Below are 244,954 nucleotides of genomic sequence, written 5' to 3'. Positions count from 1 at the left end.
GTGGTGTCGGGACAGGCGTGAATGGAGGGACGAATGGAGACGTGTCGTCTTCAGCGATGAGAGTCGCTTCTGCCTTGGTTCCAATGATGGTCGTATGCGTGTTTGGCGCCGTGCAGGTGAGCGCCACAATCAGGACTGCATACGACCGAGGCACACAGGGCCAACACCCGGCATCATGGTGTGGGGAGCGATCTCCTACACTGGCCGTACACCACTGGTGATCGTCGAGGGGACACTGAATAGTGCACGGTACATCCAAACCGTCATAGAACCCATCGTTCTACCATTCCTAGACCGGCAAGGGAACTTGCTGTTCCAACAGGACAATGCACGTCCGCATGTATCCCGTGCCACCCAACGTGCTCTAGAAGGTGTAAGTCAACTACCCTGGCCAGCAAGATCTCCGGATCTGTCCCCCATTGAGCATGTTTGGGACTGGATGAAGCGTCGTGTCATGCGGTCTGCACGTCCAGCACGAACGCTGGTCCAACTGAGGCGCCAGGTGGAAATGGCATGGCAAGCCGTTCCACAGGACTACATCCAGCATCTCTACGATCGTCTCCATGGGAGAATAGCAGCCTGCATTGCTGCGAAAGGTGGATATACACTGTACTAGTGCCGACATTGTGCATGCTCTGTTGCCTGTGTCTATGTGCCTGTGGTTCTGTCAGTGTGATCATGTGATGTATCTGACCCCAGGAATGTGTCAATAAAGTTTCCCCTTCCTGGGACAATGAATTCACGGTGTTCTTATTTCAATTTCCAGGAGTGTAGATACATGGAATGATAATTAATGCTTTAACATTCCATTGATGACAAGGTCATTTAGGATGTAGGACAATCTTGGATTGGGGAAAAAATATCCACTGTGTCCTTTTCCAAGGAGTGATCATGCCATTTACCTAAAACTAGTTAAGGACGCCATGAAAAATCTAAATTTGGACTGCCAGATGGGAATCTGTATACTTGGTTCTCTGGCTGCTAGTTCAGTGTGTGAACCACTGTGCCACTTACTACTCAGTTAAAATCATCTCTGTTTCCAGTACTATCTGTTCTATTATAAGAAACTAAAGAGGTTGCACATTAACATTACCAGTACTTGTTACGCAGTTACAGGAATCTTTAAACCATGAATGTGCATAATTAGGTAATTTGTAGAAGATGCATCCCGCTAGAAACATTGTTCATGATTATTTAATCTGTAAGCATTCCCAAATTCACAGTTTATGTATGCTTGTTGAATATTATACTACAGATTACTGAACCTCTCTTCAAATTCTTGGTTAGGAAACACTGTGTACAGAAAAAAAAATACTTGTCATTTCTGCTGTGGTTAAAAAAAAAAAAAAAAAAAGAGAGAAGAAGAAGAACTGACACTTTGTAAAGAAACTTCAAGATACAAGACTGAAAAGCATTAGCCATGGACAGCTTTGGTTGCCAGCTTTCACTCTAGGTTATAAATTAGTGACCACATCCATGCAGCACTTGCTGGTAACCATAGTGGATTTCAAAAATAATTTTGCAAGGATTATTATAGCATTACAGTCAATTCACATGGTTTGTAACAGCAACTGTGAGAGAGAAATCGAAAACGGATCTCTTGTCAGAGAAGTAAAATTTCCAGTACAAGCAAAAACATTGAATAATATCTAAAATATTCATTTTCGGTTTTTTGTGTATTATAATAATTTACTTCACTCTGTACATGCCCATGTCAATTTGAAAGTTGTTTCAATCGAACAGAAATCAATAATATCATTAAAAGCCATGTCTTCTGAAAATGGACCTCTTCTTGTTATCGAGAAATAACTGTGGTTTGACAAGAGGCAATTTTTCAAAATCTCATGGCTGTGTATGCAATACTTCACAAAATGGCATCTCCTAAATTTTAAAGGCTTTGCAGAAGCTTGAAGTAGTTTTGTGTAAAAGAACATTCTTTTGTGATTATAATAATGTCAGACAAGACAAGTGCCCCTTTTTATGTTTGAGCTATAAATGCCCACAGATATTTCCCATTTGCAGTTGGCCATAACACAGAATAAAAATACCAATTCTCTATCAAAAGAAACAGCATTGGGTTCACAAATTTCTCTCAGTTTGGGACCAGTTTACTTGATTTTAAATTTATGTACGCTGCAACGTGCTATATTCCTGAAGGGGTTAACTACATAGTATGTAATGTTAACTTAAAAAGACTCTGTACCATTTGGTGAAGGGCTTTTTAAGGATAATATATATGTCGAATTTGTTTCTTAACATGTCCAACTAAACAACAGTAATAAAGCAAACCTTTAAAGCGGTTCAGAATTTAATTCCATCTCTCAAAAAATGTTGGTTTGTGCACATTTCATGGAACATGGTTATCATGTCACACCTTTCACTGAATGAGGAAAGTGAGGTTATGAAGGGTCATTCCCATTACAAAAAGTCTGAATATTAAGAAACGAGCAATGGTGGTAAAAATTATTACTATCCTAAGCTAATTTCATAATGGTAAATTATACACACTAATGAGAACTGTAACAGCAAGTCTTGTATCTTGCAAACATTTCAAAGAAATCTACATTTGCTTGCTCCATCATGAGACCTAGTAGATAGTAGATAGTGTCGGAAGTTCCATGCGGCTTTTCGCAGATGATGCTGTAGTATACAGAGAAGTTGCAGCATTAGAAAATTGCAGTGAAATGCAGGAAGATCTGCAGCGGATAGGCACTTGGTGCAGGGAGTGGCAACTGACACTTAACATAGACAAATGTAATGTATTGCGAATACATAGAAAGAAGGATCCTTTAATGTATGATTATATGATAGCGGAGCAAACACTGGTAGCAGTTACTTCTGTAAAAGATCTGGGACGATTTGAAGTGGAATGATCATATAAAATTAATTGTTGGAAAGGCGGGTACCAGGTTGAAATTCATTGGGAGGGTCCTTAGAAAACGTAGTCCATCAACAAAGGAGGTGGCTCACAAAACACTCGTGCGACCTATACTTGAGTATTGCTCATCAGTGTGGGATCCGTACCAGGTCGGGTTGACGGAGGAGATAGAGATGATCCAAAAAAGAGCGGCGTGTTTCGTCACAGGGTTATTTGGTAAGCGTGATAGTGTTACGGAGATGTTTAGCAAACTCAAGTGGCAGACTCTGCAAGAGAGGCGCTCTGCATCGCGGTGTAGCTTGCTGTCCAGGTTTCGAGAGGGTGCGTTTCTGGATGAGGTATCGAATATATTGCTTCCTCCTACTTATACCTCCCGAGGAGATCACGAATGTAAAATTAGAGAGATTTGAGCGCGCACAGAGGCTTTCCGGCAGTCATTCTTCCCGTGAACCATACGCGACTGGAACAGGAAACAGTGGTAATGACAGTGGCACGTAAAATGCCCGCCATCACACACCATTGGATGGCTTGCGGAGTATAAATGTAGATGTAAATGAGAGGAAATTTGAAGGAGAGATATAAAATTCTTGAGCATTCTTTTCTAAGTGCCACACCAAAAATAAGCTGTGCAATACAGATTAAGAAGACATGACAGTGCAAAAGCTACTGCTACAACATGATTAAGTTCAATCTGAACTGATTAACTTTAGATGTTTTAAGACAGCAGTACTGTGCCAGCATGCCTACATTCATCCACGGATCTGTCGACATAGTCATTATGTTCCATTCTGTCGACATTAGGTGTGAAGGCTGTAGTTCCAAACACTCAGTGCAAAGTTTCGATGTGACTTGATGCTTAGTATGAACTGACTTTCTGGAATGAGTCAAGTTACATATTAACATCAGGCAAAGACATCACAGAAACTTAAACTGTGTGCTGTATTAATAGTGATTGTCACTACACCACTTAAAGTTATTTGTCCTTTTGCCATCCAAATTAAATCCAGTAAACCTGATTATAAAATATGTTTGCATATATATAAATACTGGTCCTATTTATAATAAATTAGGTATTATTTATTTAAAATCCCCCCGTCTAGGAATCTGGATAGTTTGTAGAAATAATAACTAATGACAGATGTTTTTAATTTTCTTTTGAACTGGCAGGAATTCCCAATTCCTTGCCTTACATTAGATGGGAGGTTGTTGAATACCTTACCAGCAGAATACATAACTCCATTCTGAACTCTGTGCATGGAGGCAAAGTGCACATGAAAATTATTTCTGTGCCTTGTATTGTAAATGTGTTTATGACAGTTCCACTGAAACTGATTTTTATTGCCAGCAATAAAAGCCATTCAGGAGTAAATGTAGTGAGAGATGAGTAAGAATTCTAAGATCCTTCGGAAGGCTTCTACAAGATATACCATTATCTAATTTCCACAGTATTTTTACTGCTGATCAAACTCTTTATTTGCTTTAGGTGCACTGCCCCAGAACATAATTCCGTAAGATTGGGGAGTGAAAATATGCGAAATAAGCCAAGACTTGCCTTCAGGTCAACACAATAGGAGATGTTTCTATGTGAATTACATGCTGAACTGAGCATCGTGATTAGTTTTTCAATGTGTTGATTTTATCTCAATTTGTAATACAGCTGGACCACAAGGCACTGTGCTTGTTTCAGTCTTTTACCATTAACATTTACTATTGGTGTTAAAAGGTATTTATTGTTTTTTGTGTGATAAGAGTCTTTGTCAGATTAAGACTTTCCTGTTAGCTGTGAACCACTTATAGGCTTGTTCAGCTTTAAATGAGCTGTATCTGCTATGGCTGAGTCTGAATCCTTAACTAGTATGCTTGTGTCTTCAGCAAACAATACAGCTTTTTACTGCCCTGTCACTGTAAGATCATCTATGTAAGTTAGAAACAAGAGAGATCATCTATGTATGTTAGAAACAAGAGTTATTTTTATGCCAGAGATACAGTCTGTTAATGGGAACATCCAATTTCTGTTTTCTATCCATGATAGAGGGATGTCATTAATACAATACCTTTTGGTCTGTGAAGTAGAATTTCATAATCTGCACAATTTTAGGCTTTAACAAAGTCATAGCCCACACCAACACAATATTTTTTCATGTTTAATTCTGCCAGTACCTCTTTGTGAGATCTGATATTGTTTTCTGTGTGGAGAATCCTTTATGAAAGCCAAACTGAGAACTGGTTAACAAATTCTCCTCAAAAGCACTTAAATTAGTCAGTGTTCTGTCATCAAATATTTTTGAAAAGACTGGAAGGGGTGACATAGGTCTGTCATTAAAGGTGGTTTATCTGTCTCCAGTTTTGTAAACACCATAAAAGCCAGCAGAATTAGTCCTTCTTAGTGATGCCACGAATTCTGTAACCTGAGGTTGTGTTTTTGAAACTAATGTCTGCTGGTGGTGCATCCAGTGACTGCACAATTACATTTAAAACACATGTATCCCATTGTTTATGTCTCTGAGTGCAGTGATAGCAGGCAGTAAGAGGAAGTAACCACTGAATTTCGTAGCCAGTGACTTGAAAGCACCACTATTTCTATCAGAACTATTTTCTGAGAGCTCAGTTTCATTTTGATTACTAGCACGGTATTTTTTGTTTTGTGTTTATCCTTACTTGTTTTCGATCTTGCCCTTATGAGACACTAAAAGCAACTGATGAGTTTTGCATCTTGAGCATCAAAATAATTAATTACAGCCGACGTAGAAAGGACATAAAATGTAGGCTGGCAATGAATGACAAGAAAAGCACTTCAAAGAACAAAATTTTTTGTTGGCGTTGGATGCAAATTTAAGAGTTAGGAAATCGTTCCTCAGCATATTTGGCTGGAGTGTAGCCTTGCATGTACTAAGTGAAACATGGACGATAAGTAGTTTAGATTGGAAGAGCATACAAGCTTTTGCAATGTGGTGCAGAAGAATGCTGAGGACCAGATAAGGGGAGTTGGTGTAACTAATGAGGTGGCACTGGATCAATTTGGGAGGAAAGAAATTTGTGGCACAACTTATTTAAAAAAAGGGATCGACTGATAAGACACATGCTGAGACATCGATTGGAAGGGTGGGAGGGAGGGAGAGAATGAGCGAGTGAGAGAGAGAGAGAGAGAGAGAGAGAGAGAGAGAGAGAGAGAGAGAGAGAGAGAGAGGAGGGAGAGAGAGAGAGAGATGCTCTTCAAGCAGGGCTTTGCTTCAGTGCTTTACAGACAGGACAAAATCATTTAGACAACCCGAAGAAGTTCTGAAGCAGTGTGATGTAGGGGTCTCCAGGGCACAAGGTGAAGTAGAGAAGTTTGGCGAGGGCAAGATCGTATTGCTGGGTGGTAGTACGGCAGGGGAGTGTCACAACTGGTTCAGAACTCTTTGGGAAGTGATAACCAGATTAGCCATAACCTTAATTAACAACTGCATATTACATCAGGCACATTTGCTGAATATGCTCCTCACCCTAGTGTGAAGATCGTGCCACTCTCTGAGTGATGTGATAAGCTCTGCATGAAGCATTCTGTGGAACAAGTTAATTCAGAACTTGGAATCTCAAGCAGGGGAGAGGGACTTTCACATATGTGATTGATATGTCACCCCTCACTAAGCCACATCATACATGGCATTGTTTGTACCTTCTGCTAAGAAGCTATTTCCACGGGTGATTGCTAGAAGCACCCAGTCTGACCAAAGCAATATCCCAGTGATTTCCACAGTATTCACTACTTTTACTGTGGGAAATAATCCAAAGCTGGAGATCGACTACTCTAGGTCAGTACTATCTAGACTAAAAATCAACAGTAAAGTCTCCACAATCAATGGTAATCTTATTAAAGGTATTTCTAGCAGCTACATGAAGTTTAGGCTTCTGATTGTTTGATAAAAGGTTCTCTATATGCATTTTCTTTAATATCCTTGGCTTTGTCCAAGTTTCAGTACTTGATTTTACCAGTACTTGTATCACCTGTAACTATATTTATTCTGTGGTTCTGTCTTTTGGGTGGAATTACCCTTAATAAAGCCTAGTGAATACTGTGGAAATCACTGGGATACTGCTTTGGTCAGACTGGGTGCTTCTAGCAATCACCCGTGGAAACAGCTTGTTAGCAGAAGCATTCAGGTGCAAACCATGCCATGTATGATGTGACTTAATGAGGGGCGACGCATCGATCACACATGTGTGAAAGTCCCTCTCCCCTGTTTGAGATTCCAAGTTTTGAATTAACTTGTTCCACAGAATGCTTCATGCAGAGTTTATCATATCACTCAAAGAGTGGCACGATTTTCACACCAGGGTGAGGAGCATGCTCAGCAAATGTGTCTGGTGTAATACACAGTTGTTAATTAAGGTTATGGTCTAATCTGGTAATCACTTCCCAAAGAGTTCTGAACCAGTTGTGACACTCCCCTGCCGTACTACCAGCCAACAATACGATCTTGCTCTCGCCAAACTTCTCTAGTTACACTTCGTTTGCACCTTGTGCCCTGGAGACCCCTACTTCACACTGCTCCAGAACTTCTTCGGGTTGTCTAAATGATTTTGTCCTGTCTGCAAAGCACTGAAGCAATTGACACAGTTCGACTGAAGCATTCAGTTTTGCAACAGCTCCTGGATGTTTTCGTTGATTGCAATCCAGTCTTCTTATCTGGAGCCAATATTACTGCTGCACACTGCTAAACTTTCTTGTGCGACTGCCACATCAGCTTGGTGTTTCAAGATGAGCTCTCTTTTTCAATTACTGGTACGATAGACCTACTGTATAGCGGTCGTGATAATCACTTCATCTCCATAAGTGTCCAGCATCACTAATCGTGTAGATTTTGTTACCGGTACTACAACATACCACAAGAAAATAATGCTGATATTCCACACGTTGATTGCTATTTCTGACGATTCTGCGCAGTTTTCCACTCTTGCCCACTTCGAGTCAGGCATTCGATTAAAATCTTTGTTCAAAGAATGATTAGGGATTTCTAAAGTGGATTCTCAGATAAAAATGTATACTATAAGAAATATTTAGCGACAACTGCGTCACGTAATCCAAATGTATGGTACCGTATCTCCTATGCTTAAATACTTTACTTAATGTAGTTTTCTTACGAAAGAAAAAGAAAATTATTGGCAAGAGATAACTTTACTAACGAAAATGAATTAAAATTATTGACGATATATTACCACTACTTTCATATGACTAACACGAGCAAATTATTTGACGTTAAAAGTGTCGACTGCTGAAGATCTTGCGTTATTACAGTTGTAAATGATTGCTTGTCACAGAAATGGACAAGCCGCCGAGATAAATCATAATCAATGTCAATAACACTATATTCAACTAATAGTTATGTTTGTAGGATGAAGTACTGAAATTTTATAAAACTCGCAATTGCTCAAATTTATTCATATTTTGGTAAAACTAAATTAATGACTTACCGTTAGCTTTGGTGAACAATGATGTTGCAACGTATTTTCTGGCTAGACCTAATAATACTATAAGCCTACGTATTATCTTCTAGGTACAGATATTCTAACATTGCTGAAGCCGTAAACTGCAGTAAAATCAAATTTCTGTAACTACTCGAAATTGTCAACCAACCATTATTTCATCTAATCTGACCAGTAATTCAGTAACGAGACGTTCGTCAACCGCAGCAATCACCAGAGAATACTACCAGCTACTGATTATTTCGTGTGAATAGAATATCCATAACTGTCATGTCTACCAGTGATATAATTTTTCATGTTATGCTCGCTAAGGATGTCCTAGAAATAATCCAAAACCAACAGATTTCAAACATATCAATGAGTCCGAACTTGAGTTCAATGACTAGGGTTGCCATATCTAGCTGGGACCTCGCCGGGGCACTCTGAGATTGGGGTGTTGAAATGAAACGAAAAATTTATTTAATATAATTACCTTTTATTTAGAATACAATTACATGGAACTTATTGTGGCAGAAGTAGTTGGTACACCATATCTTATGGAAGATTTTCACCTATTTCAGCAAGTCTATTTCTCATTTTACATATTTATAAAACTCCATGCAAGTCAGCTTGTAGTCCAACTGCCACAGTTAAGACTGATTCCACAGCACCTGGCAATAGTCGATTTCTATCATCAGTCCACTGGTATGACATCAGCGGAAATACTCTTTCCATGGGGTTGTGTGTTGGAATAGAAGATAAATACTCACATAATTTTAGCAGTTGGTGTTTGCGTTCATGATTTTCGGTTTCCTTAAGAAAGTAAACTCACCTTTCTTCCTAAGAGTGTTTAGACTTACATTTTTACGAGTCATGCTTGGTTTCTAAAAAGCTCTTCAGATTCCTGAAAACAATTGTCGCCTGAAATCTTCACACCATTTTTAGTTAGGTATAGATCAGTGCTTTCAGATAGTATCATCCAACCATGATTTCGATACTTATTAAGAGAAACAGCCCATTTATCCAAGCAATCAAATGCTTCGGTATAGAAACTCATTGTCTGTTCCTCAAATTTCGAAATCATAATTATTTCTTGTTTAGCGTTCTCGTCCTTTAATTTCTTCAAGTACATCTTGATTTGCATGCCAATAAAACTGGCAGTCTTCCTTTCATTCAGATATCTTTGAATGTCGATTAATATATTTCTTATTTCAATAATCGAGACTTTATCTTCTCCCCGCTTTTTATATTTGTTTCAAACAAAGCCAAGTTTGACTGCAGAAACATGCAAGTAAATTTCACTGGTCGGACTATGGAAAAAAATCTGAAATTATTTTAGGTGATCAGTCTTCGGTGCCAAAAACTGCTTTCATGGAATCCAAAACTTAAGAATTCTCTCAACTGCGGGCATTAACGACAGCCATCTTGTTTCTGAGTGAGATAGAAGAGTCTGATGATTGCACCAACGTATAAGCGGAACTTTTTCAGCTTCTCTGTCCTTACCGTGTATGCTGAAAAAAAAAAATGAAATATTATTTCAATGTCGACAGTTAAAGATTCTAGCACAGAGGTTCCCAATCTTTTCTTTCTTGTAGACTACTTTAAAAGTTTTACTGTTTTCGGTAGACCTCTGCTGCTACATTTCTACTATATTCCAAAAACTCCTAAAAATGTCACGGTCGAGTCCCAACCCTAAACTGGGAGTGGTAGAAAACTGGCACATTTTCTTGTATCCTTTTTATTCAAATAGTACTTATGATTATATACTTAATATGATTAAAAATAAACATTGATAACGTAGGAAAGACCAGGGACAAAAGTATCATTTTGCATATTGCATTTTTTATTACCTCCCTATAAAATTTTGAAACAAAAGTAACTAATGTATGTGTTCTCTGAAGCTTTCATAACACAAATGAATTTAGTTTTCACAAAATACATATATTTAGTATTTGTAAAACTAATTTTAAGGCATGAGCGTACCTGTTACTTTTGTCTCCTTTACCGGGGACGATAGTAAAACAGGCAGGTTACGAAAGTAACATAATAAGTTAAGCCACATTTTATTACCTAAAGGACTCATACAGTAACTTAAAGTACATTACCATTACAAAACATTAATTAAACATCAATAAACTTCAATTCTCATTCGTTTATAATTGTTATATAACCAGAATGTGATTTTCACTCTGCAGTAGAGTGTGCGCTGATATGAAACTTCCTGGCAGATTAAAACTGTGTACCCGACCGTGATTCGAACTCAGGACCTTTACCTTTCGCAGGCAAGTGCTCTACCATTTTTTTTTATCTCATTTTGTTCGCTTTGGATCGTTGTATCTGCTCGGGGCGGACGTCGCAAGACACCCGTTTCAGTTCGTCGTTGATCCATTAACTCTGTTATTTTATTACAGAGGGCAGTTAACCCTCTGACCGAACACGCTGAGCTACCGTGCCGGCGACCTGAGCTACCCAAGCACGACTCACGCCCTGTCCTCGCAGCTTTACTTCTGCCAGTACCTTGTCTCCTACCTTCCAAACTTTACAAAATGGTTCAAATGGCTCTGAGCACTATGGGACTTAACATCTGTGGTCATCAGTCCTTAGAACTTAAAACTACTTAAACCTGACTAACCTAAGGACATTACACACATCCATGCCCGAGGCAGGATTCGAACCTGCGACCGTAGCGGTCACGCGGTTCCAGACTGAAGCGCCTAGAACCACACGGCCACACAGGCCGGCCCCAAACTTTACAGACGCTAGTTCTGCAAGGTTCGCAGGGGAGCTTCTGTAAAGTTTGGAAGGTACGAGACGAGGTACTGGCAGAAGTAAAGCTGTGAGGACGGGGCGTGAGTCGTGCTTGGGTAGCTCAGTTGGTGCCGGCTTGGTAGCTCAGCGTGTTCGGTCAGAGAGCTGTGTGGTCTCTGTAACAAAACACGGAGTGACAGGATCAATAACGAACTTCACCGGATGTCATGTGACGTCCGCTACAACCAAGTACAACGAACATTAAGGAACAAAAAAAAAAAATAAATAAATAAATAAATTGTTGGTAGAGCAAAGGTCCCGAGTTCGAGTCTCGGTGTGGCACACAGTTTTAATCTGCCAGGAAGTTTCAATTATTGTATTAATTGAAATAACAATGAATAGCAATGAACGAATTCAGGCTTTATGAGTAACTGTGAAGTGAGTCAATAGAAGAGAAAAGTAATGCTTTTCTTAATCCTATTCAGATTCACAATAGTGACACACGTAAATACCTCCCCCCCCCCCCCCATTTGGTACAAGCAACATAAGACCAATCCTTATATTCCCAACACTGAATCCACTTCTCTTTGGAACGACTGTGGCGGAAAGGCTCGACACATACAAGGCAGTAGCTTGTTATGTGTCGACAGAAGTGCCGACACAGTGTTATTTAGAAGGGCCGCATAGGCACGCTATAAGCTCACCCAGAATATCGTAAAGTCTGAAACAGGATGCTCAATGAATGCTAATAAGAAAAGTACGTTGCTTTGGGAATACTTAACTTTAATCCATCCTTTTTGGTATACATCGTTTATGGTGAATACAAGTAAGACTCTCTCCAGATATGGTTAACTGCGCCTTGCTAGGTCGTAGCTATGGACTTAGCTGAAGGCTATTCTAACTGTCTCTCGGCAAATGAGAGGAAGGCTTCGTACGTCTAGTCGCTAGCAATGTCGTCCGCACAACTGGGGCGAGTGCTAGTCCGTCTTTCTAGCCCTGCCATGTGGTGGCGCTAGGTCTGCAAGTACTGACAGTGGCGACACGCGGGTCCGACATGTACTAATGGACCGCGGCCGATTTAAGCTACCACCTAGCAAGTGTGGTGTCTGGCGGTGACACCACATAGCTATCATTGTCTTCCGATGATGATTCTTCAGGTTTTTTCTGCTTCGCACTCTTGGCCTGCTGTTTTTTAAATTTAGTGTCTTTTCTGCTTTTTTCGCCTGGGGACGGGCCTGTAGCTCTTCTTCTACAGCCATTTTCTCTGGAGTGTCGGTCAAAATTGCAGACATTCTCCTTTTTCTTCCTTTTCGTGTTTCTTGCCTTGGACCTGCTTTTGGTAACGGACTAACACCTTCGGGTGAAAAGGCTGCGCGAACTGAAGATGATTGTAAACCACTATGTCCTGCACCACATGCTGTGGCATTTGAAGGTGTTTTCTCGCATATTGCTACTGGATCAGGATTAGATGTCGTCCCAGCTTCAGATGGGTCACTAGAAATCGCTAATGATTGTGCTAAGGACATGGCTTGCTTTCCGTAATTGGAAGCTTGTGCTGGGCGATCAGTGACAGAAGACGGTGCAAAATCGATTTTACTGAACGCATTCCAGTCCTATTAAATGGTACTATGCCTGTGCAGTGAAACCCTGCTGCAATGTTTTTGGGAGTTATAACAAGTGGAAATGCTTCCTTTACAATTGAAGGGATGTCATAAATTGACATGGTCTTTCCCGGATGATTCTTGATCCAGTTGTCAGCAAAAGCATTCACCATCTTTTTAAATGGACCATAAACTGAACGGTCTAGAGGCTGCATCCTGTGTGTACAGTGCGTTGGGAATGACAGCATAACAATCCCCTGGCTTTTGCAAAAATTCAAGCTTCTGATAGGTATATGAGATTTGTGATTGTCGAGAAGCAGTAAACATTTGTGCTCCGGAGTTGGTTTAGCAACTTTTAGGAAATGGTTCAAGAATAACAAAAATTCGTTCTCTTACATCCAGACACTCGCATTTTCTGCTCCAATGGAACCAATGGGACCGTCTGGAATAAAATGGTCATGATACCTCAAGCGAAGGAATACAAAGAGAGGTGGTGTACTGTTTTCCTGTGCGTTGATGGCAATAGCAACAGCAACAAGAGTGCCTCTTTCAGCCGACGTTATAGCTCCTACCTGCTTTATTCCCCGTTTAGCAACAATCCTGTTTGGTTTCTGAACAGTGATGACATCTGTCTCGTTCATATTCCAGATGTCCATGGGCTCTAACTTATATCTCTCCATAACGCTAGCCAGGTTGTTGAAAAAGGCATTCACATTTGTTGGATTCTAGCTCGTTGCTCGAGCAAGACTTGTGGGTTGAGGCGACCGAGTAGACAACTGGGAATTCCTCTTTATGAACGCTGAAAACCAGTCTGGACCAGCAGTTTGATTGTCCACCCAAGTTGATGGAATTGGTATATTGTTTGTCGTTGCCAGTTCGTGAGCTAATTTACGGATATCCTTAGCGCAAAGTCCGTAAAATATCTGCGACGCCTTAATCACATATCCAGTTATAATTTTTTCTTGTTCATCAGAGAACACTAGTTTTACGCTTCTATATCCAACACGAGGCATTAGTGTGCTGTTATCACTCATAAGTTTCTCTTTCTTTTTAATGTACCGATGCAATGTCACATGGCATACACTGTGTTTCTTTGATACTGCTCTAATGTTTATATTATAATTTTCAACATCATCTGCCGCAGTTTGATATACAGTACTAGGAGTTAGTCCTGTTGTCATCGTCCTGGCGACCTAGCCCGTGTTCATGGTGTAATTCCCTGTAACGAAATAACTAAGTAAATAACGAGTCTGTTCAGTAATAACGAGTTTGTTCAGCAAGAACCTACTATTCCTAAAAGTATCATACCTAATTTGATTGATCGATTGATTGATTTTTATTGTTGTAGAGACCTCAGAGATCATCTGAGGCATTACAAAAGTCAATTTACTGTTCGCTAACGAAAAAAAAAAAAACCATCGGACCTGCAGCTAATAATTACTTTTTCAGTAACGGAGACGAAAGAAACACTGTTCCTTTCGTCCCCAGCAGTAATGTTTCTTTTGTCCCCGACCACGCTTTTCTGTTAAATTGATATTTTAGACACAATCTATACAAGTAATGAAAAAGTTGATAATGGTGGTATAAAACTGAAAGTTTCACATAGTTAAATTATTACAGTAGACTTACGTTTACAGCGTAATGCTACCGTTATCACAAAATTAAGGAAATTGAGAAAACTTATATGAGACACTGAAAAAATGTTTTACTGCGCCACACTCAGCAGACTCTCCACTACTGGCCAACAACTGGTAGGCAGTTGGGGAACATGGAGGGTTACGTTGTTTGAATCAAGTGAGTTTCGGAGCTACATGCGAAGGTAGGGGAGGGATGTTACTTTCATACCCTGTTAGTTTGTCCCCGGTCTCCACTACTAATCAACAACCGACAAAATACCAACAATCAAGCCTAAAATGCAAATAAACAATTTAAAAAATAGTCATAATTATAATGAGACAGATGTACTTGATGAATTGACAGCAAATTATCAATATTTGGCTTCAGTTTTGTAAGGAATAACTTCAAATCTCCCCGTTCTGTGATGTTCAGTCTCCCCTTTTTTTTGTTAATAGGTTGCTAATGACACTAAAACTTTTTTCGATAAGATATGACGAGGGGAACGCTACCAAAAATTTTCCCTCAATTTCCCACAGCCAAGGATATTTTTCGGGTATTTCTGCCTGCAGCCAAAATGTTTGATAGCCTGTTTTATATTTCAGCTTCAGCTCCTCATTGGTGCTAAGCTCAAGTAGCTCTTCTTGTAATACCATAGTCGCCACTTCCGTTTCATCAAATACATTTATGATCCATGGTGGTATTTCTATCGTCAGAATATCTTCAAATCTATTTTTAAGGCATCACGCAGGGTAATTAAATGTTTATGTCTGAATATCCTCATCAAGACATTCTGCCTGTGACAAGTCTGGAAACGGAGAATTCGCGCCAACTAATATTTTGCCTCATAAATTTCAATTTATCAAGAAAAGTCGAAATTACACTCTTTCTTTTTATTAAATATAGGCTGTCCCCTTGTAACTACAAGTTAACGTCATTAAATTTGTTGAACAAATCTGTCAAGTACGCAATGTCTGCTTTAAATTTGATCAGATTTTCTTTTAAAACTGGATCTTTAGTTTCCAGAAATTCTATAACTGATTCGAAAAGCGAGTAAAATCTTGATAAACATGCACCTTTCGACGACCAGCGTACTTCAGTATGTAAAAGCAATCGTTCGAAATCTTCATCATTTTCATCGCACAATAGCGCAAATAAACGGGTATTCAACGCATTGATTCTTATTTTGTTAACTGAGTTAATCGCAAATTGAAGCGATTGCTGCTATTTAGCACTCAAATTTTTCGCTAAAATATGTTGTCGGTGGATGACACAGTGAATTGCAGTTAGTCCTGGTATCATTCTTTTAAGATGGCTTATAAACCCACGATATCGCCCGAATATGGCAGGAGCTTCACCATATGCTGCCACCGAAATAATGTTTGTAAATGGAATCTATTTTTTCTTACAAAAACCACTCAGGATATTAAATATTGATTCGCCTTTAGTGTCCGTTTTCAAAGTTTTCGCGAATAGCAGCTCTTCATGGATTTCTTCGTCCATAACAAATCGAACATATGACAATAATAATGCTTCATTATCAGCTAAAGTCGACTCGTTCAGTTAAATAAAAAAATGAGTGGTTTCCAGATAATTACGCAAGAAGCTTTCAGTACCAGAGCTCATATCATCAATACATCTTTGTACAGTGTTGTTACTTAAAGGAATTCTTTTGAGTACGTCAAATGGAGGTTTGTACAGAACAGTTTTTAAAACCTCTTCAATAGCGGATAAAATTAACTGTTCTGAGATGAGATATTGTTAAGATACCCGCAGGCAATCATCGTTACTTTGAGATTTTGAAGCGAACGGTAGGTCTCTTTTCATATTTTTCCTTCAATGTTTGAAAGCATTTCAAATCTTTACCAATTTCAAAAATGGTTCAAATGGCTCTGAGCACTATGGAACTTAAATGCTGTGGTCATCAGTCCCCTAGAACGTAGAACCACTTAAACCTCACTAACCTAAGGACATCACACACATCCATGCCCGAGACAGGATTCGAACCTGCGACTGTAGCGGTCGCGCAGTTCCAGACTGTAGCGCCTAGAACCGCTCGGCCACTCCGGCCGGCTTTTACCTATTTCGTCAGGATGACACCTTCTTAGATGATCTTCGAGCTTCGATGTTTTCATAGAGTCATTGCTCAAAACTTTGTTGCATAAAAGACATATGGGCAATCGTTTGTCTGCCTTTGATGGAATAAAACCAAACTTCAAATAATCAACACTGTATTTTCGACTTTTCTTGATAGATTCATCCATTTTTCGTATCAGGTGTAACCCCATAAAGAAAAAAAATATTTCTTTTAGTAATAATGAGGCGATTTTAACAGGATATGGCCATTTTAACAGAATAGAATAGAATTAATTATTGCTATGAAAAAACCAAAATGCCAGCGGAAAAACTGTTTTTAATTATTAAAAGCAATAAACTGTTAAGACCCACTGTTTAATCGTCGATGCTTTAGTAGCCACGAGATTAAATAGCCGGCTTTTAATTAAAGATTAAAGAAAATATATACCTAATTCACGACACCAGTGCCTCATTTCATACGCATGAATTCTCTTTGCTGGTGGACTGTATTATTATTTAGTTATACTGCACTCGATAAGAGCAACGCCTTATTGATTGGTACTGATTCTTATTGTTGCGTTGCACTTGTGCTTCAACAGCCATTTGTCTTTTAATGAATCGCCACTGTCATGTAAATAAATATTTTTATAATAAAAGGTACTAAAAGTTCAATCTTTCTTGGCTTTTTGTTCTTTTATAGAAGAATCGAATAATCGCTCCTCTCAGTATTTAATTTTTGTTATGTAACTACTACACACAAATATAACAGATATGATAGGATTACAGTATAAAATAAAAATATGAATAACAAAGCGGCAGGTACTTACTTTTTTCGGCACTGGAAAACACTGACGTCGATTCACTCACACTTTTATTCTCAAAATTCCCTGAAACAAATGAATAACGTTTTGTCCTTGGCATTCGTATTTATATTAGTGAAGCTTGCAAGGTGCACGTCTAAGCAAGCATTCCGGGCGCGGGCGGCATTTTGCAAGTCTCTACATGTGTTGTACTGAACATTGAATATGCTTGTTTTTGCAAGTAGCAGTAGCTGACCTTCTTACAATACACTAGGAACTCAAAAAAATTAAGGTGTTAAAAATTTTCGTGGACCACACTTACAACTTGTGAACTGTCACTTTTTTATTTTTATTTTTTATTTTGTTCACGCCAACGTGGAGCCATGGGGGTGCACCTTTGACCACTTTGGGAACCACGGTTCTAGCAGCACTCGATATAATATTGTTGGGAATATGAGCAGGGCATTCAATTCCTTCTACATTTTTCCCTAGTTCTTCTTTAATTTGGTGAAACGCACTCCGCTGGCTGCATCGATGAAGCCCTTCGAAGTGAGTATTAGTACTAGTATTGTCTCCACAAAAGCGGTTAATTTATTTAATGGAATTTGCAACTGTCTTAAAGTATCTAGACCAAACCTTGCATTCCATGTTTCGTTATTCAGGGAGTCAAACTTTAACAGCTTCTGTTGGATTCCGCCAGTTTCAGTAAAGTATTGAAAACTCAAGGAAACATCTTTTCAGCCTTATGATTCGATGTGTCGGTGGCTATCCCGTAAAATGAAACTCGTTGGAATTGCCTTATGCATTCTGACACGCAGTGTGGTCGAGAATATTTTAAACTGCTGTAGCTTTGGTCCTGGCTGTAGAATGCTTTGCAGCGACTTTGAAGTCATGATACATTGGGGCGAATTTGAAGTCAGATACACTGCGGCATTCAGTTTTACGGTACAATCAGTTAACAGCTGCTGTCTAAGAGCGCAAGAGCATGTGACCACCATAACTTTCGACACCTTGCAGATTTTTTTTTTTTTTTATGATGTTAAATGTGACTTAGATGCTGCAATCTGCTACGATACGGCACTTAAATCTGCAGCGTTACTGCTCCTCTAGATTCCGTGAAACTTGATAACAGGGTCGTGAGCACACCTCCAGTTGTGCACGTTTTAAGGAGCGTTTGCGCATGCGCAGGTCGCGTAATGTGATTGCCTTGTGGGCCAAAGACATACGGATTTTATACAAAAAAAAAGAAAGAAAAAATGTGCACGGTTCACGATGCACAGAGTCAGCCTTTGAAGTTTACGTCAGTGCCACCAGGTGGTAGCACACTGCGGCAGAGTTTTATCCCCGTTCGCTCGATATAAATCGTGCTAGGTGATAGTACACTCCTCAGATACGCTAATTCACTATATACTACAGTAAAATTATATCGGACGTAAGTATATGTTTATAGTTGTACTTACAGTAAATCTGTTTTGTGGGTTTCTGAATGGGTTATCGTGTATTAAGTTATGAATTTTTTCGTACAGTAACCCATTTGATGCGCCAAGAATCGTAAGAGTCTAAAGCACATCCCTGTCGATTGTGAGATTATAGCATTTATTCGTACTTCCGAAATCTCTTGATCTTATTTTATCTGTGCTGAAGGCCCACACTGCATATATGAAAATTCATAGACATTACTACTTGAATTTAATCATTTCCACAAACGGTACATCGTATTTGGAGTTGGTTATCTACTGTGTGGGAATTGGCAGTGTCAACATGAACTATGTTGAATCTGTTTTAAGTACTAGCAGAAAAGAAAAGCTGTGGGGACGGGTCGTGAGTCGTGCTCGGGTAATTCAGCCGGTAGAGCACTTGTCATAAAGCAAAGGTCCCCAGTTTAAGTCTCGGTCCGCCACACAGCTTTAATCTGCCAGGAAGTTTCATATCAGTGCACACTCCGCTGCAGAGTGAAAATCTCATTCTGGGAACAGAAAAATAAAATGACAGGAAAAGTTAGCCGCAAAGGAACTAGGGCCTCCGTGATCAGATCAGAACAGATCCTTTATTGGGAGGGTGACGAAATCAAATAAGTGTAACTACAAGCAAACATTGAAGAAGAAAGTGTAATGTTAGCACAAGTCGTTGTGTGGGTACAGCGTAAGAATATCTGATTTTCATACAAACAGACGCAGACAATTTCACAGAGTTTCGCATTCATGTTGCCACGTAAGCGTGACTTATTTAGTTTCATAATCGGAGAAAAACGCCTTTCAGACAATTATGTCGATCGAAATAGTAGCACTTTTACAACTCCATTATGGAGACTTGGAAACTATGCCTGAGGAAAGTAATGTAGACGACCTGGACAGTTTTAACGCAGAAACATTTACCATCAAAACTGGAATTACCTAGCAGGTCAGTCAGTTACACTTGCGTGTACAGAGACGCTTTCAACTGAAACGGCAAATGGTATCGAAAACAGCTAGGAAACAGATATAAGATTGAAAGTGAGCCGGCCCTCGTGGCCGAGCGGTTCTAGGCGCTTCAGTCTGGAACCGCGCGACCGCTGCGGTCGCAGGTTCGAATCCTGCCTCGGGCATGGATGTGTGTGATGTCTATAGGTTAGTTAGGTTTAAGTAGTTTTAAGTTATGGAGGACTGATTACCTGAGATGCTAAGTCCCATAGTACTCAGAGCCATTTGAACCATTGAAAGTGACCTCAAAATATTTATAAAACTATCCTTGTAATTCTTCAAGGTCACAATGAATTCTTCAAAGCCAACGTTTTCTTTATACTAGTGAGCTTAGGGGACTGGACTGTCTTCATCAGAGTGTGACCCTTCTATAACGTGATTTTCTTTTTAAATGAATCCCTATCAATCCAGAAAGAAGCTGCCTTGCAATTTCTTATTTTGGGCAGTGTGCAGTCAAGTTCACTTAAAATGCGAAGTCTGCATTCCATTCCGGATGTTCTAATTTTTGTTCCTGCACTCCTTTTTCGTTCATAAATTCAACATAATACAGTTTTAAATCGAAAAATTGTTGCAGACATGCTCCTTGACTGCACCAACGTAGTTTTCACTAATACAGGGTGATTATAATTAAAGTTAAATTTTAAAACCGCTGTACTAATTACATCACTGGTCAGAATGACGTCAAATTGCAACGGAATATTATCGGAGAAGGGGGAAAACATATGGCAGAAGAAAAATAAATATTTACAAAATGTAGCATTAGATGGTGTTGTAAGCATCATAATTTAATAGTGGTCGACTACAAATGACAAATGATTCATACAACAACGCCTAAGGTGTACGTTTGACGTTAAACAAACTGCACTACGCAGTGTGCATGGATGTACAGGTGTGATACTGTTCGTTATATAACCCCATCCGCCGGCCGAAGTGGCCGTGCGGTTAAAGGCGCTGCAGTCTGGAACCGCAAGACCGCTACGGTCGCAGGTTCGAATTCTGCTTCGGGCATGGATGTTTGTGATGTCCTTGGGTTAGTTAGGTTTAACTAGTTCTAAGTTCTAGGGGACTAATGACCTCAGCAGTTGAGTCCCATAGTGCGCAGAGCCATTTTTTTTTTTGTAACCCCATCCACCAGGGCAAGGTCATATCACATCGGATGGGAAAAATAGGTTTTTAATTGTTCTGAGGCCAAAAACGGCATAAAAAACATAACTCACATCGGTTTTTAACTGTCCTGAGACCAAAACCCGCATAAAAAGCATCAATCAAAATCAAATCGGATTTTTAAGTTCCGTGTGAGTGGCGCAAAACATGTTCAATATGCTGTCCACCGTTTTCTGCAACAAGCTGAAATGGAGAAACAGCATGTTCTACAACTGATCGAAGTGTTTCGGGGGTCACATTCAGAACGTGTTGCGCAATGCGTGGCGTCAATGCAGTAAGTTTGCAATCGTAACACTGACACATCTTTCAGATAGCACCACAGCCAAAAGTCACACGGATCGGGATGGCCAGGCTGTACAGAAATGGCGGCTGATAATTCTAACATTTCCGAAATGGCGCTTCAGTTGCTGCTTGACTGGATTTGCCATGTGCGGAGGTGCGCCATCTTGCGTAAAAATGATCCCACCCAGGGTTCCCGGGTTCGATTCCCGGCGGGGTCAGGGATTTTCTCTGTCTCGTGATGGCTGGGTGTTGTGTGCTGTCCTTAGGTTAGTTAGGTTTAAGTAGTTCTAAGTTCTAGGGGACAGATGACCATAGATGTTAAGTCCCATAGTGCTCAGAGCCATTTTTGATCCCACCCACACCCCCACGCTATTGGAGAGCTGGGACGACGTGGTTGCGTAAAAGACACACATAGCGCTTACCAGTGACGGTACAGGTAACGGAACCGGAAGCACCTGTCTCTTCGAACAAATATGGCCCTATGATAAATGATGCCGTAAAACCGCACCACACTGTGACTTTTTCAAGATGAAGTGGTGCTGGTTGATTTGCGTGTGAATTTTCCGTTGCCCATATTCGACAATTCTGTTTATTGACAAATCCTGTCAGATGGAAGTGGGCTTCGTCTGTCCACAAAATATTCCACGCCCAATCATTGTCCACTTCCATGCGAGCAAGAAATTCTAAAGCAAATGTCTGTCTTGCTGGCAGCTCAACAGGAAGCAACTCGTGCACATCGGTAATTCTGAATGGATTGCAAAAATGGATATTTCGTAGGACTTTACGCACCGTGCCCACAGGTATGTCCAATGTTCGGGCAATTCTCCATGCGCTACACGTTTGCACGCCACCATTCGTCTCCTCCTGCATTACTGTGGCCACTACTTGCACTGACATCGAATCAATTCGTTTCCTCCCTCCACCAGGTTGCACATCAAAAGAACCCGTCTTTTCGAATTTCCGTATCATTTCCTCCAGACTCACGGCAGTCATCGGACGCCTTTTTTCAAACCCTTCAGTGTCCGGAACTTCTGCAGAGCGACGTGTGCACAGTCATCATTCTTGTAATACAGCTTTACAAGCTGAGCGCGATCCTGCATTGAGATATGGTGAACGTCGCAGAAGCGAAAGGAGGAAAAGCCGTGTACCCGGCGTATTTACACTAACTTCCATGGGTCGTGTGCATGACAGGAGTTTTCATTTATGTATTCTGACACATACAGCGCCATCTATTGATCAATTTTCGCACTATTCTTTTTCTTCTGCCATACGTTTTCCCCCTTCTCCGATAATATTCCGTTGCAATTTGACGCCATTCCGACCAGTGGTGTTATTTCTACAGCGTTTTGAACGTTTAATTATAATCACCCTGTATAAGGAGTCTACATCTTCTTCGTTCAGTTCCACTGAAAACTGTTGCAATTGACGATGGGAATAATGTGTGTGACTTCAGAAAATTTTACTGCTCGTACCACCAGTGTCTTTTTGATGTACAGTCGCATGAATCCTCTGTCGATCGTTAAAATTTTTCGCCCTTTAATTTTCAATTAAATCTTTAAATTCTTTCCGCATGGCACTGTAATGCCATTTCATAGCAAATATGCAGTTCCTGTCGCTTATTCGAACTGAGAATTCTCATCCATCTCTTCTTATGACATTCACATTCATTTCAAAGGATTGCGACGATAGATCGCTACTGCCTCTTTTTGTGCAAACACCCACTGGACCTGTGAAAGTCCTTCATACCACGAACAAATAGCGAATGTTAAACGGAACTGACAGCACGATTCTGCCGAACTCTGAGATTTGTGCCTACCGAAAAATCCCGCACCGCAATTCTAAATGAAATGTCGCGCTGTTCGTGTACTTCCGAGAAGGATCGAGTAAAGCCGAGTGGTATACGGGGCCTTGATCCGCCCGTGGTCTGCACAAACGCGCCAAGTTTGGTACGCCGTGGCCGGTCATGCCATAGCTGGTCACTTCACTCAATTTTCCTGAATTCGATGGCTAAGCCGCCTATGTACCGTTACGGGCAATGGATTGTGTAGTGACCTTGTCGAGGGTGCGGTGATAGACTTCGTCCTAAACACTGACTATAATCGTCTGCATTTGACTGACGTGAATGGAACTGCTGTGACGGTTGACGTTTGGCGGGATAGTAGTTGTCGAACACTCGTCTTCTTTCTATGGAGCAGCGTAGATCGTATCCAGGGCGCCCATGGTGGAAACATACATCGTGTTGTCCTCTGTCGTCCAACTATGTGCTCTCCTGTGGGGCGTTAATTTGGCGGAGCAGTTGATTGCATCTGTGTTGATCAGGTGCTGGGTTGTCGTTCGACGGCCCGAATTGGTCGAGTCTATATTTCCTGGTGCATTGTTGCTAAAGATCGATACATCTCTTCTTCAACAGTCTCTGTTACCTATGTTTTTGAATGGGGTCCGCTTTTAGCAAAATACAATTTTGATTTATATCCCAAACATGTTTCACTGCAGTTGCAGCATCATCAGTGGGATTTTATTTTCTGGCTGTTAAACATAAAGAATGTTCTTTACTGTTTGTACACATGTAAATATTAATTTTTCAAATCGTAATTACAAATTTTTGAAGAACATATAAAGTTATGTGTTCATACCTTATTACCACGTGGTGTGGTTTCCTGAGGTATTATGTTTTTATAGTGCCCCAGCAAAACCATACCATGTGGTAAAAAGGTATAAATACATAAATTTGTATGTTCTTCAAAAAATTTATAATTACGATTTTAAAAACTAATATTTGCATGTGTACAAACAGTTCAGAACATTATTTATGTTTAACAGCCATAAAATAAAAGCCCACCGATGATGCTGCAACTGCAGTGAAACGTATTTGGGATATAAAACAAAACTGTGTTTTGCTATAGGCGGACCCCATCCAAAAACATATGTTTTGTTAAAGCAAACACGGAAAAAAAGCTTCAACCTCAACATGATTTTTCTCTATTACTTGCTGTCATGGATGCTATGTGTTGCTTACTCTATCGCACAGTTCTGGCTGCAGTAAGCAGCCATATTTCTTCTCTTACTACCAGGCATTTGAGAGAGGCGAGACTGTGGTGGTCTTCCACTTTTGCTGTAGGGACCACATTCGAAAGTCGATTATACTTCTTATGTCCGACTCTTTCCTGATGCATTTACCGAGCGAGGTGGCGCAGTGGTTAGACACTGGACTCGCATTCGGGAGGACGACGGTTCAATCCCGCGTCCGGCCATCCTGATTTAGGTTTTCCGTGATTTTCCTAAATCGCTCCAGGCAAATGCCGGGATGGTTCCTTTCAAAGGGCACGGCCGACTTCCTTCCCCGTCCTTCCCTAATCCGATGAGACCGATGACCTCGCTGTCTGGACTCCTTCCCCGAACCAACCAACCAACCTGTTGCATTTCTTTCGATACGCTGACACCACCTCGTGAATTCCTCAGTTGTTGTGACATCCTTTACCAGAAGAGCTTGGAACATGTCTCCTGTTACCTCTGCAGTCAAATGTGAGATTTTATCCGTTTCTGTCATGTTCGGATTTACAATATGGCGTAGGGCCAAAACATTATGTATGTAAGACTGTGTCGTTTACCCATGACGATGGTTCCCTGTTCTTCCTCTAAGCGGACTTGCTGCTGATTGTCACCAAACGCTTTCTTCAATTCGGCCTGAAATTTGTCTCACTTAATGAGACCAGTTGCACAAAATATGTAGTTTTATGGCGGACAGCACACAGACAATGCACCAGATGAGCCAGAAGTTACAGAGGGGCAGTTTGAAGACCGGAAAAAGTATGTTTTTGTTAAATCAAAATCACTGTTTCATTTCCCTTGATGATTTCACTATGGTGCCTACAGAATTAGGAATTTGGATGTATCTTTTAAACGAAATTTGTTCTCTAAAAATAGACAAACCATATGTTTTGTGATAAGAAAGTGATTGCACCAACGATGAGATTGAAGACGTGGAAAACACATTTTGGAATGAAAACATTGTTCTAATATGTAAGAAACATTAAAGAATTTCATCAGAATAAAAATTTTCACACAACTTGGAATTCTGATTTTTCACAAGGTTATCTTCAGAGTGCTGGAAACTTGAAACCCCCCCTCCCTTTTTGCATCAAACTCTGCTATTACCTGTGCTCAAGGAGCTTCAGTCATCAAAGGTCTGACACCCAATAATGGCTGCTTCATGAAACACTTGCAACAAACTGGTCGTACACCATACGCTGTGTATGTGTAGAAAATACTTCAGAGTTATTTCAGAAGCCGTCTGTAGTGAGTTCTGATAAAACTTCCATAACACAGTTTTAACAGCGCAAAATCGCAGTGTGTGTAGGTTCTGGTACATGCTTCATCTACTTATATTTGCGCCTTAATATGAATCTACTCTGAAGCGTATGCAGCGCCTCTTGAAATTTGTGAACAATTTATCGTTTATTTGATGCATTAAGTGTGATCAGTTATCGCTATAATAATGCTGGCTGTAATAGACTTTCTCTGGTAAAAAGAAGATAATCTACTCCCTTTGTTACCTACATGAATACATTTTTGTATTTTTAACCGAAGTGAGAGCAAGGAGTGATTTATGGTATTTGCATCACTTATGTATAAAACGTACAGTGGGAGATTAAATGAAGTCGTATGGCATTTATTGGCCGGGATATCCCCTTCGGGGTTCGGACGCCGTATTGCAAGTCTCTTTAGTTGACGCCACTTCAGCGACTTGCGTGTCAATGATGATAAAGGACACGCCACAGCCGACCGATTTGGCCGAGCGGTTCTAGGCGCTTCAGTCTGGAACCGCGCGACCGCTACGGTCGCAGGTTCGAATCCTGCCTCGGGCATGTATGTTTGTGATGTCCTTAGGTTAGTTAGGTTTAAGTAGTTCTAAGTTATAGGGGACTGATGACCTCAGAAGTTAAGTCTCATAGTGCTCAGAGCCATTTGAACCATTTTGAAACGCCACACCCAGTTCCCTGCCGGGAATCGAACCCGAGCCCCCTTCCATGGGCGACGGTAACGCTACCGCTGCACTACGGTGGCGTACACAGTGGGATATAATCAAATCACATTCAAATTGCAATTTTAATGGGCAGCAGTGTTATCTTCCAAAAACACCGGAGAACAATTTGTGACATAATTTCTGTTGACTTCGATTTTGAGCTATTTTAGAGTTAAATATGCATGCTCATTTCAAAACTGTAGTTAGTTGTTTTCTACCACGCCAAATTTTTTCTCTACGCATTATGTGAATGTGACCATACTCTGCAGGATAGGGCGTGGAGCACAGCATGCACTGTTGCTCTGCTATTGATTGACAAACTTTCTCCGACCGGTGAACAAACGGGAGTATGATTCCGTCGCAGACCAGGTTCATATTGTCTAGACCAGTTTAAATACTGTAGCGAGACGGTGTGAGTCTCTTTGATGTAATGAGGCGCACTCCTGTGTGCAGTCTTGAGTTCCAGTTTGTATACAACGTTAGAAGTATTTAGTGTTTAACTGAAACTTGTTCTAATGTCTGCCTCTGATAGATCGCTTTAACAGAACTGAAGCGTTTTGTTACGTATGTCGCAGTTTTACCATTCCCAGTCAAAGGACAAACATCAATACATTTGACAGGCAAACCTATTTTGCCTAATTTTAAAGTGTAGTTTGGTGATCAAGATAAATCATGGGCTCCTCAGAAAATGTGAAAGCAGCATGTCGAGCGTTTACGGATGTGGAAGAAGGAAAAACGTAATAACCTTCCGTTTGATATACCTATGATTTGGCGAGAGTCCAGAGATCACTCAGGTGATTATTACTTTCGTGTATTGCTAACGTTAGCATACGACAAGGAATGTAAAATAGAGTATCTTAGTTACCGTTAGCTATACGCTCGGCGACTCATTGAGCTGAAATCCCAGTTTCAGTTTTCAAAGAATTACCCTTTTTGTAAATATAGGAATGCAAGTCTGGTGAAGATCCAAGTGACGACGAAGATTATACTACTAAGATGATTCAGTTCGTAGAGGACTTGAGTACCACGAATTGAATGATTTGGCACGAGATTTGGAAGCATCCAGGAAAGCTCAGAATTTTTAACGTTAAGACTGCCTACGAAAAACTTGACTGAAAAAGGAGCTAACCTATCTTACATTTGGTCAAGAGGAAGCGCGTTCCTGCAGTACTTTCGAAGTGATGGTGGATTACTATATTGCCATAACGTACGTGCTTTAATGGAGAGTTGGAAATTTCAGCCTATAACGCAACTGAATGGCGGTTGTACATCGACAGAAGTGTATCCTCCTCCACGATGTAAATTTATTTGGTGTAATTCCAATAGGCTATTCAGTTTCCTTTACATGAAGAATATGGAGATTTGAGGAGTCACGTATTTTTTGCAATATCACGTGTATCCGTGTTGATCTTGAAATAATTCCTCCTTGATTGAAAAATGAGCATACAATTGCATTTTTTACGTAGCTATCTTGCTGACTTCCCAGCAAATCTTGGTGCAGTCAGTGATGAGCATGGTGAGGGACTCCACCGAGACCTGAAGGTTATGGAGGCACGGTATCAAGGTAGATGGGATGTAAATATGATGGCTGCCTATTGATGGAGTATCAAGCGAGAATGTACACAGATTAAACACTCCTGAAGAAGCTGTAAGCGAAAATTTTTGGTAATATGCATGTTCACCGTCTGGCAAAGAAACTAGTGTTTGTGTGAACACAATCTAACTCGAAGTAATTATTGTAGTCTTCGTATGAATAAAACTATTCTTCGTAAACAGTATATTTGGTATGTTTTATTTTTATTTTCCTTTATATCCACACTTTATGTGATTTTTGAGACAAAGAGAGAATATTCTGTGACTTGAAAAGCTGACGTGACAGCCAAAACTGCGGTTATTTTTGGATTCAGAGGCTACCAGTTAGCCAAAAACAAGTCGCAGATCTGAGACAACCAAAATACTTTTCTCCAGCGTAATCGGTCACTTTCTGGTCTCCATATCTTACTAGAGGACACGTTTCTGGAATACGTCACATGTTTTAAAGCTGTTAACACCACGTTATGCACTTAGTACTGAGGTCACGGTGCTTGTGTGATGAGGCCTTTCATCCGAACGACGATACACCAAGTCACGCTGACGCGGACTGTTGGCGCGTAGTCGGCGGAAAAAAAAAAGACAGTTACACTCAACTGTGCGGGCGTGTAATTTTTTTAGAGGTTCAGATCAAGGTTACCTCGGGACGACAGTATGTTTACAAGCTAATGATGGGCAGCAAGTAAAATGGCTACAAATTCAGAGACTTTGTTAGTTAGTTAGTTGGTTGAAACTTCCTGGCAGATTAAAACTGTGTGCCCGACCGAGACTCGAACTCGGGACCTTGCCCGCGAAAGGCAAAGGTCCCGAGTTCGAGTCTCGGTCGGGCACACAGTTTTAATCTGCCAGGAAGTTTCATATCAGCGCACACTCCGCTGCAGGGTGAAAATCTCATTCTGGAGTTAGTTGGTTGCTTGTTCCATTGATCAATCGTACCGTACGGTAGCTGTTATGATGTGGAACGTGTCAAGTGCACAAGAAATGCACGTATGAATCTAAATTTTCTAATACATGTATATTACAATACAGAGTTAAAGATTAATATTTCTATTATTTACCCCATTCCCTTAAATGGCACAAAATGCATATACTATATTTATAGATCTATTTACTCCTGTTCAAGAATTCATCTATGATATAGAAGGAGTTGTCATGGAGATATGATTTCAATTTATTTTTGAAGCTATTACTCCTGTCTGTCAGACATTTTATTTCATCTGGTAATTTGTCGAAAATTTTTATAGAAGCATATTTTACCCCTTTCTGTGCCAAAGATTGGTTGAGTAAAGGTTAGTGTAAGTCCTTCTTTTTTCTGGTATTATAATCATGAATGTCACTGCTGTTTTAAAACCGGTCCATGTTGTTGAGAACAAATTTCATTAGTGAGTAAATGTACTGTGAGGCTGTTGAAAGAATTCCCTATCCTTTAAAAAGATGCCCACAAGATGTGCGACTATGAACCCTACACATTATTCTAACCACTTTCTTTTTAGCAGTGAATACTTTTTGTCTAAATGTCGAGTTACCCCAAAATATTACTCCATATGACATCAGAGAGTGAAAGTATGCAAAGTATGTTAGCTTACTAATTTCTATATCCTCAGAACTGGCAATTATTCTGATTGCGAAAGTTGCTGAACCTAGTCGCTTTAGAAGATCCAAAACATGAATTTTCCAATTAAGATTCTCATCTATGTGTACACCCAAAAACTTAGTATGCTCTATACTGTCTACTGACTTCTGTTGATGTGTTATATTTATTGAAGGAACTGTACTTTTTGCAGCAGAAAATTGGATGTACTGTGTTTTTTCAAAGTTTAGAGCAATCCCATTTACAGAAAACCAATTAATTACTTTTCCAAATACCTTATTTGTATAATTTTCAGTTGGAGTTTATTTTATGGGATTAATAATGATGCTTGTACCATCAGCAAACAGTGTCAGTTCAGCTTCCTGTTTCAGGTAGGAAGGTAGGTCGTTACATATATCAAGAACAGAAGGGGACCCATGATTGAACCCTGTGGAACACCTAATGTAATTTCACCCCAGTTAGATAAAGTGGCAAACTTATTTAAATCAATTGACCCATATAAGGAAGCTTTTTCCTTCCTGTTCTGTAGATATGACATAAACCAATCACATGCTATTACATTTATACCATAGAACTGTAATTTCTGTAACATAATGCCATGGTTCACACAATCAAATGCTTTGGACAAGTCACAGAAAATTCCTATAGGTGACACTTTACTATCTAAAGACTATTATTTGGTATGTGGACAGTGAAATTGCATATTGCAGTCTCAGTGGAACAGAATTTTTGAAATCTGAAGTGTGATTTACTAAGTATCCCATTACTGTTGAGATGGATAACCACTCTTGAGTACATTACTTTCTCAAAGATTTTTGAAAATGCTGTAAGCAGAGATACTGGGCGGCAATTATTGACATCTGTGGTGTCCCCCATTTTGTAGAGTGGCCTGACAATGGCATGTTTTAATCCGTCTGGGAAAATACCTTGAGTTAGTGATTCATTACATATGTGACTCAAAACATCAGCTGTAATTGCTCCACATTGTTTTAATATCTTATTAGAGATGCCATCTACTCAAATAGGACATTTATTTTTCAAAGATTTAATAATTTTACTTATTTCACAAGAGTTTGTTAGGTGAAACTTAATCTGACTATTTTTTTTCAAAAAAGACTCTTCCATGTAATGCCTGGCTTTTTCTTTTGAACTGTTCTCACCAATTTTTTATCCTACACTTAAGAAATGGTTGTTAAATACATTAGCTACTTGTGTACTGTTGGTTAGGATGGTTTTGTTCTCGTTAATAGTAATACTACCTACCCCAGTGACTACTTTTCCTGTCTCCCTTTTAATAATATTCCATATTGATTTGATTTTATTGCCAGAGTTGTTAATTTTTTCTCTAAAATACATATTTCTTGATTTCCTTACAACTTTTGTCAGTATGTTACAATAATTTTTATAGTGTAAAACTACTTCTGGATCTTTACTAGTTATTGTCTCATAAAGTTTTCTTTTACTTTCTGAAGACACTTTAATACCTGTAGTAATGCAAGGTTTCTTTGAAATGTGTGTGGTGTTACATTTAGTAATTTTCTTTGGGAAACAATGTTCAAAAAGGGATATAAATTTATCAAGAAATATGTTACATTTATCATTAGCATTTACTCATTATATACATCTCCCCAATTAACATTTCTTAAACTTTCTTTGAAGTGCTCTATACATTCCGGATTGAGCGACCTCACACTTTTACTTGATGGTTTCCGAACTGTATTGTATAGAAAGCACCCAACGAATGGTAACAAAACTTTAATACTCTGGAACTTCACAGCGGCGTCGTTGACAATAATGTGAAATTAGTCCCCAGTGTATTTCAGTTCGTTGCTACATAACATGCAAAAGGCGAATACACGACCTTAGATTTTAATACGGCTCATATTATCAAAAAGGGCTCGATTATCCGCTTTCTCTTAACTTAAGTTTTTATGGAAGCATGGATTATTCATAAAGCACCTGAATTAACACTGCAAGTAGCGAAATAAATAAATGAATGTGTGGTCAGCGATCATTAAAAGGAAAATATTAAGAAAAGTTTCCGTAGGATAATAATGTGAGCTAGTAGAATAGGCCAGCTTCGACCGTATGTTTATTCAAATAATCACATACAGGTTTGAATTCGGATGTTGGTCTCACACCGATTGCTAACTTACCATAATACAGAATCAAAATACCACTGAATGATTAATCTGTAACGCAAGGAGACCGTTCCACAGTCAGTGGCAAGTATGGACTGTAAATGCTTGAGCCGAGCAACAAAATCACTAAAACCTGCAGCGATGATCACGAAGTTTAACAATGCACACTTCTTTAAATATTAACAAATTTTTACTGCGGTTGTAATTACTGAATCACTGATAACCGGCTTGTGATTAAGTTCACCAGCATTTAGAGTTCCAAAATTATTCCAGTTGCCGAACTGATGGACGTCGAAAGTCTGAAACACCGTACCTAAACGCAAGTGGCTCTGTGGCCGCAAAATACCCTCTAAATACCTCACCAGTCCAACTGCACACCGACAAAAGAATACTAGCTCTGATTTGCCTGCCTATCTAAAACACTGACCGTATGACCAGTACTTTAGTCAGAATAGTGTCCTCAACTTGACCATCATTCATGAAATCAGACGTATTACAGTATTTACACAACTTTAAATAGTTACCTTAAGAATTCTTAAACAGACTCCGTTGTTTAATATGAAGATGAACAAACTACCAGCTCCATTTCTTGTAACAATGCAAACGCTGTAGTTTCGTGTATGTTTGGGTATGCTGTCAATGTAAAGTATCTAGTCCAAACCTTCTTGCAATGAACGATTACAACATGAACATGGTCCAGTTTTCTTCAAAATCCCAGCTGGTCTACAGTAATACTACAAAATTTTCTCTGCCAAAACAAATATTGGAAATCAAATCTCACTGTTCCTGTAATTTTCTAATGATATTCTAAGAAATGTAAAAAAATACAGAATGGGCCAGACTCAATTAGGCAATAATATAACCATTCACAGAGAAAAGGAGAACGTACCTGGAGTTATCGGTAGATAGCAGCACTTTGAGTTATCAATAAATAGCACCACCGAAGGCACTGCTCTCTTCAGTTGGTGTGCATAATGGCGACAACAAGGTTGTTTATTGAGCAGCGTGGAAATATGTTCGCCTTTACTCGGTTAAGTTCAATTTATCCGAGTGCAGCGCCAATTATTGGAAGAATCTGGACAGTTTGGATTCCACAAGGACACCACTGCTCGAATAAACAAGCAGTTTGATGCAGATGCCAGTGCTATAAATCCTAAACATTTCGGCCAGCCGGAAGTATCCCAATTCTAGACATACAAGCACCTTTTGTTGTGGTACTAGCATCGTCTCCTGAGAAATCTAAGTCTCTCCGTTGTTTTTCGGCCTTGTTGAACATATTCAGGACAAGTCTACGAAGAGTTTTGCGTGTCTTGAAGCGGATGCCATACCTTAGCTGAGGTGACGCTCGCTTAGTTTCTGGAGGACCCTGGGCTGATGCGGAATATTGTCTGGACTGATGAGGCTAAATTCCACACATCAGGATCAGTCAACAGAGAGAACTGCGTGTTTTGGAGGAGAGATAACTCCGCTGTCACCATTGAGTATGATTACCAGTCGATGGGAGTGATGGCGGAGGGTGGCGTGACGTACGAACGATTGATTGGCCCATTCTTCCTGGAATTTCCGGTCATGGGGGGCACCTACCTTGAGTTACTGAGAGGTACTGTCGACCCAGAACTTCAAAATATGATGAACTTTAGTGACAGGTAGATGGTGCTCCATCACACTTCACCCATGTTGTTTGGACGTTCTTGAATGAAGTGTTTCCAGGGCGCTGGATTGGCTGTCAAGGACCTGTGGACCTTAGGAGTGACCAGCCCGATCTCCTGACTTCATTTCTTTGGGGTTACCTTCGCGATCAGGTGCAATCCCATTACCAGTTGACAGTATCTGCGTGAGATGATTGCTCAGGAGTCAACAGTGTTCTAGTGGACATGTGCCAGAAGGTGTGTGAAAATGTTACTGGGGGTCTGCAAGCCTATATTGATGTAGAGGGTGGCCCAGTCGACCACTGACTTTGAAATAAATGACTGTTACATAAAAATTACTGGCATGGTTACGTTATCTCGTTTCTGTAACCGTTAGTAGCATTTAACAATGAAAATAATTTTAACGCTAATATGTAAGCTCTTCATTAAGGTTCCATACACTTAAACAAGTAAAATGTTACATATTCCTGACATACTGTTAGTAGACCAGCAACCAGTTCAATACTGAAAAACTTTGTTTTCGTCTATAGTCGCAATTTAATTATTTTTCTTACTGGCCACTGATATCAGTACACAGTAGCATCCTCTGGCCAGCCCCTGGCACTCCATTGTCACTTACGGTATTTGACACACCTACTTGGGAAGCGAAAGTGATGACTACATGCCTGGGGATGGCCTGAGGATGATACTGTGTAGCGAAACCAGTAGCCAATAAGCAAAATAAATAAACTGCGATTATAGGCTAAAACAAAGTTTTTCAACAAAAATAACATATAATCAAAAACTTCCGGGTTGAGTTCGGTTCATCCTGTACAACAAACAAGGAAGAGTACATGTGTTTCCTCATAAGGCAGAATATTAATATGGTCCAGTGTTGTACTCAAGCTTCCTTATGGAAGCTTACCGACAATTCTTCCTCCTGAACACCACACGCCAGTCGAACACGAAAAGGGAAAGTAACAGTAGTGCAGGAAGTACCCTCCGTCAGATATCGCAAGGAGGCTTGCGGATTATAACTGGATTCACAAACTGGCAGTAAGATATGACTTGTGAACATACTATCTCGAAAGTAATGTTTATATTTTGCTTCATTGCACAACCATAAGCCGAGCGCATTTACCGGCCTAAAATTACAGGAGGCGCAGCTACCTAATTGCAGGACATTCACATGTTTACGTATCTATGTATGTAAACAGGAAAGCATTCGCTTTTAAGTAAAGCGGTCATCAACTCAAAGATTTCCAGAAAGAATCTTCCACTCTGGAACTGTGTGCGTGTCGTTATGAAACTTGCTGACAGAATACAACTTCGAGCTGGACAACGTCTCAAACATGAACTCCTTTGTGAAATGTGTCGTGAGTTATTCCTGGACAGCTCAGATGTTAACACAACTGCTTGTGAATGAAAACGGTTCTAATCGGGGTCAAATGTATAAATTTAAGTCTCCAGAAATTTTCTCCATCTGGCCTTTGGTTTGAGGGCTACAGAACTTTACTTCAGTCGGTCCTGATTCAAATGTTGTGATCTTAAAACTAGCTAACCTATCAAATATATGAACACCTACAGTTTAACATGTAATTTGGACCATCGAGTACCCAGGTAGTTCTTGGATGAGGAATCATTGTCAAAGGTGACCGTAATGCACGACATATATACAGGGTTATTACAAATGATTGAAGCGATTTCACAGCTCTACAATAACTATATTATTTGAGATATTTCCACAATGCTTTGCACACACATACAAAAACTCAAAAAGTTTTTTTAGGCATTCACAAATGTTCGATATGTGCCCCTTTAGTGATTCGGCAGACATCAAGCCGATAATCAAGTTTCTCCCACACTCGGTGCAGCATGTCCCCATCAATGAGTTCGAAAGCATCGTTGATGCGAGCTCGCAGTTCTGGCACGTTTCTTGGTAGAGGAGGTTTAAACACTGAATCTTTCACATAACCCCACAGAAAGAAATCGCATGGGGTTAAGTCGGGAGAGCGTGGAGGCCATGACATGAATTGCTGATAATGTCTCCACCACGACCGATCCATCGGTTTTCCAATCTCCTGTTTAAGAAATGCCGAACATCATGATGGAAGTGCGGTGGAGCACCATCCTGTTGAAAGATGAAGTCGGCGCTGTCGGTCTCCAGTTGTGGCATGAGCCAATTTTCCGCGGGCTACGCGTGAAACTTGCCCGCACGCGTTCAACCGTTTCTTCGCTCAACCCGTTGAGTTCCCCTTACAGAGGCATCCAGAAGCTTTGAACTGCGCATACCATCACCGAATGGAGTTAGCAGTTGGTGGATCTGTGTTGAACTTCGTCCTGAAGTGTCGTTGCACTGTTATGACTGACTGATGTGAGTGCATTTCAAGCACGACATACGCTTTCTCGGCTCCTGTCGCCATTTTGTCTCACTCCGCTCTCGAGCGCTCTGACGGCAGAAACCTGAAGTGCGGCTGTGCGGCTTCAGCCGAACAAAACTTTATGAGTTTTTCTACGTATCTGTAGTGTGTGTCGTGACCATATGTCAATGAATGGAGCTACAGTGAATTTATGAAATCGCTTCAATCATTTGTAATAGCCCTGTATATACGCATAAAACGACGAAAAACGAATCTTGGAGTCTTGAATTTCTAATCTGACACTAACCCATTCATATTTTCGTAATCACATAGTAAACTGTGGTAACACTGTCATTAAACTTGTCTGGTTACCAACAAAATATTTCAGTATAATAAGAAGATTTTATAGATATGAGCTAAAGAATAATGCGGATAGTACACAATATGACAGTAACCAAGAGGGAACATTGAGTATGGAACCAACAGAGGAGTGCTAACATTAAAAAGGATTTAGAGCAGGAATGTAATCTTTCTACTTTATTGTTTGACCTCTACATCGAAAAATCAACAACGGCACTGCAAAAGTTCAGAAGTGGAATTAAAATTCAGCGTGAAAGGATGTCAATGATAAGACTCGTTGATGATACTGATGTTCTCTGTGGAAGTAAGGAAGAAATGGAACTGAGCACAACGAGAAAACCGAAGGGAGGCGAAAATACTGAGGAGAAGAAAAAATGAGATTAGCGACAAGCCTAACATCAAAACTGAAAATCGGGTAATAGACGAAGTGAAATAAATTCCGTTACTTTGGAGGCAAAATAACGCTTTACAAAGCAAGGAAGATGAGAGAAGCATACTAGCATAGACAAAAATATTATTAAACGTAGGCCTTGACTTGAGAAAGTAACGTCTTAAGAATGAACATCTGGGGCACAAAATTCTATGGAAGTAAAGCGTGGACTGTGGGAAAACTGGACAAGAAGGCAGCTAAAGCATATGAGATGAGATGTTACAGTACCATTCCCAAAATTTAGTGGTGTGTTAAGAAGTGAGGAGATTCTCCGCAGAATTGTTGAGTAAATGTGTATGTGGAAGAAACTAACAAGTGGAACCGTGGGTTCTAAAACAAAAAGCTGTGCCCAGACGTTGGAAGCGAACACGGATCGCATCCATCTAGAAGAAGAGTAGCAAACGTGATTCACAAAACTACCGTCCATTATCTTTGAGAGCCATTTGTTGTAGAATCATAGACTCCGTGTTCAAATATTATGCAATACTGTAGTTGAAATAAAACCAGCAAGCATTACGGAAACATGCGAACCCAGCTAGCATTCTTCTCACATGACATCCTCAAAGTCACGTGTCAAGGTAACTAGATGGAAGTAGTGTTTTTGACTTCTAAGAAACATTTGATTCCTTAATAAACCAGTAGTTATTCCAAAAAGTACGATTGAAGGGGTACCAAACGAAATTTGTGATTTGGTTGAGGATTTCCTGGCAGAAAGGACTTGGCCTATAACCGCGCATGGAAAGTCATGGAAATATGTAGAAGCAAGTTCAGGGTGCTTCAGGGAAGTGTATCGAGGCCCTTTCTGTTGTATATTAATGACATGCAGACAATATGAATGGTAACCCCAGACTATTGGCAAATGATGCAGTTATCTACACTGAAGAGCCAAAGAAACTGGTACACATGCCTAATAGAGTGTAGGGCGACCGCGAGCACTCTGAAGTGTGGCAACCCGACGTGCCATGGACTCGACTAATGTCTGAAGTAGTACTGGAGGGAACTGACACCATGAATCTGGCAGGGCTGTCCACAAAATCCGGAAGAGTACGAGGGGGTAGAGATCTCCTCTGAACAGCACGTTGCAAGGCATCCCAGATATGCTCAGTAATGTTCGTGTCTGAGGAGTTTGGTGGCCAGCGGAAGCGTTTTAACTCAGAATAGTGTTCCTGGAGCCACTCTGTAGCAATTCTGGACGTGTGGGGTGTCGCATTGTCCTGCTGGAATTTTCCAAGCCCATCGTAATGCACAATATACATGAATGGATGCAGGTGATCAGACAGGTTGCTTATGTACGTGTCACCCGTCAGAGTCGTATCTAGACGTATCAGGGGTTCCTTGTCACTCCAACTGCACACACCCCACACCATTGCAGAGCCTCCACCAGCTTGAATATCCTCTGGTGACATACAGAGTCCATGGATTCATGAAGTTGTCTCCATACCCGCACACGTTTATCCGCTCGATACAATTTGTAACGAGACTCGCCCCACCAGGCAACATGTTTCCAGTCAGCAACAGTCCAATGTCGGTGTTGATGGACCCAGGCGAGGCATAAAACCTTGTGTCGTGCAGTCATCAAAGATAAATGAGTTCAATGGTTAACACGCTGACACTTGTTGATGGTCCAGCATTGAAATCTGCGGCAGTTTGCGGAAGGGTTGCCGTTCTATAATGTTGATATTCTCTTTAAGTCACCATTGGTCCCGTTCTTGCAGGATCTTTTTCCGACCGCAGCTATGTCGGAGATCTGATGTTTTACCGGATTCCTGATATTCACGGTACACTTGTGAAATGATCGTACGGGAAAATCCCCACTTCATCTCTACCTCAGTGATGCTGTGCCCCATCGCTCGCGCGCCTACTGTAACAGCACGTTCAGACTTACTTAAATCTTGATAACCTGCCATTGTATTAGCAGTAACCGATAACAACTGTGCCAGATACTTGTCTAATGTAGGACGATGCCGACCGCAGTGCGGTAATCCGCGTGTTTACATCTATGTGTTTGAATACGCATGCCTATATCAGTTTTTTTGGCGCTTCAGTGTATAATGAATTACTATTTCAAAGGAAAGCTGCACAAGTATCCAATGAGACCTTGATAAAATTTGAGTGGGGCAAAATCTGGCAACCTTCTATCAATGAACAGAAATGTAAAACTGTGCATTTTGTAAAGTGCAGAAAAGTGGCATGTGACTAAAATATCAATGATGTGACTAAAATATCAATGAAATCAGTCAAGTTACACAAATATCTGGATGTAAGAGTAAGAAATGAAATTATCATATCGGGAGACTACCATACATTGAGAGGATACTGGGAAAATGCGGTCAGTCTAACAATGAGATTGGTTGTGCGTTCCGTTTTAGAATACTGTTCAAATGTGAGAGACCCATACGAAACAAAACGGATCAGACTAGAAGAGACTAGAAACTTCTGAAATGTGGTGCCGCAGAAGAGTGTTGAAGATTGGGCGGGTAAATCGGTTAACTGATGAAGAGGTTCTGTATTTAATTAGGGAGAAACAATATTTGTGGAACATCTTGACTGTGAGGTGGGACCTGTTGGACATCAAGGGATCACCAGTTCCATACTGGAGGGAAGTGTAGGGTGTAAAAATTATAGATGGAGACAAAGAATGAATAATTAGGTTCAAAAGGATATAGGTTGCAGTAGTTATTCGGAGATAAAGAGACTTTCACAGGGTAGAGTAGCGGGAAGAGCTGCATCAGTCTTCGGACTGAATACTACAACAGTACTGCAAAGAACAAAGAACGGCAGGACGACTGGTAACATATTCATCCACTCGAGGGAGAGAGCTACGGAAATGCTGAAAATCTGAACTGGCAGACGCTTGAAGACAGATGCAAACTTTTCCACAAGAATACATTTACAAAGTTTCATGAACCGACCTAAATTGAAGAATTTGGATTACACCTCAGCCTCCGATGTAGGGACGGCGATGGAGGGCTTGACAAATCACAGCGAACACAGGCACTTACGCAGTCGTTCTATCAGCGCACCTCAGGCGATTAGAATGAGAAGAGACCTTAAATATGATACAATGCTAAATACCCTCTGCCACGCACTTCACAGTGATTTGGAGAGTCTGTATGTAAGTGTAGAGATAGAGACAGGTTGATAGGACCCGTTATGAGACATCAAGGAAAAACTTTCATGTTACTAAAGGGTGGTGTAGAAGGCAAAATTGTAAGTGAAGAAAGAGATTAGAAAAATATTCAACAAAAAATTGAAGAGGTTGTGTGTAAGCAATAGAGTAAGTAGGGTAACAGGCGACCATAGCAAACTTCGACTCCCCCCACCCACTGTTGACATCACACCATTTTTTGTTTCATATTCATCGCTAATTAGCCTTTTTATTAGTTCCTTGACATCAACACAACTAATAATTCTGTTTTCCTACGGCACAAAAATCGAAACCCAGAATAACACACGGTCCAAAGTGGCATTGCTTGCAGCAGTACCGCATTTCTTATTTACTGACGATCAACGCACAGCCGTAACAAACAAAACAACAAGTAGAAATACACCATTTACAGTTCGCTATCTCGGATCACTATGCATAACTTCAGCGTAAAATGCTTCCATTTAATAGCCGAAAATAAGGCACAAGCGTCTATGTGCCGAGCAATGGTGTCAACACACTCCTTTTCGAATCTCATGATTCCTATTCCCATTTCAATGCCCCCCCCCCCCCCCCAAGCCATCAGCTTCCTCTTCACCCACTTATTTCTCCCTGTGTTATCTTCTCCTTTTCTTTCGCCCTTTCTCATTTGCGCCCCCACGGAAAAAGACCGCAGGGTGGGCACCCCGGCTGCGGTACACTAGTTACACCACTGGGTGCAAGTGCTATTATGAGGTGACACAGGAAAGACAATGGTGATGGGCAACTTAAAATCGGCCAGGAGACCGAAAAGCTCGCTCTCCCGCCCCTACCAAAATGTATTAGTTTGAGTTTTATACTATACTAATGAAATTAATTAACAATCAATTAATTAATTCATTAATAAATAGAAATGTGAGTCTCTATAGCTTTAATTTTATTGTTGGTTACCAGTTTCAGATACGTATTAACCAATCAGATGAGGAGCCATTATACAGGCCACTGTGCTGCTGCCAAATAGTATCCGTCACCGACGGCTGTTGGCCCCTCATTAAAGTTGGTCTGATGTATTTAATACAACCGAAACTTAACTATCAATAAAATGAAAGCGATTTGGAATGGTACTCTTATTTACGTGAAGTATGTACCATCCAGAATAGTGGTTCGCAGCATGAGGGTAATTACCCTCTGAGGGGAAATATGTAATTTTCTAGGCGGCCGGTGTGGCCGTGCGGCTCTAGGCGCTTCAGTCTGGAACCGCGTGACCGCTACGGTCGCAGGTTCGAATCCTGCCTCGGGCATGGATGTGTGTGATGTCCTTAGGTTAGTTAGTTTTAATTAGTTCTAAGTTCTAGGTGACTGATGACCTCACAAGTTAAAGTCGCGTAGTGCTCAGAGCCATTTGAACCATGTAATTTTCTAAGAGGTAAACACAAAGAAGTTCAATAGTTTCGGTCACAAAACTAAATAATTTTTAAGAGATCGTTGTGATTATCACTGTTTGTAAGACATTAATAGTAATTACATAATCAGTAATAACATTTTTTTTCAAATACTAGCATTAACGAGTGACACAGTATAGCAAAGATTAGAATTTGTGAAACGAGTATGCGAACATCCTTACATTGTCCTCCCAATGTGCACACACTCTCTAAGACGAAACCACGAAGGAATTAACCGAATGAGATGGAAACCGGAAGACGTGATGTATATGTACAGACAAACAAATGATTACAGTTTCAGAAAAAATGGGCGATTCATTCCAGAGAAACAGCTTCACAAATTCAGCAAGTCAATAACGCGTTGGTCCACCTCTAGCCATTATGCAAGCAGTTATTCGGCTCGGCATTAATTGACAGAGTTGTTGGATGTTCTCCTATGGGATATGGTGCCAAATTCTGTGTAACTGGCGCATCAATTCGTGAAAATCCCTAGCTGGTTAGAGGGCCCTAACCTTAATGCGCTAAGCGTCCTCATTTGGAGAGAGATCCGGCGACCTTGCTGGCCAAGGTAGGATATGATAAGCCCGAAGACGAGGAGTAGAAACTTTTGCAGTGTACGGGCGGGCATTATCTTGCTGAAATGTGAGACAAGGATGGCTTCCCATGAAGAGCAACAAAGTGGGGCGTAGAATGTCGTCGACTACCGCTGTGCTGTAAGGGTGCCGCGGATGACAACCAAAGGGGTCCTACTATGAAATGACGCCCCAGACCACGACTCCTGGGTGTCAGGCCGTACGAAGAGCGAGAGTCAGGCTGGTACCTCACCGCTATACATGGCGTCTCCAGACTCGTTTCGCTGGTCGCCGCAGCTCAATTCGAAGCGGAACTCATCACTGAAGACAAATCTACACCAGTCAACCAGATTCCAAGCCGGAGACATATCCGGGAAGCCCCTGACAGTGGCGAGATACCAACCTGTCTGCTGCCCACCATACGGCCTAACAACCAGAAGTGTTTAACAGCGGTACCGTATTTCATATTAGGACCCCTTTGATTGTCATCTGCCACGCACTTACAGCACAGCGGTACGTCCTGTTTTGTGGCCCTTCGTGGCGATCCATGGAGGGTTTTACGTTCCAACAAGGTAATGTCCGCCGCCCACAGCGAGAGTTTCTCCTCTTTGTCTTCGAGCTTACGTTGCCCTACCTTGGCCAGCAAGGTCGCCGGATCTCTTCCCCATTGAGAAAGTTGTACCATTATGGGCAGGGCTCTCCGCCCCATTTGACGGTCTCAGGGCCAATTGGACATTAATAGGCACGATATCCGTCAGGAGGCCATCCAACAACTTTGTCAGTCGATGCTAAGCCGAGTAACTGCTTGCCTAAGCGTCAGAGGTAGACCAAGGCGTCACTGAATTGTTCAGTTTGTGAAAATCTTTCTGATGAAATAAATCATACAATTACCCAATCATTGTTTGTGTATAGAGATACATCACACCTACCGATTAATTTTATCGTGGTGCGTCGTTCTTTTTCTTTCTGTCTTAGAGTGTACCATGTACCTATGACAGTAAAATATCGACGTATACGTCACATATGCTTAAATATCTCATGAAAATGCGTTCTCCGAGTTGAAGGTAATTCTCACAGTACACCATAAATTGCTTCAGTATTATTTCTTTAATGGTTACTAAAGTGCTGTATGGCTTACACTGTGTTACTATCATTATTATTAGTAGTGGCAGTGGTCCGACACAAAACATTGGTAATCTGCACTCTTCGAATTCCTGCCATTTCAGAAATAGATCAGCAATCTAGTCATTTACAAAAAGAGAAGCATTAAGTATACTCGATACATCTTAATTAGTTTGTTTTTAAATGGGTGTGGGTGACGCAAGTGTCGCTGGGCAGAGGAATCATGTTTTGTAACAAATGTCTATCGTCAATGTGGATAGTTAGCTTTGTTTAAGTAGGAGTTGTAAGTGGCACTGGCGATGCATTCAGAATTGATTTTTATCAGTCTATAAAAGAAGTTTGTTTGTAATAAGCAGTACCAAAATTTATTTTTCGTCATTTTAAAATCAGTGTTCAAAAATCTTTTTCAGTCTCAAGTTCAGTTACTGGCTAATGTTAATGACGGAGGGAGGGGGAGGGGGGGTGCAACTAGCTAATATCTGGTTACACTCAAGGGTCTGTCTTGAAGCGTCTTCTGGCCCTGTTTCCGGTCGATGTCTTGAGAGAAAAAAATGGCTCTGAGCACTATGGGACTTAACATCTGTGGTCATCAGTCCCCTAGAACTTAGAACTACTTAAACCTAACTAACCTAAGGACATCACACACATCCATGCCCGAGGCAGGATTCGACCTGCGACCGTAGCAGTCGCGCGGTTCCGGACTGCGCGCCTAGAACCGCTAGACCACCGCGGCCGGCTGTCTTGAGAGAAATACGAGGAAAAGGTACTACTACTACTACTACTACTACTACTACTACTAATAATAATAATAATAAACGGCAGGACTCGTCCCAGGACTTCACTTCCCCGCATGCACGTTATTATCTTGCCACCAGAGGAGACTAATGACGGAATTTACAGCCTGCAATTTGTACTTGATACTAGGGCGTGGGCCGAAGACTATATATCAAAAGCGGGCCGCCCCCAAATGTAAACTGTGCCAGCTCTTTACCGCAGTCTCGGGAATGCACCCTGCCGAGGACGGAGAAGGCGAAATGTCGTAATTGTAAACAGAATCACCCTGCTTCATATAGAGCGACGGCCTACGAAGACGTACTTCATGCCTACCAACGACGTGTCGTTGCCGGGCCACTGCCTTCTCGGGGCACAACTGTCATCAGGCCATCGTCCCAGGACGTCTACTAATTCTCCTATGTCCGCTCACAGTCACTCCATTCAACACAGTAGCTTCCGCAACAACCACAACCTCAACAACACCAGCAGCTCCCACGGGTTACCTCTCAAATCAAAAATGGCTCTGAGCACTATGGGACTTAACGTCTGAGGTCATGAGTCCCCTAGAACTTAGAACTAATTAAACCTAACTAACCTAAGGACATCACACACACCGATGCCCGAGGCAGGATGGTTACCTTTCAGTGTCGACGGCCAATGAACACACAAGCAGCGAGTCCTGAACATCATCAACAGCCTCGATCTACTGATTTACTTACCTCTTTGATGGGACATATCAGACCTGCCCTTGCTGATATTAGAAACCTGTTTTACATGCTCCACCAGAAACCTACTAGTGTACTGACCCTGGAAGAAGGCCTTCTCCACGCCATAACTGGACTATCTGGTCAGGGTACATCTCGCCTTTCTTTTCTTTAATTATGTATCCCTTGTCATGCCAGTGTTCTGTTAATTTGTCGGCCGTTGTGGCCGAGCGGTTCTAGGCGCTTCTATCTGGAACCGCGCGACCGCTACGGTCGCAGGTTCGAATCCTGCCTTGGGTATGGATGTGTGTGATGTCCGTAGTTAGGTTTAAGTACATTACTGGCCATTAAATTTGCTACACCACGAAGATTACGTGCTACAGACGCGAAATTTAACCGACAGGAAGAAAATGCTGCGATATTCTAATGATTAGCTTTTCAGAGCATTCACACTAGGTTGGCGCCAGTGGCGACACCTACAACGTGCTGACATGAGGAAAGTTTTCAACCGATTTCTCATACACAAACAGCAGTTGACCAGTGTTGCCTGGCGAAATTTTTTGTGATGCCTCGTGTAAGGAGGAGAAATGCGTACCATCACGTTTCCAACTTTGATAAAGGTCGGTTTGTAGCCTATCGCGATTGCGGTTTATCGTATCGCGACATTGCTGCTCACGTTGGCCGAGATCCAATGACTGTTAGCGGAATATGGAATCGATGGGATTCGGGAGGATAATACGAAACGCCGTGCTGGATCCCAATGGTCTCGTATTACTAGCAGTCGAGATGACAGTCATCTTATCCGCATGGCTGTAACGGATCGTGTAGCCACGTCTCGATCCCTGAGTCAACAGATACGAACGGGACGTTTGCAAGACAACAACCATCTGCACGAATAGTTCGACGCCGTTTGCAGCAGCATGGACTATCAGCTCGGAGACCATGGCTGCGGTTATCCTTGACGCTGCATCACAGACAGGAGCGCCTGCGATGGTGTACTCAACGACGAACCTGGGTGCACGAATGGCAAGACGTCATTTTTTTCAGATGAATCCAGGTTCTGTTTACAGCATCATGATGGTCGCATCCGTGTTTGGCGACATCACAGTGAACGAACGTTGGGAGCGTGTATTCGTCATCGCCATACTGGCGTATCACCTGGCGTGATGGTATGGGGTGCCATTGGTTACACGTCTCGGTCACCTCATGTTCGCATTGACGGCACTTTGAACAGTGGACGTTACATTTAAGATGTGTTACGACCCGTGGCTCTGCCCTTCATTCGATCCCTGCGAAACCCTACAATTCAGCAGGATAATGCACGACCGCATGTTGCAGGTCCTGTACGGGCCTTGTTGGATACAGAAAATGTTCGACTGCTGCTCTGGCCAGCACATTCACCAGATCTCTCACCAATTGGAAACGACTAGTCAATGGTGGCCGAGCAACTGGCTCGTCACAATACGCCTGTCACTACTCTTGATGAACTGTGCCTGTACACGCCATCCAAGCTCTGTTTGACTCAATGCCCAGGCGTATCTAGGCCGTTATTACGGCCAGAGGTGGTTGTTCTGGGTACTGATTTCTCAGGATCTATGCACCCAAATGGCGTGAAATTGTAGTCACATGTCAGTTATAGTATAATATATTTGTCCAAGGAATACCCGTTTATCGTCTGTATCTCTTCTTCTTATAGCAATTTTAATGGCCAGTAGTGTAGTTCTAAGTTCTAGAGGACTGTGACTCAGATGTTAAGTCCCATAGTGCTCAGAGCCATTTGAACCATCTATTAATTTACATTTACAAATCCAGAGGTGGAACGGACCCATAGGCTGCTCAGACTCCTCTGAAAGTGCTGTAATAAAGAGAAAATTTCATTTTGTTTTATACCGTATAAGGAGAGACCACACACACACACACACACACACACACAAGGGTAATTCTCTCAGAAAGGTTGGGAGTTACCCTTTGTAGCATGTTACCAAGTATTCCTATGATTCGTATCATTCAGATGTATCCACGTTGGTGGTGCAATTCCCAAGAGCCGTTAGTGGCGTTTCCGGGCGCGCGTCCCTGAAGATTTCCGCTGGTGACGATATCTGGCAGGTGCATTAGTTAAGGGCCGGCCTACCGCAGGCCACGTGCGATACGCCGCGCGGAGCTTCCGGCAGGCTGCAGGCCGGCCGCCAGGTGTCGCTGCATTCGCCGCCGTCGTCTGCCAGAGTCGCTCGCGGGCTCAGACGCCTCAGCTCTCTCAGCCGGGATGGAGCCGTCGCAGTCGCAGCCGCTGCCGCTGCTGTTGCTGTACCTCGCCGTGACCTGCGCGTCTGCCGCCGCTGCCGGTGAGTTTCCCGCTGTACGAGCGTACCGCCGTGGCCTTGGAGCTCTCTGCTAGCACCGCGTCACGGGGGAATTACCTCGACCGCGTGCGGCCCATTACACTGACCCGCTAATGGCCACCGCTGACTCGCAGCCTCCTTGAGATACGTAAACAGCCGGCGGCGGTGTATATGGCTTCGTTAGCCATCGGGCTCTGGAGCGCATTTCTCTCTTAACAGCTCGGTGTAAGTAATGATAGAACTTACAAGGGGACCGCACCTACTCGTCGTCACCGAATTCGTCCAGATTTATGGCGTATGCAGCGCTTGGCCGGAAACGAAAGTGACAGAATTTGGAGCTGCAGATGACTAGTCATTTAGCGTTTATGGCCTGAGTCGGGCGAGGAATGAGCCATTTCTTTCCCATAGGAAAGAGTGCAGAATGATAGAGGGCCGTAGTGTCAACCCGCTATTCCGAAACTTTGTTTTCAAGTTTTACTTCACTGCAAGTAAACCGAAATAATGTCCAATACATTGTATTTATTAATATTTTCATAAAAGGCTTGAAAAGAACAGGAAAGGAAAATTTGGGGTTGTAAAGCAATTCGTAGGAAGGGATTGTAACACACCCGAAAACTTCGTATGTAAAATTACTTTTATGATTTTACAGTTGATGATTTACACGTGCTGGTGAGATTTTCTTCGTAATAACAGGGAAGCAGTAATTTTCTCGGCATCTTGCTCGCGTTATGAACACACTATTACATGGCTGTTGTAACGATTCATGTGAATGTTACTTAGGTTTCTTCTGCCTGGTCCATTGATGAATGAATGCGAAGTTTTCATGCTTCACAAAATTTATTCACATTAATTGACATCCGAACTGCACACTCATGTAAATAAAACACAGTCAGACTTCACTGATCTCTTTGACTTCCAAAAGTAACTTCAAAACTGACTCGTCGCTGCATCGCATTATATAGAATTGTAAAAATAACTTCCAAAATAAAGCATTATTAATTTTGTACAATTTTGATGTTACAATTAAAATTTACAAAACGTAAAGAAACCGATGTTACAGCCGAATAAAATATAAAATACAATATTCAATGACAATCTGTTACAGTAATATTTTAAGTTTTCCATCAGAAAATAATCAGAACTTTAATTACAATAATGTCTCTCGTATTATTTTAGTTACGTAATTACAGTATCGATTTGGTTACTTTCAGTGGTAGTACAGAGCTCTTGGCTTATCCGATTACATACATAAAATGCACAAATAAGGCCTCAAATTCTGGAAACTGGAAAACTGAGAGATATAAACAATTGGAGAATTAATTAGAAATGTAATTACAAACAATATTAATTACAGAAGAAGACATAAAAATAACAAATCAAAATACATCGCTTGGTAATAACTTTTAAGCTGTGAGGTCTTCTGTTATTGGATTTTTAGATTACAATTTTGTTAATTAGAAGCATTGATTTTTCATGCTAACATCTCTGCAGTCTCTAATTATTTATTGCTAAGGACGTATTACTTAAATTTCTTGATTAGTTACTTAATTTAGTATATGTGCATAATTTTATCCCACGGATAATTACGACGACGCCTATCCTTCCAGAACATTCCACATGCCTTCGCAATGAATATAAAGTTTTTTATCAATTAGGAGAGCATGTTACACGCATACAAGGCCTTGGGAGGCACTAAATTGTCCGGTAACTATCCAGATGCATATAAAAAGAAAGCGGAATCGGACATTTCATATGAGTCCTGAGGGAGGCTGTATCGTTATACTGTCATAGTTTCTACAAAAAAAAAAAATAAAAAAAACTTGATTTACATTAATAAAAGGTTCTGTCTCATCGTACAATTTGGAAGAAGACAAACACAATAACACGCGATTTCACACCTATATTGGCGACGAAAGCTGCTGATGTACGATGGAATTTATTTTGATACAGTCTTCTCGGGATGTGATTTCTTTTTGTCTACTCTTAAATATTGCCCTTTTTCTTTTATTTCTGTTTAATAATTTATGCACTACTATTAATTTATGAGGAGCAAACAATCTGCTTTTTTGCTTTTTTAATTATACATCATACTAAAACAGTTGTGCAGTATCTATCGTAAAAAAATAAGAGAAACATTTTGTTTTACTTCCGTTCTTTAGGTAGTTTACACAATTTCCATTGAAATTACTCTCATGATACATTTAATTTGTTGTGCGCAACAGTTTTCATCAATATAGATCATTTAATCAATAAACTTACGTACAAAATTGTGAAATTTATTAAATCCACATAGGAAAAAAATTTCTAAACGTCTAACGCTGGTGGTGGTGGTGGTGGTGGTGGTGGTGGCGTGGGGGAGGCATGCCTTTGGCAATTCCGCCAGAAGCACAGGTTCGCAAACAAGCTGTTTGCGATAATTGTAATGTCGAGCTGCAATTGATTTCAGTATGAACTATCGTCCTAATTAATGCAGATGTATTTGAAATGCAACTTTTCGGTTATCTAATAATTGTCATATATCACCGTTGGAAGAAATACAATACTACTTCAGCATGTTAAATGTGACAATTTGGAGCACAGTTGCACCTGCTAAAGGTGCTGTTCCATGCGTCGGTTTTCGCGTTTGGATGCAACACTGCAGTTTCTAGCTGCAGAGAGTTATGAATTCTTTCAAACATTTTCATATAATCTCGTATATCTTATCAAGACTGCACAATTCAGTGCTCTATATCCTGAAACGTATCAATGAGAGTGCCCAATAGTTCACTTTCGTGATCACTCCAGCCATCAAAATCCAGGGGCTTGATGTGGGGTGTTTTTAGTACAGTCCCCTCCACTTTAAACCAAATTACATCAGCAGCAGAATAAACCTGTGTCCCATTATCCATATATCATATATCTCGAACGTGGATAATTGGTGTGATTAGAGCCAATTAGATGGGGACTTAAACGAAAAATTTATAGTGTATATATATATTATTATTATTATTATTATTATTCACGTTTGGGCCCTACTGGACCACGCGAAGTACAATCACGGGGCATTCAGTTATTTTCTTTTAGACTTTCTCTCTGCCCAAATTGTTTTCATTCTCTCGGAATGAGCTCTTTTCCTTTCATCAGACCATGTGGTTCCAGTTTTCTTTGGTTTTTCAGCTTGACCAACTACCCAGTCATGAATATTTTGCCTAAATAATTTTCTGTCTTGAATTTCATCTTGTTTTATATCTGCCTCTTTCATGTCCTCTTTTATAGCAGCAATCCATTTTATTGTCTCAAATTTAGCTTTACTTCGATTTTCGTAGAATTCCACTACTTGTTTAGTTAGTCTGGTAGCATCCATTCTTTTAATATGCCCATAAAATTTTAATCTGCGTTTTTTCATATCCGAATATGTGCTGGTGTATTGTTGAATTTCACTATTTGCTCTTAGCCTGTATGTTCCTTCTTCAGTATATTTTGGACCTAGAATTTTTCTGATTACTTTTCTTTCTCTTTTTTGGATTTCTTGAATGTCCTTTTTTCTGTTTAAAATTAGCGTTTCAGCCCCATAAAGGCACTCTGGTTTTATGACCGTGTTGTAATGTCTCAATTTAGAGTACCTCGAGAGACATTTTTTGTTGTAGATGTCTTTTGTAAGTCTAAAAGCTGTCTCCATCTTTTGACAACGAATTTCATTTCCAATTTTTTCTAGACCAGTCTCGGAGATTGTTTCACCTAAATATTTGAATTGGGAAACTCTTTTGATTTTTCCATACTTAGTTTCCAAAAGTTTGGGTGCCAGTTTGTTGCTAGTCATATACTGTGTTTTTTCAAATGAGATTTGGAGACCTACTCTTTCTGCTGTTTCTTTAAGAATTTCTATTTGTTTCTGAGCAATTTGGATGTCCTGCGTTAGAATAACCAAGTCGTCTGCAAAGGCCAAACAGTCTATTCGAATATTTGTTCGTCCTAATTTCACTGGTTGGTCAATTTTGAACTCCAATTTTCGTTCGCGCCACTCTTGGTGTATATATATATATATATATATATATATATATATATATATATATATAATATTTCATACCGAAGTCAGCAGCAGCTCGTAACCACACATAGCAGTAGCAATTATCTCGGTAATGACTCGTTTGCATATCCGTGTTCCCGGAAAGTTTTTGCTTCTGTTATCGTATACTTCCACTCTAGTCATTTTCGCTATTAACTACAATACACTTTGTACATGGGCATTTACATGTAAGGAGTAGTCAAATGATAACGAGACAGATGGATAAAAATAAGTAAACTCTTAATTATTTCGAAAGTAATTGTCAAGACAAAACATTTATCCCACTGCGAGACAAGACGATCAGTGCGTTCCTGGAAAAATGTTTCCGGTTGCTTGTGGAACCATGATTGTACCCAGATCTGCACCTCTTCGTCCGAAGCAAATCGGCAGCCAAGAATGTCTTTCTTTAGTGCAAAATGTGAGAGGACATTATCCTGGAACAGAATGATGACGTCCGTATACATCTCTGGGCTTTGGACTATGTGCTCCTCAGGTAATTTTGTAAATGCAAGATATGTTAAGATCTGTTAATATGCATCCTACGTACTTTTTTCGAGGTGCTTATTCTGATTTTTTCAACTGTATCTTCTAATAACGTAGCTAGTTCATCAGACATTATACCAAGACTTGAATAAGTTTAACTGCTACAGAACTGTCGGTTGCAAATGTGGTTTGCTTATATTTGTTCAGTTTGTTTATTGTTTGTTGAGAGCGTGAAAGGTCATATTCATTGTCAATGCGGTACGTTTTATGGTTTCTGTTTCTGGTGTGTGAAGAGATGTGTGGAAGAGATTGGTAAAGTAGTGTCTGTAGCGATGGGTTTCCTGTGTACACTGAAAGACATCTGCTGGTTGTTTCCCGATTTCTTGATATCAAGAGTGAATTGAATATTTTTATGCAGACTGTTGAATTTATTGAATTTGGAGGACGTCTGTTAAACATAAAAGAAATGGAAGTGAGACAGGTAGCAGTTTAACTCAATTATTTTACACAGTCGCAGTCTCTACACTTGGCCATAGCTAATCAGTTGTTCCCCATTTCAAATTGACACATCTGTCCTCTGCTTCGTCCATAAAACATTGTTTCGTCACTAAGGGAACGTCTAGTACAGCGGCTTTTACTCGCCTGCTGACGTGTGTCTCACAAGGGAATCTCCCCATCGCAACCCCTTGAGATTTAGTTATAAGTTGGCACAGTGGATAGGCCTTGAAAAACTGAACACAGATCAATCGAGTAAACAGGAAGAAGTTGTGTGGAACTATGAAAAAACAAGCAAAATATACAAACTGAGTAGTCCATGCGCAAGATAGGCAACATCAAGAATAATGTAAGCATAGGTGCGCCGTGGTCTCGTGGTTAGCGTGAGCAGCTGCGGAACGAGAGGTCTTTGGTTCAAGTCTTCCCTCGAGTGATAAGTTTACTTTCATTATTTTCGCAAAGTTATGATCTGACCGTTCGTTCATTGACGTTTCTGTTCACTGTAATAAGTTTACTGTCTGTGTTTTGCGACCGCACCGCAAAACCGTGCGATTAGTCGACGAAAGGACGTGCCTCTTCAATGGGGACCGAAAACATTTGATCGCAAGGTCATAGGTCAACCGATTCCTCCACAGGAAAACACGTCTGTTATATTCTATACGACACTGGTCACGGCATGTGCGTCACATGACAGGAATATGTTGTGGACCCACCTAACTTGTACACTTGGCGAATGGGTAAAAAGATTCTTCTACCTTTCCCGATTTAGGTTTTCTTGTGGATGTGATAATCACTCCCAAAAAGTGATGAAAACGTAAGAGTTTGTGGCATAAACTGAAAACAAAAAATTAAAATTTCCACTCGAGGGAACACTTGAACGAAGGACCTCTCGTACCGTATCTGCTCACGCTAACCACAGGACCACGGCGCTCCTGAGCTCACCCTACCATTGATTTTGCTTATGTTGCCCATGGACTACTAAGTTTGTATATTTTGCTTATTTTTTCATAGTTCCACACAACTTCTTCCTGTTTTCTCGATTGATCTGTGTTCAGTTTTTCAAGGTCTGTCCACTGTGCCAACTTAGAATTAAACCTGAGGGGGATGCGATGGGGAGGTTCCCTTGTCAGACCATAGATAGCGTGATTGCGGGCAGTGACTTCAGAGTCACGCCCGTGGCGAGGAATTCCTAGAGATATGCCAGCGTGCGTCTTTGAAATTGACCGCACCGTAGCATCCACCAACAGCCACAATAGAAGAGTGACAAGAGTACCGGGTCCGGGTACAGTGGCCTTTCCACTGCTGACGCTTCCGCAGTTCTCTGAAGAGCCGTCCAGGTAATTCGTTTGCTACGTCAATACAGCTGACGCGGCACTGTTAACAGATAGCGACCCGAATGACAGCAAGGGAACCCCGTGCAGTCCGCTTCAGTACAACTCTTCCACCGGTCAGGATAAAGTGCTAATGAGGTATGGAACATCATTTCATGCTCGGGATGTGACCAGGAAAAGACTCATCACTACTATAGAGGGTATGTCACAATTATTAGTAAAAACTGACACGATTAATATGTAAGACACTAAAAGCAAAAACGTTCCGGCAAATACGGCCCCACAAACTAGCCGTTTCCGATGTAACTGTAAGTGTGTGGCTACGAGCGGCCACTGACTTCAGCATGAAATATTGCACTAGTTAGCAAAAATATATTTGAAATCTAACTTTCCTATTAACTCCCGAGCTAAGTGGGTTGTAATTCCACTCAGAGCCTATCGTAACAAGAAATACAACGCTACTCCAGATCGCTATGTGATACAATTTACCGTACACTGGTACCTGTTAGAGGACGTGTTCCACTTGGCCTCACATTCGGAGAGACCGATGACCAAGTGGTTTGGTCCCTTTCCCATTTTAACCAACCAACCTTACATTCGGGTGCTATACTGCATTCGTCTTTGCAGTGAGCTATGAATTCTTTGAAGCGCCCGTATCATCTCGCAAATCTCATCAGGACTGAACAGATCCTGCTCCAGATCCTCAGGCGTATCAACGGGGATGCTGTACACTTCACTTTTGAGATGACAGAGAGAAAAATTAGAGATCGTTTGACGTTGAAGGCCAAGGTACAGTGCCTGATCATCCTACCCATATTGAATCATATTTGCGCCTTATGTGTCGTCTTACATAGCTACATCTATACTCCGCAAGACACCTTGCTGCGAGTGGCGGAGTGTGCTTTGTGTACCAGTGTCAATTCTCCCATTCCTGTTCCCAGTTGCGAAAAGTTCGCGGGATTGCCGGTAAGCCTCCATGTCGGCTCGAACTTCTCTAATTTTATCTTCGTGGTCTTTCCTCAACATATACATAGGAGGGAGCAAAATATTTGCTGAATCCTATAGGAACGTAAGCTCTCGGAACTTAAAAGTAAGCTAAATCGTGCTGCAGAACGTCTTTCCTCCCGTGTCCCAAACTAGAGTTAGTTGATCACCTCTGATGCTTTTGTGCTTTCTAAATGTATCTGTAACGAAATGCGCTGCTCTTCTTTAGACCTTCTCTACTTTCTATATCAATTCAGTCTGGAACGGATCCCATACTGATGAGTATTGGTCGAACGATAGTTTTGAAAGCTATCTCCTTCGTTGACGAACTAAATTTCATGAGGATTGTTCCAATGAATCTGTCTGGCATTTGCCTTTCATGTAATTAGTTTTATGAGCTTGTTCCACTTTAAATAGCCCCGTACGTACGGTGGAAGGAGCTGCTTCTAGCCACTGTTCTTTAAATCGTTTAATCGTGCAATAATGCGTCTTTCTCTCTATGCTTACGCATCACGTTCAGAGTCAAGTCACTTTTGCACCAAGCGTCGGTCCCGTGTAGGTCTTCCTGTATTTTACGTATTTGGGCTCGCAATAACACTTTTGCTGCTCCTAGCATTCCTTACTCATGAACATCTCATCTTGTTGTGATCATCAGCTGTACAAAGCATTTCGGCGAGGAGCGATTGACTTTCGACTAATTAACACACATTCACGAACACATTTTATGTATAGTGAACTAATTTCTTCTCAAATTTAGCAGAGCGCCCAGCATGAGTTGCCGTCCGTATGGAATAACATCTATGTACTAAACGGCTAGTATGGTGCATGGTGCATGGCCTCAGTTGGAGGGTGGCTATTTAGCAGCTTCCGAGGGCAACGAAAATTTGATTCTCAGTATTTGATATAATTATCGATCCAATTAAAAAAAATTAAATACATTCTGTCCAGACACTAAACAGAAAAAGACGAAGCCTCGTTGTCAGGTGTTAAAATTTACGTGAATCCTACTCTGGTAGCAAGACACCATATAAACTATTGCATGTTCAGTTCATTGCTACGTGTAACACAAGTAAAAGGTTAATTCTGTCGTAATATCACTCCATCCACGGGGATTTATGACGTATAGTTAGACTGTAGTTTCTGTCTATGTCTAACAGCCGATGTCCCCCGATCTGAACACCTAAAATCGAAGAAAAATCATTTTAAGATACGGAGATATCTTTTATACCACACGGGGGTCATTTACAAGTAATACCGTGCATTTGTGTACACTATATGTTTCAAGATTAACGATTCTGAAAACTGAAGAAGCACAAGTAGCTGAGGAAACATATCATGTAACAGACAGCTGTGACCAGAAGATCCACAACAGTCATAAATGACGTATTACTTGGCCAAAAGCTAAACGTGTGCCGTAAATAACACTCATTGCATACAGAATCACATTTCCCACATTGGGGGTTCCTGTGTTATGCATTTTCCCCTTATTCTTCATCGAAGTGCAAATGTAGAATATTAATGAAATAATTACAACACAACGGATTGGAACAGTATGGTTACTCGACAACGGCAACATGCGGACATATTACATAAATTGGGTGTTAGCTCCACTACTATACCGATAGTCCAGTAAAAAAGCTAGAGGAATCAAATTGTCCAGATCTTTGCCTCTGACTGAAACATCATGCTGAGTTTCACTCTCTCGCTACTGATTTCACATATATACTTCGATGAGTAATGAAGGAAAGAACGTACGACAACAGTAGAAATTCTGTTTAGGGGAAAAATCTTATTTTTAAGTACTGCATGTGTTACAGGGTGTTAAGGGTATAAGTGCAGATATTGTGATCGCTTGTACCTTAATATGTGCCCACTTCAGTGTGTTAGTTGTTTTTTCTCTGCGTCTAATAGTCTTCCCGCAAACATATCACATAATTTATTTTCCTGCACGGTCCTAACAAGGGGACCGTACGGACTTAACCTCACCGATTTGATTCGTATTGACAGAGTACACGGCACGACTTGGACTTCAACATATGGAATAGGAAGATGCAACTCTCAACAGTTTTCGAGAAAATAGAGTATGAAAATTTTAGGCGTGCTTATATATTTTGCACGGTCTCTAATACCCAACATGTCCACAACTGATTTAGTAAGCACCTAGCTTCATTTGCGCGAGGTCTCTGGATCGAATCTTGCTGCCGGTTCTTTTCTGTGAGTTTTTTGCACCAATATTCTGTACTAAGCTTCGATATGCGTGGTACGCCGTGAAACAGTGTGACGACCAAGAACCGCTTATGAATGGAAACAGTTTGTTTTGCGATAGACACACTGGAAAAAAATCATGAACATAGAAAAATTCGGCGTTCCTTACATTTGCTGTATATCGCAATAATTACTATTTTCCATACTGCCGCGTGGGATTAGCCGAGCGGTCTGAGGCGCTTCAGTCATGGACTGTGCGGCTGGTCCCGGCGGAGGTTAGAGTCCTCCCTCGGGCATGGGTGTGTGTGTTTGTCCTTAGGATAATTCAGGTTAAGTAGTGTGTAAGCTTAGGGACTGATGACCTTAGCAGTTAAGCCCCATAAGATTCACACACATTTGAACATTTTCCATATTTCTACGATCGGCATCATCCTGATTCGTGCAGTGCTGCGTGGTTTACACATTATTCTTGTCAAAAATATACAGTAATATAAATAAAATGACTATCCTGATTTGATTGAAGCTTTTCGTTTATCCTTTTTTTCATTTCCAATCTCCTTAAGAAAAATTTTTTCTTCTTTTTTCAATTTTACGCGTTAGGAAAATAGTAAATAAATGATTAGATATTGATATTTTTCACGGTCACAATAAATCTGTTCTTAAAATTTCATGAGAATGAAAAATAAACTAGCGGCAACGAGATTTGATCTAGAGACACCTGGCGTACGTGAAGCTACGCGCTTACTCTCTGTTGTGGATAGCGTGAACACTAATGCCCCTACAAAGATTACAGCACAAGCACTCCTATAATTTTCAAACTCAATTTTCTCAAACTGTTGAAGCTTGGGTTTTCCTGTTTACATATGAAGTGCTTATTTCAACAGTGATAAAAGTCCATTATCTCTACGTTTCTGTCTATAACGCTTCTGACATTAATGGTCCAAACAAACAGAAAGAAGTCATATGCTTGGATATGTCTGGTATCTCAGCTGCAGATTTTCAGCACTCATTTAACTATAGGACTCTGTATCTCAATATGAACAAAAATGGACTTGTGCCACTATTGAAATAAGCCCTTCATATGTTAGGCTTAGGCGTCTCCTACACAGTCTGTCAATGTGAATCAAATAGGCGAGAGGAAGTTCGTATGGTCCCCTTGCAAGTGAACTAGCCTATCAGTATAGACTACCCGTTTTGCGTCCATGTGCGAACACTTCAACACCTGACTCGCTGCCCAGGCGAAAATAAGTATTAATGGCTTGCTCTTGCCACTTGTACTTGGAGGTACTAACCAATGTAAAAACATACTACTCCTAATAACAATAATTATTAGTCTGCCAGTGAAGTAAAGACTGATGTAATGTTGTAAAGTACATTGTCTTCAGTCACCAGTAAAAATATCTGCATCTATACGCCTAACATTCTGTATATTCTTTCAAACAAATGTTTTCACCGAATAATACCTCATTTATTACTCTGTATGTCCATCTTTTCAGAGATATTTTATGACTCTTTTGAATCTGCTGGTCATAATTGTCTGTCATACGGTATACTTCCCTCAGCAACTTGTGCTGCTATTGTTCTCAGATTCGTTAACCTACAAACGTAGTTTGTTTACAAATGCAGAGTTTCACAGGTGGTGGGTGATAGACCAGACATAACTACGTATTTAAGATCATGTTTATTCGATTTTAGCCTTTCTAGGTGGGGTACCTCCTTTCTAAATAGGTAACTATCAGAATACACGTCCAAAAGTTAGAGGTTCAATCCTCAATCGTTCATAGATTTTTCCTCACTTATCGCTTCTTTTGTCTCTTGTAATGATTCGAGTATATGACAAAGGCTAAGCTACATCGTGGTTCAAAAGCCAGTGGGTGTATAAAGCCGGGTAAAACATCTCGATACTAATGTTGGCTTTAAAATCGACTTTTGGACGAGAGCAGCTCCGGCTGCTGGATTCTCAGCGTACTGTCAGCTGGAGCGGCAGTCACTTTCAAAGAACGCTGGTGGTCGGCTAGAGGTATGGGACAACCCAGACGTTGTCGCTGGGATTTTCCCAAGCTATTTGTCGTGTGGTTCCCCGCACACATCTTGCAACCGATGGTATTTCAGGCCCTGTTCATTAATGGGCCTTGCCTACGAACCTGCTGTAGGTGGTAGTCCTGAATTTCTGCCTGTCACGGGGTCAGTCTTGTCCCTAACTTATGAGACGTAAGGCAAGAAGGGCACGCTGGATTTCTACCCAGTTTGTCATTCTGCAAAACTCAATTCGTCTAACTTACCCTGTCCCTATCGCGAAATCTCCATCATACCTAACGCCTATTTCCACGTATTCACTTCGTAGCATACTTGATTCTCGTACAGATTACATTTCACATTCCGTGTCTTACAAGGCTATTAGTTTGTTGGTTAGCTGTGCCTTAGATCATACTGACGTTAACATTAGGATGTGGAATAAACATACAAATATTTGAAAATAATTATTTGTTTGGGCACATGCTCGCCATTTACATTTTTTACTAAGTATTCAAAAATTCTTCTATGGGTACGAGTAGATCGACTTGCTAAGGAGAAACATTTTTTATCTACATTACAAAACACTTCTTTTGTTTGTGAAACATTTTCTTTCGAGGGGATAAATTGTCAGTTTGATGGGTGCATAATTAACTCCTTTCTGTAGCAATGTTAGACTCATTAAACAATAACGCAGGTCGTCGTTCTTTCTGGTGTTGTACGAGGGGGCTTCGAAGTTACATATTATTTTGGCAGGTAAAGTAACTTTTATTAAAGCTGTACTACACTTCAATGTGACAGTTGCATGGCACTTTTTAACATAGTCGTCAGGGCTCTGCAGTCAACGGCCGGAACGTTCTACCAATAGTTCTATCCCTCAGCGATAGAAATCTACTCGGTCGCGGAGTTATTGGAGTGTCGCTGTGTGAACGCCCTTATCGTCGGAAAGCCTGTGACTGTCGTGAAACAGTTCCTCGGCTATCTATACATTGTCGTCTGTGGTCGACGGTCTTCCTCCTCGACCAGCATCTCCAATGTCTGGGCCGCCCACACAGTCCGTAAATAATTTTGTAAGTTGCATCTAAATCACGTTTCCTCCCACTTCGAGGGTTTCTGTCGAAGCATTACCCCCACGTGCTTATCCATTCTTCATGCTGCGAATGACTGGCAGTACGAGCGTTAGTGCTAAATTTTTAATTACCACTTTGAAAATAGCAAGTTGCGATAGTGAAACTTGGTGGTGCTCCCACTCCACATATTCACCCTCGAATGAGACATTTTTCCCAGTGAGGAGTGACTTGGCAGAGAACTCGGTTGTACAAGTCTGCGTTTTTGGCTATTTAGGAAATGTTGCACATCAAAAACCACCTCGTCGTTCTTCTGGAAAAGCCTGTCACGCAGTGGTTTCGCTGTACGAGGAAAGAGGAGCGACTCATGGGGTGTCGTGTTACGACAATACGAAGTATGAGGCAAGATTTTATAGCCATCTGACCACTGTGTCCAATGATGATGCCTTGTGGCTGTACACTTCCGCCAATTCAGCATAGACTGCTGCAGTGTTGTTCCCCTACAAATGCAGAAATCGAATAAGTGTACGGTTCCCGACTTTACTAAACGACTCCTCTTGCGGCGTGTTACGGTTTTAAGGCGCGCTGATTTCCATGTGTACTAACAAGGGAACCTCCCCATCGCACTCCCCTCAGATTTAGTTATAAGTTGGCACAATGGATAGGCCTTGAAAAACTGAACACAGATCAATCAAGAAAACAGGAAGAAGTTGTGTGCAACTGAAGAAAATAATCAAAATATACAAACTGAGTACTCCATGCGCAACATAGGCAACATCAAGGACAACATGAGCTCAGGAGCACCGTGGTCCCGTGGATAGCGTGAGCAGTTACGGAACGAGAGGTCCTTGGTTCAAGTCTTCACTCGTGTGAAAAGTTTAATTTTTTATTTTCAGACAATTATCTGTCCGTCCGATGCGATGTAACTGCGCCGTAGTATGGGGCGCTACAACTAAACAAACATCGAAACACACGACGTCACTCGACTACAGCGCACGGAAGGGAGAGTATTCCTGCTAACGAGGCTCCCTGGCTGGCAGTTGACTGTTCGCTACTGTGGACGAGAGTGCATTAAATACGTGAGGTGTATTCCGTGGGCAATATGAATCCAGCAAATATAGCTCGCGACATGAATAATAATCGCATGGTTTTGCGGCGCGTTCGCAAAACACAGACACTAAACTTATTACAGTGAACAGAGACGTCAGTGAACGAACGAACAGATCATAACTTTGTGAAAATAAAGAAAATAAACTTTTCGCCCGAGGGAAGACTTGAACCAAGGACCTCTCCTCTCGCAGCTGCTCACGCTAACCACGGCGCTCCTGAGCTCCACAATCCTTCATGTTGCATATCTTGTGCATGGAATACTCAGTTTGTATATTTTGCTTATTTTTTTCATAGTTCCACACAACTTCTTCCTGTTTTCTCGATTGATCGGTGTTCAGTTTTTCAAGGCCTATCCACTGTGCCAACTTATAACTAAATCTGAGGGGGGTGCGATGGGGAGGTTCCCTTGTAAGACGGCAGGCGTGCACCTGTAAATAGAGAAAAAAATAATTATTTCTTTCGAGGTGATGATTAAAACTTCGACTTCACCTCGTGTTTCCACACTGTAAACACGTTCTTTATTTTCATATTCGTCTGAAACAACACAAAGGGGTCCTGGAACGCTTAAATAGTTTTCTCTGCTGTTAGATATTGTACCTTTTGCCATGGCGACTGATAATTGATGTCTACCCAGCGTACATTTTTTTTTTTTTTTTTTTTTTTTTTTTTTTTTTTTTTTTTTTTTTGGGGACCCATAATTTAAATTGTTTCTCTTATCAACTGTTCATTGTACCTTTTCATAGCCTTTAGAAGACATTACTGATTTCTCTCTCAGAAATAGAGGATGACAGACTAAAGGCCGAAATACTAAATGTCTTTTTCCAAAGTTGTTTCACAGAGGAAGATTGCACTGTAGTTCCTTCTCTAGATTATCGCACAGGTGACAAAATGGTAGATATCGAAATAGACGACAGAGGGATAGAGAAACAATTAAAATCGCTCAAAAGAGGAAAGGCCTCTGGACCTGATGGGATACCAGTTCAGTTTTACACAGAGTACGCGAAGGAACTTGCCCCCCCTTCTTGCAGCGGTGTACCGTAGGTCTCTAGAAGAGCGTAGCGTTCCAAAGGATTGGAAAACGGCACAGGTCATCCCCGTTTTCAAGAAGGGACGTCGAACAGATGTGCAGAACTATAGACCTATATCTCTAACGTCGATCAGTTGTAGAATTTTGGAACACGTATTGTGTTCGAGTATAATGACTTTTCTGGAAACTAGAAATCTCTGTAGGAATGAGCATGGGTTTCGAAAAAGACGGTCATGTGAAACCCAGCTCGCGCTTTTCGCCCACGAGACTCAGAGGGCCATAGACACGGGTTCACAGGTAGATGCCATGTTTCGTGACTTCCGCAAGGCGTTCGATACGGTTCCCCACAGTCGTTTAATGAACAAAGTAAGAGCATATGGACTATCAGACCAATTGTGTGATTGGATAACAGGACGCAGCATGTCATTCTCAATGGAGAGAAGTCTTCCGAAGTAAGAGTGATTTCAGGTGTGCCGCAGGGGAGTGTCATAGGACCGTTGCTATTCACAATATACATAAATGACCTGGTGGATGACATCGGAAGTTCACTGAGGCTTTTTGCAGATGATGCTGTGGTGTATCGAGAGGTTGTAACAATGGAAAATTGTACTGAAATGCAGGAGGATCTGCAGCGAATTGACGCATGGTGCACGGAATGGCAATTGAATCTCAATGTAAACAAGTGTAATGTGCTGCGAATACACAGAAAGATAGATCCTTTATAATTTAGCTACAAAATAGCAGGTCAGCAACTGGAAGCAGTTAATTCCATAAATTATCTGGGAGTACGCATTAGGAATGATTTAAAATGGAATGATCATATAATGTTGATCGTCGGTAAAGCAGATGCCAGACTGAGATTCATTGGAAGAATCCTAAGGAAATGCAATCCGAAAACAAAGGAAGTAGGTTACAGTACGCTTGTTCGCCCACTGCTTGAATACTGCTCAGCAGTGTGGGATCCGTACCAGATACGGTTGATAGAAGAGATAGAGAAGATCCAACGGAGAGCAGCGCGCTTCGTTACAGGATCATTTAGTAATCGCGAAAGCGTTACGGAGATGATAGATAAACTCCAGTGGAAGACTCTGCAGGAGAGACGCTCACTAGCTCGGTACGGGCTTTGTTGAAGTTTCGAGAACATACCTTCACCGAGGAGTCAAGCAGTATATTGCTCCCTCCTACGTATATCTCGCGAAGAGACCATGAGCATAAAATCAGAGAGATTAGAGCCCACACAGAGGCATACCGACAATCGTCCTTTCCACGAACAATACGAGACTGGAATAGAAGCGAGAACCGATAGAGGTACTCATAGTACCCTCCACCACACACCGTCAGGTGGCTTGCGGAGTATGGATGTAGATGTGTAGATGTAGATATTATATTCCTTTAATCGTTGACTTCAAACTCTTGCCTTTTTCTGTGTAATATTTTTCTGAATCCAGTTTTCTCCATACTTGCTGTTTCTTTTGGTGTTTAAAACACAATATTTTTAAGAAAATAACTCTTTGGTATGTTTCTAAGTAACCTTAATTTTCTAAAATTCTAACCTAGTCGTTTAATTTACTCCGGCATACCTCTTAATTTTTATATAAATTCTAGAATCAACTTTTCCGATCTCCTACGTGACGAGTTCATTACATTCTAGTTTCCTTTCCATTGTTGCTCAACTTGTTACTAATCCATTGTCAGTTGAATTCTAAAGTGGTTTGGGGCCTTCACATCCAGTGCAATTTCATTACCTTTTCGCAAAAGTAGTGTGTGTGAGACCAGTTTAGGGGTAACATTTTTAAGTCGATTTCAGCACAATCCAATTATATATAGTTAGTTCCATGTTCCACAGACCATTTGAATGATTCGTTTATCGAAACGCTATGGACCGAGTCATTGCACAGAATATGTATACATGATTGGTGCTAACATTAATGAAACTGGCCGCGGTGGCCGAGCTGTTCTAGGCGCTTCAGTCCGGACCGCGCGACTGCTACGGTCGCAGGTTCGAATCCTGCCTCGGGCATGGATGTGTGTGATGTCCTTAGATTAGTTAGGTTTAAGTGGTTCTAAGTCCTAGGGGACTGATTACTTCCGATGTTATGTGTGTGATGTCCTTAGATTAGTTAGGTTTAAGTGGTTCTAAGTCCTAGGGGACTGATTACTTCCGATGTTAAGTATCTTAGTGCTCAGACATTTGAACCATTTTGAAGCAACGTTAATGGAAACACTTTTTAGTCTTACTCATACAACTACACTCACAAAGTTTTTTATTTATTTTTATTTTATTTAATTTTTGTTGGCTACCAGTTTTGAAGCAGAAATTCGTTAATGGAATAGAAGTCGTCCAGGAGAAATGATTCTAAGTTAGATTTAAAACATGCTTTGCTTCCTGTCATATTTTATTACTGGACAAGGGCTTAGAAATTTTTGCCGCATATTGAACTTCTTTCTGTGGTATCGGTGTTGTATCGTTGTCGTCCCAGTGTGAACCAGTCAAGTCATCTCAACGACGTTGCTACACATTCCACCAGTGCTGGTTGTTTATGCGTCATATCGCGATTCGCGTCGCATATCGTAAGGCCTCAGTGAGAACTACGCCTAATACCTATAATTTTATTTTCATGTTCACTACCCGTTGTTGGTAGCGTAATGGGTGCACTGTTTTCTTCTATTACAGCTTCTTAAAATTTAAGATACTCGGTTTCGCGGGAAGAATGTCGTCTTCTCTCCAAGGGGTCCCATTTAAGTACCACAAAAACACGTGAGTATAACGGAGATGCTTCGGGAACTCATCACTGGAGGGAAGGCACGTTCATTTCCAAGAGCAGTACCTACAAAATGTAGAGAAGACATTTGAGGCTGATTGCAGAAAGATTCTATTGCCGCCAACGAACATTTCGCCTAAGGACGATGAAAATAAGATTAGAGACGTTAGGGGTCGTACAGAGGCATATAGATAGATCCCCCCAGGGGGTCCACAACTCTTTTGTGGATACGTGCGTAGCGAGCACGGGACCCCGAGCTAATGTGGCCTTCCTTCCTTTCCGGGCTGCATACCTTCCCCTTCCGCATCCTTCCCCATCCCTATCTTTGCCTCACCTCTGGCTCTTTCCTTCCCTTTCTCCCCATCTGGGAGTATGGTTTGTGCCTACGTCCGGAGACGGACGCTCGTAAATGTACTGCATTCTTCGCCTTCCTTGCTTTTATGTCTTCTTCCTTCCTTTGTCCTTCTCTTTTCCTTACCTCTTCTCTTTCCCTTTTCTCCGCTGCGGCGTTTGAGACCTCTCTTCTTTCCTTTCCCTTGATCTTTCTTCCTCCCTGTGCGTGTCTGAAGGCCGACCCACGCCTTTTGTGCGTAGCCGGTGACGGGGTAACGCGTAATTCCCCACCCCGGGTAGACAGGTAGGACACGCACGTACCCCCTGGTAACGGCCAGGCCCAGGGAGGGGTGATTACCCGAGCTGATACCTTCCGAAAGTGCCGATTGGTCCCTCCGTCCGTTTGTCGGGAGGTGTGACCTGAGGTGTGAACAATCACCTAAGGCGGGAGTGCCCTCAGAGAGGGCCCCCACAAGGGAGGAGCGCGCCATCGGAGACGCCGGTAATCATGGGGGATTCTTCCGCAATGGTTTCCTCACCTTCCACTATGTCTGCTCACAAACGTAAGTATACTGAGTCTCAGCCACAGACGATTCTTCCATCGTTGCCACAGTTCCTTGTTGTTTCTCGTTCTGATGAAGGTCACGACTTCTCCATGGTCAACCCTTTCATTATTCAGAAAGGTGACGACGCAATTGCAGGTCCTGTAAAGTCTTGTTCCAGATTACGGAATGGCACCCTGTTGTTAGAAACACACAGTGCCCTTCAGGCACAAAAATTGCTGCGTACTTCTCTGCTCCACACCTTTCCTGTCCGGGTGGAACCGCACCGTACCTTAAATTCGTCGCGTGGAGTCGTTTATACACGCTCCCTCGATGGATTGTCTGACAAAGAAATTCAGCACTATCTGTCTGACCAGGGCGTCACGGCAGTTCATAGAGTTATGAAACGGGTTGACACAAACATCATTCCAACCCGCTCTGTCTTCTTGACATTTGATAAAGTTCAACTCCCATCGAAAATCAAAGCAGGCTATGAGATAATTTCCGTTCGCCCTTACGTCCCAAACCCTACGCATTGCTATCGATGTCAGCGGTTCAATCACACCAGCCAGTCCTGTTCCAATCCGGCCAAATGTGTTACGTGTGGCAAGGAGGCCCATGAGGGTACTTGTCCACCTCCATCCCCTCGCTGCATCAACTGTATGGGTGACCACCCTGCTTCCTCTCGAGATTGCCCCGTTTTTAAGGACGAAAAGCTCATCCAGGAAATAAGAGTGAAGGAAAAGGTGTCGACCTTTGCTGCTCGAAAATTATTCGCCAGTCGCAAGCCCACCGTGCCTCAGACAGGAAAATACAGCACTGTCCTTGCTTCTCCTCGGCCAACAAAGGAGGCGGCCACGCAGACTTGCGACCTCACCTTTAGTGCCACGGTCGTCAGATCGGCCAGCGCAAAGATCGCTCGTTCAACCTCACCACTTTCGCCTGCCCACTCTATGGCTCACCCTTCGTCGGGTTCTGCTAAATCTCGTGCCCAAAAGTCGGACGCCAAGTCTTCGAAAAAAGAGCATACTCGTAAAGAGTTTTTACGTACCGCAACTTCCCAACCATCGGTTCCTCCTTCATCTAAACACCATTCTTCCAAGAAGGCTACAAAGAAACCCAGTTCCTCTCCTTCTCCGCCAAGGCGTGCCCCCTCTACAGCACCACCTGGCGGAAATCGCCCTCGGCCGTCTTCTGTGTCGCCGAGGCGCACTGCTGGTGGCCGGTCAACCGGCCGATCGCTGGTGGCAGGAGCTGCTCCTGACCAACCTATGGATCAGGATCTTCTGCCTTCGGCTGACTGCCATTCCATGCTGTCGGTCGCTAGCTCCGAGCAGTCTTTGACTTGACAGCAACTTTGGTCACATTCCTCCATTTTCTGTTCACCCCATGTCCATTATCCACTGGAATATCCGCGGCATTCGAGCCAATAGGGATGAATTGTCGATCCTCTTACGATCCTACTCGCCGGTCATCTTCTGTCTTCAGGAAACAAAGCTGCGTCCCCATGACCGCTTTGTTCTCCCTCATTTTCAGTCCGTTCGATACGACCTCCCCTCTGTTGAAGGCACTCCAGCCCATGGAGGACTCATGATTCTTCTCCATGATACTCTCCATTATCACCCAATCCCCTTAAACACTTCCTTCCAAGCTGTCGCCGTCCGTCTTTCACTTTCCGGATACACGTTCTCTCTTTGTACTGTATACATTCCATTGTCCACACCAATGGCACGAGCTGATCTCCTTCATCTTCTTGGTCAGCTTCCACCCCCCTATTTGCTGGTTGGGGACTTCAATGCCCACCACCCGCTTTGGGGATCTCCACATCCTTGTCCACGTGGCTCCATATTGCTAGACGTCTTTCACCAAGCGGATCTAGTTTGTCTCAACACTGGGGTCCCCACATTTTTGTCTGCCTCCACGACAACTTTATCTCATTTGGACCTTGCGGTCGGTACTGTTCCGCTAGCTCGGCGCTTCGCCGTTGATGATACACACTCGAGTGACCACTTTCCATGTGTCCTTAGACTGCAGCCTCAACTGCCATATATGCGCCCGCGACGCTGGAAGTTTGCCCAAGCCGATTGGACACTTTTTTCGTCTCTCGCGACATTCGATGACCGTCGCTTTCCCAGCGTCGACGATGAGGTCACACACATTACCGACGTTATCCTTACAGCTGCGGAACGTTCAATACCACGCACCTCTGAATTGCCCCGGCGCCCCCCAGTTCCTTGGTGGAACGAGCCATGCCGTGACGCAATACGTGAGCGGCGACGTGCTCTTCGCATTTTCCGTCACCATCCTACTTTGGCCAACTGTGTCCGCTATAAGCAGCTCCGTGCGCGATGCCGTCGCGTCATCCGCGATAGCAAGAAGGCAAGCTGGAAATTCTTTATTAGCTCATTTAACACCTTCACTCCCTCCTCGGAAGTTTGGAGTCGGCTTCGACGGTTCTCAGGCGCGCCTAGTTTCTCCCCGGTCTCTGGGCTCACTGTCGCGCATGATACCTTAGTGGACCCCGTCGCAATTTCTAACTCGTTGGGTCAGCACTTTGCTGAGATTTCGAGCTCTTCAAATTACCCGCCAGCGTTTCTCCCGAAGAAACGTGCAGCGGAAGTGCGACCTCTTGCTTTCTCCTCTCAAAATCACGAAAGCTACAATACTGTTTTCTCCATGCGGGAACTCCAACATGCCCTCTCATCTTCTCGCTCCTCCGCCCCAGGACCGGATGGTATCCATGTCCAAATGTTGCTGCATTTATCAACCCCTAGTCTGCGTTACCTCCTTCGCCTTTATAATCGAATTTGGACCGACAGTACCTTTCCCAAACGGTGGCGGGAAGCTATTGTCGTTCCCGTTCCGAAACCTGGAAAGGACAAACATCTCCCCTCTAGCTATCGCCCCATTTCTCTCACGAGTAGTGTCTGTAAGGTTTTGGAGCGTATGGTGAATTACCGTTTAGCTTGGTGGCTGGAATCCCGCAGTCTTTTAACACCAGCCCAATGCGGATTCCGAAAGCATCGTTCTGCAGTTGACCATCTTGTTGCTCTCTCCACTTATATCATGAACAATTTTCTCCGGAAACGCCAAACGGTAGCAATATTTTTTGATCTGGAGAGAGCATACGATACCTGTTGGAGGACAGGCATCCTTCGCACACTATTCTCTTGGGGCTTTCGAGGCCGGCTGCCCCTTTTTCTTCGCGAATTTATGGCAGAGCGCACTTTTAGGGTGCGGGTGAACACTACTCTCTCCCGTACTTTCTCCCAAGAAAACGGGGTACCCCAGGGATCCGTGCTGAGTGTTGTACTGTTTGCCATCGCCATAAATCCAATTATGGATTGTCTCCTTCCTGATGTCTCGGGCTCCCTCTTTGTGGACGATTTTGCGATCTACTACAGCTCTCAACGGACCAGCCTTCTTGAACGACGTCTTCAAGGATGTCTTGATCGCCTCCACTCGTGGAGCATCGAAACCGGCTTCCGTTTCTCACCCAGTAAGACCGTTTGTGTCAATTTTTGGCGACGAAAGGAGTTTCTTCCGCCCTCCTTACATCTAGGTCCTGTCAACCTTCCGTTTTCAGACGTCGCTAAATTCTTGGGTCTTATGTTTGACAGAAAACTGTGCTGGTCCTCCCACGTTTCCTATCTTTCGGCTCGCTGTCTGCGATCGCTTAACACCCTCCGTGTCCTGAATGGTACCTCCTGGGGAGCGGACCGAGTGGTCCTTCTCCGCCTCTATCGCGCCTTAGTGCGCTCAAAATTGGATTACGGAAGCATAGTCTACTCCTCTGCTCGGCCGTCTATTCTTCGGCGTCTCGACTCTATCCACCACCGTGGATTACGTTTAGTGTCTGGAGCTTTTTACACTAGCCCTGTGGAAAGCCTTTATGCTGAGACTGCTGAACCTCCGCTGTCCAATCGGCGAGCAGTCCTCCTGAGTCGTTATGCTAGCCATCTGTCGTCCATGCCTGCTAATCCAGCCCATGACCTTTTTTTCGACGCCTCCTTTGATGTAGGGTATGCAGGCCGCTCCTCCTCCCTACTACCCCCGGGAGTCCGCTTCCGTCAATTGCTCCATTCTCTTTCCTGCCGCTTTCCGAAAACCTTCTTGACAACTTGGGGTACAGCACCGCCTTGGCTCCGTCCCCGGATCTGCCTGCTCCGTGACCTTTGTCAATTTCCCAAGGATGGTACCCCTACACTTGTTTATCGTCGGGCATTTGCTGCTCTATGTGCACAAATGACGGACGCCACATTTATTTACACCGACGGCTCGAAAACATCATTAGGTGTAGGGAGTGCCTATATTGTTGGCGACACCCCAAATCGCTTTCGACTTCCCGACCAGTGTTCGGTTTATACTGCGGAGCTTTACGCTGTTCTCCAGGCTGTCCACTACATCCGCCGCCATCAGCGGATACAGTACGTTATCTGCTCCGATTCTCTCAGCTCTCTCCTCAGTCTCCAAGCTCTTTACCCTGTGCACCCTCTGGTCCACCGGATTCAGAACTGTCTGCGCTTGCTCCACCTGGGGGGCGTCTCGGTGGCGTTCCTCTGGCTACCGGGACACGCTGGTATCTGTGGGAATGAGGCGGCCGATATGGCGGCCAAGGTTGCAGTCTCTCTTCCTCGGCCAGCTATTCAGTCGCTTCCCTTCACCGATCTACGGAGCGGTTTATGTCGCCAAGTTGCTCATTTATGGCATGCGCATTGGTCAACACTTCCCCGTAATAAATTGCGGGAAGTGAAAGCCCTTCCTTGCGCTTGGACCTCTTCCTCCCGAACGCGTCGTCGGGAGGAGGTAATTTTAGCTAGACTCCGGATAGGGCACTGTCTTTTTAGCCATAGACATCTTTTAAGCGGTGATCCTCCTCCACTCTGTCCCCACTGCTCTCAGCCGTGGACGGTCAGACACCTTTTAATTGAATGCCCCTATTTTAATCCGTTACGCTCCCGTCTACAGCTATCGCCTGATCTATCGTCGATTTTAGCAGATGACACGCGCTCAGCCGACCGCGTTCTCCAGTTTATTAGTGACAGTGAAATGACGTCAGTCATTTGAAGTTTTTTTTTGGGGACAACCACCCCCTGTCTGTAGTGGATTTTTAAGCATTCTTTCTACTTTTAGTTTCTCCAATTTTATGAGTTTGTTCCCATTGCTGCTGGTTTTCAATTTCGGTTTTTTACTGTCTTAAGTCACGGGCTGGGCGCTAATGACCATAGAAGTTTTGCGCCCTAAAACCACAAACAAAAAAAAAAAGAGGCATATAGATAGTCGGTTTTCCCTCGCACCATTTGCGAGTGGAACGGGAAAGGAAGTAACCAGTGCTGGTACAGGATACCCTCCGCCACTCACCATGCGGTGGTTTGCGGTGTATTGATTTAGGTGTAGATATCTGTATGGGCTGCGTCGTCATGTTACAATCGTGCCAGTAAGTCTCTGAAATCGTTCTATGTCTGCTGCTATGCCTACATGATAACGATTCAAACTCTAAAATTAGTCGAATCAGCAATTTCCTTCACACATGCATTCCATTTTCCCCGTACCTTTGCAACAAATCCAATGCCTTCCTAATACCGATTTTACGTGATCGGTCCATGTCATACCTTTCTTGGTATTACCTATAAATACTTATTTGACGTGCTCAAGACGTTCTCTATCAATCTTGTAATCCGAAAATATCGGATTATTTCTCTTTGTTTTATATATATAATCTCCGATTTGAAGAGAGCCGCCGTTCATTACACCAGGCATAAATTTTGACCACGTTTTTCCGCAGTTCCTAACAACGGTACTACGAAAATATTTTCCTGCAGATAGCAGCATCGTCAGCGTACAATAAATAATATGCTTCTCCTTTATTCTGGTTTCGACGTCAAAATTACAGTTCATGAAGCGCTGAAACCATCCTATTCACGTTCTTTCCCTAATAGGTGCCTCACAATATGCCTTACTCAGCATTTTTGAGTCTCACAAGGGGAGACCACGACGTTGGGATTACCAATTTACTTCCAACTTTGTACACCTTAAGTCCGCTATTAACCCAACATAAAGTGCGAGCAGTAAGGTGCACTCTTGTGACTATTCAGAGATAATGGCAAGAGAAGTTTCACGCGTCTATTATGTAACGATGTATTGTCCATAGCCTCTGGCTGCTAGAGCACGGTGGTCACGCTTTCAAGCTTTGTAGCACTAACGTGTCAAAGGTAACGGTTCGACTCAAGTTCAAACTTAATTTTTAATCTATTTTTTCATCACTAGTCATATTATTTAATTTGACATTTGAGAGGTAGTATATTTTAAAAAAATCACGCGTATTTGCGTGAAGTTTTAATGAATTTAATGTTGTTTGAATACTTACTATTTTTAATTCAATTTAATTATTAGAACAAACATTTATAACTATCGACAAGCAAATGAAGGAAGGGATACAGATTTTCTGAAAATGTATGCCTGCCGTGATTTGCGAAATCCCTTATACATGCAATCTGGTAAGATACGCGGAACTACTTTGACCTCCACAGTTCAAGCTGCAGACGTGGAGGCAGGCCTCAGCTGGCAGTTAACCTGCGTAGCGGTGAGACGTGCAGCAAGAACGCATAGTGTAGGTGCAATTGTTTTGAATATCACAGAATTTACACTTGGTACCACAAAAATGAAGCTCTGAGCGGGAGTCGAACCGTCGCTTCATACAGGTCTTGCGAAAGCTTCAACGCTAACCACTTGACCACAATGAACTCTGGTGTCCGGCCCCTACGCACAGATAAATCAAAATAAAATGTGTGTGAAATCTTATGGGACTTAACTGCTAAGGTCACAGGCCCTAAGCTTACACACTACTTAACCTAAATTATCCTAAGGACAAACACACACACCCATGCCCGAGCTAGGACTCGAACCTCCGCCGGGACTAGCCGCACAGTCCAGGACTGCAGCGCCTGAGACCGCTCGGCTAATCCCGCGCGGCCTACGCACAGATACATCAGGGCAACAGACGCGTAGAACTTCTCGGAACTGCCAGAGTAGTGCACCTTACTACTTGCACAGTATCTTGTTTTAATGGCCTACTAGAGGTGTACAAAGTCTGAAGTAAATCCGTGAGCCCAACGTCGTGGCCTCCCCTTGTCAGTTGTAGATTTTCTAATGTTCAAGCAAAAAATTAACTTCTCGAAAATGACGAGAACTGAGCTCGTAAGTCGACATATTTACCTCCGACGGGGGGAGCCTCGCGAACCGTGGCAAGGCGCCCCACACCGCGTGGCTGCTCCGCGCGGCTGCCCCGCGCGGTTTGACATGTTTAATCGAGAATTATTTTATGATGCAATCAAGTCACCTAATGTTTTGATGACGTCATGTATACAGTCGCCTGAGCTAATCAGACGACTGTTATGAATGACCTACCACCTGTACCACCGCTTGCCGCTACTGCCATCTATTGCAACACACAGGAAGCAAAGTTACAGACCTAATACTTCACCACGAATGGCACCTTTGCAATGTCCTCAATACTTTACAAGTGTCAGTCGTGGTCAGAACAGTGTTCTTTGTAGATATGAATGCATTATGTCAGAGCTAAATGAATCCAGCGTGGGCAAATTGTTAGTGCTCATATAGTGGGTGCTTCCGTAACAGTTGGAGCCGAAGTGTTTTTTTAAATTCTTTATTTCAACAATACTATCAATACATCATAAACCCATCACCTAATACGTTAGCGGGTCGTAATATTTAATAGTTGTTAGCAGCGCATTACTGTTAGATTTTCTACTTTCTGCAGGGGATGAGCTGCTCTATCGGCAACTACATTTTTACTACTGGTTTGCTATGCTAACTGCCCTACCAATCTACACTGCTGCAGCGTTACAGGTGTGCCAGTGGATGTACACGACTGGCCATTAAAATTGCTACACCACGAAGATGACGTGCTACAGACCCGAAATTTAACCGACGGGAAGAAGATACTGTGATATGCAAATGATTAGCTTTTCAGAGCATTCACACAAGGTTGGCGCCGGTGGCGATACCTACAACGTGCTGACATGAGAAACGTTTCCAACCGATTTCTCATACACAAACAGCAGTTGACAGGCGCTGCCTAGTGAAACGTTGTTGTGATGCCTCGTGTAAGGAGGAAAAATGCGTACCATCACGTCTCCGACTTTGGCAAAGGTCGGATTTAGCCTATCGCGATTGCGGTTGTTCGTATCGCGACATTGCTGCTCGCGTTGGTCGACACTCAATGACTATGCAGAATATGGAATCGGTGGGTTCAGGAGGGTAATACGGAACGCCGTGCTGGATCCCAACGGCCTCGTATCACTAGCAGTCAAGATGACAGGCATCTTATCCGCATGGCTGTAATGGATCGTGCAGCCACGTGTCGATCCCTGAGTCAGCAGATGGGGACGTTTGCAAGACAACAAACATCTGCACGAACTGTTCGACGGCGTTTGCAGCAGCATGGATTATCAGCTCGGAGAGCATGGCTGTGATTACCCTTGACGCTGCATCACAGACAGGAGCACCTGCGACGCAACGACGAACCTGGCTGCACAAATGGCAAAACGTCATTTTTTCGGATGAGTCCAGGTTCTGTTTACAGCATCATGATGGTCACATCCGTGTTTGGTGATATCGCGGTGAACGCACATTGGAAGCGTGTATTCGTCATCGCCATACTAGCATATCACCCAGCGTGATGGTATGGGGTGCCATTGGTTACACGTCTCGGTCAACTCTTGTTCGCATTGACGGCACTTTGAACAGTGGACGTTACATTTCAGATGTGTTACGACCCGTGACTCTACCCTTCATTCGATCCCTGCAAAACCCTAGATTTCAGCAGGATAATGCACTACCCAATGTTGGAGGTCCTGTACAGGCCTTTCGGGATACAGAGAATGTTCGACAGCTGCCCTGGTAGCACATTTTCCAGATCTCTCACCAATTGAAAAAGCCTGGTCAATGGTGGCCAAGCAACTGGCTCTTTCCAATACGCCAGTCACTACTCTTGATGAACTGTGGTATCGTGTTGAAGCTGTATGGGCTGCTGTACCTGTACACGCCATCCAAGCTCTGTTTGACTCAATGCTCAGGCGTATCAAGGCCGTTATTACGGCCAGAGGTGGTTGTTCTGGGTACTGATTTCTTAGGATCTATGCACCCAAACTGCGTGAAAATGTCATCACATGTCAGTTCCAGTATAAAATATTTGTCCAATGAATGCCCGTTTATCGTCTGCATTTCTTCTTGGTGTAGTAATTTTAATGACCAGTAGTGTATAAAAAATGGAAATGAGCGTATGGCGTCGTTCGGCGGGAGGCCCCATCCGGGGGAGTTCGGCCGCCACGTGGAAGTCTTATTTCATTCGATGCCACACTGGGCGACTTGCGCGGCTGTGATGAGGATGAAACGATGACGACAACGCAATACCCCGTCCACGAGCGAGAAAACCTCCAACCCGGCCGGGAATCGAACCCGGGCCAGCTTGCATGGGAGGCAAGTACGTTCCCACCCAGCTAAGCTGGCGGACGATGGATGTATAAACCTACTTTATCTGTCCATGCCCAACGAGGTAATCCCAGTGGTCGTGCCCCTGGCACCGTGCTGGCCGTTAACTTGGAATCGCTGCAGGTACTACTAGAGATATTGCAAAAAATCTGCATCCTACTTCAACAGCTAACTACTACTGGTCATAATTGGTGTGCATAGTCAAGTCCGGTGGGTGCCGCACCTTCCCCCCGTTCCAGGACGCGGCTGTTTCCGACCGTCACGGCGATCGGCCAATCGGCGCCCCACCAGAATGGGATAGGTGCGAGGAATATCATGCTATCTCCTACCAATTACTAGTTCTCTCTCCTGTATTCTCGCAGGACTTTTGATGAGACCTCGCTGGCGAGACTATCGATAATTCTAAAGGTGTTTTGGTCTCTGATCATGTGGTAAGTGTCTTTGTTCGGTAATTCAAAGTGTTTGTCGTTTCAAGAGGCAACATGTCGAAGATTTACGTATAATGCGTACAGACAAAGCGGGGAAAGTATCATCCGCTATGTCACGACGCGGACGAAAGTGAGAGTTGACGGTCATTGTAGAGGATTGTGACAAAAAAATGACAGCTGCGGAAGTCACTGCAGAACTGAATATCGCACTCGCGCTTCCTGTCAGCGCTAAAACTGCATAAACAGACCTCCATAACCAGGCAACTGCAGGAATAGCTGGAATTGTAAAACCACTTATCTGTGATGCAAATACTGTAATGGGAAAACTTGGTGCCGAAGCAATGAAACCTGCACCGCGGAGAAAAGGAGGAAAGGCATCTGGTCTCGTGAGTCTTCTTTCACAATGTTTCCAGCTTCTGGCTGAGTTTGCGTCCCAAGAGTGAAACATGACGGGTGTTCGGTGGCTGTTTGGGAAGCCATACCGTGGTATTCCAAGGGCCCCACGGCTACTCTGCAGGGTCGAATTACTGCCAAGGACAATGTGCAGATTTTAGCTGATCGGCTTCATCCCATGGAACAATATTTGTTCCCCAATAGCGATATTATGTTCAAAGATGACAGGGCCTCCTATTCACCAGCTCGCATCGCCCAGGACCGGTTTTGTAAGCACGAGGGATAACTGTCACATCTCCACTGCCATCACGGTTCTCCGTATCATTGAAGCTCAATGTTGCTATGCCTACTTTGGAGAAGAGTGGCCGTGATCACTACCACCTTCGTCGTCGTTGCCTGAACTTGCCACTGTATATATAGGATCAGAAGCTATTTTCGAATGCCAAAGGCTTTCCTATACCGTATTAGGCACTGTAACGTAATGTGTGTTTGGTATTTCCGTATTTTTGTTCACTCCCTGCAGGTATACCTAAATTCTGAAAAATACGACTTATAGGAAACTGCGAATGAAGACACATCATATTAAACTGTAAATTGCCCCTCATAACGCTCCTGAAGCACAGTCTTCATTCTGCTGCATTTCTTCATCTTCAAGCTTCCTCTTGGCATCCGTTATAGAATTTCTTTCTTCTTTGATGATTTCAAGACCTAAGTTTTCAGCTTCCTGCATCCGTTGTCTATTGTTGGTAAGCAATTGGTCTTTCGTATCAGAGCCACATCTTATGCTCAGATTTCTCAACACTTCGAATCTAGCTATCACTTCATCATTGAAACACATTACTAAACACTTAATATCTGCGCTCACAACTATCTGTAGCACACAAGCAACAAACATTCAGTAAGACATAAATGTCAACAAGGAAAAACTAACCTTGGGGAAAACTAAAAAGGGTCAAAGATCATCGTTTACAGATGTCATAAATCAACAGTGTTTCCAACATATACAATACATCCCAAACAAAAATTTAACTGTTGGTTTACTAAATACTAATGGTTTTCTTAATTGAAATTAAGGGAGTGTGGGAGCGTGCACTCCGAAATTTAATATATAGCCGTCATTTTTCATGCTAATCCCACTGTAATCAGGAAAGACTATAGAATTTGATAACGTTATAAGACTTTTTTTTTAATCAGACGTTCTCTGTGTCCTTAAGGAGCCCTAATTGTTTTTCAATACCCGCTGTGTTATAATCGATACCTCTCGTTTGAGAGTTCGTGTAGAGGATAAAATTTGTTTCGTCTATATCCTCATTAGTGAATACGTTTTTAAATGAGGTGTTTAATATTCCTGGTATTTAATAGTCCTGATTTCTGACTGCTGCCTTCAGCACGCCTACCTTGGTGTAGACTGAATGGTGTGAAATCGCACGTGGTACAGTGGGCGCCGGAGAGGGCGTAAATTAACCCTGACTAGCTCAGCAGGGAACAGAAGGCAGTAGTATGCAAATGCCGCCATAGCGGGATTAGTCGCGTTCCAGGAAATGCCGCTTCTTTTCCGCTCCCACGTCAGCTACCTCTCTGCTGACGCCAAACAGCTGATCGCTACCGTTATCTTCCGGAACGCTTTTCCTGGTCGCCTCTCGCAATCGGGCCGTCAACAGAGTCCACCGCCGTCTCTGCGAGTGGGACTAATTACCTTTCGAAGTTTTACCCGCCGTAATTACATGCGGAAATATCCCTTCGTTGTTTCTTCGGCTTTCTAATTATGATATCTTTCATCACATCCACATCTATACCCCGCAAGTTACATTACGGTAACTGACGAATGGTACTCTGGTTCCACACTCATTTCCTGTCTTTCGCCTCATTTACGAATGGTGCTTGATAAGAACGACTATCGATATACCTAGTAAGAGCTGTAATTTCTGATTTTTTTTTTTTTCATGGCTACTTCACGAGACATACAGGGGATAGGCAAAGTAATGTGGACAGTAATAGTAATCGGATGGTTGTGTTCGACGGTCAACAACGCAGGTAAGGGTATGTCGCGCTGGACAGTACGTGTTCAGTACGGACTAGGCTTCACTGCAGATTGTTTTCGAGTAGTGCACACTTCGCATTTGCATTCAGAGGCCGAGGTCGATGTGCGATGAAAGATATAACCGAATTCCAAAGAGGGCAGATTGTGGGGGCCCGATTAGTTGGGGCGCCAGTAACAAAGACAGCCAATTTCTTGAATGTTTAAAGAGCAACTGTTTCAACAGACATGACAGCCTACAATAAACATGGAAAGAAATCATCGTGTAAACGTAATAGTGGACGCAAATCAAAACTAAATGACAGAGATCGTCGTACGTTAACACGAATTGTGTCAAAACAACACAAAACTATGGCGGCTAAAGTGACTACAGAGCTCAATAGCCACCTTAGATACCCCGCATCTATCGATAATGTCCGCAGAGAACTGCATAAAGCGAATATTCATGGACGAGCTGCTATACCGAAACCATTAGTGACGACAACGAAGTATAAAATATGGTGTCAGGAGCATAAATTCTGGACGGCTGATCAGTGGAAACACGTCATATGGTCCGACAACTCAACGTTTTCGTTATTTCCAACATCGGGCCGTGATTACGTCTGGAGATCGCCAAAAAAAGCCTACTATCCTGATTGCTTGATTCCAACGGTTAAGCGTGAAAGTGGAAGTGTGACGGTGTGGGCAGCCATATCATGGTATTCTGCTGGTTCCATCATTACTCTCAAAGGCCGTGTCACAGCCAATGATTATGTGAACATTTTAGATGATGAGGTACACCCCAAGATTTAAATGTTGTTCCCCAACGATGATGCTATAATTCAGGACGATAATGCACCCTGTCACACAGCCAGGACACTACAATCATGGTGTGAGGAGCATGCAACTGAACTGCAGCGTCTTCCCTGGCCAGCACAATCCCCGGATTTTAACATTATCGATCCCTTTGGGCGGTATCGGAATGCAGACTCCGGAGCAGATTTCTGCCTTCCTTGTCACTACAGAAGTTAGAAGAGGTTCTGGTCGAAGAGTGACATAACGTTCCACTGGAAACTATACAATCGTTGTATGCCAGTATTCCAAGAAGAATCGCAGCTATATTATGGACAAATGGGGTTAAAACCCCTTACCAATAAACAATTCGCATTCACATTATTTTACCTATCCCCTGTGTATGAGGAAGCGATATGTTGCTCAATTATTCTTCGAACGTACGCGTTTGGAATTTTAGAGGTAACTTTCTCCGTGATGCACAGCGCCTCTCTGATACTAGAGTTTTTTGAGCATCTCCGTAAAGCCGGGGTCACACACGAAGCAAAAGTGTCACCACAGCTAGTGGCATACTGAGTTGCATGTATGAACTTTGTTTTCAGTGGCGCAACTTAAGAGACGCAACTTCTCTCACCCCACACAAAGTTCAGCTTGATTGTAGTTTGTTCCGCCACTTTCCTTCCTGGTGGCTGTACTTTGAAACACGAGTATTCTCCCACAGTTATTAGTTGCTCAAAATGCCTTCCTCAACGAATATAAAATTCTAAAATCTTGGAGGAGTGGTATGTCTGTAGATGATACTTGCAAACCAGATGTTGGTTAGTTTGCCATAGCAGACAGCATTTTCATCTTAGTGTTACCGCGAAATCTATTTTCGGATCTAATATTTGGGTTTCTTCTTCCTTGTATGTAATCCCTGTCACAGCTCCAATGCCATAACCTGCTCTATAACATTAACACCCGCCCATATGATTTCAGTTGATGTCATGTTGAAAGCTGTGCCACTACGTAGTACTTACGCTGTCCTGTGTGAACGGGAACTCACAGTGCAACTACAGAAAGCCATAAGAACTTGAGTCACATCAGTTGTACGTGTAAACCCCGCTTAACTCTCTCGTACTTACTAAACATTTGAGAGATGAAACGTGCCCGTCTTTGCTGTATGTTCCCTTTCTCTTCCGTTAATACTTCTCGGTAAGGATTATTGACCGATTAGCAGTACACAAGAATCGATCGAACAAATATTTTGCAATCTACTTCTCCCATGCATGAATTGCATTTCCTTTAGATTCCTTCATTGTATGGCAGCCAAGCATCAGCTTTTCAGACCATTAGTTTTAGGTGATGCTTCCACTTTAGGTCGCAACTGGAGGTTAGTCCTAGGTATTTTACGGCTGTTGCTGTTTCCACTGACTTTTCACCCCAAGTATATCCCAACAGGATCGGAACTCTTGTCTGCAAGTACTAGGTTACATTTATTTAGGTTCAGTGTCACCTGCTAGTCCCTGTAACAATCATCGATCTTCCGCGTGTCTTCCTCTATTTTTTACAGTCTTCTGGAGTTGCTACCTTCCTATAAACAAGTTTCGTTTGCAAAAAGCTTCACAGAGCTTGTAACGGTATCCTCTAAACACAAATGGCCCAACAACATTCCCTTGAGGTACTCTAGAAATTTCCCTCCATCTATCGACTTCATCCCTTTACGAATGACGTGTGGAGTTCTGTCTCTCATAATATCCTCACTCCAGTCAAACTTCTGGTCCGATATCCGGTAAGCAGGTATTTTGTTCACTAAACGACAGTGGGAAACCGTATCGAATAACTTCCAGGAATCGGGAAGCGCCATATCAACCTGAGCGCCTTTTTTCTACAGCACTGTGGATGTCATGGACGAAGTGAGCGTTATGTGTTTCGCAAGATATTTGTTTACGAAATCAGTCTTCGTTTTCATAGTGGAATTTTCCATTCTCCAGAAGCCCACGAGGAACATTGCCGTAACGACAGGAAAGCATCGGCAGTACCACCACTTGGTTGTGAACACTACGTAGAAAATCTAAAAAAAGGCAACTGCCACAAGATGCTGGCAGATTACAGTTGTGTACGGGACTTCGTTAAAAAGAAGTAATGATAAACTTTTATTATAACTAACATTATACAGTTATATTTACTTTAATTCCTTATTTGCTTTTATTTTGCCACAAAACAGTATAAATAGGTGATAGTAAAGTATAGATACAGTAAAGAGTACAGAACGTAGTCAACTGCAACATGCACAATGGTAGACAAAAATGTTCTTTTTTTTTCGAACTTAACGGATTTGCACACACACACACATTCTGACAACTGGTTATTGTGCTGCGTATGGAGTGTAACCACCTCCGGCACCAATAAAGGCCTGACAACAGCGGGACGTGCTGTGAATGATGTCATCAGTCTCATGTTAGGCAATAACGTCCGCCCAGTCTTCCTGCAGAGCTGCTCACAAGTCCTGGAGAGTGATTGGTGGATGCCGACGTGATGCAGCCAGTCCCAGACATGCTCTATGGGATTAAAGTCGGGAGAGAGAAGGGAAGACGCCATGCGTGCAGTATCTTCTGTTTCCAAGAAAACATCAACCACCCACGCTCTATAAGGTCGAGTATTATCGTCCATCAATACGAAGTCTGGGCCCAAAGCACCTCGCAAAAACCGCGCATGAGATCCCAAGATCTCCTCACGGTACCTGACAGCAGTTAAATCTTGCCGATTTACCTGAACAATTTCATGAAGATATGTTACACTTGTCAACATAATCTCTGCCAACACCATTAGCGATCCTTCTCGGTATAGATCCTCTTCCACAATGTTTGGGTCCCGAAATCTTGTTTCACGTGCCCTCGAGATGCGAATCCGTCGTGAATCACTCTTCAGACCAAATCGGGACCCATCTGTAAAAAGAACATTGGCTCACCGTTCGACCGTCCAGGTGGTAGGTTGGCAGCTCCACTGTAGACCTTCCCTTCTGCGAAGACACGCCAGAGATAGACAGTAGGTCTCCAACAGTAAAGGCTACTCTGCTGAAGCCTTCTGTATGCCGTTTGTCTCGATAAAACACGGTCAGGCGATGATGCGAGGCCAGATGCAAGTTTCAGTTCAGTAGTAAGGCAAAACCGTCGAGCCCTTACAGCAAAATAACTGTCCCCTTTCTGATGTCACAATGTGGTCGGTCCTGTCCTGGTCTCAGAGATACAGTTTCGGTCTCTCCTGGTCTCAGAGATACAGTTTCGGTCTCTCCTGGTCTCAGAGATACAGTTTCGGTCTCTCCTGGTCTCAGAGATACAGTTTCGGTCTCTCCTGGTCTCAGAGATACAGTTTCGGTCTCTCCTGGTCTCAGAGATACAGTTTCGGTCTCTCCTGGTCTCAGAGATACGGTTTCGGTCTCTCCTGGTCTCAGAGATACGGTTTCGGTCTCTCCTGGTCTCAGAGATACGGTTTCGGTCTCCCCTGGTCTCAGAGATACGGTTTCGGTCTCCCCTGGTCTCAGAGATACGGTTTCGGTCTCCCCTGGTCTCAGAGATACGGTTTCGGTCTCCCCTGGTCTCAGAGATACGGTTTCGGTCTCCCCTGGTCTCAGAGATACGGTTTCGGTCTCCCCTGGTCTCAGAGATACGGTTTCGGTCTCCCCTGGTCTCAGAGATACGGTTTCGGTCTCCCCTGGTCTCAGAGATACGGTTTCGGTCTCCCCTGGTCTCAGAGATACGGTTTCGGTCTCCCCTGGTCTCAGAGATACGGTTTCGGTCTCCCCTGGTCTCAGAGATACGGTTTCGGTCTCCCCTGGTCTCAGAGATACGGTTTCGGTCTCCCCTGGTCTCAGAGATACGGTTTCGGTCTCCCCTGGTCTCAGAGATACGGTTTCGGTCTCCCCTGGTCTCAGAGATACGGTTTCGGTCTCCCCTGGTCTCAGAGATACGGTTTCGGTCTCCCCTGGTCTCAGAGATACGGTTTCGGTCTCCCCTGGTCTCAGAGATACGGTTTCGGTCTCCCCTGGTCTCAGAGATACGGTTTCGGTCTCCCCTGGTCTCAGAGATACGGTTTCGGTCTCCCCTGGTCTCAGAGATACGGTTTCGGTCTCCCCTGGTCTCAGAGATACGGTTTCGGTCTCCCCTGGTCTCAGAGATACGGTTTCGGTCTCCCCTGGTCTCAGAGATACGGTTTCGGTCTCCCCTGGTCTCAGAGATACGGTTTCGGTCTCCCCTGGTCTCAGAGATACGGTTTCGGTCTCCCCTGGTCTCAGAGATACGGTTTCGGTCTCCCCTGGTCTCAGAGATACGGTTTCGGTCTCCCCTGGTCTCAGAGATACGGTTTCGGTCTCCCCTGGTCTCAGAGATACGGTTTCGGTCTCCCCTGGTCTCAGAGATACGGTTTCGGTCTCCCCTGGTCTCAGAGATACGGTTTCGGTCTCCCCTGGTCTCAGAGATACGGTTTCGGTCTCCCCTGGTCTCAGAGATACGGTTTCGGTCTCCCCTGGTCTCAGAGATACGGTTTCGGTCTCCCCTGGTCTCAGAGATACGGTTTCGGTCTCCCCTGGTCTCAGAGATACGGTTTCGGTCTCCCCTGGTCTCAGAGATACGGTTTCGGTCTCCCCTGGTCTCAGAGATACGGTTTCGGTCTCCCCTGGTCTCAGAGATACGGTTTCGGTCTCCCCTGGTCTCAGAGATACGGTTTCGGTCTCCCCTGGTCTCAGAGATACGGTTTCGGTCTCCCCTGGTCTCAGAGATACGGTTTCGGTCTCCCCTGGTCTCAGAGATACGGTTTCGGTCTCCCCTGGTCTCAGAGATACGGTTTCGGTCTCCCCTGGTCTCAGAGATACGGTTTCGGTCTCCCCTGGTCTCAGAGATACGGTTTCGGTCTCCCCTGGTCTCAGAGATACGGTTTCGGTCTCCCCTGGTCTCAGAGATACGGTTTCGGTCTCCCCTGGTCTCAGAGATACGGTTTCGGTCTCCCCTGGTCTCAGAGATACGGTTTCGGTCTCCCCTGGTCTCAGAGATACGGTTTCGGTCTCCCCTGGTCTCAGAGATACGGTTTCGGTCTCCCCTGGTCTCAGAGATACGGTTTCGGTCTCCCCTGGTCTCAGAGATACGGTTTCGGTCTCCCCTGGTCTCAGAGATACGGTTTCGGTCTCTCCTGGTCTCAGAGATACGGTTTCGGTCTCTCCTGGTCTCAGAGATACGGTTTCGGTCTCTCCTGGTCTCAGAGATACGGTTTCGGTCTCTCCTGGTCTCAGAGATACGGTTTCGGTCTCTGTAAACTGTCGCCTCATCCGTGAAACGACAGGACGATTCACAGTAAGCCATCGGGCCACACCGGTTTGCGACTCTCCTGCTTCCATTGTTCCTATGGTCCTCACCAGCAGAGAGTCTGTAGGCGTCATCTCTGTGCCGTACTGCACCTTCTGTGACGGCGTACCCAGCAATTGTGGATGTGGGACGACCCCGCGGATACTACCCCGCTTGATAAGCGCCCTGACGTCATTGCTGATGTGGTTGGCCGTTGATCGGAATGCCATCTTCCGTGCAGAACACGATCGTAACATCATCTGTTGACAGTTTCTATGATTATATCGTGAATTAGACATACGACTCGGAAATAGCAGTTTGGTGGTTTAATTTTGGACACCTGTGTGAAAGGCGGCGCGTGGGTCTGCTCCTGTGATCCGCAGAATAGGCCGAATGAAGGAAGCGAGTAGAAGCAGGAGAGGTAAAGCACTTCGGTACTGCATGTAAAGTAAAAGCACATTTAATAGAGAATATTAGTCAAAGACATACACTTGGGCTTGATGAGCATGGAGGTGCGAAGCTGTTCATGTATCAAAGCTAATAGTTACTAGAAGTTGGACAAACTATCATTGAAGTAATAAAGGCAAAGTCTGTAATGGCTAGACCCCTATGAAGTAGAAGCTAAGTTGCCTGGTCGTCTGCTCTTGATCAACTGGGCAGAAAGCAGAGCGGCGTTCGTTGAGCTCCACAGCGTCGGTCAGCGGGTGCTGTGGTTAGCGTAGTTCGTCCGCTCTCGTAGTGACAACCTACGAGCGTGCCCCTACGCTGTGGCATCGGAACTATCGATACCTCAGAATGTATTTGATAAAATTATGCAGAATAAAAAAATCTAAGTATACTAAACGTCTTTAGATCAGAACTAAGCATTAATATTTAGTAAAAGTCAAGACATTTGGGAGAACGTTATAAAAAGGAAGACTGTCTCGCTTTGAAAGGGGGAGGCTGAGTTCTGCAGCTGCTAATGACCTATTTGTGGAAACATGCTAACACATCTACCCTACTTAATATAGTTAGTTGCGTCGTCTTATGCTCGTATTACATTTCACAAGAGCATGTGTGTTGCTACAGCAGGGGAAAGCAATACTATAGAATACGAATGGGTAGCATTGAGAGACGAAATAGTGAAGGCGGCAGAGGATCAAATACGTAAACAGACAAAGCACTTAGATATCACTACAGATATTGAATTTAATTAATAAAAGGAGAAACTGTAAAAATTCAGAAAATGAAGTAAGCGAAAGGGAATAGTCTAAAAATGAGACTGAAAGGCAGTGCAAAATGGCTGAGCAGGAATGACCTGAGGTCAAATGTAAGGTTATAGAAGCAAATATCACTAGGGGAAAGGCAGATGCTAAAGAGAACTTTGGAGGAAAGAGGAGCAGTTCAGATCGAAAACCAGTAAATAGCAAAGAAAGGGAAGCTTGAAGACGGAAGGAATAAATAGGGGGTGTATACAAAAGAAATGAAATTGAAAACAATATTATAAAAGAGAAGCGGACATAGATGAAGATAGGATGGGAAATAAGACACTGCAAGAAGAAATTGACAGAGCACTTGAAGACCTAAGTCGAAACAACGCCATGGAGTAGAACACATCGCCAAAACTACTGATATCTCTGGGAGAGCCAGCATGAGAAAACTATCCCACCTAGTGTGCAAGATGGATGAGACAGGCGAAATACCCACAGACTTGAAGAATGTAATAATTCCAATTTCAAAGAAAGCAAGTGCTGGCAGGTGTATATATTACCGAACTATCATTTTAATAAGTCATGGTTGCAAAATACTAACAAGAATTCTTTACAGAAGAATGGAACAACTGGTAGAAGCCGACCACGGGGAAGATCCGTTTGGATTCCAGGGAAATGTAGAAGCAAGCGAGGCAACACTGACGCTACGACTTCTCTTAGCAGGTATGATAAGGAAAGACAAACCTACGTTTGTAGCATTTGTGGACTTAGAGAAAGCTTATTGGAACACACTCCTTAAAATTCTGAAGATAGTAGGGGTAAAATACAGGGAGCTAAAAGCTATTTACAACTCGTATAGAAGCCAGCCGGAAGTTATAGACAGGACTGTAGCCTATCCCGATGTTATCCAGTTTGCACAATGAGTAAGCAATGAAGGAAACCAAAGAAAAGTTTAGAGTAGGAATTAAGTTCAGGGGGAAGAGGTAAAAATTTTGACTTGACCGATCACATTGTAATTCTGTCAGAGACAACAAAGGACTTGGAATATCAGTTAAATGGATTGGACAGTGTCTTGAAAGGAGGATATAAGATGAGCATAATCGAAAGCAAAACATGGGTAATAAAATGTAAGGGAATTAAATCAGGTGGTGCTGAGGAATTAGATTAGGTAACGAGATACTAAAATAGCAGTTGGCGGTAAAATAACTGATGTAATTCTTCATGCTTTCCCGGCGATCTGTTGACATCTTGGATATTCGGGAATCTAGCCGGATGTTCGCGTCGTTCTCGCACGATACTTAAACAGCGTGCCTCGCTGTTTTCTTCAGGTGCTACCTGAGACTGGCCCTTGGGTCGATCGAGTCCAGTATTTTTCTGGAAGGAGCTGGGCGTTCCCTAATCGGTCCACGCCGAGTAGTGTGTTCCGTCTGTGGTCCGCGCCCGCCACACTCGGCTTCAATGGACCTCTCCAGTCGCGGATGTTCAGCCTGCCGTCCGCGCCCGTTTTGGCCGCCCTCAACGGTCGTGATCGTCATCTAAGGTGTGTCAGACACGATCTGAGATGTTGGGTACTCTGTCTCATGACTGTTACTACGATTTCCACTTCTGTTTCGTGCTGAGCGCTCACACACTTTCATACGAAGAATCTTACGGAAATGTAACTCATCCACGAAGGAAGTGGCTTATAAGGCTCTTGTTCGACCGATTCTTGAGTACTGGTCATCTATCTGGGATCCCTACCAGATAGTTCTGATAGGGGGGGGGAGAGAGAGAGAGAGAGAGAGAGAGAGAGAGAGAGATCAAACGGCACGTTTAGTCGGCACGAGAGAGTTACGGAGATGCTCAAACTCCACTGGTAGACAAGAGAGCACTTTACGGGAAGAGTCAGGCAACAAGTGTAATGACCATGAAGGGAAAATGCGAGAAACTAGAGCCAATACAGAGGCTTACCGACAATCATTCTTCCCACGCGCTATTCGGGAGAGGAATTAGTGGTACAAAATGTACCCTCCCCCGCACCCCATTAGGTGGCATGCGGAGTCTGATGAAGATGTAGAAGTGTGGAGATGTAGATCTCATGTCACGGAGAGGCGAATAAAAAATATGTTTCTCAAAATGACATACTCTTTTAGAATTTGTGTATTTATCTACTTAAATAGAAATTTTTCGTACTTCATGCATTAAAATGGTTTTTTTGGTTGGGTTTAAAAGGCTGGTAACCGGTGCTACGATACAAATTATGTTTGAGTAGATAAACAATTACTTTATTTAAATTTATTGAAGGTCTGTTTCTCTCTTTAAGCGATAACATACAACTTTTTAGTTGTTTGGTGACATCACTTCTTTTTAACCATATAATGTCACTTGTTAGAAGCATTTTTTTGCGAGAAATATTGGTCATTATTTGTTGATTGTCCTTGTTTTTTTAACTGATGTAGTTTCCAAGCACGAATTATCCTTGCAAATACTGCATATCACACATAATTTATAGTTTTGCTCACTTCTTATCCAGTCATACGATTTTTTCCAGTCCCACGCCACTGGGTGTTTTTGCATTCTGATCCCGACAGAAAGTTCACTATTAAGAAAACGCATATTCATGAACATCGACGACGAACTATAGTAGAAGCTACTTATTGGTACTTCATGAATATTAAATACCGGACGCCAATAACAGTGACGACAGTTCCTAAGAGTGCAGTCAACAATATTGATGTAACAATATCTAGACGATAGATCGTCTCCGCTCAGAACTGAATGCGCTGGACTGTATTGACTGTTTTCCATTCGGTTAGTTCTGCAGGCTGGTTTCTTTCGAAAGAAATGAATCACTAATAAGCCTGCGGATACGTAAAGCTACAACCGACTGAATCGACTGTTTTCATTGGCTTGCTCCCGCAGACTCATTTCACTCCAAAGGATGAACGAATAGTCCAACCGACTGATTCGATTATTTTCGTACTGTTTGTCCCCACAGACTGGTTTCACTCAGAAGAATGATTCGATAAATCAACCGATATGTAAAACTACACCCGAATGACTTCATTGTTTTTTAACAACCGACTCAACCGTTACCTTTCGTTCGGATATACCTATCACTAACCTTTAGATCGGCGCTTAATCTATGGACAGGCAATTGACTCTCAATGTAAGTTGTAATAAATTTCTTTATTTCCGTCTATGATCACAAAAGTCAGCTCCTGAAACTACCTTTATCGGTCGGCAGTAACCATCTTCAGATCTGCAGCAAAACATGGCAAAAAGCGCAACTAGGTGACTGTCTACAGCTTAAAACAATAAAATAGGCCATAATGAAAAGTGTTACTGACATACAAGAGAAAGTTATGCGCTTTAAATATGACGAGGCGTACGTGTTTTAAAAACATGTCCTAATTTAATAGAGCCTTAGTGACATCGTCGAAAGATTAACACAAAATCAGCTCAGCATCCTCACACATACATGAAACATCATATATGTTAGTCATTTTGTTAACAGCGCTACTGTTCAAAATAAACTGCCGTACAGTAGGCACAAATTGTCGCAAGCTCACCAGATGTCGCTACTGTAGGCGTGCACACATTCTTCAATCATGTAACTGCGCGATATGGAATTAAAAAGAATAGTAATATCGGTAGTGCCTGTTGTAGGTTTACCAGATATGCGTCATAACAGTAAGAAAATGCAATAAATTAAAACACACAGTAGTTAGACTGTAGACAAGCCACTAGTTGTATTTGTGATTTTTTTTTCCATGTTTTACTGCAGATCTGAGGATTGTAACTGCTGCATGAAGCCGCTAGTCTGAGGACCTAAATTTCGTTATCATAGATGAAAAAAAATTCATTCTACAGTTTTTGGATCACTGTTCGATTCGCAACCATGCTGCAGCTTGTGTAAATGTAAGATATTGCGGAAAGGCCTTTTGAGTTCGATTTCAAAATTGGTGATAAATGACCGTAAACAAAACCAAATTCGGTTACAAAATCGTCAATCCATTCTTAAAAATTGCACTCAGGATGGGTACCTTAACACAAAGGATTGATAACAGTAGTATTAATTGTGTGTGGCTCCAAGACCGTGCCCAAGTCTTTCAACTGGACTCCACTTCGCCAACTTAGGGTGCCCCTAATTTCGCAAGTTTTCCAACCGGGTAAAGGAAATCTATAGTTTAACGTGGAATCCGAACGACGTGTCTTTTCCTGGCGGCTCCTCAAATCTTTCACAGGTCAATGTTAAATTAAGAATAGACTGAAAATTTCCCCGAACCGCCGGGATTGTATCAGGCGAATCCTCTGTTTCTAGGTGTGTGCTTTACCACTTTCTCGCATTTTGTTCGTAACTGTACGTTGTATTTCATCGTAGCGGACGTTAGATGACACACACACACACACACACACACACAGGACTCGAACGTGCGATGGGTCCACTGTACCACCGGGTCCCATGTGGGTCTGATAGATGAGATAGGGAATATCATAAGAGAAGCGGTGCGTTTCATCTCAGGTTCTGTAAAGGTGAGACTATTTTGGAGGCGCTAATTAAAATTAGGTAGTTCAACGAAAAATTATTAAAAATTGTTCAGGTGACTTAATAGCTGTACTATTTCTTAATGAGGCTTTTTGACAAGGAACTAACACGTTTTAGTGAACAAAAGTGTCGTTACATCTTCAGGATATAGAAAGCTGTGTTGATGCAAAAGACTAGAAAACTTCTTGCATGGAAACTGTCTGCTGAAAAACAGACAACCTGAAAATAACAGAAGACATACTGGAAAATAACGTTTACTATGCTATAGATTTGATAATACACTCTGCCACGGATCCTACTACGTCGAAATATAAAATTAGTGGTAGCAATATGTGTACTAAAAGTAGTTTCATTCGTCCGTCGATCACTTTTACAAGGCTGCTGGACATGGTCAAGGAGAAACAAGAACTTCAACACACATGTGTAGACATTCACATACTCAACAGTAGTTTGACGAGACTGTGACCTTATAGCAAGGACAATCTTGATGAAATTATTGAGGGAAACCACGGAGAACTTAAATAAGGATGACCGAACTGCAATTAGAGCCTGCATCCATCCGAATACAAGGTTGTTAAAGAAAACGAAATTCTCGTTCGATTCATCCATAGTTTTCAAGACAGTTCAGCTTACGTATTCTTTAAAATAGGTTATTTCATAATGTGAAAGGCTAATGCTACACTGTCCACTCATTTGTTAGCTTCGTTCATTGAATGCACAATACACATTATACACTCATGCTCATAAATTAAAGATAATGGTGATACATGGTGAAACAACGCTATGGTGGGCGGTTTGCTGGTTTAAATCACCTCGGAGTATGACCATTTGATGCATTTGACCTGCGGTCGTCGCACGGTGGCGCTGGCAGCAGTTCGCATACGCAGAGGTGTGTCGGTGCATGTCCGAATACGGTGCAGCGAGTAAGTGTGCAGACGTTTTCAGACGTGCTAATGGTGACCGTGTGTTGAAAATGACTCAAAGAACACACATTAATGACGTTATGACGGGTCGAATACTAGGTTGACTGGAGGCTGGTCCAACACTGCAGGACGTAGCACGGGCCCTCCGTGTGCCACGAAGTGTGATCTGAAGATTATGGCAACGATTCCAGCAGACTGGAAACGTGTCCAGGTGCTACAGTACGGGACGTCCACAATGTGAAACACTATAGGAAGACCGATATATCACCATCAGTGCCCGCACATGGCTACGGTGTACTGCAGGTAGCCTTGCTCGGGACCTTACTGCAGCCACTGGAGCAGTTATCTCCAGACACAGTCTACAGACGACTGAACGGACATGGTTTATTCCTAGAGACCTGCAAGATACATTCCACTGACCCCAGGTCACAGGAGAGCCCGTAAAGCCTGGTGTCAAGAACGCAGTACATGGTCATTGGCATTGGTCCCAGATTATGTTCATGGACGAGTCCAGGTATAGTCTGAACAGTGATTCTCACCGGCTTTCATTTGGCATGAACCAGATACCAACCCCTTAATGTCCTTCAAAGGGCCCTGTACGGAGGTCGTGGTTTGATGGTGTGGGGTGGGATTATGATTGGTGACCGTACACCCCTGCATATCTTTGACAAAGGAACTGTAACAGGTCAGGTGTATCGGGACGTCATTTTGCACCAGTATGTCTACCTTTTCAGGGGTGCAGTTGGTCCCACCACCTTCCTCCTGATGGATGGATGATAACGCACGCCCCCCCCCCCCCCCAGCTGCCATCGTGGAGGAGTACCTTGAAACAGAATATATCAGGCGAATGGAGTGGCCTGCCTGTTCTCCAGACCTAAAACCCGCTGCATGTCTTCAAACCCCTAGGACACTTCAGGAGCTCCGACAGGCACTGGTGCAAGAATGGGAGGCTATACCCCAGCAGCTGCTCGACCGCCTGATCCAGAGTATGCCAACCCATTGTGGAGCCTGCGTACGTATGCATGATCATATCCCATATTGATGTCGGGGTACATGCGCAGGAAATAGTTGCGTTTTGTAGCACATGTATTTTGGGACGGTTTTGTCGCCTTATCACCAATACCGTTGACTTACAGATGTCGTGTGTGTTCCCTATGTGCCTATGGTATTAGCGCCAGTTTTGTGTAGTACCACGTTGCGTGGCACCACATTCTGCAATTATCCTTAATTTATGAGCATGAGTGTACATACCTGTGAACTCACCAGGACCACAGCGACAATGTTTGGTTTCCATTTCGCGTATCACAAATTTCCATCTGCTTGTGTAATGAACTGAGTCAGCATTCCGTTTGTTTTGTGTATATATATATATATATATATATATATATATATATATATATATAATATTCATGTGGAAAACATTGTAACAGTATAAAATACTGAGTTGTGAACTGACATAGGTGCTTTATTTACTTTTGTTACATGTTTTGTAGCCTTGCTCCCGGTATATTTTTATGATTATTAACCTACAGTTTCCTTTACGAGAATCAGTCAAGGGGAAGGGTTGTTTAACAGACAGCACGCTTCGTGCGAAACCTGGCAGTTGCCGGAAACAAAAAACGTCCGTTTTTCTAAACGAATTTTGAAGTTTAATTTTAAGTGAAAAAGATTGCTTTGAAAGGATAAGTTCATAGCATTTACTTCATTTACTGTTTTCATAAAACATTACCTAACATATTAGTCGCTAAATTTAGTTTGTTTTCCGTTGCTTTGATGATTTTCCAGATTAAACTATAAAGCTATAACAGTTCACAGTATCCTTAATAATTTTTCAAATAATAACACAGCGCACAAACGGATGCTACTAAGAATCGACGACACTGACGTGACAACTTCGTAAGTCTTCACGCACGCCCTTCGCGAATAACTGATTAATAGCTCCCTGTTACCGAGTGAGGTGCCACAGTGTTTAGCACACTGCACTCGCATTCGGGAGGACGACTGTTCAAACCCGCGTCCGACCGTCCTGGTTGAGGTTTTCTGTGATTTTCCTAAATGGCTTTAGGCAAATGCCGGGACGGTTCCTTTGAAAGGGCACGGCCGACTTCCTTCTCTATCCTTCACTAATCCAATGGGACCGATGACCTCGCTGTTTGGTCTCCTCTCCCTGCATCAACCAAGCAACTAACCACTCACTGTTGCTTTACCATTAGATAGAAAACTTACAAATTCATTACTACATCTGCAACTGCACAGTTCTCTCGTGCGACTAGACTGTATACGACCGATGCAGGTGAATCCTGAACGTCTGTCTTAGCCTCACATAAAGGGGCGTGGCCAGTAGCGCTCGGGCTTTGCTGGACGAATCGACAAGACAATGCCTCCTGCCGGAAAAGGGGCGCTCACTCCGAATGTTCCAGAGAACCCGAGATGCGATGGGATATGACTGTTTCATGCCGCTATCGATAGTTGTGCCACTCATAGTTTTTTGCAAACTCCTCTTCTATACTGAAGTGCCAAAGAAACTGGTACATCTGCCTAATATCGTATAGGGCCTCCGTAAGCACGCAGAAGTGCCGCAACACAACGTCGCATGGACGCGACTAATGCCTGAAGTAGTGCTGGAAGAAATTGACACCATGATTCCTGCAGAGCTGTCCATAAATCCGTAAGAGTACGAGGTGTGGAGATCTCTTCTGAGCAGCATGTTGCAAGGTATCACAGATATGCTCTATAATGTTAATGCCTGAGGAGTGTTTGGTAGCCAGCGGAACTGTTTAGACTCAGAAGAGAGTTCCTGGAGCCAGTCTGTAGCAATTCTGGACGTGTGGGGTGTCGCATTGTCCTGCTGTCCGTCGGACTGCACAATGGACATGATTGATGCAGGTAATCAGACGGGATGCTTACCTACGTGTCGCTTGTCAGAGTCGTATCTAGACGTAACGTGGGTCCCATATCAATGCAACTGCACGCGCCTCACACAATTACAAAGCCTCCACCAGCTTGAACAGTCCCCTGCTGACATGCAGCGTCCATGGAGTCATGAGGTTGTCTCCATAACCGTACACGTCCATCCCCTCGATACAATTTAAAACGAGACTCGTCCGACCAAGCAACATGTTTCGTCATCAACAGTCCAATGTCGGTGTTGACGGGCCCAGGCGAGGCGTAAAGCTTTGGGTCGTGCAGTCATCAATGTTACATGACCGGGCCTTCGGCTCCGAAAGCCCATATCGATGATGTTTCGTTGAATGGTTCGCACGCTGACACTTTTTAATGGCCCAGCAATTTGCAGAATGTTTGCACTTCTTTAACGTTGAACGATTCCTTTCCGTCGTCGTTGGTCCCGTTCTTGCAGGATCTTTTTCCGGTCTTGGCGATGTCAGAGATTTGAGGTTTTACCCGATTCCTGATATTCACGGTTCACTCGTCAAATGGTCGTACTGGAAAATCCCCACTTCATCGCTACCTCGGAGATGCTGTGTCCCATCGCTCGTGCACCGATTATAACACTACGTTCAAACGCACTCAAATCTCGATAACCTGCGATTGTGGCAGCAGTAACTGATGTACCAACTGCTCCAGACACTTGTCTTATATAGGCGTTGCCGACCGCAGCGCCGTATTCTGCCTGTTTTCTCTGTATTTGAATTTCCATGCCTATATCAGTTTCTTTGGGGGCTTCAGTATATATTACCCAAGTAACCATTCCCTGTACTGAAGAGGTATTTCAAAACTGCCTAGACAGTTTATCGTCGAATTTAGTTTCTTGCCCGAAAATCCTGCTTTGAGTGTTACGTTCAGTCTTTCTTGCCGAAAGTTAAAAGCTCGTTTTCGCTGCATCATTGGGAATCACAATAAAACACTTCCTTGCTGTGTGAGAAACCTGTTTCCCAAACGCTGACGTAAGCCTTCGAAGGCGAACGTGTTTCATAGACAATGCGGCACCACGCGTGCCGGTACCATCCGTGCGCCGTTTTGGCGAGCATCGGCACCTGTACACTGGCCACCCTGATTCGGTTTTTCGGACGGTTTACCACAGTCATCTAAGCAAATGTTGGGCTGGTTCCTCATCTTCGTATAAAGTAAAAAAGAAAACTGAAACGCTGAAATATTATGAAAAATTTTTCCTCGGTTACCACACAGATACTGTCCAATCTTTAGTTTCAGTCTTGATGTTTATGACCATGTGATGATATCTGCATCTACATCTACATCCATACACCGCAAGCCACCTGACGGTGTGTGGCGGAGGGTACTATGAGTACCTCTATCGGTTCTCCCTTCTATTACAGTCTCATATTGTTCGTGGAAAGGAGGATTGTCGGTATGCCTCTGTGTGGGCTCTAATCTCTCTGATCTTATGCTCATGGTCTCTTCGAGAGAGATACGTAGGAGGGAGCAATATACTGCTTGACTCCTCGGTGAAGGTATGTTCTCGAAACTTCAACAAAAGCCCGTACCGAGCTAGTGAGCGTCTCTTCTGCAGAGTCTTCCACTGGAGTTTATCTATCATCTCCGTAACGCTTTCGCGATTACTAAATGTTGGTACGGATCCCACACTGTTGAGCAGTATTCAAGCAGTGGGCGAACAAGCGTACTGTAACCTACTTCCTTTATTTTCGGATTGCATTTCCTTAGGATTCTTCCAATGAATCTGTCTGCCATCTGCTTTACCGACGATCAACTTTATACGATCATTCCATTTTAAATTACTCCTAATGCGTACTCCCAGATAATTTATGGAATTAACTGCTTCCAGTTGCTGACCTGCTATATTGTAGCTAAATGATAAGGGATCTTTCTTTCTATGCATTCGCAGCACATTACACTTGTCTACATTGAGAGTCAATTGCCATTCCCTGCACCATGCGTCAATTCGCTGCAGATACTCCTGCATTTCAGTAGAATTTTCCATTGTTACAACCTCTCGATATACCACAGCATCATCCGCAAAAAGCCTCTGTGAACTTCCGATGTCATTCAACAGGAACCACTGAAGGAAACTTTGTCGTATCCAGTACTGTATATCATAGACTAATAACCAAGAAACGTTCGTATAGGATACCTTCGCAGACACGTGACTCATTTGATCAATTTAATTTTATCCATATTTTGCAGCTTCAAACGTGGCTGTACTCAATACACTCGAGGTACGAATTAAAAAATCCTTAAGTCACAATTTTTCGTGTTTTATTCAGTACACGACGCATTTCGGACTCTGTGGGTCCATCTTCGGGTGTAATTTGTCTTAATACATGATTTATTTGTTCTCTTGAGAGAGATGAAATGCATATTCCTGTCACGAAAAGGTCTGATGTTAGGGTTGTGAACTTAATAAGTCAGACACGGAAAATATATGTGAAATAGTGGAAAAGATGAATAGTGTAAACTTATCAAATAATCCAAGAAAAGCGTTTTTAGCGTTTTAGTAACAGTAAGTTTTTTCCTCCATCGTTTTCAAACATATCACTTCATTCAAGAGGTGTGCTATGAAAAATTCATCTTAGACCACACAATGTACAAAAATATCTGTGAAGTGTTTACAAACATGTGCTTGCGAATGTGCCTCTTGAATGAAGTGATATGCTTGAAAACGATGGAGGAAAATTGAGAAAGGACTGTTTAAATACTTACTTCTAATACATTTAAATAACAACCTGACTTTAATATACAAGTTTATTTTAAGGGGATGTGTAGCTCTTTTAAGTAAATCTTTCCATAATACTAGATATTTTAACCTATGTTTTTAATGTTATAAACATTTATTTTAACCATCAGAACTCAGTAAAACGTAAGTCATATTATTCTTAATAGTTCCTACGATTAGGGAACCCTCAGAAAGGTACAAAAATAAAATAACAAATTAAACTGATAAACTAAAACTACACAAAAAATATCACTGTTTATTTATTTATTTATTTATTTATTTATGCATTTATTTTACCTGGCAAGATTAGGGCCTTCAGGCCCTCTCTTACACCTAACCAGGCATACTCAGATTCAACAAATTTCAGTTTCTACAGAACATTAAGGACATATAACATGTTATACAGTATTAATGTTACAGAAAAAATTAGAGATTATAAAAGTACTACAATGATAATTATAACAATCAAAAAGTAATTATAATAATCAAGAATAATAATAGTAATGACTATGTATAGGAAAGTGAACACATTTTTTCTTTTATGAATGTCAGTCCTATTGCTAGTTGGGAATTTTCTCGTTATATTCTTGCAGCTTGTGAGTTATTCTCATCAAGCAGAGACATAAGACGATAGAATGGGGTGAAAGAGATATAGAAAAGGTAGATAAGTTAGAGGAGGAGAAATAGAATGGTAAAATTCGAAGCTATGATGGAGAGGAGAAAGAAAAAGATGAGAGGGGCACGACAATGGTGGCTATACCGTCCCTAATATGTAAGTCTTGAGTTCCCTCTTGAATGTTAAGTGGTTCTGGATAAGACGCAGATCACAGGGGAGCGCGTTCCATAGTCGTATGGCTGAGATGGAGAATGACACAGAGAAAGATTTTGTGTTATGTAAAGGTACAGCCAAGATGCTAGATGTATCCGATCTGGTATTGCGGTTGTGGAATGATGATAGGTGTTTAATGTGAGAAGATAAGTATTGGGGGCACCAGTGGCTAAGAAATCGTTGAAGTAAGCACATCGTGTGGAGATCGCGTGCCTTATGTGGGCGTATCCAACCTAGCTGGGAGTATGAAGGACTGATATGATCATACAACCGTATATTGCATACGTATCTAACGCAAGCATTCATCACTAGCTCGAGGCATCTCGAATTTTCACTATTTGTGCCGTGTTGAACTACATCACAGTAGTAAAGATTAGGCAAGACTAGTGTTTGGACTAATTTTTGTTTAACATGGGTTGGAAATATTTTTCTAAATTTTTGAATTGCATGTAGGGAGGAGAGCGATTTCCGGCAAGCTGTGACTGTTTGTTCTTCCCAGTTTAGGTGTTCATCCAAGATTATTCCAAGGTCTTTTACTGTTTTTTGGTATGGTAGTTGGGTACCATTGAGGAGTATTTGGGGGACTGTTTCGCGAAAGTACCGACTGATTAACTTTGGATGAGATATAAGTATGACCTGGGATTTCTTGGGGTTTAGTTTCAGACCTAGGTTCTGTGCCCATCGAGAAACAGAGCAAAGATCTGCGTTCATACTCGCTACTGCGTCAGCAATGTTCTTGGGGCTTGCACTTATGTACAGTTGGATGTCGTCGGCATATAGATGGTAGTTGCAGGAGTGAATCACTGAAGAAATATCATTAATGTACAGTGAGAAGAGTAATGGACCAAGGACGGAGCCTTGGGGAACTCCAGAGCGCACGTTTTTCCATGATGACTTTTCCGACCCACAAATGACTTGTTGACTTCTGTTTTTGAGGTAGCTGTCGAACCAGTGTATAGCGCTGTTTGAGAAATTCAGCTGTTTCATTTTAATTAGTAATATATCAAAGTCAACTGTATCAAAAGCCTTGCTAAAGTCAAGCAGTGTTAGGATGGTAGCTTCACGTCTGTCCATAGCATGTTTAATGTCATCAGTTACTTTGATTAATGCAGTTGCTGTACTATGGTGCTTTCGAAAGCCTGACTGATATTTGTTGTGGATGTTATGAGTTTTGAGGTAATCCGTCAGCTGTTCATGGACGATGTATTCTAGGGCTTTAGATATTGCAGGTAGTATGCTGATCGGCCTGTAATCACCTGGCGACTTAGGGTTGTCAGTCTTGGGTATAGGTTGAATTAAACTTTGCTTCCACTCAGTAGGATATGTACTACTGACAAGAGACAGGTTGAAGATGTCTGTGATAACTGGAGAAATAGTGTCTACGACGTTCTTAATCATGCCAATGCTCACTCCATCATTTCCTACTGCCTCGGAAGAGATTCTCATAATTGCCTTGTGTACTGTGCCAGTAGTTACATGTTTTAGGTAAAACTTGTCTCTCGAGAGATTGATATCTTGGGGCTGGTAATTTGTCGCTGCGTGGCAGTTTATAGCTGTTGAGAAGAAATCATTGAATTCTTCTGCAGACGCTTGATAAACAGCGTCAGATCTTCGCTTCCCTATACCGAAACTGCGCAGCTTTTTCCACAGTGCAGCAGGTTTTGTAATACCGCATACGACAGAGCGGGCATGTCTGATTTTGGCATTCCTCACGCTTTGCTTGGTTCTATTTCGGAGTTTCCTATAAGCTTCGTACGCCTCGGGAGTTGGGTTACGCTTGAAGGCCCTATGTGCAGCATCACGTTTATTCATTAACTGGCGTAATGCAGTGGTGAGCCACGGAGCGGGAGCTCTCATTACCTTGACAGTGCGTTGAGGAGCATGTTTATCATACAGTGTAATAATTTTGCGACATAATTCCCGAATTTTTCCGTCTAAAGTCGGTTCATTGCTTATATCATGCCAAGGGATGTCTGAGCAATCCTTTTGAAGAGCGTCATGGTTAACATTTTTTAGGTTTCTGTAGGTTACCAGGTGAGATTTTTCTTTGGTAGTATGCACTGAGTTTATCATTGTTTTGTTCTGTGGTCCATACATTATGAGGGACAATTTCTCTGGTATAGTTTCTAGTTAGTGAAGATCCTTCTCCTCCTTCCTGCCCTGCATGAATGTCTATTTTCTAAATAACGCCTCTTTGCTGGTGACTGTCTTAAAGCATATTCTGTAACCACGGACTACTTTCATCATTCATGTACTTTTCTTTTTCTGGCTTCACTAGATTAAACGTCTCTGTTGATAGCCTGTTTTCAATACTCCGTTATTATATTTTTGCTTCCAAAATAGGAATGATGTATACGGACATTTTTACGTTAGTGAACCTAGTACCGATCTATCTGCTTTGTATTTAAGAACAATACAGGGCTATTACAAATGATTGAAGCGATTTCGTAAATTCACTGTAGCTCCATTCATTGACATGTGGTCATGACACACTACAGATACGTAGAAAAACTCATAAAGTTTTGTTCGGCTGAAGCCGCACTTCAGGTTTCTGCCGCCAGAGCGCTCGAGAGCACAGTGAGACAAAATGGCGACAGGAGCCGAGAAAGCGTATGTCGTGCTTGAAATGCACTCACATCAGTCAGTCATAACAGTGCAACGACACTTCAGGACGAAGTTCAACAAAGATCCACCAACTGCTAACTCCATTCGGCGATGGTAAGCGCAGTTTAAAGCTTCTGAATGCATCTGTAAGGGGAAATCAACGGGTCGGCCTGCAGTGAGCGAAGAAACGGTTGAACGCGTGCGGGCAAGTTTCACGCGTAGCCCGCGGAAGTCGACGAATAAAGCAAGCAGGGAGCTAAACGTACCACAGCCGACGGTCAACAGGATGGTGCTCCACCGCACTTCCATCATGATGTTCGGTATTTCTTAAACAGGAGATTGGAAAACCGATGGATGGGTCGTGGTGGAGATCATGATCAGCAATTCATGTCATGGCCTCCACGCTCTCCCGACTTAACCCCATGCGATTTCCTTCTGTGGGGTTATGTGAAAGATTCAGTGTTTAAACCTCCTCTACCAAGAAACGTGCCAGAACTGCGAGCTCGCATCAACGATGCTTTCGAACTCATTGATAGGGACATGCTGCGCCGAGTGTGGGAGGAACTTGATTATCAGCTTGATGTCTGCCGAATCACTAAAGGGGCACATATCGAACATTTGTGAATGCCTAAAAAAACTTTTTGAGTTTTTGTATGTGTGTGCAAAGCATTGTGAAAATATCTCAAATAATAAAGTTATTGTAAAGCTGTGAAATCGCTTCAATCATTTGTAATAACCCTGTATAGTTCAGAATTTAACACGGTTCCCTTGGCGATAGATTTCTTAAAGATATGTCGGTCAAAAACTTCTTATCACAGCTCCATTAAACTTCTGTCTATAAGAACAATAAAGAGCGCTGGATTACTTCAGCACATCACCATTGCTAATGGACAGGAATCTGCTGTAAGATTGATTCATTTCTTCACTTTTTCTTTAATCAGACCAGAGGTCTTATCACATTACCCAAAGGAATGTCCTCAAGTAAGGGAAAAGATGAGTAACTTCCACTCGAAACACTCGGCCTATCAATGAAGAAAATGACACTACTTAAGAGTGCGTATTCTAACCACCACAAGCATGGCGCGGCAGATCAATATGCTTGACGTATGGAAAGTCTTTAAATTCGATTTCTAGAACATTGTGTGTGAACAGTAAAACAGTCTTGGGATTCTTTTTAGCCTGCATTTCCATGAAACAGTACATAAATGAGGAAACATGATTATGTATATGGACATTGAAAGCATATAACCGTAACGGGCTCCGAAAAATTGACTGGGCACATTCAGTTCATATACAGATAGGTTTCACGAGAACTCAGACTTAATCAAAAGATGTGTTGAGTCACATTAGTGTAAGGTTTGTTTCAGCATTCGTTTTGTGCCATGAGAACTCTGCGAAGCAAGGGTCGTTTTTTATTGGCTACAAATTTATTTTCAGAAGCAGTGTGAAAGTCAGACATCTCTTCTAGGTTGTTTGAAGTTGTAGTCACAGCTGAGCTTGAAATACTTAAAATAGATTACATAACTCGTTTCAAAGTTTTCACCTGCAATTTAAAGAATCTCTTTGATGCAAGACCATACAATAATTTAAAATTCAGAGTTGGGTTCTCACAATATCTCAGACGAGTTGTGTTCGTAGTAATCACTTTGTTGATTCGGACTTGTGCATGAGTACTCTCTTACCGTTTCCCAAACGGAATCTGTTGTTTCGCGAGAGCGATTATCATGTGTGACCCTTCTCTCCTGAAACGAATTGTTAACTAGTTTTTTTTTTCATTGTACGATTCGTAGTCTTTGACATTTACAGGCTTAATACATAAGTACGACATAGTGCTAGAAATACACAGAAAATATTCGCAGGTAGTTTTTTTGAACCGCCTATGATTGACCGTCAGCTTCTTGTAAGACGTACCGGTACTATATTTCTTCACTATTCGTTCACTTAAAACAGAATTTCGTAGTGCTTTGCGTTGATCTCCATAGAAACTGTCAAAGAACTCTTCTTGCTGAACACCACTTACTTGCCAGTCACACTTTTTTTTTTGTCAACACGATGACACAGCTGAAAATGTCTTTCGTTTAATGCCAACGCTACTAGCGGAAATGTAGGTGTCACCTCCACGCCCTATTATTTTCTTATCATCTTTCTTCGTATTCGAATTTTCATAAGACTGTCGTCGATTCCCACCCGTTACTACTGTTTACTGTTGCAAACCGCGAAAGAGGTTTTATCGTAATAAAGTAAAACTTGCTCAAAACGGGATTGCATGGGATTACACAAAAATCATTAGGCTGCATAAAACTTGTCAGGTATCGTGCACAAAAGTAATTATGTTCGTATTTACGTACCTGCACTCCTGCGCAGCACATGTTTATTTACTGAATACTGTAAAACAGAACAGTAGACTATTACCCTAACTGATAAATACGAAATTTCTCTATTTTTACTTCAATTTTAAATTCGTTTATCGTTGTATTTACTTGTACATTATTTCCTTATTTATTTGCTCTACATTTCACTTTTTTCGCAACATTCCTGCTCAAAACTGTTTTTAGACAGTAGTAGAATAGTTTCAACAGCTTGGGAGAATTGCATACAATAGCTTCATCAGGCGTATTAATTTTTCTAGGGTCATCCTCATGCTCCTCTTCTTCCTTTGTTTCTTCATGATCTTCTACGTTGCGGATTTCTATTAAAATTGTTGCTGAAGTAAAACTGGAATGAGTTGACAGAAAGCAATCACTTCAAATATAGCCACCTGCACTACATGAAATGTTCCACATTTTAAATGATTCAGCAATTGCTGCTGCATTTTGTTGAACTTCGTTGGCCAAAGAAGTGTTTTGTTCTTGACCTCCAAACCCCGCTTTGTTGAAGCACTTGGTAACAGTTTTAGGCATTTTTCCCTTAATGCCAAGTTAATATACGTACTTCACTGCATCCAGGACAGAAATTGACATGAAAGAGCAAATTTACTTTGTTTCTTCAACACTAAAAATAAGAGACACTGCCAATAACTCACTATAATGGGACTTGAATGTGTATATAGCCACTAACTGCCTACAATCGGACTTCAATGTATAAGTAACCCCCTGGTCCATGGATTTTGAGAACCTGACGGAAACCAGGGGAATTTCACGTTTGATAACTTGACTTCCGGGTGGCAAGTTGCACTGTCTAGGTAACAGAGAACTTGGTTTCCGTTTTTCATTTGGGAGTTGAAAGAGCCCCGTCATTCTTCCGTAGGATCACTCACCAGTCACTTCTTTTTATTGCTTTGCCATGTGACCGGAAGCTTAGTGACGTATATGAAACTTCCTGGCAGATTAAAACTGTGTGCTGGACCGAGACTCGAACCCGGGACCTTTGCCTTTCGCGGGCAAGTGCTCTACCAACAGAGCTATCCAAGCACGACTCAAGATCCGTCCTCACAGCTTTAATCCCGCCAGTACCTCGTCTCCTACCTTTCAAACTTCACAGAAATTCTCCTGCAGACCTTGCGGACTAGCACTTCCGGAAGAGAGGATATTGCGGAGAAAAAAGTGTTTCAAATGGCTCTGAGCACTATGGAACTTAACTTCTGTGGTCATCAGTCCCCTAGAACTTAGAACTATTTAAACCTAACTAACCTAAGGACATCACATACACCCATGCCCGAGGCTGGATTCGAACCTGCGACCGTAGCGGTCGCACGGTTCCAGACTGTAGCGCCTAGAACCGCTCGGCCACTTCGGCCGGCTATTGCGGGGACATGGCTTAGCCGCAGCCTGGGGGATGTTTCCAGAATGAAATTTTCACACTGCAGTGGAGTGGGTGCTGATATGAAACTTCCTGGCAGATTATTGGCGTATTATGTTCGTGAAACAACCTTTTGCAGCCTTAAAAAATCGTTAGTTGCTTCTCCATTTCACCTAACATGTTTCCACACAACAATACAGTGAGTCATTCCGTGGACATTCTTCTGTCGGTGTCGTTTTCACCTCTAATTGCTGGAGATTCTGAAGGCAGAGCGCGATAAAACAGTTCCATTTCAACGGTACTGAACACGTCTTTCTGGTCATAATTCGCAATTACGTTGAGCGGTATTACCTCCCATTCTGTTGCTACACTTTCATGCACATTCTTAACTTCCTCACACGCTTCATTCCACAAGATGATGTGCCTAGCTTTCAAATTCTTGAACCGTCTTGTGGATGCCTTAAACTCCTTATTTCCAAGCTCTTTAGCGACTTTGAGCCTCACTCTACAACGTAGGCCCAGACAAAGTTATGTTTTTTGCCCGAGCACTCAAAAACCATCCCAACGCTGTCTCGTCAATTTCTCCATTTCCTGTCTACCTCGTTTTTCTTTTCATTTGCCGGTTCCCCGTCATCCATTCGTCCCGTATCATACCCTTGTTTTTGAAAGTTTCACAAACTTGTGTTTTACCGCATTTGAAGCGCAACATTATTTCGCGCACACTGAATTCGTCTTACTTGCCTCGACTACCTTAATCTTTTAGGCAACTGTTAGCGACACAGTTTCTTTTTTCGACATCACGTTATCACTTAAAGTGCTACTAGTCAACTGAAACTGGCAGAAAATAATGCAGGTAGAGCATTTCTTTGGAATGCTTGACCTTGATGGGAAAACCATTGTTTAACGGAACAACTCATATCTTTCACTGCACAGATTGCAGCTGAGTGTTCGTAGGTGCACAACGATGTTCCAGTGTGAGCCTGCGCGCGCAGTAATAATGGAAAACTAGAAACGTCGACAAACAGAACTCACGAGTGAACTATTTCCCTCTGAAGTACCGACTCTGCGCGTAGCTAGTTAGTTATTGGAGAGAGCGGAGCGTTTTGATGTCAACACCCGCAGTGGCGTGGTTTTGCGCAGCTTAACAGCATTGTCAGGGCTTTACGGTCTTTGTGTTAAAAGATCGTCGTCATGGAGTTGTAAATAACACTGATGTATATTTTAATACGGTAGTATTGTACAAGCCCCCTTTCCGCATTAGACAATGAATTATAAGTATTGATATTCGCGTTCAGTTCTGCGTCAGGCATGTTCCGCTTTATACAAAAATATTAGCAAATGAAAGTGTAGTGAATGGAGCTGGACTGAAATCCTTGTACAGTTTGAGCAGATTTCCGTATTACACAAGTTTCGCTTTGGTCAAGTTCTACTATATGAACACAACACATGAGAGAGGACGAATCACTCTCTCACTATTCTCCACCCAGGACGTAGTGTTTGTGAGACGACAGGGAGGTATCAGCATGAGGAGACAATGATGGAAGCGCGTACATTGTTAATGCAGGCAAGATCTTTATGGTTGGTCTATTTGGAATAGTATTTCTTCTGGAGTTGAGAACAAACTGGCAGTTTGGCCATTTAACAGTAAATCTTGCATTGGATGTTTGGGACTTAAAAGCCACGTGCAGCTATTAGGCGAAAAATCGTCTCGAGCATTTACTGGCAACAGAATGCTGGGCACAAAAAATTTCTCCCACCGGTGTGCAGACAACGCATTTGGCCGAAGAGGCGGAAAAACGGCCTACCTGACCCTGCCCGCTAGGTGCCTCTTGCTACAGCAGGGGCTGGGGCGTGAGAGAAATCTAGGTCGCCCAGCCAATTCATTATGGCCGTCTTTGTGAACAGAGACGGCGGCCATAAAAATTCGCGAGTTTCTATGTTCACCATGGAGCAGCCACTATCGAGGAAGCCGTCAAGTGTTGTTGTCTCTCAGCCTGCAGAGTTTTTCGAGAAGCCTTAGACCTTCAAAACAACTTTAGAAGGAACGCAACATTTATAGTGGCTCTGAAATGATATACGTTGGGACCCAAAAACGCCTCTCGTAGTTTAGCTGCGGCCCAAAAACACGTCTTTTAACTTAGCTGGGCCCCCTGGTTGGGCACGTAATAACGTTCAGGAAATCCAGATAGTGATCTCCATGATATATGTGTTGTTCACTTTAGAGCTATACGAAAACTCAAAATAACAAGCTGCCTAAAGCGATCGTTTGAAAAAGAAATCAGGAGCACAATGTCTTCTCTCTGCATGGGAATCTGCAAGTCAGGGATTGGCCACGTCTCCTGAAAAAAGAATAATATTGTTACCTTTGATTAGGACTGGGCGATGAGTAGAGCAGAAGAGTTAGAGGGGAGACAAGGAGGTCATGGAGTCTTGTGATGGCATGAAACCCTAGTGAGGGTGGTTGCAGAAGTGGTTTTAAGAGTTCAATGAGGTTTGATGGGAAGTGAGGGGAGGAGAAACCTGGTATTTCGATTCAGGCTATGGTCTGGAGTGGTTGTGGGTCTTCCGATTCGGACCCCGATCTGGAGTGGGTCTGGATCTGCTGATTCAGACCTCGGTCAGTAGTGGGTCTGGTCTTGACTGTTGTGGGGTGCACTTTGGACAGATGTCCTAAGTGTGCACACTAACACTGGTCTTTACTGCAGAGTCTGTGGTGAGGACTTAGTTGTAATTACAGTTTAGATGTCTGTCATTTTTGACAGCTCACTGTGCCAAGGGCAGTCTTACTCTTGGCAGGTCTGGTGCCTTGACATTCGATCTCCTTGTGCGCACTGCTGTACGGGTGAGTCAGATTGGTCCATGGAATGACTGGCGAACGAGAGTGTCCCGCTGGGATCTGCCGAGATTTTAGGGCTCCATTAGAGAGTAATTGCGATCTGTCTAACAACCGCCAGCCAGCCGTGACTTTGCAAATTTCGTGGCTGTGATAGGGAATTACAGGCACAGAGCATCTCTGCTCTGCAGACACTTGAACCACAACTGTCACCTGAGAAAGCGCCACACGTAGAGAAAAGGAGTGTTGTATTGCTGCGCCGGCTTCTTAGGGCAAAAAGGATCACAATCTCGCCACTTGGTCTCATCATCATCGTAGTATAACTTCCGTGCAGAATAAATACATCAAAGTCTGTTCAGTATTAGATAATTTCAGATTGCTTTATACATGTTTTCAGCCCGAGTAAACAGTTCAGTGATCAGCCGTCACCTAGGGAAGTGTTAACTGTCTGTTGCATATTTGTGCTGCCATCAGTTGTTGTTCTATTTTTTAATCACGCTTAACATGGACTTTTGTTAAACTTTTAATCAATTAACTTATGCCACAAATTTTATAAAAGGTCAGTCCTGTGTTGATATATCAATCATCTGTCCACAAGTAACTAAAATAGTGACAGGGCCACCATTCCATTAATACTATTTAGCATTAAAGTTCATTTAGATTCTGATTATAATAACCTCTTATGCAGGCGATCAATAAAAAACACAGTTCAACGGAAAAATCAGTTCAGTAGATGCATGGGGCAGGGAGTCAAGTGGAAGATTTACTAGTTAAAGTGATTGCTATTGGGGCGCTAACTCATAGTCTCCTGTCGCTCTCCAAAACATACCGCAAGTCCAGCGTAGTCTTGCACCAAGTAAGCTGACTTGCACATAACTACTCGCTACACTAAACTGAATGGGAAGTGCTGCACGCACACGCATTGAGACAATGCTGCCCTGACCTTTGGAATTGAGATAATGAAACAAAACTTTGGTAGAATATTCTAAATAACCCGCTGATAAATTTTAAACAATTTTCCGAGGCAGGGCATGTATATCTATGGATCTTCCTTCCAGAAACTACATCGGTTGTGAATAAATTAGTTTTCAAAATAGATCGCTTGCCCCAATTTCTTCTATTCCTTCTTCAATTTTTTTCCTTTTGTCGCCAATTCTGCGGAGAGCCCATTCATTATAGATCCACTTAATTTTTCAAGACTGTTCTATAGCGCAGCAGTACATCTCTCAAGCTTCAGTTCTGTTCGTTTCTGGTTTTCCTACATTCACGATTAACTTCCATAGATTACCTTGATCCAGAAATACCGTACAGTCTCAGAAATTTCTACGTTACTAGTAGACTTATTTTGGTGATGACTGCTCTTTTTGCCTGTGCTCGTCTACTTCCTATTGCTATCCTTGCATAGTCCGTTATTTTGCTTCTAATGTGGCAGCATTCCACCACTTAGTCCTGCATTTAGAAACAAAGTTCTCCTGTGTCTGATTTCATAACTCGCTGCTCCTCCACACTTCGGTGTTTCGTTTGTTTATTCTCGTTGTTGTAACCAGTCTTATTACATATAACCATGTACCCAGTAATCACAACAGTGACATAACTCCATTCCTAATAACCATGAGGAAACTTCACTAAGCCTTCTGTTGTGACTGGTGTACGATGCATAACTGGCTCCCAAATACATAAAGAACAAGTAACTTTTCATTAGGAGTAGTACAACATTTTAAATATACAAGATCTGAAGGAAACATAATCAGGCTATTGTCCAATAGCTGGAGAATTGGCACTTCAGTTTGTCGTCAGTTGCAGGAAGATACAACACTTGGCAAGTACGAGGGTTGAATGAAAAGTAATGCCTCCGCCTTCGTTAATTCGGTTTGGATGGGAATATACTAATAAATAAAACGCAGAAATAATCCTTAGACCGTGATCTTTAATACCAATATTCACTTTTCCACCAAATCACCAGCCAATTGGATACATTTCTGCCAACGATGAGAAAGTTTTCTGAAGCCGTCACGGAAGAAGTCGACACTCTGTTTCCGCAACCACAGTATCACAGTTCTCTCAATGTCTTCATCAGAAGCATAAATATGTCCCCGCAGATCGTGGAATGCCGATTGTGCTTGCAATATCTCACTGAGTGATACGACGATCGTCTTGAATCAATCTGTCAACATTTTGCTTGTGAAACTCGGTGGTTGCTGTCACAGGACGTCAACTCTTTGTTTGTCCCGCAGGTCAGATGTTCCCGCCTCAACATCTTTAAACTTACTCGGCCAACGACGCACAGTACTAACATCAACACAATAACCATAAACTGCTTTCTTCCTCTGATGAATCTCCTTTGGGGTGACACCTTGTGCTGTCAAGAATTCAATGACTGCACATTGCTTAGATCGTATTGGTCGAACGTCTGCGCAGGGTTCCATACTTCACACTGTAACAACACAACCGTTCAATGCTAAGGCTTCCCACCAATTGGAGATGTAGAAAAGAGGCTATGGAACAAGCCAATACCTGCCGCATACCAATGCTGCCAATGTGGAGGCATTACTTTTCAGTCAACCCTTGTAACTCCATTGAAATCCACAAGCCCTGACTGGTGACTGGTTCAGCACAGGAAATGCTGTTGGATGGATACTACAGTGAGCTGTGCTCGTGCGCCAACTGATAAGCCAATGGGTGTATATGGCGTGAGAGTCCGGAGTGTGAGCGTGGCTGAAAGGGTGAGCTGAGCCACTGTGGGCACAGAGCGTATGCTGAGCGAATGCTTGTGCTATGATGGATAGCCTACATCTGCATCCATACTCCGCAAGCCACCTGACGGTGTGTGGTGGAGGGTACCTTGAGTACCTCTATCAGTTCTCCCTTCTATTCCAGTCTCGTATTGTTCGTGGAAAGAAGGATTGTCGGTATGCCTCTGTGTGGTCTCTAATCTCTCTGATTTTATTCTCATGGTCTCTTCGCGAGATATACGTAGGAGGGAGCAATATACTGCTTGACTCTTCGGTGAAGGTATGTTCTCGAAACTTCGACAAAAGCCCGTACCGAGCTACTGAGCGTCTCTCCTGCAGAGTCTTCCACTGGAGTTTATCTATCATTTCCGTAACGCTTTCGCGATTACTAAAAGATCCTGTAACGAAGCGCGCTGCTCTCCGTTGGATCCTCTCTATCTCTTCTATCAACCCTATCTGGTACAGATCCCACACTGATGAGCAGTATTCAAGCAGTGGGCGAACAAGCGTACTGTAACCTACTTCCTTTGTTTTCGGATTGCATTTCCTTAGGATTCTTCCAATGAATCTGTCTGGCATCTGCTTTACCGACGATCAACATTATATGATCATTCCATTTTAAATCACTCCTAATGCGTACTCCCAGACAATTTATGGTATTAACTGCTTACAGCTGCTGACCTACTATTTTTTAGCTAAATGATAAAGGATCTATCTTTCTATGTATTCGCAGCACATTAAACTTGTCTACATTGAGATTCAATTGCCATTCCCTGCACCATGCGTCAATTCGCTGCAGATCCTCCTGCATTTCAGTACAATTTTCCATTGTTACAACCTCTCGATACACCATAGCATCATCTGCAAAAAGCCTCAGTGAACTTCCGATGTCATCCACTAGGTCATTTATGTATATTGTGAATAGCAACGGTCCTATGACACTCCCCTGCGGCACACCTGAAATCACTCTTACTTCGGAAGACTTCTCTCCATTGAGAATGACATGCTGCGTCCTGTTATCTAGGAACTCCTCAATCCAATCACACAATTGTTCTGATAGTCCATATGCTCTTACTTTGTTCATTAAACGACTGTGGAGAACTGTATCGAACGCTTTGCGGAAGTCAAGAAACACGGCATCTACCTGTGAACCCGTGTCTATGGCCCTCTGAGTCTCGTGGACGAATAGCGCGAGCTGGGTTTCACATGACCGTCTTTTTCGAAACCCATGCTGATTCCTACAGAGTAGATTTCTAGTCTCCAGAAAAGTCATTATACTCGAACACAATACGTGTTCCAAAATTCTACAACTGATCGACGTTAGAGGTATAGGTCTATAGTTCTGCACATCTGTTCGACGTCCCTTCTTGAAAACGGGGATGACCTGTGCCCTTTTCCAATCCTTTGGAACGCTACGCTCTTCTAGAGACCTACGGTACACCGCTGCAAGAAGGGGGGGCAAGTTCCTTCGCGTATTCTGTGTAAAATCGAACTGGTATCCCATCAGGTCCAGAGGCCTTTCCTCTTTTGAACGATTTTAATTGTTTCTCTATCCCTCTGTCGTCTATTTCGATGTCTACCATTTTGTCATCTGTGCGACAATTTAGAGAAGGAACTGCAGTACAGTCTTCCTCTGTGAAACAACTTTGGAAAAAGACATTTAGTATTTCGGCCTTTAGTCTGTCATCCTGTCTGGACATTTTGTTTTGATCCATCTACCGCTTTGACATAAGACCAAAATTTCTTAGGATTTTCTGCCATGTCAGTACATAGAACTTTACTTTCGAATTCATTGAACGCCTCTCGCATAGCCCTCCTCACACTACATTTCGCTTCGCCTACTAGCGATGGCCAGCATAAGCCCATAGTGTTAGCAAATGATGCGTTCTAGGGTCGTTGCCAGGCAGGCAGGTGGATATTCACATGGAGCATGTGACTTAATTACAGCGCCAGTCATTGAGGCTCACTCTGCTGGTAGTGAGGCCGGTGCCTATTGTGATGGCTGCAGCAGATACTGTGGATAACAACCCAGCATATGTTGTTTGTTGTCTAGAAAGTTTGCGTACATACAGTGCACGTGCTGCCGGTTGCTAGACCACTGGCACATGGGACGATTCTGGCTGATGACTGCAGCGCGGCAACCTGCTGGTCGCGAGTGTATGGCTGGTAGCAGAATTGGTTGGCGGATGGCCATAGACAAGACATCCATTCTTCCTTAGGAAAGATAGTGGAGCCTTCTTGATAATAGCTGAAATTACTGTATTCCCTTCCTCCTGAGGGGGAGAGATGGTGGAGCTCTCACGATGTTGGCTGCTTATCCTACACTCATCAGTTCATGTTCTGTGGTCATTAGAGTGATCATTCCAGTCAACAGGTGCTGTAAGTCACTTTTGCAAACGATATCAACATCAACGGCAAATCTTCTCACTGATAGTTGTTCACCTTGAAATTTAATGTCACTATCCTCATACGCTTATAAACTTGGAGAGTGTTACACCATGATGCAACATTCTTATGTTTATGAATATATGTGGAGATATTCATCACGTAGTATCTATTAAACGATTAATCTTTCATTTTTTTCCATCAACATACGAGCTGTAATTCACAGGAGGACGACTAAACATAGGTATTCGTTGAAGCATGAAAGCATGAAAGCAAACAGCTCCCGAATGTAGTGATGAGAAATTTTTAGCGATGCCTAAAGCACATGCAGTACTAGTTGATAAAGTCTGCTGAATAACGCTGGTTTGAAAGTACACATCTTCCCATTACATCACAGAGATGATCTACGTGTGACAAACCTATGGGCTGGGAAGGCTAATCGAGGATCTTATATTCCTAATAGTGTTTTTAATCTGAACTACATTGTTGGGTCTTGCATTGTCCTGTTAGAATATGCCATTTTGTACACTGGTCTTATCATTGTTGTCCCCATATAATAACCAAATCAGTCCTGTAGTATTAAATAGCTTTCCACGCCATGCTTTTAGGTGTTGTAGAGGTGTGGATATAGAGTATCGCTGCATATTGTGATATTTCGGCAGGTCGGCTACGGATACCTCGGCATCGACGTGACGGCCAAAAGTAAGAGAGATCCATAGCTGAACACCACAGAATACCCCTTAATTTCCCATTTTACTTTGCTTAAAAAGATTGGAAGTCTCTGTAGTCTGTGGTGTGGTGTCATAGGTAAAGAATTCATGGCAACTCTAGATTTTCACCCAGTTTCCAATAATGTCGTGCGCAGCTCGTGGTCTCGCGGTCGCGTTCTCGCTTCCCGAGCATGGGGTCCCTGGTTCTATTCCCAGTGGGGTCAGGGATTTTCACCTGCCTCGAGATGACTGGGTCTTTGTGTTGTCCTTATCATTTCGTCATCATTCATGAAAGTGGCGGGATTGGACTGAGCAAACGTTGGGAATTTGTACGGGCGCTGATAACCACGCAGTTGAGCGCCCCACAAACCAATAATAATAATAATAATAATAATAATAATAATATATTATCATTATTATTATTATTATTATTATTATTATTATTATTATTATTATTATTATTATTATTATTATTATTATGTTCTGCCAGTCGTAAAAGGCGACGAAAAGAACAAACCACTAATAGGGCTAACCCCTCTTTTAGTGTGATTAGTTGGTTCAGGACAGAACTAAAGAAGCCTCGGACAAGCGCCGTCATGGTCGGGGACGACGCTTGAACCCTATGCCCGCCCACAATGGTGACGACACTGCTAGCCAACTGGAAAATGATTTAAATCCGAATAGAGGTGTTTTGCAGGATATGCTTCCTGCAACCACCCTAGAAGGAAAACAAAGACAGAGGATGAGATGGTCAGATGAAGTTAATCGACACCTCATGTTCTGTTATTACCAAGCAACAAACCTAGGAACCAACACAACTGGATACAGATCACAAGTATACACAACATTTATTACCAGATACCCGGAATTAAAATTTTTAACAGAACAACGACTAGCTGATCAGATCCGTGTAATAATCAAAAATAACAGGATACCCCAGTCAGAATTAGAAAACATCAAACAACAAGTACAACAAATACTGGAACAAAATAATGTGCAATCAGAAGAAGAAGAAAACACAGTAATGGACTCAAACATCCCAGAGCAAACAAACAAAGACCAACACGCATCAATTAAACAATCAGAGGAAAACGAAATCTTAAGACAGCCACCAGAACAAGCACAAATAGGACACGAAGAGAGACACATGTTAGATATAGAAGAGAAATTTCAGCTGACATATATAGAATACAAAGACACAAATACAGACATTAGACCATTCTTGCATAGACCACCAAATAACCCACAAGTCGAAACAACAATAAAAACTATCAACACAATCATACACAAGAAAATAAATGAAAACACAACTATGGAAGAGTTACAACTACTGGTTTATATAGGAGCACTCACTACACTAAATATACACACTAGGCAGAGATCAGAACAAACCAACACACAGAAGAAACCCACAAAACCAGCATGGCAACACAGGTTACAGATCAGAATAGAAAAACTGAGAAAAGACATCGGACAGCTAACACAATTTATAAGAAATGAAATATCAGACAAAAAACGAAAAAGGTTAGGTAAAATCTCACAACAAGAAGCAATAGAGCAATTAGATGAAAAAAAGCAGAAATTGCAAGCATTGGCCAAACGACTTAGAAGATACAAAAAAAAGTGAAAATAGAAGGAAACAAAACCAAACATTCAACACAAACCAAAAGAGATTTTACCAAACAATGGATAACACACACATTAAAATAGACAATCCACCAAACATAACAGACATGAAACACTTCTGGAGCAGCATATGGTCAAACCCGGTACAACATAACAGGCATGCATGGTGGATACAAGCAGAAACAGACACATACAAGATGATACCACAAATGCCTGAAGTGATAATTTTGCAACATGAAGTCACCCGAGCAATTAATTCTACACACAATTGGAAAGCCCCTGGAAATGATAAAATAGCAAATTACTGGCTAAAGAAGTTCACCTCAACACATTCACATCTAACTAAGTTATTTAACAGTTACATTGCAGACCCATACACATTCCCTGATACACTTGCACATGGAATAACCTATCTGAAACCTAAAGATCAAGCAGACACAGCAAACCCAGCTAAATATCGCCCCATAACATGCCTACCAACAATATACAAAATATTAACTTCAGTCATCACACAGAAATTAATGACACATACAACACAGAACAAAATTATAAATGAAGAACAAAAAGGCTGCTGCAAAGGAGCACGAGGATGTAAAGAGCAACTGATAATAGATACAGAGGTGACATATCAAGCTAAAACTAAACAAAGGTCCCTACACTACGCATACATTGATTACCAAAAAGCCTTTGATAGTGTACCCCACTCATGGTTACTGCAGATTTTGGAAATATACAAAGTAGATCCTAAATTGATACAGTTTCTAAACACAGCAATGAAAAACTGGAAAACCACACTTAATATCCAAACAAATTCAGATAACATCACATCACAGCCAATACAGATTAAGCGTGGAATATACCAAGGAGACTCATTAAGTCCTTTCTGGTTCTGTCTTGCTCTGAACCCACTATCCAACATGCTAAATAATACAAATTATGGATACAATATTACTGGAACATACCCACACAAAATCACACATTTGCTATACATGGATGATCTAAAACTACTGGCAGCAACAAATCAACAACTCAACCAATTACTAAAGATAACAGAAGTATTCAGCAATGATATAAATATGGCTTTTGGAACAGACAAATTAAGAAAAATAGCATAGTTAAGGGCAAACACACTAAACAAGAAGATTACATATTGGATAACCACAGCGACTACATAGAAGCGATGGAAAAAACAGATGCCTATAAATACCTAGGATACAGACAAAAAATAGGAATAGATAATACAAATATTAAAGAAGAACTAAAAGAAAAATATAGACAAAGACTAACAAAAATACTGAAAACAGAATTGACAGCAAGAAACAAGACAAAAGCTATAAATACTTATGCTATACCAGTATTGACCTACTCATTTGGAGTAGTGAAATGGAGTGACACAGACCTAGAAGCACTCAATACACTTACACGATCACAATGCCACAAATATAGAATACATCACATACATTCAGCAACAGAAAGATTCACATTAAGCAGAAAGGAAGGTGGAAGGGGATTTATAGATATAAAAAACCTACGTTATGGACAGGTAGACAATTTAAGAAAATTCTTTCTAGAACGAGCAGAAACTAGCAAAATACACAAAGCAATCACTCATATAAATACATCAGCTACACCATTGCAATTTCATAACCACTTCTACAACCCTTTAGATCACATAACATCAACAGATACAAAGAAAGTAAATTGGAAAAAGAAAACACTACACGGCAAGCACCCGTATCATCTAACACAGCCACACATCGATCAAGACGCATCCAACACATGGCTAAGAAAAGGCAATATATACAGTGAGACGGAAGGATTCATGATCGCAATACAGGATCAAACAATAAACACCAGATATTACAGCAAGCATATTATTAAAGATCCCAATACCACAACAGATAAATGCAGACTTTGCAAACAACAAATAGAAACAGTAGATCACATCACAAGCGGATGTACAATACTAGCAAATACAGAATACCCCAGAAGACATGACAATGTAGCAAAAATAATACATCAACAACTTGCCATAAAACATAAACTAATAAAACAACACGTTCCCACATACAAGTATGCACCACAAAATGTACTGGAGAATGATGAATACAAATTATACTGGAACAGAACCATTTTAACAGATAAAACAACACCACATAACAAACCTGACATCATACTCACCAATAAAAAGAAGAAATTAACACAACTAATTGAAATATCCATACCCAACACAACAAATATACAGAAGAAAACAGGAGAAAAAATTGAAAAATACATCCAACTGGCTGAGGAAGTCAAGGACATGTGGCATCAGGATAAAGTCGACATTATCCCAATTATACTATCAACTACAGGAGTCGTACCTCACAATATTCACCAGTACATCAATGCAATACAGCTACATCCAAACATATATATACAACTACAAAAATCTGTAATTATTGATACATGTTCAATTACCCGAAAGTTCCTAAATGCAATATAACATATACCATACAGCTACAAGGAAGTCACGCTTGACCGAGGTCCGCGTCACGTTCCATTTTTAACCAGACTTAAGTCTGAGAAAAAAAGTCAATAATAATAATAATAATAATAATAATAATAATAGTCATCATCATCATCCAGTAATGTCCTCCCCGACAGTTCGTGGTGCCACTCTGCCTTTCTCAAGTTTGGAAACCTAGTGATAAGCTATATAAACACGCCATCTTTCAGTAGTAGTTGCAATCTGCACATGGAAGGTCCCAGTGACGTTAGACACGTCCAGTAGCAATAACGTACGTGTACCGTTCTTCAGCTGAAGGAATGGCTTTCTTCTGCACTGTAGCCCGACAGTGGAAATCTTGCTGCTCTTCTACCAGCAGGTCAGAAAGTGGAGTAGACTGTAATGTGTTAAGACTAAAGTTTGAGAGAGATGTAAGAGAGGAGTATGTGTTGCTGTTGTAAAAGATGGGAAAATTTGATTAACTGTTAAAGTAGAAGGGTGGAGGAGGAGAAATGGATACGAAATGCGAGACAATCTGTGATTTTGGGGGAGTAGTAAAATTTTATAGGGGCAGTAGTCTATGGGCAGCATTGACTTTGGTAAGGTGGCACCTCCCATGACGAAAGCAGCACATTAGCTCTTTAACACTTAGTGCAACTAGTTTTTTTCTCTTGCATTGTTTGAACTGAATGAACCACGAAAGGCAAGCAAACAATGCGTTGTTACAATAGGGAATGTTCCTGCCTTGGTTCGTCCACAAATGTCGCTCCCTCATCCCTGCCACGGTCAAGTTTGATACGCAGTAAATGCTACACTGGTGTCGTTGTGTGACTTGTTCGGAAAAAGGGTACACTGAAAAGGCGAAAATATTGACGCTGGTTTTTTTGCCGATATCGAAAGTCGATGTTTTGTCTTTAGTATCGATGTTATGATTTTTAAACACTTGAACATCGATACTGAAACACATATGTTAATATTCCAACGTGAACATTTTATAAATATCGATGATGATGAAAGCTCGTTAGCGTAGTGTTGTGTGGTGTTGCCGGCAGAGGGCGGGGAGTCGCGGCTGCGGTACGACTCGTGCTACGGCTGCATCTGCGAGGCGGCGTCGCGGTGCAACCGCTCGCTGGGCTGCGACGACGGCGCCTGCGGACTGTTCCGCATCACTCGCCACTACTGGCTGGACGCCGGCGCGCCCACGCTGCCGGCCGACGCGCGGCTCCTCAACGATGGTCAGTGCTCTCCTGCTCTCCTGCTCCTGGCACGGTCGCCATTTCCAGTATTGCTAACTCTTGCTGTGGGACAATCTCTAATGAACTCTATATCGACGGGACATTAGACGCTTATATTCCTTGCTAGCTTCCTTCTATAGTAAACTATTGCCTGAAAACGTTGTGAATTGGATTCATAACATTCTTTCTTTGAAAAAGCGAGAGACTAAACTAATCGCAACATTTAAGGGAGAGCTGGGTAATTGTGCACAGTGGGTAATCATATGCATTGAGTATTCGAAGCTTGCAATAAACACGACTACTTCGGACTGATGCTGCCCTCTTTTGATTCCTGTAATTAACCAACAGTCAAGACGCAAAAGTGAATTAGTCATTAGCTGCCAGTGGACACTGATGTATACCAATGGGGCAAGTTGAAAATTTGTGTCAGACCAGGATTCGAACACAGGCTCCTGCTTACTAGGCAGATGTGCTGACTCCTCTGAAACAACAGACACCACATATATAACTAAGGCAATGACGGCCAGTGATGCCTGCTGATGCACACCAAGCTCGAAGTACTACGGGAATCGGCGAGATGCCCTACTTACGACGCTAAAGAGCTGCGGCGTATCAGTAGTGTGTGGTTTAAGTTGAACATTTGTGTCTGACAGGAGGCACGCCAGCGTAGTCAATGTTTACCACAACCTGACTGTGACCGGGTGGCATAATGGTCAGAGCATCTGCCTAGTAAGCATGAGACCCCGGTTTGACTTCTGGTACATCACAAATTTTCGACTTGCCCCATTGATACAAATCAGTGCACACTGGTAGCTCATGTCTTTAATTCCTTTGTTTCTAGATTCATAGTGGCTGCAAGATCAAAAACGGCGTCTGTTCTTTTGGGAACACCTATATATATATATATATATATATACAGGGTGTCTCACCTAACTTACCCACCTCAAACATTTCTCGAACAATAGATTTTCAAAAACGGTTTTCACCAGCATGAACGTACGGCAGGGGCGTAGGAAACCAAATACTGTGGAAAATTTTAAAACGTAAACAAATGCTATTTTCAAGACAAACTTGTGTATTTTTAAATGGGCAACCCCCATTATTTCGTATGCAATCAATAGCATGAAAAATCACAAAAATAATAGCGTTGGTTGCATCGCAATACATCAATAACATCCCGAGAAATTGCGAAGCGAAGTTGATGCGTGAAATTAATAAAGCGCACAGCTAGGGCACGTCCTGAGACTCGAGCGTGCACCTCACGCTGTCTGTGTCAGGGGCTCACACAATGTGAAGATGCACAATCCACAAAAATGAACAAGTAACACGTCCAACACAGAGTTACGTTTTTCAAATTGTAAATGTATGTTTATTCTAGCGAAATGACAACTATAGCTACAATTAGAGATAACACACTTGAATTCACTTTGTTAAACACATTTATTAGTGCCCTGCTGTCCACATAAACTGTAGTTTTGTGCATTACATCCAGCATAGAAAATACACCCACATCTTTACCAATGAAACTGTGTCACGTCAACATATGTTCGAAGTGCCGTCCGTTTGCATCAATACACGTTTGCAGACGGGTAACGAGAGAATGTTGCACAGATTGCAGAGTTTCTACAGATATTGCCGCACATGTTACAGTAATACGATGTTGCGTATCCTCTACTGTCGTTGGGGGTTCTTAATACACCCTCTCTCACTGCGCCCCAGAGAAAGAAGTCTAATGGCGTCAAGTCTGGGGACCATGCCGGCCATCGCACAGTATTTCCCCGCCCCATCCACCTGTTTGGAAATGTCGCTTCTAGAACGTCTCTGGCAACTTTTGCATTGTGTGCGGTACATCCATCCTGTTGGAACCACGTTGATAGACGAGTTTCCAATCCTAGATCCTCCATGAGGAGCGGTAGTGTGTGTTGAAGAAATATCGCTGTCCAGTCAATGTTCCACGGTAAAAATAGGGACCTACAATACAGTTAGCAATGATATCGCACCAAACATTGACACTCAACTGTCGTTGATGAGCAACTTGGCGAATCCAGTGGGGATTTTGCACGGACCAGTAGTGCATGTTGCGCAGATTCACGTTACCATGATTTGCAAATGAAGCCTCGTCCGTAAACAACGTATTGCTTAGGAATATTGGATTACCTTGCAACTGCTGAAGTGCAAAACGACAGAATGCAACGCGGGATTCAAAGTCATTAACGTACAGTTCTTGGTGCAGTGAGATATGAATCGGATGAAACCGATGCCGATGCAAGATTCTGCGCACACACACACACACACACACACACACACACACACACACACTGCTGTGGCTTATTCCTACACCTCGTGGAACTTCTCGTACACCCACCTGCGGATTGCGGGATACAGCAGCCAGAACAGCAATTTTGTATCAGTTGCCAGTCGCCGGCGTTGTACATCGACTTTATGTGGGGGCCCAGATTCCTCTTTCCGTTGGCCGCAGCTCGTGGTCGTGCGGTAGCGTTCTCGCTTCCCACGCCCGGGTTCCCGGGTTCGATTCCCGGCGGAGTCAGGGATTTTCTCTGCCTCGTGATGCCTAGGTGTTGTGTGATGTCCTTACGTTAGTTAGGTTTAAGTAGTTCTAGGGGACTGATGACCATAGCTGTTAAGTCCCATAGTGCTCAGAGCCATTTGAACCATTTGAACCATCCTCTTTCCGTGACTATCTTGCAGGTGTTGTCAATGGTTCGACGTGACGAACACCGGCGATCTGGATAGCGTTCAGCATACAGTGTCACAGCTGCGGTTGCATTTCTGTGACATTCATTATAAATTAAAATATCTATTTTTTTGCTTCATTACTGAAGGCCGGCATATCGACTAGATCACGGCAAATGTAACAAGCCACAAGAAAATAGGTTTTAACGTGGCAACGTTTGTGAATTACGTTACAGTATGAAAGCAGTTCAGCAGACCAGATTAGAAGACACTTTTACACAAAAGGTAGAGCGTGCCGTGGTGATATTGGTATGGTTATGGCAGGATACAGGCGCCAGTGCAGGCAACCCCTGCTTTGAGCACAATATTACGAGTACATGCGATGTGTTACGTCCGAAACTGTGACGCCGTTGCTATCCTTTGCAAGCCACATATTTCAGAACTTATGAGGTTCAGAAACGTGAAACCAAGTGTGTTACCACTAATTGTACCTCTAGTTGTAATTTCGCAACAATAAACATTATGCGCAGGACATCCATCATTCTGATACCGCATTATTTGACATATTAAGAGGTGGACCGGTTCAAGTAAGATACAGCTCAAGAAGGGGCAAAATTATCCATCTTTCTTATTGCAGTCAATGAAATATGGGCCAATGATGTTGTCATACAATACCACACCATACATTAACACTCCGCTGACGTAGCACCTCAATCACATCACGATTACAGGCAGCGTGAGGTGCACCCTTGAGTTTCGGGATGTGCGCTAGCTGTGCACTTCATTATTTGAAGAGTCAACTTCGCTTCGCAATTTCTCGGGATGTAATTGACGTATTGCGATGCAACCAACGCCATTATTTTTGTGATTTTTGATTGCATACGAAATAATAGGGACTGTGCTTTTAAAAATACAAAAGTCTGTGTTGAAAATAGTATTTTTTTACGTTTTAAAATTTCTTACAGTATTTGGTTTCCTAAGCCGTAAGTTCATGCTGGTGAAAACCGTTTTTGAATATCTATTGTTGTTCCAGAGATATTTGAGGTGGCAGAGTTAGGTGAGACACTCTGTATATATAAAGTACTGTTTCACTATTATATGAACATGTTATTAACACCTGTGATTCTTTGTATCATTGAATGGATTTGATTCGTAAATATAACAGTTTGACATACAGAATACGGTCGCGTTAGTGCGCAGGGGCGGACTGTGTGCTGAAGAACAGATGCACACTCCATCCAAAAACAAGGCGAAATGGGGGGAAAAAGTAAGGAATGAAAAGAAACAATAGATGTGGTAGAAAAACAAGGAGAAAATTGTACGTGGGTGTTTTCTTGAATAGCCAAAAGAAAAGAAAAAGGGTACCAGAAGTAAGGAGGAAACACCAGAGCCATTGGAGGTATCAGATGTTACCAGCATTTAAGATGATAGTCATATCAATAAGCTATTAATTGGCACCCTGAGATTACTACCTACATGTAGCAAACAACTTAAGGAGTTATGTTACATCCGTGGAGAAATAGGTAAAGTATAAGAATTGTGGTGCGGGTGCGTTTGGTATTCTGCTTGGGATCATGCTGCATGTGCCGTAGAAGACATCTCCAAACACTGTGATAACGAACATTCTAAAAAGTATTGAAATGTAAAAGTGAAGGAAATTACACATCCCAATCTACTGTTCAAATACATTTCAATACTATAACCTCCTAACAGAAGCTGGCAGACAATTTGGGGAGTACTTTCATTCACGTGTGCTTGATATAATCCTCCCTTCTCAAGTGCACAATGCCCCCAAAGACTGGGGATAGTTACCCTAGGTGGTGAGGAATAGTGTGGAATCGCATGTTAGTGATATTTGAAGTTAAATTTCAGTGCACTTTTTATACATTTAAACTGATTCAGTGTAGTAAAAGTAGAGTAACTACACAAATCTTACATATTTTTGTTTTTAGATTATTTATTATGAATCATAACTTTTGCTTATTTCCCAATTTCCTTATAGAAATGAAACTTATTGAAAATCTATTAATGATGATTATAGTTTCTTTAGAAAGCGATAGCATATTAGAATGTTTTCTCTTTGTGCATCAGCTTTTTTCTGGCTCATTGGAACCAATAAAAAATTGTACACTGTAACACAAATTTCCCGTAGTAGTAAACGTCAAGAGTATCAAACTATAAAACCATAGCTTTTGGCAATGCTCACCAGAATATAATCTACTTTATTATCTTTAATCAATGTACACAAAATGGCGGCACTCTCGTGCGTAACAGATATTCGCGTCTTGATATGCGGATGTTTCAAGATACAATGATACTTTCTGTTTTGCTCTATGCGATCGATGTTAGTGAGAAAAATAATATTAGATGAGAGGTTTAAATTAAGCGCGCTGCGGGATGAAAACGACTGGACAGACAGGAGAAGAAACACGATCATTAACATAGCCTCGAATACTTTTGTTATGCTAAGCATATTTTGAAACAAGGTTTCCCGTGTGTCTGATGTTAATGATTTACAATGTGTTACTAATTTTGTGAATGAGACATAGTAATTGAGAGACGGCTGATGCGAAGTGTTAGAAGAGATAGAGAAATAAATGAACGCATCATGGAAAAATGTGGACCGTAGGAAGTAATAATGACTCTGATAAAAATGAACTGGAAGCAGGCAGGCGATTGGGTCATGAAAGCGCTTCGTCTGTTCTAACAAAGGAAACTCCCCATCGCATCCCCCTCAGATTTAGTGGTAAGATGACCCAGTGGATAACCCATCAAAAACTAAACACAGATTAAGCATGAAAATACGAAAAAGGTGTACTGAACTGTGAACAAAAAGCAAAGTAGAAACAAGGGGTGCAATAAAGAGCAGCACAAAACAGTAACGGGGCCGTGGGTAGGCGGTCCTGGTGTTCGAATGCCAAGCAGGCGAGCTGTGCTCAAAAGTCCCACGTGCCATTCATTTTTTTATTTTTATTTTCACAACGTTATGAAATGTCCGTCCATTAATTGAAATGTTTGCTCGCTTTCTGTAGTCTTGGCAGTTGTCATACTACACATTGGTTATACAATATGAGTCATGTGGTAAGAATACATTACCGTCGCAAGTAAATGTGATGAATAGTGAGAGCAGGCGAGTTACCGCACAGACGTTTCACAGAAATGGAAACAACAAATAAACGGGTGTGAACTATGTTACAACAAGAGAATTCAATTCAACAATTCTAAAACCGAACGCAACTTCAAAAACGTGAAAAACATGTTTTGACAGAGCACAGAGAAAATGAAACTTCCTGGCAGATTAAAACTGTGTGCCGGACTGAGACTCTAAGTCGGGACCTTGCCTTTCGCGGGCAAGTGCTCTACCAACTGAGCTACCCAAGCAGGACTCATGCCCCGTCCTCACAGCTTCACTTCTGCCAGTATCTCGTCTCCCACCTTCCAGACTTTACAGAAGCTTTCCATCCCCCAGGCTGTGGCTAAGCCATGTCTCCGCAATATCCTTTCTTTCAGGAGTGCTAGTTCTGCAAGGTTCGCAGGAGAGCTTCTGTAAAGTTAGGAAGGTAGGAGACGAGATACTGACAGAAGTGAAGCTGTGAGGACGGGGCGTGAGTCGTGCTTGGGTAGCTCAGTTGGTAGAGCACTTGCCCGCTAAAGGCAAAGGTCCCGAGTTCGAGTCTCGGTCCGGCACACAGTTGTAATCTGCCAGGAAGTTTATCAGCGCACACTCTGCTGCAGAGTGAAAATCTCGTTTTGGGACAGAGAAACTGTGTGATTGTGAAATGTTGCGCTCATTTGTTGCAGCTTACATGACAAACTATTATGTTTTCATCATTCGCATTCATACGAACACCTAATTCTGGCAAGGAGGACTACCTCACTCACCAATAGTACAAAGTAGGTGGGTCGATAAGGGGTTCCTATCGTATGACAGACGTACTGTCACTAACGCCGTGTATGACATACCAGGCGTTTTTTCCTGTGGAGGCTTCGGTTGACTTGTCGCCTTGTCACCAAACATTTGCGGTTCTCATTCGAAAGCCACTTCCTTTCCGTTGCTAATAGAGTAGTTGTACATAATCAACTGTCATTACACCTTACATCTCGTTGTTGCAAACGGACGTTACACTAAAACAGACACAAATTTGAGTAATAAAAAAAAGTAGTAAGGGAGAAGTTTGAATACGGCTCGCCCGTTTGGCAGTCCAACTCTGTAACCGCTTAACCGCGACGCAATTTCTCTTCCCGGCTGCTCTGTATTGCACTTCTTATTGGGCTGTTCAGTTTCTATTTTGCTTTTTTCTCCCACTGTCCAGTACACACCTTCTTCCTGTTTTCATGCTTGATCTGCGTTCAGTTTCTGACGGGCTGTCCACTGGGCTATCTTACCACTAAATCTGAGAGGGCTGCGATGCTGAGTTTCCCTTGTAAGGAATAACAGAGAGCGAGACAACAGCGTAACAGAAGTTTGGTGGATGACTTGAGAAACCATGCAGATGCAACATGCATACGTGTATTTCCTTGGGTATTCGCTTTCAGAGTAACATCGTAAGGGTACAGCTTCACGGAGCCTATATAAATATTTAGTTGTTTTATTTCATTCGTTATGGTCAGTAATAAGTCATTACATTCAGTTGTTATACATACATCTGTTTTTATGTAATCTCTTTTCGCCACCACTTCTTGACACAGAGGTGCAAGAGGTGTCTTAATGTCACAGTAAATTTTTCTAGATAACGAGTGGTAGGTGCGCCATGTCTGGCAGAAATTGCTTCAGGCATAACAGAAATATTCTGAAATGTCTTTACACCTCGCTCACCATTCCCATAGTGGTGAAACGTCATAGGGATTGTTTTCAGTCTGCCTAGCCACCTATAAAACAATGTGTTCAGTACTAAAAAGAAAGGAAGGAATATTAAAGTTTAGCGTCCCATCGACTTAAAGGTCATCAAAGGCAGAACATCTTCTCGGAATGTTTCAAGGACAGGAAGGGAAATCAGCCATTTCAAAGGAAGCCTACCGGCACCTGAATGGAGCGATTTAGGAAAAAACACAGGAAACCCATATCCGGATGGCCGAATGCGGATGTGAACCCTCGTTCTCCCGAATGCAAGTCCAGTGTGCTGATATCTGCGCCATCTCAAGCGGTTACATATTTTTACATGATTTCTCACCCGCACCGGAGGGTGGTAGGAATATTACCCGACGGAAATACTTATGCGAAGAACAAAAAATATACAAATAATGAGTCCTGTATGTTTGAAATTTGGTTGAAATCGCTTCTGACCTATTCCACCCCTACCCCTATGGGAGATAGTTGGTACTTACTCCTTCACCTCCACCCCCCTCCACCTCCCATCGTTCTTTTCAGTAAGACCCCTATTGCACTATCAAATTTCGTTGCCAAAATTGGTTTGTCCAATATCTTTGACGTAGCGTAATACAGAACTTCTGTTAAACGTTGCCTTTTGTCAAATTTCTTTGATCAAAACCAACGCCTCGCCTTATATCTGATCAAAGAAAACTATAGTCTTCTGTTTACTGCAAGGAGAAACCTGATCTCCTTGGTTAAATGTTCTTATTTATTTGTCCTCCGGCAGCTAACGTCCATTTAGCTAGCTAAAAGTTAATTAATACATCTGCAGTACTAACCATAAATTGATGAACGTAAACAAAGAGCTTTAGAAATCTAATGTTGATTGCCGTACACGTAAGCTACCGCGTGATTCAAAAAGAAAGAGCAGATTCCAGATAAAAACACATTACGCATTTCACTGTATAGAGGAACGTTCGAAGTTTTGACACAGCTGAGCTATTGTGTGTTTGTAGCAACATTACGGCTACACAGTCTGTTGGAATCTGCTCGAAGTCAATCAACTGTTAAAGTGTAACACGCATATCACCGTCGATTCAGCGAGAAACAGCTCATGTGGCTGGTAGACAAAATTCTTGGAAGCTGGTTGCATATTCAAAGGGAAAAAGCACTGGTCGGCCACGTACGTCTGATAGGAACGTCGAGCGTATCAGAGATGCGTTTACAAAGAACCCCAGGAAGTCCACAAGATGGCCAGGCCAGGAACTTCAAATTCTTCAAATGACGGTGCGTAGTGTTCTAAAACACCTTCTTATGAAGCCCTTCAAGTTGCAGTTACTGCAGCAATTGCATTCCGGAGAAAACAACAGAAGGTACGAAATTTTTCATTTCAGTTCTCCAGGATGTGGCGAGGATACGTTTTCCAAACGACTCATCTTTTCAGGCGAATCGACATTGTATCTTCCCGGTAAAGTAAACCGCCATAATGTAAGAATTTGATGATCACAAAGTGCTGACGGCGTCGTCGAACATGACTCACCGGAACTGAATGTGTTTGGTGCCGTTTCTGTACACAAAGTTTATGGACCTTCCTTTTCTGCGAAGGCGACTATGACAGGAATGTCATACCTGGACATGCTACAAAAGTGGTTGTTTCCTCAGTTTCACGAAGATTCCATTGATTTCATTTTTACGCATGACTGCTCACATTGACCATGAGGTACGGCGTTCTCAACATCCACACAACGTTGGACTGGAAGAGGTAAACAGCAAGATATTGTTCACAGCTTTTGGCCTCCAAGGTCACCGGACGTCACAGCTATTTTCCTGTGTGGTACATAAAAGACAGTCTTTATCCCACCTATGGCAGCTCCTCTTAAAGAGCTGAAAGTCGACTTGTTGAAATTGTCGATTCAGTAAACAAGGACCCGTTGATCCGTCTGCGGAATGAGATGGACTACAGATTCGATGTTCGTCTAGCAACGCATGGTGTTGGTGTTGAGTGTACGGTATAGTGTGTGTGCCAACATAAAACTTTGGGCCTTCTTCAGTGCAGTGACACGCGCAGTGTGTTTCTATCTTTCGTAGTTTCTCTGCAATAAGAAACTGATGTATGTTCTTTCACTTTGAGTCACTCCGTATTTTACAATATGTTCAATGTACTATTTATGAACATGGATATAACATTTCCGAGGTGAGTGTTTTCCAACGTATTATGTGCCACTTTCCTGAGCATTTATTGAAATCAACCCTCGTCCATTCGCAAATAATTTTCATACGACTTCATTTTCTCGACTTGCAGCTCCGTCAAAAAGTTTTTTTGAACGCTTGTATTAGGTCTCAGTGAAACTTAGGACTTCACCCAAGTACGTATACTTTTTTTACGCTCCTGTTTCTAAGGCAAGCAAAACGCAGTTGTAGTACACGCAACTGCAGAACATAAAAAAAGTCTTCTTCGGCCATTTTGAAGGAAAGATGACGAAATATTTGAAGACAGTGTAATATCCCTTTTTGCACCCTTTCAAAGAAAAGAAATATGATGAGTATTTGATCACTTTTGTTTGTGAAAGATGTTTGGCAGTGTAATACCGGACTAAGTGATGTGTGAACTAAGTACGGCTGAAATCGATCCCTTGGAGTCGGAGACGCATAACGTACATATATACAATGATTTTTGTAAATATGTATTGATATATGGACAGATGGATCCAGATTCGTACGCAGTTCAAGTATGGAAGAGTTCTTTATCTAAGAGTTGATATAAAAGTGCCGCTACACATAATTACGTTCATTTATGATAACTGTTAGGTAGTTTAAACAGCTTTGGGAGATTTTCGTAACATTCTGCTGGATTTGTCTGTTTTCTAGTGTAGGCTGAATTACACGCATAACAAATTGATGGTGGTGTGTTGCTATTGTTTCAGCTTTCGAGCGATGTGCAACGGATCCGTTCTGCGCCTTACGAACGGCGCACCACTACATGGAGCGGTATCGCAAGGTAAGGCTGCAGCAGAATCCGAAGCTGCGTTGACTGTTTCATTTGACCGACATCGGCTGGGCCGCGCCAGGTACCAATTTCGTGCTACATATAAGGCATCGGGCCAGTGTGGTGAAAAAAAAATGGTTCAAATGGCTCTGAGCACTATGGGACTTAACATCTTAGGTCATCAGTCCCCTAGAACTTAGAACTACTTGAACCTAACTAACCTAAGGACATCACACACATCCATGCCCGAGGCAGGATTCGAACTTGCGACCGTAGCAGTCCCGCGGTTCCGGACTGCAGCGCCTAGAACCGCACGGCCACCGCGGCCGGCAGTGTGGTGAAGCTGGCTCCCGACTTCTGAGGAGCAAACGTTTTTTCACAGTTCTTGATAGATATGCTACAGTTTTCGAGTTTCCTGTAAAAAGATTAGAATTGTTTGGCAGAATTTCGCGAAAAAAATCATCACAGTTCTGAATAGCTATATAGTTGGCGCATGACTTTCGAGAAATATTTGCAGAAGGTTACACAGATCTGAAGGCACAAAAGGCTAAACCAAACGGTAATGCAGTTTTACAAAACAGCAACAGTTTCTGCGGCGCTATTTGGAATCGAATTAAGGACTACAAACAACGGCAAAAGGACGTTGTGATTAGGCATGGGACACCTTAGAACAGTAGAAATATGTATAACAAAAGAATATCTCAAGATTGGTTATTATAGAAAAGATCTCAGCATCTATTGCCTAATGAATAAAATCGCAGTACAACAGAAGAAATAGGGATGAACACTCTCAAAAAAACATTTTTAAATTTGAATTTATGTCGGTACTGGGGAGAGCGAGAAAGTAATAGTTTGTACTGCACATATGTGTAATCGGGATTGAAGTATGCTTGAAATTTCTTTCTAAAATAGGTTCCTATTTTGATACACTAGGACATAAACGTAGTTTGCTCAACAGATTCAGAGCGAGGAAACTCTCATTGATGTTGAATGTGTCGAAAATAATGTGGCGTGAATAACACACACATTTTTAGCACCCAGGTAAGTGCTGCGTCATGAACAGAACACATGCTACATACCTTTCAGCGTAAAGCTATGGAAATGCTAGCCATGTAAACTGAGTTCCTACTGATCTGTTTTAGCATCTGCCACAATTTTCTTGGTATCGTGCTTTCTGTTTACGATATTTTTCTAATTTCACAGTATAAATTGTTTATTATTATTATCATTATTATCGTCATCTTGAGTCATCAGTCTTCTGACTGGTCGATGCGGACGCCTCGAATTCCTCTCCTGTGCCAATCTTGTCATATCAGAGTAGCACTTGCAACTTACGTCCTCCATTACTTGCTGGATGCATGGCCAGTCTCTGCCTTCCTCTACAGTTTTTACTCCCAACGGCTTCCTCTAGTACAATGAAAGTTATTTCGTGATGTCTTAGCATTTGTGCTATCCCCCTGACCCTTCTTCTTGTCAGTGGTTTCCATATATTCCTTTCCTCGACCATTCTGCGGGGAACCTCTTCATTTCTTACCTTATCAGTTCACGTAATTTTTGACTGTCTCCTCTAGCACCATACCTCAAATGGTTCGATTGTGTTCCTGTTTCCCCACAGCTAGCGTTTCACTATCATACAATGATTTGTTCCAAAAGTACAAATGGCCTATGTTTGATACTAGTAGACTTCTCTTGGCTAGGATGATCCTCCTTGCCACTGCTGGTGTGCGTTCTAGGTCCCGTTATGGGTTATTTTGCTGGGTAAATAGTAGCATTACTTAACTTAATCTACTTCGTTATCAGCAATTCTGATAAGTTGCTCGGTATGCTCATTTCTGCTGCTTCTCTTTACTTTAATCTTCTTCGATTTACTATCAATCCACATTGTGTACTGATTACTATTCTTTCCATACAACACATCCTATAATTCTTTAACCCTTCTTCACTTTCTCTCAGGAATGTCATCAGCGAATCGTAACATTGATATCCTTTCACCTTGAATTTTAATTCCACTTCTGAGCCTTTCTTTTAATTCAATTATTGGTTCTTCGATGTGCAGATCGAACAGTAGGGGAGAAAGACTACATCCCTGTCTTACACCATTATTAATCTGATCACTTCGTTCTTAGTCTTCCACTCCTGTTGTTACCTGTTGCTTCTAGTAAATTTTATGTATTACCCGTCTTTCCCTGAAGCTTACCCCTATACTTCTGATAACTGCGAACATCTTGCACCATTTGACTTTGTCGAACGCTTTCTCTAGAACGACAAATCCTATGAACGTGTCTTAAAATTTTTCTACTCTTGCTGCCATTATCGACAGCTGCGTCAGGACTGCCTCTCTGATGCGTTTACTCTAGCTAAAGCCAAACTGATCATATGTAATAGATTTTCACAAAAAGTAAGTATAGATTAGTAACTTTCGTAATTTGATGTGTACTTTGAGAAAAATTATGCCTTATTACTAAGAGTATTCCTTAAACGGTCGCAGGTTCGAATGCTGCCTCGGGCATGGATGTGTGTGATGTCCTTAGGTTAGTTAGGTTTAAGTAGTTCTAAGTCTGGGGGACTGATGACCTCAGCTGTTAAGTCCCATAGTACTCAAAGCCATTTGAGCCATTCTATAAACGCGATCCTTCTACGAGGTGCATCAATCTGTTACCGAGATTTAGAGATTAAAAATAACTTTGACGTTAGCAATTTTGAGGTAATTTTTACTGAAGCAAAGAAAGTTAGGGCAATCAGCTACGAGGTTGTCATTCTCTTCCTACAAGCAGAAAGTGTCAGTGCAGTCGATATTCATTATCTCGATTGTATCGTGTGTATGGGGATGGCGTTATGAGTGATGTTCTGAGGGAGTGGCACAGAAAATTAAAGGCCTGTCGCACAGATGTGCATGATGAAAGTGGTTAAGAAAGCCATTCGTACATGACTGCTGAATTATGAAACATGCTGAGGAAATTGTGCATGCAAGTTGTCGGTTAACGATTTGCAAACTTTCTAAAGACGTTTCTCAGATTTCAAAGGCAACCTTCTTTAACATTATCACAAAGAGGTTACGTTACAAGAAGTTATGTGCATGGTGGGTATCAAAATGTCTAACCGATGTTCAAAGAGCGAGCTCGGCCTTGCCATTCTTCCAGTCGTACCACGAAGACGGGAGGAATTTCCAAACATAATTGTGACTGGGGATGAGACGTGGGTACATTATGTGAACCCTGGAACTGAGGAACGTCCAAACAGTAAATACACCCTCATTCTTCCAGTAATCCGAAGAACTTCAACCATACTTAGCCAAGTCGCAAAAAAATGGTTATATATCTTTAGGATCGCAGAAGAATTTTGAAAATTCATTGATGAGGGTAAGGCATGAGACTACTCTGACATCACAGGTTTATTGTGAGACTCTTGTGAAACTCAGAAGGTCCGTCCAAAACTAACGGGATGATAACCGAGTTAAACATTCTTCTCCACGACAAGGCGCGATCCCATGATGAGAACTGACCGAAGAAAAACTCAGACTGTTTGCCTGGCAGATTTTTCAACATCGTTCCAACAGTCTGTACTTGGCAACTGAGCGGCTTCCGTCTCTTTTCCAAGATAGCCTCGCTGGCCACTCAGAACTCCACGACCGACGATGACTTTTTGGATGCTGTCGGCGACTGACTGAAGCGCCAGGCGGCACCATTCTTTGGCGAATGGATCGAGAGACCTGTGTCACGGTACGACAAATGTTTGAATTTGGTTAGCGACTACGTGGACAAGTAACTGAACATGAAAGTGCAGATTATATATAGAATATTTTACTTATATTATTTGCATTTTTAGTTAATAATCGGAGGTTAGCTTATGAATAGTTTTCGCATTTCTCACTCACTGTTTGGTGTTCTGTCAAACAGAAAAGAGAATAGTTAGGCTTTAGAGGAGGGAAAGGATCGCTGTATCTAATCAAGCCAATAAAAGTAGACCGCAGGGTGGGAAATTCTGGTCAAGGGCGCTTATTAAACGAGGACGTCCGGCCGGATGTTGCGGTAGCGTTTCAACGGTCATCTGCACACACTCTAACTACCTGTGAGCAGATACTGAAACAAGAACGATGTATCTCGAACAGAATGACTTCGTCCTAGCCAACCTGTATCGATACCGAAAAGATCGATCATGTGAAACCCAACCCGCACTTTTCTCACACGACATCCTGAAAATCAGTATTCGTGGCAGTCAGATTGATGGAATGTTCCTCGATTTCCGTAAAGCATTTGACTCAGTACCCCTCCCAGTCTTATTATCGAAAGTAGTTATCGAAGTAGGTTCATGTGTGCCCCGGGGAAGGATGATGGGATTCGTGCTGTTCTTGCTTTATATTAATGATTTTGAAGACAACATTAGTAGTAATCAGACTTCTGTCAGAGGATACGGGTGTTTATAATGAGGTAGTGTCTGAGAAAAGCTGCATAATTATTCAGTTGGGACTTGATAGAATTTCTAAGTGGTGCAAAGATTGCAACTTCGCCAACTTCCTTTAAATGCTCCAGAATGTAAAATTGTGCATTTAACTAGGTTAGGACTATATTATCAGGAAGTCACTGCTGGAATCGGTCAGCTCATACAGATAACTGGGCGTAGCAGTTTGTAGGGATAGGAAACGGAATGATCATAGGCTTAGTTGCGGGTGAAGTGGTGGCAGAATTCGGTTCCCTGGCAGGTTATTAAGGAAATGCGAACATTTTACAAAGGAGATAGTAAACAGAACACTTGAGTGACCAAGCCTAGTATACTGCTGAAGTTTGTGGGACCCGTACTTGCCAAACAGATTGGGGGGTACTTGATAGGATACAAAGAAGGGCGGCACAGGTTTGTATGACTCAACAGAGAATGTTACGGAGATGCTGGAAAAACCAAACTGATGGACGCTTGAAGACAGACGCAAATTAACCCGAGAAAGCCTACTAACGTTTCATGAACCAGCTTTAAGGGGAGTTGGAACTCCCTATCCCGACAATGTTAAATTTAGTGACTTGGCTTCCCTGTGTTTCAGGAACCACTGTAGCCATTGACATGAAACTTTCACAGGACTTTAAACTGTATGTTCTGAGTCTACTGAACTATAATAATTGAATTTCAGCCACTGCTTTCGGAAATAAAATTTTTTAATTACACGGTTAAAATTTTGTGTACTTTTTGTACGTTATCCTAAATAAGTTTAATTATGCATAACATTGTTGTTATTTTAGTTCAGTAGACTCAGGATGTGTATGTTATTACTCCCTGAAAATTTGAATACTCTACTCTAAGTGGTTTCTGAGATTGAGGGAAAAATGCAACAGAAAATGTAAATTTTCACGAATGGCTTCTAAAGTTTCAAAAGACTGTAACTCAATTAATATATGCTTTATTTTTAGTCATTCAGAAGCACCCTTTGCTATACTTTATATCATTTTCTTGATCTTTTTCCAAGTTTTTTCTTCTTCTTTTCTTCTTTCTGGACTCCTTAGTGGCCAACTGTTCTGCATAGTCTGCTTCATCAATGCGAACCTTGTCCATCCGTTAAAGTTATCTGATGCAGTTTGCTCCAGGATTGATTCCCATATGTTGTAGCACTTCCACCCTACCAATGTTGCCATCATTATAAGTAATAACAGCATCAAGGACCCCCCCCCCCACTTTAGTGTTTTAATTCCAACAAAAACATTTTTTGGTAAGCGAGTCCATATAAGATTATTGATGGATTCATTGGGATTTTGAGTCTGACCATGCAGACACTTCTCCAGTAATGCGGGATTTTCCAGGTCTCTGTAAATAGTTTTTATGATATCCATGACTGCTGCTGGGATGGAATGTTTATGGCTGTATGAACTGTTTGAGTACTGTGCATTGCGATAATTGCACCATTAATCAAGTCCAGGAGGGCATAGGTGGTGTACTGGTTTTTCATCAGTTGACCTTCTGTGGAAGAAGGTAGCCCATACAGCCTGCTTCATTTTGAACAAATCCTCAGTATTATTTCTAATCGCCATCCCATGATACTGCTGTAGTTTATCAATCATTTTGTCTGTCAGCCTGCCTCTTATAGTTTTACCATAAGAAAGTTTCTTGGTTCTCAAACTTCTTTCCAACTTCCTCAACATGATGCCTATCCTCTTCTGGACATGACCAACACATCCCAGTTTTATGATAATCTTCTCACCATAAGGCTGAGCAGCTACTACACTGTTACATGCTTTTGAGTCTCCATCACCTAAGAACTTAGTGTAACACTCGCCTTTCGTTCACAGGTCGACTAAACATTTCAATAGCTGCAGAGGCCTCCATACCACCACTTGTCCCTTCATAATTTGTGTCACAGATATGCCTTTCTTTATTCCCTGATTTACACTTATAACAATGTTTCTTTAAAATGTGGAAATTTATTACCTTTCCAGTATCCTCACTAGTCACCGTAGCAAAAGAACTCTTAGAACTGTAGTCACACTTCTGCCAAGTGCCATCAAAAGCTACTGGTATGTCAGTCATACCATGATTTATTTCAACAGCTTCGTTTGCAGCACCTTTCATTGAATCACGTGCAAGTTTCCACAGCAGCTCCAATAGACTCTGCATACTTGGCGATTTTAAAAGATGGGCGTGGCATATTCATCTGGGCACATATTGTTTCTGCTGCAGTGTATCCTTTGCTAATAGCTCTCAATCCATAAAACCACCTAACATTTATCCTTACACTTAACAGAATTCCAAAATGAATGAGTATGTTCCATTAAGTTTCGGGTGTGCAGCCGCAAGAAATCTCCTTTTCTTCTAATATTTCGGCTGTATAACGTTCAGCCATCTTCAGAGTGAGCCGCAAGACTGCCGCTCCAGTTTTTTTTTTTTTTTCCCTTTATTGAATTTCAATTCCCCCCGAAGGGGGCGGGCTGGCAGCAGCTTAGGACGCCGCTCTGCAGCCTACAGAGTTTCTGACAAAGAGCAGGAGAATAAATAATAATAAAAAACAGGCGATAAAATCGGGGACTTAGTGAGTAACAAGGTGAAAAGAAAATGGGGAAATTAAAACAAACAACAGAGTGATGATGAAGCGAATAAAAATACATACGGAGCAGACAGGGGAAACAATAGACAATTAAAAAAAACACGGCGACAGTCTGGATTCTGTTCGCAAAGTATATAAAATGCACACCCAGCGACAGCATGGTTTCTGTTCGCAACACAACACTGAATAGTCACTAGAACACAGCACGAAAAAGGCGGCAAAGGTGACACCACAGTCGAGAGCAGGTGGGGGGAAACTGGACAGGAGATGGGAAAACAAAAAGGGGGGGAAAGGAGAGTAAAAGCGAAGGGGGGGGGGGAACCGGGAAAGGAGCTGATGGAGGATGAGGACCCATAAGAGGGGTGGGGGGCAGACGCGACAGGGAGGGTGGTAGGCAGAGGAGGGGAATACAAAAGGACTGGGGGGGGAGAAGGGAGGTAGGGAGAGGTGTAGTGGGGAGGAAACAGGACGGAAGGGGGGGGGAAGAGGGAGCCCAGGGAAAGGACAGAGGAAAGGAGGGGGAGGGAGGATCAGAGTTGATAGGAAGGATAAATGAAGGGAGAGAGGGCATCATCCGGGAGGGGGAGTTGACGGAAGCCACCTTGGGAAAGGAGATGGAGGGTGTAGAGATGGAGGGTAGGGGGGACACAACGGTGAAGACGGGGTAGGGGGCGAGGATGGGAGAGGAGAGGAGCAACCAGGGGGTGAGGGGGTTCAAGACGGCGGGAGGTGTAGAGGATGCGGATATGTTCGAGGAAGAGGAGCAGATGGGGGAAAGGAATGAGATCATAGAGGATCCGCGTGGGGGACGAGAGGCGGATACGGAAGGCGAGGCGGAGTGCATGACGCTCAAGGATCTGGAGGGACTGATAGAATTTGGGGGGGGCAGGCCGCTCCAGTGCTCGCTTCGTCTCTTTATACTCGTGTACCGCGCGACTGCGCATGCGGCCACAGATGCAAACGCGCCAGAGACGTTGGTCGGCGGCAGAGACAGTGATAGATAGTGAAGGAGGCGTTTGAAATTCGCTTGACGACGAATTTAATTAATAGAGATAGTGGTTTCAATCTTGATAAATCATGGAATCCGGCACTTGCTGTAATCAACTCACAAAGACGACGTCACAGTGCAGCTCACAATGATATATCGATATGCCAACACAGATCAACTGCGGAGTCAGAGATACAACTCGCGCATTATGCACGTCTCTGCCGCCCACCAACGTCTCTGGCGGCTCCCCCCCCCCCCCTTCCCGAGTCCTTTTGTACTCCCCTCCTCTGCCTTCCCCACTCCCTGGCACGTCTGCTCAGCACCCCCACCCCTCTTATGGATCCTCCTCTTCCATTGGCTCCCCCTCCCCCTTCACTTTTCCTCTCCTCCCCCCCCCCTTTTTCCCGTCATCTGCCCAGTTTCCCCCCACCTCCTCTCGGGTGTGGTATGTCATATTTGTGCCAACTTTTAGTGCAGTGTTTAAGTGAGTGTTCAGTGTTGTGCGTCCTTCCACACTGTTGCGAACAGAAATCATGCTGTCACTGGGTGTGCTTTTTATATGTCTTGCGAACAGAACCCAGACTGTCGCCGTGTTTTTAATTGTCTGTCTATTATTTTCCTGCTTCCTGTGTATTTTATTAGCATCATCCACCCTGTGTTTTATGTTTTAAGCTGCAGAATTTTCTGCCATTTTACCTTTAAGTCACCGATTTTATCGCCAACTGTTATTATTATTTTTTATTATTTTCATCTTTTTAAAACAAATTCTGTAGGCTGAAGAGCGGCGTAATAAGCTGCTGCCAGCCCGCCCCCTTTAGGGGGAATCGAAACTCAATAAAGGAAAAAAAAAAAAAAAAAAACTGGAGCGGCAGTCTTGCGGCTCACTCTGAAGATGGATGAACGTTATACAGCCGAAATATTAGATTTCTTGCGGCTGCACACCCGAAACTTAATGGAACAGTCTTTGCGCCGCCAAAACCTGAAGATGCACATGAATGAGTATGTTTACAACTGTTACAATTAATGAGTTTCCTGGCTAAGCCATTTGATACCTCACTATCTTCATGTAAACTAACTGGACCTCGACATATTTTAAAACACACATATTCACCTAACACCCTTGTTAAGATGTGTAAATTTACGAGAATATAACCTAACCTACCATTTACATCACTTCCGTTTTGAGAAAACTGTGTATCACAACGTTTTATTTTAATCTTCGAAGCACTAATGGATGTTTCTCTAGATACAGACGAGTTTGCCTGTATTTCATTGTCTGTAACTTCACACGCCACATGATGAACACAATGTTCCCCTTTATTCGAAAATCTATTACCATGAAACCCACGTTTCTTAAAAACATTTCGTCATACTTTTTGAGAGATTTTTCCAATCTATTCGTCACTTTTCCTCAAAAACGTTAGCACTTAGACATACAACGCATGTTTATTCTACGAAACGATACGATACGGGACTCTGTTCGAAGCGGGACTCATCACTGAAGACGTTTCTTCTACAGTCTATGCGATTCAGGCCCAGCAAGACAAACGACCGCCCGCACACGGCGAGAGTGCCTGCTGCTTGTTTTCGTGCTTGCCAAACCCTGCCTTGGCCAGCACGATGGCCGGATTTCTCTCCAAGTGAGAACGTTTGAATTATTTTGGGCATGAAGCCCCACCCAGCTCGGGATTCTGATGATGTAACGCGCCTATAAGAGGAAATTTGGCACGATATTCCTGAGGAGGACATCCAGCAAACCTGGTCTGCCGATCAGTGCCAAGCCGAATAACTGCTTGCATTAGGGCCAGAGGTGGAACAATGCGTTATTAACTTGCTCTGTTTGTTGAAGCTATTTCTCTTGATTAAGTCTATCAATTATTTGAAATTATCATTTACATCGCTCTCGCATGCCCCGATTTCCATCTCATTCGAATAATTCCTTAGTGGTGCGTCGTTTCTTTTGTTCTGAGGGTATATATTCTGTAAAGTAACCTACAGTTCACAAGGATAGCGTTTCAGACCAAGTTTAACAAATTACAATTGTTCTTGTTACTTTATTTTTTGCGAGTATTCGTGGGAATAAGGAAATCAACTGTCACTGCTGCTACCAATAGCACTTCATTTTCCGTAGCCTAACTTCTTTGCACATTCTGTTTGTGTTTGAAATGACATGGTAATTCGCTCACGTGTGGCAGATAGAGGCGAGCTACCCACTGCAGCGGCATCGCTTGTGATGGATCGTTGCGATCCGTCCCTCGTGTGTGGCGCTGTTAATGGAAAGTGTAGTACTGATGCATATGTTCTTCATTGTATTACCATAGGCTGAACCGTTGCCTTGTTTCTCAAGGCCGTCAGTACAGATCTTAATGCAGCTTGCCCTAAAGCGTTAAAATAAAGCTGTTAATACCATATAATATGGTAATTCATGTTCATTCCTCCGTTCTATAATTTCGTTCACGACTCAACTGCTCTGACTCCTTCGTAGTGAAGCAGTTAGAGTTGCAGGAAATAGCAGAAAAATTAATTCAAATAGAAATTTGATTCAGTAACGTGTCATACCGAGCGAGGTGGCGCAGTGGCTAGCATACTGGACACGCATTCGGGAGGACGACGGTTAAATCCCGCGTTCGGCCATGCTGATTTAGGTTTTCCGTGATTTCCCTAAATCGCTCCAGGCAAATGCCGGGATGGTTCCTTTGAAAGGGCATGGGCGACTTTCTTCCCCCTCCTTCCCTAATCAAATGAGACCGATGACCTCGCTGTCTGGTCTGCTCCCCCAAACAACCCAATCCAACGTGTCATACAAAGCAGATAATTCCTACGTACAGATCATGACGACGGTTATAGAAGACAACAACGTATTTAAGTATCGAAAATATCGATTTTTTTACCGTTTTATGCTGTCAAAATATCGAAATAATCAACGATATCACGTTTTTAGCTTTAATTTTATTTTCACTTCTGTTATGTATTCGATATTAATATCTCCTATGTCCTGTGTGGAAATCACTGATAATGGGTCTTTTTTAAATTTCCTTGCCTCAAATATATTGGGTCCGCCTCTGCAGCGTAGTGATTAGCGTGCCTGGTTGCTATGCGGAGGATTCAGTTTCGATTTCCGGCACTGCCAGGGATGTTTCCTCTGTGAAAAGACAGTAACTGGTGCACTCAGCGTCGTGATGCCAGTCGAGGAACTACCTGTCCGTGTAGTAGCGGCTCCTAGTTGGGAGAAAGCCGACAACGCCCCTCCACTCTGCATCCAATGACGCCACTGGCAGACCGTGACACGGCGGTCGGTCGGTCCCGGATGGCCCATCGGGGCCAGGAGGCGGAACTTCTTTTGCAGATAAAATGGAAGTATTCAAATATCACTTGTTAGCGTAAACGCGATGCCCAAAACTGGTGCAGTCACCACATTTGTAACAGACCAAACGGCCTTAAGTAGTAACAAAACGAAAAAGCCATTATCTGAAACTTCCTGGCAGATTAAAACTGTGTGCCCGACCGAGACTCGAACTCGGGACCTTTGCCTTTCGCGGGCAAGTGCTCTACCAACTGAGCTACCGAAGCACGACTCACGCCCGGTACTCACAGCTTTACTTCTGCCAGTACCTCGTCTCCTACCTTCCAAACTTTACAGAAGCTCTCCTGCGAACCTTGCAGAACTAGCACTCCTGAAAGAAAGGATATTGCGGAGACATGGCTTAGCCATGGAAGTTTCATATCAGCGCACACTCCGCTGCAGAGTGAAAATCTCGTTCTGGAAACATCCCCCAGGCTGTGGCTAAGCCATGTCTCCGCAATATCCTTTCTTTCAGGAGTGCTAGTTCTGCAAGGTTCGCAGGAGAGCTTCTGTAAAGTTTGGAAGGTAGGAGACGAGGTACTGGCAGAAGTAAAGCTGTGAGTACCGGGCGTGAGTCTTGCTTCGGTAGCTCAGTTGGTAGAGCACTTGCCCGCGAAAGGCAAAGGTCCCGAGTTCGAGTCTCGGTCGGGCACACAGTTTTAATCTGCCAGGAAGTTTCATATCAGCGCACACTCCGCTGCAGAGTGAAAATCTCATTCTGAAGCCATTATCTGTTTTAATAGCGAGTGTTAATACCGGATGTTTATCGAGCGAGGTGGTGCAGTGGTTAGCAACCTGATTTAGGTTTTCCGTGATCTGTCTAAATGACTTATCGAAAATGCCAGGATGGTTCCTTTGAAAGGACACGGCCGATTTCCATCCCTTTCCATCCCTATCCTTCCCTAATCCGATGAGACCGATGACCTCGCGGTTTGGTTCCCTCCCACAAACAAACAACCAACCGGATGTATATATTAAAGCGCAGATACTCAGAGGTCCAGTGTGGGCTGTAATTATTGTGTGACAGCAACACGTGGTAGATATTCTCATGCGTTAATGCGGAATCATTTTACGTTAGAAAAAACATTAGTTCAAGCTTTGGTCACCAGGTGCATATATGGCGCTGGGAATAAAAGACAGACGTACAGAAATGTTTCCGTATGTAATGAATGTGAAATGGGATGTGGGCAGAAAGGTAAACAAGTGAGAAAGGAATAACGTTGATTTTATTATCAACCGCCAATTACACAATTTGTTCGGCATGAACATCGGAGACGTTGACGAGATGCTCCATCCGTAAAATGACGTGACCAAAAATTGCTCGCAGCAGACCCGTGAGAGGTGAGCAACGCGTTCCTATACATTGGCCTTCGGATCAGGTAGAGACGGAACGTGTCCCTAATCGATGCGGTCTTTCAGCTATCTCCTGTGCCAAATGTTCATGGATTCAGATCAGATTATCTTGCAGACTATGCATCTGGGAAACCTCTGAAAGCAACACGTTCGTGGAAGGTTGCATTAAGCAGATCTTTCACTGGGCGAGTGACACGTGTTGTCCCATCTTGCATGAAAACAGTGGTTTCCACACAATTGTACTCTATCAAAGTAGAAATCACATGCTGGACATGGACGTCTCGATAACATGCAGAGGTCACGGTTCACCTGAGACGCCGTCTGGGTGTGGAATGCCGCTTGTGAATCCACACCACAGAGTCACATACGGTGAGTGCAGGGACTCTTCGTGCATAACACGCGTTTTAACAGGATCTCATATTCGGAAGCTCAGAGTATTCACTGCACCCTGTAGTGTAAAATGTGCCTCATCACTCCATAGAATATTGCGCGGCGACAGACAACTTCGATCCGTGCCAGACACCGAAGGACAAATTCAGAACGTTGCTACCAATCTGAGAATTCAGCTGGTACACCGTCTAGATGTTATAGAGATAACGGTGTAATGTAGGCCGCACAACTTTCCTTGCTGTTGACCATGGGATCGACACTTCTCGCGCGCGACACTTCTCGCGCGCGACACTTCTCGCGCGCGACACTTCTCGCGCGCGACACTTCTCGCGCGCGACACTTCTCGCGCGCGACACTTCTCGCGCGCGACACTTCGAGTGCCCGGGGCATGTGCTGCATGGTCAGTTACAGCAACAGCAACCCCGTCAATAACGTCCACTGGGGTAGGAAACTTTACTCTTCCAGGTGCCACTCAAACGTCACCTGTGCTTTCGATTTCATTGTCATTTTTAACCATTTTAAGTTAGCGTGGTTCTCCTCAGAATTTTTTGTCGGCAACACACACACATTGCAGCGCTGCAATTGCTGCTGCTCACAGAAAAAGGTTTCACTAACAGGTTTCACTAACAGCGCACGGTCTATCTTCTCGATAGTCATACTGTTTACTCACGTGTGGCTTGTCAAATGGCAGCGTCGATGCCAAATCGTCAAACAACGTACATCGCCAGATTTGCACTTAGTGATCAAACCTGAAACTATTTTTTTCTAGTGTAAATCAGTTCTACATTAACACATTAGAATTATTACCAAGTTTCGCTGCCTTACTATAGAAAGAGCCCACATACGACTTTCACGAGTATCAGCACTTTCAATTAAAAGCAAACGGTAGTTAACGTGATAAGACTTTTGAATAACATTTCTTTGAGTTAACGTTGCACCAAGGAACTTCGAAAATTTCTAAATTAATTCGCTGGCTGCGAACTCCGTATTAACAGCTGTATTAGGTATAAATCTACTACTCAATAGTGCTTCTTTTTCTCTTGCTTTTATACCGTACCTACACGGAATCGGCATGATCATTATCTGATGTGGGTTTGCTAATGTTAGCGACTGCCCGGATGCCATTCCTGTCGCCAGTCTTCTAACGAACACTAACATGTGAAAACTTGTGCCGTATCGGGACTTCAACCCCGATTTACTGCTTATCGTGAGCTGTCGGCTTAAGCGCCTAGACTATCCATGCGCGTTCCTCGGACCGACTCAAACTTTCATGTCACACTGTCTACATCCTTATATCGTGGTATATGTAGCCTGGATGTATACAGTGTGATGTATGAAAGTTTCAGTTGGCCCGAGGAGCGCGCATGGATAGCCATTGGGGTTAAGACGACCTCTCGTGATAAATGTGATAACCGGACTCGAGTACCGGTCCGGCACAAATTGTCATCTGTTAGTATAGGGTAACAGATCTGTACGTAATACGTCATGAAATTCAGTCAGCGAATTAATTTGGAGATATTTAGTCAGCAATTTCTGTTGTTTCAGATATGCATGTAAGAAATACCAGCAAGAATTTAGGAAAAGCTGGTGTTACTGATCTCTAAATAGTATTTTTAAACTATTTTATCTCTAATATAAGTATTAATATAGGTGTAGTGTAAATACTCGGCTCTATAAATTTTCTTCAATTTAAAAACAATAAAAACGTAAAACTGATTTGTAGAAAAATTAAAATAAATTTCTCGGTTATTTCCGTGCCGAAATAAAAAAAGATCTCTCGTAAAACAAATTTAAAGGAAACAGTAGTTTCCTGGTCTAAGACTGTCAGATGAATTAAAAAACTGTGTGCTTAGCTCAGGTTCGTATCGTAGATTTTTGGTTAAAACATCGGGATAAAATCATAACAAGCTTGTCGTATTAGTATCTCGTTCAAGTATCGATATCTTCAATAAAATGGTCGCACAGAGCAGTATAATGATTATACATAAATCACAAGTGTGATGCATTTAGCAAGACTCTGTGGTAACTACTGTAACACACGTGCACCTCACACTGTATCGGATTTAAGTGTAGTTAAAATCATATCCACTGTTGGTATTGCCGCGTGCTGTAGGGGCGGGAATCGTCGCGGTTATAGTACCGAACTGCCAGAACATGACAGAGCACGGCTTTATCGCTTTCGACATTAACATTTAAATCTACTGTGACTTCACATCACATCACATCACATCGGAACCATAAGCGATGGCACACCTTACACGCGATGCCAACACGTTTGCGCTAAAGGCATTTACAAAGTGAGTATGCGCCGCTATCTACCGACTATCCGTGTGTGGATCTGTGGCGGGTTGCCGAATGACATCACAGTCTATCGTCGTCAGCCCCCTCCCTCCCTCCCTCCCTCCCTCCCTCCCTCCCTCCCTCCCTCCCTCCATCGTTACTGGTCGACAAGACGACTATGTTTGGTCGCAGTACATAATTGTCTGGCGCTGTCACTTTGTCGTCTATGTCTATATTATCGCTGTTTTCTGCAACGACGCCTGTACGTGATATGTACACGCTTGGAGTGACGCTGTGTGCCCGAAGGGCCAGCTACGCATTAATTTCCTTTTCGCCGTGCCGTAGCTCCTGCAATCGCTCGGCACTGGACTTCCCAGGCTTTTTGGTTTCCCTTCGGCACGAGCTTCTCTATGATTTGCGTTTCCTGTTGTTCCAAGCATATTTAGGAGTCGTTTGAGACGACATCGCTCATTTTTGTTAATACTCAGTTTAATACAGATTTTAACTTACATTCTCGTGGATAATTCTATTGTCTCACCTGTCCTATTATTGACTCTGAAGCTCTTCACGATGACACAGAAATTAACGTTTTAGGTAATGCGTTTCCATTAACACCAGTTCATAGATTTACACAAAGCTAATTCCTAGTAATCACGCGCATGCTCTTACACTGGTAATAGGAAAAACAAATTCTGCTTGAGAAACAAGTGCAGAGATCTATTCGTTGTGGGTTCAATCACTTTTACGCATTATTATCCTCGTAGTAATTGGGGATTCGTATCTGACATTTTTGCACACAAGAAAGTTCGACCGACGAGCAAATACACGTTTACACGTCAGTAATAATCGCTCTTTCTGGTGCATCGCAAATCTGATATACCGAAAATAATGATATTTTGCATCCGCTGTATGACAGTGCCGATGTAACTATTGTCAATTTATCAGTAACTTGATATATCGATACTTCAATTTTTCGGTCTCTGCACGCCGTAATGGTACGTAATTACGCATCGGTGACGTTAGACAGGAACGGTCTGCAGTGCTCCGGATACCTGGTTTCTGTAACCTTTGTTGGTTTTCCTGCTGCAATCGGCCGCAAGTCCCGCCCGGAAACCGCAGCATTGCTCGTTTCCGCAGCTTGCCGAGGAAACCGTATCAATCGAGAGGTAATTACTGTGTCTTGCTAACTTTCTGTGTATTTCTCATGCTAAGAGCGTGATGTGCTAACGAAGTACGTATTAAAAACTTCAATCCAAATGGTGCGTTAGAGCTAGGTGGGTCAGTGGTAAAGTACCAGACTTTAAAACCCAAGGGGTTGGGATCCGATCTCCGGTCTCTTAGGATTTTTACCTGGCACTTATCACTTCTTTCATCTCAGGCAATGTTTGTTGATACGAAATAAGCCGAGTTTCCACCTTAAACAGTAGATCCTTACCCTATAACTGGCTAGGTAAGTCAGTTAGGTTGGAGGGAGGCAAAGGCACACCACCTCAAAGAAGACCATGCCTAGTACAGCAATGTGGTGTCCAACATGATCTTCGGAATGACGACTGCTTTACTAACTCGTTAAATAATGTGCGAATAACGCTGAGAGGTACAAATGGACTACTTAGTTTGCTTTAGTAAACTACATTGCTTAACGCTAATACATTTTATGTTTTTTTTTAACACTAACAGATATGAAGAACATAATATAAAGAATTGTTACACACTTAGGTTCTTGACATACTTCCAAAACAACTCAGTATAATTAAAATTACTGTTTCTGCCAAAATACGACCAGAGGTGTGATGCATAAATATTTATTCTAGTGATTCACGAAGTTATCTTAAAAGTTTTTAAAGGAATTAGGTTTGCTTTGCTACCAATGTGTCGTTAAGTAAATATTGTCTAGTTAGTTGGCTGTGAAGGTAAAATATAAAAGTTTTAATACGTTTGTCCTTGCTCTACTCCCCCCACACCTCCACTTCTTTTAAGTGTGTGGATGGATACTGCTGATCGCTCGGGTGTGATGTAGTGGACGATGCCATACGGGACTGAAACTGGAACAAAAGATCGTATTCACTATTCCTAATGGGACCAAAATTTAGTGAAGCATCTTCTGGGAAGGAATGCAGAAAGATTAGGGTTTAACATCTAGTCGTCGACGAGCCTGGTGATGGTGAGTAGTTTGGTTCTGGGATTGGAGTCGGGAGGGGGGATCACAGTGCATTACAGTCTCTTTTTCCCCCCTCTCATGACCGCCTAAAGTTAACTAGCCGTCTTCCTCATATTTACTACGCCACAGATGACTACGGTTATAATGTAAGGAGCGACTAACAAGTTGCTGCAGCGTATATGCAATGTAGCGGGCCTCGGATGCGGATGTATAAGCACCGACATGTGGGCGAGGGATTAGTGTGTCATTCGTGCGTGCGGTAAGAGAGGAAACGTGAACTATGACGACGTTATTACTAAATGTCTCCAAACAAGATCAACATGCTCTTACTCTTTCCTTGGCTGCCGAAGGACAAATATCGGTAGACATACATCGGAGACAAGAATGTCTATGAACCAGCATGTCTATAGAAAACCAACGTTGTAAAGTTCCGTGCGTAGCCCACGTCCCCTATAGCAAAAGTCGTAACGTAGAAGTTTTGCTATCTTAAGTGGGAGACACTCAGGTTCCCGCCCTATCCCCATACGATTAATACGGCTTCGGTCCCTTATAAAATGCTTTTAATGGTCGACGATTCCTGTCGGACAAGAGTTTGCACTAGGCAGTTACGGACTACTTCACGCATCCGGGTACGGTCCTTTATTAAAAATCTGGTGTGTCGCTGGTATAATTGCCTCGATGCTCTCCTCGTCCGCAGCTCGTGGTCGTGCGGTAGCGTTCTCGCTTCCCACGCCCGGGTTGCAGGGTTCGATTCCCGGCGGGGTCAGGGATTTTCTCTGCCTCGTGATTGGGTGTTGTGTGATGTGCTTAGGTTAGTTAGGTTTAAGTAGTTCTAAGTTCTAGGGGACTAATGACCATAGATGTTAAGTCCCATAGTGCTCAGAGCCATTTTTGAACCTCGATGCTCACGCCGACTTTGCCTGATACGCATACAGATTCTAGACTACACTGTCTTCGAATGAAAACTTTTTATAATAATAAAAGATTAAAACGTTTAATGTAATAATTATTATTTGTTTAAACTTCTTGTGAATACATCCTTTCAGCAAAAGTTCCAAAAGAGTCGGACAACACATTACTTCCTTCAACATACATCTCGCGAAAATCCCACGATAAAAAGAGAGAAATTAGAGCTAATATAGAAACTTGGTGACAATCATTTTCCCAAGCACCATTCGCGACGGAACAGGGAAAGAGGGGATAGGTGTGGGAAGGGGGAATAGTTAATGGTACCAGAAGCACCCACCGCTACACACCTTCAAGTGGCATGCGGAGTACTGTTGTAGACGTAAAAATTGCAGTTCAGAGACGTGCAGCACACGCAAAGGCATTTTCCCAATAATTTGAGAAGTGTGCGTGTCAAGAAATTTATTTAAGAACGATAATAATAGCAAACTCTTATCACTAAAATTTACGCGATGTAAAATCCAAGAGTGAATTCACCCGTATCAGTATTTCATTTAGCTCAAAGGTTGTGGACACAGGTAGGCAGATTATTGCTATGTGTGTAAATAAGGAGTGCTGTCCCTTTCGATCGTTTCCGCATACTTCCGGGAAGTCAGTCCTTCCGTTCCTTTTTTTTTAAGTTGGGAGGGAGTTGGGTGGGAGGTCTTTCCCTTTCTCCCTTGCTTCGCTCAAATGCAGCGTTTTGCCCGTGACACTCGTGAACTATCAAACCTTGTCGAATTTGATGATGTCGGCGGCAGGCATGGGCAACCTAGGAATGAGTGTCTTTTGCTGGCTGGAATAGTTTACTCAAGCTGTCAGGACGGAACCCTATCAAACTGCGCGAAGAACTGAAAATTATCCTATGTTAAACAAAGCTTGTAACTTCCTCCCGTTCGTTGACATTTTAGAGACTGAGTTTTCTTGGTACTTTAATCTTCGAAAGTTAGCCGGGAATATTCGAAAGTGATGTGTGTAAAATCATACAAGTTTCCACAAATTCTGTTTTTTCTGGGAGTGGGGGGGGGGGGGGGGGGGGTGAAATCATGACACCCCATACATCCCACCTTGGATACGTTCCTATGACGAGGTCATTAGAGGCGGAACGCAAGGGCGGACAGGACATGGAAGGGGAGAAATAGGTTGAACAATTCTCGAGTGTAACGTCCTGTCATTTGCCATAACTGATTGAACAAAAACCCTGAGAATATAAATCAAGATGGCCAGATAGAGATTGAGTCCCTCATCCCTCTCCCTAATGTGATACCAGCGCCGCAAACTGTGAGAAATGTGTGGACGTGACGGGCCTGTGAAAGTGAATGGTGTGGTAGAGAGAGGGGCAATATTTCTCCTCTTAACAGCTACAGGTAGTACAGTCGATGCTGCTCACAAACGTCGTTACCTGTGACCGTTATGGTGACCCATTCAGAAGAGATCCACTGAGAGGTACAGGCCTATGTCCCATTACGAATATGGATAACCATCAACTATATAATGGAATGACGACAATGAAAATTTGTGCCGGACCGAGACTCGAACCCGGGTTTCCCGCTTATCGCGAATAGTCACCCTGTCATTTGGCTACCCAAGTACGACTAACAGCCAGATCGAAACTTTCATACGTTGTCAACCATGTGTATACAACCTGTACTCGTATATCCATTATGTATATTCCCGTACAGCAGAGACCTTTAACTTGAAAGTCACTTGCCAGGTGTCGGCGGATAAGTACGATATTGCAGCACCTGTCACGATGCAATATTCCTTCGGACCTGCATGCATGGCACCGCGATATCGTAATTTTACTGTGGTCAGACGTATGCAGCCGGACTTCCATTATCTACTAAAGCGACTGCAAAATAATTATCGACGTAAGTAGTTAGTTGTTCGATATCTGTGCAACAGAAATCATGAAATGGCTCTTTCTTTAGATATTTAGAAGCCATAGATTTTAATTACACACAAAAATCTCCAAATTGTAGATGTTCTGTAGTAATCAGCATTTACTTGTTGAGTTACCTGGTGTTCAGCTTACAAATTCTACATCAGAGTATAAACGACTACCTTGATCAAACAGGATACAGCACTAGTGTGAAAGAGATTGAGTTCCAGAGTAGACGTCTCTCTCTCTCTCTCTCTCTCTCTCTCTCTTTCTCTCTCTCTCTCTGTGTGTGTGTGTGTGTGTGTGTGTGTGTGTGTGTGTGTACGCACCCGTCCCTATGACGGAGAGCATACGCCTGCTATGCAGGCAACCACGCTGACTCTGCTGTACCGCGTGCTGCGTCCGAAGCCCGCGAGTACACGACGTATAGTGACAGTTGAAATTTGTGTCGGATCGGTGCTGAAATAATAGCATTATTCCAGTTTAGAATAATTGGCGTTCTCTGTAGACATTCTCGTTTCCATAAAATTTTAAGAATCAGATTACTACCTTTTTTCAACATTTGCTCTCAACTTATTTTTTATTCCCTAAGGAATTTTATGAACAAGTTGACAGTGTTGCCATGAGAAGTCTCTTGTCCATCTTCGTGGCCAAATTCTGTATGGAGGATTTTTAGGAGAAAGCGGTGGCATCTGTCAGTTTTAAACCTGTCTTCTTGTGGAGGTTTGTGGATCACACTTTTAAAGTGTGGCCTCATGGCGAGAAGAAATGTCTTCAGTTCTTGGACCATCTGAATTCCATTCATGAGAACATCCATTTTACCATGAAGCTGGAAAAGGACCGATGCCACTCTTTCTTGGATGTCTTGGTTCGCCTTAAAGCTGACGACACCTTCGGACACTGTGTCTTTAACAAACCGACATATACGGATCTGTACCTGCAAGCGGACGGCTGTCATTCTGTGGAGACCAGCAACAGCGGTATCTTGAATACACTTGTGTCCAAAGCACATGTGTGTTCCGATCAGAACCATCTTCAGTGAGAACCGAAACTGTAACAGCTGAAAAGTGTTTTATGGAAAATATAAAGGCTATCCACCAAAGAAGTTTAAAGCAGTTCAGGCCGAAGACGTGTCTCGTACCTCAAGAAGCTGAACAGAAAGTGTTAAAGTCCCTGGCATTATACTTCGTAGGGAATCTATTCTTAAAAAATTGGTTCTTTCCTTTCTAAACACTAAGTCACGGTTACTGTAACGTCAGCACCACAGGCAAGCTCGTTGACTCTGTGAAGGAAGATACGATTCTACGGAAGAGAGATCTGCATAAGATTCCCTATCAATATGAACTTTCATACACTGAAGAGCCAAAGAAACTGATATAGGCATCTGTATTCAAATACAGAGATATGTAAACAGGCAGAATACGGCGCTGCGGTCGGCAGCGACTATATAATACAACAAATGTCTCGCGAAGCTGTTAGATCTGTTACTGCTGCAACAATAGCATGTTATCAAGATTTAAGTGAGTTTGAACGTGGTGTTATAGTCGGCGCACGAGCGATGGGACACAGTATCTTCCGAGAGATAGCGAAGAAGTGGGGATTTTACCGTACGACCATTTCAGGAATATACCGTTAATATCAGTAATCCGGTAAAACATCAAATCTCCAACATCACTGCGGCCGAAAAAATATCCTGGAAGAACGGGACCAACAAACGACTGAAGAGAATCGTTCAACGTTACAGACGTGCAACCCTTCCGCAAATTGCTGCAGTTTTCAATACTCGGCCATCAACAAGTGTCAGCGTGCGAAACATTCAAGGAAACATCGATACGAGCTTTCAGAGCCGAAGGCCCACTCGTGTACTCTTGATGATTGCAGGACACAGAGTTTTAGGCCTCTCCTGAGCCCGTCAACAGCGACATTGGACTGTTGATGACTAGAAACATGTTATCTGGTCGGGCGAGTCTCGTTTTAAATTGTATCGAGGGGATGGACGTGTACGAGTATGGAGACAAACTCAAGATTTCACAGACCGCGCATGTCAGCAGTAGACTGTTGAAGCAGGTGGAGGCTCTGTAATGGTGTGAGGCGTGTGCGGCTGGAGTGATATAGGACCCCTGATATGTCCAGATACGACTCTGACAGGTGACACGTACGTAAGCATCCTGACTGATCACCTGCATCCTTTCATGTCCATTGTGCATTCCGACGGACTTGGCAATTCCAGCAGGAAAATGCGACAGCCTACACGTCCAGATTTGCTACAGACTGGCTCCAGGAATACTCTTCTGAGTTTAAACACTTCCGCTGGCCACCAAAATCGCCAGACATGAACATTATTGAGCATATCTGGGATGCCTTACAAGGTGCTGTTCAGAAGAATCTCCAGCCCCTCGTACTCTTACGGATTTATGGACAGCCCTGCAGGATTCCCTGTTTAATCCCCTCCAGTACTGCTTCAGATGTTAGTCGAGTCAGTGCCACGTCGTGTTGCGGCACTTCTGCGTGCTGGCGGGGGCACTACACGCTGTTAGGCAGGTGTACCAGTTTATTTGGCTCTTCAGTGTATATCGGACGTACTGTGGGAACTGGTCAAGAACGTTACGCACAACACTGGCGCTCTAGACCTTTGCCTCAGCCTGATTTATCTGGAGTTGTCCTGCACCATACATGAACAAGCCCCGCAGTATATAAGAAAGCCTAGATTTGTTTCATTGTTCTCGGATTTGGTTGTTGTTGTTGTTGTTGTTGTCGTGGTGGTGGTGGTGGTGGTGGTGGTGGTGGTGGTGGTGGTGGTGGTGGTCTTCAGTCCTGAGACTGGTCTGATGCAGCTCTCCATGCTACTCTATCCTGTGCAAGCTTCATCATCTCCCAGTACCTACTGCAACCTACATCCTTCTGAATTTGCTTGGTGTATTCATCTCTTGGTCTCCCTCTACGATTTTTACCCTCCACGCTGCTCTCCAATACTAAATTGGTGATCCCTTGATGCCTCAGAACATGTCCTACCAACAGATCCCTTCTTTTAGTCAAGTTGGGCCACAAACTCCTCTTCTCCCCAATCAATACCTCCTCATTAGTTACGTGATCTACCCATCTAATCTTCAGCATTCTTCTGTAGCACCACATTTCGAAAACTTCTATTCTCTTCTTGTCCAATCTATTTATCGTCCATGTTTTACTTCCATATATGGCTACACTCCATACAAATACTTTCAGAAACGACTTCCTGACACTTAAATCTATATGCGATGTTAACAAATTTTTCTTCTTCAGAAACGCTTTCCTTGCCATTGACAGTCTGCATTTTATATCCTCTCTACTTCGACCATCATCAGTTACTTTGCTCCCCAAATATCAAAACTCCTTTACTACTTTAAGTGTCTCATTTCCTAATCTAATTCCCTCAGCATCACCCGACTTAATTCGACTACATTCCATTATCCTCGTTTTGCTTTTGTTGGTGTTCATCTTATATCCTCCTTTCAAGACACTGTCCATTCCGTTAAACTGCTCTTCCAAGTCCTTTGCTGTCTCTGACAGAATTACAATGTCATCGGCGAACCTCAAAGTTTTTATTTCTTCTCCATGGATTTTAATACCTACTCCGAATCTTTCTTTAGTTTCCTTTACTGCTTGTTCAATATACAGTTTGAATAACATCGGGGAGAGGCTACAAGCCTGTCTCACTCCATTCCCAACCAGTGCTTCCCTTTCATATCCCTCGACTCTTATAACTGCCATCTGGTTTCTGTACAAATTGTAGATAGCCTTTCGCTCCCTGTATTTTACCCCTGCCACCTTCAGGATTTGAAAGTGTGTTCCGGTCAACATTGTTAAAAGCTTTCTCTAAGTCTATAAATGCTAGAAACGTAGGTTTGCCTTTCCTTAATCTAGCTTCTAAGATAAGTCGTAGGGTCAGTATTGCATCACGTGTTCCAATATTTCTACGGAATCCAAACTGATCTTCACCGAGGTCGGCTTCTACTAGTTTTTCCATTCGTCTGTAATCAATTCGCGTTAGTATTTTGCAGCCGTGTTTTATTAAACTGATAGTTCGGCAGTGTAGTCATCGAAATACTTTTGACGAGTGATTTTTCTTAACTGTGATTATGGTTTTACTTTGATAGGATATAGAACCCGGCACTGGCAATTGTTAGTTAACTCACTTAGGCAAGACCAGAGTTTGTTGTACATCCTCATTGAGAAGAGGCATCGCGGTAGCGTATCTCTCTTCTTCCCGTGTGTTATTTCTTGCACCATGACTATCCGTGTACGGATGCGCTATTGGCTGACTACCAGTGCATTAGGCGAACGGGAGCTCTTTATCGAGTCTTGAGATGGCTGAACGTTTGTCAGTCGAAATATCAGCAGATAACAGAGTTCCATTAAGGCTCAATCCTCGCAGTTTTATGTATTAAGTGATACAACTTGAAAACATGAAGATTCACATTCTGTAAATAATCTTTCATTTGTATGAATTCTCCTCCCGCTTTGACCATTTATCCCTAAATATCATCTTCAAGTACCTTTGTATCGTCATACCTCGAAAGGCTTTACACTTCTGACATTTTTATGAATGTTATTAATTTCATTTTAAAATATCGCTATTTCTCATTATTCACTTAAAGTATAAAAAGATTTAAACGACACACGGGAACGTGAAAAGATGTAAATGCTCCGTTTGTAGCCCGAGTTCTCAAAATATTTTACTCTGACACAATGTCATTGTAAGGTATCAACATATGCTATGTCATCTACGTCTACAAATATATCCATTCCCCGCAAGCCACTTTACGGTGTGTGGTGGAGAATACTTAGTGTGCCACTGTCACTTCCCATTTGCGTGGTACAGTCCAGAATGGTGTGGTGGGAGGGGAGAGGGAAGGGACAATCGTTTAAGCCTCCGCGTGAGCCCCAAGCTCCCTAATTTTAATTTCTTCGTCTTTCCACGAGGTATGCGTAAGAGGAAGCAACACGTTGGTTGACACTTCGAGGGATGTACGCTCTCGGAATTTTAATAGTAAACTACATCTTCATGCAAAACGTCTCTCCTGTAGCGTCTGCCGCACGAGTTGGAGATAATCTCAGTGACACTTCAATACTCATCTTCTTCGGTTGTTATCTATTTTTATACCAATCGTATTGGGTATGGGTCCGGAGTTGACGAGCGCTATTGAGCTATTGGTCGAATGAGGGTTCTGTAAGCTACCTTCTTCACGGGTAGACTGCACTCAAAGAAGATTACATTGTATTTGCTACGAATAGTTGTATGTGGTTGCTCCACTTCGTTCCATAGACATACGTCTTTATCTTTAATGTATGTGGTTGCTTCCAGCGATTGTTCCACAATAGTGTAATTTTACAGTAACGGGTCTTCCCAGCTATTTGTGTGTAATGCTTTACATCTGTTTATAGAGGTTCAGTTGCCACTCCCTCAAGCAGACATCGATTCTCCTGGTCTTCCTACAATTCGCTACAATTCTGTAGCGTTAAAACTTCTATGTGTACAACAGCGCCATCCACGAAGACCAGCATGGAGCTTCCCACGCTATCCACTATGTGATTTATATTTACTGTGAACAATAAGGGACCTATTATAATCCTTTGGAGTACGCCCGAAGCTACTTTTGCGTCTGAAGATTTCTCTCCGTTAAGGATGTGTTGTGTTCTGTTTGCTACAAACTCTTCAGTCCAGTCACAAAGCTGGTGTGATATTGCGTACTTTCGTATTTTGTTCATTAGACGACAGTGCGGAACTAAATCGAAAGCCTTCCGGAACTAATGGAACACAAGTCTGCGTCTCGTGAACAGACAGAGCGAGCTAGGGTTCATATTATTGTTGTTTGCACGATCCATGCTGATTCTTACAGTGGAGATTTTCGGGCCTCCAGAAAGGTCTTAATACGCTAGCATAAAACGTGTTCCGAACTTCACCATATTGACATCAGGAATACAGGCTAAAGTTTTGTGGTTCTATTCAACGCCGCCTCTTGAAAATGAGGATGATCGGTGAATTTTTCCAGTCACTGGAAAGACGGGTAACATACAGTATGAACGACAAAGAAGAGGGAACAATAAGGCTCGAGACCAAGAACGAAGTACTCTTATTGAAAAGGTTATAAGACAGGGATGTAATCTTCCACCCCTACTGTTCAGTCTGTACATCGAAGAAGCAGTGACGGAAATAAAAGAAAGGTTCAAGAGTGGAATTGAAATTAAAGGTGAAAGGTTATCAACGATAAGATTCGCTGATGACATTGCTATCCTCAGTGAAAGCAAAGATTTATTATAGGATACGGTTAATGAAATGAAGTCTAATGAGTGCAGAATATGGTTTAAGAGTAAATCAAAGAAAGACGAAAGTAATGAGAGGGAGCAGAAATGAGAACAGGAAGAAATTTAATATCAGGATTGCTACCTAGGCAGCAAAATAACCAGCGACGGACGGAGCAAGGAGGACATCAAAAGCCGGCTAGCACTGGCAAAAAGAGCACTCCTTGCCAAGGGAAGTCTACTGCTGTCAAACGTAGACCTTAATTTGTGAAAAAAATTCCTGAGAATTTAATTTGGAGCACAACATTGTATGGAAGTGAAATGTGGACTGTTGGAACAGAAACAGAAGAGGATCGAAGCTTTTGAGATGTGGTGCTACAAACGAATGTTCAAAATTGGGTGGACTGATGAGGTAGGGAATGTCTTTCTCCGCAGAATCAGTGAGGAAAGGACTATATAGAAAACAATGACAGGAAGAAGATATAGGATGATAGGACATCTGTCAAGACATCACGGAATAAAGTCCATGGTACTAGAGGGAGCTGCAGAGCGTAAATACTGTAGAGGAAGACAGAGATTGGTATACGCCCAGCAGATAACTGAGGGCATAGGTTGCAAATGCTACTCTGTGACGAAGAGGTTCGCACAGGAGAGGAATTGGTGATGTGTCGCATCAAACGAGTCAGAATATTGATGACTCAAATGATGTTTTCGCTACTTATGTTCGTGTATGTTGTCCATGGAAAATGAAACAAATACAAAAAATTACGTTGAACTAATATTAAGAGTTTGTCTCACATTCAGACTAATGGTTTTTTATTTATTTTTTATTCTAGATAACAATAGGCGTGACTTCCACTTATCGCAAGTGGCTACATGATACACACACACACACACACACACACACACACACACACACACACACACACACACACACACACAAAGCCATACGTATACGTCTCAAAATCTGTCACCTTAGGCTCACAAGCGACTCGTATGAGCAGCTCTTGACAAATCAGAGAGACGCAAGGGCATGTACCGCCATGGGAGCTGGTTTTCTGAAGAGCGGCAAGTTCCAAACGGAACTTCGAATGCACGACTGCTCTACATAACGACTACTGTCACAATGTACAGTCCTCGAAATATCAGCGCCTCATTTTCTGCCGAAATCCAAAACACCTGCTCAACATGCATGAGTTCAGGGTCTCTCTCAAGTAGTAATAGTAAACATCTGCTGACGGACAGGATGTGATTTCCATTATCTGAAAAATTCCAGTGGGATGGAAACAGGTTCACAATAAACCATACTTCACGTTTTCAGTAGGATGAACTCCGCATTCTGTATTGACGTTACAGCTGAGTGTCTTTTGCGACACGATTTTACGGAATCAAAGGTCACTCTACTGAACATGATAGCTCCTTTCATCCATAGAGCACAACAAAGGAAGTGCAGCGACAAACACTAAAACTCATACAGCATAAGACTGGATCTGAGAGGCACTGTGACATATTACAATCGAATATCCTGCGTATTTTACGTGGCAACACGTGTCTTCTTGTTAATGGACGTGACCCCATCGAAATGACTTCCTCCGGATCGATTCAAGGACGCGTTGTGGTTCCAGGTTTTTTTCGCAAAAGTAACTATCTTCTGAATACATCATGCTCACAGTGGATGTAGCGTTCTCGCTTCCCGAGCACGGGTCCCGGGTTCGATTCCCGGCGGGGTCAGGGATTTTCACCTGCCTCGAGATGACTGGGTGTTTGTGTTGTCCTCATCATTTCATCATCATCCAGGAAAGTGGCGAAATTGGACTGAGCAAAGATTGGGTAATTGTACGGACGCTGATAACCACGCAGTTAAGCGCCCCACAAACCAAACATCATCATCATCATCATCACAGTGGATGTGTTCGTCATTGAAAGCGGGTTAAAATAATTTTTGATGCGTTCCTCACATCTATATTTTAAAAGTTCTGCGTTGTCTCCGGAATAGAATTAAAAATGACACACCTACATATGTTTCCTGAATATCACGATGCTGATGAGAGAGAATTTTGTAGAACCCAGATGACCCGTTTCCCCTCTTTTCACATCTGAAAAGAATATAAAGGGGCAGATATTCTACATGGCACACAACATGCGGTTGTTCCAAATGTAGGCCTGTATGAAACAGTTTCCGTGTTAGTCAAAATATGCTGCTTGATTAAAAAAAGTCTACGAAAAGTTAAAATATTCTCCATAATAAAATCTGATAGTCATGATCGCAGACAAAACATTTCTGTAGATGTTTTGGTTGACAAGTTACTGATGTAAGGATCTTGTCTGCAAAATACTGTATATCAATGCGGCCTTACATACCTAATGTTTTGCTTCAACGGTGTATGCCGTTATTTTACTGAGATCCAGCTCTTGCATGTGTGTCCACCTCGATGCAATTTTTTTCTTTTTAATAATCGATCTGAAGATTGGTGAAAATACTCGTCGCTTAATGTTTCACTTGCGATCTTGGCTATTAAGAGATTTTATTAAGAATTTGTATTTTTATAAAGCATTACACTTCTGGTCTCCATCCTGACTATGTTAGGAACTAACAAAAACAAAAGTCTCTCGTAAGAGTGAGGAAGAAACTGCGGGTCGAGGTTGCGGGTTGTGAGGCCGACAGCATGATTTTCCCTGATAGCTCAGCCGAAAAGAACACCTGCCGCTAAAGGCAAGGGTTCGAATTAGAGACCCGTTTTTTCACCATGTTTTAAAGTCGCCCTTGTTGTTGTTATTTACATCTATGTCTACGTGATTACTCTGTTATTCACGATGAAGTGCCTGGTAGAGGGTTCAATGAACCACCTTCAAGCTGTCTCTATACCGTTCTTCTCTCGAACGTCGCGCGAGAAAAACGAGCACTTTCATTTTTCTGTGCGAGCTCTGTTTTCTCTTATTTTATCGTGTTGATCATTTCTCCCTATATAGATGGGTGCCAACAGAATGTTTTCGCAATCGGAGGAGAAAACTGGTGATTGAAATTTCATGAGAAGATCCCGTCGCAACGAAAAACGCCTTTGTTTTAATGACTGCCATTCTAATTCACGTATCATGTCTGTGGCACTACCTCCCGGACAAGTGTGGTGCAAGCAGTCTCTTTAGTAGACCTGTTGCACCTTCTAAGTGTTCTGCCAATGAATCATAGTCTTTGGTTGGCTCTACCCACTATATTATCTATGTGATAGTTCCAGTTTAGGGTATTTGTAATTGTAACCCCTAAGTATTTGAATTTACAGCCTTCAGATTTGTGTGAGCTATCGCGCAATCGAAATTTAGTGGATTTCTTTTAGTCCTCGTGTGACTAACTTCACACATTTCTTTGTTCAGGGTCAACTGCCACTTTTCGCACCATACAGGTATTTTATCTAAATCATTTTCCAATTCATTTTGGTCATCTGATGACTTTACAAGACGGTAAATGACAGCAACATCGCCGGCCGGAGTGGCCGTGCGGTTCTAGGCGCTACATTCTGGAACCGGGCTACCGCTACGGTCGCAGATTCGAATCCTGCCTCGGGCATGAATGTGTGTGATGTCCTTAGGTTAGTTAGGTTTAATTAGTTCTAAGTTCTAGGCGACTGATGACCTCAGAAGCTAAGTCGCATAGTACTCAGAGCCATTTGAACCATTTTTGAACAGCAACATCTGCAAACAATCTAAGACGGCTACTCAGATTGTCTCCCATTTTGTTAACATAATCAGGAACAATAGAGGGCCTGTAACACTTCCTTGGGGAACGCCGGATATGATTTCTATTTTACTCGATGACTTTCCGTCTATTACTACGAACTGTGACTCTTTTGACAGGAAATCACGAATCCAGTCTCACAACTGAGGCGATATTCCATAGGCAAGCAGTTTGGTTAGAAGACGCTTGTGAGGAACGGTGTCGAAAGACTTTAGGAAATCTAAAAATATGGAATCAATTTGACATTCCCTGTCGATAGCACTCATTACTTCACGAGTATAAAAAGCTACTTGTGTTTCCCAAGAACGATATTTTCTGAATCCGTGCTGAGTACGTATCAATACATCGTTTACTTCGAGGTAATTCATAATGTTCGAACACAGTATATGTTCCAAAACCCTACAGCAAATCGACGTTAGCGATATGGGCCTGTAATTCAACGAATTACTCTTACTTCCCTTTTTTGGTATTGGTGTGGCTTGAGCAATTTTCCAGTCTTTAGGCCGGATCTTTCTGTGAGAGCGCGGTTGTATATAATTGCTAAACATGGAGCTATTGTATCAGCATATTCTGAGATGAACCTGACTGGTATACAATTTGGACCGGAAGCCTTGCTTTTACTAAGTGATTTAAGCTGCTTTGCGATACCGAGGATATCTCTTTCTATGTTTCTCATCTTGGCAGTTGTTCCTGATTGCAATTCAGGAATATTTATTTCGTCTTCTTTGGTGAAAGAGTTTCGGAAAATCGTGTTATTAAACAACTCTGCTTTAGTGGCACTGTCATCAGTGACTTCACCGTTGTTATCGCGCAGTGAAGGTATTGTTTGCGTCTTGCCACTGCTGTGCTTCATGTACGACCAGAATCTCTTTGGGTTTTCTGCCAGATTTAGAGACAGTGTTTCGTTGTGAAAATTATTGAAAGCGTTTCGCATTGAAGTACGCACTATATTTCGAACTTCTGCAAAACTTTGCCAATCTTGAGGATTTTGCGTTCTTCTAAATTTGGCATGCTTTTTTCGCTCCTTCTGCAACAGCGATCTGACTCTTTGTGTACCATGGTGTGTCAATACCATCACTTGTTAATTTATGTGGTATATATCTTTAAATTGCTGTCGATACTATCTCTCTGAAATCATTCCATAACTTTTCTAGGCTTACATGATCAGATCGGAAGGAGTGCAGACTCTCTTAAAAAGGCCTTAAGAGCATTTTTATCAGATTTTTTAAACAGATATACTTTGCGTTTCTTTTTGATCGTTGTAGCAGTTACGGTATTCAGCCTAGCAGCTAGTGCCTTTTGGTCGCTGACCCCTGTTTTCGTCACGATACTCACTATTTGTCCAGGATTATTTGTTGCTAAGAGGTTGAGTATACTTTCGCAACCATTTACGCTTCGATTGGGCCCATGAACTAAGTGTTCAAAATAATATCCTGAGAAAGCATTCAGTACAATACAATATAGCAGCGATAGTGAGGATCCCCTCTCAATTTGTTATTACTAATGAGAAACGGCAAGCAGTGCCACGTATCCTTAGTGGAAAAATACGGCGTTATTTTCCGTGACTATCAAAAAAAGCTACCGCGAGCCACTGGTTACCAAACCATGTGTCCTCATCTCCGAAAATTATACTTAAGAGTTTATCAGTTTTTTCAATAGAACTGTGCTGCTGGTACTGACAGCAGTCGTGGAAAAGTTATTTTTGGTAACATAGACATGCAAATTGACATGCAAATTCACCTAGATACCTGCTTTCAGTTCTAATTAGGTGCGTTATTTCATACGCGGAAGATAAACTGTTTCGTCGTTTGGACGTTTAAGTTAATATGCGGCGGAAACGGAGAAACAGCTGTGCCAAACGATACGTGAAGGAAACATGACGTTCTGCGTCTCTAGCAGGCATGCTGAATTCTGAAAGCTGCCTTTGAGTAATTACCGCAATACACGTACATTTATGGACAGTGTATGTTGCCGCACACTTGCTGTTATAATGTATAGATTAAGAATAAAGATTAAAAGTCAAGATAGCAAAAATGAGTTTCAGCTCATTGTCGAGCCATCCTCAGATCTAAAATACAGAAAATTGGATATGAGGTGAACAATAACGAGATACAGTTAATAATTGAACTTCAGTTATATGGTACACTCCAACGTAAAATTATTTTGTTCAATGTGTATTAGACACCAGGCAGTCACATCGTCATAATCTGTTGAGCTGAATCACTCTTGCCAAAATGAAGTATCGAATGCGCGTGTACATACTATATAATGTATTGAATCGTGACAAAAAGATACCTGTAAAAGTATATTTCGTAAATGGTATCAAACTATTATCTTACCTAAAGAAAATGTTTTTGGTTACAATAATTTTAATGCAGTTGGCCATTCATCACGTACAGATCCAGGGTTCTATTGCTACACTTCTGTGTTAACACAAAGTGACTGGCAACGATAACAGTTGACGTAGTCCACATGCAGAGGTAAACAAGACGTACCAACGCTAGCTCAATGAACAAGGAAGTACCTGTACAATGTCTGTCACAGAACTGGCTACAAGTGGCGTCGTGGCAACTCGAAAATGCTAACTGCCAGATGGCGCTACCAACCAGTTAATTTTATGAAGCGGTGACACTATAATAAGACAAAGAATGACAAACTACTACTAGATTTACGTTCTATAAGATAAAAAACTATATTCAATTTCACTAAATCTGTATCAAACATGTACCAAACACTACTGTTCGTAAAGTAATACAAAACCGGGAAACACTGAATGAAAAGGAAAACAATACTAAGTCACAATTGAAACAGTACACTATTTTTGGATACAGAAATGTGTGTACAGGAAAGTTTATAATCGGAGTGTACTATCAGTTTTGTCTTACGGCAGTAATAAATTCCATTCTGACTGTAATGAAAGTAAAATTGAGGTAGGCAGGGCGCATAACTGAATGAGACGAATGTTACATTTAAAGTTTCCCGAATGGGGACTCGGGAGTTACGTGCACCACGACCACCACACCAGTATTAATAACAAAAGGGTGGGCCAGCGTTGGTCGTTGAAATGGAAATCCTTATTTCTGTTGCATGTCGATTTCAATCACCGTACTACAGCTACAGTAACCCATCCATTACCATGTGTATTAGCATTATCCAAAGTGAAATTCAGTACGCATCCACAAAAAACTGAAGGACCATGCAGAAACACTTGTCCATTTACACCATTTTCAGTTTTCATATCTGTTATCTACAGCTTTATACACTATAAGACGCGAACGCCTTCTCTTCCTATAATACAATCCAAAAAAGTGAAGGACCATGTAAAAACAAGTGTTTTTGCATGGTCTTTCGGTTTTTTGTGGATGCGTACTGAATTTTACTTTGGATAATAATGATGCTAATATGCATGGTAATGGATGGGTTACTGTAGCTAAAGACTAAGAGATATGGACTGCCCAAGAACATTATACTACTGCCTACTGGATTACTGCATGCAAAGACCGATATTTGATGCTAAGTCTCTAAGTCTCACATCAACAAGTTGCCTAAGTGTATTACAAAAGGATGCCTTCAAGGCTCCGCTTGAAGTCCCGGATTCCAGGACATTAACTTAGAACCATTTTTCAATAGATTACATCCTCGAGATCACAAAGTAGTGTGGCGTTCGCTGTGTTATTCAGTGGTTTGGTATTAAACTAATTTGTAAATGAAAATGATAATCTTATTTTATTACATTGAGTAATTACTACATAATTTTTCTCCCGGCTAAAGATTTGGTAAAATTGCTAAAGAACTCCAAGTTAACGTCGTGTTAAAGTGTTGTCTGTAAGTTGTGTGTCACTAAATCACAGTTCATACAACAGATTCTATACAACTATGGATTATGATGGAAACAGTTATCTTCAGCAAAATGACCATTAAAACCACCGAATATCAGCCGCGTACAACACTGACGTATGTTACCTGAAACAATATTCTTCGCAACTCGTTTGTAATTAATTTCGGCTCCATACATCAGCTAGAAAAGTTTGTTATAACGATCGTGCTATGAGCACTATTTTTAAAGAACCAATCTGATTCGAATTATTTTCATTAAAATGAGTTCGGAACCACCGGTGCACATTTGTATTACGTTCGGCATTTATGTCTGCAGAGTTGCGTAATTTGAATTTGCCGCTGAGATAATTGTTAAGATGGCGGCAGACAATTGATAGAGACTTTCTATTGTTAGAGCAAATAAGTAATATTTAAAATGTTTATTAAACGCTATAAACTATACTTTCATATTGTGCAGTATTTAGACCTCATCAAGCAAACATTTGATTTGTTTCTAAGGAAAACACAGACAAAAACGCGATACAAATCGCTATCATCAATGGCTGCGCTCGTTGCAGCGGAAAGAAATAATTAACACAGATAATGCTTACTGAGAGAGGAGTTAAAGTTACAAATAATTATTCACTCATATTTATAATAATAATAATGAACTCTATTTTCAAGTAATAATTAACAAATAATTACAATTTCTTAACAGACCTCAGTTTGATATGCGTCCGCAACTTACAAAAGCCAACCAACAAAAGGTAAAAACAAAGGAAGACAAACGCAGATCATAAAAGCAATTTACAATTATCATTGTCTTTGTATGATACACATCGATATGTCCAATTATATATTATATAAATAATTAATGTTTATAAGTTTTCACTGTTTTTTCATACGTCGAATACATAATGTTTATAACTGTTAGAGGCATAATTTCCTCTCGTCGCACTGTAGCCAAATATGTATCACGTGGATGTTACAGTAGATGGAATTAATAGGAGTTGTTACATACCGATGATTTGTTACTTTTAGTGCATGCGAACAATCTGGAATGGATAGAAAATAAATATAGCAAACTGCTTGGAATCTTGCATAAATGGTGCTCTCAGGTGCGACTGAAGGTAGCTCCACAAAAATTGGCGAATTTCTTACTTAAATGAAGCCTTAGTAGGAATCCCTCAAAGTAAATCAGGAGGTATTTTGAAGGTTATGATCAACTGGTATTTAGGTGTACACCTGGACAAATGCTGGACATTCAAGGCCCACATAGAAGTTGTAGCAAGGGTAGGTAACGGTATGGTGAATAAAATTATTAATATGGGGCAAAGATGGTTCTGTTTGCCACTGAATGTAATGAGGCTGTACAACAGGTATAGTAATTGTATTTGTGAGCTGTGGTGCTGGTGTTTGGGTGCACAGGGTACGACTGTTCAAACCTACTGCTGCAGTAAGACAAGTACAGCGAGGAATTCAACTACCATACTGCAGAGCTTTGAGCACCATACCTACAGATATTCAAACTAAATCAAGTGGTATTATGTCCCTTAGATCTACAAATAAGAAAAATAGCTGCTAAATTGGCTGAGAAAGAAACTATATGAAAAAATACACAAGATTCTCATAGAATGGCCAACAAATCCAATAGTAATAAACAATTCAAAATTTGCAGACTAGCATCAGAGATGGAATTCACCAGACACCGAAAGAACATTTTAATTTCTTCCTGATGCAGATCAGAGGCTTGAAATGACACATTTTGAGCCCAGTAGGAGACTGGTCTACCACCTTTCTAGACTTGGGCCATATCCTACATATCTCACTAGGAATGATTAAAGACATTGACCACCTGTGACTATGGCAAAATTGGGCACATCATCATGTCCTATGGAAAAGTCCCATAATTGAAGATATATCAAGGACTGCTATGTAGGCTTTAAGAGGTAAAAATGTTCGAGATAATTACAGTCAAACAGGAATATGATACCCTAAATCTTGAAGCTGATGCTGCCTCAAAAAAAAAAAATTAAAAAAAATAAAAGCAAAGTGTAACTGCAGCCAACAGAAACCAGAACAGAGGCGAGTAAGGCCTGTACATGATCATAGATAATATTAACAATCACATGGTCGAAATTGTATCCAAGGAGACTAAGAAGAATCAGTGACACATAAGAGATATGCTCTGATCTGTCACCATGCTGTCTAGTGGCAGTAAAATATTGCAGGACACGAAGTGACCGATCATCAGTACTAGTATTAAAGCCCTATGGACTCATTGCAGTTTTACTGCTTATATTTGCGTCCACAGGGCCTTAAAACTAGTACTGATCATGGTCGCGCAGCGATTCAAATCGATTTGCAACAGAATAAAGATTTCTACTTCAACGATCACTGCTGCCCCTCTTTCGTTTAACTTGTTCGTCAAATCAGAGAGCTGAGAAAAGACAGATGACCTAATATAATGTGGAACATAGCATTAGGAAACATACTGGGGTGACATTGATGTGGCGGTGGTGGTGGTGGTGGTGGTGGTGGTGGTGGTGGTGGTGGTGACTATAGTGTTCACAACAATGATGTCAATGATAATGATGGCGATGACGACGACGACGACGACAACAACGATGACGACAGTGAGTTTGCAGATGATGGTACTGATGAAAATGAATATGACAATGACGCTGATCACAATTTTGACTATTATGATGATGGTATTGACACAACGATGATGATCATAATAGTGTTGCTGTTGATGACAGTGCAACTGCTGATGATGGAGTTGATAGTCACGATGACTATTACAATGCTCGTATATCTGATACTGCTAGTTGTGCTGATGATAAAAAATGATGCCAGTTACTATGAGGACAATGATACTGGTGATAAAGACTATGACAATCATGATGATAATGATACCCACAAGGACAAAAATGTTGATTACAATGACAATGACTATGATGATAGTAGAAATGTCGGCAATGACGAAAATGAAGATGACTGATATGGTGACACTGAAATTGATGGGAAATGGAGGCTTTGACAATGGTGGCAACCGTGATAATGATTATAATATTAGTGGTGAGGAGGACTACATCAATGATAATGGTATCAACAAGGAAGATAATAGTTATTATGATGACAATAGTGATGATAACATCGATGACGACGGAATGCTGACTTTGACAATGAGAATGATGGTGATTGTAATTAATATCAGTGACGACAATGACGGCGATGGATATAGTAATTGTAATAGGTGATGACGACAATGTTGATTGACGGTGACGACATTGACGATAGTGGAGTTATAATGAGGAAGTTATTATGCATTATTTTTGTTAAGTAATGCGTGAGATGTTGAACAGTTGTTTTTTACACATTGAAGGAAAAAGAATGGCAACACCAAGGAGGAGCTGTGAGACATAAACAAAAGTTGGTAGGCGTGTTTCTATATCTGAAAGACGATGTCTCTTCAAATTTTACGCCAGTCGGATTGAAGTGGGCTTAGTAGCGCCACTATGACTCGGATCAGGTTTGCTTTAAATACACCCTGTAATGATCGTGAGGGGTAAGTTACCTTTGAAATTGGACGTGGTGAGTTGATGTTAGGCAAGAATGCCTTTAACGCGACAAAGACGCAGTTATCAACACCTCTATGAGTTAGAACGAGGTCATGTAATAGGGCTACGAGAAGCTTAATGTTCCTTCTGCGATATTACATAAAAACTTGGGAGGAATGAAGCCCCTGTACATGATTGCTGGGAGCAATGCATGTTTGCATGAGAATGCATGTTAGCAAGAAATCTGTGAACCGGGTGGGCACGTGGCATTACAGAGATGGAAGACCATCGTGTTCGGTTTATTGCTCTGGCGCATTGTACTGCATCGGAGCAGCAATTTTTCAGTTGGTACCACAATGAAACAAAGAACTGTTACAAGTTGGTTACTTAGAGGACAGCTTAGAGACAGACGCCCTATAGCGTGCATTCCACTGACCCCAAACCACCACCATTTGCAACTTTAGTGGTATCAAGCGAGAGCTCTGTGTTTCCAGTAAAGGCCGTGTTTTGGTTAGGAGACGGCCAGTGAGCGCCTGCAACCACTCTGTCTACTTGACACACACACTGAACTCACCTGGAGTTATGGTCTGGGGTGTAATTTCGTATAACAGCAGGAGCACTCTCGCCGTTACCTTACGTACCCTGCCTGCAAATTTGTACGTCAATCTGGTGATTCGACCTGTTGTGCTGCCATTCGTGAACAACATTCCAGGGATGTTTTCAAACAGGATAACGCTCGCCCACATACCACTGCTGTAACGCAAATTACCCTACAGGATGCCGATATGTTTCCTCGGCCTGCTCGATCACCAGATCTGTCACCAATCGAGCACATACAGCACATCATTGGCCGACAACTCCAGCGTCACCCACAACTAGCATTAATCGTCCCTGCATTGACCGACCAACTGCAACAGTCACGGAACTCCATCCCACAGACTGGCATCTAGCAGCTGCACAACGCAGTGTACGCACGTTTGCATGCTTGCATTTAACATTCTGGTGGTTACACAGGCTATTAATGTAACAGCATTTCACATTTGCAGTGGCTTATCTCGCGCTTACAATAGCCTGTGGTCTTACAATGTTAAGTACCTGTATTGTCACCTAGACAAATGTATTCACGATATTTCATTCATTCTTTCATTCTTTCTTTTGCTTGTGCCATTTTCCCGCAATGACGCAGGGTCGACAGGGTTAACTGTATTTGGCAAGGTTGCCCTTCCTGCCGCCACCCCATACCCCCCTAGGACGGAATTAGTGTACCCCAACTGTCTGTGTCTAGTGTAATCCATGGAATAGTGCGAATGTGTTCAGATGGCTGCGAGCCGTGTAAGTGAGGCGGGTTGTAGGGACCAGCCCGGTATTCACCTAGTGGGATGTGGAAAACCGCCTAAAAACCACATCCAGGCTGGCCGGCACACCGGCCTCCGTCGTTAAGCCACCAGGCGGATTCGATCCGGGGCCGGCGCGCCTACCCGAGTCCAGGTAGCAGCGCATTAGCGCTCTCGGCTAACCTGGCGGGTCATTCACGATATTTCATTACTGTGCGTTAATTATTTTTTGTTGCGATTTTTTCCATCAGTGTATGTTCAATTCTATTGCATCTTGTGACACAAGATGTCCGTGTTGCAGGACTGCAACGGCAACCAGCAAGTGGACTGCCACGACCTGGCGCTGCTGCACTTCCTGGGCCCCAGCTGCGAGGGGACGATGCCCTCCGCCTACACGGACGAGTTCGATAACTGCCGCTTCAACGCGCTGCTGCTGGGCGCCGGCGACATCTGACCATCAAAACCACCCCCACCCCTACTCCTTGTAACATAGTATTGTATTTATGGAGACACAGCTCATTAAACTATTCTGTGCACAATCTCCTGTATGCGCTGTTTGTTCCGTAGAACAGATCCTCGAAGGTATGGGACACGGCAGGAAAACAAAAGTACGTAAGACATATTTACAAAATAGCTAATATGCTAATGTTCTTTCCACACATCCCTAAGTGAGACGTTCGTCAAGGGTGAAGGTGAAATAAAACAAAAGGTCATCATTTTCAAAAAGCTATCATTTTCACATTAATTATAAAGCTATTCACAAACTTTTAAATACATACACACCTACGTGCCTAAGATTATTCTTAGGGTATTTTAGCCAAGCATCATCTAGACAATAACTCTTCTCAGAATTTACTTATACATCTCGCATTAATACACTGAAGGTATACTGTAAGCATGTATCAAAAATAATTCATTTTATGTTGATGTTATGTGGTACAGTTAACGAGATGTAAATCATTTGACTGTGCTAAGAAAAATTATCATGGAACTAGAACGACTTGACCACCAGTTAATCCTTCAGGCTCCTCTTAGGGTACAATAGTGGCCAAGTCTATTTTCTCTGAAATATTTTCTGTGGGAAGGGTTCTAGTCATAGTACCTATGACTATCGATTTCGGTCAATTTCAGACCATCCACGGATCATCTGTACGAAAGAAAACAAACTATACAGTACATAAAGTGCATACAATGACTGCAGCTAGTGCATCATAAAATTTTTTTTGTGGATACATTATACATGTATTACGCACACTATCACAAAATTATATAAAGAATATACTTGCAAAATCTATTCAGCTGCTTGTCACGATTTCAGTACCTAATGACTCTGAACTGCTCTTTTGTTATGTGTTCTAACCAACATGTCCTATGATAGGAGGAGGATTAGAGTTTAATGTCTTGTTGACAGCGAGGTCCTTTTAGACAGTGCACTAGCTAGGATTACGATGGGATGGGGAAGGAAAAGAGAGTGTGTGTGTGTGTGTGTGTGTGTGTGTGTGTGTGTGTGTGTGTGTGTGTCCAACGGCGAAGTTATCAGCGCGCTTACATACTTTAAAAGAAACAGTTGTGGGTAAAATATGCATATGTTAAGATACGCTCTGAGACAACGAATAAATACTAAAATGTGTTGTACAGGAGATTAAAACATATAAAACGACAGGGGAGTGAAAAGAAAGGCACGGGAAAATGTGAATGGCTGCCCACTTCCAAAAAAACATGGGTGATCCAATCACTCTGTGAACACATTAACACAATTCCCCTAAAATCTCGAGTAAAATACTGGACAATTCACAAAGCTTTAAAATTCGAACACATTCATTCGAACACATTCATTCGAATGTCGCTTAAAATAGAGGGCAGATCCGTCAGCAAATCCACCGCGGCTCGCTGGTCGGAAAATAACACTCCAATAAAACTAGAGGCACAATTATCTGTACGCCACAAGCACCGCACATTAGAGGGTGCTCTCACCGGAATAAGAAGCTATGCATCATAGGGGTGTGACCTATGCGAAGACGAGTAAGAAGGATCTCGTCCCGTCGACTTGGCTGGAAGGAGGAACGCCAGTGGCGAGTTGTGGTCTTTACTATACGGAGTTTATTGTCAGTCACTTCCAGCCACTTGCCCTCCCATCGAGGCATGACTTTGTACCTCAACAGCGAGGTGATAGCATGCAGGGGGATGGCACGCTGAAAAAACTGAGGATCACGACACTCCCTTTCGTTCCCCCGCAACACCCATGTGCCACGGTACCCAGCAGAAAGACTCCTCCTTCCCCAGTCGTGGTAGCGTTCTCGCTTCCCGGGTTCGATTCCCGGCGGGGTCAGGGAATTTCACCTGCCTCGAGATGACTGGGTGTTTGTGTTGTCCTCATCATTTCATAATCATCCAGGAAAGTGGCGAAATTGGACTGAGCAAAGATTGGGTAATTGTACGGGCGCTGATAACCACGCAGTTGAGCGCCCCACAAACCAAACATCATCATCATCATTCCCCAGTCGTCGTGGTTAGTCATCTTGGATAGTCTGGATTACTTTATTTGCTGGGTATAAATGTTGGAGAGAGTGAAGGGCACTCAGAGAATCGGAACAGGCAAGAAATTTAGCACTGGAAGGACGTCTCAGTTGCTCCAGTGCCTGAAAGATCGCATATAATTTTGCGTCGAAGACAGTAAATTCTTGAGGCAGTTGGACCTTGAGGACACAATCCGGTTAAACGACAGAGCAACCTACGGAGTTCCCCTGCTTAGACTCATCCGTAAAGACAGCAACATAGTTGTGGTGATCATATAAAAGGTTAGAAAATATCACATCAAAACAGAAGCAGGAGTGCAGTCTCTCCTGTACTGCACTAAATTTAAAATTACGCTGGTACTTTGCAGTAACCGGCGCAGCAGACGGTTTAAACCATGGATTTGAAGTTGTACTTGCTGCACACTGAATGACTCCAGCACAGGCTGCACGCGTATTCCAAACGGTTTTGTTGCTCGTGGACGGTTGGAGGAAAGGCGTTTCAGAGGTAGACGAGCAAACAGTACGTCTGTGGGTGAAGTCGCAAATGTGATGAACTTACGTGCCTGACACACCAAGAGGAGCTGCCACAGGATGGTGAGTGGCTGTTTCCCGGCCTCAGCACAGACAGGGTATGGGACTGGCTCTGTAAGCACCGGTGGCTAGCTTAATCAACTCATGGTGGACATTGTCAATGATCTTCAAATAAGAAGGCTTCGCCGATTCATACACCACGAACACGTAGTCCAGCCGCGAGTGCACGAAAGCCCTGTAAAACTGGAGCAGTTGCGTCCTGTCTGCTCGACAAGACCTATGTCTAAGGCACTTTAAAACATTCAATGCCTTTAGGGACTGGCTTTCAGGTCTCTCAGGTGGGTCAACAATGACAATTTAGAGGAAAAAATGAGGCCCAGAAACCTCACTGGGTCTCTAAAATATAGGATGGTGTGTCTCATATGCAAGACAGGTAAATTAAATATACGACACGAACGATTAAGATGAGCACACACAATTATCTGCAGAAAACTGAAAACCCGACTTTGCAACCCACTCCTCTAACCTCTGCACTGTAAGCTGCAACTGATTGCTCGCCGTTGCAACTCTGGAGGAGGAACAGAAAATGGTAAAATCGTTCACAAATAAGGAGCACTGTACAGAATTCCTCACCGTGGACGTGATATTTTTTATGGCTATGGCAGCGAGGGTAACACTTAAAATACTGCTCTCAAGAACACCACTCTCCTGCTCAAAACAATCTGACAGCGAATCACCAACTTGGGTCCTAAAAAAACAGCTGAGGCAGGGAAGACCATATGAAGATGGGGAGGCGGCCACGAAAGCACCATTGATGCAGTTGTGCGAGAATACAGCTTCTCGAAGTAGTATCGTGTGCCTTACTGATATGCCTAGACAGTGATGTTTATTTAGGGAAGCCTACTGAATAGCCTCTCTAGTAGGGTCAGGTTGTCGACAGCGGACTGAAATCTCCGGAATCCACTCTGAGAGTGGCTAAGGAGTTGCCTGGTCCCTAACAACCGGATGAGACGACGGTTAACCATTCGCTCCAGGGTCTTTCCAACACAGTTCGTTAAAGCAATACTACGATAACATGATGTGCAGTCCTTTCCTGGTTCGAGGAGAGGTATCAGAAGTGCCTCTCTCTCTCTCTCTCTCTCTCTCTCTCTCTCTCTCTCTCTCCTCTAGTTGGGGAAGTTACCTTTCTGCTATACCAGATTAAAACATTCACCGGGGGCCGAAACACACAATGACCCTGAAAGAGTGGTTCGGTGTGGGGCGGCGGAGAGGTGGACTACGGTAGTCGTCGTGGGGTTGTGGACCACTGCGTCTGCGGCGGGGACGGAGCCTCTCCGTCGTTTCTAGGCCTCCGGTTAACATACAATACAATGCAAATATTTTCTTTATACAATTTTCTGACACTGTGCGTAATACACGTACTCTGAGATGACAATAGTGATGGGATAGTGATATACACATACAGAGTCGCATCGCGTACACAGGGCATAAAAGGGCAGTGCATTGGCAGAGGTGCCATTTGTACTCAATGCGTGAAATAACCGCAGAAATCATGTGGGCTTACGACGACGTATCCGTTAGGACAGTGCGGCGAAATCTGGCGTCAATGGGCTACTGGAGCAGCCGACCGACCCGTGTGTCATAACTAAAAGCACGACATCTCCTGCAGTGCCCCTCCTGGGCTTCTGACCATATCTATTGGATCCTAGATCACAGGAAAACAGTGGCGTAGTCAGAGGAATCCCGACTTCAGTTGTAAGAGCTGATGGTAGGATTCGAGCATAACGGAGACCTCACGAAGCCATGGTTAAAATGCACTAGCATGTTGTTGGTGGCTTCGTAATGTTGTGGGCAGTGTTTACACGGAATGGACAGCGTCCTCTGGTCCAGCTGAACTGATAATTGACTGGAAAAGGTAATGTTCGGCTTCATGTTCCAAAACGACGATGGATTTTTCATGGATGACAATGCGCCATGTCACCAAGTCATTGCTGTTCTCAACTGTATGAATAAGATTCTGGACAATTAGATCGAATGGTTTGGCCACCCAGATCGCCTGACGTGAATCCCACTGAGCATTTATGGAATACATTCGAGAGGTCAGTTCATGCACAAAATACTGCACTGACAACACCTTTGTAACTATGGACGGCTATAGAGACAGTATGGCTCAGTTTTTATGCAGGGACTTCCAACGACTTGTTGATTCCATGCCACGTCGAGTTTCCGCACTACACGGGGCAAAACGAGGTCCGACACGAGAGGGAGATATCCAATGACTTCTGTCACCTCAGTGTATTAGTGAACTATAAGTTTAATAAATCATGCTTACAAAATACTGACAAATTTTTTATAGAAGAATGGAAGAACTGTTAGAACCCGACGGCTGGTTCAAGTGGCTCTGAGCACTATGGGACTTAACATCTGTGGTCATCAGTCCCCTACAACTTAGAACTACTTAAACCTAACTAACCTAAGGACATCACACACATCCATGCCCGAGGCAGGATTCGAACCTGCGACCGTAGCAGTCGCGCGGTTCCGGACTGAGCGCCTAGAACCGCTAGACCACCGCGGCCGGCCCGACGGCTGGAACGATTAATTTGGGTTCCAGAGAAATGTACGAATCCGTGTGCTAATACTGATGCCAAGAATTATTTAGAGGAAACTTTAAAGAAAAGTAAGCCTAGTTTAATAGCATTAGCAGATTTAGCGAAAGGTTTCACAACATAGGCTCGACTACACTCTTTGAACTTTTGAAGGTAACAGGATAAAATACAGGAAGAGGGGGGGTTATTTACAACTTATTCAGAAATCAGATTGCAGTATATAAGAGCCAAAGAAGTGTTTCGTCGGTGTAATTATGAAAATGCATAAAGTAAAGCCATAGTCTTATTCTTATTTATGGAGTTACACAAATCATAGGTACAGAAAATTGCTTTATATTCAAAATAATGCTCTTGACTTTCAGAATCATTAACGTTACCCATTATCTAAAAGCAGGAGTCATAGTTTTGACCACATAAACTGTTTGAAGTATTTCTATTCGTCCATTTTAGAAAAAAGTTAAGAGGACTTTTTAGGCTAGAGCTCTACCGACTGAGCTACCCAAGCACGACTCACATCTTTACTTCCGCCAGTACCTTGTTCCTTTTTTTCCATACTTCACAGAATATCTCCTACAGACAGGGTGACAATTACTGAATTATATGAAAAAAACTTAAATTAGTTTCAAACTACGGCGTAGTAAACGTCAGTACAAATATTCAGATTTAGGTTATTACATGTTCGATATGCTTGCCATCATTGGCGATTATGTGGCGCAGACGATTATCGAAATTCTGCATGACTCGCTGAAATGTCAGAACATCGATGCTGTCGATGACTTCCTGAATGACTTTGATTTTGAGGTTATTGTTGTACACCTACCTTGTCTTTAATATAGCTCACAAAAAGGAGTCAAATGTGTTCAGATCCTGAGAATATGGCGGCGAATCGAGGCTCATGCCAGTGGCCTCTGGGTACCCCAGAGCCAGTATGCGGTCCCTCAAAGTGCTCCTACATGACATCAAACACTCTGCTGCTTCCATGGGGTCGAGCTAAGTCTTGCATGAACCACTTGTTGTCCAAGTCAGGGTCACTTCGGAAAATGAGGATGAAATCAACTTCCAAAGCCTTCACGTACCGTTCGGTAGTCACCATGCCATCAACGAATATTGCACAGATTATTCCGTGACTGGACATTGCACACCACACAGTCTCCCTCTAAGGGTGGAGAGACGTCTCGATTGTGAAATGCGGATTCTCAGTTCCCCAAAGGCGCCAATTTTGCTCATTGACGAACCCATCAGAATGAAAGTGGGCTTCGTCGCTAAACCAAACCATAATGCGCATACTAATTCCCATTATGCCCCGCGGAGTTAGCACTCATGGAACAAAGGAAGCTGAAGAGAAATGGCATAGCCGGAGGCTGGGGGACTGTTTCCATCGTGAAAGTTTCATTCTGCAGCACTGTGTGTTCTGATATGAAAATTTCTGACAAATTAAAACTCTATGGGAACCAGGACTCCAACCCAGGATCGTTGTCTTTCGTAGGCAAGAGCAAGTGACGTTTGGAAGTAGAATAGGAGACACTGACGGAAGTAAAACTGTGAGGACGGGTCGGGAGGCGCCCTTGAATAGCTCATGTTGGGTTCGAGGAAGTTAAGTATCAGCACATAGTCCACTACAGAGTGAAAATTTCGTTCTGAAGATAACATTCAAATTCTAGTTTCAATAGACTAATTGTTACACAGGGTGAACGAAAGTCCGCGCACTCTAGCGCCGTAGTGCGATTTCTTGCAAATTAATAGTTAAAAAGATTCTGCAACAACATTTTGTCCCGTGCATATTTTCGACAGAAAATGGACATCAAAGAAATGTAGTTTGGAAACATGGTGATCACAAATGACATGTAGGTTTATTCGATATTGCGAAGTTGTGATGCGAAGTTATAACAGTGCGTAGAGTCCTGCGTTAGCTTACTCGAGTTCCAAAGTTCGTTCTAGAAGTATCTTGTATTACTTTATAATTTTAATCTACCCAATAATGTAGAAATATGTACTGTTTCTTAATCGATACTTGCGCTATAAATACAGATTTTTTAAGGTTAAACTTAATGATTATTGGGCAGAGATGTCAGAAACATACTGAAGAGTAATAATCAGTTAAAATTATCTGCTTTAGGACATAAATAAGGACAGGAACAATGTGAAGATGTTAAACATACTATATTAGTAAGATCGGCTAATTGTAATACTCAATTAGTGACAGGTCTTTCACAAAACTTAAAAGTGCCTTCAGAGCAGCCGATCTCGCGTCTTCAAACATATACAGACTCGCTGGGTCATGTTTCTCTGGACTCTTCCCAGCATTACTGCATCCACAGTTGGAAAACTGTGGAAGTTACAAGAGCATGAAAGCGTGTTACCATTTCCTCTACATTCATTGGCGGAGTGCGACAAACGGTCTCCTTTAAGTGTCCCCACAGGAAGAAATCTAAGGTATTCATGTCAAGCGAACGCAGAGGCCATAAAACAGGAACTCTACAACCAATCAGTTTCCCAGGAAGTGAAACACTATGGTAAGTGTGGGAACTACAGTCTCTACCGAATATGATGTGAAATATCTTCTACTGTTTTAGGCAAATTATTTGTGTGAAATATATTTGACTCTCATTCAGTCAAACTGCTTGCCAGTTAAAACTAGATGCAAAAGAAAGTACTTCTCGAACAAGTTAAAATTTTTCACTTTGCATAAGGTATCCCAGAAATTAAATTCACACATCATCTGATTACAGAAATACCTGCAGGTAAGCATTAAAATCCAGTCATGAGTGGTTTGGCTACATGGCTTAGGAGAAGAAAACGATAATATCCTAATTTATTGGGCTACAGCTTATTGAATTTGAAAAGAACAAATAATTATAGAAACTGCAGTGAGGAAAGAAATTAGACTTGTGTACAAAAGAAATTCACATCATGCACATTCCACAACATAATAAAAGTTAATATCAGCGATGGGATTACTGAATTCTGTTGTATTTTTTTGTGCTCTCCTTTTTCGTGCAATTGTCATCAAGATACACAGTGGTTTTTCAAGTCATCAGTTGAAACCTTTGAGACTCACACTAAGTCTCCTTGCCATTATCTCTGACAAAGCTGTGTGTGTGTGTGTGTGTGTGTGTGTGTGTGTGTGTGTGTGTGTGTGTGTGTGTGTGTGTGTGTGTGAGATGGAACAGGTTTTATGGCGCTAATACTTGTTACAGCAGACAGACATCAGTATGAAGCAAGGAAATAAAACATAAATTTACGAAATGTAGAACAATGAATATTACAGTGTTAGATGGTATACTGTGTTGAATGATGAGAAGAAAACGAAAACGCGTAAGTACTAGAAAATTATCTACTATAAATATACAGAAAATGAAAGAAAATTTAAACAAACGTTACTAACAATTTGAAACAACTGTCATTATCTCATTCGTAGTACTTAAAACTTTTGGATTAACATATTTTGAAAACTAAAGATTTGATATGTGTAAATGCCTTAAGACGCATTGTTGTATCAAAATATTTGCGTACTGGAATATTGATCCAGTCCCCACATCAACCTGTACCAACAGATGACACTTCGGGAGCATGAGCTTAAAGCTCAGGTGACCAGCAGTCTTCCATAACCAGTAATTTGAAAAACATTTAGAAAAGTGTATCACATACCACATATTAACGGGAGCTGAACGAGACGGAAAAGTTAAGTAACAAATATCTTGCTGTGTACTAGTGAAACAATTAGCAAATACAAAGTTGGTTTCCACGTTGTATCGTAGTGTGTAGAGTTACACAATAAAATGTATTGTAGAAAGATTCAGTGTGTGATCAAAACTGCCTATTTCTCATTCATTTTTACTATGATGATAATTCAGATGTAGACAAATCTTAGTTCAGTATCAACTTAAATTAAATTAAATGCAAATGAATTTTTTATGGGATAGCCTATATAAGATGATTTCTGAGAGAAAATTCATATTTGTAAGTGTTGGATTCCACGGCCATTGTCACATTCAATAAAATTCTTCTGTGTCTGTGACCACATCGACAATGTGTAAAACTTCAGACACTTCGGCTATTACTGTAAATGGCCTAAGCAAACACCAATCACGAACGTCTGTTTCCACCAATGAAAAGAAATAACGAAAACACCAGTGTAGGAAGTATAACATCCCTCCTCATCCTCAGAGTTGGATAACCAAACTTTTCTCATTCAGCATTCAGCATTTAGCAAAAGAAACACCCTGAGGAAGAGCACTTGCAGAAGTGGCCAAAACGTCGGAAGTTTTACCCGCTGACAATGCAGACACAGACCCAGAAGAATATTATTGAAAACTGATATTGTCAGTGAATTACTACAACCTCTTTGGTGAATATGATGTTGCCTTCTGCAAACAGAAAAGAATAATTTTTAACTTGTTTAATGTAATTATAAAGTAAAAAAAGTAAATTTCAAGAAAAAACCTTATGTTTTAATATCACATCCATTTGCATGTGACAACTTAATGGAGATCTACCAGTTGTGTGTGTCATAGCTTCCTTTTTTTTTCTCTCTCTCTTTGAAGTGAAGCAGATTCTCCAGTTCATACTACTAACAGTTTCATTTTTTAAAATTACAGGAGTGATTCAGATATTAATTCATAGTCATTCATACAAGCTCAAAATAACTATTTTCTGTGTCTTAGCATTTTAACACCAGTACTCTCACAGACCTCTCACAAACGCAAGAAAACTGAAATTTTATTGGGTGACAACTTGCTACTAGTTATTGAGAACTACCACCATTATTTTCGTAAACTATGACAAAGATTTAAAACTCTGTGCGACGGGATATTACTTAGAGAAGAAAAAAAGTTTTGCGTCGTTCATATCCCATTTAATTTTACTACACTTATCAGCTGTATCACTTTTTCTATTGATTTATTTTTTTATACCTTCCATACGATATTATTCTAGTATTAATCATACTAAACTACTTTCAGTTTCAACTTAAATGTAATTATCAGTTTCCTCATTACTACGCCAGTAAGGCAGGGACCTTAAAAAATTTACTTCATGCATTTAGAACATTTCATTATAGCATGAATAATGAAAATAATACGTCGCTGTTACTCCATCTACTGAGTAATACATACTCTCCTCAATGTAAATATCATATGTCTACAAGCACAACGTATCTTACTAAAAAGTTGTACCGCAGTATTGAACCCTCACATTCTTTTTTGCTAAACATTGCTCCCGTTAGCAGCTGTGTCGTGTACAGAAGGCCCGATCTGTGCTACGTTATTAATAAAACCAAATAAATGCTCTCTAAATATTTCTATGTCTGCATTCATATAAATGTAATCTCATTAGCAGATGCATGAACACGAATAACATCTGACAACTGCAGAAAAAAACGTGTCGTGTATCTTTTAACAACGACAAATTTATCCCTGATTTTCCAATTTTATTTCACTCTTGATAGACGTCCACTGCTGGCAGTCACTTTTGTTGTTGTGCATAGCTACACATAAACTCAAAATTAGGTAAATTTAGCATACAAAATTCGCAGCTACACATATATTTAAAATTACGTTAATACAGAAAATTAAATTTAGTTTAATTACTTGTAATTACATACAGTTATTATGTATGCTCTTGCTCGTTCATGCCGAAAAATGTTCTCAGCTGAATTGGAAACACTTACTACAAGAGATACGAGTCTGCTATTTGTTGTCTATGCACACTTATGTATAAGCACGATGATCATGTCAAGTGACGATGTTCAAAGGTTCCACACTGCGAGAGAAACGTATGTTATACTGATGTGCAGGCTGGTGCATCTTCCAGTGAGTACAGCCACTCATATCTTCCAAGCTTAACACTGCCTAGTTGACATCCTCTCAATGATTCTGTCTAAGTCCGACTCACCTACTTCTCCCTGAAGTAAGTCGATTTTGATGCATCCCCTGACAGCCTTCACCAAATCTGTCGAAAATTCCGCTCTTTCTCTGATAGCATGAGCAACACTGAAAACACCTTACTAAACATACCAGCTCTTCCTTTCTGTTAGTGTTTGTAATAATCATGCTCGGTAAACAAGTAACACTCAGAAACTAACTTTAAAAAAAGTTTTTACGAACGACTAGGAAACAGGGTCCTCTGACTGTGAAACCATTGGAAGTTTCCATAACTGCTGCCATTTAACTACCTGAGTTACTCCCTGTGCAATATTTTGTGACTTTGTGAGAGACAGATGCTGCCGAGGAGAAGCAACTATCACTTTGTGGAGGAGGCAACTGAGGGAGAGGGTGCCACAAATAGCTTGGATCCCTACGAATAGGAAAATCGGAGTAGATCAACGAAAATCGATGAAGGAAATAGAAATTGTTGCGGCAAAAATAAGGGTACAGGAAGGTAAGTGGCGGAATAAAAAGATATTTTGATGCTACAGGCGCGCGCAGACGCCCACAGTATTCAGAACCAAGAATTTTCCGACTTACGTCCACCAGTATTCCTCACACATATAACTGACCTTAGAATTGTTGTTGTCCAAATTGGGCCGGCCGAAGTGGCCGCGCGGTTCTGGCGCTGCAGTCTGGAACCGCGAGACCGCTACGGTCGCAGGTTCGAATCCTGCCTCGGGCATGGATGTGTGTGATGTCCTTAGGTTAGTTAGGTTTAACTAGTTCTAAGTTCTAGGGGACTAATGACCTCAGCAGTTGAGTCCCATAGTGCTCAGAGCCATTTGAACCATTTGTCCAAATTGATTTCTGCTAATTGTTTCTTGTCTCAGTGTATCTTTTCTACGGTGTCACCATTTAGGTCTAACTGTTTTGCTATATTACCTAAGGATATCATTTTGCAGATAGCATGCTGCGTTTGCTATAGAATTACGCCTTAAATGGAAAGATAGTCACAGAAAAACGTACAAAATGTAACCTAAAGCACGGATATGACAGACACAGACAAAATGCAGATAAGAGCAAGAGCCTAGTGTCCACACATTCCAGATACACAACATTTGTATCGCTTATATATATTCGGAGGAAATAAATGTCTACTGATGATGCCGCAACTGCGGTAAAACATCTCTCGGTAAAGACAAACATTTAACTGTGGTCTTGCTGGAAGACATTCTTTCAACCGTACTTTACATTTAATCCACAACAAGCAGAATTAGCACTTTTTGTAGATGTCAAATGTATCGTAACAAATATCAATAAACATTCAACATGGAAGAAATCATATAAATTTCTTTAAATGATCTATTCTGTGTTTTTTTTTTTAATTTCTGCCTTAACAGGAAAACAATATTCGATTCGACTCTTCGAACGGTGGAACATCAAAGTAATATACTGCTGAAAAGTATCCGACCGACGAAGAATTTCCTTCCGCCTGATTTGCGTACACCCCAACATAAAGTAACTTTCTTGCAGGTATTCAAATATAATTTCTGTACAGTTGATTGACTATACAAAATCATTACAACTGCACACAAAAAAACGCTGCTCTATTCGACAATATGCCAAATATAAATTAATACGATACTGCAACTGTCAGGAAATACATAATTAGAAATGAGACCGTCCTTAACGCTTCTAAACTCAATTTAATTACAGAAAAATGACATTTATAAAATGAGACAACTAATGCCCGTAGCTCTACCAAGTAAATCATGCCGTAATCGTTACTAAATTTTTTTGTGTGTGTGAATAAGAGCTCCTGCAAGTATATATGAACTCCCTGAAGTCAAGAGTTCAAGCATTTTTGCTCTGTAGAAGGTTTTCCAAGGACCAATTAACCTTCGTGCACTTGGAGAATGGAGTTGCATAAACGGGTTAATGAACTAACCAGTTAGAAAAACTGCGAATAGCAGCGCCAAGGTCTATATGGAAATCTCTCCATCAACAACGTATCACTAGATTTCATTGTAGTCGTGATAAAACTGGGGTGTAGATGGAGTTTGAATGTCACCTATCACTCTTATTCTCTAACAGAAAGTGACGTTGAAATCCAAGTTACTCATAAACAGTAAGTTACGCACAAATTTGCTCTTTAAATGGCACAACGAACTGTTTAGCTCTGGATATGGATTCAAAACCTAGCACCTAAACTGAGGTGAAATAAGTCATGGGATACGTCCTAATATCGTGTCAGACCTCCTTTTGCCCGTCGTAGTGCATTAACTCGAAGCGGCATGGACTCAACAAGTAATTGGAAGTTCCCTGCAGAAATATTGAGCCATGTCGCCTCTATGGCAGTCCGTAATTGCGTAACTGTTGCCGGTGCAGGATTTTGTGCAAGAACTGACCTCTCGATTATGTCCCATAAATGTTCAATAGGATTCATGTTAGAAGATACGGGTGGCCAATTCTCTCGAATTGGCCAGAATGTTCTTCAAATCAATCGCGAACAACTGTGGCCCCTTGACAGCCGCGTTGTCATCAATAGAAAATCATTGTTATTTGGAACCATGAAGTCTATGAAAGGCTGAAACTGCTCTAAGAGTAACCGAACACAACCATTTCCAGTCAATGATACGTCCAGTTGGACCCGAGGACCCAGTCCATTCCATGTAACCACAGCTCACTGCATTACGGAGCCACCACCAAGTTGCACAGTGCCATGTTGATATCTAGCTCCGTGGTCAAAGTCTGTTGATTCCCGTAGCGGCCATAATCACGTCGCAAACATTTTGACATGAATTACGTGAGTACAAATGACAGCACTGCCATTGCACTGCCCTTTTATACCATGTGTTCCACCGCCATTTGCGTATGTGCATATTGCTATCCCACGACTTTCGTCGCCTCAGTGTATGGCCAATGCTAAGCAAGCAAAACTTCCGTGCCCGACTGTGACTCGGCGCAGCTGAGGCAGAAAGAAACGTGAAATATCTAATTTGTAGCCAGTACCAGTTAAATCAGAACTTGAAATTGCATGACGAAATTTTTTTGCTGCACTGTGACTCCGTCCAGCAGCTATTGTCCCTGCTAATAAAACAACAAAAGAAGTTAAATAGGGTTTCATTCGCAAGTAACAAACTTGACATGATGTAACATGGATGGGGATTCGACCTGTACGCCTGATCAGATAGATGACTAAGCCGAAGCAAAGATCAGATAACGAATGTTTTCAGCAATAGAGAGATGACTGAACAATTTTCACCTTCCCGGGAGTCGAACCTGACATCATCGCCTTTGTTTGACGTAAGAAGAGTAAGGCGCTGACTGGTAGTCGAACGCCAGTATCCTGTCTTCTGGGTTTCTCTGTGAACAAAATCGACACATAAGCAGTTGCAATGCGATGTTGCGGCCTCTTGATCTTGGTCACTGATAAGCTCTTGGACATTATCGCGCCCACTCGCACACACTGCTATACTTACCGTTCAGAATAAATCGGGCTAAGTCTCTGGCCCAGCTGGTGAAATTATTCTAAGTCTGTCATTAGCCACGTAAGGTTATTCAGTTTGCGCGTTCACTACACGTGTTCTACATCTACATGATTACTCTGCAATTCACATTTAAGTGCTTGGCAGAGGGTTCATCGAACCACAATTATACTATCTCTCTACCATTCCACTTCCGAAAAGCGCGCGGGAAAAACGACACCTAAACCTTTCTGTTCGAGCTCTGATTTCTCTTATTTTATTTATTTTATTTATTTATTTATTTATGCATTTATTTTACCTGGCAAGATTAGGGCCTTCAGGCCCTCTCTTACACCTAACCAGGCATACTCAGATTCAACAAATTTCAGTTTCTACAGAACATTAAGGACATACAACATGTTATACAGTATTAATGTTACAGAAAAAATTAGAGATTATAAAAGTACTACAATGATAATTATAACAATCAAAAAGTAATTATAATAATCAAGAATAATAATAATAGTAATGACTATGTATAGGAAAGTGAACATATTTTTTCTTTTATGAATGTCAGTCCTATTGCTAGTTGGGAATTTTCTCGTTATATTCTTGCAGCTTGTGAGTTATTCTCATCAAGCAGAGACATAAGACGATAGAATGGGGTGAAAGAGATATAGAAAAGGTGGATAAGTTAGAGGAGGAGAAATAGAATGGTAAAATTCGAAGCTATGATGGAGAGGAGAAAGAAAAAGATGAGAGGGGCACGACAATGGTGGCTATACCGTCCCTAATATGTAAGTCTTGAGTTCCCTCTTGAATGTTGAGTGGTTCTGGATAAGACGCAGATCACAGGGGAGCGCGTTCCATAGTCGTATGGCTGAGATGGAGAATGACACAGAGAAAGATTTTGTGTTATGTAAAGGTACAGCCAAGATGCTAGATGTATCCGATCTAGTATTGCGGTTGTGGAATGATGATAGGTGTTTAATGTGAGAAGATAAGTATTGGGGGCACCAGTGACTAAGAAATCGTTGAAGTAAGCACATCGTGTGAAGATCGCGTGCCTTATGTGGGCGTATCCAACCTAGCTGGGAGTATGAAGAACTGATATGATCATACAACCGTATATTGCATACGTATCTAACGCAAGCATTCATCACTAGCTCGAGGCATCTCGAATTTTCACTATTTGTGCCGTGTTGAACTACATCACAGTAGTAAAGATTAGGCAAGACTAGTGTTTGGACTAATTTTTGTTTAACATGGGTTGGAAATATTTTTCTAAATTTTTGAATTGCATGTAGGGAGGAGAGCGATTTCCGGCAAGCTGTGACTGTTTGTTCTTCCCAGTTTAGGTGTTCATCCAAGATTATTCCAAGGTCTTTTACTGTTTTTTGGTATGGTAGTTGGGTACCATTGAGGAGTATTTGAGGGACTGTTTCGCGAAAGTACCGACTGATTAGCTTTGGATGAGATATAAGTATGACCTGGGATTTCTTGGGGTTTAGTTTCAGACCTAGGTTCTGTGCCCATCGAGAAACAGAGCAAAGATCTGCGTTCATACTCGCTACTGCGTCAGCAATGTTCTTGGGGCTTGCACTTGTGTACAGTTGGATGTCGTCGGCATATAGATGGTAGTTGCAGGAGTGAATCACTGAAGAAATATCATTAATGTACAGTGAGAAGAGTAATGGACCAAGGACGGAGCCTTGGGGAACTCCAGAGCGCACGTTTTTCCATGATGACTTTTCCGACCCACAAATGACTTGTTGACTTCTGTTTTTGAGGTAGCTGTCGAACCAGTGTATAGCGCTGTTTGAGAAATTCAGCTGTTTCATTTTAATTAGTAATATATCAAAGTCAACTGTATCAAAAGCCTTGCTAAAGTCAAGCAGTGTTAGGATGGTAGCTTCACGTCTGTCCATAGCATGTTTAATGTCATCAGTTACTTTGATTAATGCAGTTGCTGTACTATGGTGCTTTCGAAAGCCTGACTGATATTTGTTGTGGATGTTATGAGTTTTGAGGTAATCCGTCAGTTGTTCATGGACGATGTATTCTAGGGCTTTAGATATTGCAGGTAGTATGCTGATCGGCCTGTAATCACCTGGCGACTTAGGGTTGTCAGTCTTGGGTATAGGTTGAATTAAACTTTGCTTCCACTCAGTAGGATATGTACTACTGACAAGAGACAGGTTGAAGATGTCTGTGATAACTGGAGTAATAGTGTCTACGACGTTCTTAATCATGCCAATGCTGACTCCATCATTTCCTACTGCCTCGGAAGAGATTCTCATAATTGCCTTGTGTACTGTGCCAGTAGTTACATGTTTTAGGTAAAACTTGTCTCTCGAGAGATTGATATCTTGGGGCTGGTAATTTGTCGCTGCGTGGCAGTTTATAGCTGTTGAGAAGAAATCATTGAATTCTTCTGCAGACGCAGAATTTTGATGATCATTCCTACCTATGTAGGTTGGGCTCAACAAAATATTTTCGCATTCGAAAGAGGAAGTTGGTGACTGAAATTTCGTAAATAGATCTCGCCGCGACGAAAAACGTCTTTGCTTTAATGGCTTCCATCTCAACGCGCGTATCATATCTGCCACACTCTCTCTCTCCTATTACGTGATAATACAAAACGAGCTGCCCTTTTTCGCACCCTTTCGATGTCCTCCGTCAATCCCACCTGGTAAGGATCCCACACCGCGCAGCAATATTCTAACAGAGGACGAACGAGTGTAGTGTAAGCTGTCTCTTTAGTGGACTTGTTGCATCTTCTAAGTGTCCTGCCAATGAAACGCAACCTTTGGCTCGCCTTCCCCACAATATTATCTATGTGGTCTTTCCAACTGAAGTTGTTCGTAATTTTAACGCCCAGGTACTTAGTTGAATTGACAGCCTTGAGAATTGTACTACTTATCGAGTAATCGAATTCCAACGGATTGATTTTGGAACTCAAGTGGATCACCTCACACTTTTCGTTATTTAGCATCAACTGCCACCTGCCACATCATACAGCAATCTTTACGAAATCGCTTTGCAACTGATACTGGTTCTCGGATGACCTTACCAGACGGTAAATTAGAGCATCATCTGCGAACAGCCTAAGAGAACTGCTCAGATTGTCACCCAGGTCATTTATATAGATCAGGAACAGCAGAGGTCCCAGGATGCTTCCCTGGGGAACACCTGATATCACTTCAGTTTTACTCGATGGTTTGCCGTCTATTACTACGAACTGTGACCTTCCTGACAGGAAATCATGAATCCATCGCACAACTGAGACGGTACCCCATAGGCCCGCAGCTTGATTAGAAGTCGCTTGTGGGTAGCGGTGTCAAAAGCTTTCCGGAAATCTAGAAATACGGAATCAACTTGAGATCCCCTGTCGATAGCGGCATTACTTCGTGCGAATAAAGTGCTAGCTGCGTTGCACAAGAACGATGTTTTCTGAAACCATGCTGATTACGTATCAATAGATCGTTCCCTTCGAGGAGATTCATAATGTTTGAATACAGTATATGCTCCAAAACCCTACTGCAAACCGACGTCAATGATATAGGTCTGTAGTTCGATGGATTACTCCTACTACCCTTCTTAAACACTGGTGCGACCTGCGCAATTTTCCAATCTGTAGGTACAAATCTATCGGTGAGCGAGCGGTTGTATATGATTGCTAAGTAGGAAGCTATTGTATCAGCGTAATCTGAAAGGAACCTAATCGGTATACAATCTGGACCTGAAGACTTGCCCGTATCAAGCGATTTTAGTTGCTTCGCAACCCCTAAGGTATCTACTTCTAAGAAACTCATGCTAGCAGCTGTTCGTGTTTCTGGAATATTCCATTCGTCTTCCCTGGTGAAAGAATTTCGGAAAACTGCGTTCAATAACTCCGCTTTAGCAGCACAGTCGTCGGTAACAGTACCATCGGCACTGCGCAGCGAAGGTATTGACTGCGTCTTGCCGCTTGTGTACTTTACATACGACCAGAATTTCTTCGGATTTTCTACCAAATTTCGAGACAATGTTTCGTTGTGGAACCTATTAAAGGCATCTCGCATTAAAGTCCGTGCCAAATTTCGCGCTTCTGTAAATTTTAGCCAATCTTCGGGATTTCGCGTTCTTCTGAACTTCGCATGCTTTTCCCGTTGCCTCTGCAACAGCGTTTGGACCTGTTTTGTGTACCATGGAGGATCAGTTCCATCTCTTACCAATTTATGAGGTATGAATCTCTCAATTGCTGTTGCTACTACATCTTTAAATTTGAGCCACATCTCGTCTACATTTGCGTAGTCAGTTCGGAAGGAATGGAGATTCTCTCTTAGAAAGGCTTCTAGTGACCCTTTATCCGCTTTTTTAAATAAAATTATTTTGCGTTTGTTTCTGGTGGATTTGGAAGAAACGGTATTGAGCCTAGCTACAACGACCTTGTAATCACTAATCCCTGTATCAGTCATGATGCTCTCTATTAGCTTTGGATTGTTTGTGGCTAAGAGGTCAAGTGTGTTTTCGCAACCATTTACAATTCGCGTGGGTTCGTGGACTAACTGCTCGAAATAATTTTCGGAGAAAGCATTTAGGACAATCTCGGAAGATGTTTTCCGCCTACCACCGGTTTTGAACAAGTATTTTTGCCAACATATCGAGGGAAGGTTGAAGTCCCCACCAACTATAACCGTATGAGTGGGGTATTTATTTGTTACGAGACTCAAATATTCTCTGAACTGTTCAGCAACTATATCAACGAAGTCTGGGGGTCGGTAGAAGGAGCCAATTATTAAATTACTTCGGGTGTTAAGTATAACCTCCACCCATACCAATTCCCACGGAGTATCTACTTCGACTTCACTAAAAGATAAACCACTTCTGACAGACACAAACACTCCACCACCAGTTCTGCTTAATCTATCTTTCCTGAACACCGTCTGAGACTTCGTAAAAATTTCTGCAGAACTTATTTCAGGCTTTAGCCAGCTTTCTGTACGTATAACGATTTCAGCTTCTGTGCTTTCCATTAGCGCTTGAAGCTCAGGGACTTTCCCAGCACAACTACACAATGTACAACTATAATTCCGACTGTTCCTTGATCCAAGCACGTCCTGTATTTGCCTTCACCCTTTGAGATTGCAGCCAATCCTGTATTTTCCCGAGGCCTTCCAACCTAAAAAACCGCCCAGTCCACGCCACACAGCCTCCGCTACCCGTGTAGCCGCCAGCTGAGTGTAGTGAACTCCTGACCTATTCAGCGGAACCCGAAACCCCACCACTCTATGGCACAGGTCAAGGAATCTGCAGCCAACACGGTCGCAAAACCGTCTGAGCCTCTGATTCAGACCCTCCACCTGGCTCTGCACCAAAGGTCCGCAGTTGGTTCTGTCAACGATGCTGCAGATGGTGAGCTCTGCCTTCATCTCGTAAGCAAGACTGGCAGCCTTCACCAAATCAGATAGCCGCTGGAATCCAGAGAGAATTTCCTCAGATCCAAAGCGACACACGTCATTAGTGCCGACATGTGCCACCACCTGCAGCTGGCTGCACCCTGTGTTCTTCATGGCATCCAGAAGGACCCTTTCCACATCAGGAATGACTCCACCCAGAATGTACACGGAGTGCACACTGAATTTCTTCCCCTCCTTAGCCGCCATATTCCTACGGGGCCCATTACGCGCCTAACATTGGAGCTCTCAACTACCAATAAGCCCACCCTCTGCGATTGCCTGGACCCTGAAGGCTGAGAATCATCCTCTGAAACAGGGCAGACAACTGCATCTGGCTCAGCCAGAGACAGTACCTGAAACCTGTTTGTCAGACGCACCAGGGAGGCTTTCTGATCAGCCTCAGGGGACGTCTTTCGCTGCCTGCCACGCCTTGGAACGACCTCCCAATCAACCACAGGCGAGGGCTCAGCCCCACTGCGGGCAGCAACCGGGGCAACCACAGTGGCAGACCGATCTGGAGACAGACGGGACGAGGTTGACATCCCCATGATACCCAAGTCTGGCTCCCCACAGTGGTGCCCATTGGCAACAGCCTCAAGCTGCACGACCGAAGTCAACACTGCCTGCAGCTGTGAGCGAAGGGATGCCTGCTCAGCCCTCATATGAACACAGCAATCACAGTCCCTGTCCATTCTAATCGATGTTGAACAACAGTCACTGAAACACGAGTCTGTGCCTAGATAATGCAAGGCAAACACGCAAAGAATGTGTGAACTAACCGGCACAAATGCCTAACGACACCGCTACAACCTGCCTGAATTTACGATTACAGCAACTAAAACTCGAAATTACACCACCTATACGAAACTCACACGCAATTTAAGTAAGAATCTACGAAGTAAACACAGAGAAGAAGCTATATGCGTATCTTTCTGCGCTGTCGATGTGCACCAACTGGGAGCTCAGGCCAGGCGTTAATCATCGAATTCTTTATACCAGTAGCTAGTAGTGGCACCCTGAACTTGAAATGATGTGTCCTAGGTGTCGAAACTGTCACCTACTGTTATTGTTGACGACGCACGAAGAGAAATCAAAAAGCGAAATTATTTTCCACTTGCAGTTACTTATGCACAGGCTAGAGCTTCAAAGGACATGATGAAAATTTCTAAGCTAATGATGCCTTACAAGGTGGTCTTGGAAAGTTTGGAATCCTAGGCAAACAAGCATTTATTGAATTATATCATTCTGAAGAGATCAGATCCCGCGATAGGGAAGATTCGAATTCGAATCTGAGTCCAGTACATTTTAAACATAAAAGACGGAGTAAGTGCTCCGTAACCCTATATGGCGATTGCGTCATTAACTAAAGTAAAATTATTAACTTAACAAGCCTTGTGACTCTTACAGTTGTCCTGGCGTATATGCTCTAAGTAGTCTTCACGGGCTTTACTTAGCCTTATTTGTGACTTTCATCTGTGTCATGGTCCAACCTAACTTCTAGTCGGTAACAAAGGGACATAGTGATATGCTGTTGATGGTGAGATATCCATATAGCGCTTGACGGCTTTATATGCGGTTTTCCTAACTGGTTAGTTCAGTAGCCTTTTTATGCAAATACATTCACCAAGCCAACGACGGGTAATAGTTGGTTGGAAAACATTTTAGATATCAGTAATACTTCGAATTATCATAGAACTGCTGGAGACCAGATATTCTTACAAACTCTCTTATTCAGGAAAAAAAATAGTTTTGAGTAAGAATTACGGTATGGTTTATGTGACAGAGTTACGGATGTATGTTATCTCATTTTAGAATTGTCACTTAATGTAGTAAATTTGAGTTTACAAGCGTTTAGGAGTATCTCGCCTCTAATAAGATTTTCCTGATATTTGTAGTATCATGGTGTGAATTTAAACCTGTACTCATGGCCATAGAGAGAAGTGTTTGTAATGGTCACTTGTGGTAGCCATTTTGTGTTGTCAAGTTACTGCTCCGAGAAGAGGTTGCAGGACTTGCAAAAAGTTACGTTACGTGCGTTGCATGCAGACGGAACGCAATTCAGATAGTTCGATAGTTTTCTTTATTTGTTTCTCCTTGTGCTCTGCTACTGTTCGCTTAGTTAACGAAAAACTCGCTCCAGTCGCTCTGTGTACTTCATTGAATCCATTACTGGTTTCGGATTTTTTGTTAAGCCATTCTCAAATGGATCTGAACCTGCCATACAAATGACAGATGTATACGTTTCTATTATGGTTGAAGATGAAAAAAACAAAGCTTACATATGTTTATGCGCCGAGAGTCTCCAAAACTTACAGTGACGAAGTTACGTCACAGCACAAAACAATATAAACCCAAAGGATAATTACAATGCAATGTTTTATACTAGTTTTGAGACGAATATGTCATCAGAACAAGATTAAACAAGCAATATTTTAAGCCTACCGGACTTGAAATTACATCTTTTGGATATTACTTCGCCCCTGTAAATTTTATAGTTTGCCTGTAGATTAACGTATGTCAGTATTCCTTTTTTTTTTTTTTAATTTTCAGTCATGTTCCGGCGCAAAGTCAAGCCCCGGCACGCCGGTCGGGTACGTCAGAGCAGATAGGGCTGTGAAGAAGACGTCCGACAATTGCACGCGGACCGAGTCCTCTGCAGGATGACACCGCGATGGCAGCGCCCTCTACACGAAGATGACATGGGCGCCGCGCCTCCTAGCCGCGGTCCATTTCTGCGAGTTCTACAGCAGCAGCTACAAGAACGGCATCATGTCTAGTCATTTCGCTTTTGCTATGTAGCACTGTCTACACTGAAGAGATTTTTTATTTTATCTGTCACCCTTTAATGCGACACATATGTATTTCACAAAGTTAAGTATTATAATCATTTCCTTTTGTAATAAACTTCATTAATACGATTTGCATAAGTTGCCTAGCGATCCGAGAAAGCAGGTTTCCTAGCCACCCCATATTTGACGAGTAGGCAGGATACAACAAATCATACACATGTATACATCTCTTATATGTAAGGCAGTTTCAGATCCAGTTGAGAATGGCTTAACAAAAAGCCAAAATAGGTAGTAGACTCAATAAAGTCCTAGAGAGCAACTGAAAAGCCCTTTTCATTAATTAACTACTGAGAGTGATAGTGCGTGGCTTGCTAAGATTTAGTAACATGCAGAACAGCACAAGTTATTGGGAAGGCATTGGTAAAGCATGATAAGGATTTAAACATATTCTGTTTTTTTATATAGCTCAGTTCAGCCATTCTTACACCTTTTGACGTCACATCACGCAGAGAAATAAATTAGTAAACCAGTAAATCAATGTATTTTGCTTTTTTCGGTCTGTATTTTCTACGGTGTTACATTCTGTAGCATCTCATAATTAAGGAAGAAGATAATACAGTGTATTCGATTTTTAATTCCGTTGGGTCGCAAGGAAATAGCTCAGTAGGCGGTTTAGTTGAAGTGGAACTGATATCTCTAAACAGGCCAGTCACAGAATTTGCAAATAACAACGTAGGTACAAAGACGGCAACTGCGAAGAAACCATGGGTAACAAAACAAATACTTCAGTTGATCGCTGAAAGAAGAAGGTATAAACATGTTCATGGAAATTCAGGAATACAGAAATACAAGCCACTTAGGAATGAAATAAACAGGAAGTGCACGGAAGCTACGGCGAAAGGGCTGCGTGAACAATGTGAAGAAATCGAAAAAGAATGACTGTCGGAAAGACAGACTCAGCATATACAAAATTCAAACCAACCTTCGGTGAAATTAAAAACAAGGGTTGTGGCATTAAGAGTGCAAGGGGAATTCCAGTGTTAAATGCAGAGGAGATAGCGGATAGGTGGAAAGAGTACACTGAAGCCCTTTATGAGGAGGAAGACTTGTATGATATGACAGAAGAAGAAACAGGAGTCGGTATAGGAGAGAGTGGGGATCCAGTATTAGAATCAGAATTTAAAACAGCTTTGGAGGACTGAAGATCAAATAAGGCAGAAGGGTAGATAACATTCCATCAGAATTTCTAAGATCGTCGGGGAAAATGGTAACAAAATGACTATTCACGTTGGTGTGTGGAATGTATGAGTGTGGCGATATCTCACCTGATTTTCGGAAAAATGGCATCCACGTAATTCCGAAGACTGCAAGAGCTGACAACTGCGAGAATTGTCGCACGAGTAGCTTAACACCTGATGCATCCACATTTATGACAAGAATAATATAGAGAAGAATAGGAAAAAAAATTGTGGATATGTTAGAAGACGATCAGTTTGGCTTTATGAAAGGTAAAGGCACAAGAGACGCAGTTCTGACATTGCTGTGCACAACTGTTCTTGAACTTTGCTAAGCAAACCTCAGCCTCTTACTGTACCTTATCGTTCTTGGTACAGAGGTGTCATTTCTTAAAATCGGTCCAACTTTATCTATGTGTTCGATGGTTCTACATTGACCATGAAACTTCAGTTAATTGAGTATGCAACAGATAATGCTTACTTTACTTCGAACCAACACATTCATTAGAGAGGGGATAACTTCTTGCATAGTCTTGGCCGTAGTTAAACTTTTATTGAGTTTGTTCCATTAATGCTTTAACTACGCCTTTAACAATGTCTGAGTTTATCTTTCAGACTATTCTTTACAGTGGAGTAGAAAAAGCAGTCTGCACTGAATGAGGAAAGGGAATGGTAATTTTGTTACATTGATAGCAAATCGTGATTCTTTACAAGTGTCTACTTTTATTATTCTCGAAACAATTTTCAAAATTGTCAGAGCATGTGCTTCTGTAAGTGCCGATGTGATACGGAATACCAATCAATCCATGATAAGAATATTGCAGCACTGCACTGATACCAATGGTCATCACTTCGAACACCTTCTGTAAATGGACGTTCATGCCACCTTTTTGACCTTCGTTGACCTTCGAAGACCTTACTGTTTTACGTCATTGGATTCGTCTCTATAGCCGCTATCAGAAAATAAGTACCAAACTATAGCATCCCACTTTAAAAAAAAAAACAGAGTTGACATTCATATCTCAGAAGCGACCCCTCCTAGAAACTAAAAACCAACGTCATATTTTGGCCCCTGTTGTCCCATGCAACTTTTGTCCCACAAACATTCCATCTCCTATCATACTTTCGGAGATATTCTTGGTGGCAATAGTTAGTGACTCACCCTGTATATCTCAAAAACACGTCTGTACCCTGATGGAGCCAAGCAAAGGAGGAGGAAGATACAGACTTATCAACCAATCATTGAATATAGGCCTACCTGCTCACAAGTTCCTGAAAATCTTTGTTGGCAGCCTATCAAAATTATAATGTGAGGTTTGTCACTGGATCATACGAGAGCACTGCCATTACTTGTACTACGTTACTACATTGCTGCCGTGATGAAACAAGTTTCATTCGGGAAACTTCACGTGCAAGTGAATTAGTGCTGATTCAAAACTAGTTCTCTACACAAACAAACATTTATTCTCCCAAGATGGTGGTCTGTATAGTTCATTCTCGATCATTTTACTGTGTTATGTTTTACCCTCCGCCCCTTGTCTGTTGGAACAGCCTGCGTGCGTCACATGACTCCCATGTCCATACTGATACAACCTGTTAGCCTAGCTACGCTTCCTATATGCTTGTTTGTGGATGAAAGTCATGTGTGCTAATTCCGTAACTGACTATAACTACATATCACTAGTGCTGAGCGACTATGACTTCATCTTGTGAACACAGACTGCACTCTTACAGAACTTAACATCCTGATTGATCCTGTCAGTGTGCACATCATAGCATCGAAAGCGCATTAGTGGAGTATCGGGTATCCACTCCAAAAAATGGTTCAAATGGCTTGAGTACTATGGGACTTAGCATCTGGGGTCATCAGTCCCCTAGAACTTAGAAATACTTAAACCTAACTAACCTAAGGACTCACATCCATGCCCGAGGCAGGATTCGAACCTGCGACCGTAGCGGTCGCGCGGTTCCAGACTGACACGCCTAGAACCGCTCGGCCACACCGGCCGGATATCCACTCCAGCCCCACCCTTCATGAACATTACGGGTTTTGACTTCCTCTCAGTCGGTTTACTGCATCGTACGAAAAGCTATTGATAGGGTCTGGTTTTCCGCAGGGAGATTTCCCTCACGATTTGTTTGACTTAGAAACTATCGACTTAGTCGTTTGTGGACAATGATCCCTAGTCTCATGCTGAACAACTGCCCTTTCACAGCATTCCTGAAAGTGTGCACCATTACCGGAGGAACATCCTGTATGCCAGCGCTAGTAGCAGCGCATGACTCAGATATCTTTGGAAGAAGAAGAAGAAGAAGAAGAAGATAACTACTTGGCTAAAACACTTTTGTAATGTCTGTACCATGTTTCCGTTTATCGTCAAGTGCTGATGGACGCTCTGGGTAACATTGTTTTTCATAGTCTTCTTCATTATTTTATAAAGGGAATTTCTAACTGGAATTAACGGTTGCACAATTACAATTTTTATTTATTTTCTCGCTTCTTTGTTCGTTACTGGCTTGGAGTCACAGCCTCATTTTAAGTTATTTGCGTGTAAATAGTACACAAAAAGTGCATCTCCGTATTACGACACAAATTTTGGCGAATCACTTTAAAACAGCGTTATTCTGTAATTAGTTCATGTAATACATAACAAAATACTTATTAAGACCTGCTCCTCCCCCCCCCCCCTCCAAGTATAAACGTGTCTGCTGTTGGCACCTACCTAATGTGATTAGCAAATATCTAACTTCCTCATAGGAATAAAATAGGTATCATCCATCCGAAGTGCCTTCAAGTACATCATATCTGTTTTATTCCCATGACAAATTATAGTTGTCTGCTTAGGACGCTCGAACCTAAAATACATTTTACGGTTCGTGAAGATTAATTTCCTATTTTGTGGAATAAAAATTTTTAATGCCTGTACCGCATATATTTTTTGAAGCAATTAAAGCACGATAGCTAATTTCGGTTGCTTTCTGCAACAATCTGCGCATCGTCCAAACCGTAAAAGAAAGCGGAGCGGTCAATATGAAGTGAAAACCACCATCATTAGCTGTAAAAGAGCAATTACATGCATTCTTATCGTGGGCTAAGAAGATTATGACATTAGCTAGTTACAAACTTCATCGTGAGCGAGCCAGTTTGTTAACCAAAACGTCGTTAGAAACGGTAATAAAGAAGGCGAATAGCGGAAAAGAGAGATATCGCATTCCATTCCATTTCACGTAAGCCGCTTTTAATTGTCTGCTACACATTACTCATTCGTCATTTGTAGTTTTTGGGTTTCGACTCTAAGATTGTAACCGTTCTTCCGCTACTCTGCGAAGGACAACGTACAAGGCTGACCCTATGTTTAGAGAGTACGCTGTAGTCGGAAATAGTCGACTCTCGCTCTCGACTATCCCAGCCACTGCAGCTCCCCATCGCGCTGAGTGATTTGTGAGGAACATTGCGATAAGGCGGTGCTAGGAGCGCTGCCTCGTAAATAGGGTGGTATCTGACAGCCACGGCAGTCGCAGGCGTAGTGCTTGCAAGGGACCTGCACTCAGACGGGGCTCAAGTTGCTGAAGCGAGGATCTCTTACGATGTGTAATCTTTGCGCAGACTCTATGTCGACAAACGTTACATACTGCGAGGGGCATTCAATACGTAATGCAACACATTATCTTCTGAAAGCAGGTTGGTTTTATTCAGGATTGCAAAAAAAAAAAAAAAAAAAAAAAAAAGAAGGAAAGTTCAAATGTGTGTGAAATCTTATTGGACTTATGGGACTGGTGTACTCTCTTGAACCTCTTGCCATCTATCTCGAGAAATTCCTCCTTCTCTTGTCTTCTTCCTAATTGCATGAACTGTTTTAATGCCTAGACCGCATGATTTTTTTTAAGCGATTAAAGCACGATAACCAAGTTCGGTTACTTTCTGCAACCATCTTCAGATCGTCCGAACAATAAAAAAAAGCGGTGAATAAGGTCATCAGTCCCTAAGCTTACACACTACGTAACCTAAATTAACCTAAGGACAAACAAACACACTCATGCCCGAGGGAGGACTCGAACCTCCGCCGGGATCAGCCGCACAGACCACGACTGCAGCGCCTGAGACCGCTCGGCTAATCAGGATTGCAGTACACCGTATTATTCCCTGCTGTTTAGGCTACTAAAGCCTATTTTTCAACATAATCGTCGTGCAGTGCTACGGTCTTTCGCCACCATACTGGGAAGACCAGTACGCCCACATGGTACCACTCTACTGGTCGACATCGGTGCCAACGTTTTGCTGCGTCAATAACCTCCCAACCGTTCACGTACTGCTTCCCGCCGAGTGCCTCCTTTATTTGGCCAAATGAATGCAAGTCGTAAGGTGCGAGATTTGGGCTGTTGGGTGGATGAGGAAGAACAGTCCAATGAAGTCTTGTGATCTCCTCTCGGGTGCACCGACTTGTGTGGGCCTTGAATTTTCATGGAGAAAAGGAAGTTCGTTTGAATTTTTGTGGCAATGAACACGCTGAAATCGTTTCTCCAGCATTCTGGGGGTAGCACAATACACTTCAGAGTTGACCGTTGCATCATGAGGGAGGACATCAAACAGAATGACGCCTTCAGAGTCCCAGAAGCTGACCGCTGTGGCCGAGCGGTTCTAGGCGCTTCAGTCTGGAACCGCGCCACCGCCTCGAGCATGGATGTTTGTGATGTCCTTAGGTTAGTTAAGTTTAAGTAGTTCTAACTTCTAGGGGACTGATGACCTCAGATGTTAAGTCCCATAGTGCTCAGAGCCATTTGAAGAGTCCCAGAACACCATCGCCGTGACCTTGCCGGCTTTGAGATTTTTCTTCGGACGAGATGTGATTTGGTGCACTCCATGAGTTCCCGTTTTGTTTTCGGATCGAAGTGATGAACCCATGTTCCATCGCCTGTGACGATGTTCGACAAAAAGTTCTCACAATCATCCCCGTAACGCGCAAGTAACTCCGCACAGGTGAACCTTCGTTGCTCTTTTCTGTCTTCTCGTAGCCGGCGAGAAACCCAGCGGGCACACGCCTTTGAGTGCCCCAACTGGAGGACGAGTGTGTCAGCACTACCGAGAGAGACGTCCAGTTGAGTAGCGAAGTGTCTGATTGTGATCCATTGATCACCTCGAATGAGATTGTGCGCACGTTCCAACGTTGCAGGAGCTACGGCTGCGGCCGGCCTGCACGTGGGAGATCGGAAAGGTTTGCGCGCTGTGTTTGTGATGATGGCGGACGCCTCACCCAACGACTCGTGGTCTTTTTGTTCTCTGCCAGGTCTCTATTAGACACTCTGAAAGCATTTATGAATATCTGCGATGCTCTGGTTTTCCGCCAAAAGAAACACAATGTCATCTCTTTGCTTGAAACGCACCTTCGTCACAGATGCCATTTTGAAGAACACGTGTGGCGCCAGCCATCTATTGGAGCTTCATGAAACTATAGCGTGAATGACTCACGATGTCCCACAAGAAATTTCTCTGTTTTTCAACCTAATTAAATGCAAAAAGTGTTACATTACATATTGAATGACCCTCGTATTTCTGCAGATTTGTGCCTATCAACATATTGCTCTATGGGTCCAACAGAACGACGTGCACTCTCAAGTCTAAATGACCACCTCTAAAAAATTAGGTTTTCTAATTAATTTTTTATTTGTTTGCACGTACATGATTCCTGTCCTCATAGAGATGAAAATCCTCTCCCCACAGTATCGTAGCACGCCCCTAAAAAGTGTCAGGACAGAATGTTTCTTTTTTTTAAAAAAATGGTTTATTGGCCTTGGCATAAACCATTTAGCCATACAAGTGAGTAACTACAAATTTGGGTTAAAATATCACATATATACCAAATTACGTGAATTCCAGGTGTACGTCATGTGCGTTCACACACTCAACAAAATCCATATATAACAACTGCTTACGCTGGAACCTCTGTGGCTTATAACTGGATATCCCCTCCTTACAGAAACTGGGCAACACTCACATATTCCGTTGTGGTCAACTGTAGAAACAGGTCCGCCACAGATGTAGGTTGGGGAATTCCTGCTCTGATCAAGGCCTTGCGGAGTTGTCTGTCATAGCGTAAACACCCTAGTATCACATGGTTGACGTCTGCAGTCTCAGTTGGATGAACTTCGCAGTATGAAGATGGCTGAACTTTCCTCCTAAAAAGATGTGAAGAGTAACAACCCATGACCCAGCCCGATCCACGCAATAGTGGTAGTATGGCGTCCAGATAGTTTGATTTCAGAGAACCAGGGTTTCCGCGGAATATTCGGCAGTATTGTGGCATAATGTTCCTTTGCACTGTTGTTTGATCTCCCACATCTGTGACCATTTTGATGGACATTTTTCTTTATGCCAGCAAGAAAATCTGTATGTGGAAGGCAAGTGCAGTAAGGGTGGCCATCGAGCACACTTTGTTTCACCAGGTGGTCCGCCATCTCATTACATGAGATACCAGAGCGACTCTTGATCTATAAGAAGTGGACACATTTATGTTTACGTTTATGTTGACTTTCACATTGATAGACACAAGGCGGTTAGTGTTGGAGTCCCATTGCTACTTTTCCAAGTTTTCCAATGTACTCTTCGAATCCTTGGCAATAAGGATGTCGTCCAACAGATTTGCCGCTTATTGCAAGAACTGCGGCAGTGAAGATGCTGGCTCAACACTGGTCAAGATAGTGGATCTCTGCAGAAGTAAGTGAAGCCAGTCGCTCTCTTGCTTTGGAGCTGTCAGTGAATATTTTGACCGATGGTGGCCCCGTTGATGCAATCAGTTGGGAAACGCCAGTAGAAGTAGCGAAAGTTCGATCTGACCCTCCGAACTGACAGAAGATTGGAGGATGGTAGAGTAGTACATCGTATTCCAAGCTAAATGCAGGAGGCAGAGTGTCTTTTAGGGCGAGGGGTACCACGTATCCTTACTGCCTGAAACTTTAAACTAGGAGGGATACCCTCCTCCTTGAAATCCCATCAACGTACCCGTTGTCCTCAACGAAGCAGTTACGATTTTGGAGAAGAGGATGATCTACACTGAAGAGCCAAAGAAACTGGTACATCTGCCTAATATCGTGTAGCGCCCCCGTGAGCAAGTAGAAGTGCCGCGACACGACTTGGCATGGACTCGACTAATGTCTGAGGTAGAGATGGAGGGAACAGCCACCATGAATCCTACAGGGCTATCCATAAGTCCGTAGAAGTACAAGGATGTGGAGATATTTTCTTAACACCACGTTGCACAGCATCCCAACTATGCCCAATAATGTTCATGTCTGGGGGCCAGTGGAAGTGTTTAAACTCAGAAGAGTGCTCCTGGAGTCACTCTGTAGCAATTCTGGCCATGTGGAGTGTCGCATTGTCCTGCTAAAATTGCCGATCAGACTGTACAATGGACATGAACGGATGCAGCTGACCAGACAGGATGCTTACCTACGTGTCACCTGGCAGAGTCGTATCTAGACGTATCAGGGGTCCCGTATCATTCCAACTGCACACGCCCAATACCATAGAGCCTCCACCAGCCTGAACAGTCACCTGCTGACATGTAGGGTCCATGTATTCACGAAGTCGTTTCCATACCCGTACACGTCCATCCGCTCGATGCAATTTGAAACGAGACTCGTCTGACCAGGCAACATGTTTCCAGTCGTCTACAGTCCAATGTCGGCGTTGACGGGCCCCGGCGAGGCGTAAATTTTGGTGTCGTGCAGTCATCAAATATACACGAGTGGGCCTTCGGCTCCGACAGCCCATATCGATGATGTTTAGTTGAATGGTTCGCACGCTGACACTTGTTGATGGCCCAGCATTGAAATCTGCAGCAATTTGCGGAAGGTTTGCACTTCTGTCACGTTGAACGATTCTCTTCAGACGTCGTTGGTCCCGTTCATGCAGGATCTTTTTTCGGCCTCAGCGATGTCGGAGATTTGATGTTTTACCAGATTCCTGATATTCACCGTACATTCGAAAATGGTCGTACGAGAAAATTCCCACTTTATCGCTACCTGCTGCGTCCCATCGCTCGTGCGCCGTCTATGACACCACGTTCAAATTCACTTAAATCTTGATAACCTGCCATTGTAGCAGCAGTAACCGATCTAACAATTGCGCCAGACTCCTGTTGTCTTATATAGGCGTTGCTGACCTCAGCACCGTGTTATGCCTGCTTACGTATCTCTGAGTACTCATGTCAATACCAGTTTCTTTGGTGCTGCAGTGTATTTATTAATTTATATTTATTTATTTATTTATTATTCCGTGGGACCAAATTAAGGAGAAGTCTCCATAGTCATGGAACGAGTTAATACATGAAATTATAATACGATAGCAGAAACAGATAAAATGAAATATAAGAAACATATTCAGGCGACAAATAGTAAGTTTAAATAAAGAAAATCAACAATGTAACACTGGAATTTGCTTAATTTTTCAGCTCTTCCAGGAGCTCCTCGACAGAATAGGAGTGAGCCATGAGGAAACTCTTCAGTTTAGACTTAAAAGTGTTTGGGCTACTGCTAAGATTATTGAGTTCTTGTGGTAGCTTATTGAAAATGGATGCAACATAATACTGAACTCCTTTCCGCCCAAGAGTCAAGGAAGTGCATTCCATATGCAAATTTGATTTCTGCCTAGTATTAACTGAGTGAAAGCTGCTAACTCTTGGGAATAAGCTAATATTGCTAACAACAAAGGACATTAAAGAAAATATATACTGTGAGGGCAATGCCAGAATTTCCAGACTATTGAATAGGGGTCGACAAGAGGTTCTCGAGCTTACACCACATATAGCTCGAACAGCCCGTTTTTGAGCCAAAAATACTCTTTTTGAATCAGAAGAATTACCCCAAAAATAATGCCATAAGCGTACGAAAATATGCGAAGTAGACTACTTTTTGTGTTGAACTGTCACTTATTTCAGATACTGTTCTAATGGTAAATATAGCAGCATTTAGTTTCTGAACAAGATCCTGAGCATGGGCTTTCCACAACAGCTTACTATCCATCCGAACGCCTAGGAACTGTTCCGTCTCGCTTATAATATGCCCATTCTGTCTGATCAAAATATCGGTTCTTCCCCTATTCTACTAAAGATAGTCCTCCGGAGTTGAAGATCTCTCTTGCTTTCACCAAAAGCGCATTCACAGGTGTAGATTTCATTGCCCCAATGCTTAATGGCACGGTACTGCAGAGTATCGATCTTGTTCAGTAGAGATATGGAGGCGTTGTCATATAATGTACAGCCATAATCCAGTATAGACCGAGTGATGCCACGGTAGAGAGTGAGTGAGCATCAGCTTCCCACCATAAGCGAGATATCGTTCGTAAGATACTGATTGATTGACTTGAAAAAGTAAGTCTGCTGTCAGGAAAGAGTCCAATCCAGTTGATTGAGCTCCTAACTGGAATAGTAAAAGGCCATAATCGTATATCGGGCGTTATCACCCGTCTCTGCCGCGTAAAAACAACCGCTGAAGATTTAGTATCTGCCAAATTCTGTCCAGTTACGCTCCAATACAGCACGTACTGCGCTCGATCCAACCACCTTAGCGTCATCCTCAAGCTGAGAGAAAACGTGTATGAACAGATGTCATCGATGTACATTAGGATTTTTACTGAAAGACCAAAAAGTATGCTAAGTTCTGACGAGCACACTGCACAAAGAATAGAACTTAAGATGGAGCCTCGCGGCAGTCCTCTGTAGCCCAGACGCAGTCCACGCAAGGCTTTGTTCTGTTGTCTGACACATAGTACACGTTGCCATAGGAAAGAGTAAAGGTTGCGGGCGACGAGGTCTCGTACACTCATTGACTGGAACTTCCGTATCACGTGTTGACTCACCGGAAAAATAAAAAAAAACAGTGCTTTCAGGTAACAATTAGAAATATATATACGTTCTACGTCGGTAGTTAAGAGACGTAGGCTGTCTGTGGTGCGTCTTCCTTTTCGAAACTCGTATTGAGAGCGTGACGGAAGGGAGTTCCTCTCAGATCATCATTCCAAACGGCGCTCTAAGATCCTTTCTACTGTTTTAATCACGCAAGAAGAAAGAGCGATGGGTGTTATGAACTGCCCAGATTGGGGTCCTTGCCAGGCTTGAGTACGGGCACAATAAGTGCGCCAGTCGACCGGGAAGTTGCCTAGCTCCCATAAATGATTGTAGATGTCGAGCAATATGTGTCACCCTTCGTCCGGCAAATTGGCCAGCATTTTGTAGTGGATGTCGCCATACCTTGGAGCAGCATTGCCGGTACCTTTTAAGACGTCCCGCAGTTCTGAGAAACAAAACAATAACACAGTGGTGCGACACAAACAAGCTCAAGCTAGTGGATAACAAGACAACATACACACTTTTGAAATTTCAATTAAGAGGTAACCCATCAGCAAAACTAGAGGACACAATATAAAAAGAACTAAAGTAACCCGCTACTTAGGCGTACACATAGATGAAAAACTGAACTTCCATTTACATCAGAATAACAACAGACACGGCAGAAAAAATACTGCACAAACTGGCAAGGATAAATTCGAGACAATACAGACTACCTCTGTCAGTCACACGAACCTACCACTGCGCACTCTTCGAATCAGTACTAAGTTTTGCGGCCCGTACATGGGCGCACAGGCTCAATCTCGACACAAACAGAACAGCGGCTAAGCGAGGACAGAGAAGCATCCTATTGCGACTATCTGGAACTTTTGGCACGACATCGGTCGAAGCAATGTGTGTTGTGATTGGAATCTTCCTGGTAGATATTACTATCAGATATCGGGCCGCTCTGTACTGGTTAAAGATGGGTAGACTAAACCAGGTTAATATAATAACTGGTTCACCGCTAAATAACAAGCGGGACGTCAGAAAATGGAAAATTGACACATGGCAGGAACAATGGGGCACAAGTGATAAGCGACGGAGAGTACACACATTTCTTCCGGATATAACGGAAAGGTTAAGAATGAAACATACCGACCCCAGCCGCGGCATGGTGCACTTCTTGACTGGGCATGGACCTTATCACACGCACTTGAACCGCGTGAGTCTAATGCATCTAGATGTACATGCGGAGGTATGGGAACCCCCGAACACACAATCCTATTCTGCGGGAAATACAGACATCACAGGAACACACTTGGGATAAAATACCTACAAACTGAACGACACATATACGACGCAATCAGAACACCAGAATTATGGTACGAACTAAACGTACCAACAGACAAAATTTCAGACGAATGTCACAAAGAGTACAGACGCGAGAGGCCGTACAGACAACAAATCTATATGCAGCACCTAGACAGACACCATAGTAAAGAGGATGAAAAGTAAGTCAGAACAAAAAACCCGACAGAAATACACTAGACTTAACATAGATACAGCTATTACAATGGATAATACTAAATTAGACCCATACATGAACATAGATGTAAACAGTGCCGGCGCACCGTCGCAGTTGCCACAGGCAAACACACGGCACTTTAAATCTGTAAACAGTGTAATTGTTTTAGTAATAGCTCTAGTAATTATCTCAGTAGTAGCTATAGTACAGCATAGACCTTAGTCTAAGGGTTAAATCAAAAGGCATTGGAGCCTGAGGATCAATAGTTTGACGACCAATCCAAGACATAATGGTTCAAATGGCTCTGAGCATTATGGGACTCAACATCTTAGGTCATAAGTCCCCTAGAACTTAGAACTACTTAAACCTAACTAACCTAAGGACATCACACACACCCATGCCCGAGGCAGGATTCGAACCTGCGACCGTAGCAGTCCCGCGGTTCCGGACTGCAGCGCCAGAACCGCTAGACCACCGCGGCCGGCACCCAAGACATAATCCTCAGTACCCCAGGGTGGCGGGACTATAAACTTCTTCCTTGCTTATCTTCTTTCTTCTTCTTAATTCTTAACTATTTATTTGTATTTCTTTTTCAAAATTTCAAATTCCTTGTGAAATTTTTGTTAAATGGTTTTGGGAAAGCTGCCAAAAGAAAGAAAACAAAGCAAAACAAATGAAAGAAAATGAAGAACAAAAGATAAAACAAGATAAGAACAACTATGACCCGCCTCCATGTGGCGGGACACGGGCAACGGTGCGAGCGCATGCGGGAGCTGGTGTGGAGGTTCAAGCTACGTCAGCGCCCGTACACCGGTCGCAGCGGCTAAGTGATCAATAAAGATCCACCTTAAGCAATTAGGGCAAAGGCCTTGCCGCAGTGGATACACCGGTTTCCGTCAGATCACCGAAGTTAAGCGCTTTCGGGTGTGGCCGGCACTTGGATGGGCTACCATCCGGGTCGCAATGCGCTTTTGCCGTTTTTCGGGGTGCACTCAGCCTCGTGATGCCAGTTGAGGAGCTACTCGACCGAACAATAGCGGCTCCGGTCACAGAAAACCATCGTAACGACCGGGAGAGCGGTGCGCTGACCACACGTCCCTCCTACCGCATCCTCAGCTGAGGATGAAACGGCGGTCAGATGGTCCCGATGGGCCACTTGTGGCTTGACGACGGAGTGCTTAAGCAGTTAGGTGGTGGGTCGTAAAATCTGGGCGACAAGAAAAAAAGATTCTGAGAATTGAAATGGAGTCAATAAGGACTGCGTCGATCCCAGGAACAAATGAGCAGCAGTATCGGAGGATGGCAGTGATTCGGGGATGACCGATGGGGGCGCGACAAATTGTTTGAAGTCATGCAGCCAGCCATGTAAACCTGTACTCAACGGGAACATGTTGCGGAATTTGCGTATTGTGGACCATACCGATGACAACGGAGTTTCTCTGGTGAGCGTATCATAAAACTGTTTCCAAGACTGTTGTTTTCGCTGCTTCAAAAATATTTTGGAAACGGTGGCCACTTGTTTGTATTTGAGAAAATTCGCCCATGTGCGTTCTCTTTTTAGATGCAGTAAGTTAGCAACTTGTCTTGTGCAGTCCGGATACCACCATGGAAGTGAAAAACCTTTCGGTTTCTGGATAGCTTTGAGCTAGCATTTGGAAAATACGGTCGCCTCATTTAGTAGGGAAATGTACAGATTGTAACGTTCGTCTGCGGGCCCTTGCAATAAATCTGCCTTAAGGTGTTCCTTAATAAATGTTTCATACGCCTCCCATTCTGCTTTGCGCATTTTCCTTCTTGATGACGGTATGTGCGGAACAACAAACTGATCAGACTGCAGCGGGTAGGGACACACTCCCACTCAAATTCTTGGGAGATATACGAAGAACACAGGGTGATGTCTACTGCAGACAAGCGTCTGCCCGGCGCCAGGATGAGAGTTGGGCAACCGTTGTTCAGAATAAATAAACTGAATTCGTCTGTGATGTCCGAAACAGCTGCACCATGTCTGTCGTTCATCTCGCATCCCCTGAATCGTATGGTGCGCACTGAAGTCTGCACAAAACAGGAACGGCGGTCGAGCTGATAACCAACGTTTACCACTCACCAATTTCGGTTTTGGTTCTTTGAGGGCAGTATAGTGCCACTATCGAGAGGTTTAAAGTCTAGAAGTCAGTGCGCACCGCTGCAGCCTGAAAACCTATTATATGTGTGTTGTCGACGTAACTATCAGAAGTAGGAACCGAGGATCTAACGAACAGAGCCGGTAGTTTTAAAGCGCCGCTTCCCGGACATGAAGGTGCGACGGCCCTGGATCAAATCCGCCCGACGGATTAACGACGAAGGTCGATATGTCGGCACGCCTTGATGTGGTTCAATAGGTGGTCTCCCACATTTGAGTAGGTGAACACCGAATGGTATCCACGTCCCGCCTCGGTTACACGATTCGCAAACATTCAGAAAACTTCCGCTCACTTTCATATAAATCGACATGCATGTGTCAGCATCCATACCTAGTATGTTCAAAAACACCGCGCATAAAAATGGAATTTTCGGGTACTCATACGTCAGGTTCTATTTGTGATAAAAAGGTAGGTTCACGTGTTTTGAATAGCCCTTGGGCTAGGGACCATTTGTATACCCAACAGAAGGATCGTCTTAATGTCGCTACCCTACAGTACAGGGTCAAAATATGAATATTACACACTTCCGCCTGCTTAGACAAATGGAGAAAATCGGCTGGTTCTTTTCGCATTTGATGTGGTCTACGGAGGGCTTCATAGGGCTAATGGAGGCACCATTAGTTCATGGGCGGTTCCTCGGAAAAGCTCACAAAAAGGATTTTTTACCATATTTTCGCCATCACCAGTGGACCAAAACTCAGCCGAGGATTCCAAGACGGCAATGCACAGCAAATGGCTGAAATTATTACGGTATATTCCTAAGATCCCGATCTCGAACAACGTTCAAAATTTTCTTGATGCAGAGGTTCAAAGTTATCCTACTTCTGCTCCTAAAATCCGATATGAGGCGAAATCTAAATAGTAAATAGTCGCAACAGATTGTTCAAACTTTAACAGCGTATCCTCTAGGCATTTATCTCGAAGAGCCAACTCTCCATCAAAATCTTTAAACGCTATCGAGAAACACGCTGAAAGCTTGTTTTTTGCGTATCAAAATCCAGTCGCGGATTCCGAGACGGCTATGCTCAGCAAATTGCTGTAATTTTTACGATGTATTTCTAAGATCCCGATCTGGAACAGCCTTGAAGATTTTGTTCATATCTTGTTCCTTTTCCGAGATAGTTGTAGTACTGGAGGATATCCAAACTTTTTCGCACTTAAAATCCGGTCTGAGGTATAAAATTAGTTTTGCGTTATTTCAGTTTCACATAAATAAACTATATAAATTTCACTGGCCAAAATATTTCGCAATGCTGCAGCATGCTCCTATCGGAGCACAAAAAATGCAGATTTGTTCCTGTTTATTTAAAAGACTGACTGAGAAGTGGGGTATCAGCTGCCTCATTCTACCTTCCTCACCACCTTTACAAATTTTCCCAAAAATTTTGGCATGTGAAAATATTCGTGCTTTTTTATGCCGAGAGAGAAGACTGTGCGAGTGGCAAACAGACGGAAAAGTGATAAATACAGTGGTTGTGTTACAGAAAGAGCGAAGGAGACAGCGGCATTGTGAGAGGATGAGAGGGACACGGTGGCAGTGGAACATAGTTGACATTGACAGAACAGTGCTAGGAAAAGAGTGACGAAGACAGAGCCAGGAGGGGGGAGGGGTGGTTGGAGGAGAATAAAGAGAAAGAGGAAGTGGAAGTGAGTGAGAGTCAGTGGTAATGGAAGACAGAATATATGACAATAACAAAGAGGAAGAGAGAGATAGTGCCAGTGAGAAGAGACAGCAACAGTAGAAAGGAAGGAATGGGATATTAGCGGTAAGAGAGTGCGAGAGGGAGGTAGTGAAAATGTAAGGAGAAATTGGCTATGAGACAGGAGACAGTGACAAAGACACAAAGAAGTAAAGAGATATTAACAATGACTTGGACTGAATGAGTGAGTGAGAGAGGGCAACTGGGTGTGGGGGGGGGGGGGGTATGAGCGACTTACAGTGATGTACTAGTGGGTTACAGTTAGGGGAGCTTGGGGGATTTTGAGGTGAGCCGCATGTTATAGAAAGCGCGAATATGCTCACGTGCCAAAATTTTTGAGAAAATGTTTAAAGATGGTGAGGAAGGTAGAATAAGGCATGTGACACCCCACTTTTCAGTCGGTGTTTTAAATAAACAGGAACATATTTGCAGTTTTTGTGCTTCTATAGGAGCAATTTCCGCTGGTGACACTACATGCACACTGTTCAAGCTATATATATTCTGTAACTGTGCGGTGGCGGAAAGGGCATCCAGCCACCCCTTAAATTGACCATGCCAAATCTGTTCATGGCTGTGCTGATCCAGCTCCCATACGGGACAAAGATACAAGAAAAAGAAAAGGAAAGCTCACTGGACAAAATGCTTGCCATCCCCTAACTAAAGCACGCTGGTCCCTTTGAAACGTTGTAGATGGTGCAGAACTGGTACTAGGCTGACAACAGACCCTCCACCGCTGAAGTAAGTAACGGTAACGAGGTTTTATGTATGTGGCAGATGATCTGCATGCAGTTAGCGCAGTAGGACGAGTGGAGGTTGTAAGGTATTCACGGATGAACCAAAAAATTACACCAACTGCCCACGGCGAGACTGAATGGCGCCTGGTGGTGTTACGGTCACAGGGCGCAATAAGTATACGAGCGGAACAGGGTCGAAATGGGACTCTTCGAGCGACAATAAAGACAGCGAATGGGAAATCCATCTCCAGAACGGACTCTGAAAAGAGCATATTGTTACGGTGGGGCGCCTGAGAACGAGCATCTCGGAAACCTCGAACCTATTCGGCTGTTCTCGTGCTTCAGTCATGAGCATCTACGGACAGTGGTTGATGGACTGTGAAACTACGAGTTGGCAACGAGGTGTCGGACGTCCATGCTCAACACAGAACGTGGAAGTCGAAGACCTGCCCACTATATAAAGCCGGGGGGTGGGGGGGAGGGGGGGTGACCAGTGGCAGATACGACAGTTCAATGCAGGTGCAGGTATATTTCGGAGCAGACCATTCAGTGCACATTGCTGCACACGCGGACGAGTCCTACGTGGGCCACACGACATCGTCTGTTGCGATTGCTCTGCCACGTGATCATCGACATTGGCTAGTGGATAAATGGTAACGTGTCACCTGACACTTAATAGCTCGGTGTTCCATTGCTACTAAATGACATATACGCCCTGTGGCGTGGATTGTGGTGTCATGGGAGGCAGACGCTGTTGTTGGCTAGAGCTTTTAAGAGTGGTGTGTAATGTGGTGCCGAGATCGTAGTTTATGGGAGATGTAGGTATTTCTTGTGGTTTAGGAGATGTGGGAACTTTATGAGCTAATAAAGAATGTAGATTCCGGCCGGTGTGGCCGAGCGGTTCTAGGCGCTACAGTCTGGAACCGCGCGACCGCTACGGTCGCAGGTTCGAATCCTGCCTCGGGCATGGATGTGTGTGATGTCCTTAGGTTAGTTAGGTTTAAGTAGTTCTAAGTTCTAGGGGACTGATGATCTCAGAAGTTAAGTCCCATAGTGCTTAGAGCCATTTGAACCAAAGAATGTAGATGGCAGAAGATGGACGGATGTAAGTTGGAGTGCAAGTCGTTCAAGGATGTGAACAGAGCGATAAAATTTCGGAGGAACTGAGATCCATACAACTTTTGAATAGCTGAGGCAGGGTGGGTGAAGATTTTGATCTTTTGGATGTTGGTCGTGGAATTTGGCTTTCTTTTAATCTATGTAAATTCCAATCTAGTTCTTCGAACAGTAATGGTCCTACGAATTTTAGTGGTTGTATGCCTGGTAGCTCTGTGGTCAACATATCTGACTTCTATGTGGAGGATCCGGTTTTAATTCCCAGTACTACCAGGGATTTTTCGTTTGTGGGAGACCTGGAACTGGGTGCACTGAGCCTAATGATGCCAGTTGAGGAGCTACTTGAAGACAACTAGCGGCTTCCAGGGCTGGGAAACTGAGGTATGTCGCTCCATACCGCATCCGAATGACACCGTGTGGCGCAGAATCACACGGCCCCCCGTCGGTACTGAATGGTCGTCACGGCGAGTAGAGGGAGGATTGGCTTTAGCATTTAGTGATTTAATGGCGTAGAAAGGACTGTTATGAACGCTGAAGTTACAGTGACGAATGGTTCGCGTTGCTTTTTCCTCAAATATTACAACAATTTTGCATGGTTCATTGTGAAGTTATCAGTTGTGAAATGAAATAGTTGAAAGCTTTTCGCCATCTCGACAGCGGCGAAACTCAGGAGGGGCAGGTTGTGCTAGTTTTGGAAATCATCAAGCTGCGGAATCATCAGGCATAGTTGTAATTTCGTATTTATTGTTCCTTTACGCCATCAGAAAGATTGACATTACTCAAATCACGTACCGCATTTACTTATGAACTATAAATGAACTGGTGCAACAAATAACAGCAAAATTTAATTCTTTTCGATCAAGAAAATACGCATCTTGGTTATTCAGAGGTAAATTGCGAAGTGCTAAGTGCTCGTTGTACTCGCTGACAGTACTTCGCTGTCAGCTGTTTGCATTGTTTAGGTTCGACTTTAATTTACCACGCTCACTGTATTATTTCATGCGAGAAGCTGACAACAGTATACTCGCATGGTGAAGATTAAGTGGGGATGAATACTGGGATAAAAGAAGGATGGGATAGGCCCAGGAACATTAGAGACTCGATATTAGTTAGAATCGATGTGTCTCTGTGATAGATCCTCAAGCTACTGGTAAAGAGAATGCTTGAAGACTGCACAATTTGATCATTTAATACATTGTGCCTTATATTTTGTAGTGTAGTCAATCAAATGTCCTTTTTCTTTCATTTTGTGACATAATTGTCCGTAGCTCGTGGTCGTGCGGTAGCGTTCTCGTTTCCCGCGCCCGGGTTCCCGGGTTCGATTCCCGGCGGGGCCAGGGATTTTCTCTGCCTCGTGATGACTGGGTGTTGTGTGATGTCCTTAGGTTAGTTAGATTTAAGTAGTTCTAAGTTCTAGGGGACTGATGACCATAGATGTTAAGTCCCATAGTGCTCAGAGCCATTTTGTTTGTGACATAATTATGTCTGCTGAAATGGGATTTATCTGAAACCAATAAATTGTACTTTAAAAATACTCCGCAACTTGTTCAAAACTCCGCAACTACACTCTATTCATCGTCATAATGATCATGTTGTAAACAAACGTATGCGAGGCAATTGCTCAGTGGTCGTAGCACATGTTCACGGATGTTGTTACACCACTGGAAGTGGACCCTAATTATGTATTAGATATTTTGTGTTACACTGCCGCTAATGTAACTTAAGTATTAACAGACGGCAATGATTTTGCTGATGAATATACTAAATACTTACGCCATGTCTTTCTTCTTTGCAGTCTCAGTGTACAATTGCTTTCTGTGAACTATTACGTGCACGACGTTATGACTAGTTCTGGTCAGTTCATGTCGGCTTGGTTTGCAAATACTCTTTCAATTTCTCCTTTGAACATGAAATGTCGAAACACTTGAGTTTTCACCTTCTTTCTAATAAATTTGAGAATCATAGTCGACCACAGTGTTAAGTATCTGGGGCGCTTACGTCGGCTGATTGTGAGTTTTTACAGTGACCGTTCCGGAGGACACGCCGAACCACTTGACAGTATATGCACAACTGTCTTGAAATCACACAAAGTGCGGTGCATTTTCCTTGGTCACCACTGTACTTGTTTACTGTAACGTCACCACGTATTTGCGAGCCACGGGAGACCAAGAACAACAATATCGGGTTGGGTTTCAAATGTGTGTGAAATCTTATGGGACGTAATTGCTAAGGTCATCAGTCCCTAAGCTTACACGCTACTTAACCTAAATTATGCTAAGAACAACACATACACCCATGCCCGAGGGAGGACTCGAACCTCCGGCGGGACTCGGGTTGGGTATATTGTTATAAAAATAACGCCAAATCTACACAGGTGTGATAGCTTAAGCGCATGTAGTAACTGATTTTTGTACGCAAATTTGTGGGTTCGATTCCACTTTTAAGTTAATTTTTTTAAATGTTTATTGAGAGTAAATGGAATGTACCGAGGAAAAGTAACATTTGTATGTGACAATACATTGGCCATCGTTCCTCAGTTTGTAAGTGGTGATCATCCTGCGCAAGAGATTTCAGTTATCTACGTCTTTCTGAAGAAAACATCCGGAGGTTTGGAGGGAACAAAAAACCTTTCCCGGGAGGAGGAGAAGACTAGTGCTTAACGTCCTGTCGACAACGAGGTCGTTGGACTGCGGAAGAATAGAGAACGAAATCAGCCGTGCCCTTTTCTAAGGAAACATCCTGGCATTTACCTTAAGCGATTTAAGGAAATTACGGAAAGTCTAAATCAGGATGGCTGGTCACGGGTTTGAATCGTCGTCCTCCCGACTGCGAGTTCAGTGTGCTAACACTGTGCTACCTTGGTCGGTAGAACCTCACCCGTTGTAAGCCTGCAACCCCCCCCCCCTCCCCCCTCGCACTCCTCACCCAATCGCTTCTCAACAATCGCTCGGGAAATCATTTTGGTGCCTCTCGCTCGTTCGTGTTTCTCATGTGTACAGTGAAAATGGCTGAAACTGCGTCGCGTACTTTTGTGAAACAAAGAAGAGGAGCACTGGACGTAAAAGAGCGGTGAAAAACCGCTAGTTGTCAACGTTTTGAGAAGTGCGGGTGCGCTACACTGCCGCATAATACGTAAGGTTATTTTCGTACCTACTATACACATCTGAAGCTCCTTGGAAATTAAATCCATTGAGGTAATAGCAAAAATGGAAGAATACGCCGTGTAATGTTTACATCACGATTTTCTTACGATGAACAGATTATAGCAGCAGACTCGTGAATTTTCTCTTAAGTAACCTCACAACATGTTTGTAAGGTATATTGTAAGTTGTACCACTGTTAAACTTAAGAATACTATTATATTCTTAAAACAAAATTCACCAAAAAAGATAAATTATTATTTAAAAACCTTAGCTGGCAAGGATAGCGAGAAAGTGGTTACATCATGGAAAGCATATAAGAACGAGCTTCAATTGCAAATACTTTCAGTCACTAAATGTGTTTCAACTAACGATAACATTTAAGTGTGACACGGAACACGCTTCAACATTTACAGTAAGTCAATGTCAGTGTTTTGCACTGAACAAATTCCTTCTCGATGAATATTTCTATTTATCTGGTTTTCTTGTCAGAACCAACACTAAGACTGTTTTTACATTTCTCACGTCATAAAAGTAGGGTGAGCTGTTGCAGAGGCTTAAACCGAGAATGAAAACTCTCGCAGGCATTTGTCAGTTTACAAAAGCAAAGGTAAAACGCCACCAGAAATATACATGGTGATCATCAATAGAACCGACGAACTGCAGAGACGGATTCCTGATTGGAAATGGAGGAAAAAGGGTCCTATGAACGCGTTTCCGGAAATGCATCTTTGCCATGATAGATGGAGCTGACGAATGAAAGTTCCTCTTACCACCTGCAGTGTGTTCCTTATGTCGTCACGTAGCCTGTAGCACACAAGGAACATACGGTGCTTGGTTACAGGAAATTTCATTCGTCAGCCCATCTACTATGGCAAAGATGCATTTCCGGACACATGTTCAGAGGATCCTTTTTCCTCCATTTCCAGTCAGGCATCCGTCCCTGCAATTTGTCGGTTTTATTAATGTTCACCCTGTATGTACACATTCTAATACCTGAAGGAAAAGTCCCCACATGCATCCTCTACTATCCCATAAAATTCCCACCGCTCCTCACGCACACTGAGCACCTCCACATATCCTTCACTGTTTGCACACTACATTCCCTGAATCTCATCATTTCACGTTTGATCATCAATCCTAGAATGCTTTCGTGGCTACCGTCTCTAGACCTACACACACACACCACACATCGTAAACCAACACAACTTCAACCATGTCCTCCTCCCGGGCAATGCAATCTACCTCGATATAATTCTTTACCACCCATCACATTCCACATCAGGACTCGCTCTCCCTCACTACTCTACCTTTCCTCATCCTTCCTCCTCTTCATATTACGACCCTGCCCCACACCACACATAACACTTTCTTTCTCCGACGCACCTAGCACCTACCTTCATCTTACAAATACTGCCCGACGGACCACTATATTTATTGTGGCATCCTTTGACCCTACAGAACATATTTTACCTTCCCAAATCCTTTTTTCTCCCACTGCAGGTCATTTAGCTTTCATGTGAAATTGCAGTGTTCCTTTCTTAAAATAGTATTACCACTTCTCCAGCGCGTCACATATTTTTATTCTTATCTCTATCTTTTAGTTCTTCCATTTCCACTCAAGCAACAAAGAAAAAGAACAGTTTAATGTTATGTAAGCATCTACAACATTAATCTTTTTGTAAATTTTGAAATCATCTGTAAAATTTTCGACCTACTGATCATATCTGTTTCATCTTTAATTTCATTGTTAAATCTTTTGGCTGAAGAGCGGGATGTTGTGCTGCTGGCAGCCCACGCACCCTTTGCGGGCGAGAGGACTGAAATAACAATAAAGAAAAAAAATGGTCAATTTTGCTGAACTAGAGCAGTGTTTTTTGTGGATTCTTAGTCGGCGTTTTCTGACAAAGGGGGGGGGGGGGAGGGGATCTGACACGTGAGTCACCGATCTTGATCAAGCTTTGCAAGGACGATCTACACTGAAAATAAAGTGACACGTGTGTGGGCTTTTTGCTAGACGCTCCCTAGTTTCTGAAAAAAATCGAGGTCAAAGTTGATGACTGAAAATCGTATTTTCAATGCTGTGCATCGAAAAATCGTCTAAGAATAAGCATTTTTAATAAAATCTTCTCGGTTTACAAGCCATATCATTTCGAATAAAGCACTCGAGCTTTCGACTACTGTCTCCACCGTCGTCATATGGAGTTGAAATCACTGATGCAGCGCTTTATCTTTCTCGATGAAAATAGCTTCCAATCTTCAAATGTGAGTGAATTCCTAAGGGAGCAAACTGCGGAGTTCATCGGTCCCTAAACTTACGCACTGCTTAAACTACCTTAAACTAATTTATGCTAAGAACAACACTCACACCCATGCCCGACGGAAGACTCGAACCTCCGGCGGGAGGGGCCGCGCAATCCGTGAAATGGCGCCTCTAACCTCCCATCATCAGAATGTTGTTTGATGAACCGAAAAAAATATCGAATGAAAAGAAAGCCACAACCAAGAATCAACCAAGGACCACCAGTTTGGTAGTCCAAGGCCTTTACTGCATTCTCCCACACCCATCTCCCCTCGGCGGACGCCACATGACACCCCTTCAAGCAAGTTCAGCATTGAATACTTCATTAAAAAAAAAAAAAAAAAAGAAACCAGAGGAAAGCCAGCCCTCTGACCGAACATGCTGAGCTACCTTGCCGGCAATGAATCACCGAAACAAGTGTCTTCTTATTTTCAATATAGAATTTCCTCGCAAAACTTGATAAAAATCGGTGACACATGTGTGAGACCGTCCGTTGTGAATTGCGGAGGTAGTGTTTGCCTGTGGCGTCACGTGGTATGCCATTAGCAAAGGAGACTCCAGTGACCTCTAGCGACCTCTTGCGTTGACCCAGGGCTGTTAATGTTGTGCTGCAGTGCTATATTAGCGTTCGGCTGATACATAGCATTGTGTCGTGGCAGGCTGTTGCAACAGGAAACTGGCGCAGTGTGTTCAGAGGTCAGGAACTGACGACCCAGCTGACGTAACAGTAACGTGTAGGTTCATTGTTACGTTGGTTTTCTACAGCTCTCCAACTATGTATGGTAAGTAGAGACTGGATTATATGCATTTGCATGTTGCATATGCTTTTGGATATTTGACTCCTTTTCACCGGTTATTGCATATTTGAGCTACAAACTAGTGACGGTGCATATTTTCACTCTGTGTTAAAAATTTTTTTAAAATTTTGACGGCCGGTCTACAGCTCGACCTAGTTTTGATGTCTCACAGACTGACCGCGACCTAGAACTGCGTGCAATCGCTAACCGAGAGGTCACCGCCTAGCGAAATCATTAAGAAGAGAAATAGGAACAGGCAGACAGAGTCAATGATCCTGCCCCCGCATCCCCGGTTAATCCCCTCCGCTGTCATACCGTACGCGTCGGCAACAATTAAGTTAAACTACGCAAACTTTTAGTCGCATGTCCATTGTTTCAGTTAAGCTTTCTATGTACTTGTACACAGTTGAACGTGTTTACGACGTGTAGTGTGTAACATGTTGTGCGCCATGCTGCCCGAAAAAAGGAATGTTGTTCGTGGATTACTGACCATCCTGGAACATTTACATGTGACGGAATTGTTTTATATTGTTGAGTTTGTGAGAAAACGTTTCGTGCAAAAAACAGTTTCAAATAGACCAGAATGTCAAGGCAAGTCTTCATATCGCAGAATGTAGAAGAAAGGTCCACGACAACAGCTTCTGACAACAGCAAGTTGCAGTAGCAGGAATTTGTCCAAAGGTAACCAAAAAAGTCGGTTTAATATGGATCTGTGTGAAGCATTCATTGCAAGCAATATTCCTCTTCACAAACTTACAAACCCTATCCTCAAAGGCTTCCTGTGCAAATATTGCTTAAATCAAAATATACCAGATGAATCAATATTGCGTAAAAATTACATACCGGTTCACAGTTTCGACTTTGAGATGTAATGCACGCAGTAACCATATTTTTTATTATTTGATCTAGCATATTTCGACACTTTTCATGCATATCTTGAGGTTTTTATTATGCATAAAATCCGCTCTCTAATAATAAGATTTTATAATGCCTACGTAGCATTGCGGCTCGTCTCCTTTGCTGGTTACACGTATTCACTGTACGCTTCAACTATCTACATTGCCGTCTAATCTTCCCCTCACGTTGCTCACGAACACTTACTGAGAATGTCGACCTGCCCATAATTCCACCGATCTGCAGGCCGCCTGCTGACATGCCCATTGTCTCCGTGCTTACTGTAAATTGTGGCATGCGTCATCACATATGCGCAAACAAAACTAAAATAGAGGACTAACAATATTTGTTTCGCGCCTGTATTTTTTTCACTTTAGTTTGTGGTGAAAGACTGTTCGGTAGCGTAGCGTTGTACGTTTGGTTGAAAGATCACAAATTTAATTAGGAGTTGGTGAAACCACCGAATGAGATGTCATGAGAATAACTATAATTCATGTTATGGTGCGTATGTCCCAGGTGTTGGTTTTCGATGAGTCGTTTGTGTACTTCGTTTTGGTGGTGTCATTGGTGGAAGCCGATGGTCCATATCGAAGCCTTCAATAAATCCTGCACGTACATACGGTAGATATATACGCTACTGAAACTAGAAAAGATTACATTCTTTGAAATCATTATGAATTGTACATCGGCTATATTATTTATTAGGAACACAACGAAAATTTGTGCCGGGCTGGGACTCGAACCCGGATCTCCCGCTTTACGCATGCGGTCGCCTTAACCGCGTGGCTGCCCATGCACAACCCACGGCAAGACCCAAACTTCCATATGTCCTAGCGTCTAAGTTCCATAGTGGTAACATACAAATCGTACGGTTCCCGCACAGGGAGAGACATCGTTTTTGCTCGCCATGTTGCCTTGCTTTGGCATGAAATACAGTGGGGCAGTGACTGTATAGCTCGGTCCAAATATCCTTCGGACATGCTTGCAATTTTGCATCGAATTATGTAGAAACTGTAAAATAGACATCGTCCAACTGAAATATTATTTACGGTAACCTACTGTACCGTAAAAATGACTTTTTAAGCAAAACGTTCAAACTATGGGATACAAACTGACAACAGGTTAAACCATGTATACATTTATTTATTTATCTATTCGTCCGAGAATAATTTCAATAATAGAGATTTAGTCATCACAATACAATGAAAATAAAAATACTAATATATTCTGTCTGTGTGTATATTACAGCTATTTAATACACATATACGCAGAAAATATTACAGATATTTAATATACATACAAACAGAAAATATTAGCAAGTTTACGAGGTTAGAACAGGTGATCGGCCATGGCCTCGCTGAAGGAGCCATCCCATCATTAGCTTAAAGTAATCTAAGAAAACCACAGAAAATCGAAAGGAGAGTGAACAGAACAGACTCCATCCTCTTCAGTATGAAGTTAGTGTCTTAACTAGACTGCCTCCTTCGTCCGGTCCGTCTTGTAAATACTCTTCCGATCATACGAAATTTGCACGACGTAACTTGTAACACACATCAAAAAAAGTTTTGCATCACCTCCCTTCCGAGAGTTCGAGAAACTATACAGAAAATTGGAATAGAGATCAGCATAAACATCATTTCCGCCCTTTTTATTGCTCATGAAAACCACACACTGCATGCTACCACCATACAGCGAGACCTTCAGAGGTGGTGATCCAGATTGCTGTACAAACCAATAACTCTAATACCCAGTAGCACATCTTCTTGCATTGATGCATGCCTGTATTCGTCGTGGCATACTATCCACAAATTCATCAAGGCACTGTTGCTCCAGATTGTCACATTCCTCAACGGCGATTCGGCGTAGATCCCTCAATGATCGGTGGGTCACGTCGTCCATAAACAGCCCTTTCCAATCTGTCCCTGGCATGTTCAACAGGGTTCGTGTCTGGAGAACACGCTGGCCACTCTAGTCGAACGATGTCGTTATCCTGAAGGAAGTCGTTCACAAAATGTGCACGATGGGGACGCGAATTGTCGTCCGTGAAGACGAATGCCTCGCCAATATGCTGCTGATATGGTTGCACTGACGATAAGAAGATGGCATTCACGTATAGTACAGCCGATACGGTGCCTTCCATGACCACCACGTCGCTCGTTGGCCCCACAGAATGCCACCCCAAAACAGCAGGGAACCTCCACCTTGCTGCACTCGCTGGACAGTGTGTCTCCGACGATTGTCTGGTTGAAGGCATATGGGACACTCACCGGTGAAGAGAACGTGATGCTAATCCTGAGCGGTCCATTCGGCATGTTGTTGGACCCATCTGTATCGCGCTGCATGGCGTCGTGGTTGCAAAGATGGACCTCGCCATGGACGTCGGGAGTGAAGTTGCGCATCATGCAGCCTATTACGCACAGTTTGCGCCGTAACACGACCTCCTGTGGCTGCACGAAAAGCATTATTCAACATGGTGGCGTTGCTGTCAGGGTTCCTTCGAGCCATAATCCGTAGGTAGCGGTCATCCACTGTGAAACTTCTTTATTTACTTTTTTACTTCAGCTGAAATAACTGGGAAGATGGAACTTCTTTATTTATTTAATTCTGAAACTGCTGAGTAAAACTGAACGTACTGAGCCTACTTTCTCTTTACTTATTCTTATCGTTTCAACACTGACCTATAGAATTTGGCCTGACTAACAGAACCCAAACTTTTTCTATTCATTAATTACCCACAATATTCAACGGTAACGCGATCGGACTGCTGTTTAATTAACTCAAAAGAATGGCCCTTCGCGCGACTACTACGGTCGCAGGTTCGAATCCTGCCTCGGGCATGGATGTGTGTGATGTCCTTAGGTTAGTTAGGTTTAAGTGGTTCTAAGTTCTAGGGGACTGATGACCACAGATGTTAAGTCCCATAGTGCTCAGAGCCATTTGAACCATTTTTTAGAATGGCCCTGAATAAGAAGAAATCCTAACAATAACACATACATAAGTCACTTACCTGACAGAAAATCTTCATTACACGAACTACAGCGATACAAGCGCCAATACTGCCAGCTAGATAAGAGATGCTAACTACTGAAGGCTCAAACTACTAATAGGCATGTGGTTAGTAAAGGAAAGATTTAGCTGCAGAGCAAACAATGTATTTAGCAGATTTTACCTTAATCAAGTGACAACCAGTTCAAAAAATTATATAATCATCAGTAATAAATCTCCATGACGGATACACATTCAGACCGTCCGCTCGCGCTAATACTGAAAACCTCCAACACTGCTAATTATTAACCTCTAACCTCTATCACTGCTGACCTGACACAAACTACCATCACTGATGGCTGTTTCCTCCAACTGCCATCACTGCTGGTTGTTCACGTCCAACAGCTAGTCGAACCAGCCACAGAGTGTCTCTTACAGAGTGCGCACAGCGCTGTCTGAGTTATCAATGCAGAGCGCTACATAGCGCTGGCAACATACAAGCATTGCAGTTGTCCTGCGATCCACTAAGTAATCTTTGTGTGGTATGCGTTACTTAGTGAGTATGCTTTTGCTGCCTCTTTTTAATAGACGTATCTGAGCAACATTTCCATCTCCTTGAGCGCTTTATTATACTGTTTTACTCCCCGATAGAAAATGCCAGTTTGAGTTTCTTGTTTAGTTTTCCTCGTATAATGCAACTCCTAATTGATTTTTATTCTGTGTTTGTGTGTAGAATTATTAGTGAAATGCTTATTAATGTCTTTCCTGATATGAAAAACAGATAGGTAGATCATGATTTTGGTTTATGGGGCGCTCAACAGCGTCCTTATCAGCGCCCGTACACAATCCCATTCTTTACACAGAGGCAGCCTTGCTAGCCACTAGACCACGAGCTGAGGACGGATGGGTAGACGCACTGACTTGGTACAGTAAGGATATTCAGACTATTTCATCTTATGCCCTAAATGGGAAATCATAGTTTTCCATTTTTGCGAAAACGTGCTTTCTCTTCGGTAGTTCCGTTTCGAATTTCCGAGGGCAGAGATGAAAATCTCCATGCTGAGATCAAAGAATATGAATTGACAATAATGATAAGTTAGTGACATTTGTTTGGCTTGTTTACTTAGATCGGCCTTTATTTATTTATGTATTTTATTTGTTGTGCGAAAACAGTTACTTTCGTTGAAAGTTGCCATAGCCTTCCTTAATGTGTACGGGTGGAAAAATAAATAAATCTTCATCGAAGAATTTTCGCCCGATACTCCGACAGTTCAGCGATGCTGCACGTATCAGTATTGTGACAAGTTGTATCTCTAAAATTACACATGGAAACAAGTAAATAAAAATTCAGTAAGAAAGCATTAAACATTTTCACCCCAAAAGTGCATTGATACCGACTTAGACGAAACATTCCCTTATTAGTTTCCTGTGTGCTGTAACACACAATTGCTTACCCAGGTTGGGGAATACGCGTTTTAAGTCTCATTTGTTTAAAGATACGTCGCTCTGAAAGCTAAGCCATGACGTACAAAAGAGCTTATGTAAGTTTCCAATTCTACAAAGGTGATTGCCCTCTTCTGCTTTAGAAAACACTGGACAAAGAGGTTGTAAGTTTTTGTTCGTCAGTTGGTTTTTCGATTATGTAAAGTTTCTTTTGCCATATGAGGGAAAACAAGAGGCATATACTCCTGAATTTGTCTATTTAGTCTAACTTTTCCATTTTATAGCTAAGATTTTTCGCTCTTCTTTGGATGTGTATCCATCATTTGATATTGGCGACCACATTATTCAACGTTGTTTAGTGTCATCTACTGCTTGAGAGGAAAAATTTGTTCTGGACGACCATGCACGCCGTTAGTCTTTAGGCCCTGACCGAATTCCCTTACATTATGAAACACTTCCTTTCTTGGAAGTAAACATTCTATACTTTACCCGTGAGACGTATTTTTGCTATCTTAAAATGCGAATGTGTGGGTAGAATATGTCTGATAACTTCTACTGTTCTGTAACTAGGTAGTATTGGCAGTTGTAAATAACGGACCAGCCTCGTCTTTTTCAACTACAGCTACACTTTACAAACCATCTTATGGTAAGTAGCGAAGGGTACTTGGTGTAACACTGAAAGTGCCCCTCCGCCTTTTCCCACCCAGTTTGCGATTCGTTCACGGGGAGCCTACGTGCAAGGTCGAATCTCTCTAATTTTACCAACACGGTCTTTTCGCGAGATGTGCGTAGGAGGGAGCAATATTATTGGTTGGCTCTTCTAGGAAGGGACGCACTTGGAACTTTAACAGTAAGCAACACTGTGCCGTCCACGCCCGACAGGGCTTAACTTCGGTGATCTGACGGGAACCGGTGCATCCACTGCGGCAAGGCCGTGTGTAAGAATGATTGTTGTTGTGGTCTTCAGTCCTGAGACTGGTTTGATGCAGCTCTCCATGCTACTCTACCCTGTGCAAGCTTCTTCATCTCCCAGAACCTACTGCAACCTACATCCTTCTGAATCTGCTTAGTGTATTCATCTCTTGGTCTCCCCCTACGATTTTTACCCTCCACGCTGCCCTCCAATACTAAATTGGTGATCCCTTGATGCCTCAGAACATGTCCTACCAACCGATCCCTTCTTCTGGTCAAGTTGTGCCACAAACTTCTCTTCTCCCCAATCCTATTCAATACTTTCTCATTAGTTATGTGATCTACCCATCTAATCTTCAGCATTCTTCTGTAGCACCACATTTCGAAAGCTTCTATTCTCTTCTTGTCCAAACTATTTACCGTCCATGTTTCACTTCCATCACTTCCATACATGGCTACACTCCATACAAATACTTTCAGAAATGACTTCCTGACACTTAAATCTATACTCGATGTTAACAAATTTCTCTTCTTCAGAAACGCTTTCCTTGCCATTGCCAGTCTACATTTTATGTCCTCTCTACTTCGACCATCATCAGTTATTTTGCTCCCCAAATAGCAAAATTAAAATTTTGTAGAACAGCTATCTATTCTCTATGGCTCTATAGGTGCCTGGCCGCTATGCGAATGACCCAGGGAATCGTGATCAGGTTGAAAGCTTTGGAATGTCTGGAACAAGGACAACAATGGATGTAGAGGCGCCTTAGGGTCAGAAAAGACAATGTGCTGTTTCGGCGCGAGCGCAACTGTTGGTCATTCAGGCATGGTCACTTCGAGCAGCGACACCAGCAGTTTCAGTACTCTGACCTAAACGGTGTTTTCCCTTATCTGATTAGCGTGTAGTGTATAGTGCACTTTAAGTAATATCTAACTCCCATTAAATTTTGTGTTTGTGAATTTATTTCGATCAATTTCTCTTTCCTGTTTTGACACTAGGGAGTAGTGTTCAGCCAGGTCTCATCCTCTCCTTATAGTACGTTATACCGCAATTTTAAATGTATTTCATTACGTGCAGACACAAAGACGTTATTTTGTGTAATAGTTTTCACGTTGCGCAATTATAAGAATGAAACTTTTGCCGGACGCGAAAATTCCTCCAATTTTAACAAGCAACGTAACACCAGCCCTAATTACAATTAGGAAAGATTTTTGACTTGCTTAGAGATAACAATAGGAGTGACAGTATACCAGGATTTTAGAATTTTTACATTACTTTTGTAGGACATAAAAATTTTAAACTTCATACTTGTTAAGAGTTAAATATTGACATAACTGCATAAAAACGCCGTTTTCAGAAGCGTATATACAGGAAACGCAGTAAGGTACGAAAATTTTAAAAGATTCGTTGCTGAACGAGATCTTTGGATAATCGACGAAAAAAAATATTGCCGTAAGAGCAATAGTTTTTGGGAAATGGCGTAAGTTTGAAACTGTTTACAAACTGGAAAATTTAAGTTTCAAAAAAATTGAACTCTTTTCCTAATTAAAATTGAGAACGGATTTCAGTCATGCTGAGAGGCCCTATAGAAATCTGTATCGTATGTGAACTTGAGATTTTTTACTTAATTTTTGTAAAGTATACAGTCCTTAAAGCGATTTTATATCGCCACGGAGAGCAATGGCATGTGACGGCTGCCTGCGGACGCCACAGCTTTGGAGATTAATCATCGAGTGACGAATAGTTTAAACCAGACTGTATGTGTGGTGGCCTTCCACTCTACGCACGACGAATAGTTTAAACCAGACTGTATGTGTGGTGGCCTTCCACTCTACGCACGACGAATAGTTTAAACCAGACTGTATGTGTGGTGGCCTTCCACTCTACGCACCAGCTTCGCTGGGTGGAGGTCGCGCGGCAGGCAGACACGGCCTATCAGAGGGCGATCCCCAGCTGCAGCGTGTTTTACGACGGTGCGCCTGGCGTTCCGACCAGAGCTGCCGATGCCCGCTCAAGAGGCCCATACTCAGATAGCCCCATCACCCAGCAGCTCGGCGGTCGACGTCTGCTCCAGTCGCTGCCTTACCGCGATCGGGAAGCGCTGGGAGACATACTGTCCTTCCTGTGCTAACATTCATTCTCTGCCGAACCTGTCAAACTCTGACTTCCTACTTCGCGACATCTTTCCCGTCAATTTCTACCGTCTTACAATCTACCGCCGGTGACAGCTTGAGGTAAAAGGAACCTGTCTGGAAAGACTTCTGGCTCCGCTGGAATACGAAATTGTCGCCGAGCTTCTGCATTCCTCAGCGACGCGTTGACGTCTTGCTTTGGACGGCGCTGGAGGAGTTGGCATACGACGAGGCAAGTTGTCGGCTAAAGCCCAGGCAAGTGAGAATTTCCTCTGTTTCGTCTAGAACCACTCGCAAATTGAAAGACATGGAATTTTCTCTTCAGAATTTTGTTTAAAACGTTACGCACAGAAATAGAAATCTGCTTAGTAAGAAATTTCATTGTTACGTACATTCTTTGGGCTGTCTTCAGTCCCTCTAAGATTCTCATATGAATCGTATGAACCGGCGATTGTTGTGACACGTAGGTCACTAATGTCGCTGTGAAATGAATAGAGCTCTATTTTCTTTCTTCGTCCGATTTACATTCGTGAGTGAAATTTTCTATCTAGCTGTCATGTGTGTGCCACTGAACCACAGTTTGGGCTTCATCTGTTATTGTTCACGTGCTGTGGTGCACTGTGGTAACCATGATGCGAATAGTATGAGATGGAAGAATCAAAATAAAAACCCAACAAAAGGATTAATACGGGTACTACCTGACAAACCCAAGCCTGCCCATATATTTATTTTGCCAATTTTCTGTTAGAAACGAAAACGAAAAATGAACTGTGTTTGTAGTGCAAAATCGAAAAAGTTTCATTTCCATGTCCCTTTGAAATTATGAAATATTCGTCCAATGAAACTTGCATAGTGTACAGATGTATAACTACAGGATTCCGGATAGTTTCTGTTCGTATTTTATTTTAAATAGCTTCACACAGGGCCGATACAAATAAAAAGTGATGGAAATATCTAAAAAATATTAAGATACGGCGTTTGTAAGATACGATGCATTATGAACCTTCAGATTTCATATCACAACTTGAAAGTTATATTTTGCATATACGAAATTTATCATGTGATATGGAGGTAAACAGTAAATCCGTGAAATTAACTAACTGACAAAAGTAGAGAAGAAATCAAACTTACAGTAATATGAAATCGCTGCTCTACAGAGGCTAATAAAGTTACAAATACATTAATATGACTGCAAATTTTGTTTTTACACATGGTTAACTCTTAATCGTCTAACGGCAGAAGTCTGCTTCCGCTTTGGGGCAGATATAAAGAATCTTAGGGTATGATGTACTATCTATGGTTGGACAGCTCATCCTAAGTCGCTTTGAAATCAACATCCTCGTTCCTCGGCGTTGTGCTTTCTATCTGTGACTGAACTCCGAGCATTGGAGACTACTCACTGTGTGAATTGGGAAATTAATGTTGGTTCAGGGACATTCGTTACCGCTTTAAGAGCATGTGGCTGAGCGTCCACTGCAAATAGACTTATGGCCACATCTCGATTTAACAAGATTCCTTGCGACTTCATGCGCTAGATAGTTTTTAGAGCTTCCCGCGAAACTGTCCTCGATACAGACCCGAACTTTATTTCAGTGAATAACATGAGAACCCAGCAAGTATTGGACTAAATTTTTGACTGCATCTGGGTTCGGGACATCCTAACTGGTAGAGATCATAACACTATTCTTAACGGAACGAAAAACACACATATAAGGGTAAATTTGGGAGTACCCCAATCAAATGATACAGGGCCGTTACTGTTCACAGTACATATAAATGATGTGGTAGATAACGTCGGGAGCTCCTTGAGGCTGTCCGCGAACGATGCTCTTGTCTGTAGGCCGATGGCAATGTCAGAAGGCTGTCCAGACCATCACACAGGAATTCCAAACTGCATCAGGCCCCACTGCAAGTTCTATGATAGTTAGGAGGGAGATGAGAAAACTTCGATTTCATGGTCGAGCGGCTGCTCATAAGCCACACATCACGTTGGTAAATGCCAAACGACGCCACGCTTAGTGTATGGAGCGTAAACATTGGACGATTTAACAGTGGAAAAACGTTGAGTGACGAATTAGGGTACACAATGGGGCGATCCGATGGCAGGGTGTGAGTATGGCGAATGCCCGGTGAACGTCATCTGCCAGCGTGTGTAGTGCCTACAGTAAAATTCCGAGGCGATGGGGTTATGGTGTGGTCGTGTTTTTCATGGAGGGTGCTTGAACCCCTTGTTTTGTGTGGCACTATATCAGCATAGGCCTACATTGATGTTTTAAGCACCTTCTTGCTTTCAGTTGAAGAGCAATTCGGGGATTGCGATTGCACCTTTCAAGACGATGAAGCACCTGTTCATAATGCACGGCCTGCGGCGGAGTGGTTACACGACAATAGCAACCCTGTAATGGACTGGCCTGCACAGAGTCCTGACCTGAATCCTATAGAACACCTTTGAGATGTTTTGGAACGCCGACTTCGTGCCAGGTCTCACCGACCGTCGTCGATACCTCTCCTCAGTGCAGCGCTCCGTGAAGAATAGGTTGCCGTTCCCCAAGAAACCTTCCAGCACCTGATTGAACGTATGCCTGCGAGAGTGGAAGTTGTCATCAAGGCTAAGGGTGGGCCAACACGATATTGAATTTCAGCATTGCCGATGGAGGGCGTCACGAACTTTCAAGTCATGTTCAGCCAGGTGCCTGGATACTTTTGATCACATAGAGTATACTGTCGGTTTTAGAGCTGTACATTTAAGTATTGATTTATTATTGGAAGTTCTGTACAGTGTGTAAACTTTTAGATGGCAGACCTCTCCCTAGTCCTGAATCGGTAGAAGTCGGTAAACGTCGGGAGGTTTCGGTAGGCACGCAGTTTCGACTGCTGCCAACATTACGTAGCTGACTGTGTTGTACAAGGTAGTCATTGTCGTTTGCTTCGTTATTGTTTTGCGCTGTACTGTTCTGCGTGTTTTTACTGTGCAGTTGTGCTAAACATTATCAAAATGAGTGAAGAGGCAGTTGCTGGCCCATCTCGGGAGTAGCCAACAACCCCTACCGGTAGGCCTACGGTTAGAAGGAAACCAGTATTACGTAGCGAAGCTCGCAAACTTATATTGCGTGTGATTGTATGCTGCGAAAGGGAAAGGGAGCAGAAAAAATAGCCTCACCCCATTTACGAATCTTCTTTTTTTTCGGCTAGGAACCTTCGTGCGTGTACAGAGAACAAATCACCAAAATTTCATCATAATTGGATGAATGGTTTGGGAATGCACAGAGGCATACATTCATTTTTATATATAGAGATTGACAGTTACGTTATACTATATGACCTGTTTAAGTATATTTAAATTTTATAATCAAGAGTTTAACATTGCGGGGAATGAAATAAAATTAAAAACAAAATTACGAGCAGTGGGTCTAGAACCCGGATCTGTTGCATGACAAGCTTTTACCTAATCAATTGCGCTACACATGTTACATTGACTTAACTGTTGAAACATTGTCCATTACTCTTTTCGGACGTTCGGAGAACAACTCACCAAAATTTCAAAAAATGGCTCAAATGGCTCTGAGCACTATGCGACTTAACTGCTGAGGTCATCAGTCGCCTAGAACTTAGAACTAATTAAACCCAACTAACCTAAGGACATCAGACACATCCATGCCCGAGGCAGGATTCGAACCTGCGACCGTAGCGGTCGCTCGGTTCCAGACTGTAGCGCCCAGAACCGCACGGCCACTCCGGCCGGCACCAAAATTTCATTGCAATCGCATGAATGGTTTGTGAGCGCATAGTAGACAAACATACATACATTCATTTTTATATGTATAGATTTTAATGTACATGACGATTTCAGTTTCGTTTACGAACAACATTCAAAGCGAGTTTTACTTGCAAGCCTTTCGTCTGCTTTCGTGTAAGCACGACGCGCAATTTGTAGTGCCAGCACTGCAACTGGTAGGCGTGCCTTGTCCCCCTCCAACGGCTCCTCTCCCCTCGCCAGCTAATGCTTGCTTCCTCCTCTCCCCGCACCCCTCCCCCACCCCAACTCAGCCGTCTTACAGTTAACACACTGTACATCAATAAGCGAGCAGCCTGCCAATCCCCCTTAGAGCAAGAATTGAGAGGAAAATGATGCACGTTGACGCTTGGCGATAACCACTTTGCTAACAATGGTAACTGCATGTAACTGGCACAATAAAACGTGCTCGATGGGTCCATCGTTAGATTTAGTCACATATCGGATTTGTCCGGAACACTTCATGTTGACTTCCATGTTTTTTCATATCTGCAAACGCCGGTGACCTAGCAGTTGCAGTGTCAAAGTTCCGTGGTGAAGTTAAACGTTGCTGTTTCTGTTGGTAGCGCCGAGCGCCGATTACGTCAGCATTTCCCCTGACACGTCTCGGCCCACCACGAAGACCAGTCTTGTCATTTAGATTTTTGTTCATCATTTACGGCCTGCTGTGATTGAGGAATGCCTTTGTGAAGAAATAGCACACTACTTACGTTTACCTTTTTTTTTAACGCAACTGGTGTGCTATTTCTTGTTATTCCATTCACACCGCCAATCCCAGTGCAATCGGACTACTTCTTTGTGCTGCCTATACTTCGTTCACACAAAGATAAATAATGGCCATGATGAAAACACAGAAAAGAGTAAGATTCCTTCACACAGCGAATGTAAAATTATTTTATACTACAATTTCAAATGAACAGTTTCAAATATTTACCGAAAATTGCGAGAAAAATATAATGTAACATAAAAATATCGGCATTCGATATTGCCATTTTGATATCGATATATTGGAGAAAACGTCGCTTGAAATTACGAAATATCGGTATTTTATCAACAGCCCTACTTTGGACATAAACAGGCGAAGACATCCACTCTTGGTCGACTACGCTATTGGCGATCAATCGCGGGAAACAGGAATCACCATAAAATATCAAGAATTAACTGTCCTGAACGATATAAAGTGAAATGATTACATAAAAATAATATAGTAAAAGAGGATGCAGGTTGACATTTACTCGATAGTATTCTCAAACAAGAGAATAAACCAGAAATACAGAATGTTAAATTCTATTCTTACTTTAGCTTTAACATTGGGAGAACATCTGTGACATTCTTAAAAATCTCTCCCCCATGTATTAGATGGATACGCTATTTTGGCTGGTACTGATTAGCTGCAAGACCAGAAGACCTCAAACTAACTGGCGCTGTCAGTAAAGAGCTAAGAGAACAAGGAAATGGAACACATTTACTGTGACTGTTTCCCTATCTGTCAAGCCATAGTGTGTGCATCACCGATTACAATGCTGGCAGGAGTGGTATTGCAGTATCGATCTGCTCGGAGCCGTTACAGATACGTTGCGTACCTCTAAATTCTATCTACACAACGGACGTAATGCACCGTGCACAAACTCCTAGAGCTGAAACAAGAAGTCAAGATTTTTGTTTGCTCATGAGCCAGGAACAGGAACTGAAGCATTCGTTCGTAAAAAAAGACTCTACAGAGAAGCGAAGAATGATCACTCTGCTTACAGAGAAACGACTTAGCTTGCACCTAGTGGCGAAATCGACTCTTTGCAAATTGTAACTGTTAGATTCTTGACAGACGCACTTGTCAAGTCCAAGTCAAAGTTGCTCCCCAGGCGGTGTCTTCTTTCGGCAGGAACAGGACAGTCTCTTTTTCACGCCGAGCGCCGGTTTCCAGTGAAGCAGGCGGCGTCTGCATGTGCGCTCCCTGTAACGAATCCCAGATCAGTTACAGAAGCAGTACAGCCCATGCCCTTACAGATCACTATTCTAGACCATGCTGCAACACCTCCTCCAACTAAGGACTCCGCCAATCAAATTCACTTCTCTGCTTTTCGGTGAGAAACCTGGCTCGCCATCTCGCGTGAGAAGATCTGTAAATGGTTAACTTTCATCCCCCGTTCGTGACCCCGTGCATTCCTTCGCACTAAAAGGATACCTCCTTTCTTGTAAGACGCTTTAGCTCTCCAACCCCGATTTCCGGCACCTGGCTGTTCCCACCGATTGTTTTAGTGGCAGGAGTGCGTCCCGCGTCCGTTCATGGGCATCGCCAAAGGGGAGGGTGGGGGAGCGTGCTAGCAGAGCTGTAAACCTGTAGCGTCCATTCTGTTCTCTTCAGAGCAGCAAAACATCCCTCCTGATCGAATACGACATGGCTTCTTTTCTGACTTTCCTTCTGGTGATCGCTGCTTTTACAGGAACGCGTAACGGTCACCGCTCCCTGCTGTCAGCTTAAATGAATTCCCAGGCAGGCAACACACCAGAAAAATGTTAGTTCGTTAGTTATCAACCAAAGAAATGATCAATGATCCGATTACCCGTCGTAAATTTCAATCTCATATGGAATAAAATATGCAAATGAACTAGCATAACATTATATGTATGGCGGTAAAAATATTGCTGCATCACAGTGATGTTAAATTTACTGTGCTATTCAAAAGCAATAAAGTTATAATCATATACTCGTCCTGGACAATCACTCAAACATGCAGAAATCAGAAAGAAAAATTAAACGTCATTCTCTCCCATTAGATAATTGCCACAAGCATAAGAGCAGTGAATAACAAGTATGTAAACACCCAGAAATCTACTATGTTACTCGAAATACACCGAAGCGCCCAATCCATGCAGTTCGCGTAATACTGTAAACGAAACATCGTGCGGTATGCGGTTCTCGGCCATCCGGAACAAAGTACATCTATGACGGATTTGTGTGCACGTCACGTAATGGCAGCCTGCAATCTGTTCACTTCACAAAAATATTTACTACGTGACAAACCAGAATCTACGAAATAGGGTTAATGCTCTGAGCGATGGGAAGTTACGTGAGTATTGCTTTTCAAACAATAAAAATACACGTAGGGTTGGGGAGCAAAAACACATTCATATGTTGGTACTGTTATAGCCACAATATTCTCATAGACAAATTACAGTATTACGATTGGAACAATATTTTATTTTAAAGAGAAAACAAATACATTACTTCAGAAATTCGAGAGCCTACTTGTATTCAATAGAATTTTTCAAAAATGTCCGCTTGGCTACATATCACATCGTTGTAGGATGCGACGGCTATGAAGTGCTTTGCTGGTATTCTTGACTTACGTCCTTCGAACGGAAACGTTTTGATCGCCCAACATAGAATAGGAGTCAACCGTACAGCACCGAACTGTATTTTTTCTTGCTACGGATACAAAACATACGAAGGTGTAATGTGTTGTAAAACGTGCTCTCACATTAGCAAAAGTTAGAGCATTTTATACATTCATCATCGGAAAGTTTCGTGCTTGTATCGAAACACATGAGTTACCACTCATGGTATCGATGTTTTCATACATAGTCAACGGCCTTCATTACTATTAAATATCATTGGACAACACCAACTATCTAGACACACCACATGTTTTGAAAATAGCATTGTCTGACCAAACAACAAAAAGCTAGAGCTTTCACCATGACTTTCAAATCTTCTAAGAATGAAGAAACTCTAAGGATACTAGACTATGCAGTGTCCTTATAGGTGATAGAAAAATTATGTTACTCATGAAAAAAATTGCAACATCAAAAAAAAAAGTATGTGGAGTAATGAAATTTCGGGAATAAATTTGTCTAGGTAACATATTCAAGTGATTAACATTGCAAAATCACAGGTAAACGTAAGCGAGAGACAAGCCATTGCAAATGTGAAATGGTGGTACATTAATAGCCAGTGTAACCACCATAATTTTGAATGCAAACATGCATGCGTTGTGTCGTTCGGGTGCAGGATATTAGTTTGTGAGATACAGTTCCATGCCTGTTGCACTTGATCGGCCAATACAGTGGTGAAGTTGCTGTTGTCATCCGATGATGTCCCACGTGTGCTCGATTAGAGCAGATCTGGTGATCGCGCAGCGGGAATAGCCGAGCGGTCTTGGGCGCTGCAGTCATGGACTGTGCGGCTGGTTCCAGTGGTGGTTCGAGTCCTCCCTAGGGCATGGGTGTGTGTGTTTGTCCTTAGGATAATTTAGGCTAAGTAGTGTGTAAGCTTAGGGACTGATGACCTTAGTAGTTAAGTACCATAAGATTTCACACATTTTTTGTGATCGCGCAGGCCAAGGTAACATGTCGACACTCGGTAGAACACGATGTGTTACAACAGCGGTATGCGGTCGAGCGTTATCCTGTCGGAAAGCACCCCCACTGAAACGCTGTTCATGAATGGCAACACAACAGGTCGAATAACCAGACTGACGTATAAATTTGCATTCAGGGTGCGTGGGATGACCGCGAGAGCGCTCTTGCTGCCATACCAAGCCGCACTCCAGACCATAAATCCAGGTGTAGATAGAGAGTACCTAGCAGACTGGTCGGCTGCAGGCTCTCAGATGGCCTCTGTCTAACCAACACACGACCAGAACTAGCTTTCATCGGAAAACACAAGAGAACTCAACCCTGACTTCCAATGAGCTTTGCTGGACACCATTGTAGCCACAAGTAGCGTTTGGCTGTGAGTTATCCTTGAAGTAGGAGAGAGTTGGGGCACATTGAACCATAAAAAATATTTCTCCGCGTTACTCGTCCAATAATTTTATTACAGAGTTGTGATTTACAGATGTTACAGTTTAATCATTCAAGTATCAAATGGTCTTATATGATTTCATTGTCATTAATTGTTTTTTAGCTGCACGCCTTTGAAGAAAATTAGGTAAATGGTTCATTGTGCCCCACATGTGGGGTACAATGAACCACTTTAAATAAGTTCATTGAAAGAACCTACTTAGCATACAAAGTAAGTGTAAATGTACTTTAAACATAATGTTTACATATATTCCACATGTGAATCATATAATTAAATCTGTAGGCACGCAATCATGTAACTTATTTTGGAATTACCGAACATCAATGGACTTGAAGCCGATTCCAAATTTGAAATATGATTTTTGTCTCTTTGTCACACCATCAGTACCCCCCAGGGGGTCCACAACTCTTTTGTGGATACGTGTGTAGCGAGCATGGGACCCCGAGCTAATGTGGCCTTCCTTCCTTTCCGGGCTGCATACCTTCCCTTTCCGCATCCTTCCCCATCCCGCATCTTCGCCCCTCCTCCCCTCACCTCTGGCTCTTTGCTTCCCTTTCTCCCCATCTGGGAGTATGGTTTGTGCCTACGTCCGGAGACGGACGCTCTAAACTGTTAAAACTTCCTTGCTTTCTATACTCGCAAGTCTTCGTCCTTCCTCTGTCCTTCTCTTTTCCTTCCCGCTTCTCTCTGCACTTTTCTCCGCTGCGGCGTTTGAGACCCCTCTTCTTTCCTTTCCCTTTCTCTTTTTTCCTCCCTGTGCGTGTCTGAAGGCCGACCCACGCACTTCCATGCGTAGCCGGTGACGGGGTAACGCGTAATTCCCCGCCCCGGGTAGACAGGTAGGACACGTACGTACCCCCTGGTAACGGCCAGGCCCAGGGAGGGGTGATTACCTGAGCTGATACCTTCCGAAAGTGCCGATTGGTCCCTCCGTCCGTTTGTCGGGAGGTGTGACCTGAGGTGTGAACAATCACCTAAGGCGGGAGTGCCCTCAGTGAGGGCCCCCACAAGGGAGGAGCGCGCCATCGGAGACGCTGGTAATCGTGGGGGATTCTTCCGCAATGGTTTCCTCCCCTTCCACTATGTCTGCTCACAAACGTAAGTTCACTGAGTCTCAGCCACAGACAGTTCTTCCATCGTTGCCACAGTTCCTTGTTGTTTCTCGGTCTGACGAAGGTCACAACTTCTCCACGGTCAACCCTTTCATTATTCAGAAAGGTGTCGACGCAATTGCAGGTCCTGTAAAGTCTTGTTCCAGATTACGGAATGGCACCCTGTTGTTAGAAACAGTCAGTGCCCTCCAGGCACAAAAATTGCTGCGTACTTCTCTGCTCCACACCTTCCCTGTCCGGGTGGAACCGCACCGTACCTTGAATTCCTCGCGTGGAGTCGTTTATACACGCTCCCTCGATGGATTGTCTGACGAAGAAATTCAGCACTATCTGTCTGACCAGGGCGTAACGGCAGTTCATAGAGTAATGAAACGGGTTGACACGAACATCATTCCAACCCGCACTGTCTTCTTGACATTTGACACAGTTCAACTCCCATCGAAAATCAAAGCAGGCTATGAGATAATTTCCGTTCGCCCTTACGTCCCAAACCCTACGCGTTGCTATCGATGTCAGCGGTTCAATCACACCAGCCAGTCCTGTTCCAATCCAGCCAAATGTGTTACGTGTGGCACGGATGCCCATGAGGGTGCTTGTCCACCTCCATCCCCTCGCTGCATCAACTGTATGGGTGACCACGCTGCTTCCTCTCGAGATTGCCCCGTTTTTAAGGATGAGAAGCTCATCCAGGAAATAAGGGTGAAGGAAAAGGTGTCGACCTTTGCTGCTCGAAAATTATTCGCCAGTCGCAAGCCCACCGTGCCTCAGACAGGAAAATACAGCGCTGTCCTTGCTTCTCCTCGGCCAACAAAGGAGGCGGCCACGCAGACTTGCGACCTCACCTTTAGTACCACGGTCGTCAGATCGGCCAGCGCAAAGATCGCTCGTTCAACCTCACCACTTTCGCCTGCCCACTCTATGGCTCACCCTTCGTCGGGTTCTGCTACATCTCGAGCCCAAAAGTCGGACGCCAAGTCTTCGAAAAAAGAGCATACTCGTGAAGAGTTTTTACGGACCGCAGCTTCACAACCATCGGTTCCTCCTTCCTCTAAACAACATTCTTCCAAGAAGGCTACAAAGAAACCCAGTTCCTCTCCTTCTCCGCCAAGGCGTGCCCCCTCTACAGCACCACCTGGCGGAAATCGCCCTCGGCCATCTTCTGTGTCGCCGAGGCGCACTGCTGGTGGCCGGTCAACCGGCCGATCGCTGGTGGCAGGGACTGCTCCTGACCAACTTATGGATCAAGATCTTCTGCCTTCGGCTGAATGCCATTCCATGCTGTCGGTTGCTAGCTCCGAGCAGTCTTTGAGTTGACAGCAACTTTGGTCCCATTCCTCCATTCTCTTTTCACCCCATGTCCATTATCCACTGGAATATCCGCGGCATTCGAGCCAATCGGGATGAATTGTCGGTCCTCTTACGCTCCTACTCGCCGGTCATCTTCTGTCTTCAGGAAACAAAGCTGCGTCCCCATGACCGCTTTGTTCTCCCTCATTTTCAGTCTGTCCGATATGATCTCCCCTCTGTTGAAGGCTCTCCAGCCCATGGAGGACTCATGATTCTTCTCCGTGATACTCTCCATTCTCACCCAATCCCCTTAAACACTTCCTTCCAAGCTGTCGCCGTCCGTCTTTCACTTTCCGGATACACGTTCTCTCTTTGTACTGTATACATTCCATCGTCCACACCAATGGAACGAGCTGATCTCCTTCATCTTCTTGGTCAGCTTCCACCCCCCTATTTGCTGGTTGGGGACTTCAATGCCCACCACCCGCTTTGGGGATCTCCACACCCTTGTCCACGTGGCTCCGTATTGCTAGACGTCTTCCACCAAGCGGATCTAGTTTGCCTCAACACTGGGGTCCCCACATTTTTGTCTGCCTCCACGACAACCTTATCTCATTTGGACCTTGCGGTCGGTACTGTTCCGCTAGCTCGGCGCTTCGAATGGTTCGCCCTTGATGATACACACTCGAGTGACCACTTTCCATGTGTCCTCAGACTGCAGCCTCAACTGCCATATATGCGCCCGCGACGCTGGAAGTTTGCCCAAGCCGATTGGACACTTTTTTCGTCTCTCGCGACATTCGATGACCGTCGCTTTCCCAGCGTCGACGATGAGGTCACACACATTACCGACGTTATCCTTACAGCTGCGGAACGTTCAATACCACGCACCTCCGAATTGCCCCGGCGCCCCCCAGTTCCGTGGTGGAACGAGGCATGCCGTGACGCAATACGTGAGCGGCGACGTGCTCTTCGCATTTTCCGTCACCATCCTACTTTGGCCAACTGTATCCGCTATAAGCAGCTCCGTGCGCGATGCCGTCGCGTCATCCGCGATAGCAAGAAGGCAAGCTGGAAATTCTTTATTAGCTCATTTAACACCTTCACTCCCTCCTCGGAAGTTTGGAGTCGGCTTCGACGGTTCTCAGGCGCGCCTAGTTTCTCCCCGGTTTCTGGGCTCACTGTCGCGCATGATACCTTAGTGGACCCCGTCGCAATTTCTAACTCGTTGGGTCAGCACTTTGCTGCGATTTCGAGCTCTTCAAATTACCCGCCAGCGTTTCTCCCGAAGAAACGTGCAGCGGAAGTGCGACCTCTTGCTTTCTCCTCCCAAAATCACGAAAGCTACAATACTGTTTTCTCCATGCGGGAACTCCAACATGCCCTCTCATCTTCTCGCTCCTCCGCCCCAGGACCGGATGGTATCCATGTCCAAATGTTGCTGCATTTATCCACCCATAGTCTGCGTTACCTCCTTCGCCTTTATAATCGAATTTGGACCGGCAGCACCTTTCCCAGACGGTGGCGGGAAGCTATTGTCGTTCCCGTTCCGAAACCTGGAAAGGACAAACATCTCCCCTCTAGCTATCGCCCCATTTCTCTCACGAGTAGTGTCTGTAAGGTTTTGGAGCGTATGGTGAATTACCGTTTAGCTTGGTGGCTGGAATCCCGCAGCCTTTTAACACCAGCCCAATGCGGATTTCGGAAGCATCGTTCTGCAGTTGACCATCTTGTCGCTCTCTCCACTTATATCATGAACAATTTTCTCCGGCAACGCCAAACGGTAGCAATATTTTTTGATCTGGAGAGAGCATACGATACCTGTTGGAGGACAGGCATCCTCCGCACACTGTTCTCTTGGGGCTTTCGAGGCCGGCTGCCCCTTTTTCTTCGCGAATTTATGGCAGAGCGCACTTTTCGGGTGCGGGCGAACACTACTCTCTCCCGTACTTTCTCCCAAGAAAACGGGGTACCCCAGGGATCCGTGCTGAGTGTTGTACTGTTTGCCATCGCCATAAATCCAATTATGGATTGTCTCCCTCCTGATGTCTCGGGCTCCCTCTTTGTGGACGATTTTGCGATCTACTACAGCTCTCAACGGACCAGCCTTCTTGAACGACGTCTTCAAGGATGTCTCGATCGCCTCCACTCGTGGAGCATCGAAACTGGCTTCCGTTTTTCACCCAGTAAGACCGTTTGTGTCAATTTTTGGCGACGTACGGAGTTTCTTCCGCCCTCCTTACATCTAGGTCCTGTCAACCTTCCGTTTTCAGACGTCGCTAAATTCTTGGGTCTTATGTTTGACAGAAAACTATGCTGGTCCTCCCACGTTTCCTATCTTTCGGCTCGCTGTCTGCGATCACTTAACACCCTCCGTGTCCTGAATGGTACCTCCTGGGGAGCGGACCGAGTGGTCCTTCTCCGCCTCTATCGCGCCTTAGTGCGCTCGAAATTGGATTATGGAAGCATAGTCTACTCCTCTGCTCGGCCGTCTATTCTTCGGCGTCTCGACTCTATCCACCACCGTGGATTACGTTTAGTGTCTGGAGCTTTTTACACTAGCCCTGTGGAAAGCCTTTATGCTGAGACTGCTGAACCTCCGCTGTCCAATCGGCGAGCAGTCCTCCTGAGTCGTTATGCTAGCCGTCTGTCTTCCATGCCTGCTAATCCAGCCCACGACCTTTTTTTCGACGCCTCCTTTGATGTAGGGTATGCAGGCCGCCCCTCCTCCCTACTACCCCCGGGAGTCCGCTTCCGTCAACTGCTCCATTCTCTTCCCTTCCGCTTTCCTAAAACCTTCCTGACAACTTGGGGTACAGCACCGCCTTGGCTCCGTCCCCGGATCTGCCTGCTCCGTGACCTTTGTCAATTTCCCAAAGATGGTACCCCTACACTTGTTTATCGTCGGGCATTTGCTGCTCTATGTGCAGAAATGACGGACGCCACATTTATTTACACCGACGGCTCGAAAACATCGTTAGGTGTAGGGAGTGCCTATATTGTTGGCGACACCCCAAATCGCTTTCGGCTTCCCGACCAGTGTTCGGTTTATACTGCGGAGCTTTACGCTGTTCTCCAGGCTGTCCACTACATCCGCCGCCATCAGCGGATACAGTACGTTATCTGCTCAGATTCTCTCAGCTCTCTCCTCAGTCTCCAAGCTCTTTACCCTGTGCACCCTCTGGTCCACCGGATTCAGGACTGTCTGCGCTTGCTTCACCTGAGGGGCGTCTCGGTGGCGTTCCTCTGGCTCCCGGGACACGCTGGTATCTGTGGGAATGAGGCGGCCGATATAGCGGCCAAGGTCGCAGTCTCTCTTCCTCGGCCAGCTATTCAGTCGCTTCCCTTCACCGATCTTCGGAACGATTTATGTCGCCATGCTGCTCACTTATGGCATGCCCATTGGTCGGCACTTCCCTGTAATAAATTGCGGGAAGTGAAAGCCCTTCCTTGCGCTTGGACCTCTTCCTCCCGAACGCGTCGTCGGGAGGAGGTAATTTTAGCTAGACTCCGGATAGGGCATTGTCGTTTTAGCCATCGACATCTTTTAAGCGGCGATCCTCCCCCACTCTGTCCCCACTGCTCTCAGCTGTGGACGGTAAGACACCTTTTAATTGAATGCCCCTATTTTAATCCGTTACGCTCCCGTCTACAGCTATCGCCTGATCTATCGTCGATTTTAGCAGATGACACGCGCTCCGCCGACCGCGTTCTACAGTTTATTAGTGACAGTGAAATGACGTCAGTCATTTGAAGCTTTTTTGGGGACAATCACCCCCTTCCTGTAGTGGATTTTTAAGCAGTCTTCTATTTTTAGTTTCTCCAATTTTCTGACTTTGTTCCCTTTGCTGCTGGTTTTAAATTTCGGTTTTTTACTGTCTTAAGTCACGGGCTGGGCGCTAATGACCATAGAAGTTTTGCGCCCTAAAACCACAAAAAAAAAAAAAAAAAAAAGAGTTATGAAAAGGGCTGACACGAACATCATTCCAACCCGCACTGTCTTCTTGACATTTGACAAAGTTCAACTCCCATCGAAAATCAAAGCAGGTTATGAGATAATTTCCGTTCGCCCTTACGTCCCAAACCCTACGCGTTGCTATCGGTGTCAGCGGTTCAATCACACCAGCCAGTCCTGTTCCAATCCGGCCAAATGTGTTACGTGTGGCAAGGATGCCCATGAGGGTGCTTGTCCACCTCCATCCCCTCGCTGCATCAACTGTATGGCTGACCACGCTGTTTCCTCTCGAGATTGCCCCGTTTTTAAGGACGAAAAGCTCATCCAGGAAATAAGAGTGAAGGAAAAGGTGTCGACCTTTGCTGCTCGAAAATTATTCGCCAGTCGCCAGCCCACTGTGCCTCAGACAGGAAAATACAGCACTGTCCTTGCTTCTCCTCGGCCAACAAAGGAGGCGGCCACGCAGACTTGCGACCTCACCTTTAGTGCCACGGTCGTCAGATCGGCCAGCGCAAAGATCGCCCGTTCAACCTCACCACTTTCGCCTGCCCACTCTATGGCTCACCCCTCATCGGGTTCTGCTAAATCTCGAGCCCAAAAGTCAGACACCAAGCCTTCCAAAAAAGAGCATACTCGTGAAGAGTTTTTACGTACCGCAACTTCCCAACCATCGGTTCCTCCTTCATCTAAACATCATACTTCTAAGAAGGCTACAAAGAAACCCAGTTCCTCTCCTTCTCCGCCAAGGCGTGTCCCATCTACAGCACCACCTGGCGGAAATCGCCCTCGGCCGTCTTCCGTGTCGCCGAGGCGCACTGCTGGTGGCCGGTCAACCGGCCGATCGCTGGTGGCAGGAGCTGCTCCTGACCAACCTATGGATCTGGATCTTCTGCCTTCGGCTGAATGCCATTCCATGCTGTCGGTCGCTAGCTCCGAGCAGTCTTTGAGTTGACAGCAACTTTGGTCACATTCCTCCATTTTCTGTTCACCCCATGTCCATTATCCACTGGAATATCCACGGCATTCGAGCCAATAGGGATGAATTGTCGATCCTCTTACGATGCTACTCGCCGGTCATCTTCTGTCTTCAGGAAACAAAGCTGCGTCCCCATGACCGCTTTGTTCTCCCTCATTTTCAGTCCATCCGATATGATCTCCCCTCTGTTGAAGGCTCTCCAGCCCATGGAGGACTCATGATTATTCTCCATGATACTCTCCATTATCGCCCAATCCCTTTAAACACTTCCTTCCAAGCTGTCACCATCCGTCTTTCCCTTTCCGGATACACGTTCTCTCTTTGTACTGTATACATTCCATCGTCCACACCAATGGCACGAGCTGATCTCCTTCATCTTCTTGGTCAGCTTCCACCCCCCTATTTGCTGGTTGGGGACTTCAATGCCCACCACCCGCTTTGGGGATCTCCACATCCTTGTCCACGTGGCTCCATATTGCTAGACGTCTTCCACCAAGCGGATCTAGTTTGCCTCAACACTGGGGTGCCCACATTTTTGTCTGCCTCCACGACAAATTTATCTCATTTGGACCTTGCGGTCGGTACTGTTCCGCTAGCTCGGCGCTTCGAATGGTTCGCCCTTGATGATACACACTCGAGTGACCACTTTCCATGTGTCCTCAGACTGCAGCCTCAACTGCCATATATGCGCCCGCGACGCTGGAAGTTTGCCCAAGCCGATTGGACACTTTTTTCGTCTCTAGCGACATTCGATGACCGTCGCTTTCCCAGCGTCGACGATGAGGTCACACATATTACCGACGTTATTCTTACAGCTGCGGAACGTTCAATACCACGCACCTCCGAATTGCCCCGGCGCCCCCCAGTTTACTTGGTGGAACGAGGCATGCCGTGACGCACTACGTGAGCGGCGACGTGCTCTTCGCATTTTCCGTCACCATCCTACTTTGGCCAACTGTATCCGCTATAAGCAGCTCCGTGCGCGATGCCGTCCCGTCATCCGCGATAGCAAGAAGGCAAGCTGGAAATTCTTTATTAGCTCATTTAACACCTTCACTCCCTCCTCGGAAGTTTGGAGTCGGCTTCGACGGTTCTCAGGCGCACCTAGTTTCTCCCCGGTCTCTGGGCTCACTGTTGCGCATGATACATTAGTGGACCCCGTCGCAATTTCTAACTCATTGGGTCAGCACTTTGCTGAGATTTCGAACTCTTCCAATTACCCGCCAGCGTTTCTCCCGAAGAAACGTGCAGCGGAAGCGCGACCTCTTGCTTTCTCCTCTCCAAATCGCGAAAGCTACAATACTGTTTTCTCCATTCGGGAACTCCAACATGCACTCTCTTCTTCTCGCTCCTCCGCCCCAGGACCGGATGGTATCCACGTCCAAATGTTGCTGCATTTATCAACCCATAGTCTGCGTTACCTCCTTCGCCTTTATAATCGAATTTGGACCGACAGTACTTTTCCCCGACGATGGCGGGCAGCTGTCGTCGTTCCTATTCCGAAACCTGGAAAGGACAAACATCTCCCCTCTAGCTATCGCCCCATTTCTCTCACGAGTAGTGTCTGTAAGGTTTTGGAGCGTATGGTGAATTACCGTTTAGCTTGGTGGCTGGAATCCCGCAGTCTTTTAACACCTGCCCAATGCGGATTCCGAAAGCATCGTTCTGCAGTTGACCATCTAGTTGCTCTCTCCACTTATATCATGAATAATTTTCTCCGGAAACGCCAAACAGTAGCAATATTTTTTGATCTGGAGAGAGCATACGATACCTGTTGGAGGACAAGTATCCTCCGCACACTGTTCTCTTGGGGCTTTCGAGGTCGGCTGCCACTTTTTCTTCGCGAATTTATGGCAGAGCGCACATTTAGGGTGCGGGTGAACACTACTCTCTCCCGTACTTTCTCCCAAGAAAACGGGGTACCCCAGGGCTCCGTGCTGAGTGTTGTACTGTTTGCCATTGCCATCAATCCAATTATGGATTGTCTCCTTCCTGATGTCTCGGGCTCCCTCTTTGTGGACGATTTTGCGATCTACTACAGCTCTCAACAGACCAGCCTTCTTGAACGACGTCTTCAAGGATGTCTCGATCGCCTCCACTCTTGGAGCATCGAAACCGGCTTCCGTTTTTCTCCCAGTAAGACCGTTTGTGTTAATTTTTGGCGACGTAAGGAGTTTCTTCCACCCTCCTTACATCTAGGACCTGTCAACCTTCCGTTTTCAGACGTCGCTAAATTCTTGGGTCTTATGTTTGACAGAAAACTATGCTGGTCCTCCCACATTTCGTATCTTTCGGCTCGCTGTCTGCGATCCCTCAACACCCTCCGTGTCCTGAGTGGTACCTCCTGGGGAGCGGACCGAGTGGTCCTTCTCCGCCTCTATCGCGCCTTAGTGCGCTCGAAATTGGACTATGGAAGCATAGTCTACTCCTCTGCTCGGCCGTCTATTCTTCGGCGTCTCGACTCTATCCACCACCGTGGATTACGTTTAGTGTCTGGAGCTTTTTACACCAGCCCTGTGGAAAGCCTTTATGCTGAGACTGCTGAACCTCCACTGTCCAATCGGCGAGCAGTCCTTCTGAGCCGTTATGCCAGCCATCTGTCTTCCATGCCTGCTAATCCAGCCCATGACATATTTTTCAACGCCTCCTTTGATGTAGGGTATGCAGGCCGCCCCTCCTCCCTACTACCACCGGGAGTCCGCTTCCGTCAACTGCTCCATTCTCTTTCCTTCCGCTTTCCTAAAACCTTCTTGACAACTTGGGGTACAGCACCGCCTTGGCTCCGTCCCCGGATCTGCCTGCTCCGTGACCTTTGTCGATTTCCCAAGGATGGTACCCCTTCACTTGTTTATCGTCGGGCATTTGCTGCTCTCTGTGCACAAATGACGGAAGCCACATTTATTTACATCGATGGCTCGAAAACATCGTTAGGTGTAGGGAGTGCTTATGTTGTTGGCGACACCCCAAATCACTTTCGGCTTCCCGACCAGTGTTCGGTCTATACTGCGGAGCTTTACGCTGTTCTCCAGGCTGTCCACTACATCCGCCGCCATCAGCGGATACAGTACGTTATCTGCTCCGATTCTCTCAGCTCTCTCCTCAGTCTCCAAGCTCTTTACCCTATGCACCCTCTGGTCCACCGGATTAAGGACTGTCTGCGCTTGCTCCACCTGGGGGGCGTCTCGGTGGCGTTCCTCTGGCTCCCGGGACACGTTGGTATCTGCGGAAATGAGGCGGCCGATATTGCAGCCAAGGCTGCAGTCTCTCTTCTTCGGCCAGCAATTCAATCGATTCCCGTCGCCGATCTCCGGAGCGTTTTATGTCGTCGTGTTGTTCATTTATGGCGCGCGCACTGGTCGACACTTCCCCAAAATAAATTGCGGGACGTAAAAACTCTTCCTTGTGCTTGGACCTCTTCCTCCCGAACGCGTCGTCGGGAGGAGGTAATTTTAACTAGACTCCGGATAGGGCACTGTCTTTTTAGCCATCGACATCTTTTAAGCGGCGATCCTCCCCCACTCTGTCCCCACTGCTCTCAGTTGTGGACGGTAAGACACCTTTTAATTGAGTGCCCCTATTTTACTCCGTTACGCGCCCGTCTACAGCTGTCGCCTGATATATCGTCAATTTTAGCAGATGACACGCGATCGGCCGATCGCGTTCTAGAGTTCATTCGTGCCAGTGAAATGACGTCAGTCATTTGAAGTTTTTTTTGGGACAACCAATCCCTTTCTGTAGTGAATTTTTAAGCCTTTCTTCTGCTTTTAGTTTCTCCAATTTTATGACTTTCGTTCCCATTGCTGCTAGTTTCCGTTTTCGTTTTTTTACTGTTTTCCTAAGTCACAGACAGGGCGCTAATGACCTTAGCAGTTTTGCGCCCTAAAACCATAAAAAAAACACCATCAGTAGCAGGTCGGGGAGCACTTCCCTTTTGTGCCACTACCTTTGGAAGCCTATCTGGTACAGGTGAGGTACTGGTTTCATCCCGATTGAAAACCCTTGTACAATCAGTGAAAGTAGGGAATCTCCAGTAAACGTCTTTCAAGTTTTTGAAGAAATTCGAAACAGAGCTTTAGCTGCTTGGTGAACTGTCATGCCCTTATTAAGAACATCCTGCACAGTTTCTTGCATGACATCGTGGTCAATTTTATCTCTGTCCGTCTTCCTGCGGTATGAATGAACCATCTTCAAACCTGATAATACAAAACAGGACTGCTGAATGTCTGTAATTTAAAAGCCTTAAATACCTACACATGTTTTTACCCATGCTAAGGAAACAAAGTACAGAGTGCTTGTATTGGACAATTAAGATTCCTCCTGGGGCACAATGAACCATGGCTCATTGAGCCCCGGGAGAGCTTGGTTCAATGTACCCCACAGAACATATTTCAAACAAAGCTCATGTGAGGTTATGTATGAACATTGTTAATATTTGAAGATCTATATCATTAAAATACAGTAGCGATATTGTTACAATGACTTACTTTCTCTAAAATTTCGTGACAAAGGATTGAACAAAATTCAATCTATCTACGTCTCCAAAAATTACTTCACTGTCGTGAAACTAACATATCACTAGTACAACACTATTTGCGGGAACTATATCCTGCAGAAAATAAATGGAAGTTGGTAGAGCAGTACTGACAACATATGCACAGACGAAAAAACAATTTATCACCTTATACTGAAATTATGCTACCTGATTCATCGTGCCCCGTGGTTCAGAGCGCCCCACTCTCGCCTAACCGATTTGTAACAGTTCGTTGCATCAATGTGGTGCCAAATGCTATTCATATTGCTGTTTTAGAAGCAGGACGATGGTCGTCCGTCTTGGCAGTGCCACGTGGCCGTCGAGAGCCCGGCCATGTTGCTAGTGTACATTGTGACCACCGCTGCCAGCAGTCATGTCCAGAGGCTCATTCCTGCCTAATCTTTCTGCAGTATCGCAGAAGCTACGTCCAGCTTCTCGTAGCTGTATTACACGAACTCGTTCACTCAATTAGATACTGACAATGGTGTCTTTGTCGCCTTAGAGGCATTATTGACTAACAGCAACTCACAAAGTCCAACCTCAAAGATAACGAACGCTCACGACCGTTACAGCGCGTATTTGAAACAAACCCTATTTTCATCATCATAGTGGCGCTAGTAGTACCATCCTTATGCGACTGGCGCGAAATGTGAATAATCATCATCTTTCAGACGTAGAAACATGCCTACCAACTTGTAATGTTGATGCATTAATTTGTTCTCAAAGCGGTGCTGATATTAAAGACAATAAAAGCGGGTTAAAAGCTGTGAGCTATCTGGGGAAGTTAATCTTGCATTACTGAGCAAATGTTTCACCAGGTATCCAGTCTAGCTTACCAAATTCCCAACCAGACTAACATTAATTATAATCTTTTAATAGTCATCTTACGACAACCGGTGATATATATATTAACATTGATCATTGTTCCGTTAAAATTTCAGCATATTAAACTTGATTCATAACTAAACTGGTGCCTTATTTAGGATTGTGAAAATGAGTTTGTAATCTTACGGAACGCATCAAATATGGAGCCAAGATTGGGAGACTGCATACAGCACTGCATTCATAAAATAACACACTAAGAACGTTGAAACATATGCAAGAGGAAATTAACCACAACCAACCGATTCCATTTTCACCCAAAGGAGTTACGGTCGTAGCGCTCTCCTGTCCGTCATGAAATTACCGTGTGGTATACTAAATTCATACTAATTGTCTGTGAAATCTTCCCGGAAAGAATAGCTGAGGCTACTTTGATGATTACACCACATGCTTCACGTGGTCAACTTGGTTTACACAAAGAGTGTAACTCCGTAATAATTTTGATAATTAAAATTAATTACATCGAAACCTCGAACTGGTTACTATCGTCTTACTATTAACCTGATTGCTCAAACAACTATATATGGTACTAGTCTCACAAAGTACACCCCACGTGGGTTAAACATAAAGAAGAGTTGCTATATTGAAAAATATTGACAAGATGAGACGTTATAATCTCACACACATTCGCTTTTAAGATTGACGATCTTAGTTAGTTATGGATCCTCAACACGTGGTTCCACTTTACTCACAAAGTAGTGACAAAGCTACTACTGGAAGATATTCTGAACTTCACACTCGAATTACACTGCGTTGCAATTTAAGATAACATATTTTAGATCTAGACCTGAAATAAAAGTGATTAAATTTTCAGTTAGGCTGAACTTAAGAAATCCATTATCGTGCGGACTTAGCAGAGACGCGCTGAGCCGGAGATCTTACCACTTCAGACGTTCACCGCAGAGAGACTGCCTGGGCCCCTACACAGGGTGCTTCACCGATACAAACGGAAGTGACCAGGGAGGCAGCCCGCATCTCCTGGTCGTGCGGTAGCGTTCTCGCTTCCCACGCTCGGGTTACCGGGTTCGATTCCCGGCGGGGTCAGGGATTTTCTCTGCCTCGTGATGGCTGGGTGTTGTGTGCTGTCCTTAGGTTAGTTAGGTTTAAGTAGTTCTAAGTTCTAGGGGACTGATGACCATAGATGTTAAGTCCCATAGTGCTCAGAGCCATTTGAACCATTTTGAACCAGGGAGGCAGCTTCCTATAGCAACATGACAAGAGACGGGCCGGACCATACTAAGAATAGAAACCTCTCTGATTTTAGAAAGAGTAGCTACCTGTTCTGACGTTGGTTCTACTGTTCTCTAGCAGA

General features: G+C 42.9%; 1 protein-coding gene across 1 annotated transcript; it reads left to right on the top strand.

Moving 5' to 3' along the window:
• Nucleotides 1-46,137: 46,137 nt before the first annotated feature.
• LOC126145105 (lysozyme-like) lies at nt 46,138-166,848 on the top strand. The gene is made up of 4 exons (XM_049915533.1): nt 46,138-46,270; nt 116,411-116,593; nt 127,022-127,095; nt 166,467-166,848. Exons 1-4 carry the CDS (start codon nt 46,192-46,194, stop codon nt 166,617-166,619), a joined length of 489 nt encoding a protein of 162 aa, XP_049771490.1. The 5' UTR covers nt 46,138-46,191; the 3' UTR covers nt 166,620-166,848.
• Nucleotides 166,849-244,954: the final 78,106 nt, after the last annotated feature.

Source organism: Schistocerca cancellata, chromosome 2 (genome assembly GCF_023864275.1).
Source record: "Schistocerca cancellata isolate TAMUIC-IGC-003103 chromosome 2, iqSchCanc2.1, whole genome shotgun sequence".
Taxonomy (NCBI): Eukaryota; Metazoa; Arthropoda; class Insecta; order Orthoptera; family Acrididae; genus Schistocerca; species Schistocerca cancellata.
Note: the sequence above shows the minus strand (reverse complement) of the source record. Positions and strands in the feature narration are given on the sequence as shown.

What these genes read in the sequence shown, in the direction of transcription:
- LOC126145105 (XM_049915533.1), top strand. Translation starts at nt 46,192, where the DNA reads ATGGAGCCGTCGCAGTCGCAGCCGCTGCCGCTGCTGTTGCTGTACCTC. An exon ending in CGCGTCTGCCGCCGCTGCCG is followed by an intron (nt 46,271 to 116,410) that starts GTGAGTTTCCCG and finishes TGTTGCCGGCAG; the next exon opens with AGGGCGGGGAGTCGCGGCTG. An exon ending in ACATGGAGCGGTATCGCAAG is followed by an intron (nt 127,096 to 166,466) that starts GTAAGGCTGCAG and finishes TCCGTGTTGCAG; the next exon opens with GACTGCAACGGCAACCAGCA.